This window comes from Ambystoma mexicanum, chromosome 6q (assembly GCF_040938575.1).
Source record: "Ambystoma mexicanum isolate Mex_15411 chromosome 6q, UKY_AmexF1_1, whole genome shotgun sequence".
In the NCBI taxonomy this organism is placed as follows: Eukaryota; Metazoa; Chordata; class Amphibia; order Caudata; family Ambystomatidae; genus Ambystoma; species Ambystoma mexicanum.
Window position 1 is genome coordinate 221,754,278 of NC_090937.1, and position 288,358 is coordinate 222,042,635.

Consider the following 288,358-nt stretch of genomic DNA (forward strand, 5'->3'; position numbering starts at 1 on the left):
TACCTAGGAGGAGAGAGAGTTATTAGCTCATGCCAGAGAGGAGGAGTTGGATAGTACAATAGGAGTATTATTAGGGCTTAACCTCTGTTAACTAAACAGACTCCTAACAATGGAAACAACGGTAGGACAAAATAAGAAAAAGGGAAGGTTAGTATTGGGAACTTCCCGAACGGAATGAGGGCCGCTACTAGAGTCGGGTTGGTGCAATTACACAGCAGAGCGTTCAAGTACTTGCACTATTGATTCTTGAGCAATGTCTCCTTAGTTGAAGTACAGGATACGTAATGCACTTAGAATATGTCCGGTTGCATGGAGGGTGGATAACCTTAGTATGATACTCAAGAGTGTTCCAGATGGGAAGGAACAATGTTCCCGTCTTACCGGTTATCAAATGGGGAAGGACTGCAACCGCTCTCCACTGGTCAATGTCCTGCGAGAGGTTGTTGGTGGCATCCGTGCTGAAGCGTTCGTGTCTTGGGTCCTGTGGGAGAAAAGGATATGATGCAAATGTGATGATAACTCTCCGTGCTGGCAGCGATCGGAACTCGGGTCCCGTGACAGTCAGTATGCTGCGGGTTGGTGTTAGGTTCACGCAGCTTCAAGTCGGAATTCGTGCTGGGCGTATTTGTGCTGGCAGCGTGTGAAACACAGAGCGTGAGGAAGTTACAAGGAGCTTCAGAAGAATGAAGCAAGCGAGGTCTGGGACGGTCCGGGTCGGAGGCCAGCAGATCAAACCAAGTACACGGGAGAGGCAGAAGGATTTTCGGGTATGGATTTCCAAGGTCAGTGTAGGAAAGAATTTCGCTGTAATTAATTAGAATAATAACGCCAATCAGAAGCACCAACTCTGGTGTTGCAGATACTTTTATGGACGCTGGGACGTGCGTCAAGGAGGCATGTCGAGCGTCCAGCTGGTAACGTGGATGTCAGCTGCTCAGACACACGACCCCGTAACAACAACCTTTGTTTCCCTAGAAACCTCCAACGTTGCCAGAAAGGAGCCATTCGCCACAAACTTTGTTCCATGATACGGGGGTAAAGCGGATAGTAATGTGGAACGAACCATGGGTGTGACAACAACTACAAAAGAACAGCTCTGAGGTCGAAACACAGTTGTGCAGACCGTTTTGTCCGTGTCACAACATTTTCACCCAGCAACAGTTTAGTCATTTGACCTGTACCTAATGTACTGCTTTTACCTTATTTGATCTCATGTTATCCCCCACAAGGGAGAATAGAATTCGCAATTGTTGATAAACTTGTCCAAAAGAATTCATTTTGGCACATGTATTTGTACACTTTATTATGTACGTTGTATATATTTTATCGAATGTCCTATATTTCTTTCTTATGTATATATGACATATACGTTGATGCATTAAAATTGAATCACATGCAGTAGTCATTGCCACTATTTGTTCATTAAATGACTGTCAGGTTTAGTGTTTTCCTTTCGCTGTGCGTTCCCATGACCTTGCTCAATTGTATCATATAATTTTTCACCCACCTGGGTAGAGCAGGGAGGTAACCAGGCACCCTTCCTTATAAAATGAGTCCTTTTAAGTGTGGGCATGTTGCCCTTTTAAGAATGAGTGTCATGACTTTGTCATGACACTCGTAAATAAAAGGGCTCTGCTGGCACGAGACGGCAGAGCAGCAGAGCCCCAGGAAGTGGCAACTTGTATCTGTGTATTTTGTTCTGCCGTCTAAACACGGCCTGCGCTACAGCCCAGGCCTGGGTGCTCCTAGAGCTGATGCGGTTGTCAGCTGGGTGTCCCCCGCTCAGCTGTTTGAAGTCCGGTGATCTGGATTCGACAGGGTGTCCCTGCCGTTCAGCATCTGCGTGCCCGCAGATCCTTTGTCTGCAGGGTGACCCCGGCCCTCGGTGCCGCCTGCCCGGAAGCCCAGGGGCAGGGCGCCACATTGTCGACGAAGGAGTGGCGGTGCGGACCCATGCACTCTGGTGTGTGGGCCGCGGGGGGCCAGTGATCCTTTTGTGTTTTTTTTTGTTTTGACTTTTTTTGTCTCTCCCGTGCGGCGGCTTGGGCCCCGTGGGGCGAGGAGCAGAGAGGCGGCATCGGCCATGTTGGAAGGGGGCGTGGCCTGCTGAGACCCGGGCCGGTAGCAGTGAGAAGGAGGAAGGGGCACGGTGCCCTGCGGTAGCCTCAGACAGAAGGGGGCGGGGCACAGTAACACCGGGCCTGCCGTGGTGAAAAAGAGAAAATAAGAGTGAGGAAATAAAAACAAAAAGCAGACAAAGGACAAAGAGAGTGGGTGTGGCTGAATGCATCCCAGCTCGCAGCGGTGAAAGCGGAGCGGAGCAGCACAGCGGAGTCCTCGCATGCCCGCTCCTTAGTGGGGATTAAAGCAAAAACAAAGGCAACGGTCAGTGCCATGTACTGGGACTGCACGCATGTTATGCGTGCAGGCAGCAGGTGAGGCCTGGAAGGTGGCAAGGGGGCTGAAACAAGACATCACAGCTACTCAGCTGTTTTTCCCCCAGAGAGGAGAGGATCCAGGCTGTACGGTGCAAAGAAAAAAGAAAAACAAATCTTTTTCTCTTGCCTCAAGTCACGGACAGGATAACAAGGGTTGTGGCTCCACATGAGTGCTTGTGCGGCCTGGGAGTGAGATGGTTTGCCTCTGTTGCTTTGCCCATGGAGCATAAAGAGCCGCAGTTCTGACAGCACTGCCAGATCCTGGCCTGGGAATCCCATCAGCCCGGATGGCCCATCAAGTTGGAAGCTGCCCTGGGGGCCCATCACCCCTCACAGCAGCTACTCGCTTCTCACCAAAAGTAACCCGGAAGGATAGCAGCTCCAGAAGGAGTGCTTGTGCGCCCTTATTGTCTCCCAAATTGCCAGCTAAGTAAGGGACACATCAATTTTGAGCGTAAACAGCAACCATAATGGGGGATGAGGAAAATGAAGTAGTGTGTCGACAGGTGGTCAGCTGGTGCCCATGTATCCCTTCGATGTGGTGGGTGCATCTGCCGGTCTAGGACCCCAGAGGACATACATGCCAACCCTCCAGATTTAGGCAGGAGATTCCCGATTTTTTCATTAAAAACAGAATTATTTGTTACTGTCTCCCACGTCTCCCACCTAAAATAACAATATCCCCAATGCATTCCTATGGGGAAAATGCATTCTCCCGATTTCGGTGCTGAAATCTCCCTCTCAGGGGCTTCAGAATGTTGGCATGTCTGCCATACATGCCAACCCTTCCCATTTAGGTGGGTGACTCCCGATTTTTAGGTGAAAAATATTGCTATTTTTCACGGTCTCCTGCCTAAAATAACTGTAGCCCCAATGCATTCCTATGGGGAAATATGCATCTCCCGATTTCCCTATGGATATCTCCCTCCTTAGTGCATCTGAATGCATAGCCATAGCTCTCAACTCACACGCTTTTGGCGGGTGTCACCCGCCTTGCATAGCTCTCAACCTTTTTCGATGCAAAGGCGGGTGAAATCACCCGATTTTGTGTTTGGCGGGTGAGAGGCCCATTGAAATGAATGGGCGTGCACGAGGCTTGGCGGGTGACTCACCTGTTTACAAGGCGGGTGACACCCGCCAAAAGCGGGTGAGTTGAGAGCTATGGCCTTGTAAAAGGCTGACTCACCCGCCAAGCATCCTGCACGCCCATTCATTCCAATGGGCGTCTCACCCGCCAAAAACAAAATCGGGTGATTTCACCCTCCTTTGCAACACAAATGGTTGAGAGATATGCATAGCTCTCAACTCACACGCTTTTGGCGGGTGTCACCTGCCTTGTAAAGGGTTGACTCACCCGCCAAACCTCCTGCGTGCCCATTCATTCCAATGTGCGTCTCACCCGCCAAAAACAAAATCGGGTGATTTCACCGGCCTTTGCGTCACAAATGGTTGAGAGCTATGTGAATGTTGGCATGTATGGTCTGCCAGAGAAGCCAAGGAGCCAAAAAGCCAATGATGTGCTTTTATAAGTCCCACACATACAAGAAATTAAAATAAACACTAATTGTTAGAAAAATAACAATTTTAATAAACGCGTTTTATTCTAAGATATTATGTTTGTGTTCTCTCTATGTATTCTTTGGTTAGTTATATATAAACTTTTGAGACCTATCCCCAGCGTTTTAGAGGTGCGCTCATTTTTCAGTTTATTTGATTGGGAGTCAGTCAGATTGTTTTGAAGGGGCATTCAGCTTATTTTTTTCCATCTTACCTGGCAACACTGCTGCCCAGGGCGCCACGCAAAGCCCCATAACAGCATGCATGCTGAAGAGCTGGGTGAGTGTTCAGGACATTAGATGTACTGCTGGATAGTGATTGGTTCTTGGTACCTCCGAATGTTTCTTTTGACTCTACTTCTTTTCCCTCAGTTTAATGGGAAAGTTCTACGAGAAGTTGATTATTCTTTCATAGTGCTCTTAAAATTAAAACGAGAGAAGCATACTACTATGTACACTTCTTTAATAAAAATCAACGTAATACATTGCTAAGCGTTAATGTTGAAATCTACGTTATTCTTTGTATAAATCACAGTTAAAATATGTTCGTTATTAAAAGAGTTGTTTGGAATATTTCATTTAAATCACGTTAACATGGCATCCTTAGTTCTGCGCGGTAATCCCAAAGTATGTTACGTAGTCCGTCTTCCTTTGCAATATCTACGGTCGCCTGACTGGTCTAGGACGTTAGAACAGTTTCAGAACTCTTTGGTCAGGAGAGTACGAGATGCTGCAGTCCTTCTTCGTTTTCCGCTGTTCTCACATACACTGCGACTGCGCGATAAGGGTGGAGCTTCGTACTTGATTTGAACGGTGCGGCGCGCGAACATACTTTATTCAGAATCAGCACAGTGTCAGTGCGTTCTGCAGGAAAATGTCGCGGCAGCAGCTCGTGCAGGAGGGCATCACTCTTAAAGGAAGCGCGCAGATCGTGGCCGAGTTTTTTTGTGAGTGATAGTATAAACCCTGTCCGCGACCCACCTTTGCAAGTATACGAGGGTGTGGGAATCTGTATATTCTTCCATATGTCGGTTAGAACGCTAGTTTCATTTTATGGCACTTCTGTCCGCCTTTAGTGCACCGCAGGTCTGGGCTAATCAGGATTACAGCCTGCGACCTGTTTGTGGGGCACGGGCTCAACGAAACCTACATGCGGGCGGCGCGAGATAACTGGTGGTGGGAGGAGCCACTTCAACCAACTGGGTGGGGTTAACTTGAAGGCTCTACCCCTCCCCCCAGGGTCATCTGGTGTGGAGACCAAGTAACAAATAGAATATTTTGAAGAGCAATCTGCCAGTAAGAATGAACGTGATATTGGATTTAAAGACAATATAAACGTTTAGTTGCTTTGATATTTGTATATGCCATGGACAGCAACTTTTCAAAAATATTCTTGAGATAAAGTAACACTAGAACACTTGTACACATAAGGTCGTGCCACAGTGATAAATGACTAGACTGGCTGCACCAAAATGCCAGGGTAGCCATGTAATAACAGATGCTATGCCTACTTTATCATAGTTGCCCATTAATGTAAATACATATATGATTATGCCACAATTATAAGTGACTAGACTGTACCAAAATGCTATTCTAGCCACATAAAAAATATGCTGAAGAAAGTGTGTGTGCACACAAGCTCCCTACCCTCGGATGTCAAAGTACACCTAAGGTATACTTTGGCTTACATCTGTGGGAGGGAGCTGATGTGCGATGGGAGTCTTGAAAGTAGCAACTTTCACTGCGTTTGTGCTGGTACATTTTTCTAATTCTGCAAAAGTACAGAAAAACTTTATTACTGCCACTTACTTTCAGGCAAGGCTTCCCTTACCTCTCTGCCAACAGCCTCTTCAAGGGGCCGCATCTAGGTTGATTTCGGGGGTGGCGGGGCAAACCCTACACATGTTGGGGTTGGTGCTCACTTAACAGAATGTGGGGGAGGGGTAAACTTACTTGTGTGGAGGTTGTCTTCATTAAACATTCCAATGAGACTATTCCGGTGACGCTTCAGTGTTAAAAGCAGCAAACTCCGCCCCTTAACTAAAGAGTGCACTCCTGTTCCCTCCTTCCAAACACTCCCCTGGCATTTAAGTACTAACCTCGCATCACAATTTCAATTGCCTAAAAATGTATGCATATGAATGCAGGTGCTGACAGGGAAATGCTTTGTTAGTAATTGCAGGGCCTTTGTTAACATGGAAGCCCAGGTGCCATTTAATGTCTGTCCTGTTCTGTCCGGCCATGCCTCTGCTGGTACAGCCAGGTCGAGTCAACATAGCCCAAAATTTGCGGGGGCTAGAGCCCGATTGGTGGATGTTTCTCCACTGTCCGGGGGATATCTGTCCAGAATCTGAGGTAGACCATCACTGTTGTGAAGTATTTGACACTACCACTGACCCCCAAACAATGGCTTAGGGAGCAGGCATAACTAGGAACAGACAGCATTTATTTAAAGGTTATTCTGAAATGGTGAGCACAGCAGTGTTGTGATTAACCCATCAAGTTGTACGCAAGCACTTTTCAAGTATCTGTTGTGTTTGGTGCAGTAGCCCTCCCTCCTGTTGTGTTTAGAGTCACCTTTAAGACTGTCATGATTCCCTCCCAATAAAAGAAGCCTCAGCTGGCACATGGGTTAGAACGGCCGCAGACTCCATGAATGCCTGTCTCCCTATCCCTATTTCATTTACTGGGCCTGCAGGTTAATGCCTTGTGACCACAGCCCTGGCCTGTAGGTTGGCATGGTGTGGATAGTCTCGGGAGTTTAGCTCAGGGGCAATGTGCTTCCCTTGGAAGCAAGACAATGCGGAGCAACACAGATTCGACCCGCAGGTGCGCGCTTAGTAACCTCTGGGTATTAAGTGCGTTATAAATAACCAATTGCAATCGTGCGGTCATGGTACTGCAGTCCCCACTGATCTGTGTGACAAAATATCAGCGTGTGTAAGGTGCACTCCGGCCACAGTCCAGCCATGTGTTATGTATCAGAGCAACTAAAGAATATGCTGGGTGCACCAGCACTGATCTGGACGGCCTGTGTACCCACAGGACTGCCCTATAACAATGGCAATGAGGGGTTAGGAACCCTCTGCAGCTGTGCTCCGTGACCGGAGCTGAAACAAGGTAAAGGGCCTGTGCTACGAGAGCGGTCAAGCCAAAGTGCTCCGGAGCAAAGGTGTCCTTGAGGCGCTCTGAGCGGAGCTGGAGAAGCTCCTCCCTGGGTGGACACAGGCTTCAGGCAGTGTTTTGCTTTGTGATTGGAGCTAGTTTGGGGGGGGGGGGGGGGGGGGGGGGGAGTGTTGCGTTTGCTCTGTGAGTGAAGCTGAAAAAGGTAGATTGATACTGGGCCGAGAGGGCAGTGAATCACGTGCTCCATGATTCGTTTTAAAAGTTTTGCGCTTGCTACGGAAACACTGGGCCGTGCATGCCTGCATTCTGCTGTGCTGGTGCTCCCTGGCCTCTGCAGTGATTAAACGTTGTCGGCGCTTCAAAAAAGGAAGGGAAGGTGAAGTCTGTCCGCTCAGTCACTGGAGCTGGTGAAAGAAAAGTGTGTCGTGCTCTCTGTGAATGGAGCAGTGAAAAAAAAAACAGCAGCTTCTGCCTGCGGGAGACACCCTGCCTGCATCAACACTCTGAGTGGCGGAGGCTGAAGTGTATGCAGATTTTCCCCCAAAATGCTGCTCGTTGTTACCCACAGCCCCCACAAGGATGCAACTCCTGCCTGGGGGAGCCTTGTTGCTGCTTTTTCCGTCTCCTAAGCCAGACCGCTATAATGCTGGCGCTGACCTAGCCGCGGCCCTCAAAGAGAGTACTTGTTCGGCAGGGCCTAGGTGGGGTGAGTGACACTGTTCCACAAACATCCAGAGGCACTCCCACCTAGGGGAGAGAGAACCTGCAGGAGGTGTGCCGCTATCCTTTTCCCCATCTAGGGGCCCTGAACCACAGGCCTGGAGATGGACCTGAAGTACTCCCGCCCAGGGGAGCACATACATTGCGCGGCCCAGACACCCTCCCACCAGTGTCTCTCTGCTGCCTGCCCCACCATCAGAACTGCAGCTGATGTCCCCCATATGTGGTTTTGCCAGTTTATTTAAAGGTTCTTGCAAATATTCTGGACTAACACAAGTATGTGGTCTCCCAACCCCATGACTGTACCTATCCTTGTGGCCATACTACCCTAAGGTACACGTCAGAAGCCGGTCTTGCCCCTGCTCCCAAACAGACGATGGTATGTGAGATTCAACTGGTTTACTGCAGCCTCACAAAAGGTCCGAGGACTCAGTAAATATGTGTGTTTGAGGCTGTGAGCCCTCATGTCATTGATGTGCTTAAAGTGGTCCCAGTAAGTGTGTGTGAAGCTGTGATCCTGCAGATTGTCTGCATGGTTAATATGGTTCCAGTAACTGACAATGGTGTCGTCCGTTGGTTGGGCCTTCTCCCCTGCTGAATACATTTTCCTTATGATGTGTTAAAACTGCTTATATGCCACCAACTTCAACCGTCGCCCGCAAACCACACAAAGATGTCTACTACTAGTTGTGGGTATTCTGGCTGAGTCTTCATGTATGTGGTAATTGTTTTACCCCACGGTTTCCAAGGGGACCAAGTATTGCTGTTTGTGACTTGATTTATTTGATGTCCATTTTATGTTTTCACATTTGTTATAAGAGTATGGTATTGTCCCCTTTTAAGAATGTGTCATGGCTCCGTCATGACTGGCTCCCGATAAAAGGAGCCTCAGCCGGCATGTAGGTTAGGACAGCGGCAGAATCCATGAATGGCGCTTCTGTCTCTGTATCTTATTAAATGAGCATGCAGGTTGACGCTGTGTGACCACAGTACTGCAGCCCCCACTGATCTGAGTGCCCTAGGCCACTGTCCATCCAAATGCTCACGACTCCATCTATAAGACCGGGGTGCCCCAGGCAACTGTCAGTCGTGTAATTACGGCAACTAAAGAATATGCTGGACACCCCCAGCACTGATCGGGTGTGCCCATGGGACCGCCCCTATAACGCCTCCCCCCTCTAATTGCCAGAGTTTTTAGTTTTACAGTACATGCATTCAACTTTAGGAGAAAACTAGGCCTGAATGGACTTGCATATAATTCTGGTGCTTGCGGTTCAAGGTGTTGAGTGTTCTTTCAGGTGGCTGAATAGACGCTTTGTGTCGTGCCACCATTTTTGAGAGGCTTAAGAGTGCTTTCATTCATTAGCTATCTGTGTTGCCCTGTGTTTTGCATCAAACAGTGTTGTGATGAGCTGTCGTGTAGGTCCTAGTGCACACCTCAATTTCTTCCTTTTGTCGGGTGACTAGAAGGGCACTTTCTGGGGTACGGTTTTCAGTTGCCATTCAGGAACTGGAAGCGCAATGGGTGCTTTATATGTATGGCAGCTTACTTGAGGACTGATGCAGTGGGAGGAAGTACTGAATTATGGTGCTTGTTGTACTGCCTGTGCAGGAAGCTGCTTGTTAAATATCCAGATAATGTTATGGCATGCATGCTTTTCTTGCTTTATGCCGTTAAGGCCACCTTGCCGCCAGTAGCGTTTCTAGTAATTGGTATTTGGGGGGTGTTAGGCAGAATCCTATGCAGTGCCCTTAGGGACCACTGCACACAATTAAGACTACAAGCGGTAATGCAAGTTCACCTTTGGTACAAGCCTTTACTACACAGAAAGAGTGGTAGCGATGACTGACCAGCCAGATTTATCTCAAGAGCAAATGAGCAGTAGTAGAGATTACACAAAGGACTACAATTACTGTGACTCAAGCAAACATTGATTCAAGGTTTCTGGTTAAAAAAATATACGTACATTTATTTTTAAACCATCTGTTCACAAAACACTTCACTTCTATTAAAATGAAACCACACTTCAAATACACTACACAACCAATTCCCCTTGTGTAGATAAATTCAAGTTAAGTACTTTGGGATTTGACGGACCGATGGTGTGAAACAAAGATGTTACCGGGAGTACATATCCGATATCTTTTTGACCGTAATGACAGTTCGGTCTTACTAAAGATAAGCGTACTTGCGGGTAGAAATGTAACCGTTTTCAAACACACTTAGCACACGAATTCACACAAGAAAATTGGAGATAAAAATCGTAGGCAATACTTTTGTCAAGGCAGATCGAATCAGAGCGCACCTTCTAACCAGTAGATAAGTCAATAGGCCTGCGCCAGTGTCAAGTGTAACAGGGGTCCTGTTGCTGAGGATCACACGGTTAGTACAGTTCACGATTCGAGATTGCCAGGAGTACTTAAATATTGTCATGAAAGGAGGCAAAAAAAATAAGAGGGAAGGAAGAAAAGGACAAGCCTTTGGTGAGGAAGAAGGGTTCACCCCAATTCCTCAAAGTCGGACACAGTACCTTATTCGTGAAGCAAGCTGGTGCCACAGCTGTTGTTCCTGCAGACTTATGGTTCCTGGAGCTTCAGTCGTGAAGACAAGAAGGACGACCTCTGGAGCGATCTGCACTACCCAGGGATAAGGCCAGCAGCAGCGAAACAGTGAATAAAAGGTGCGCTCCTTTAAAACGGGAGAGGCTCTTCAGATCGCTATCCGGACCACTACAGCAGTGTGCAGCGATTTCGACCACAGATCTTCTGGCTGTGGAAGATGAGCTGTTTGGTCCCACCAGGCTCAAGGGAAGAAGACTCCGGACTGGATCTTCTCTGGTTGTTGAAGGACTGCAGCAGGGTTTACTGGGACTCGGGAGGTGCAGCAGCCGTCTTCTTCTCCGCTTCTCTTCGGTTCTTTGCAGTTCCAGTGGCAACTCTGATTTCCAGCCAAAGAGTTCGGCCTTTCATGCCAAAATCCCCCATTCACACAGTCTGACTGTCAATCACTCAGCAGGGGGGTTGTCCGGCCCATCGACGCAAAGTGCGAGTTGGGTCTCCAAGGAGACCCTGTGCAGGAGGTGACTAAACCCCTGCCTCACAATCCGCCCACCTAGACACCCAGATGCCAAAGCAGGGCTTCTGGACAAACAAAGAAGGCAAACCTGGTTTGGCGCGAAAGTAAAACGCAAGAAGGACTTTAACAAAAAGAAATGGCGATTTAAACCCTTATGTTCGAGGCTACTATAATGAACAATACCACATTTATATAATATAATCCCGGAGGAAAAGTTAGGGTAGGTACCACTGCCACCAGCCAAGTCGTAAGGTTAAGAGCGAAACAAAGCTCCAAGAGGCAGAGAAAAAAAAGGGGTAGGAATTAACCCTTTCCAATACTCCATGTAAGATGGGGTGTACTGGGTCTGCAGTTTAAAATTACTATATAAAGTTAATGGCAACTTTAGATTTTTCTGGGGGACAGCAGTCTGCCCTAGAAAAATTGAGTCAGTGGGAAGTCTCAAACAACCCTGTGTCACTGCACTGAAGGTGCTCACTCACACACTCACACACTCACTCACTCACTCACTCACTCTCTTCTCCCCCCCCCCCCGAATCTTTTAACTCGAGCAGACATCACGCCCAACACAACTTAAAATAATGTTAGAGGTGGTAGTTGGCAAGAGACTTCACTTCCAGATCGTCTTTAAATAATAACCAGTCAAAACAGAAGAGCTTACTCGTACCTCAGTTTCAAATGATGGTCAAGGACAGTCTGGATTAACAGATGAAATCTCGCATGAAGGTGCTGAATACATTGAGAAAGGAGGTAACTGCTCTATTGTTTTTTTAGCGATGGTTGCTGGAATCTCGCTTTGCCATTTTAGAACTATTTACAGTGTTCTGTTTCTGGCTGTACATCCCAGTGGCGGCTGGTCAATATATTTTTATTGGAGGGCTGTAAATATTTCCTCCAAATATGTATTTGAATGGAGCGTAACGTGGGTGCCCGAACCAATTAAGGTGTTTGGGGCTCCCTCACCCCAAAGAACGTTCTTTTTAAAATTGTTCATTTTGCAATGGTAAAATGCCAAACATTTTTTGCATTGGTTTTGTAGGATAACTCATGAACAAGTGCAATAGATGCAAGTCGCCAACAGTGCAGAGGAGCATTTCACCAACATATTTTTGTCTTTGCCCACAATATATAGTATTAAAAAAACAAATATTCATGCTGGCTGCACCAATGTAAGCACATACTGTTTGATTTGCTCATAATGCCAGTAATGATGATATAAGAAAATATGTCCACGCTTGTTCTGCCAAAATATGACTATATCCCCATGTTGGAGCATACTCCACCTGGCTTTACCATTAGAAATGTCAACAGTATGTCCAAAATGTTAGCTTTACCCTAGATGGCCAGTAAATAAATGGCATGTGACTGGAATGCAAATTGCTTGTCCCTTGAACACCACACTGCATAAGAGGCAGCAGCAGTGTGAAATTACCAGGAGAAACCGAAAGAATATGGCAGTGTGGGGAATGATCTATGATCTATGTCGCAAATGGGACCTCTACATTTTAAATGGGTAAGTTACTGGGAATATTCCTGTTCAAGCTACATGGCGTAGCGATGGCTCAAGGTCATATGACTACATGGCACTCTTCTTTTAATCTCCCGATTACTGGACATGATGCACGCGACCATTCGGTCCTTGAAGCATTTATTAATTTTGTTGTAAGGCCAGCTAAACAAAACAAAACAACCTATCTGTACTAACATTACAATTCACACCCAAAGAAATTGTATGTCTTTGAGCCAGCAAGCAATGAGCTTACTAAAGGTGGAGATGTAATCTTTCTGTCAAATTACCACCTTGAGCTATAAGCTAGCACTCCTCCCAGTACTCGTTAAAATGTTATAACTGAAAAACATAATTTTTGTAATGTTCATTTCTTTACACTTTGTTAGTCTTGCACATTAATTATGCATGTTTACTTCTTCCAATCAGGCATTTATAATAGTAGTTTTGTCATGTGGTACTATGTGCACTACTGGTCCAAACATATTCATGGAGCTGTGAGGGTGAAAGCAGGTGTGCAAGATTCGGCACATCTTGGCAGTATTTTTACTCCCTATTTTTATTTTTTGGGAGTTTTAGCCAATTATTTGGGGATAAAAGTGGCTGATACACTTCTTATCTGTAGGGCTGATCGGCAGTGTCCGTTGAGTTACAGACCAATAACCAAGTAAACTCTTTGCCTGCATTCTGGAAGAAGTAGAAAAGTGGATCACGGCAAAGGAAAAGTTGTCCAAATTCCAAACCGGACTCAGAAGAGGTATTGGCACTGATGCCAATGGACTTACAAATACGCTAATTGAACAGCCATAAAGTAAGGGTGCCCATCCTCTTTCTACATTGCCTCAGTTGACCTTAGCCTGGCTTTTGACATGGTCGATCAGGAATGATTATGGGTGAAGTTTTGTAACTGGAATTTTCCACTAAACTTATTAGAGATCTTGATTCACATCTACGTAAACATCGATATTCAAGGCACATTAAATATGCAGGGCTCAGTTACAGAACCAGTTATTACGGCTGAGGTTTAAGGCAGGGGTTTGGCCCTCTGCCTCTTAACCTCTACATATCTGATTTTGGCAGGGGGTGGAGGGTGGGAAGTTAAGCTCCAGCCTCATTTGTACCACCGAGAATGGATATGGAAAAATGGCATTGGCTAAGCTATGTCAACATTTTATTGCTGGATAAGCACACAATGGTCTGGGGACAATCCCTATGAAAACCTGTGTTTAAAAAGGGGTTGGAACAAACTCACTACTTTACCTCGTCATTAGGAGGAAAAGCAGTTGAGAGTTCTGTGAAATTCCTGGGTTAAATGCTCGCTAGAACATCACATCAAACTGTCTGGGTAGACCTATGGAAAGGGGACCCCGCTAAGGGCTCTGATGTATATTTCAATACTTTGTTTTTCTTTGAAGCCGTTTATAAAAAGGTGATCATCTGTGATCCTGGCTTTACTGTATGGATTTGAGCTGATCAACTTACCCCCCACCGCCTGCCCCTCTCCCCCCCCACCTTTTCAGAAGGTTTTGATTTTGCAAAAATTGAGGATTTCATATGGAGAAAGGTACTGAATCTCCAAATTGTATACCAATATGCATTTCTGTGCTATGAGCCTGGTTTAGACTATGCAAGCCAGTGATGTTGGTGCAATGTAAATCGAGTGTACTTGCATCCAGGGTACGGAAAATGCCCCTTTTAAAATTATTCTAGGACAATATTGGAGTATGACTTGACCACTGAGTTTACTAACTGCAGACTTGATGAGAAAGACCCTGGGCTTGGATTGGATTAGAACATGTGAACATAGAAATGTATGTACATTACATAGTGAGATCTAGGTAGAGCGCTAGAAACAAGGCAGTTTGCTGAATTATTTAAATCCTTGTCCTAACGGGAGTTAATTGAGGAGGAGGCTTAATCTGACCCACACTCGTGAGATTTCTTTTTTTAGGGGATTTGGCGAGGATGACATATGCAGATACTGTTATGTGAGTCAGTTGCTGAAACATTTATAGTTTGGCCATCTCTTCAGGGAAAACGTTAGTTTTTCTTCAAAGAATATTTGAAGACCAGCTCAATTAGCACAGGTTTTTAAGAGGCCAAACTACTGTGTTAATTAAAGCGACAAACCTTTTAATTCAATTAAGTATAGTAGGTCATAAGAAACTCGCTAACATTGTGATTTGTTGGCAGTATTATGAAAAATTTAAATTTTAATCAAATGTCCCGTGGTTTATCAGTGTCCTTGAATTGTATGCAATGGGATTTTTTTTTTGTCTACATGTATGACATTTATTTTGAAATGTATTTTATTCCTTTTATGTAAATGTACGTGTAAGGTTTGTAATAAATCAATACATAATAAAAAGCTTTATTTGGTATTACAGTTTGACAAGCATATAACCGCTTTAGAACTATCCTGTGAAAAAACTCAAAGGGACAGGTCGCACAAATCACAGGATATTTGTGGGGCAGTCTGACAAAAAAAAGCACTGTAAAGAAAGTTTAGAAGGATTTTTCAGTTTGGTTATGTTTTGTTTCGTTTTTTTTCTAGACCAGCATTAGCTGCAGATTTGGGAAAAAATAGTGAACCTAGCAAATAGGTAGCCTGTTTTTACAGTGATGGTCCCCACCCCACTGATATTCATGGCACATTATTCCTGCGGTGCCCCTTTCAGGCCAGAAGAAAGAACACATGCTAAGAAAATAGATCCTGCAAACGCAAGAATAACGGCGGTACAAATGAGCACCTTTAAGGCTCCCAGAAAGTGGGTTTTGCTGGGGGGGGGGGTGGGCAGACCACCGATTTGTGGGCGGGAGGGCAATGTAGCCGATAAGGGTGGCAATACCCCCCCTTCCCTCAAGAGATGCCTGTGCTTGTGGATGAGGATCATAGAGGTCATCTTTGGGGCTGCAGCCAACAATGTAAGCACCAGCACACCCTGAAGCACCCATCAGTTCAGAATGTCTAGTTCTTTAGTAGTGGTGAAGCAGAATGCTCTTGCATGTTAAGGTGGCCTTCAGTTTGTAGGTTCCCTGATAATGCACCCCTTGCTGCCAGAACAGTGCTTTGCCTCTGACTGAAAATCTATGGTGATTCATGGTGTGTTAAACTTGGTCCATCCTGTGGTGTTTTATGGGATCCTCTGGGAATAAATTGCATATAGGACACCCCTTGCAATCCACTAAGCCTCGTACAAGGCCTTTTTACGCATGAAAATCTTGTGAATTCGACAGCTTTATTATTTTCCTGTGTATGTTTACACACCAGTTTAGAGCAGAGGACAGTGCAAAGGTCAGGTTACTTGTCTGAAAACAAACTTTTTTTTTTAATTCTACATGGAGGTAATTGAAAGCCATGGAGAAAAGCCTCTGAAACATATTTCACTGAAGGTTTTCAAAAAAAGAAACTGCACTCTGTGATAATAGGAATGTTTTCTTTCCATTCAGCGTGTGTAGATGCTCGTGGAGAAAGCGGAAGCACTGTGCACATTTATTTTCCTAGCATTTTAGGATTGTATAATTAATAACCAGGCATAACATTAGTTGATTAGCAAGGTTTGCTAATTAATTTTTCTTGATTAGTAAACACCCCCATTTGATTAGCAATTTTGTACTAGTGTTCTTAATGCCACCAGAAGATACTTGTACCCAAGATATAAAATGAGCAACTATATAGCCATTTTGTGTACCTGCTGAAGTAAGACATAAGTGAGATGTTAAGCCTTGCAGATTCTTTAAAATTCCCCTAGACCTATTTTACCCACTTGAATGAAGAGACGTGCACTAGACCCATGGCAACGGATGACGACAAATTTAAATTCACTTTCTGTAAAATGGTGCATGTCACCACAAACCCTGGCACAGTGCTGCCACCCAGAGGCCAGCCACACACAGTTAAACATTTTTTGACATTTACTGCAAAGTAAAGTTTAATGTTCCAACATCCCCTGCAAATGGTACTGGCCCTTGTTAAAATTTACTCGACTATGCAAGTGGGCGAAAATACTTTGCGAGCCCTGGATGAGTGTCTGTAAAAAGGTTAGCTGGATGAATGGACACACATAAATAGATATGATAAAAGGCTCTGAAAACGGTTTGGCAGCTCTCGACTGCAGGTGAAAATGTATAACGCAATCCCAATCGTAGAGCAGTGAGCTCTGGAGGCCAACTACAGTGTACAGTTTTGCAGTTGGTCTGTAGAAGTACAGACTGGATGAAACTATTCCAAGTTAGCTTTGTGTATTATGTAAAAAAACTAAGCAGTATGTATGGCATAGCAGGCAGAGAACTGGGCAAACTAGGCAGAATGTTGTAGTTTGCCGCCATCTCACTTTCAGGGTAGCAGGCATAAAGCAATGTGGTAAGATAGAATGTCAAGGAGTATGGTATCAGCTTTTTGCTGTGTGGTCATGTACATTTTCAAAAGTGTCCACTCGTCATATGATGCATCTTCCCCCACCAAAATGAAATCTAGTTGACACTGAGATTTAGATAATTTAACTGTAAAGCATTGAAGACTATGTAGTGTTTTTACAGTAGCAATACTGTAATTATGCATTATGTAACCAATTACAATTTTAGAAAAGGAATTGAAAGCTTTTTTTTAACAAAAAAAAGTAACTCAACACCTACTGGTCTTTGGCAGACAGGATACAGTTAGCTTAATAACAGTATTATCCTGATTATTTCTGGTTTGTAATTATTTGAAAAAGATAATGTGCGTAGCACTCCCACATAAGCCTTTTGGCACATGAGTGCTGCAGGATGATTACTGCTGCACTCTCTCTCCGTTAACCCCTTTAAACTTGCAGTCAACAGACTCAAGGGTGGAGAGAGCTCTGAAGGCAAGAGAGGAATGCTGGGTGAGCTGTGCTTTCATTGAACAGGGTAACTTAAAAAGCTAGCTTTGCTACACAAGTGCCAATTTAATTAGCAAACCTACGGAATTGCATAGCAAATTGCTCCGGGACACTGCTTATTTTATGCCTTGAATAAGATGGTTAATTAAGTTGCAATTGAGAATTAATCTTTTGTAAATTATGCACTTTTTCCCAGTGAAAGCAAACCAGTATTGCACAATTGTATTTTTCAGAGTTCCTGTGCTGTGCGCATAATCATGCGGAGGCAGATCATGGCAGATCATTTTTACACTTAATATACAGTCAATGGGGTACATTACAATAAATGGTCGGTGGCAGCAGAGTCTTTGCTCAAGGGTGAGTGATTGTCATTACACCATCGCAGGTTCTCAAGTCTACTATAAGATCCAAAACCTGACTCGCCAGGAAGTGTAAGCTCTGCTCAAAAACAAATTTACATTTGTAATTCAAATAGAAACTCAGCAAAACCTGTCTCTGTGATAATCCGGATAGATATTTAACTTTATGTAGCACTTACCTGGTTTGTCCAACATCTAGGCACTGATTATTATACCTCAGTCAATATTTACCATCCTCTGAAGTATGTTTGCCAATGAGCTAGCTCAGCCAGTTGAGGGCTTGTTGCTGCTTCTGTGCGTGATCTCTAGGTTGCAGGTTTGAATCCTGGCAAGGCCAACTCAGCTTCCCATCCTTTTGAGGTCGATAAAGCAGTACCAACTTCGGTTTGGTGATAATTGTGATAAATATCTAAGTACAGCGCTTTGCCAAAAGTGCTATATAATTAACCATGAGATTAGGTATGTAATTTAGCATGGAGTCATTGCCTCTCTGCACTGTTGTATCATAACATTGGCATACCATTAGGTAGTAATAGCTCCAGGAAATGAGGACTTTCATTACACATCAAAAGACACTTCTGCAATCGAACCTCAAACACACAATACAATTTGTTTGTTTTGCTGTGCAATTGGCCAGGCTTTTGTGTTTTGAACATTTAAATGTATACAAGAGATCAAATGGCCAGTGCTTGGAGAAATAGCAAAAGGTGTATTCTGTCACAATGCAGAAAGCTGCCACATGGTAATGATTTCCATACAGTTTTTGCACAAGTTGTCTGGATGTCGCATTTTATTCTCTTGCGAAAGGGGAAAAGCTTTTCAAATCACATTTACTCAGTTTAAAAATACTCCCATCTCAAAATCCTATCTGGATCACTGCACATTGCTGAACTATAGTTGGCCAGTTAACATGTAGTACTTGGGTGAGCCCAGATTGTTGGGATTGAGGGGGGCGGGAAGCTCCGTTTATTGGACAATGGAGGATAGCACAGTGGCAACGCGGTGTTCTTGGAAGAAGGACCATGCAGAGCAATAGAGGTTTGATCCTGGATCCGCGCTTAGAATCTGAACTGATATGGTATTAGGCATGTTATAAAAAAATAATTAAACCTGCTTTGTTGCTGCACTCAACTGAACAAAACAATTTTGAGTGGAACCGGAAAGGAAAAGTACAAAGAGGTGAAGGGAGCACACATTCCATGTGCTATACACTTGCTTTGGCATTTGACTCCCATAATTCTGCCATCCCGAATTGTATTAAACTGTCAAAACACAAATCTGTGTCTTGACTGGCTGCATGAGACCCCTTCCACAGATGGAATGGAGATGTTATGTTGCAGGAGATTGAATGACATTGCTATTTCTTTGAAATATGCTGTGGTCTGCAACCTTCAGCCCTCTAGATGTTTTACGACTACAGCTCAAATGATTACTCATTAATGACGATGCTGGCTATGGCATATGGGAGCTGCAGTCCAACACGCCTGGAGAACCAAAGGCTGCAGACCATAACATATTGACCCAGTTTGGATTGATTTTTGCAGTAACCTGTTAATCTCTTTTTGGTAAAACATGCAGTAGTGATCATTCGACTGCAAATACAGCTTCCAAAATGAGTTATGATATCATTCCTGTTATATATATTTTGTTGTGTGAACTTTCTCTGACTGTTAGCCAACATACCTGCTTTTTGGAGTCCGGGAGGCCCTTTTGACTCACTCACCTGTGTCCTTCATGTTTGGGGGACACTTGTCAGTGCCGAAGGGTGGAGGACATATTTTTCCTTTCTTTTTAATCCTTCTATTTTTTTACATTGTAGAACAAGACCCCTTCTTTGGAGTGCTACCGCTACAGGTTTCTTTGAAGTAACGCCCCAGTTACCTTTGTAATGCGTACTGAACAGACTGGTGGCAGAATACCGTTATTTTCTTTTTTTTTTTAACCTTTCTTTCCAGTGCACAGCTGTGCACGCATTTTTCTATGTATTGACAACGTCCTCGTGATAGAAGCCTTGTACTGACTTATTCTTTTGTTTCTTCCTCTACACCTTATTGCCATAAAAGGGCATGCACTTTTACAGTAGTTTAGCTCTGGACTCCGGTCAGTGCTTTGTGTGAAACTCGCTGAACGTGGCTTTGGGACTGCCTGGACTCACTCCAGCTAGGGTAGGTCTTGTTACTAGGTGTAATTTGACATGGCATGGTGTCACAGATTGGGATGGTGTCTTTGTTTGAATGTTGTAGTTTCTTCCACCGGTGAACTGGTGCAAATCGTGGCCTGCATTTTGGATACAAACAGAGGCCCTGGAACGATTTGAAATGATAACCCCAAGATCAAAGCATCGAAAGCCAAAGGATAACCAGAGACGACCTACAAGACTACTTCTGTGACTAGCATTTCCCAGTCCAATTGCCTTCTATTTGACCCATGCCCTCAAATCGACAGGGAAGACCTAAACTGTGCCTTTTTCCTCTGGCCTGGTGAGCTCTGCTGGCACCTCGCCAACCAGCTGCTGCTGACTCTGGGTGTAGTAGGGCATGCTAGACGTCAAGAATTGACTGCGCTGATCCTGACGGACTGTCCACCCTGTATGAGGTCAGTATGCTCCTCTGCTGAGGTTCTACCTGTGTTGATGAAACCAAGATCATGCAGTTGTCGTGCCGTCTAAACTTTGAGGTATCCTAAAGCTGCAGCCTGTGAGCCTTCAGCAACTTTATCCTTACTGAGCCCTGTTGTCCCCACAGATTCCTTGTCCCGTGGTATTGCAAGTGTTGAGTCAGCGTGTCGTCGTGATCTCTTTAGTTACTTCTATGCTCATTGATTTACTTTGGGCATAACGCCTATAACTAAATGGTTATCTTGCCATGCCAATGGCGCAGTGCATTGGTCAAGTCCTTTTTCCGCTAGCTAGGACCCGAGGACTGGCAATCTAATCCTCCGAAGCTGAAGCACTAAATGGAAAGATTTTACAGTGACTACAAAAATCTGCATAAGAGCGCATGCTTGGAACATGTTGAACTCTAAAAAGGGAGCTTATAAAGCATTCTTCCATGTTGAGGCATAATGGCAATTTTAATGCTTGTAGATTTTCTCCCCCGCTTTTGCTCATTTACAGTGCATATGCCTAGGATTAAGTGCTGAATTCCAATCTGAATATAATGTTAAAGAGGGATTGGTTTTGCTTACTAGTAGGGTGCTTTAACGTGATGCACCATTTATTTATCTGAGCACCTCTGTACTTTCTAACCAAGCTCATCCCTTCCTTGGTCTAAGCCTCACTTCTCAGCAGGTTACCATTGAGAGTTTGGTCAAGGACTTGTAACCTAGGTGCACATTAAACTGGTTTCTCAGTTCATCTTGCCAGAGTAGGTTACAAAAAAACATCTTAACAGTTAAAGTGTTAGCATTGCACTGAAAATAGCATGTTACGGGTGCTGTCTCTGGCATGGACATGACGACATATTTGGGTATTGTATGTTGAGGGAGCCCCATGCATTCCTTGAAAATAACAGTATGAAAGCATTAATTTGCATAGATATGGGGCTCGTTTGCCGGTACTCCAATGTATGTAGAAAGAGTTGGATAAAATGGTGATTGTATGTGTGGAAGGTATTCGTTTCCCTTATTACTGTTTGCTGGGATGATAGCTTGGGGATAACGCGTTTGTGTTGCAACCAAGACACACAGAGTAAGACTGGTTCCAATTCCGGTCCCGTGCTTAAAGACTGGTCTCCTGTATTAAGCACGTTATAAAAGATTAATGGAGGGTGGACTAAGTGCACCAGGCTTTGAAAACTGCGACTTGGGCAGTACAGCTGCCATGTCTCAGTGGTTTCATTTGGTGTAGTAAAAAAAAAAAAAATTGGCTAGTTGCTTACAACTAGACAAGCATAGTCACTAGCCCCCTCCGTTCTCCAGTGCCAACGCACATAATTTGGTTTCTCGCCCAGCATCAATTATGACTTACCAATTAGGGGTGTCACGGTATTAGTTTTATGACGGTACGATAACCTTCTTGCCAAATGACGGTATATAATGGTTATCACGGTATAGCAGGTGGAGTTAACTAATCTTAACAAATATTTTCTAAAAGGTCATAAATTGTCAGATTTATCATCACAAACAAAACTAGGCACCCAGGGCCAGAATTGGGCTTTTCAACATACTTTCCACAGAAATGTCAAAACTTGCTTCCACCAAACACAGACGTGTGGAGAGGAGGTGGAAGAGGACGGGGGGAGCTCTGCTGCGACTGGCATAGCAAACTGAATATCTTTTCTTAAGTGGTCAGTTAGGCTTTTAGCTCCCCCACTGGCTACTGGTGAACATGTTGCCATCTTGATAACCTGCATGCCACAGATCAATGGAGGCTGATGGTAGTATAAACATGCACGTGTGGTTTATGGCATGGTATTAAAAACGGCGCCAACTGAAACTACTTGGCAGACGGCACATCCAACAGTGCAAGATCAAGACTGCACAGCACTTGCTTACTGCAGCCTTTCCAAATCAGATTGAAAAGCACACTTAACGGTATACCGGTATAAACAATGTGACGGTTATTATTGTTCAATTAAGTGGTTCACGGTATCTGTAACGGTATACCGTTATACCTCTATTACCAATGGCTAGTGTGGAGTTCAAATTTTGAGACCTGTATTGAGGATTAACATTCTGAACAGTGCTTCGTATTATATATAAGATCGCTTCACTAGACGTGGAACATTTTGTTCGAGGTTACCACTGGGGTAAATCGCAGCTATTTATTCCAACTGGGTTGTAACGTCTGCAAGAGTAAATGTGACAAATCTCCATCTATCCCAGGCAACTGGCCAAAATGGCGATTTACTCGTTTTGGTAACTAATCGGTGACTCGTATTCGCCCATAGGTCTGAGGGTACTGCATGCATTTATTTCAATATGCACTTTCACCTTTGGATTTAATGTGTACCCAACCGAAAATAAACCAGATGTTTTCTTGAGTTTGCTGGCATAACAAAGGTGGCTATAGAAAGTGGGCCTGGGTTTCCAAGTAAACTTTATCTGTACAGGGCAGAGGCATGGCCCACACAGGGAACTTTCTAACTCTTGTCATCTTATTTTCTTCATGCTGCACAAGGTTCTCGGTGATTAACAAAGTACATTTTAATGTACTTCATAGGATGTACAGCACATAGATGAAACCTACTCCTTGGCATGTAATTGGTGTAAGGATCTTGTAGGTGCGTTTTTTGTATTGCTTACTATGGGTATGCCCACTGGTGTCTGGATTTTAGTTGCAAGTGATTTATGTCCTGAGAAAATTGACCACCAGGATCATGCGGTCCTGAATATTTTGGCCAACACCCACAAGCCAGCGGGATAAATTGAGCGACAAGTTTGCACATTTAAGGTTTTTCACAGATAAGATAAACACATTACCTTTTAAATCTGCACCCTCCTTGGCAGTCTGGTTCTCTGATATGATTGCCTTGGCCACCTGCGAACAGGGTTCACATGCAGAGGGGTGGAAGGGAACGCGGCCCTGGAATGGGCTATTCCTCCCCGATACCTACTTGCATTGAGCCCTGAAAGAATAGAGCAATATTCTGCCTGTTTGATATTATTAGTTCAGTTCTTTGCAGGGGTTCTAGTGACGAATTTCCTTGTTGAGTCTTCAAATGCATGTTCTTTCCGTCTCGTTTCACCTTGTGGAATAAAGGCGCCTAGGCCATGAGTTGAAAGTAAAAATAATTGTTAATGCTTTTGTAAGTATGATGGCATAAAATAAAAGCTGCACTTCAAAAGCAAAATTTCAAGTTCCAAGATACTGCCAGGCATGAAGTCACTCTTGCATTATTTCTACAGATGTAGCAAGCACACTATTTTTCTTGCCTGGAGTTAAATTATCGCTGGTGAGAAATGCATATTTTGAAGCATGGCTTCCACTGATGGCATGTCTTTTTACTTGTTTAATACAAAAATAAAGTGATCGCATGGTTGCAACTTGGCCTGAGCTTTTTACATTGGTGTCTAACTTTCTGAGGGATATTTTTTGGGGAAGAAACTGTTCAGTTTGACCCATCACAGATCTTAATATGCTAACAGTTTCCAGGTGTAACTGAACTCGAACCAGTGCTGATTGTAACCTTGTCTGAATACCTTCCTACAGTTGGTCAGAGACCTCTGCATATTATGCAGTTGTGAAGTTGGTTGGGGGAAATGTCAAGTAGAATTTGGCTTAAAATCTCATGGCTTGCTTGTAGTTATTGGGAACCAATCACGTTTGCAGTGTCGAGGGGGAATGGATTCGAGCAGTAATCGTTAGTATTTTTGAAATTCTGTCTGTGCATACTCGGCACCATTTTGGGGCTGCATATGCTACCTCCTTGCTGTGAGATGTCCTTTTATTAAAGGGACAAATGAGAACAATGGGCTGCTTCACCTCACTACCCTCTGAACTTCAACCTTATGGAGCTATGTAGCACACCTGTTTGGTGGTTCATGCTTTTATTTTGTTGAGGATCTATTCATTCGATGTGAAAGATAAGTAGAGAATTTTTAATCGACACACCTTGACTCGCTCAGCAGCCCAAGTGCATCAAAATTCTGCATTTAGGGTGAGACAAACTCCTACCTAGAAATGAGCATACAATCAAATAATAGTCCATAGGAGAACGAACATGGCTAAATTACCTGTTTTTTGTGAAGGTACCCACTCCAGAGTCCACAGCCACATAAGGACTGCATTCCACATGCTAACCCACCCATTCATTGACTCTGGTACAGGCCTTGCAAATTCTTCAAAATCGTAGTAGACCTGCAGGGTGAGTTCTTAAGTCTACATCCTCTACCCAAGTGAAATGTACTATCCCAATTGTGACAGTTGACCAAATATTTACCATGGTATTCTGTAAAATGGTGCACGTCAGCATTAGCACACTGCATGTCCGCATAAGCACTCTTCATATTTCTTGCAATGCTGCAAGACATGCATTGCAGTACGTCAAGTTTCAAACCTCCCCATGCTCGCCAGCAAGTTGGGAGTACCATGCAACTAGCAGGCTTCCCCTCTTGGCCCCATCGCCCAAATCATAAAATCTCCTCACCAGTGCAAGTGAGCTAGTACATTTTTAGGTAGCATTTGCCCAAATTGTGCCACATGGCTGTGCTTACTGTGGTGTACTTGGGGAGGCATCTCCAAGCATAAATGTCAGTCCTGCTAAGTCTTTTAATTGAACCGTGCTCAGGCGGGAGGATTGTTTTAATGATCTAGAAAAACATGTTAGTTGAAGTATAGTAACAACTTTCATTTTTTTTGAGGGACTAATTGAGGAGAGGGGAAAACCTGGTATTGGTCCATAAATGGCTTTAGTGTTAGAATTTGCTGAGCGCTAATTTTGTCTTGCTTTTAGCCTAGTTCAGCTTAGTGAGTTTTACATGCATCACTTAACTATTACGATGGTTTCGTTTTAAAATTGTTTGTACTATTGTAGCTTATGTATGTTTTTATTACTTTATAAAGAAATCTATAATTGCACTGTATCCGTCATAACTCCTAGATCATTGTGCTGTGGACGTGAAGTGGAATTCTCTTTGTGCACGCTTTTTCTTTTCTTAATGGGAGAGTGCTTTAATTAAGACGCAAGTAGGAACAGGGTATTAAAGTGTGATTGTTAACCTACTTTGTTTATGCCGGCACGTGTGCTTGTCCCTTCACATTTTTGACTGTACAGGTGCTATTTTAAGACCAATGGAACATGTGGCATGCAAGTAAGCAACATTCAGCCATCCTTTACAAACCAAGTGTATGATTGCATTCATATTCTGTCTGATGTGACCTACGAAACTTATCTGTTTTAAGATGGTAATGCGTATTTAATAATTCGATCTTGTATTTAGGCTGATTTGGCTCCTCTGTCTTCCAGCTTACGGCATCAACAGTATTTTATATCAGCGAGGAATTTACCCATCGGAGACCTTCACACGTATGCAGAAATATGGGTTAACTTTACTTGTGACAACTGACCCAGATCTCAAAAAGTACCTTAGCAATGTGGTGGAGCAGCTTGAAGGTACGGATTGAATTGTGCTTTGTTTAACTGTGCACCACGAATCGGTTGGGCCTTAGAAAAAATTGCTGTACCTACCAGCAATTCAAAATCTCAACCGAACACCCAAGACCTATTTTAGCCAACTCCACAACTATGCTATAATCACAGAGAGGTGCTAAAGTCCTGATGCGCTGCTTTTGGTACTTCAAACGACTTATTCGCTTCTTTGCAACGTCTTGATGCTGACTCGTTAGTGTACTAGTTTTTCATTTGTGTCTCCTTTGCAAGAACAAGAGCTGGACATTTTCTGTGGAACCGTGTTCCTTGTGACATGTCATGGGCACATGTGCGGTTTTATAGTTCGCCTTATTGAATCTGGAAAGACAGAGTAAACTCATGCAGTAAACCACCTCTTTCTGTGTGTGTCTCTATCCAGAGAGCAAGGAGTGTATTTGGTTCAGGGGGGGGGGGGGGGTTTATTTGTTGTTAGAAAATGCAATAGTACCAGCATACAAGAACATTGAGGAATCTATGCATTTTGGAGGTTGCGTTATAGACTAACTTGGAGCTTCATTTGTTATGGTTCTCCTAGACTTTACATTTCACCAGAAATGTTTTAGACCTTGTTTTACTTCCGGTGAGTGTGCAAAATGAATGTAAAAAGTGGCAGAGCGAAGGTGGCTTATTTTGTTGTGCTCCTGGGTCTGCTCCAGAATTGGGGCATATATAAATGTTTTCTGGGTCCCAAATTGGTGGTTCCAGAACTGCTCTCGCCCCAAACCCCTCCTGCACTTTGAAGGGAAGTAAGTAAAGGCTTTTTAGCTTATCTTGCTGTGCAACTCCTATTTTTCAGCCTCTAAGAGTGTACAAGTAGACTTTTGTTTTTCACGTGGCGTCACTTGGTAACTCACCATCTTAATTGGCATGTTGTAAGGGTATTCTGTATCCCCTTTTACATTTTATCATGGTTTTATTTTTATTTATTTACACGCTGGTGGCAATGAACCAGGTTTACCAACATTTTGTTTTTAAATGATTCCCCCATTACCTCATTAAAGAGGACATTCACTTTCGTGAGGACTGATTTTTAGGAGTTGGGGGCAGGTGTTTTGTAACTGAATGATTGGAACTGAGACCCAATCTACACTTCAGCAGCCAAGTAAGAGTTGCGCGCGCACACACACGCGTCATTTGGTCTTAAAACATATGCAGTAAGGCTGGATGTATACAGTGTTTAACCACTTCTTCTCCCAAGTTATGTTTTGCATTGCTATCTTTTAATTGTTTTTGCGCTTTGAGATTTTTACCTGCATGTGTTGAGACCAAATAAATGTGTTTTTATAATAGTGTAAAACCTACTTTGCTGCCCTGGTACTGTACTAGCACACCAACCCCATATTCCTTAAAATGCTCAGCATAAGCTATCATAAGGGTTTGGTGAAAAGCCTTCGCTCATCACCTAGATTGAACTATCGGAACCCTCTGAATAATCTCTCTTAACGCTGTGCACAAAGCGGCAATACGCATGCAGGATTTTGGTACGCTACCTTGCGATTAGTTTGAACTTTGTGCAGACTGTAGAGAAAGAGGCAGCCATCTGATTGGACCTGGTCCAGGATACTAACCTCAGTAAAATCGACTCACCCAAGGAAGAGGTGCAAGAGTAGCAACACAAAGGGGGCTATTGGGAATCTCCTGTTATGGACAGCTGACCTCACTGTGGAACAGGTTGGTGTAGTATTTGGCACAATGGTATGAAAGGGTGGCGGAATCTGAAGCTTCCAGTACAGACAGCTGCGCAGAAGAGGAGCTATGGCAGATGGTAAGCAACATTGGAGTGCTGCCAGATTAAAGAAGGGATAGCATGTTGTCAAGAGTGGATTCTGTAATTGGAGTAGCATTGGAGAAGACAACATTGCAAAAAGCTGTGATAGTCTTGACTGCTGCTAATGGTGGGTGTCTGATTTGACTAAGGCTAGATATAGTGTTTGGTTATGTGGCTACCCGAAAAACAGTTTGCTGATTTAGGGCACATGTTGTAGGCTGCTGGGCAGAGGCTATAATGTGCAGTGACAACCCTCCCCACCCCCTCCTATTACGGAGGGATCCTGTAATCGGTGCTATAAGTGTGTTTTTGCCCTACGCAACACCCCTTCCCTGTTACTTTTCACTGCCCCATCCCCGTCACATTGAGGGGAATAAGGGTGTTGAGCTTTTTATTTGGTATGTGGCGCTTAAAAAGTGGGACTTAAAAGGAAGGGGTACACGGGAAATAAGCATCCTGTATTACTGTTGGTTACTAATCGATACAAATGTTTGTTGTTAATTCAATAAACAATGATGACATCTTGAGATTTTTCAAATGAGTGGAACTCCTAGAGGGAAATGCGTTGCAAGAAAGAATATGGAGCGCAATGAAACATTTGTCAGCAGTAAATTCCAACTTTTCACATGCATCTACAAACCTATTGTGTGACTAATTGTTTTTGAGTAGCGTATTCACTTTAATTTCTTGCAGATTGGCTGTACAAATGCTGTGTTAAAAAGTTGGTGGTAGTGATAAGTGATGTTGAAAACAAGGAGACCCTTGAAAGATGGCAATTTGACATTGAATGTGACAAGACTGCAAAGGATGAAAGGTATGTATAAGAAGAAATAAATAGTTAAACTAACATTTGACCAAATTGTATGTAGACTAGAGACCATGTCTCCAATTAAAATCTTAGCTCTAGTGCCTACCGTGAGGTGTCAAATGGCCTGCTGTCCCTAAGTTTGAGAAAAGTAGGAGAAGATATTTTGCAGTAAAAACGACTAGATGATGGAATAGACTCCCACTGCCCCTTGAGAGATCTGTTGGTCTTCAGAAACTAGACTTGGCTTTTAAAATAATAATGTCTTGTGTGTTTCGGCTCGCTTTGTGTCGGATATTGTATGGTTTCCTTAGTTTTATATTGCCACGATGCTACCATCTAGTGGACACACGTTGTTGGTGGTTCTGGAAGCCCAACCTGGTAGGACGTGCCGATCTCGTCTTTTCTCGTCCCCTGGAATTTGCTTGCCAGAAATGCGTGTCCATTTGTTGGTCGAGAGAGGAATTGAGCAGGCTGGGAATATGCAGCATTATTGGTGTGAAGCCTACCACAACCTAGCATCTTGCAGTAGCACCGTGTCAGTAACTAGTTTGACATTCAGATGTTTAGGGATAAAATGGGACTAGCTACTAGTTGTCCCATGCTTTAAACAATCATGCAGCTAGTTTGATTGTGGGACACATGGTGTACATTTTTGGCTGCGTTTTGTGAAGCTTAGATGTAGGTGTTGGGTGCATGTGAGCATTTGCATGCTGCCACAATCTTATTTTCTTAGTGGGAATAACCAGTTTGAATGTCCTTTTTTGTGCACCTTTTTCCAGTGCTCCAAGAGAGAAAACACAAAAGGCTATCCAGGAAGAAATTAGATCTGTAATCAGGCAGATCACAGCAACGGTTACGTTCCTGCCACTGCTTGAAACTGCCTGTAAGTGTGAAGCAAAAACTTAACTTGAGCATTCTATATGTCCACAATTGAACTTGTTTTATCTGTGTAAAACAAGCTGTCACATAGGTTAGTAATTGTATCGGACCTCCCAAAAAAATGCAAGAATGTTAAAACTGAAAAATATTCCCCAGAGTTGTGGTCATTTCCACTTGGGTGCTCCCTTCATGCATCTTCACTTTTTAAAATCACCCCATCACTTTATGCTGTTTGCCTAGTTTTGTAAAACGTTTAGCCTATTGAAAGGTTTTCTAGAGGTGCATGGAAATTAGTACTATTGCTCATGGGGCTAAACTGAATTTTCTCCACGTTCTATATGCTAGCCTTGCCAACTGGCCATACCTGGGGACCGAGCAGTCTTTAAGGCTGCTTGCCTTCACTAAAAGATGCAGGACCAACCATTTTTTCTGAAACCCTCATTGCTGTGAGTCAAAACTCTTCTATCTACTAGTGGTTGGGGAAGTTCCTTTTGATCCCTGAGAAGCTGAACAATCGAGGTAAGTTGGATACCAGACTTGTCTCCCCGAAAGGTACTACCAGTACCAGCTGTGCATATTCTCCTGTTTTCGCCAGGTCCATGCCCATCATCTTGAATGGCGGAATCTCCTATAATTCATCCTCTAGTCCCAATTGCAGAAAGGCATCTCTCACTGCTGCCAGCTGAAAAATTGAGACTAGTTTCTCCTGGAAGCAAAGAATCTACCTGCAATGGGCCCCCAATCTCTCGTCCAGTTACTGTTGCCATCCTCCGGATACCTGGTGTTCCAGTCTGCCTTGTATTGGACATAGCTGGAATGTACTCTGCTGATCTTTATCTCTAAAGGCAAGAATGCTATGAATCCTTTGCCGGTTTTGCAATTCCAAGCCTGACACAATCGAGATTTCCAAGATAACCTTCATTACCTGTATATCAAATATATATGGTAAAGCCATCAAGCTCTGCCATACAGCTTTTTCAAATGACTCCACAGAATTCTCTATGAACACACTGACACCGCTATGTTCTATGTACCAAAGATGCTCTCTCCATACTGTACTGCATCGCTCCTTTCATACCCTTATGTACCTGTACGGGATCCAAATAGTCTCCTTTGCTACTCGCCACACCCTTCCGAATCTTCACCCACACACCATTCCAATGCCTTACTTGACCTGCTTCTATTTGCATCTCTCAATGATGTATGTCATTTATAACTTGCCTGTACGCATGTGTTGTGACAAGACAGAGGGTACAGAGGGAGGCCAAGAAAAACTATCTTACTAGGCCTTGTGTCATTCAGATGGTGCAAATGCGCAAAGTGCGAAGGTAGCAGACTGTGGGAAGGGGGACGTGTAGGGTGGATGATTATTGCTCTGAGTAAGTGCAGCTAGGACAGCGCGCCACTTGGGCAAGTGAAAGGAGGCAGGGAACTGTAGAGGTTACAGTTAACAGTCCCTAGTGCGTGACGGGCCCGGAGGAGATGGGTCAAGAGGAGCCAGGTACCCATTGAGATTCCGAGGGTAACCAAGCAATCAGTCAGTGCAGCAAACTGGAAGGTCAGACGCGGAAGGGAGAGAGAAAGTAGAAGAGGATTAATGGATTTTGGAACTTGGTGCTCGGCTCAGGTTTCCTTCATCCTATTTATTTTCTCCTTCATCTCCCACTCCCACCACCCCATCTGACAATCTAGCTCTCGCCAGCCAGGCAGGGCTTGTAATTGTATTGTTTTTTCTACCTCTGTCCAAACAGGCTTACCCTTTTCAAATCCTGCAGTGAACTTCTCAAAGCACATCTCTTCCTCACTGCAACTTTCCTACTACAATCGCATGCACCTGCAAATCACATGTTGTTCATAATACGTTTGTCCGTTCTTCTGCCCCATCTGTGTTCGGGATGAACTAACGCTGGTGTGTCTTGCACTGATTTTCTCATTTTTGATCATCCTAACACAAAATTGACTTGCATTACCAGTTGGAATACTTCAAGGGTGTCCTTCTCGCTCAATATTTCTCCAGAAATTCACCACAGCAGCTCCTGCTTCTCTCGCTGCCTTCACATCCATCCATTTGGAAGACTTATCAATACTATGATAAAACTCCCTTGACTCTCACTAATAACTGGATTCATTGAGTTCATCCCACATGCCTTCCTGTAGATCTTGTTTGATTAAATTCTGGGTGCACATTTTCCAGCCCTCTACACAACTCCCCAACCTCTTCTCCATCATCCTACCAAGCCCTGGCCACCAATAGTCCTCAAAGGCTCCTTCGTCCTCGTGACGCCAATATGACCAGAGACCCATACCCATCCCCATCAACTTGTATGTCTCTATCTTCAGGAACAACTCTACTACACATATATAATATGCATCTGTCCACACCCAACTCTTACCTCCCAAAATGCCCTTGTGTCTCTTAACTTTCTGTTTGAGGCTAACCAACCGCACACTTTGTATTGCACACTTAATATTCTTATCTCTGTTGCCTCTTATCGCTCTGTATGACCAATCCTCTCATGTGTCCCGCAAACCTGATCCATCCATTCCACATAGTTCTCTTCCTCTTTACCACCGAAGCATAAGTGATTGGCTATTGGATTATCTTGACCTAGCATGACCACCATTTTGAATGCATGGCTTTACATTACTTCCCAACACTCTCTGGTCTGTTCTTAATGCATTTCAGTTCCCCCACCTCACAATTCCAAACCTTTTCCATAACCCAATGACACGCTAAAGCTTCTTTCTCCAGTACAAAGTATCTTTTCTCTGGTCTTCTCAACACTCTTGAGGCATGTGTAATTCTCCTCATTTCACCCAGTGTATCCTCCTTTTGATACAGCTCCCACACCTACTTCAATCACATCTACAGTAGTTATAGACCGTTTTCCAGTGTAAAATTGATTAAATACCTAGCCATATCAATTTCTGAATTTTATATTGCAAATGTTTTCTTCACATTTCTCATTCCACTTAAACTTCTCACCTTTTACATATCATAACACTTTGTCAGCAACGTTTTTCACACGTTTGGTGATCATGCCCAAAAAAAAGCAAAGTTCCCCGTTTGTTCATGGTTATTCAATCTTTGTGATCGCCTCTTTTTATTTTTTCTCCGGGCCCAACTCCTTTTGTCTGAAATTCCGTAACTTATGAGTGATTTTTCTAAATATACACTTTTTTGTAGCATTGGATCATGTGCCCCTCCACTTCAACCTCAAATTAATAAGATATTCTGAAAGCAGTGGACACCTTTCATTTCTTTATTTGTACCCCCCATTTGAAATGCTGATACGAACCAGCCCAAATCGCATCCTCAAACTGGAAGACACCCCCATCCCCATGTGAAATGAACACTGTCCATTTTCATTAATGTGGTTCAATTTGGTGTTAAGCTGAAGCAAAGTCCAACTTGGAAAACAGCCTCCCTTTTCAACAGCCTTCCTTTTCCTACTAAAACTACGATTTAAAGCATGTTGGCTAACTGTCTACCACCACACTTGTTCGCTGCCTCAAATCAACACACATGCTAATTTCCCCACTGTTTTCGGTCAACAACCAAGGGATGCACCCATGCCACAGCACCTGCTCTTTCTATTATACCGTTTTTCCACTATCTCTCCAACTCCCCTTCCACTGCTTCTCTCAAGACTAGAGGTACCAGCCATAGCCTTTGCCACCAGTGGTACAATATCTTCCCTTCAAAAATTTGATGCATCATGCTTTTCAGTTTCCCAAAATGTTGTATCAAACACTTTCCTGTGATCATCCATACATTCTGGCCCACATTTCATTATTGCTCACTAATCTTGGTTTCCAAACCAATATATAATTCGAGGGGATTGGGTCCTCCGACGTATTCCATATCTATGACATGTAATCACCACAGCTGTGCTGCTTCGGAAACTTTTTTCGGCGTCTGCGTCGATGACCTCCTCCGACGTCATCCTATGTGATAAGTAGGACGCACAACGCCCGTAGCCTCAGTTCCGTTTTTTCCGCGAACGTGTTGCTTCGTGATTCTCGGTTCACGCCTCAACTCTTTAGAGTTCTGTTCTTCTCGGTTCTTCGAACCTGTTCGTTTTGTGAAAATCCTTCGTGTGAAGATGTCTTCTACTTAGTCTTCGACCCCGCGTCCGGGTTTCAAGAAGTGCGGGGAGTGTGGGTCCAAGATGTCGGTGACGGACTTGCATGACGCCTGCCTCTGGTGCCTCGGGGAGGCCCACGACACGGATGACTGTATCGACTGCCAGTCGCTCACGTCCAAAGCCTTACGCGAACGTAAGAAGAAGTTGTCGGTAGGTCGGGTGTCCAAGCCCAGGAAGTCTAAGTCTGCGGGGCTTTCGACGGATGATTCGAGGGGTGACTCTCCGCGTCATCGTCGGAAGTCTCGTGGGTCTCCTTCTAGGAGTCGGTCTCGCCACTCCTCAGCCTCTTCAAGGCATTCTCGGAAGCGCCGACACCGGTCGTCTTCCAGGTCCTCTTCGGAGGACTCTGCCCGGCACGCCGCTTACCCCACCAGCGGTGCGACGCCGGAGGAATGGGCTTCCTTCGGGAAGAAAATGCTGGCGATTCTTGAGTCGCAGGGTACTATGCCGTCCGCGCCCCCGAGTGGGGTCAGTCGTGAGAGGTCGAGAGACCCCGCTCGCAAGAGTGGTCGGCACGAGTCACGCGAGAGGTCCCGTTCGGACAAGGAGACTCGTTCTCGACGTACCCGTTCCAGGTCCCGGTCCTCGACGCGTTCGAGACCGCATGCACCTGTGAGGTCTTCGAGGAAGACATCGACGTCTGAGGCGTCGAGGGCGTCAACAGGCTTTCTCGAGGCTCCGGCTCCGAGGAAGTCGTCGACGCTCAGGTCATCGAGGGACACGCTCGGGGCTCCGGCTTCGAGGGCTGTGTCGACGCCGCCGTTGCTGGAGGCGCTGCATCTGACGTCGACGCCGATTTCCTCGACGCCGATGCCGGTTCTCTCGGCGCCGATTCGCTCAATGCCTTTCGTGTCGGAGGTACCCCGTGGCACGGGAGAACCCCCTAGGAAGGCTCTGGTTAAGAGCAAGCACACTCGGGTGCCTTCTTTTCGCCACCTGGACTATATTTCAGAGGCGGAGGAGGATTCTGATGGCCTGGTTCCTAGTCAGGTTTTAGCTGAAATTGTCTCGGGCCATAGTCAGTTTGACGATTTGAGACAGTTACTGCATGATGCCAGTGGACTGGACACCTCTCCGGAGGTGGCGTTTTGTAGGCCTGAGCCTGGCTCTCATGCCGATTCCTCGTACCGGCACCTTATGGCTAGGGTTTCTGAGTACTTGGGATGGTCTGCTCCCCCAGGGGAGTGTTTGCAGGATGATCTGACGGACATCCTTGATGTTGGTCCCCCAACTGATCCGGTACTGCCGTTCCATATGGCTTTACAGAGAAGGGTGGCGGCGGCGGCGGTGGGCAGATCCTTGTCGCGAAAATACCGTCCAGCCAGTAGCGACCCCTGCTACTTGACCAGGCACCCTACTCCGGAGAGTTTGGTGGTGCAGGCGGCCACGGCCCCGGCAAAGCAGGCGTCGTACCCTAGCATCCCTCCTGATAGTTTGATGGCTGGGCGAAGAAAGTGTTTTCTTCTGGTGGTATGGCGCTTCAGGCGGCCAACTCCATTTGTGCCTTGTCTCGTTTCACACACACTTTGTGGAACTGTGTTGCGTTAGTGGCTGAACATATTCCCGAAAGGGACGAACGGGATGGTTTCCTTGCTATGGTCCAGGATGGTAAGGGTGCCATGTGTGAGTCCGTTCAGTCGGGTTTGGACTTAGCTGAATGCTTCAGTAGGTCCATGGCGGCGAGCACCGTGATACGCAGGTTTGCGTGGTTGCGGAAGTCGGGGTTTGCTCCTGATGTGCAGTCTCGGCTCCTCAACATGCCCTCCGACGGTGAACACCTTTTTGGCAGCAAGGCTGACGAGAGCCTTGAGAGGTTGCAGACCTCGAAAGCTGCAGCAAAGTCGTTGGGCGCTGCAGTTCGCCAACCTCCGCCTTTTCGTCCTAGGGGACAGCAGTGGAGGGGTGGTTCCTTTCGCTATTACTCGTCCTTCAGTAAAGCGAGAGGAGCTGGAAGTCAAAGAGGCCAACGCAGGGGTACCAGAGGTGGACGACAGGGTACCCGTGGTGTCCAGGCCGCTCGGGCAGTTGCCTCTTTGCCCTCAGGTAACGCCGCGGCCGCTCTCCCTCTCAGTCATGAGGCCATGTCCCATGGTTCACCGGTTGGGGAAGGCTGGCGCAGCATCTTGTAGAGTGGCAAGCCATTACTTCAGATGTGTGGGTTCTGGAGATCATAACCCACGGCGACTGTCTTCCCTTTCGGCACAGGCCTCGCGACAATCCACCGGGGAACCTCTCTTTGCAGAGTCCGGATCCGCTTCTTGCGCAGGAAATTCAAGCCCTGCTGGAGAAAGGCGCCATAGAACTGGTGCCTGTAGCGGAGAGGAACATGGGATGGTATTCCCCTTATTTTTTGATTTCGAAGAAAGACGGGGGATTGAGACCCATCATGGACTTGCGCGGTTTGAACAAACTCCTCAGGAAGGACAAGTTCAAGATGGTTACTCTCTCTCTCAAGTCCTCCAGGCCCTTCAGCTTCAGGACTGGTTGGTGTCACTCGACCTCGAGGATGCTTACTTCCATGTGCCCATCCATCCCAAGCAAAAGAAGTACCTGAGGTTCGCGGTTGGCGACTCGCACTTTCAGTTTCGGGTCCTGCCGTTCGGATTGACCTCCGCCCCGAGGGTTTTCACCAAGCTCATGGTGGTGGTGGTGGCAGCGCATCTCAGGCATGGGGGGATTCACGTCTACCCCTACCTGGACGATTGGTTGATCCGGGGGAGCTCTCCCGAGCAAGTCCTGGATCATCTGTCCGTCACCTGCCACTCCCTTCACAGGCTGGGCTTCTCCCTCAATTTAAAGAAGTCCCATTTGACGCCAACACAGCGGCTCCAGTACATCGGAGCAGTGCTCGACACTTCCCTGGGGCAGTGTTTTCCTCCCCAGGCGAGGGCTCTTCACATTCAGCAGATGGTGCACAAGTTGCAGCATGCCCAGACGCTCCCAGCGTTCGAGTTCTTGAGGCTGCTCGGCCTCATGGCATCCTGCATTCTTCTGGTGCCAGAGGCTCGCCTGCGGATGAGATCTTTGCAGTGGGCGCTCAAGACGCAATGGTCGCAGTCCTCCGGCAGGATGTCGGACCCGGTTCAGGTGCCGCCCTCGGTCGCCCGGGACCTTCTGTGGTGGGCCGTCGAAGGCCACTTGATGAAGGCTGCTCCTTTTTGGCTTCCCTGGCCGGAGGTGACGATCGTGACGGATGCATCCCTCGCGGGTTGGGGAGCTCATGCCAACGGGCTGACAGTCAGCGGTCGTTGGTCTCCGTCGGAGTCCAGACTCCATATCAATCTGTTGGAGCTGAGGGCCGTCAGGCTAGCCCTGAAGGCTTTTCTGCCGACTGTGCGAGGAAAGAGTGTCCTGATCCTGACGGACAACACAGTGGCCATGCACTACCTCAACAAAAAGGGGGGGCAGGGTCACTTCCTCTGTGCAGGGAGGCGATGCAGCTCGAGTTCTGGGCCATCCAGCAGGAAGTTTCGATCTCGGCAGTTCATCTGGCCGGAGACGAAAACGTGACGGCGGACGCTCTGAGCAGGCAGAGCACGATCTCTCACGAGTGGGAGTTGGCTCAGGAGATTCTCCTGGAGATCTTCGCCCTTTGGGGGACCCCTCAAGTGGATCTCTTCGCCTCCAGTGTCAACCGGAAGTGCGAAAGGTTTTGCTCGCGGGAATTTCCTCCAAAAGGAGCCTTGGGAGACGCGTTCGTGTTGGAGTGGTCGTTCCCGCTGCTGTACGCGTTTCCTCCAGTCCCCGTCAGCCCGCAAGTCTGCGGAGGTTACGGAAGTTGGGTTCCCGGATGATCCTCATTGCTCCGGCGTGGGCTCGGAGGACGTGGTACCCGGACCTTCTCGACTTGTCCATCTGCCCTCCGCGTCGTCTTCCCTACCGAGACGATCTGCTCTCACGGGAGGGGGGTCAGGTTCTCCATCCAGAGGTCAGATCCCTCAACCTTCACGCTAGGCTTCTGAAAGGTTGAGGTATATGGATTGGGACCTTGGATTGGGACCTCCATGAAGACGTGATGGAGGTGTTGCTTTCGGCCCGAAGGCCAGCAACAAAGTCTCTGTACCGTTGCCGTAAGTTCTGCGACTGGTGCCGAGTTCAGAATGTGGATCCTTTTGCATGTGACATCCCCATGGTTCTGTCCTTTTTACTTTCTTTGGCCCACAGGGTCTTGCAAGTGGGTACCATTAAAGGTTACCTGGCGGCGCTGTCCATCTTTAAGCGCTCGTCTGAAGAGTGTTCTTACTTTAAAATCCCTTTAATTTCACAGTTTCTGAAAGGGCTCACTAATGTGTTCCCTCCGTCACCTTTCCTGGTGCCCGGTTGGGATTTAAACCTTGTTCTTAAGTTTCTTATGGGTGCGCCGTTTGAGCCTTTACATTCTTGCCCTTTGAGGCTGTTAACTCTGAAAACTGTGTTTTTAGTTGCGGTTACTTCCGCTCGCAGAGTGAGTGAGTTACAGGCACTTTCAGTTAAGCCACCCTTCACTGTATTTCACAAGGACAGGGTTGTCCTTAAAGTTCGTCCTTCTTTTCTTCCGAAGGTAGTGACGGAATTTCATTTGGCCCAGAAGGTTGTTCTTCCGGCATTCTATCCTCCTCCGCATCCTGGTAAGGAAGAGGAGAGGCTCCATAGGCTTGATCCTAGGAGAGCTTTAAGCTTTTATGTTTCACGCATGTCCCGGGTCAGAGTGGACGATCAACTCTTTATTGGTTACGCTGGAAAGCGTTTAGGGCAAGCTGTGACGAAACAGACTTTGTCTCGCTGGATTATTTTGTCCATCTCGGAGTGCTACCGCTTGGCGGGTGAGGACCCACCGGCTGGCTTGCGGGCCCATTCTACCAGGGGTATGGCTGCATCTACTGCCCTGCAGAGGGGTGTTCCTATTCGCAACATCTGTGATGCAGCCACCTGGGCTTCAGTACATACATTTGTACGTCACTATTCCCTTGATTCCATCCGTGCACAGGATCTGGCCTTTGGCAAGGCGGTCCTTTGCTCTGCTATTTGATTGGCTATTCTAAATTTTGATTCTAAATTCTTTCCCTCCTCCTTGCTCTGGTACTGCTTTGGGAGTCTGTCATAGATATGGAATACGTTGGAGGACCCAATCCCCTCGAAGAACAAGTTACTTTCTTACCTGGTAACGTTCTTTCGATGGGATGGTCCGACGACGTATTCCATATCGCTCCCGCCCTGCCTTCCCCGCTGCAGAATTTCTTTTGCGATTGCAGCTTACGTTCCGTATGGCTTTGTGTCTGACTGGCAGTTGACTAATGTCACACGTTCTGGGGGAAAAAACTACAACTGAGGCTACGGGCGTCGTGCGTCCTACTTATCACATCGGATGACGTCGGACGAGGTCCTCGACGACGGCGCATGGACGTCATCGACGCAGGACGCAGACAAGTTTCCGAAGCAGCACAGCTGTGGTGATTACATGTCACAGATATGGAATACGTCGTCGGATCATACCATCGAAAGAACGTTACCAGGTAAGAAAGTAACATGTTCTTCTGTTCATGCCACCAGAGCAACCACACTTTTTTTTTTTTTTTTGGGTCACTTCCCTAGAAAATTTATCCTGTCCATATTGTAGCCAATAGATCGTATATCTGGTTTCATTAATTCATCCACATTCTGAAACGCGTCACGCGACATTAGTGATGCTTTTGCACCTGAATCTGCTGTCATTACAATGACTGTTTCATAAACTCATCTCCGCCTCTGATCTAGTTTCCTCTAGACATGGGTCATGGTTGAGCCACAACTCTCATGTATTGTAGTACAGCAATGCATCCTATGGTCATGCATTTATTCTGAATCTTTCCGAAATTACAAGACTGCTAGATGTCTGAGCGCGGTAATGTATTCCTCCACTGTCTCATTTTGTTCTTGATACATCAATCCAGTGTTCCAATATAGTGCTGGCTTTTGGATTGAAATGTATATCCAGTTTATTATTGCATCTTCCGATTTGTTAATCTCTCATCAAAAATCTGTCCCTCATAGCCCAAACAAATGTCTCTATAGGGAAACCTTCCACTCCAAATCCATTCCCACATGTAGCTTTTACATAATTTCGAAACCCCCTTTTCCATTGGGGCCATTTCACTTTAACAGGCCCAAGCGACTGCATAAAAATGAGGACCAGGCACATTCTGCATTGCCATGATGCCCTCTGGTGACCATAGGTAAGCACTGCCACAATCAATTTTTATATTTCCCGCTTTCTTTTTGCCTTTGAGGGCACACATACAAACAAAAAGGCTTACTCGCACACATGCCTATGTTCCCATCCATGGAGTCTTTATTCAATGTTATGTGATCCACCACCCGTATTTTCCTTACTGGTCATGTTTCGGTTCACCTGATGCCAGGTTGTTGCCTAGCAACTGCTGTTCCTTTGTCCTTTCTTGCTGTCAACTGCCACAGTGAGTGTGCTCCATAACTGACGTTGCTTGGCTCTGTCATTTGTCGCCTTTTCTGTGATCGCGGCCTTGCGCCTCTATTGCAAGCGCATAGTTGACCATAGCGCAGGGCCCAAATCAGTGTATACTTCTACCAACACTCTGACACAGACAACCAATGTATAGTCTGACGCATGATCCCATAACATTCCTCTGCATGTCCTGCAGAACAGTGGGGGGGGGGGGGGCGGGAGAGAGAAGGGAGAGAAGGGAGAGGGAGAAGGAGAGAGACTAAACTAGTCACCCAATCCTGACGGGTAAGATATATCGCCTATACTTCGTGTATACAAAGCCTCTAGCCATCCAGCTCTGCCACACAGCTTTTCCAACTTACTCCAGTAGAATTCTCTATGAACACTGACATTGCTATGTTCTATATTCCATAGCTTCTCTCACCCTACCTTACTGCCTCGCTATAACAATTTCACCAACATTTTGAACCCCGTTCCTCCCTGGTGGTTGTAACATACTGCTGTTACATTGCCTATCCTCTTGAGGATATAAAAATACATTTTGTCCTAATTATTGCTAGCTTCCTGAGTGTGAAATTATCCTTCAGCAAGAGATTGCTGAAAATTTAAGCGTGGCTGTGATTGAGCATATGAAAATTGAGAATCATTTAACTTAACTGGGAGAAATACAAGGTGGCTCCAGCTCAACAGACACCTGCTCTTGCAAATGTGCATAGCCCTGCCTATGTGCGCTGGTCTCAATGTCCGTTTCGAAAAGGTTTACATACATGATCATGCAAACCACTTCTTGATATGCTTCCATGGGCTTCACTTTGGGCCATCCAAACTCCCTGCAGGCGTGGTTCCCTAATCATGTGTGGACGCACCATCTTGAATTGCCTGTGAACTAGAAAATCATTCAATGAACAGAGGCACTTCCCACCCCCACCCCTCCCCCAACCACAAGCAGGCCATTAGATTGGTGACAAACTCCTCAGGTCTTGAAGTCTGAGCCTAGCGTAGAAGACAGCAATAGTGCAAACTCCTTGTCCAAAAGGCACTCTTCCTCTTAAGCAAAATATAATTTCACTGATGCCTTAACTTGGACGGTGTTGCCATAGCATCCGAAGTGAAATCCTCATTGTTTGCCACACCCAGGCATCCCCTGATAGCTTGTCCCAATTTCCTGAGAAAAGGGCTGGGCAGCTTGCATCCCGTTTGATGGTTGAGACAGTCTATTTGGGCCTCTCAAAGATTTGGATCTTTTTGACTCTGCCACGACTGGCAAGACTGCCAATACTGAAAGTCTGCACTCCCTGACTGTATCTGCTTTCTAGCTGATAATGACCTGCAGAGCGGCCCTTTATGCGTGGTCTTGTTGAAAACCTTTTAAGAGGAGCCTGACTCCTGATCGACTACTACATCTTTTCAAAGATCTATAACTGCCCCTACCTACCAACTCTGCCAATTCTTTAGTGAATGGTTTGCCAAACAGTAATCCTTCTGCCACATGGCCCAATTCTGAAGAGGCCAACTATCTGAGCCTGTTGTTGCTCCTGAGCAAAATGCCATTGTTCCCCTCTGACGTTCTGATCTCCAGCATACAAAGGGTTCTCTTGGTAGAAACTCCCAAAATGTATCTTGAGCTCTCGGGGCCAGATACAAAATGTTTGCTATACAAATGTATCCTTAGGTATGGCATAGCCCTTACTTATATCCCAAGAAAGTAATGATCTTGGCAATGAGGTTTGGAGTAGCCTTTAATTTGACATGATTTCAGCTTTAGGCCATCTGCGTGCTATCCTGGCCAAGAGGCTTTACTCATGCAGGCTTTGGTTATAATCTGCCACCTTCAGTGAAGGGGTCAAATTGTGTACTTCGGATGGATTAAATTCTCAATCTCTTGACACTGGTCTCGCTCTCGAACGACCAGGCTGAACATTCTCTTATGGGCCCCGGCTATGGCAGGACCAGAACTGTAATCGGCTCCTTCTCTTGTTGTCGAGTAATTTAAAATATTGTCCTGTTCCTCAGCAAGTAGCCGTTTCTGCACTATCTCTGGCCCAGAGTCTACATTGAGGGGGGGGGGGGAGCCTCCACCTTCTGCTTCAAGAAAGCTTTTTTTCACAGCGCAGAAGGCATCCTGAAGCTCATCTGCAGTGCCATTAGATCCCTGGACATGGGGAGGAGGTGTCCTAGGTTTTTCTTTTTCTTTCCGTGTCTGTAACAAATATTTTACTCCCAATTTTGTTTGAAGTTTGGAGTAAATTTTTTTATTTTGTCTCATAGGGAAGTAAAATACTTCACACATTTCAAAATCATGTTGCATCTGGTCGTGCTCGGCCTTCGTGTCCTGGCTCTCCCTGACAAACTGGCAGGTGTCCCAGTCCACTCAAGCCGCTGCGTTGTCCATGTTGCTTTTTCACGGCCTTATGTGCTCTTAACTGTGCATAGCCTGAGCTGGCCATGCATGCTGTGCAGTTGCCTTGAGCTGGTGGATCTTAACGCTGCCAGTCTGCCATGGTAAGAGGGCTGATGAGACACCAACGACGCACCTTGAGTGACTAAAAGTGAGTCTCTACCGGCACTGAGTCGTTGGAGGGAGACCCAGCGCACCACACCTGGTGATGAGACTGTGTATAAATATAAATGTTTTGCTCTTTAGGTAGTTAAGTATACAATTCGTTGTATACTCAACCAGTGATATCTACTACTTGGGTTCTGTACTGCCAGAACAGGTTGATCATGTGGATATAATAGAAACCATCTTTGCTGTGACCATCTGTGGTACATTTTACTGCCTCGTCACAAAAATCTGCCTTGGTTGTGCACCTGCTGGTGGGTTGCTTCAATTGTCCAGAAGGGAATTGGGACAGCAATACCCTGCCTCTCTAGTTGGGGCCAACACGTATCAATTGTGGTTCACTTTGTGGGACAGTTTCTTGCTGGTTGGCTGCACCTTTGTCCATTGATCCATCCATCGGAACCTGAATGGTTGTGTTTAGTGCCCTTTTCACTTTATTGGTGGGTAGCACTCAAAAGAAGGCAGCCAGTTCTTTTAGGCTGTTTGGGAAGTAATGTGTCAGTGGGTGACAGTCCTGTAAACCGCTCTACATGATTTTGCACTCACCAGGTTAATTCGTCTATTCCTCAGCCGTTTTTGGGAAACACTGCTTGAAGTAGTTCACTATGGGACATGGGTGAGTTATTCAAAATGTTTTTCCCTAGGGGTTCCAGTGGTTCATTGCAGTGTTTCTGCAGGTTCCCAGAACTGTCATTTCCTTTCATTGGCCCAAATTCTGCTGTATATCTCTTCTTGGGGCTGCTGGTTCTCAGATCTGACAATGGCGCTCCTTGAGGGTCTCTTCTGATGTCCACTGGTGCTGGTAGCTGCTGTCTTATTTGCCCTCTGTGATAGACCTTAAACATTGCCTTTTGCCCAGAACCACGCCTGTGCCTACTGACTTGTGCTTATTCCTTTTGGGAACTTCAACCCAGCCTTCCAACTTTCTCTTCTTTCAATAGTTCAATCCACCTGTAGTTGCACAATTTAATACTGGCATTCACACTGAAGCAAATCTGTCTGCTTATTTAACTCACTGCATGTACATGTGCTTCATAAGCGTGTAAACCACTCATCATGTTTTGTGTTAATACTTAGTTCATCTAAGGCTGTGGGTAAGAAGGGTGTCTCTTTGAATTTATTTGGCCTGTTTGTGCAGGGGTCCTGAGGCTCTTAAGTGTAATCGGGTATTTTGTTTGCGTTGGCCTTGTATTGCTCTTAAAAATTGAAAGCCAATATTGTATTCTCGTTTAACGATGGTTGGGGACACAATTACTACACTTTGTCTGACTAACGTGGTACTTGCCCTCCGCTTGCCCTTCCCCACTTTTCATTCTATGAAGTAATACTCCACTCTTAGTGTTTCTGTCACTTAATGGTGAGTAAGCTCTGAAGATCCAAATCTCGCTTTCTGAACTTTAAGTAACTTGCACTATTTTCTATGTAGCACCTTTACATGTTAATCGGGGTTTGCTCCGTTCTGGCTCTTGTGCCAATGGTAGCATTGGATTTTGTCTTCCTACCCAAGTTAATGTTGGTCACGTAGTTTTGCTCTTCATTGCAGTATTACAGAAAGTACTCGTCCCCTGACGACCCCCCTGCTCCGCCTTAGATTTTTAGCCAGATCTTCCCGTTCATTGCAGTAAATTCCTGCTGGAAAAACTCCCACAATAGTTACTCGCATTTACTTATGTTAATTTCTGTAATTTGGTTTTGTACCCTCCACAAGATCCAGTTATGGATTGCAAATCATCCCTATATCACACTAAATTTCCAATATATATATCACCTGAGCTGGTGTCGAGTCATACTTTAGAAAAAAAAGTGTCGACATACACAAGTTCTAATACAAAGTTTCGAATGCATTTTTTCATGGTTTTTTTTTTTTTTTGTTTCGTGTAAAATAGAAAACGAGGGGGACCCCATAAAAAATGCATTAAGCTTTTTTTTTTTTTTTTTTTTTTTTTTGTTGCTTGAACTTGTGTATGTCGAACTTTGACTGGAGAAACTATCACTATGAACCACCTGAGCTACCTTGAACTAGTCCCAATGTGACTTCCACCCCATCGTCTCAAACCTAAGCTGTTCACATGAAATGCTTTTTATGCTTCACCAGCTGTATTGTTCTGCTGTATTGGTTTCATAGTTTAATTCATTTTATTTGTGGGTAGGTGCATTTGACTTGCTGATCTACACAGATAAGGATTTGGATGTTCCAGAGAAATGGGAGGAATCCGGACCACAGCTTGTCTCCAATTCAGAAGAAGTTCGTCTTCGTTCTTTCACTACTACAATACATAATGTAAAAAGTATGGTGGCATATAAAAGAACGGATTCATTTTAAGCAGAAGATGCAGTTTTGTAGCAATGACTGACTTTATAAACTGCAACGTGTGCTTGTTCTGTTGTCGACGTACCAGATGTTTTAAAAATGCTGTTTAATTTAAAAGGAAAACCTTTTCACAGGTAGGGGCTACCTTTGCACAATTGTTTCTTGGCGCCTTAATTTATTCTCCAATAGCTTGCTGGATCAAGGCTCACTAAAACCTATTGCTGTCTGTGGCACAAATATGGTTTTGCTGTGCATGTTTAAATGGGGTTGTGATGTTTTGTAGCCTCATGTAATTCACACCACTGTATGTACCTATATTCCAGTTGTGGGCAAACTGCTGCACTCCAGGTGCTTTGGGTTACAACTACCATTACCCCTCACCATTACTATGCTAGGTAGGACGGATGGTAGTTGTATATCAAAATCTATGTTGGGGGCATAGTTTACCCACATTTGAAGACATCCGTCCTACTTTGATTGGGATTTCACAGGAAGCAAAATGTGTCCATAGTTTTTATGACTGCTATTGCATTCTGACACATGTTGAATACCTGCCAGATTGTTTGGGAATTGCCACATTATTGTGGGCTGTTCCATCCTCAATGTGTAGTGTTGATTCTCTCCAATTACATTTGGAACAGCTTGCATTTTTGTCAGGGAACATCTTGTGTTCGACAAATTTCCTCAAAGCGGACTTACGTTTATTACAGTGTGACTGTACAAACTGTCTTGTTTTCTGTCTTTTTATATGTTTGTATTTTATAGAATAAACGTTTTAAATGTTGGGATCCTGTCTGTCATCTGAAGTGTATGTCAAATCAAAGCTTCAGCTTACTTGGCTGCCTTTTTGTGCATTCACTGTAGAACACAAGGGTGTCCCTCTTGGAATTGGTTATTTTATTAAAAAGCTTTTATACATATACAAAATTACAAACTATACTCTGAGCCCTTAGGCTTGTCTATGGAGAAGGCACATTGTTCCCCAGTCATGGATAGCCAGACCTTGGTCTCCTAAAGGTAAGGCACTTTTTCAAGGGAATTGAAGGTTTGGGATGCAGTAAATGGATTCTGCAAACTCGAGGATAAACCGGTATCATGGATACATGGGAGTCATGTTGAGTGAGCTATAGTTCTGCAAAAGGGAGGTTGCGGCTATGTTCTGTGTCGCTGATTTGTCACAATGTAATGTAGGATGCAATATCATGACCATTGTCTGTCTTGGTTATTGTCAGGCTTTTAATACCCATGCTGCCATGGGAAGACTGGGAATGTTGAAACCATGCCCAGTTAACAGGTGCGGGGGGGGGGGTGTAAGCCCCTCTTACTCAACTCTGCCCTGAATGGCCTGGTTCTAGAGGGCTCAAAGGAGTTATGGGCCTTTTTAATGTGGTTGGAGGCTTGAACCTTGGCTACTCTGGCAGCCCATGCCCTGGATTCCTAGAAGTTCTTATGGTCTGTTAGGAATTTAGAACAGGGCTGTATTCCTGCTAGTCCATATTCAGTGCATTGCTTGGGATTGATCCATAATGGAAAACCTGTCTACATGGATTACGTTGTAAAATGATTGACAACCAAAATAATTGCAAATGGAAATCCATACCACATAGATTCAAATGCCAAATGACTCGCTCTTCGTTCTCTGATCTCTTTATGCCTCTTGCTTTGTGTCATCCTAAAAGGCAATAGTCCAATATATACATATTGATGTGCGCACTTCTCGCATCAGGAACATATGTTGAGGTTGATTTCGCACCATGCCAAATCCCTGAAAGACCTCCAGTTTTAAACCTTACGCTGACGGATAATACCCGCCCCATACATATAAGATTTGATTGAGGGAAGTGTTAGGGAGAATTCTCATTTCAAATGGATTGTCCTGCAACGTAATCCTCATATTTTACATGTAATGTACAGCTTCAGCTGCTTCGGGGAAACTCATCAGAGGGCTCTGCATCGATGGCGCCTATGTCCCTCGAAGGCCTGTCGAGAGCGAGCATATATAGCATGCGTGGCCCCCCCATTGGCCTCAGTTCTGTTTTTCTGCGACAGCATTTGCTTCAACAAAATTCGGGGCACCTCATTTTTGATGGCTTCTTTTGAGATTTGAGAATTTTTTTTCCATATGTCTTCATCTTCCACTCTATCGAAACCGAAGGCCGGCTTTAAAAAAGGCAGACTGCGGGTCCAAGATGTCTCTTACTGACCCGCACTGTCTGCTTGTGGTGCCTCGGGGAGGACTACGACCTGTCCAGTTGTTGTCCAGTTGTTCAAGTGCCAGCCGGGAAAGTCCTTGAGTCAGCGGAAGGGGAAACTCTAGGTAAGGAAAATCCCTAGCCCTGACCTACTAGGCCTTTGACCGACTACTCTAGAGGAGACTCACCACGGAGGAAGAAGGCAAAGCACTCTAGGTCCAGAAGTGGCTTCCACCACTCTTTTTGTACTTTTCGAAGTAAGGCACCAGAGGTCCCCTTTCGTTGGATGTCTCCCCCAAAAGGTTGCCTGTCCCACAAGAAAGCTTCCTGAATGGGAAGCGTGATTCCAACTCCGCTTTTCACGGGCTTAACAGCTTGTGACCCTACAAGTGTTTTTTTTTTTTGTTTTCTACAAACTCTTAAAACGTTGTGCAAGACTTTTTATCCAAGAAGTGCCTCAGCTCCCTAGACTGTGATCCAATTGGCGTTGGCTGTCCTGGTTCCCTTCTAGTCCATTGACTTTGATATTTATGTCCCTCATTGGTGGTAACTTGTTTTAGGCTTGTTATTGCTGGGAAAAGCTTGTCTAGATTTCATTGGAAGATGAAGTTGTCCTCCCACATCCTGAGAACTTGTTTTCCTTACACCTTTCTTTCTGCAACCTCAGAATATGCAAAGTAGAACTAGAGATATATAAATGCCATTGCTGTCCTTCTGAAGGAAGTCACCTCCGGGTGTAGGAAGTGTGTAATGAGCATATCCAAATAGTATCCATTAACTTGTTTGATTCTGAAGTGTATTTACAGTGTTACATATATTGCCCTTTTTAAAGAACGCTTCTTTAAAGACTGATATTAAAGTGATTTGTAATTGAAACCATGAGGAGAAGTTTAACTTGGCTTCTGCGAATTTCCTTGCTACAGCTCACATTTACCCCTCTAAGATAGTGCGACTGAGCAGCCAGGCCTATCAACTTGTGTAGTACAGATCTATACCAAAAGGTGGGTGGGTTGCCTAATACCAATCAGATGAGTGTTCCTACCTAACTGGGAAGGCAGTGACAGGCAAGACTGTGGTTCATGTCAGTCGATGCACCACCAAAGGTGCTTTGGGAGCGAGCTGAACAGCTGTTCAATTGTTTGCACAAGGCAAAGGACATCAGACTGATCGGTTGAAAGAAATGTGGAGCAGCAGTCAGCAGTCACGCAGCCTCCTCCCTCTCCCTGTGTGCAAAGATGGCAAAAATATTTGCACGGTCCTGCCTAACCCACGGTTCCTGCATGTGCCATTCTTCCTCCATGGAAAGTCACAGCTCCAAAGGTACATTCTAATGGATTGCATCCTACCACCGATTCCTCATCTTTAGTACACCAATATCCTGCTTGCAGTCTAGGAATTTCTCAACAGCAGAGGGCTCTTTGTGGTGTCTTTTGTCCTTCAACAGTATCCATTCCTGCACTCTAAATGGCATAAATAGCACACACTGCACCTGTTGCCTCAGTTCTGTTTTTCTGCATGCAGAGCACACTTACAGAATCGTTTTGAGTCGCCACAGTGACTACATATTTCTCTGCATTCTTATGAATATGTTCACTCTTCAACAGGTGTGCAAACTGTCACTCAAAGGTCTCAATCACAAATCTACACAGGATGTGCCTTGGTAAGGAGCATTAAGTGCGTCTCCTGCCAGTTGATGGATTACACGGTCTTACAGGAGAGGTTGAAATTCCCACTAGGTCCGTCTCTTTCGATAGCTCCATCCTCTAACACCTTTTTGAAGAGCATTTTTCTTTAGGCTGAAATTCGGCAGGGGACAAATCAAATGAGGCCTAAGAAATGCTCCAAAGACCCCCAGTGGTGCTGCTAAATTCCCTGGACAAGTCTTGTGTTTGTGCCTGCTGGGACCATTGGATGTTCACCCAGACCACCGGAGGTAGAAGCTGCGAGTGCCTGCTGACATCTGAGAATAGTTCTGCAAGAAGATCCACTACCACATGGGAGCTAAAAGCTTGGGGGACCGGCAAACAAACACGGGCAAACAAACTGTGGCAGAGTTTGATCGGAGAGTGGGTGGTAGGCGTGCCATAACGCTCTAATTGATTTATGGACCACTGACACTTTATGGATACTCATACGGCCCTAGTGTTGGTGGATAACAGAGTGATTTAAGTTTAAAAGCTGCCTCACTCCTTGGATATTTTTGCCATTTTAGCCATGTTATCGTCTCGTGCCCCCATGCCAGTACCTGCACAGAAAAAGCTGATTGTAAAAAGGAAACTTCATCCTGCACTTAATTCAACCTGTAAATCCCCTGGGAAAAGTCCACTCATTGGTCTAATTCATAATTTTCTGGGTGCATTTAGTGCCCCAGTCAGCCTGGATCCTTGGAGATTGGGTGGTGGGGGGGCGGGGCAAACAACATCACACTCAATACTGAGGCCCATGCTAATATCGACATCATATTCAATGATGAGGCCTCTGCCAATACTATCATCCCTGGAAACACATGTACATCCAGCAGAAATAAATGTAGGGCTTGTGTCATCGGGCGCATGACGACGGAGCCAAGATCTGACTTGAACATTCATGGACTCTACCACAGGAGTCCAGCTGAATATGGCCCAATGGGAAGCGATAACACCCCGCCCACCCCCCACCCCCCCAACTAATGGCCACAATGGAGACTACTGCACCCCTTGCTGTTGCACCTCTTGACCAGCCGCCACCAGTGACTTATTTGAACTGTTGCAACTACTGCATCCAGCTGGGGAGGGGAGTTAGTGCTGCAGTTGATGGACCGCCCCGATGTGCCCTTATGCCCACACTGAACACTATTTACCCTACGGGCTTCTGGGGAACTGGGCCAAGTGGCTGCAGGTTATACCCATGGGGGGAGCAGACAGTTGCATGCTGGATATGGGATTGCCCAAAGTGGTTAGATTGACGAGGGCGGCTTGGAGCCGAAAGAGTGCCAATGCAATATACTGCTATCTAAACTGCTTAAACTAGTCTTGTCTTTACAGCTGGGAAAGGAATGAGCATGGGAAGGAGCCAATGTTTAGCCAAAAGGGGGAATAAAACGCTCCTACAAGTTGGCAGAAATCGAGAGTTCCAGTGTGGGTCCCCCTAAATGGATCAAAAGAACTCTTAATTCCGTAGCTCCCCAAAGGCCAACATTATACAACTGGGAAAAGATCTATGCAGGTGTGATATTGGTCGATCGACAAGAAGCCTGGGCCGTGCATATTACTTAAACTAGCAGGCTAAATCCATCTAAGCCAGTATGGTCAATACCGAAATTAGCCCCAATTGTCATGAACCCAGGGATGCATTGATGTGTAACGGGTTTAGGATAGTGGGAGGGGGCTATTTGTGTCCAGGGAGAGAATTGTCAGCTGCATTAGAATAGGCCTGCAGGGGCGAAATGCCTAGAACTCCATTAGAATTGACCTGGGGGCACTCAGTCTTGGCCAAAGGCATCCTGAGATACCCAGTGATGCTGCTCACCGGCAAACGGTGTGAATGCCCACCTTTTGGAAGGAACGCCAAAGGTGGCCAAGAGCCGTAACTTGGTATGCCTATGGTGTAATGTTCCAATGGTTTGACTCTGACCTAAAGTGAGACTCCATTGTTATGAATTAATTTCATTATTTGTAATTGGGTCTTTTGGTGTGTCTTGTTTCCCTTTTTTCAGTTCAATCCAACTCTGAATGAAATGTTTGTTAAATTTGTGTTGTCTTCTATTTGTTGTAAAAACGTTTGTCTCAATGCTGAAATAAAGTTATTCACTGGCTGCCTGGCAATATGACATCCTGCCTGGCAATTATATTTATACTATGCTCTAATGGTGTTGACTGACCGATCATTCGGGGTTATAATGGTTCTATTCACTTACTGAACCAATTCCTTCTGTTCCGCTCTAACCTGGTCTAATCTTTATATTATCTTTAAATCTTGGCCCAACTCCTGTGCCTTGTCACCTAACGTGTTCACTGTTAATGTGTTTGCTGTCGACACATTTGTCCCAATAGGCCAGATTATCGTGACTACAATTGCAGCTATCGGAAATCCTGCCTTCCTACGTTCCCTTTTCTCTTAGCGCTTGATGTATTTATGAATGTCTTTTCCAATTGAGCGAATATGTTTTGCCGCTCTTTGTGCTCCTCTACTTATCTGAATCCACAGTTTAATCTCAGTAAAATGTAAGTTTGTTTAAAATCATGTTTGTGGCCACACTAGTATAAATAGGTTGATGTAATAACTCTGTTAAATGAATCCGGGTGCATCTTCCATCACAATGACTGATGCTGGCCCACAGCTGGAGTAGACATTTTGCTGGTGTGGCCTGTGTCAGTGTTAGGCATATTATAACTAAAACATTTTTAAATAATTAAATACAATTTTTGACTTTATTCTTTTCACATAGTGTGTACTGCGTCTTGGTCTTCTCCTCTGTGTCCACCAGCGGTTTTCCATCTCGGGGGCTCCTCCTTTTTTTGAAATGTATGTATTTTTTATTTTTTTTTTTGGTCCCAGGAAGTCCTCCTTTCCTCGTACCAGCTCTAGCGTGGGTATTGGGCTCCCAAAGACATCTTTTTGGAGTAAAGTGAGTTACTAATTTCTAGAACAGAGAAGAGAGAGACAGGTTAATGACCAAGCACTAATTGTATTCAAGGATTTTCTTTAATAACCTTTCTTTCAGGTACACTAAACCCACCCAATTTCCTGTTATGATGAATCATTTTCCTCTCAAATTCATGTCCTGCCCATTGTGGGCCCCTCTGCTCACCCTTAACACAATGCAGCTCTGTTTCCGGTGTAATCAATACACATTTTACCATTGTTTATTCCACTGTGCTGCTCCATCTGTTTCGGGTTGAAGGGCTTCATTTGATTAAAGTGAACAAACTGCTCCACGGCCAGATCACACTCCTTCATTAATAGCCTATATTCTAGAAGTGACATTTGGTCCACAATTTTGAATGAGCCATGCTAGGAACTTTTGAATTCTTGGTTTTTCCTTTTACAAAATTTCATTTATATACTTGGTCACCCTAGCTCAGCTTTCTGTCCTAGTGTGACTCGACAACCTGAGCTGCTTTTTCTAGATTTCTCTGCGCAAATGCTTCCTTAACTCTTCCACATATTCTTGAATTATGGATGCATTTACCAAGACTTGTTCATTGGTGCTGTACAACAAATGCTGGAGAAGTAAGATTTGTCTGCTTGATCAACTCATGAGAGCTGAGATTTGTAGATTTTGATGGTGTCACTTATGAGTACCGAAGGAAGTTGTAAATCCCAAATAGGTCTATCCACAAACTTTGATATTTTATTCCTGTCCAGTTGTATCTCGCCACTCCACCACTGGAAGGAGGATGATATGAAATGGGTAACTTTCTCTATTTCCCCCCCCACACCCCTGTGCTGGCTGTATCTTGGTCATTACTGCTCTTGTAAAATTGATTGAAAGGTCTAACTCTGTCTGGGGTCTGGGGCTAGCTAAACCTGGAAAGTGTGATTCACCAACAAGGTAGGTGCGGTCTGTGCACTGCATCAGAAGCGGGTATATCCATCCATTTTGACATTAAACATGTAACTGTTAGCATATACTTGTTTTCCTGTGAACTTTGGACCGTACCAATGAAATAGATTTGCAAATCTGAACTGGGTAGGGTCAATCCTCTCAAATTAATGGTGCTCTATGTTTGGGAGCTGGGTTGGAACTGTGCACACACCAATCACCTGTCTGTATACAATTCTATATCTTGAGACCTACACAGCAAATGAACATATTCCATTGAGATTTCAAATGTTTTCTGAGTAACTCCGTTACTGACTGATTAAACATCAGCCGACGAAATGGGAACCACCCACTGAACATGACCTCAAACATGTTTTTTCGGACAAAGAATCTCTTGTAACAAATGTTTCATCTTCACTACCCTCTGTTTCTCTCAACCCTTGTAGTCCCCTGTAATGGGATGCTTCTCTGCGTCTACAATATGATTATAAAACATACTTACGGGGTCTTCCTTTTGATCAGCTGTATTAAGGCTCCATTGGACTACTGGTTGGCCCACTACCCCTTGAGACTTGGAATGCTGTCACCATGGCCACCTGTATCTCACCGAGCAAGTGTTCGATGGAAAATGGCTCTTCCATTACTGCCCCCTGTTTGGCCAATGAGCAACCTCATTATTCCCTTCCTTATCTTCTGATAATCTTTCTTCAGTGGATTTTTTCATCTCATTCTCTGAAACCAGATTGTCAATGGCCTGAATGCTTGATTTTATTGTTTTTATTTTTGCCCCGGTAGATCTTCCCGAAAGCGATTCCTGGCATAGTCTGAGATGATCACTATCTATTGTCCTGTTTTCTACTGTTGTGAATATTGCCTTGTAGATTGCAGCCAACTCTGCTTCCTGGCTACTCCTCCGACCTTTTTGCATACTTGCTGGAATATCATCATTTTTGACTCTCACATTTCTGTTTCCCTCCACTAACTATTTTCAGTGTTACTCACATAATGTGCACAACCATACACTTGCATTTGGGAGGTTTTGAATCTTTTCCTCAAATGCTTGGTGTGGGGGAATGTTCAAATTCAACCATATCTATTTATATTTGTATGCTGTCTGTCGTCCCTACAAATGCACAATTGTCTAATTCTGCAAGCCCCGTGCAACTGCACTCTTAATTCTGCCCATATCTCACTTCTACGGGGAATCTCTGCAGTGCCATGTCCATGAGGCAATTCTTGATTGCTTACGTTTTCTGACCTGATCTTTTTACTTTAGTTTGGTGTGCAGTTTCAACAATTACCCAGTACCCTTGAATAATGAGACAGGAATTGTTGTAATGCCCACGGTGCTGTGCTTTCTTAGTCATTAAACTTGTGGGATTGTGACAAAGCTTTGCTTGCAAATGCAATGGTCTTGTTTTAGTCATTTGTCTTTTACACAGCAGCTGACATGAATTCATACATGTAATTTATAACATACCTGTAAACAAGTGTTTTTTGGTGCGACAAGACTGATGGCGGAATAGACAAATTATTTTTCTAGGCCTTGATTGTGCAAGTGCAACACCGCCAAGTGCAGGGGAAAGGGAGAAGGGGGACGTGTCAGGGAGAGGGAAGGAAGAAACCCAATTAGGGCAGCAAATTTTTAACTGCAGTATGGCTCTGGGTAAGTGAAAAAAGGCAGAGGATTGCAGAGGTTACAGTTAAAGCACCTAAGTGCACAGTAGGCCTGGAGGCAGTGCAGGGGAGATCAAGGATAAGTCTTGCAGTCCTGTTCTGGAATAGTTGCAGAGAGCGGAGTGTAGAGGAAGGAAGATTGAGAAAAAGGTTGTTGAAGTAGTCCAGCCTAGAGAGAACCAGGGCTGGAGCGACTGAGCGTCTGGGCGAGCAAAGGAAGGATGCCTCTGAGGAGGTGGTGCTGGTAGTGGGCCTTCTTGGCAAGGTCTGTGATGTGCGGAGAGGGTGGGGTTAAAGATGACACCAAGGTTTTTTGCCTCAATGGAAGGCGAAGAGAGCCCAAGGAGGGCGGCCAGTGTGAAAGAGTCCGTAACTTCTAACTCTATAAAGAAATGTTAATTTATTTTTTTCTTTGGATAAGCTAAACATGGGTCCCTTTGCCAGCAGTTCTTTAACTTCGCTGCCACCTCATGCTTTTCCTGTACCCGTTTCCAGGGCCCGCCTTGTTTCAGTAGCTTAGTCAATGGTTGTGGATTGCTGCATAACCTTTAATTTCTTTTTGTAACTTGTCATCCGTAATAAACTTTTCAAACCCTTGAAATTGGTGGATCTGTCAACTTTTGAATAGCGTCTTCCTTTTTTCTTCTGTGGGTACAATCCATTGTTTGGGACTTAATGTCCCAAGAATCTGCACCACTGTGCCTTCTGTAATAAGTTTGCTCCAGCCTTTTGTAATTGACTGAGTACATGTCTTATTTCACTTAAATGGCTCCTTTTCCTCATTCTTAATGAGGCTATCATCCACATACACCACAGCTCCTGTCTTCGCTGCATCCAGAAGCGCCCTATTCAGAAAGATCCCAAACTCGCTCCTGCCATCTATCCAACTATTTTCCTTTGAAGGTAAATGCAAAACGTTTTAGGTCCTTTGCTAATGACGCACACCAATTCCCAGCTGCCAAATCCAATATGGTAAAAACATTTGACCCTTGTATCTGTGCTAGGCCTTCGTCAATGAATAGAAGTGGCCACCTTGACACAGGTACTCTCTTGTTCTCTCATCTGCACATAATTGCCACTGACCATTGTGCTTCAACATAAGTAGTGTTTGATGTACTGTTAATGATCCTTCTGCACTCTAGGTTTTTAATGATTTCTGACAACTCTAACCAGCGCAAAGGCAGCTTATATTGTTGCACAAAAAACAGGATCTCTTCCATAACCAACTGGTAATGTAGTGACATACAAATCAATGTGCCCACAACCATATACATCCTTGAATTCTAGAAAATACCTTACCCCCCCTGGTCTCTCTTGTGTCTGTAACTCGTTTGTAAGTGCATCTGCAGCCTGATATTTGTTCCCCATTTGAGAATTCTGGGAAATCCTCCAGAGGAGAATTTCTGTGTTTTCCTTTTGGGTAGATGCCATTCTTGTATCGTGGCATTTCAGCCTCATCTCAATTTGCTGTTTTTCTTCTGGCTCATTGTCATCTAGCTGAAATGGAAATCATCCAGGTGTTGAAAAATCAAATCTTTTGGTTTATAAGGGTATTCTAAAGGACCCCAATGGGTTTGGATTCCAGGAACTCTGGCATTTCATCTTGTAAGGTGACCTAAGGGTCAGGAATATTTGTAATGAATTTGCTCAAATCTGCAGGACATATATATCTATATATTTTTTTATTTTTGTTATTGCCATCACTACACTACTGGGGTACCTTCTTCCAAGTAAATCTCCCGAGCTCCTTTTTCCTGTTAGTATCTGTATGGGACTATCCCCAACTCATACCAGTGGTGTGCATTTATTCTATTCCTTGTAGTCTCCTAATTTCATTCATGCACACATGCGTCAGATTACATAATCTTTTGCCCTTTTCTAGGTTTCAATGTTACTGTAAACCATCTTGTGAATGCAGGAACGGTAACCTCCTTTTTCACCCTTAGCTCAATTGCATATGGCATGTGTGCATAACAAAATGCTTAAACTTTTTTTTTTCTTCTCCAAATTCCTCTGGTGCTATCATTTTGATTCAATAAATTGAGAACCAAATTCATTCTATGCATGAACATTTCCCAGATAGTACACACATTGTGATTTTTCTTTGGATACCATCTCAATTTTTAACATGTAGCTCAATACAATTCTGTGTCTCAGATCACTGTTGTCTAGTCTGAATATTTGTTTATGGTAAAATATAGTATTTCTTTTGCTTCAAGTATTTGAATACTTTCTCATTGTTCCAGTGCCAGAACTGCCTCAACCATCTCTCGATACCCATCCATGTGCACTGGTAAACATGCCTGCCTTCCATTCATGTGGATCCAGGCAATAGGGGGTAGCCCTCATCTACAAAGACACCATCCCACTTTATTCCCTCAATGTCACACCACTTTCTAACTGATGTAATTCAGCCAAAATCAAATACGCGCCCAATGCCTTTCTCGCCTCCACCTAATCTACCGGCACCCTTGCGACCTTTTGAAGACAACCTCCCCCCACTCGCTTTAACCCACCTCGAACTTGCCTCCCAAATCTGGGCGACATCAATCTCAGAAACCCCTGCTGGACACAGAGGCCACCGGCCTAGCTATGGCAGCCCTAGACTTCAGGAGCAATTATCAAAGGGTACCTGGTTGATGCCTTACTTTGCCCAGGTGGGTAATATTGTGAGTAGAACCGGATTGAGTATGGTCATGAGAGCCTGACTGAGAGCCGGATGAACACACTCCTTATCAGAAACCACCTTTCCGTGATGGATACCGACTAATATGAATAGTTTGTGACAGGACAATTCTGTGAACTGCAATTGAATTTTAATTAATTTGCAGTGAGTGTTTCAATACACTTAATTTGGTGCAAAAGATAATCAGCAAATATACATTTTCAAGTTGTAGTACCCAGTTTGTAGGGAACAAATGTTGAATATTTGTAGTATCAATCTATTGCTTATGCGTCCACTAAGGAGTCCTTGGGAAGGAAACTAGCAGACTTAGTGAGGTAATAGCATATTTAGCAGCAGACAATGCGTCAAAACAATGTAGGGTTGAACAGCAACAACACACACAATACAATGAGTCAACACGACAGTGTTTCGGCCAGAAGGTGAGCTAAAGTGAGCTCTGGTTGTGTGCCCCCTGAACTCCCATGATTGAGCGTGGTGATAATTCATTGTCCTTAACCCCATTGCGCTGTAGGGTGGGAGCTATTTAGCTCCTGCATATAGCCTAGAAGAGCATGGTTATCTTTAAACTAATAGCTACCAGGAGCTACTTTTGGCTACCCAGTCCAGCTGATGCTGAACAAACGCTCTCCTGTGTATTTAACTCCATGCCTTTGGGTAAAGCAAGACAAACATTAGGAATTTTTATACACCATTTAAAGCACCAGGGATCATAAGTAATAGACGCAATGATATATTTGCATCTCATGTGGAAGTTCGATTTGCCAAACACTATAAACTAGCTCCTCGCTCCCCAGTGGTAGCGCCTTGTCACTCCTGCTCCTGCTTATCCAATCTCAATTTTGACCCATGCGCCATGACTTGGGCATAGGAGCGTGGACTATATCACGTTAAGCCTTTAATACTGTTCCCTTTGTTTAGCCGCTGTCTCAATGAATCCCACTACTTATCTTGGTTCCATATGATTGCTGATCCCATATGTCGTTGTCTCCGGATTAATCCTACTTTGAGCTCCCAATTCCTGATAGTCCATGAGGTGATTGACCTAGTGTGCTATTTGATTCTGCTACACTGCCTACGTGGGGAGATTTTCTTAAATACCATGGGCTTACATAAGTAGCTGTGTCCCATGGGTTGATAGACTGAAACTGGCACTGGTGATGCTGTGCCCTCTGCCTGGGGCCCACCTTTGCACTGCCAATTCCTTTTGATTTTGGGACATGCCCTCTTTTAGCTTTTCTGCCTCCAATGCCATACTCTTTGCCGACTTAATTTCTCCAGCTTTAGGGCCAACGATCGTCACTTTTCTGTTACCTTCCTGTGCGTGAACAATAACTTTCTATTCATGGACTGATCTAGTAAACGGTGAATATCTTTTTCTGGAGAATTAATGTGCTAACTGCTCCACAATCTGCTAATAAGACCATTAAAAAAATGTCTTGACATTGTTCGAGTTAACATCACAGTTGACATCAATGTGCAAAAATGCCTTTTGTGTTTGTAGAAATTGCGTAGCGGACTCCTCTGGGCCTGCTGAAAATGCATAAGCTGCTCACTTTGCTTCCTGAATTGATTTGTAAGGTGGAAAGTATTTTCTCACATCTTCTTGGTATCTCTACCATGGGACAACCTGCTTTGCCATGCTTTGGGTCAACTGTCCAAAAGGGAAAAAAAAGGATGCGTTGCTCTTTTGGAATATTCATGGTTTGATAAATCTTTGACCCATTCAAACTATTCCACTATAGACCCCCTCCGCGTCCTTTTGTAAACTGAGTGACTTCATCACTTTAACATGGGCTACATGCACTGCATTGCCTTAGCTGTGAGGTCTTTTTGGAACTCTGTTCCCATTTCACAATCCCCTACTTCTGTGCACTTCACATTTAGCTGTGCATCATTTTCCTTTATTCTACATGTCTTCCTCCCAGTGATTTGCAAGCCTTCACTGAGCTGGAAAACTCGTCCATCTCTGCCAGCACATTCTTCCTCCGCTGACTGTGGCAGCCATCCATCCATCCATGTCTTGGCAGCTGTGCTGCTATTGCCTCAATTTCCAGGCCTTGGAATGACGGACTCGCTCCTAGGCAGATTATGCAGTTCACTCTGACAGAATGTAAAATGTGTACCCTTAAATCTGTTTTGCAATTTTAATTCTCTTATTTGTGCTTTTAAAACTTCACTTGCCTTGAATTGTACTCCTTTTACTTTTCTCCCGTGTTAACCTTGTAACTAGTATATTCATGTCTGTGACTTGTTCCTTGTAATCAGAAACTGTTTCACTCTCTGCCATCAAATTAATAATCTCGTCTCTTAAGCACTGAGCTTCATGTGACAGTTGTTTTCTTTATGTAACGACTGCCCTTCTATTATGACCTCATAGTTATCAACTTTAAATTAACCTCTTTTTTTCCCCCTTTAACTGGTCAATCGGTTCAGAATACTCCTGGACCCGTTTTCTTTTCACCTCCAATTCCCGCTGAGCATTCATTTGTAAGTGCAACAACTCTTCATTAACTCCTTAACATCTGATCTGCAAATGTGACCATAGTGCCTGCTGGTTGGACGTTCTAGTTTAATCACTTGTTCATGTAATTCTATCAATTCATTTTCATATATCAATCTTCTTTGTACTTCCTATGCAGAATAAAACGTACTTTTGCACACAACCGAATTATACTGCCTTTCTGCAACTTCTTATCACAGTCAAATAACCCAAGTGAACATGAGCATAACACTGTGTGCGCTTCAACCAACTGATCAGGTGACTCTTTTTTTCATTCTCTGGAATTAAACGTTCATGCCATCAATTCAAATTTTCTGATGAGCACGTTCCCAAACCAAAAAATTTAGTCTCTCTGTAATGTCAATTTGCCATGTTAACTTTGGCCATATTGCACTTTGTTTGCATATCTCTCAGTGCCATTACACCATATCTTGAAATTCAATGTATGTGCAGCACCCTATTATCATGCTCAACTGATGCACCAACTAACCTTTCTCCACCAAATATGGAGGAAGAAGTATTTTTTTCATTTTCCGCTTCCTCTTTGCAAATCTTTTTTTAGTTTGGGCCTTTTTTAGCTACAACTTAGTACTGCTTTCACTCCTGTACACACGGGGTACAGGCTCTAGACTAAATATATTTACACATACTTCAGTTATGCACTTTATGCAGGTAATCAGCTTGTCTTGTTACATCACTTGTGCATAGACACTAATACACGATAACAGCAAATATAAAGCACATGTACAAATCAACATTTACTATGTCGTGGTATTCACAACAAATGATTTGTTAGAACCTTCAACGACTCTCCCCTGCACCTTTCAGTGGTTCGTTATAGTCTGTCCCTCTGCGATAATGGGACAAACTCTCACTCGAAGTTTGAAAAACAGCCCACTTCGTTCACCTTTTGGTACTGTAAAGGTTAAAGAAGTGCTGCTTTGTGTACAGTCTGACACCATGCCAATTATCCTGCAGCAGTGGTTTTATTTTGTTATTTACCTATCCATTATGCTCGCCATCCAAATAATTTGTCGTGCAGCTAGGCCTGCCTCGGCGCCTCTGATTTGGGCCTCGAGCTCCCCCAGCCATTACCTCTACCGAACTCTCAGCAGAGCTGCCAGCCGGCATTGATACCATGCAGTGACCAGTCCCAAGCACGTTCCAGCCAGAATGCCCTGCAGTTGCACGCACAAGTCCTTCCACCAAGATTGGCTCCTGACAGATTACCTTTTTTTTTTCTCTCCCCCCCCCCCCCCCCAACCCCCATTTCAACCCTCTTCATTCATCTGTCCCCCTTTCTAATACGTAATCCAATACAGGGAACCCAGGAGAGGGAGGGACCTAAAAGTGGATCAAACCTAGGAGAGGTGGCATTTAAAGATTGAGATATATAACCAAAGACCAGAATGTGAGCGAGTGTCTCAAGGAAAGCCATCGTAAGCATATCACTAACGTGAGTACAAGGTCCAGGAATGTTTTGGAAGAGCTAAAAGAGCTCATAAAGGAGCTATCGGGAGAGTATCCCAGAAAATTGACTGAAACGTATCTTTGAAAAGGGGACCTTTCTATAAAGAGAATACAATACCAGGAGAAGAGACCTTCTTTTGGCCTACATTCAGTTGTTCGTATTATAGGGTCAGATAGTTGGGTTTGGACTCGGGACATTTATTTTGGACTTCTGATGACCGATGAGTACCTTTTTTGTTATTTAGTTAGGCAGGGTTTAGATCATTATAATTGTTCTTTAATTACGTGCTTAATACTGGAGAACAGTTTCTAAGTATGGTACTGAAATTGGATCCTGTGTTGCTATGCATTGTATTGCTTCCAAGACAAACACGTTGCCCCATAGCTATCATCCCTCCATAGGCAGGATAATGGCGATCAGGAAAGGGAGGCCTATTTCTTTAGTTTTTAAATAAAAAAACCCTCAAAATGTCTTTAATGTGCTCGACTCATTCAGAACTGCCACAATACACAAACCCCCTCCAGAAGATTCTGCTAGAACTATGGTGAGAACAGTTAACACTAACCTCACCACAGTGACATGATACATCAGATGGGAATGGGCACAACCAGATACCCTTAGTCTACATAAATGGAGTCTCTCCAATCCTTTCCAAATTCAGAAGACGCCCATCTGACATGATGCCTGCCCTTCTGATTATGGCCATGTCCATGATGATGTAATCCACTCAAATCATGGGGTTAAGACAGCTGTAACAGACTAAAATGAGAATATGCAGATCCTATGGTGTAATAAAAATTGCCATAAAAACAATACATTATATTGTACATGGCCCATGTGAGTTAGCAAAGCTCTGTAATTACAAAGTACATCTGCATGTGGTTGATCAGGATAGCCAACGGCAGAGACCTTATCAAAGAACATTGTTTCCTGAATGCCCCTATGGAAATTATACATTCTATGTTTGCCTGCTACACAAAGGGAGGAAGGGGGACATAAAAACTGTTTCCTGGGCAGAAAAGAATACCACGAGTAATGTTCGGAGTCGACTGCATTTCTCAGACTGGAGACAAAAGTTGGGTAAAGAACTACTTTTTAGCTGCAAAGTTCAAAATGGGACGATGCTGAAATCTAATGTACAGGAAGTCACTAGAAGTGGGCAGAAGGAGAAATTGTTAGGTTTTTTCGCACTGCTTCAGCTAAACCGTAATGTTACAAAGATCTCAACTCTGATACAGAGTGGGGAGAAAGTGACATGTTCACGAACTTGACTTGTAAATATTCTAGCTTGCTAAACACCATTCTTGTTAGCAAGTTAATAAATTGGCTGCGTCAAGACCCAGACACACACACCAGGGCTGCAGTTTCATTTGGCTGGGGGGGCTAGGGAGGAGAGGAGAAAACTAGCAATGTAACGGAGCTTGTAGAGTGGAATCCATTTTTCTTTCAAACTGGAATACATTTGCTTTTGCTGAGGCTATGTTCCGACTGGCCAAGGAGTACATGGGGGGGGGGGGGATGTGTTTTCCATGCATTTTAAACTAGAATTACTTTTTCGTCGTTCTTGCCCAACATATTCACCGCTTAAGAAAGTATGACTCTAGCTTGTTATATTCAGTATTCTTGCTGCTGGCCTAAGGTTTTACGAAATAATGAGTTATATTAAAATACTTAATACTTAACCTATTGTCCTTTTCAATTGTGCAACGTCTCTGCTGCATCATTTGGTGGTTCGAACTAAAATGACCTCACTCTTTGTGTTTGTAATGCTAGGCACAAATAATATGCACTAAGATGCAAAGTGTTAGCATTGTGCTTTGATTTGTTTTGCTCTATACTTTGGTGTCTTATTTATAGGCAGGAATTAAGCACAATTAGCGTTCCTGATAATGTTTCATTGATTGTTGTTAAATGGTATTGAATTAAAACAAACCTCTATGAAAACATTACATGAGGCATAGATATAATCACAAAGAGCCATACATTTTAGCAGCAAACTGAAGTGCATTGACATTGGAAGAAGTGCTAGTGCATTTAATTTACATGGAAACAATTTGGTTTTGATTTCTGATAATGTGCAGACTGAGCAGAATTAACCGCTTCTAGGTTCAGATGCTATTATGTAAGTGTGGATATGCTTGAATGCAACAACACAAACAGTAATTACTATTTCCCCATGTGGAAATCATTTTAAAAGAAAGGGTTTCAGTGCTTTGCGACTGAATAAGAGTCCTTTGTTTTTAGCTCTAATGGAAGGCTGTTCCAGTACTTTGGACTGCAGATTGAGAACCGTCTCTCGCCCTTTAACACACTTGGGACCACCAGAAGAAATGCATCAGTGGAGCATTAGGTGCACAGAAGCTAGGCTGATACTGCATCCGATTTTGTTTGGCCATGTATGAGTGCCCGATTGTTAAGGCATTTATACATCAAACACGTTGATTCTAGCTTCCACTGGCAACAAATGTAGTGAATGGCCTAGGGCAGAACTATGGGCAGACTTGGGTAATTTGTAAATCAGCCTCACTGTTGCATTTTGCACCATTTGAATACAGGGCAGGTGTTTCAGGGATTCCTGCAAACATACTGTTCCCATCTTTGAATTAACCAGAAAACCCACAACACTGGCATGATCTTCAGATGGAAGGTATGGCAAGGCAAGTTGAAGGAGCCACGGGGAGTAAACAATGGATTGTACTTTTTCTCCTACATGTGACTCGCATCCAAGCTTATCTTGCCATAAGCAGCCTAGATTTTTAGGGCACGTTTCCGATTACAGCCCAGATCAAATGGTGTGGGCAGGTGCTTCTCAATGTTGGACAAAAGATTTTTCAGGCCAAACCGTGTCATCGTGGTTTTACTGGGGTTGAGTTGAAGCCAGTTCGATACCATCCAATTTCCCAAATCCTCCACGCATTGCCTGACTTGGAGGAATGAGTCACTGAAGTCTTTCCCCCCCTCACCCACTTGAGGATGATCTGGTGTCATCTGCATAGGATTGAAAACCAACCCCCATGCCTCCTCAATATACTCATTAATGATTGCAAGTATAGATTAAACAGCAAAGGTTAGAGTGATGAACCCTGAGGTACCCCACACTCTTAGGGAAGAGAGTCTGTCGGGAAGCTTGCCAATTTCACTTGCTGCTGGTGCTTAGTCAAGCCAAACCATTTCATGGTATGGCCTGAGGCCTGGGAGCTTTCCAACACTCACGTTCTAGAATTATATTGTGTTCAACAGTATCAAATGCCAGTGACAAGTTGAGCATTATTCGCTGGGACATCTCTCCCTTCTCAGCAGACCGACAGAGGTCATCCCGGACTGTCAGTACTGTTTCTGTGTCAAATCTTGTCCAGAGCCCAGATTTGATTAGGGTCAAGCAGAGGGAGCCTTTCTATGTGGTTCTGGAGCAGAGCTGTAACAACTTTCTCCAGAACTTTGCCAGGCTAAGGCGATCCAGCCACCTGATGTGAAGTTCTGAAGATCAATTGGATACAGGTTGGATTTTTTCAGCAATGGGTTTATGATGGGCATTTTTAGTTTAGCAGGCACTATACCTTCCGATAGGGAGGCATTAACACACAGTCCTAAGTGGTGATCTCTACAGCCAGATATTGGGCTGCACATGCCGGTAAATGAAGTAGCAAATCATTGGTGGGTTGTTTAAAATGAGATCCCCTGGGGCTATTTTAAAATCAAACTGGTATTCTGTTTTTAATGAAACGTGTCCCCCCCCCCGTCAAGCACAGGTTGACACTCTGCCTCATATGCTACAATTTGATTCTGGACTGTTGCCCTATTTTGTACAATTTTTCTCCTGAATGGCTTTGATTTTATTGGGAAGAAACATATACAAAATGGTGGCTGTAGGTTTGGTGGCTAATGAGGTGCTGTCAGGCTGGATACATTTAGTTGGCTCAGAGTAACGTTTTCTATTAGCTAACCCGATTTTGTCAGTTTGCCTGGATTTATTTAAAATCTAGACTCCTTGTATTGTTTCAGTGCTTTTTTAGCCATCAAGTCATCTCGGGGGTGTTCTGCGTTTTCGCTTTCCTTTCTGAAGCTGTGTATTTTGCTTTCACTACAGCAAGGTAGTGAGAAAATGATTGATTGGATTTTGGTTTTACCAATTGCTGTACACAAGGAGCACATTTTAGTACAAGTGGTATTCATAATGGATGCTCCCTGTGAGAAAGTAGTCGCAGTTTAAGGACAAATCTATAAATTCCAGGGCCTCGCACAAAGCAGGTCCCAGGATAGTCACAAAGTCTTTAAGCCTGTGACACCCTGCTCAACAGGCTAAGGTGGAAGTACATCCCCTTGCCTTGGTAGCATCAAAGGAAAACGGCCTAAATAAGTGTTCTGACCAGGTAACGGGCAGAGTGTCAATCATGCTTATTCCTACACTATGAAACGGGATTGGGTGGAGACGTGCCCTCATAGATGGGGTCACTTTGAGTGTCTTCAAACTGGCTGTTCAAGATTTCTCAGAATTCCTTCGTATCTCGGCTGCTAGTCACCAAGCCATATATTAAAGTCGCTGATCTAAATCCGTTCACAGTATTTAATGCTGCGGTAGACAAATGGAAGTCCAGTCACTTGGCTGGGCCTCTGGGTCTATAACCCAGTAATAACTTGTATATGATATTGAGGCGGAAAGTCAAATTATCATATATCCCACCTGGGATATATCGTCCCAGTTAAGTGTATCCGAATTAGAGACTTTAAGATTAGATTTATTAATGGCAGCTATACTGCCCCCTCTTTTAGGGGGCGGTTATGTTAATTTAAATAACCTTCAGGCACTAATATATGGAACATGGCATGCAACATATTGAAAAACCATGACTCTGATAAAGCAAACATCAAGCCTATATTCTATGACATTGTGGATTTCAGCGGCATGAAGCACTGCTGATCCTGCATGGACTAAAACGGCATTTAATCTGGTAAGTGAATGGTGCACTGCATCTCTAGCAAGGTTCATATGCTGCTTCTCTAATTCAAATACCCTGATACAGAATACATATATTTTAACAATAGACCTACACGACCCCAGCAAATGCTAGATTTTAATTTGCGTATTGTTTTTTTGGACTAGAATTGAGTCTCTATATGCATCACTTGTCTAACCAAGAATGTATTTTTTGTCCATCTGCATATACACAATTCATTCGAATGGATTGTGTCCAACATATTCCACATCTTTGACATGTAATGTTCACAGCTGTGTACTTCGGAAACTTTTTCGGCAGAGGGCATCCTGCATCGATGGCGTTGGGTCGATGTCCCTTGAAGGCCTCCGTCAAGGGTGATGTTATAAATAGGACGCACGGCGCCTGTAGCCTCAGTTCCGTTTTTTCTGCACAACATGTTGCTTCGGAGACCCGGCGCGCCTCGTGTATTCATCGTTTGAAAATGTCTTCATATTCGACCCCCTCCGACTTGGCGGTCTGGCTTCAAGACTTGCCAAGACTGCAGGTTGAAAATGTCAATTACCGACCTGTATCGCATTTGTTTGTGGTGCTTGGGCAAGAGTCACGACACCGACTAGTCCAGATGCCAGTCGCTGACTGCTAAGGCCTTGCGGGAGCTTAAGGGGATGATTCAGGTAAGTTGGTGGTCTAAGCCTAGTAGGCCCCGTAACACTAAGTCCAAAGGGATGTCCACTGACGATTTGAGAGTCGACTCTCCGGGTTGAGAGAAGTCCTGGGGTTCTCGGTCTGGAGTGGTTCCCGCCATTTGTCTTAGTCTCGGCATTCCAGGAAGCACTGTCACTGGTCGCCCTCCCCGTCGTCCTTGGAGGATGGAGCTGTGAGGAAAGTGGCTTGCCCCGCAAAGTCCTTGACTCCAGAGGAGTGGGCTGCCTTTAAGGAGCAGATGTTTGTGATTTTTCAATCACGGGGCACAGTTCCGTCCACGCCTTCTGATGAAGCCGGCAAGGAACGGTCTCGTACTGTGGCTCGCACGCCTTTGGGCTCGGGTCCTTGATGCAACGCTCATCGGCAACCTTCGAGGTCCCGTTCGGACAAGGCTCGGGATAGTTGCAAGAGACGTGCCTCCAGGTCTCGGTCCTCTTCTGCAGCGAGACCACAGAAGCCTGGTAAGGGCTCAAGGGTGTCTGTCAGATACTGATGTCAAAGCTGTGCCTTTGTTCCAGTCCTCGGCACCTTTATCAAAGCCGTCGGCGCACTCAACGCCTTTTGGAGATCCCTGATACTGTGGATGCTCCCAGGAAGGCTACTTCTAAGTCTGTGAGGCCGGTGGTGGACTCCAGACCCTCATCTGTCCCGAGGCAGGGTTTATACCTTCCACTGGATGACATATATGAAGAGGAGGAAAGGTCAGACTTTGATATGGAACCTGTTGAGCCTGATGTGGCACTTGTCTTTTATGGGGACAGTCAATTGGAGGAGTTGAAACAAACCCTTCATGATGCCAGTGGTCTGGACACTTCTCCGAAGTGGAATTTGGCAGGCCTGAGCCTGGGGCTCATGTGGATTCGTCCTACAGGAGGCTCATGGCTAGGGTCACGGAGTATCTGGGCTGGTCCAGTCCTCCTGAAGCTTTTGTACAAGATGATCTAACAGATATTTTAGATCAAGGTCCGTCCTCTGACCCGGTGTTACCTTTTCATATGACATTACACAAAAGGGTGGCGGCTGCTTGGCAGTCACCGGAATCTCTTCCGGCAATTAACAAATTGTTGACTAAAAAATACTGCCCTTCCGGTAGCGACCTCAGCAACCTAACTTCTCACCCCATTCCTGAGAGTTTGGTGGTTCAGGCGGCTACGACCACCGCGAGGCAGGCAGCGTGCCCTACCATCCCTCCGGATAGGGACGACAAACGCTTCGACGGTTGGGCACGCAAGGTGTTTTCTGCGGGGAGTATGGTGCTTAAAACAGCCAACTCCACTTGTGCCTTGGCAAGATTTTCACACACTCTGAAATTGATGGCACGCATTTGTTTGGTAGCAAGGCCGACGAAAGCCATGAGACCTCAAAAGCTGCGGCAAAATCTTTAAGCGCAGCTCTGCGTCAACCTCCGCCTTTTCATCCTAGGGGACAACAGTGGCGGGGAGGTTCTTTTCGTTACTACGCCAAGGGGTCAGAGAAAAAGTACCTGTGGTGGTTGGGGAAATAGAGGCGCAGAAGCCACTCGGGCAGCTGCCTCTTTCCCTTCAGGCACTGCCGCAGCCGCTCCAAAACTGTCATGAGGCCATGTCTTATGGTTCGCCGTTTGGGGCAGGCTGTCTCACCATCTCGAAGAATGGTGAGCCATTACTTCGGATGCGTGGGTTCTGGATACAAGTGCCCACGGCTACTGCCTTCCCTTTCTAAAGCGGCCTCACAACAATCTACCGGGGAATCTCTCTTTGAAGCTTCCAGATCTGCTCCTTGTGCAGGAAATCTTGAGCCTGCTAGAGAAAAGCGCTGTAGAACTAATGCCTGTTGCAGAGAGGAACAAGGGATGGTATTACCCATATTTTTTGATCCCAAAGAAAGACTGGGGATTGAGACCCATTGAACAAGCTTCTCAGGAAGGGCAAGTTCAAGATGGTTACTCTTTCTCAAGTCCTCCAGCAACTTCAGGATTGGTTGGTGTCTCTGGACCTTCAGGATGCTTACTTTTCATGTGCTGATTCATCCCAAGCACAGAAAGTACCTGAGGTTTGCGGCTGCCGACTCACACTTTCAGTTTCGGGTCCTGCTATTCGGATTGACCTCCACCCGAGGGTCTTCACCAAGCTGATGATGGTAGTGGCGGCAGCATACCTCATGTGAGGGGGGGGGGCGGGTGGGTGGGGATTCACGTCTACCCCTACCTGGATGACTGGCTGATCCGTGCGCATTCTCTCAAACAAGCGCAGGATCATCTTGGTCTCACCTGCCTCTCCCTCCACAAGCTGGGCTTCTACCTCAATTTCAAGAAGTCGCATCTGACCCCTTCCCAGCAGCTCTAGTACATCAGAGCTGTATTGGACACCTCCTTGGGGAAGTGCTCGTCTCCCAAGGTAAGGGCTCATCACATTTTGCAGATGGTGGACAAGTTTCAACCTGCCCAGAGTCTCCTGGCTTTTGAATTCTTAAGGTTGCTCCTCATGGCATCCGGTATTTTTCTGGTGCCAGAGGCCAGGCTGAGAATGAGATCACTGCAACGGGTCCTCAGGATGCAGTGGTCACAGTTCAGATTCCACTCTCGGTCTCCAAGGATCTTCTGTGGTGGGCCCACGAAGGGAACCCGATGAAGGGGGAGCTGTTTTGGCAACCATGGCCGGAAGTGACTGTAGTGATGGATGCTTCCCTCACAGGATGGGACCCTCATGCCGACGACTTGACTGCCAGCAGTCGTTGGTCTCTGTCGGAGTCCAAAGTCCACATCAACCTGTTGGAGCTGAGGGTCATTAGGCTAGCCATGAAGGCTTTTCTGCCGTCTGTGTGGGGGAAGAGTGTCCTGATCATGACGGACAACACAGTGGTCATGCATTACCTCAACAAGAAAGGGGGGGGTGTATGGGTCACTTCCGTTGTGCAGAGAGGCAATGCAGCTCTGGTTCTGGGCAATCCAGCAAGGCATTTTTCTCTCGGCGGTTCATCTGGCCGGAGACGAAAATGCGGCGGCGGACGCTCTGAGCAGGCAGAGCACGATATCCCATGAGTGGGAGTTGGCTTTGGAAGTCCTTTTGTAGATCTTTGCCCTTTTGGGGAACTCCACAAGTGGATCTATTCGGCACCAGTGCTAACTGGAAGTGCGGGAGATTATGCTCAAGGGAATTTCCTCTGAGAGGAGCCTTGGGAGACTCATTCGTAGTGGACTGGTCATTCCCACTGCTGTATGTGTTTCCTCCAGTGCCGTCATTCCTCCAGTGTTACGGAGGTTCAGATCCCACATGATCCTCATTGCTCTGGATTGGGCCAGGAGAGCTTGGTACCCGGACCTTCCTGAAATGTCCATCTGCCCCCACGCGGTCTTTCCTACCGAGAGGATCTGCTCTCGTGAGGGGAGGGTGGGGGGGTCAGGTTCTCCATCCAGAGGTCAAGACTATCAACCTTCACGCTTGGTATCTGAAAGGTTGAGGTATAAGAATTGGGACCTCCCGAATGATGTGGTGGAGGTGTTGCTTTCGGCCAGATGGCCAGCAACAAAATCCCTGTATTGTTGCCGTTGGCACAAGTTTTGCGACTGGTGCAGAGGACAAAATGTTAATCTTTTTCAGTGTTCCATTCCTATGGTTTTGTCTTTCTTACTGTCTTTGGCCCACAGGGGCCTTCAAGTGGGTACCATTAACGGTTACGTGGTGGCGCTGTCTATATTTAAGCGCTCATCTGAGGAATTATTTTAAGATAACTTTTGATTTCTTAAAGGACTGACTGTGTTCCCGCCATCCCCTTTCCAGGTGCCGGTTTTGGATTTGAATTTGGTTTTGAAATTTCTCATGGGTGCTCAATTTGAATCTTTGCACTCTTGTCCTTTTGAGATTATTGTCCTTCAAGACAGTGTTCTTGGTTGTGGTTACTTCCGCGTGCAGAGTGAGTGAATTGTAGGCACTTTCATCTAAGCCACCCTTTACTGTGTTCCACAAGGACAGGGTTGTACTGAGGCTACGTCCTTCCTTTCTACCTAAGGTAGTGTCTGAATTTCATTTGAGACAGAAAGTGGTTCTTCCTTCTTTCTGTCCTCCTCCTCCTGGTAAGGAAGAGGAGTGGCTCCATAGATTGGACCCTAGGACTGAGCTTTTATATTTCTAGGATGGTCATTCCCAGGGTCAGAGTGGACATTCAACTCTTTGTGGGATATGCTGGACACTGATTGGGCCAGGCTATTACCAAACAGACCTTGTCCAGGTGGATTATCCTCAACATTACTGAATGTTACCATTTGGCGGGTAAGGCTCCTCCTGAAGGGCTGCAAGCTCATTCAACCAGGGGCATGGCTACTTCAGCAGCCCTAAAACGGGGAGTTCATATTAGGAATATTTGTGATGCAGCCACGTGGGCTTCTATCCACGCCTTTGTTAAACGTTATTCCCTGGATACGATCCATGGTCAAGATATGGCCTTTGGTAAGGTGGTTCTTTATTCCGCCATCTGATTGGGTACTCTAATATCTTTTCCCTCCTCTATTTTCTGGTACTGCTTTGGGAGATTGTCAAAGATGTGGAATACGTTGGAGGACACAATCCATTCGAAGAAGTTTCTTACCAACTGGTAATGTTCTTTCGATTGGATGTCTCTCCAATGTATTCCACATCGCCCTCCCATCCTGCCCCTATCGAGAATTTCCTATGCGATAGCCTTGCGGAAACCTAAATTGCAATGTGCAGTCAAGCAGGCATTGGTTTGGTGCCACACATTAATGGGGGGTGGGGGGGGACATAAACTGAGGCTACAGACGCTGTGTGTCCTATTTATAACATCTGGTGATGTCGCCCTCGACAGAGGCCTTCGAGGGACATCGAACCAGCTCCATCGACGCAGGACGCCCTCAGCCGAAAAAGTTCCCGAAGTGCACAGCTGTGGACATTACATGTCAAAGATGTGCAATACGTTGGTGGAACATCCAATCGAAAGAACGTTGCCAGTTGGTAAGTAACTTGTTCTTCTATTCAGTACAGTACGTTGGTGGAACATCCAATTGAAAGAACGTTACCAGTTGGTAAGTAACTGGTAAAGTACAGGCCCCTAGTGTTAGGTGCACTATAACTTCATCTCTATGTTCATCATTTCATTACAGAGATTATGGTTGACGTATATGCATGTTATGGCATATTCTAAGTTTGAATGCCTTCTTCAGGACATTTTGGACATTGTTGTCAGAGGCACACTATACCAATGAGTCTGTACCAGTTTGGATCAATCCTCCTGATGTCATAAATCCAAGAGTTTCAAAAAACAAAAAATGTAATACTCCACAGCTAGCACTGTCAGCCTATGCATTGCATGTGAGTCTAAGCCAATACAAGCATCAGAAATATGATTACGGTGAGTAATGTATCCCATATTGTTGTCATTAGGCTATAATCACACATGAGACATTCATTAAACATGTGTCTCCATCAGATATTGGTAGATAGTTGATCACCCTTATTAAAATTCTTTGTTGCAGGTCATCTATTGGGATTAAACCCAATAGACTCTCCATAGAATATATAAACAAAATGATGCTTTTTAGACCGACCAAAAGGTTATTTTTTTGGGGGGTTCTTATTGAACATCCATCAATGAAGTGTTATCCTAATATGGGCTGAAGTGACGTGTGATTAAATAAAAAGAAAAATGCAAGGAAATTGTTTTAAGATTAGTCCATTATGCTTCTGATATCTATCGACTATTTTATTTCCTTAGTCTTTGGTGTGGAATCAATATATATGGAGAATGGTTCTTGGTCCTGATCATAATAGTTTTGCCGGAGTTGAGGGATCCTGCTTCAACAGGGAGTCAGCGTTTATCTATATCTGCTTTTGTTTGATGTGGTGATGTTAGCATGTAATGTACGTTATTAGCGTCACCAGCGCTAGACGTAACATATTGAATTCGGCCCAGAGTAATATAGTGCCTATGATTTTCTTTATTGCTCAGAATTAATCACATAATCCTACCTGCACATTGGTAAGATCACTATTAGTTCCTATTTACTTTATAGAAATAATTTGATTTGAACTAAATAACAAATAACTACTCTCCCTTACTGCATTTGAATATCTGCTTTCACATCATGGAAATTGACGTTGAGCTGTAATGCAGGTCAGATTTAGCACTGTTTTATGTGGCTCGAAGTGCTAAGGCACATTTTATTTGTTTATTTTCTTCGTCACTAGAGCTGCATCATTCTGTTAATATATTAAATGTGTTGGATTCCATAGAGAAGTGTATTGTTATCTGAGTTTCATTACTTCAAAAAGGTGTTATGTAATTTTGTAGATACATCATGTGACCATGAATAAATATTAGAGATATTGCAATTATCTATTCCTGCGGAGGTAACCCCAATGGATAAATATAAAATGCAGCGCTGCATTCACTTCACTGACATCTAGGAACTGGATTAGCTTGCCTACGTTGTGACCGTCTCCACCCTATCCCTTGTCCAACACCCTTCCTCAACTATATGGCAGCATTCCCAGACACCCCCATCCTACCCAATAACATCTCTCACACAAAGGACCTGACAAGGCCACACACTCATTCCAACAGTCACCTTCTAACTACTACTGCCCCCGACAGACCGGAACACACCATCTATCAGCGCGGAGAGACCCGAGATGCTCCCATACCTCTACAGACCACTTCCCACTTGCCAGCCGTATTCCCAAAACCGTGTCCTACATCTCTCAACTTATGTCCTAACCTCCCATTTCAGGCCCCATTGTTTGACTCCTCCGAAGACTTAGATTATCGTCTCGCTTCTACCTTCAACTCAGGAGGCCACAAATAGGAGATACACACAACTAAGAAGTCTCTTAGCAATTCAGGCTCTGCACTAGTCCTGCACTCCAACAACAATCCAGTGTTCACCAAAGATCCTCCTACTCCTCTCCAACTCATGGCACCTACACTAGAAAACTCAGAATTCCCAACAGTCTTCCCTAGTCACCAAAATCTCAGCAAATGCCAACGAGATACGACTAAAAGGTGTACTGATCAATGCTAGATCTATCACTGCACATGCATTGGTATCGCAGATGTCATCAAATCCAATGACCTTGATCTCCTAGCAATCACCGAAACATTGCTGCATAGAGCTTCAGGCTCTCATCTCTCCCTAGCCATCCCTTATGGGTTACCATATCCAGAAAGGACAGAACAATATCGAAAGGAGGCAGAGTAGGCTTATTAGCCAAGAAAGACATGAACATAAGAATCTTGGCCAAACTCCCCTTTACTGCAGGCGAAATCATCTAATTAAAAATGTCCCTTACACACACCTGCACGCTCACACTACATATCATCTATAGGCCCCCAGGTGCACTAGTCACATTTGAAGACGACATTACATCTCTCTTGGCACACAACATGGAACTTCATTCGAAAGTCATCATTATGGGAGACTTCAACCTGAGCCTGGACGACCCAGCGGATACCCATGCCAGCCACCTGGCAATTCCATGAAAGCCCAAGGCTTCATACAAAGAATCTGTGCACGATAAAGGATGCATCTTAGCAGATACCAACTGCACTACCAACATCCTCTAACACCCACACGCCATGGTCCAATCACAATACTATAATCTTTACTACTACCATCACCACAAAAATTGCCAGACACCCTATCTTAGCTCCCATGGCACCTTCTAGAAGTATGAAAAATATCACAGATAACCTGCTCCCCCTCCTAGCACCGTTACTAGACCAACACTACCTGACAAGGACCCCTTAACATTGGTCAGTAATTAAGTCATGTTTGCAGCTATTGAAAAAGTAGCGCCTTTGAACAATAAAAAAGCCAAGCATACTGCTCATGGGAATTCTTGGTACACCACAGAACTTCATACTCTGCGTACAACCGAAAGATCTGCTGAAAACAGCTGGCTAAAGTTGCCAAAACTGATGAATAAAGCACTATTCCAGACTCTAGCAAACAATTACAAAAAAATAAATCATTAAAGCTAATAGTGAATACTACAATCAAAGAATCTCGAACGCCCAGTCTAACACTAGAGAATTATTTACAATACTCGGGAACTGGAATCTCCAGCACCGACCACACCATCAAAAATGAACAATGGTGTGCTAATATCCAAAATACCTTGGCGGACAAAGTTTCTCTACTACAACAAAAAATAGCTCAAACAAAAAAATCCAAACTCGTCTCAATCCCTCTGCTTCTATGACACCTCCTTCAATGGAACTCTGTAAGTGTAATACATTTGCTTTTACACCTTTGCCTATCGCAGACACCATCAATATTATCAAAGGCCTAAAACCATCGAGACATTTGTCCCGCAACCCTGGTAAAACAATGTGCAACTGAACTTGCACCATTCATCAGTAACCTTACCAATAGTTCTTTTGCTACCAATACCATCCCTGAAGATTTAAAAACAGCATGGGTTCTATCTTTACTCAAACCTACACTAGACCCCAACATTCCCACCAATTTATGCCCTATAACAACGGTACCGTGCTTACTAAACATTTTGGACCGTGCGGCCTATCTGCAGATCCAACATTCTTTGGAATGTAACAACCTCTTGGGTCTAAGACAATCGGGCTTTAGACCAGGCCATGGAACGGAAACTGCTCTTAGACCTGAAAACGCAAATGGGCCAATATAAAGATAAAGGAGACATATGCATCCTCCTATTAATAGACCTCTTGGCAGCATTTGATTTGGTCAATCATGATATCTTGTGCCAACACCTGGAAACTGCTGCTCACTTTTCTCCTGATGCCATTAAATGGATCAAATCCTTTCTCTCTAAATGGACCAAGAGGGTGTTCTGGTATACCTCGGCTGCCTCCCCTGTCTCTGTGACCAGTGGCGTCCCACAAGGATCTTGTGTGTCTCCAACTCTATATACCGCATTCACTAAGCTATTAACTGACAAGCTTGACAAAATGGGTATTGTGTATACAAATTATGCAGGAGATACAAAACTACTCATTCCAATCACCGGATGCTCCGACACAGACTCAAAAAAACATAATTCATTAAGCGCCATCCAAGTCTGGATTGTGAGGTAGATTTTGTCTGAATGACCAGACCGAGCTGATGCTAATCGGAAACCAAACCAAATTAAATGACGCCCCGCAAGAGTATAAATCTTTCAATATCTATGGCAATACCATCATGGTCTCCAATGAAATAAAAACCCTTGGAGTCTACATTGACTCCTCCCTCAACTTAAATAGACAGGTCAACACCATAGTTTCCTGTGCCGTCTACACAGCTAAAATTATAAAAGCCACCAGACCATTCCTCTTGCCGGACTACTCTATCACCCTGGCCAGAGCCTTGATACTTTCCAGGATTGATTACTGCAACTCTCTATTTGCTGGAACTAGTAGCACAAACATCCCAAAACTACAAATCTTTCAAAATAACGCCATCAGAGCAGCCCTAAATATCCCCATCAAGGATCGCCTCTTTCACCAGGAGTAATATCCATTGGCTCCCGGTCCATGACAGGATCAAATTTAAAATACTGACGCTCCCTCTATCTGAAACAAGGCAGCCACCTGTCTTAGTAATTTGATTAGCAAAACCCAATCCATCAGACCTACTTGCTCCGATTACACTAACTTGCTCATCACCCCCAGATTTAGAAGGCAGAAAGCGGGAGGTGCAAGCTTTCCAGTAATTGCACCCAAACTATGGAATACACTCCCCACGCAACTAAGAAATGACACTTCATTCTGGTCATTCAGGAAAAACTTAAAAACTCTACTGTTTAGGACAAACCCCACTTCAGAGACATTTAGCCCTAAGCCCTCCACGTCTATGTAGATAACCTCAGAGTCACCTTCTAAAAATCCCCAATCCTACTCCACCAATGTAATTGTGTCTATCCTCTGAATGTACGTCTTTGCTTTGTAAACGTAACAGATTCTGTTAATTCCACCACGTCTATGCAAATGATTTTATGTAAGCTTGAAAATATATGTAACCAAATCCTTAAGTGTTAGCGCCTAGATACCTTTGGGTTTTGAATGCTTTTCTAATGCACAAATAAATAAACATTTAGACTTCATATATGAAAATCACAATACCATATCTATTTTGAAGTATTCAAGCTGTGCAGTGTGTGTATTCAGCACAGATACTTTGTTACACCACATCCATGGGATTAGCGTTTTAATAATGTTCTGAACACCTTACATCAAGCTTTTTAATTAAGATGAATGGAAACAAAAGTCAATTCAAGCCTGTGATGTGTCCTTAAGTGGTGTTTCCACTGTGCTTCTTGTGCAATACTATATTCCCTACATTGCTACAATTTAGCACTGTGCTGATTATACACCAAAACAAATCATCCTATGAGTGGTTCTTTTCTATAAAGAGTTGTACCAGAGGAGCCCCAATTGTTGTAAATCTAATTCTTGGAAGATGTTCTGAAATCCTTACTCTGGCTTCCCTTGTTTGTGAACAATATAGTATGGGGACATACAAGTAAATTAATTTACTTTAAACATTTCTAAATTAATTTAAAATTCGATTTCAGGTGCACTGGACAAGCCCCTAGCTACATGGACCAAGATGCATATGACGTAGATTTCTCCTCTAATGAAATACTCATTTATTTCTGATTTCCACAATTCTAATATATGTGAACAAAATGGGTGTGTTGTAAACCTCTACTAATTTCAATATACAAACATGGAGTTCAATTGGATGAACACATTTCTATTGATTAATACACAACAAAATTAGATCTTCTCTTATATTTTGTACTTACTCTTTGACCAAAATGTCTCTCCAGTTATTGTCTGCCCTGTGAGGTACCAAAGAGGGGTCTTGGACTACTCGACTCTATTAGTGTTTAAAACAATAGTCCATAAACCTGTAATGATTTAAGCAAATATCACTTACTTCCTCAACAGAATGTCTCTGTGAAGAAAGTCTTCTGAGCTGTTTCAACAGTTCTACCTGTAACAAGACCACAAATTTGCTTCTAAACCAATTCTCTTCACTCCCAAAAGAAACTGCGCCCATGACCTCCATGTGTGTCAGCTTACCTCTTATGCGATTCATACTGAGCACGGGACTGGAATGGTTTCTGAAAAAAGCCTCCTCACCATACTCGGATTTGTACCATTGTATTGGGTCATGTGGTCTCATCTGCGTGATTGCATGGTGACATCATCCACATTGGTAACATCACTCTTTAGACAATTTGCTATATGTTAATGTGATGCCTAAAGACTTCGTACCAATCACAAATTTCTTATTGTGATTGTAGGAAACTGTAACAATCTGTTTTCTGTGACTATATTCTATTTCTATAATGTGTCATGTGGTATTCTGCCCTGTACAAGCACGGTAATTGCACCTATAGTAACCTAACTCATCAGATGAATTACCATGTATTAGGGTGATAACAGAAAACATGAAAAAGTCATGCTGATTAGAGACTTGTGTAGTTCTCTGTTTGTATGGGAGAACCGTATGACAACATACACTATATAGCAATGTTAATTGTCCAAGCCTTTGTTTACATTGCTTTACGTCCTGAATATTGATGTGATCTAAATGCATATAACTGCACTCAACAGCATAATATGAAGATGGTGTCTGAAACATTAATCAATTGTTGCAATTCACTATGTAATACCTTTTAGAGCACATCATTCTCTGCATTCATGTACTTCCAATAGAACCGATTGAAGACCCCTCATTTTGATAGTCCTTCTGATTGTGTACATAGCATGATTGTCTTACACAGTGTGAACATCAATACATTGGTAAAAGTATGGTAACATTGAATTCAAAACAGTTAGTACATAACAGTTACTGAGTACATACTAATATGATTATTCACAACATGCACATGCTTGTCCAACAAACCCATCCTCTTACATTGTGTCGCACCTCATGATCCATCATGTTGAAAATTTGAGACATCCCCTTTACTACGTGATCACAGATGTACTATGATGGATGTGATCTTAACCATCCCCCAATGTTCACGATAGTTTAATGTAACTAATTTATCTTTCACATTTTTCGCTCTTGTTAAGGGAAAAGGCACAACTTCTTCCTCTGGATTCTTGATTACTTGTGTGTTGTCTGTGGAAAGAAAGCGGAGACGCGTTTTTTTTTTTTAAAACTTGGTTACAAAGAAGCACCTCACTTGTGATACTTTGTGCTCTTTCTTAGAATGTGAAATATGTTTCTTAGGATAATCCCCTATCTAGCAAACGTATCAACTACACAGGATGCGTTTCCACCCCTCCATCACATTTTTACCATGCAGCCAATTATTACGGGTCAAGTGAATTGTCCATGTAGATGAAGAATGCAGGAAAGGACGTCTTCAAATGATACGTTTTCAGAGAGGGGATATTGTAATTATTGGCTACAGGCACCTAGAAGTACAGTGGATTCCAGAGAAAGAACGTCCTTTCTTGCACCCAAAGTCACTGCATCAGAAAATGAAACCCCATTGGTATTGAAAGGAAGTATAGCATGCAGTCAACAAAAATCAAAGAAGTCTATGCTAAAGCATGGCCTATTGCATGTGACAATATACTGCAAAATGTGTTTCATTAGTTTTTTATGTCTGAGGTAGAAGTGTGAAGGATTAATTTAAGCAATAAGTCCCGACCACTAACAAAGGCCCTGTGGCATTACCTGAAGCGTTAATGCACCCCTATCCCGGGGTTATTGCTATTTGTACCCCGTCCCGTAAAACCTTTTTTTTTCTGTTCTGAAAGGCTGGAGTGTTTCGGAACAGAAAAAAATAATCAAAATTGCCCACTTGGAAAGGGAACACTTGTCTGTTTTCCCTTTCCATGGCGGACATTGAAAGAAAAAATAAGCAAACAATGCCTGCCATGGAAAGGGAGAAGGGATTACATGTAGTCCCTTCTCTGTTTCCATCGATGGCATTCAAAAAAGAAAAAGATGTAAACAAAAAAGGCTGCCTTGGAAGTCTCTTCTCCTCCAGCATGGGGTCTGGCATGGAGTCACATGCTCATTCCCCTTTGTTAGGCTCCTTGGTGAAAAAAAAAAAACAGTATCCCTTTTGTTTATAAACTGTCTTTCTCTCCTAATCTGAGCTCTGGGTCATACTGCCCCCAGCCAATGATTGCCCTCTCCCTAAGCCCCTCCTCTGGCAGCCATCTTAACATTTTTACCGCACGTTCAAGTATTGGGAGGCCTCACATTTTGCTCTTTGAGCTTTGTGTTTTTCCCGCAGGAAATATGTTTTTTGCAATCGACCCGGTGTGCTTCTTCGCTTATCCATCTGATCAACGGGACCGGTTTTCGGCTTCATTTGTCACCCCTGAAGGGCTTAATTTGTTGTGTTCTTCCTCCAAATAGTTTCCAGAAGTGCATCAGGCCTACACAGCGCCGGATCATGTCGGAGGAGGATGAGGACTGGACTTCAAGCTCCACACCAGCTTCAGTTTGTGGAATGTTCACTGAGGACGAGCATTGCCAGTGCCTGTTTTGTCTACACCCAACACACAAGGAAGAGGAGTGTGAAATTTGAGGTGGCTTCTCCAAGCGCACAATGAAGGACCTGCATGCCAGTATGGTGACGTGGCTCAAGGCCAAGGCCTCTACCCCGGTGGTCTGCAGGTGCAGGCCTCATCCGGACCAGACCATCCTGAGCGGGCTTCAAAGTCATTTGAGGGCGCTCCATCTGTGGGGGCCCAAGACAATGCCAAGCACTGCGAGTCCGCTTCTGCCGGGGTCGCTGCGCAAGCGGGTCCTACGGCGGTCATGGCATGTTCCTGATCTCCAGCTCTTCGTTGAGGAGAAAGTCAGCTACCCCGGGGAAGCCGTGGGAGAAGTCAGAAAAGGCCGGGCAGGACAAGGGGACTGTCCCACCGGCACAGGCCCAGGTGATCCAGGCCAAGATGTCCTCTGCAATCGAGATGCTTGCGGCTGACCTCTCGGCCAAGGGTTCCCCAGTGGCAGCAAGAGTGGCGCTCCCTCCTGGGCGGGAGGCTTCAGTCAAGCCGGCGGAGAAGAGGATACCAGACCTCAGCCCAAAGCCGACGCCGCAGGAACTGAAAAAAAGGGGGGTGGGAGAAGAGCTACAGGGCACAGACAGTTCACCGTCTGATGGGGCAGACGTTGTTTCCATACACACCATCCTGGAGGAGATGGGTGACGATGAGAACGTTGAGGAGTCGCCCGGCAGAGGTGGGGATGATGACTGGGCAGGGGCGATGACACAGGCGCTGGGTCCAGTGCTCCTGTCCCCAAGCACCCCTAGGGGATCTGTCGCAGGATATTCTCTCGACCCTTCACACTCTGGCGTCAGATTCAGAAGAGGATGCACATGGCACTGCCAGCAGCTCCACAGGCGGGGACCCCGTTGACACTGGGGCCACCTCAGTCGAAGAAAAGGAAGAGGCACCCCACACCTCCATTCCAGCCATCACTGGCCCCCCTAGACCCCCAGGTAGACTGGGACGGCTACGACTGACAATGACGACAGTGGCCTCTCCGCCTCCATGGGCCTCTCCGCTGTTCGAATTGGGATCCTTTCATTCCATGATTGCCTGTGCGTCCGGAACTTTTTCAGGAGAAGAAAAACGAATGCTTCTTGTACCAATGCAGAGAGGCATTGAGGATGACTGTTCTGTCAATACAACTCCTGGACGATGTCTGAGATGAGGGGCTGGCACCCCTGAAGAACCCCTCCTCGGCTCTGGCTGAGACAGGCTAGAGCAGAAGTATTCGGTGTGTCCTGGAGTCCGCACCCAAGTGTCTGCGGTCACAACCATTTCTGGTCTTGGTGGCCTTGGCTGTGGCAAGGAAGAAGTCCTCCAACTGTCGTCAACCTCTGTTCCCCTGGACGGCGAGGGGGAGCAACTGAACGCCGCGAGAAGAAAAGTAAATTAATCTGCGGTAACGACGAGGCCGCCAACGCCTTAGCGATCCTGGCCAGGTACGACCGGGAGCTATGGTATAAAATGGCTCTGATCCTAGATTTCCTCCCTGAGGGCAAGCGGGTAGAGGCAATGGAGATACTTCAGGAGGGCGAGGTGGCATCAGACCCCGCCATCACCGTGGCCCTGGAAATGGGGTTCCCCCAGATGGGTAGCAGGGTTTGCCTCAGTCGTCATGGCTGGCTGAAGGCCCACAACTTCAGAAAAGAGGTCCAGACGAGGGTCCTGGACATGCTGTTCGATGCCGACAATCTTTTCGGCAAGGCAGTGGACAAATCTCTTCAAGCCATCAAAGCCGTCATGGTGACGACCGTGCCCTTGGCATGCTGCAGCAGCACTGTCTGTCCTTTCGTCCCTCAGGAGGAAAGTCAGGGAGGTCTTCGAAGAGTTTCGGCGTTGGATTCTCCTCTTACTACCAACCCTCCTGTCCCACGACCCAGGAATCCTACAGGGTTCGCTCCAAGCCTTCGGAGGTGGTCGTCGTCAAGGCTCCCAGGGCAGCGTGCCATCCTCCAAGCAGGATTGAACTGGCCGAGACGTCGGGGGGGGGGGGGGCCCACCCCGGCACCCCGATGAGAGGATGGCTGGTGAACTTTTGGGAGAACATCTCCACCGATTGATGGGTGCTGGACGCTCTTGCCCAGGGACACACTTTGGAGTTTCAACGAGGTGACATGATGTGGCATTTTTTTTTTTTTTTTTTTTATTTATTTGCCTTTAGTTCATTTACAAGAATAATTTCAAGTAGAACCTTTGCAAAAGAACAAGTTAAAATCCATGTATAAAGAGAAGAAAATTTAGACATTTGATTTTTACATTATCACATAATACTTTAAAATGCTTTCAAATACAGTTTAAAATACAAGTGAGAGAAAAAATATACCAATCAGTTTATCGGCTCAGCAATTCATTCTCCAGTCAAAATAAGTTCTTTTTCAATATGCTTACAAAAGCTTACTAGTTCATAGATTAAACGGTTGTGAGTTCCTTGCATCATACGAGACCATAAAAACTCAAGACAATCTTCAAACCCTATATCAACAAATTTCATAAATCTTGCTGTACGTATTTTGTTAAAATGGGGACAATAGAGAATGAGATGCTTCATTGTTTCATATGGTTCGTTACACTCATCAAATCGACATCCCACAGCAAATGTGGTGGTATTTGTTCGCCAATTCTTTATTCTATCTCTAGTATGAAAAAGATTAAATCTAAATCGAATATAGGTCTTCCTGGTAATTTCACAGGGAAATAAAGTGATATGTGCATAGCGAGGGATGCGCTGTTTAACAAAGGCGCCATATTCTTCATAAGATTTATAAGTCATAATCCGATCAATAGTTACGCACCAGTCTAAATCAAAAAGTTTTTTTTTTGCATAGCATGGGCGAAGATGGATATCATTCACTGTAATATTCACTTCACTTAAAAGTTGTTGCATTTTCAATTGATAATTATAAAAGGAAGGAGGACAGTGGGTACCTAGCATCTTATGCAAATCCGCATATAGCGAGTTATTCGGTGGATAGTTCATTTTTGCAAAATGAGATAACTGTCTCCATTTCCATCTAGTCGATAGTGCCACCAATCCCAATTCATGGCGTATGATGGCATTTGGAATGGACATAGGCAAGAACATTGCTGCTTTTAAAAGTGAGCCTTGTACACAATCCAACATATTAGACATATCACACAGACATATATCTAGGGCATAAAGAATAATACTCTCCGTCTTCAGGGACATAAATTCAATTAACGGAGTTAGTGAAAATTTGCAAAACCGGGTGTAAATCCTTTTCATTTGCGAAAGGAGTGTCCTGGTTTTGGATTTGATTAGGTCTGTCCATACTTTGATAGAATTCTGATCAGAGAGATAATACCCCAAATAAATGGCGTTGTTAATGCAAGATATCTGCGTATCCATAATATGCCATCTAAAACTGCCCTTTTTCTGCATCACTCCAAATTTCATAATGGCAGTCTTTGCCGGGTTGGGAGTCAAATTGTGGTCCTTTGCAAATTCCTCAAAGAGTGTTAATTTAGTTTGTAAGCCTACAGGAGTGGGGTCAAACAAAATAATATCATCTGCAAAGGCAATCCATTGTAAGGATATCCTCCCAAACTTCACAAAGAACAGATTCATCTTTTCCCAGGTTTTATCCAGATCCGCCATATATAGATTAAACAGGGTTGGTGCAAGGTTGCAGCCCTGTTTCAGGCCCAGTGCTGTTCCTATTGGAGCTGTGGTGCCCCCGTCCTGTGATATTTTTATTCTATAAGATGTGTTAGTATGCAATTTCATGATCCAATACATTAAATCTTTTGGAATTCCAAAAGACAACATTTTCATCCACAATAAGTTGCGGACAACATTATCAAAGGCTGCACTCATGTCAATCATTGCGATATAGACCGGATTGGAGTTCTTATTCTTGGCACCAGCAATGACATGCGCAAGGATAGTTGCATTTAAAGTGGTGCTCATATTCTTTCTAAAACCCGTTTGAAATTTAGAATAAAGACCCTTGGACTCAATAATCTTCTCCAGATCGTGAAGAAGTAGAATCGCAAAGATTTTAGCCTCAGTATCGATTAGAGAAATCGGGCGGTAATTTTCAGGACAAGAAGGGTCACCCCTCTTAAATATCGGGACTATGTTTGCAGTTAACCAAGATGGTGGGATTTCCCCAGAATTGAAGATGGTTTCAAATTTGGTATTTATAATTTCTGCCCACATGGCAGGGTCCGCTTTATAAAGACAAGGGGGGAGCCCGTCTGGTCCTGTAGCCTTAGAATACGACAGCCTCGAAATTGCCCAAATTATATCTCTAATGCTCCAGTTAAAACGAGGGATTGTGGTAGAGTCTAACATTATACCAGGAAGAAATTGGAACTTATAAGGTAGTTGAAATTTTGCAGTTATATACTTCTGCCATGTCTGATCAGTAATACAATTTGGCATTGGTAACACGGCATTTTTTGGGTCCGTTTTTAAAGTACGCCATATGACTCGAGTGTCGTGTGACGTGATGGCACGAATTAAAGTACAGTTTTCTTCGTTGTGTCTCGAGATCCGGGCGAATCTTACATTTTGTTTATACTGTGAAATGATTTGATTCCGCCTTTCTCTGAGTCTTTCAGTGCCTAAGACTTTATTTTTTAATTGTCTTAATGCTTTATTTTTTTCCCTTTTCAATAGTTTACATTTCTGATCGTAAATGTGTGTGTGTTTCGCACTACTGGGGTTTTTATAAAATTTGAGCAAGACAGTGTCAACTATTTCGGAGTAATCCCTATCAGATAGTTTTATTCTTAAATTGGTACCATATTGATCAACTCGCATTGTTTCTCGTGATATGTGTTTAACAATCTGATCGCACAAACCATTGTTCCACCTAATTGAGTGTTGAGGGCGATCGACTTCTACTGCTATTAATGAATTATTTGCCCCTAACAATTGACATTTCAATTTCAATGATGTTGTAAGTTGTGCATGATCACCGATCAATATAGGGTCTATTACTAATGGGGCCATGTAGACTATAAGATTGCGAGATACAAAGATAAAATCTATCATTGACTTCTTGACTCCTCTTTCCCATGTGAATTTAGATTTCATGTTGTGTGTCGCCAAGAGATCCATGTCCCAATCGGTTAAGAGTTCTCTAAACTTGGCTCCTCTAGTGCATGCTAAGGTTGCGAGTTTGGATGTACTAGTTTCATTCACATTTCTACAGTCGCAGTTAAAATCGCCACCAAGAATAATCTCACATTTCTGATATGTACTAGCGGAGAGTTCCAAGCATGCTTCAAGATCATCAAGCATCTCTTCAATAGTAAAATTGGCAGGGTTCCAATATAGTGAGATGATAATTAATGATGGGTATCTGATTGTGGGTATATTAAGATGGACCCCTAATAGACTCGGAGAGTTCCACACTACATTAGGTTGGACTTTAAATGAAGTGTTTATTGCAATCGATAAGCCCCCAGATGGGCGGCCTGAGAGATGTCTTTTAGCTAATGAGTTAAAAGTAACATAACCAGGAATAAGTAGTGGTACTGTTTTCATCGATTCTTGAATTATAATTATAGTTGGTGGTTCATCACTATTGAGATTGAGATGCCAGTTCATTAAATTCACAAAGCCGCACGAATTCCAGGACATGATTTTAAATTCTTTGTGATTAGATAGCTATGTGACTGGTTTTGTAGGTAATGAAATAGTATTAGAAGACAAAATGGCCGAGAGCATAGGTTCCAGCCAAGGAAGGCCGTTGGTTTGAGCTACAACTTTCAGAATCTCAGCCAAGTCAAGTCCAGAACCCGTATTTGTTTTAACAGTGGGTATGGTCATATCAATACAATTTCCATCAGTCACTTTTGGTGGATCTAGGAATAGGGAAGCATCGTCCTCGGATCCAAAGGTAAGTAAAACCAAACCTTCTCTTTTTATTTCCTCTCGGTTGGACCAGATGAATTTCATTACTGCTTCAGAACCAAGATAACACAGGGCCCTGAAGTTGTTAATTCTGGCCAGGGAGACTCTGGTAATATCATTAGATTTAACCATTCTCAATTAAGGTATTTTTGAGAAAAGGGAGAAGATAAATGAGCGATTAATACGTTTATCTACCAAGTCCTCGGCATTTCCTTCAAATCCTATGATGTATTCCTTCCTTTCGTCTGAGTGCAAGGACCTGTGTGAAATTAGAGCTGAGGCAACTGAAGTTCCTGCTTCGGTAGCAGGATTGATTAGTAAATTATTAGGTTGTTTTAATGGGATCTTATTATAATTGTTTGTGTTCTGGTTGTCCATAAAAAAAGTTTTACTCAGTGCTACAGAGGCTTCGCCGGTCTTATACAAGAGTGGATTGATATTCATATGTTGTGGCAGTGTTCTACTTTGCGCGGGGCCGTGTATAAATATAGGATATGGAGTCATTGCATTATCGATTGATCCAGTTTGATCGAAGCAGCTGAACTTAGGACTCTCTTTATGAAGTACGGCCGATGCCTCAACCAAAGTAGTTCTTTTTCCCGTGCCATTTACTGCGATTACCGACTTGGACATATTCACCTCCACTTCTTTATTAATTATTTCATCTACCTCTACCTTCCCTATTTTACCAATGCCGTTTATAGCGACTAAGGGTATGTTTTTGGACTGTGCAGGAATATTGTTTGCAGAGAGTTCGTTAGTCGCAACGCTCGAACATACCTCGCTATAGGTTTCCTAGTAAATGGAATCAAATTGTCATTACCATGGGGGCGCGATTGAATAATGTTATTTTTCATGGTGCGACATCTCCCTATAATCGGGAAAAAGTCCCTTAAATTATTTTTTACCACAGAGCCGATAGCAGGTTCAATTAAAGTTGTTACACATCCGTTGTCCTGATTGTCTGACACCTTTAGAGACATTTCACATACTTTAGGTTTAGAAATCATAATTTCCTCAGTTATGCTATTCACTGAATTAACGATGCCAGGTTTAAGATTAGCAATCTGAGGAGGGATAGTACCCATCATTAGTGACTTGGTAATAATACCATTTTGACTTACTTCCTCCGGTGAATTAATAACCGGGGTGAGAGCATCTTGGCTTTCTTTGGACAGTTGTCTTACATCGATATGATCTTCCTCGATTAATTCTATACTAGGAACCAAGGAGGTATCCTTTCCCCGTCCGTCATTCTTATGTAGTAGCGCTTCCTTCCTACGCTTAGCATATCTCTTAATAGCTCTCAAGTGATTTTTTTTGACTCAACGGGACATAAAGGTAAGAGGTTCCTCAGAAACACAGCGTTCTGTCTCTGTTTTGTTTTGTGATTCAATTGCTTCAAGGAGCGCAGATGGGCTATCGGGAAACAGCATTGAAGGTTCTCTTTTGGTAAAGTGAGTTGTAATTGTGAGGTTCATTGCATCGACTGATGCCTTAATATCTTCCAAGTCATTTTCGCACTTACATTTCACAGGTTCAATTAATGCGTCCTGATTGCACTGTTCCAAACTGTTTGCGTGAAAATCGTGTCTCCCTACCTCTACATTACTGTGGCCTTGCCCTCTAATTTCAGATTGAATGGATCTTAGGGTGTCAACTGCAGTGATAAACCCTTCGATTTTATCCATTTTGGAGCAAAGATAGTGCAAGATGGCCTTAATTTCCTTTAATTCAAGATGAGTGAGCTCGTGACCCTTGTCAAGGAGATCTAAAATTTTGGTGATCACCGGAAGAGGAGTTGGGGATTGGTCTTCAGTTCCGCGCACGCTATTCGTACCTACTCCAAGATCCTCAATCAATACTTTGTTTGAGACATTATATTGATCAGGCGAGTATGAAAGCGTGCGCGGAATTACTCCAATTGGTGCCTCATCCGATACATCATCATCTATTTTGGTATGATAATTCCTATTAGTATTTCCGGTGGTACCAGAGTTTGTTATACCATATACTAGTGGAGTCATCATACTAATAGTTTGATTGACTTGTGCATTTAATGCAGCCATCTTCTGCAAAGTAGTGCTAAATTGCACTTTGTTAGGGGTACGTGAGTCTGATCGAATCATACTATCATTCATATTTACATCTACAATCACTTTTTCCTCAACCTTTGTTGGGGCGTACATGTCAACAGTGGAAGTAGCATGCACTTGGGCTACATGAGTGGAGCAGTTACCATTATCTAAGCAAACCACAGGGGCAGTATATATATTGTCATCCACCATGTCAACTAATGGCACTTCATGATATGAAGTTCGACCTTTGCATACCGTAGAGTCAATACTGGAAGATGTTAGGATATTAGTTATATCCTCAATGCGACGCCCACTTCGCAGGCCATTGGCCATAGTAAGAAAGAGGTACACCGAATGTAAGAAAACTTTTTACAAAATCTTTGAAAAAGCAAACACCTTTCCTATTGATGGGTCAGAGAATTTAAACGTAAACTAACAACCTTCACAAAGTAAACAATAAATTAAGCACTGTGCGCTATCACGAGACAATACTACTCAAGAACTTAGCTTGTGCCAGTTGCCCAGGTCACAGCCGAACAGCACAACAGCGACTCCAGCCCTTACTGCCTCCAGGGCTTAACGCCACAAGGGTGGATATGCCGGCAGTAAATGCTGTGCTCAAGTCACGTGATCGCTCACGTGAGCGCGATAGGCCCCGCCTCCTCCAGGAAGCAGGGGAGCAGCAAGAGCTCGGCTTGCAGTGCTGCTGGCCTCGGAATGGGCTGCAATCCCAAAAAGAAATGCTTTGTTCGTGAAGCGCACCTCCAGGTAGTCAGGAACACACGCCACTCGGGCGGATATGCCGGCAGTAAATGCTGTGCTCAAGTCACGTGATCGCTCACGTGAGTGCGATAGGCCCCGCCTCCTCCAGGAGCATTTATAACGCGCTTATACACAAGTGTTTCAAGGCACGATGAGGCAAGGGAGGGGGGAAACAGAGAGAGGACAGACAACGATTATACTAGGCCAAGTGTCATTCAGATTGCGCAAGTGCGTGGTATGTGGGGAAGGGACAGTTCAGTACATGCGAATAGATAATAACAACAAGTAAAAGTAACGGCTGGCAAGTGCAAGGTAAGTGCAGACATCAAGTGCTGGTAGGGGGACTGTAGGGTTACAGAAACAGTCCCCAAGTGCGTGGGTTGCCAAGCAGCATGGCAGGGGTGAGCTGGTGGGGGAGGGACCTGGGCCCAAGATCTGACAGTGTCCAGGTAATCCAGTGCAGATCCGGTTACAGCCAGGAAGTCCGCAGGAGAGAGGAGTGGAGAAAGCAGAAGCAACGAGAAAGGTTTTGAGGTGTTTCCGGAACCGGAGATGGTTCTCAAGTTTAAGGGAGGTAGGGAGGCTGTTCCAGAGGGAGGCCCCAACCGAAGAAAGGGATCTACCACCAACTTGTTGCTTGGAGAAGCGACTGAGCCTGAGGGAGTTGGAGGCGGATGAGCGAAGAGAACGAGAAGGAAGATATTTAGGAAGGGAGAGTTGAAGGTTTTGAGGCCAGTGCCCCAGAAGGCCTAGTGGCCTTGTGTCCACGAATACCACCGGTAGTCCGACAAGGACAACACATCCCTGAGCTGCTTCTGAAAGTTCAGGTTATGTTAAGAAAAGGGGCGATCGAGCTAGTTCCGAAGTGGCTCCGGGGCTCAGGAGCTTACTCAAAATACTTTCTGGTAAAAAAGAAGACCCAGGACTTGAGGCCCATTCTCGATCCATGATGAGTCAACAAGTTCATCAAGTCCCTGAAATTCAGTATGGCCGCGTTGCAGAAAGTACCCGGCCAACTGGTGGAGGACTTTCTGTTGTCAGAGGACCCGTACTTCCAAGTCCCCATTCACGTAAAACATTGCAAGTTCCTGCGCTTTGTCGTACAAGAGAAGCACTACCAGTTCAAGGCTCTCTCCCTTTGGACTGAAGTCCGCACCCAGAGTCTTTACGAAGTGCCTGGCTCCAGTGGCGGCCCACCTGTGACTACAGGGAATTCAAGTGCACCCTTACCTTGACGACTGACTCATCCGGGCCAAGTCAAAGGACATCACTGTCGATCACATGGAGAGGACCGTCCGACTGATGACGGATCTGGTGTACTTGGTGAACTCTGTAAAACCATGCTTGACTCCATCACAGAACGCGCTGTTCCTGGGGTCCAGGTTCAACACAATGGCCTGGCTGGCGGCACTGTCGGAGGAGAGGATAGCGGCCATTTTGGGCCAGGTGCAACGGCTCTTAGCACTAAAGATCGCCACGGTGAGGACCATCAGGTTTCTGCTTGGCATGATATTGTCATGCCTCTACCTGGTCCGTATCTGCAGGTTGCGGATGTCCATTGGATCCAGGTGTCCGGAAGCTTCGAAGACAGGATCGTGCTCAACGAGGAGTTCCATCAAGCAATGGTGGGGCGTGCGCTCCAACATCACATCACAGGGGGCACAGCCTTCCAGAGCCCTCTGTACCAGGAGACGGTCACAACCGACACTTCCCTGGAAGGATGGGGAGCACACACCAGACGTTTTCATGCCAGAGGCATGTGGCTGCTGGAGGAGAAGACGCTACACATCAATGTTCTGGAACTACGGGCTGTGTTTTGGGCCCTCAATGTATTTCTTCCCGCCCTCAAGGGCAAAGTGGTGAGTGTCTTCCTGGACAATACCACCACAATGTTTTACATCCAGAAGCAGGGGGCACCAGGTCCCCGGCACTGTCCAGAGAGGCGCAGGAGTTGTGGTGCTGGGCCGTCGCCCAGGGGATGTTCCTCATTCCTTTTCACTTAGCAGGAGTCAAAAACAATGTTGCAGACTCCCTTAGCAGGGAGCTGCGTTCTTGCCACGAGTGGGAGCTTCAGCAGGATCAAGTGGATAACCTCTTCCTCAAGTGGGGCAATCCCCAGATCGATTTGCTTGTGATGGCGACAAACACCAAGTGCCTGAGGTTTGCCAGCAGGTTCCTCCAGCTGGGGAGTATGGGGGACGCATTCTCCTTCCCTTGGGAAGGCCTGTTTCTGTACGCGTTCCCTCCGCTGCTACTATGAGTCATCAGTCAACTCAGCCGGTGCAGGATGATCTTCGCTGCGCCGGCGTGGCTGAGGCAAAACCTTCTCAGCATTTCAGCATCCCCTCCAGTCAAGCTGCCATTGGTCGCTGATCTTGTCGCCAGGGAAGGAGGCGCAATCCTGCACGGTGAACCAGGATCGCTGAACCGGAAGGCTTGGCTCCTGCAGCGTTAGAGTTCAGTGGTTAATGAGCGTCGTTGACACTGAAGTGTTACAGACACAAATGGAAGCGGTTCGCGACTTGGAGCATGGTGCAGAAGATTAACCCCCTAAGGGCCACACCTCCCCAAGTTCTTCCGTACTTGTTGTCTTTGGCTAAGTCTGGTCTGGCTCGCGCCTCCATCAATGTGCATCTGGCGCCTATCTCCCGCTACACCAGGTCTCTGGGACGGTCTTTTCTGTGGTCACACTGTCTAGTCAAGGAGTTCATCAAGAGACTGTTCCGTTCATTCCCGCCCGAGAAGGCACCTGCCCCGGCGTGGGAACTCGACGTGGTGCTGACTAGGCTCAAGGGGGCCCCATTCGAGCCGATGCATCAAGATCCATTTAAGTTCCTGTCTTGGAAGACAGCTTTCCTTGTGGCCATCACTTCTGCCGGGAGTGTAGGTGAGATCCAGGCAGTGTCCTGTAAGCCGCCTTACTTGACTTCCACGAGACTAGGATGGTGCTCCGGACGTACCCCTCCTTCATGCCCAAGGTTCCGTCAGAATTTCATCTCAACAAGCCTTTGGTGTTAGCTGTGTTTTTTACAGCGCCTTTGTCGCTGGCGCAAGACTTTGCACCTGCTGGATGTGGCTTGAGTGCTGAAGTTTTATGTGGCCTGCACAATGAGTTTCCAGAAGACTTCTCAGCTTTTTGTGAACTTTGGTCCTATGAACCATGGGAAGGCTTTGTCCAAGGCTTCCGCCTCCAGTTGGCTCTCCGGCTGCATCACTCATTGTCACTAGTTGGAAAACAGGCTGCTGCCGTGGCCGTCTGAGAGCCCATTCTACCAGAGCGATCCCTGCTACGACAGTGTTCATGTCTGTTGTGCACCTGCTGGACATCTGCAGGGCTTCTACGTGGAGGTCTACGCACACCTTTACGAAATTCTACTGCGTCGACTGGGATTCCAGGGAGGAGTCCAGAGTAGGCAAAGCGGTGCTACACAACCTATTTGCTTGAAGGTGAGCCTGGTGAGGGGGTAAGAGTATTGCTTCTGTTGAGCCTTGCCACCTCCCGTGGTTGTGCATGTAGGTACTGCTATGTATTCTTTATTCATGATCATGTGAATCCATGCCAGGCCCCATGCTGGAGAAGGAACAAGTAACTTACCTGTAACTGTTGTTCTCCAGCATGAGTCTGGCATGGATTCACATGCGAACCCACCCTCCTGCCTGGCTGCGGCTCTTCTTGATGCTGCCACTTTACGTGCTACCAAATCTGAAGATGGCTGCCAGAGGAGGGGTTTAGGGGGAGGACAGTAATTGGCTGGGATCAATATGACCCAGAGCTCAGTGATTGGTTTAGGAGAGAAGACAGTTTATAAATGAAACTGAAACTGTTTTTCTTTTACAGAGGATTCCCAGCCTGACGACAGGGAATTTTCATGAGCATGTGAATCCATGCCAGACCCATGCTGGAGAAAAACAGTTACAAGTAAGTAGCTTGTTCCTTCCTTTCCATGGCGGAGTGTTGCAGATCGGAAGTAGATTTGCTGGAGACAGAAGTCTGTCCGCTCCCGAAGAGAAGCAACGAAATGGGTAAGTGGAGGGAAGGGGGTGGGGGTTAAATCTTTAGGGGGATGGAGCACTTGCATCATTCCCTGGCGGGGGAAGATGGCAGCCTCTGGCTGTGAGGCAGCTCGGAGCAGGGGATTTCAGTGTCTGCCCTGTTCCGAGTCTCCTCATTGGCTGAGAGGCTGCCACCCCAATAACACCACAATAACAATTTACAACCTCATGGGTGATGGAGTTCATACCGGGTGGCTGTCCCTCCCTACTGGGTTACTCTGTCCCAAAATAGTTGTTCAATTTGGGGGTTGAGAGAAACAGTCCTATTATGTATGGGGATTATAGTATGGGTTGCTGTGGTTGTGCTACTACTGACGGTCCATGTATCAATGTTCCGTTATGTTCGGGATCATGAATCCGAAGTCATTGCTGCAGAAATTCACAATTCATGTTTTTGTGGTCCATGGTTTAATGGAATCCTATGTACTTGCACCCAAGTGATATTTGGCCTGTCCATCTGGTTGGGCTTGTCCACTGGTCGCCTATTCATGGCCTAAGTCCTTGGGGTGTCAATGTGCATGCTGAGTTGGGACCTTGGAGGTTAGATTTGGCTGGGGTTTCGCGTTTGTGACATGTTACGGAGAGACCAACACTAACACCCAAATCCAAGAAATCAATAACGTGAAGAAATCGATAACGTGAAATGACACAATCATAAGACTCGTAACAACTGTATCTGGACAGACCAGCCCAGTATGGAGGGACAGCCACCCAGTATGAACTCCATCACCCATGGGGTTCTAAATTGTTATTTCGCTCAGTTTTTATTGGGTTACCCAGATATTTACATCACCTATGGGGTAATCACCCTGATATGCCCGGACATCACACTTTGAGTTCCATCCACAACGATGATGGGTAAGGCAAAATCAATTTCCAAGGGATTATGACACATAAACATTAACGTAAACGTGCATGTGCCGTAAGGATGTACAACATGAGTGACAGTGTTTAGACCATGTTTGTGTGCCCTGAGTCACATAGTATTGGAATCTTTACGCATAGCAGACAAGGTTCATTTTTTTTGTTAACGATCACACAAACAAGGTGAATCTACTCGAAGAACGGAACAAAGAATAAATGAATGAATGTATGAATGAAATAACCTTTAATCAGTTTGGAAAACTGCCACATTAGGAACCCACTACGGGACACGGGGCCGCCCATGCGCACACAGCATAGTGCCAAGTCACCATGACTTGCAGCACAATACGCGCATGCACGTAGCATCTTCTCCCCTGAAGAGTACGCATCTATACAATCCCCATTCAAGGTACACTACCCACGGACCAGGACACCCGAAAGGAGAGCCTGAAGGAACTGACCAGGTAAAACGGACCGCACACAGATGGCAACTGTGGGCCTGCCTATAGAAAACCACATGCTGAACCCATAGTTAGCAGCGCACACAGCCCTGCAAAGATGCAAACCTAACCAAGTATTCACCACGCCCTCCCGTTTTGCCCAACAAAGGGCCTCACAACAGGTATGGAAAATGAAACTGAGCCCCAGGTATACCACCAGTATCCTGGGTAAAAAATTAACCCTGACAATGAGATCTTTGTAGTTGGCCAAACAGCAAGGCTGATCCTCACTCAACATCTCCCAGACTTGGTCCCTAACCTTTTCCCTGTTTTCCTTCCTCCCCATCACTGACATTCATAATGTATCTCATAAATGCTATTCGCAAAATATTTCATGCATGTACGTACAACTGTTGCACTTAAATACTTAAGTTTCATGCTTCAATTATCATTAACCTCACCACCATCACTTTACATTGTCATTATTATACTGTCTACATGCAAATGTAACCTCTTAGCCTTGATAAAGTCCTGGAGGGGTCGTAACACGTGTTGGCTGACAAAGTTAATAATGCAGATATTAAAACATAACTAACCAATATTCAACTGAATATCTATTCCCATTACTGCCCTATACGTGCAAGGTTACCAGACCAAACCAAAGTCAAAATATAAGGAGGTTACATCTGCATTGAACAAATAAATATGCACATAGGATGTTGGCATATTCATGCTTGTTAAACACCAGCCAGTGTATGGTAAATATTAACAATAGCTTAGAAATTGTACTTATTGCTGCACTTGGTCATGAGCTTTGTAAAGCGATATTGGTCAGTTTATTCTGTACAAACGGAAGATGTAAAGCAATACAACTCACTGATAACTAAATATGTGAGCCACTTCACATATACATGGGATTTGTTCAGTGAAGAACACCAATTTCTTGATTACACTTTCAAGATAGAATATCTAACAGTAAAGAATATGTATGAACTATGTTATGCATATTGACAGATGCAATTGTTTTTAATATGAGACTGTTTGCACATGAATAAGCTCGTAACACTCATTTTCATAGAAGTGTCCATGATAGCGAAGATCAAGTGTATACACACATTTACATCTAATTACGAACATTGTTTGGGTGCATGTTTTAAAGATGTGCCACACTGTTGATATAACTTTTGTGTCCATGTTGTTACATAATCCCAAAATACAAATGGTCTTTGGTAGGACGTTAGCCCTGTTGTGGCCCATCGAGATTGTGATAGAAACTGATACATAGTCATATACAGAACACAGATCACATTACAATTGGTCACACAATTTTATATTTTGCCTAGTGATGTATCATGAAACTAATCATAGATACAGTTTATATTTTAGTATTTGAGTATAACAACAGTAGGTAAAACAAACATACTCTGCAATTTGTGAGCGTGATGACCATAAAGAACGTGGTGATGTCACACATGCGTTCAGCCATGTTTGTAGAGGTGGAACGTTTTTTTATTTCAACATCGACAAGTAACACGGTGTAACAAATAGACAGTACTTTGTATCAAACAGGTAGCTGCATGCCGAACCTTGTCGTTTAGACAAGATAAGACACGTAACCTTTTTTTGGGTGGAACCTTGTTAAACAATTCAAAGTTATGTCAGAGCTGGGGTTCTAATGTAGATTGTGGACTTCTTTTCAGGGTTTCACCCTTACAGTTCTACTGACCTCACCTGCTTGAGGTAACTTTTCAAACCTATGGTGCATATAATTGGAAAATCTGCCAGAGGTAAGATAGTATATTTACATTCATCGATACCAATATGATAAAGGAGATTTTTATACAGATTATTTTTAGGTACTTGTGTACGTTACATCTGTAACCATGTGAGCAGTTTTTCAGTGTACAGATGCATTTTATGGTTTTAATCGGGTCAGAGAGTTGGATTGATTTCTTTTTTTTTCTCTCTCACTTAATTTCATGTGATTTTATAGGCATTTTGGGATATTTGTGCATTAATAACTACCTTCAAGCAACTTAGTTTTACAAGTTTTTTTCTGTTTACAGAGTTGATTAAGCACCTAACATCAGTGCAATATTCAATTGAACAGACCTGTATGGAGAGGTCATGTCTTATATTGTTTACATATATCAACACATTAACATTTCGAATGCATACAGAAGATTCTAATCTAAGGAGTTGTTTTGGAGCCTGGCCTGAAAATGGACATTGCAGTCTGTAATTCATTGTCATGGGTCTCTGCTGCTTTGCGTTAAGAATGTGCAACAGCACCAATCAAGAGCAAGAAGTAAAATTGATGTCCAAAATATAGTATTGACCATATTTAGCATGCAGTATTGTTGACTACACCATGGGCATCCCCAATTCTGGTGATTATTCACCAGCAATTGTATATCTAGAGTAACCATACATTTATGGTTGCATTAAAAAAAAAAAAAGAAACATGTTTAAAGATATTTAGTACTGCTGTACTATCACGCAAGTAAGTTCTTTTTGACTTTTGGGCACACATCCTGCTAATATTGGTTTACCAGGTGGATCATTTATGTTTTCATTGATTTTTTTGTTTTGTTACAGCATAGACGTTTGGTATTCTTGGATTTTCTGCATTAAGTAACTCACTCTTTCTGATTGATCCCATGTCTACGTCGGGGAAATTCAGTGACCTCAAATATCAGCGCCTGAATCACTCTTTCAGGATTTGTACTCATGATTGTATAATTTACATCAACATCCAATAGGTTATATACCATATCCTCATATTTGTATTTTTTTACATCCATGCTGACAGTTGCTCTTCCTTTATCTACTGGTTTTATTGTATTTGTATTGCTAGAGGGATTGTAGCGCTATTGCTACTTCACTTCTCGTTATTTATCTTTTTAGATTTTGTCTCTATGGTTCTACTATCTTTTAGTACTAATTTCTCAACACTTCATTAGGTATCTGAAAGTCCAATGGTATGAAGAAAGACATAGGATGTAAGTCTGATCCCACTAGATCATCAGTGTATTCATTAAAAAAAAACATTTAGTTAATGCAGAAAATTCAAGCATACAAAACTTCTATGCTGTACCAAAAATCTGTAAAAACATGAGTGATCCACCTTGTGGACCAATAGTAGTATGCTGCAGCTCGGTACTTGAACCTATCTGTCTATATATGGATTGTTTTGAAGCCCCAATTCAAAAAATGACAACTTACCTGTGTGATAGTACAGCGAAATATAGCATCTTTGATAATGGGTTTTGATGACATCCGTGAATTTATGGTTTCTCTAGAAATTCAATTGTTATATAGAAGCATGCCCCAAATGGAATTTGCTGAACCTCCAGAAAGTTAATTTATAATTGAGCTGCTAACGATAGCATGGAAGAAATGAGTTCAAGAATAGATGTTATATTCAAATAAGTGCAACAGCAATGGGGACATCTGTCTTGCCACTCTGTATATGGTCAACTTGGAAGAAGAATATATTTTTTGTGCGAGTATTACCTTTAAGTGGGAGATCAAAGAATGGAGACGATATATTGCCAACATAGTTATGATCTGACATGGAGAAGAGTACACCTTAATAGACTTCTGTACTTGGATTAATACATGTACTAGTAATATTCAATATACTAAGCACTATTTGAATGGAACTTTTTTTTTGGGACTTGAAGATCATTTGTTCATCATGTTTGTACCTTGTATAGAAAACCGACCTATTGCAACACACTTGACATATTGGTAGTTATTCACAACATCTACGTGCCAATCTGCTCTATGGCCAGTACTTAAATCTACCGAAAAAGTGTACTTTCATTGAGGATTTCAATCATCAAGCAAATCTACTGTTTGCTAGACTGGGGTTATCCTAAAAAGCTTATTTTGCATTCCAAACAAAAAATAACATGAAGTACCCCAGGGGAGTTGCTGCTTTCCTACCAAGTTAAACATCAAAAGAAAGACTCAATAACTTGTCCCTCCACATCCGACTGACATTTAACTAGTGATCAAGGAATACTGGCCGCTAATCCAGGATACTGCTTTTTGAAAGATCAATTAGTTGATTACAAACATTTGACAACACCCTGGTGCAAGAGACTGGAACATAGTTGCATTAGTGGGACATTTACCATGTGCTTCTTGTTCAATCTGTCAATTCACTGACACACTATTGTCCTTCAACATTCATAGAAAAGATTGGAAATTGAGTACCATCATGAATTGTAGAACTAATAAGATAGTCTACTATGTAAAATGCTTTTGTGATTTGCTCTATGTGGGTCAATCAACAAGGGAAGCCAATGTAAGGATTTCAGAACATCGTTCAAGAATTAGATGTATAACAATCAGAGATCCCATGGTACTACACTTTAGAATTACCGCTAGCAGAATGATTTGTTTTGGTGGATAATCGACACAATACCAAGTTGTAACAATGTAGAGAATATAACACTGCATAAAGAAGACAGTGGATACACATGTTAAGGACACATTACAGGCTTGAATGAACAACCTTTGTTTCCATCAATTGTGAGGTGAACAGAGTTGATGATCGTAATTAAAAAGCTTGTAGTAGGGTGCTAAGAATATTGAGACATTAAAACTGAAACCCGTTATCTACGCTTAGGGCACAAACTGTTGAGCTTGAATATTATATGAAACAGATACAGTATTGTGATTTTCATATATGAAGTGTAAATGTTGGTGAGGTGAATTTAATGCATCTATTTCATATTGATGGTCCCTCTGCAGGAATAGATAATTTCATTAGCCCCCCTTAATCATTTACTCATGTAACTGCAAAATTGTGTAACCCCTTTTTGAAATAATGAAACTCTGACAACAGTACACTTATCTATGGAATAAGCACAAAAATAAAACCAACACATTTTAATTTAATATCCGATTAACAAAATAATCCATCTGTTGTGATGAATGAGATGAGCAAATACAATGCATTAGTACATTGGTCCATATCTAAAATGGCGCTACGTTTGTTGATTATGTCTCAATGTAGATTTTGTGATGTGAAAGCTGATAATCAACTGCGATAAGGGAGAGCAGGTATTTGCTATTAGTGCATATAAATTATTTCGTTCAAGTAAGAGGAACTTTGTCATTTGACAAATGAGAAGGTAGGATTATCAATATGATTAATAAAAAATACCTTTGTAGCAATTAAGGAAATTATAATGCAATAGGGGCTGTACTACTCGGGGGGCCAAATTCAAGATAGTGTTAGGTTTAGAGCTGGAGATGCTAATAGTGGCCTACATTATGTTTGTACAAAAGCAGATAGAGATACCGCTTCAACAGGGAGTCCGCGTTTATCATGCAACTCAGACAACTTTGATTGGGTGAAGAGGGACAAATAACTATTCTCCATATTTCGATTACATGGCCTAAAAACGTGTGGTAAACTATTTTAAGACGAAGATCAGAGTCTAGGTAGATATAAATGGGTAGCAGAAATGGACTACCCTTAAAAAAAAATACAACCCCCTCCAAAAAAAACAACCTTTTCATTTAAGTATATGTTGCCACTTCAGCCCATCCTAGGATACCATTGCATTGATGGATGGTCAAAGAGAACCCCCAGCCCCCAAAAAAGTGACCCTTTGGTCGGTCTAAAAAGCATAATTTCATGTTTAGTTTGTAGGGAGTGTTAAGCAATGAGATTTATCCCCAATAGATAACCTGCAGCAAAGGACTTTAATAAATAACCTTGACCAACTATCTATCAATATCTGATGGAGACATGTGTTTCAATACTGTCTCATAGATGAGTAGTAGTAGTAATGTTTGAGGCATGAACACAATATTATTATAGACAAATGACAAGAATATTTAGTGATCAAATTGTTATATTTTTGATAATGGGTATCAAATAGAGATTTATGACATCAGGAGGTTTGACCCAAACTGGTAAAGACTAATCGATATAGGTTCTGTCTGCCACAACAATGTCCAATGGTCCTGAAGAAGGCGTTCACACTTAGAATACGCTGAAACGTTGATATGTGTCAACCATAATCTCCGTAGTCATATGAGGGACATAGAGGTGATGTTCTATTCCATTCAACGCTAGGGGACTGTACGCCGAATGAATTGTATAGAAACAGATGGGCGCAAAATAAATTCTTGGTTAGATGAGTGATGGATATAGAGACTCCTTTCTAGTCCAGAAAACACTATGGAATTTAAAATTCAGCATTTGCATGTGTTTTCTAGATCTATTGTTCATTTATATATGTATTCTGTATCAGGAGATTTACATAAAAACTATTTAGTTTGTCAAGTGTATAATAATGTGTTTGTCTTAAATGATATGCAGTAGCACTTTCCTTCAATGTCAATGCACGTTTGCTGCTAAAAATGTTTGGTTCTTTGTGATTATAATTATGACTCCGGTAATGTTTTCATATATATTTCTGTTGTGTTGATAAATGGTATTGAATTAAAACAATCAATGAAAATGGGCAGGAATGCTAATTGGGTTTACTTGATTTTAAGCATGAATGACTGATGATCAGTAGTCATTAATCAAAGCCTCAGCTTGTGGTGGAGAGCTATGACTTCTAGTCGCTCCTATATAAAGGAAATCAATACTGGTGGCATCCTCATAAATTGGTACCCTTCAAGATGGCAGTTGTGAATATTTAACCTCATGCTGCAGTCACCACAAATCAACCGGGCAAAACAAAATTCGAATAAACCTTTTATATAAGGAGTTTGGCTAGCGAGTACAGATGATGGCTCATCGGGAATTCCACATTAACATCTATTGCAGAACAACAGTGATTGATAGGCTTCAATTAACACATTGTGATGCTTCAAACGTAAGCTTCACTGTATTAATCACACAATTGGAAGGATTACCAGCAGAAACATTCAATTATTTAAAATTGCCAGCCAATAAGACCACTAATGTGCAGTCCTAATAAGAGGAGACCTACACACTATCCAATACCGCTCATTTCACTTTCCTGATTTGTCTTTAACTCCTATAAATCATGGAAAGTGTTTTTTAGGTTATCTACACTATCCAGAAATGACGGTTCACTACACCAAATCTGACATTAGAATTCTTAGCCCACCCTTTTTGCAAGCAGGGTAAGAACTCCTGACTTCACACTTTGACACTGTATGAAACCTTACATTATATTATGCTGCACAGTATGGCCTAATGACTGCTCAGCAGAGGCAAGTACAGACCCATACAGAAGTGTTGCCGTTACAGACATTAAGAATCCTATTGGGGTCCTGTCCTTACAAATATGAGCACGTACCCAAATGGTATTTAGAGAAAGTAGGACAGCTGCAAGTTACCTATCCACAAATGACACCTCAACAAATACAATAGGCTTTAGCCATGCTGCTTCCCTCGGGCTACACAGCACCCTCTTGCAAGCGGTGGCAGCTGGATTTCAATTTATAGTCGACTGTACTTTCAGCTTCTAAGTTCTCCATCCAGCACATCCTTATTGTCAATATTAGGGGACATTATAGGAACACAGGGTTCTGTTGCTGCCATGAATACCTTATCCAGAGCATGCAATAATTATCAAATGATTATTAAGAGGAAAACCTGCAAGAAAAAAGGGAGCAATTTGGGGACATGGTGACATCCACTTATCAATCACCGGGCAGAGCTCACCTGTGCAGGAGGCCTTCAGAGACACAGAAGACTTAACGCTGAAAGTAAGCCAGACAAAGGGGTGCAAAACACGTGTGACCCTTAAGAGGTAGGGCTTCCGTGTGAGGGACAAGGGGTGATGGAACACAGCGGCATCAGCTTCCTCCAATGGAGGAAGAAAAATACCCAGAGCATGAACCAAAGAATTAGAAAGCTACATGACACAGGGATGCCCCTCTGTGGCAAGGTACTCACAGGTGTAGCAGACCTTCTGTTAATCTTAGAGGGCAGTCCCATTTTAGACCAATAGGCTATGATTTCAGAGGGAAAACCAGTGAGAAGTCCATACAGACTCATCTCGTTGCCGACCAGCAAAGACAACAGACCGTTTTAAGGCTGAGAGGAAATACGTGAAAAAGTTGAAAGGAAACATACTGCAGCCATTCAAGTTAAATACAATTCAGAATCTGTGTACTCATCGTTCCCAAGACAAGCATCACACTGGCTAGAAGTCCTCTTAGATTTTGGATTTGACATTTGAATGCAATCACAAGGCATTGTTGAAGTGCATAACAAGGCACATAAAAATGTTGAGATAACTATGCCCACCGGGCAAACGTTAGCAGATAAAGAAGTGTATTTTGTAACCATACAGCTGGAAGGTGAAAAATCCACAAAAGAATGAAGCATTATTTTGGTCATCGTTGCAAATTCAATATAAAGAGATTTTGGCACTCTAGGATTGGCCACAATTGTATGCGAGACAAGCACCTATAGGTGAAGAAGTAGTGATACCTGCCTTTTCAAAGAATGTGAGTGAGGACATAATACAAAAGTATGCAATAGAATTGGCAGCATTGGGTGCAGTGCAACTGTTTAAAAATCATGTGGGACATAATCTGGAATGTCCAGCGCATGTAATCATTGGCACCACCTCCACCACAGAGAATAAATCCCATTAAGCCACGAGCATTGGCACATTGTGGACCAATTAATGAGTCAAAGGGTAATTATAAAGCAAGCAAGCCCATTTAATTCTCCCATTTTGCCTATTTCATAACCGGATAGTACTTACTGTTTGTTCTTAAATTACTGTATTTTAAATGCACATTCTACAATGAAAGCAGTCTAAAATCTGCATAGTTCATGGCTTTTAGCCAACCTGGATAGAGCCACGTACAAATCAAACTTTGATCCAGGTAATGTATATTTTACAAAACCTGTAAGGGTGTGGCAGATTTGCACTGTGCGGTCCGCTGGTTCCGTTGGTCACATTCCCCTGAGCACATAAGGAAGAACCTCATCAAGCAGCAGTCATCCTTGCTGTGGTGAAAGGGTATGGCTGTTTTGCGAACATCATGAAGAGTGGGGAAGCACAGAGAACAGTGTGCAGTGCCAGCGAAGAACAGCTGATGAGAAGATCTGTGAGGTGAGCCCAACAATAATCGGAGTGACGGAATGCCTTGGTCTAAGCCTTGAAATCAATGTATTTTTTAACAGTAAAAGCCTGAACTTTGTCACAGCCGCTTAACTTTACCTCAGCTAAGGACCTGCTGGTCCAGTGCGATAGAAGAGGGAAGGGAGACGGACTAAGGCATCCCTCTGAGCCGTTGCGCGTTCCTTGCCCCTATCTTGACTTTGAAACGTGTAGGGTTAGAGGGAGAGGGTATGGAGACTTTGCCATTCCTCTATGCTGTCGAGTGTTTCTCGCCCCTACCCCAAATATAATATATTGATGGCACATAAGCCATTCCAGCTGTTATTTTATTGAGGGCAGAGTGCAATAAGGTTGCCTTGGTTTGGTCATTTCTTCATGTGCTGTCCTCAGTGATATACCTATTAACCATCCATTGTATGGTTTTTCACTAGATTTTTAATATTTCATGGATTTTAGGTTTTAACGTTTAAATTGTGTGGCTTGCTCTGCACCTTACATTGCATTCTCACACCTTTGCACTTCATTTGCACATCAAGTATTAATTGTACTTTCTGCAGTGGCACTTCATAGTAGTGCACTTTAGCACATTGCATCAGGAGGTTACTTTTGCTGTGCCCTGCCGTAAGACTATTACTTTTCTAACAGAATTAGACTTCACGCAAAGAGTCGTCCAACCTATCCATGAGAATGGGAGAATAGTAGATTGGGTGGCTGACCTCAATTGTGAAACCTTTATCACAGCCATCGAACCCCAGACCTAGACAGACTACTTTCTAATGACCTTTACGACCCACGCCAATCGACCAGCCAACAAATCCAACATAATTGTCCCACCCCTCCTTACTAGAAATAAATGAAATATCACTACTGACAACTTGATGCCCATCTTGCTCCCTACCTTAAACTCTTGTAAATTGCAAGACCCTTCAGTACTTGTCGACTTATATAATACCACCATGACCCAAGCCTTACATTCCATTGCCCCACTTAAACTACGAAACAGTAAACCAAAAGCGCACCTTAACTCTTGGTTTACCCCACAGCTGAAAGCTCCAAGGCTAGAAAAAAGGAAACTGGAAGCCAAATGGAAAAGCATTACTTCAAAAGAAAATAAAGATAAGGTGAATGAAATTTCCTCGAATAATAAAGCAGAGATTATCCGAACAAACCAAGAAACTTATAATGAAAGGATTCAAAATGCCAGCTCTAGCACAAAGGAACTATTTGTAATCTTGCGGGAATTGCAATCACCTATAGCCCCTGATGATCCTTGCCCAAAAAACAAAGAATGCTGCACAGATATCCAAAATGCTCTCCAACAAAATTGTCACCCTCCAAAATAAAATAACAGCCAAAAGGCATAACCTCTCTAATTCAGAGACCTCCCAAAAACCTAAAAAAAAACCGCCCTCAATAAACTCCAAGAAGTCAAATGTTCCCAAGTTACTACCGTAGAGGTCAAAAAGATCATTGCTTCCATTAAACCATCAAGATGCCAAGGCGACCTGTGCCCAGCCCAAACAATTAAAGAAGCCGCTAGAGACCTTGCCCCATTCATCACCAAGTTAATAAACGCATCATTTAGGACTTGCCAGGTACCTACAAACCTCAAGGATGCATGGGTGTCAAGGCTCGCTGGCACCGCTGTTCCCTGTGGCAACACTGGAGATTGCAAGCACTTTCCGTTTCCCCTTCTTCCAAGATGGCTCCTCATCCTCTGGGTTAAGGTGCAGTGTTTTCACGTTCGCATGGCAGACGTCCTCTGACATCATCTCGTTCTCCTGTGGATTTCGGATATGGCACAGCAGAGCCGAAGCTCAGTGCATCGCTACTCTCTAAAGACGCTACGTGAGTTCGCAACTAGGGTGTTTGTTACTGAATACCTTATTCCTATACTTACCTTTCCTTCCTGCTCTTTCCTACAGCCTTGCCTTTCTGCCCAGTTATCCCGTTCCGCTGCCCACGAGTCTACAGGAAGCTCCGGTAGCCTCCCCTTCCAGACACGTTGGGTACACCACCAACCATTTACATTGATTCCTTTCGTACCTAGTTCCTTCACTCATCTCTTGTTTACTTATCCAGACTTCGCCAGGATTCCGTGACCAGAACCAGTGAGTCCTGTAATCTTGAGGAGCTGCAGCCAGCGGACAACCCGACCGATCCAGCTCCACATCCGTTCCAGCAGGTTTTTTTTCCCCAGGAGGGTTTCCCTGGGATCCCTTGCACAACCCTTTGTTTCCCGCTTAGGGAGGAGGGAGGTGTTAGGGGCCTCAGGGGACTCTCCATTTGCCTCGTTGGTTGCTGCATGAGACAGGTTAGTGTTGAATCATTACAATGGGTTCTGCCCTTAATTAAGAAAGCGACACTTGACCCAACCACCCTAACTAATTATAGGCCTATAACGATTGTCCCTTTTTTTTACTTAAAATAATTGCTAAAGCTGCATACCTTCAGATCCAGGGATACCTAGAGACTAACAATATTTAAGGGCTGAGACACTCAGGCTTTAGGCCAATCCACGGAACTGAAACTTCTCTGATCGATCTGAAAATGCAACTAGATCAACTGAAAGATAATAGACCATGTGCACTACTTCTCCTATTAGACCTCTCAGACGCTTTTGATTTGGTGGACCATAATATACTTAGTGAACACCTCATCAGCGGCATGCTTCTCGCAAGAGGCCGCAGACTGGAATAAATCCTTCCTAAGTAACAGATCAATGAGAGTTTTCTCTCCTTCTGCTGCTGTGGACCCAGCCCCTATTACGTGTGGAGTGCCGCAAGGTTCTTGCGTCGCTCCAACTATGTATAACGTATTTACCAGGCCGCTCTTCGACAAATTGGATCATTTGAGTGTCATCTACATGAACTACGCCGATGTCACCCAGATACTTATACCCCTCTCGGGCAACTACAACACAGACCTTGCCTTATGAAGCAAAATCTCATCATCCAGGCATGGATGGCAGTCCACAGCCTCTGCCTGAATGATGAGAATACTGAAATGCTGATTTTAGGGGCCCCCACAAACCTTAATGTGGGAGCGAACAAACAAATCTTAAATAAACTGCACATACTACAAAATAAGGCTCTCAGAACAGCCTTGAGCATCCCAAAGAGAGATCATATCTCAGAAACTAGAAGGAAGCATAAATGGCTCTCCATTAAGGACAGGATTCATTTCAAAATAGTCTCCATTATGCATAAATGCCTTAACAATGCTGCTCCACAATACCTTAGAGAGAAAGTCAGTAAAAAAAACTCATCTCAACCCACAAGGTCTACTAACCTCTTTTGCATTAGAGTTCCATGGTTCAACTTGAAAAGCGCTGGTGGTAACAGCTTCCCTGTGTAAGCTTGTGTAAGCTGCCCAAGCCTGGAATACCCCCCCCCCCCCTCATCTGCACACCAACCAGTCCTTCCAAAGCTTCAGGATTAACACTAAAAAGTTGCTAGCCATGAATGACATTGTACACACGTGTTTAGAGTATTCCCGGATTTCAAACGCTTTTTTTCCTGATAATGCACTTGTATTATACAATAGTATACCTTTCCCTACATGCCTGACCTTTGTAAATTATTTGTAAATGCCTATTTCTACTCTGCTTGGCTTGTCTATGCTTATAGCCTAAATTTGTTTGCTATGACTATATTGTATGTATCCAATTTGCATCTAAGCTGTCTTGTAATGCGCCCAGATACCCTAGGGTGTGGCACGCTTTATAAATCAATAAAACAAACAAACAAGCTTGCCTCAAGTCTAGTCTGTCCCATAATCTGCTTGCCATAATCATTGGCAATTGTATCCAAGCTGCATCCTTTTGCTTGATATTACTTGATAACTATTGCTAGAGCCCTGGTTAATAACAACACCATAAGTAATATTGAATGTGTACTACATATTATTAAGGTTCTGATGTTTATTGTATCATTTTATACTTGACTCAGTTTTATCGAGTGCTAATTTCTAATATATCCTTCTGAAAGGATAGCAGCCTGACTAGTATTGACTTCCCATTAACCAATTTTTAGCTCCATTGAACGTAGACCCCCCATTGTATTGTCTATAAACATGTCGAAAAGGAAGGCTAATTCGAGCCTCTCCCCCCCAATAATTTGCCAAAGAAATCTTAGCATCTATATCAGATGCTAATGTACGTGCTAATTACAGAGATCAGACATTTGTTACACGACCTAGCTGGCTGCAAGAAACTTTCCACCAGAAAGTTGCCTCTGTCCAACTGAGTGGCTAGTGATCAAGCAGAGTGGGTTAGGATTATTAATCCTGAAGTGAAAGCGACAAAAGGGTAGTTGCAAATGGGGGCATTGCAGCCCATAACAACCAAGTAGTATTCAACAAGACATTATTAAAGAACTTGCATAATGATCAATTAGACATTTATGAAACTGATTAAATTGAAAGGCAAGCGGGTGGGAGGAACTACAGTATTCCAGCAACAGCATCTGGCAACAAGATGGCAACAAGGGATAGGGCATATGCAATGTCATAGTCGCATAATCCCCATGCCGAGCAGCTGAATAGCTCCGCACCCATAGAGGAGGAGGTAATTGTGATGTCCCCTGTTAACCCCATTACTAACAGATTTGAGACATTAAGTAACATGACTGGTGAATTTGAAGAGGATAGACTAAGGAAGGCATGGTATAAAACAGTGAAGACAGACACAAGTGATCACAGTTCAAGGGTGTTGAACTTCAATGGGTTGGTTGAACACCTATCTAACCCTAAATGTAAGGATGGGAGCAAGCTGATGTATGAGGGACCATAACACCCGGTACGGCCCAAGCTGCAGCTCTATAAAGCTATTAGAACACCCTTAGTATTTAATTAAATTAAAAAAAGGATGAATTATACATAAATGATCCAGAAATTAAGTATTTATTAGGGAAAGGGTTAGAAGTTGGAGTAGAAAGTACAAGGTACTTTCCTACAGGTGTTTTCCTGGTTGTGGCTTTTTTAAAATATGATTGTGGGAGGTAATTAGCAGTGGTGGGGGGTGTTGTTTTTAATTGGGTAAAATGCAGGTGAGATTTCTTTTCCCAGGCATTTTCTTTTCAATGTAAAGGTAGGACCAAAGAAGTTACAAATTAGGAAAACAAGAATGATCAATACTGCTTTTCAACAACATTTACCATGTGGGTATTGGTTTGCTTAACAACTGTTTTCTACTTACTTTTTGATGTGTGTTTGCAGCGTTGTAGCGTTGTAGCACAGAAGAATGCATGTATTTTCTTTCTGTGAAAGGGCAAGGGGTCACGTTATTCTGGGTTGCACAGAAGGCAGCTGATGATTTGAGGCGTGCGATCCGTATTTCTATTTGTTTAATATTTATATCGTGCACCAAACCTTGAGGTAGCTGGGCGCTTGAGAAACTTAGTGTTACATACATGAACAGGCAGAAAGATACAATCAGGCGAGAAGACAATAAATGCGTAGGACCCTGGTCACATATGGGTCAGAGGAAGCCAAGGATAACAGAGGAATGGTTATGTACTTTGAGTCAATATCATACATATTCCCTGAGCAACAACGAGATTGCAGTAAACTTAGTGGTGAGTGGAGAGCCAGCTTTTTTATGCTGGCTTTGAAGGAGAGCAAAGAAGATTCCTGTCTGAGAGGGATGAGGATGGAATGCCAACGTTTGGCTGCTTGGACCGGGAAGCTAGCTCCTCCAGCGGTTTTGAGATTGAACCTTGGTACCACCAAACTATAGTAATTATGGTAAAGAGAAGATCTGGTTGTACGTGTAGGTTTGTGCATGCAGATTTTGTCTGCCAAATATGTCTGGGCTGAATTTGTGAGGCATTTGTGCGTGATGGCCAGGGTGCATAGTGTGATTCTATCACGGATGGGCAGCCAGTTGGCACAATTTCTGTGAGTGGATATGTGACAGGATCTGGGGAGACTGAGTTCTGCTCTTAGTGAATTATTTTGGAGTACCTGAAGCCTATTTAGATTTTGTTCAGAAGTACCAAGGAATAGTGTATTACACATATGAATTGTAACTGTAGATCAGTTTGTTAGTATAAGCCGTGGCGGATGCAACACTACTGACCTGTCTTTTGAGAGAAAGGGTTGAGTCGAGAGACCCCCAATGTTTTCTCTTTGGAGACTTTAATCATGTTGCCGTCAATGACGAAAGAAGTGTATCTGGTGTCGAGTTTGTTCAGGCGTGCCTGTGTACCAACGATCATTAACTCGGTCTTGTCGTCATTGAGGCAAAGAGTGTTGGTGGCCACCCATGCTTGATTTTGCTATAGATGTTTTGAGTCGTGGTCATAACAGCCAGAGAGGGGGATGAGAACTTGAGTGTTGTCTGCATAGTTGATGTAGACTACACCCAGCTTGTCCAAGCAGTCAAAGAGTAGCTTTGTAAAAATATTGTATAATGTGGGTGACGCACAGGAACCCTGAGGGAACCCACACAGTATCGGCGTGGGATCAGCTGAGGCAGAAGGGGAGAAGACTCTTGTATTCCGGTTTGAGAGCTAGGATTTAATCTAGTCGGAAGCATTGGTGGAAAATGCTGCCACTGTTTTAAGGTGCTCGAGGTAGAAGGCAGTGGAAAGACCTAGAAGTAGGAGGACTGCTAGCTTGCCATTATCTTTCCCCTCGTCCATTTGGATCTTAAGATCTAGCAGAGCTGTCTCAGTTCCATGTCTGGGTCTTAATCCAGATTGTCCGAGTCCGAGGAGTTCATTTTCCTCTAGGTGTTTCTGGATTTGCAGGTAGGCCACCCGATCCAGGATTTTTAGCAGGAATGGACGGTGGTAATGGGCCTGTAGTTAGTAGGGACATTAGGGTCGAGGCTACGTTTTTTTAGTAATGGCATGACCCAAGCTTCCTTGAGGTTGTTGGGAACCTGGTTGGATGGGAATGAAGTGTTTATCAAGGAGGTGATGCACGGGGCTAGGTTTTTAGCTCTGTCTTTAATGCTGGAGGCTGGGCATATATCTCCTTGGCAGTGGGAGGGTTTTAGACTCTTTATATCTTCAACTTCCTTTGGAGTCACTTGTGAGAAGGAGAAGGGAGTGCACGTTTGATGGCTTATAGGTGGGTCAGTGGCAGTGTGAGGATCGATAGAAAGGCTTGCTTTTTATACTTTCATTTCGGAGTAGGGTGATTTTATCTGCAATGGCTTTCTGGATTTTTGTGCACCAATCTGTGTTTTTGATGCAGTCTTGTGTGGGAGGTGCAGGGGATTCAAGCTCTTTTAGGATGCTAAAGAGTTCGTTGGTGCAGGATTTGTCGTTGAGGATTCTGGAGTTAAAGGTTTCTTTTTTAGCAGAGAGGATAGCTGATTTGTAGGTAGTTAAGGCTGTGGTAAATGCGGTTTTGTTGTAGGTAGTAGGAGATTTACGCCACATTAATTTGATAGATCTTTTGATGTTTCTGAGGCTTTTTAATTCTAGGATGAACCATTTATTAAAGTAGGCCAAGGGTTTGGCCTTCCTGAGTTTCAGAGGGGCAGCAGAGTCTAGTGCCAATTTAAGAGTATTGTTGAAGAGGTCTACCAAGTTAGCAGGGTCATGCTTGCTAAATTTGGCTTCGTTGGGGATATCTCTGATGAGGGGTTGGAGGCTATCAATGGTGATACTGCGACAGTTTCTGGAGAGAGATGGGGTGCTGGTGTAGCTTTGGGAGACGATGGTCCAGGGATGGAGAAGAGTATGAGGTGGGGGTCTCACCAGGCTACAGGTTCGTTTTGGGAAATGGAGACAGAGCAGTTAAGGTTGGACACCCAATCCATCGTTCTGTCTTTGGCATGAGTGGGTGATGTAGTTTTGTGTGTAAATCCAAATTACAAATATCATTGTCCACTGCTGATGCGAGGTGATTGTTAGGGTTGTGGAGTCCAAGATTCAGGTCTCTTTGAAGGATAGTTTGGGATCCTAGTTTGCTGTGGGAGGAGAGAAGATTTAGGATGTCGTCTTCAAAAAAGTGAGGAAGGGGCTGGGTGGTCGATAAATGAGGTGCACAAGTATAGTTTGGGTGGGGGAGAGAGTGAGTTTCACTGATAGGAGCTCTGCGGAGGGGAGGCTGGAGGAGGGAATAGGTCTGAGGGAAGGTGGGTTTTGGCAATGAAGGCCACTCCACCGCTTTTACCTGATGTCCTATCGGCTATGATAATGGTGTAGCCTTCTGGTAAGGCTAGAGAGAGTGCTGGGCTTGCTGCAAGGTGTAGCCAGGTTTCTGTAACAGCCAGGAAGTCCAGGCTGTTTGCAATGATGAGATCTGCGATCTCTGAGGCATGGGCGACAATGGATCTAGCATTGATAAGGGCTCCTTTGATATTAGGGGCTGGTGGGGTGCTCATGTTAGGAGTGGGCGTAGGGGTCAGGGGGATGGGACAGTCTGTTTCTTTGCTAGTATCAGGTTGGAGGTTTTTTTTTTTGGAGGTGTTTTTGTGTATTGGGAAGCGGGAGCCTAGTCTCTGGTTTCTGATGTGGACTGGGAGTGGGATGAGTGGTGTTGGTGGGGTAGCAAAGCGAAGTAACCATTCGAGAGGGGTGAGTGGGTCACTGATTGCTATGATGGGGGTAGTGTACTGGAAGGAGTGTGGTTAAGAGCGGGTAGTATAGGTAGAGAGTAGGAAGGGGTGCCAGTCTGAACTTGTGGAAGGAATAAGGCCAGGGCCGGAGTGGCTCTGTGGAAGGAGGACATAATGGTGCTCGGAATAACAGGCTAAGGATAATGAGAAGAATAAGATGAAGGCGCTGTAGGAAGGTTATCAACACAGAAAGGGCACAAACTTGCACAACTTGAACGCGTTGTGAGGGGCTACAATAGGTATTGAATGCCAACTTGGCATATAAGGAGTATAAAGTTGTGCTGGTTGCACACATTTTATGGGGACATTGTCACGGCATCGAAACAAAAGTCACTTGGAAGATTACTTCCTTGAGGGGGGAGGTCCACGGAAGGCACGCTTCGACAGCAACACAGCACACAGAACTTTAACCATTGCAGTTGCGTGTGCTGTGTTCAATTGAAGTTAATGCAAGGAGTGTTTTTTTAATGGGGAGGTGGCGATGGTAACCAGGATCAATTGATTCTGGGCTATAATGAATCTGCGGGCAATACCAGTTTGTATAGCCCGCAGATTAACCAATGAGGTTAGTGGAAACAGCACTAGGGTGTTCTAATTCAAAATGCAAATGGTGTGGGGAAACGATGTACACAAAATAACAGTGTTCAAGAAACAATATGTCAGGATAGTTGAGCAGTTGGCTTCCCTTCCCCACATTTGCAGCACGGGATAAGGTTGCAAAATCGGCCACAAGGATGCAGTTCAAAACAGGTATCTGAGCCTTCTGCGCCAACGTCTCTATCTCACTAAACGTCTCTTATTGCAGAGTGCCTGGCATACCAAAGTTCCTTTCTCCTCAGGATTTTCACATTCACAAGTTCTCAGGTTTACTGTTCACCATGGGTCTCCCTCAATCAGGCTCAGACCATGCGTCTCCCACAATCGGGCTCCGACCTTATAATCTCACTTTCTTTGCTTTCTTTTTGTTATCAAAATTTGAAGACTTTCGACTGTGCGATGGATTTTTCTTAAACCATTGCACGACCACTTTGATTCACTTCATCCATTAGTTTCACTTTATTACTTTTTGTTTCTGCCACTTCTTGGCTGGGTGCATCACACAGAGCCCTCCGATTGAGCTCACCTGCGTTGCTGGTCCACTCTGTTACTTTGTCTTGTACCTTCTCTTATTCATATTCAAGTTCAAACATCCATCAGCAATTGAGCTTTACTCACATCTTTCATCCCACACGTTAATAATATTCGCTCTTGCTCTTTTCATACAATGTTGCCGCTTGCAACCTTGACTTCAACACAAACCAGTCTTTCATCGGTGTCCCCAACTCACCGGCTCAGTTGATTTCTCTGGTGCTGCTTTGATCCTGGAGCCAAAGACGGTACAAAGCGGCTGCTACTCCTCCCCGACTCGACCAGTCATGCTCTCGTGCTCTGCCTTTTATCCGCGTGGGGAAGCTTAATGGAAATAGGGTATGAGTTGTTAACAGTAATTGCCTGACTTTGTCTGACCATAGTAGTGGGACATGTCAGGTACAATGCTCGTGTATGAGTCCGTTTTCTTCCAGAGCTGCCTGTCTTTGTGAAAGTGTAGGGAGGGGAGGGGTTACAGTTGCCAGGTATCCTACCTGGTAGGATGGAGTAAAGGTGTTATAGGGGGGGGGACTGCATCTCGCAAGTGGTCTCCCCGAAGGCCCCTCACCTAGGTGACCCTCCCACACTGGTCCACCTCCAGGGTCTGGATCCAAAGGCAATAGCCGTGCCCTGGACACCCGAGAAAGAGACCCCCAGGAACTAGTCGGTTAGACACCTTCTGGTTTCCCACAAGACTAACACGCAATAACTGCGCGACCAGGGCCATTGAGATGGGGAATATTCCTTAATCACTGGTAGATGCAATAGAATCAACAACGAAACATCATAACAAGATAGAACTGTCAGTATTTTCAACTGTGTCAACAAATCAGACGTTAGTGCTGGACTAAAGAAATTGACTGCTACATTTCTTCTGCTGGCAAATCTTGTGGAGGGAATAAACGATGCTCTGGCATCAGGCATCATCCCCATTACAGCTAAGGAAAAGGCAAGCACTGCCCAAGAGAAGCTAGGAAGGAACATCTCTATTGGTGTGACAGCAGTAGGACCTGCGAATTTGGGCAATTCAAGTGGCGACAAAAATCGAAAAAAGGGCCATATATGGTGGAAGGCTTTACCAATGTTGTAAGTAACTATGTGAGTACCAACACCAAGCAAGACAACAAATGGGCCCTAGGGCAAGAGCTAATCTACTAAATTCAGATAATAAAGAGATGGCTACTCTCCTCCACATGAAGATGGTGAGGTGAGGAAAAGTGAATGGTAGGCACTTTGTTGTAATGCACAATGTACAGAGCCTATCTAATAGTGCCTTGGAAGATCAGGAGTCATTGGTTAATTGGGGCGGGGGGATATATCCTTTCATTCAGTGATCATTTTAATTCAATTTGAATGGTACACCTCTTATGGAAAATGTGTCCTAAGCTCTGGTGGCAGTAAATGAACCACCCAAAAGTGATGAGGTAGGAAAGTAGAGCAGGAGGGACTAAAGGGTGTGGATTGACTACATCAAAGGGGGAAGATGACTTCACCCCCTAGCCTATTAATGATTGGCAATGTCCTCAGTATAGTTTCATGGAACATCGCATGAGTAGCAAAGCACTTGGGTGAGGAAGTGAGGTGCAATTTTATTTGGGGGCACAGTATTATGTTTGCAAGAGATATGGGCACGAGAGCAGTTAGATCTACAGGGTTTTCAAATATTTTATATACCGGCAAGGAGGACAAGGAGTAGACATAGTAGGGGGCCTCACGATCTGGGTGGATTTGCGATTAAACTGGGAGATTGCCCACCATCAGACAGATTGCCAGATTTCCAATACCTACATCTGCGAATGGATAGAGGCCACCACATTTTTTTAAAAATATATAATGGATAGAATAGCGAATATCTGTAAGATTTCTCAGAATCCGTAGCTATGGAACCAGACTTGGACCCATAGTGTAGCCGTAGAAATCTTTCTACAAATATAACCCTCTGAACACCCAAGGTAAATACAGAGGGATCTATTAGCTGAAAGATAAGGAACACCACACAAACGACCATGCACTGCAGGAAAACAAGAAGAACAAATTGGATCACAGATTTGATAACCAAGATGTAGTAGAATGGGCAGTGTTTGATTAAGAACTGACCAGTCTAAGGAGTATACCGGGAGGTTCTGGTTGAAGAATTGTATAAGGCTGGGTCAAGATGTGGACTAAGAGGAGATACAAGAGAGACAGCGGTGTTGATTAATTAGAAACAAAAAAAGGGCAGTAGAAAAGGGCAGTGGTTGACAGAAAATATGAAGGCTTACCAGGGATCCTGATGTAGATGATGTACCAAAGTAACACCCAGTGCACTATCCTAAACCGACGGCACGAGGACGCCTAAGCGGATTGGAGGCAGTCTCTAGTCCCAGGCCCTATCCTGCCGGCACGAGGATGCCTAACGACTGGCACAGGATGGCAGTCTCAAGTTCCGTGCTATAAGTACACTGAGGTGTAATTGGTAAGTTCTCAGAACCAAGATGAGACGTTCCTTATGCCAGAAATCCAAAGGAGAGAGATGGTAAGTAAGAGTTCCAAGTTCAACACACTCAGATATGTAAGGGTTTCAGGTTCGGTGCACGTGTGGACCAGCAGAATTCAAGCGGCAGGCATAGATTTGTAAGTTAAGCGTTCCGGGTTCGGTACACGTGTAGACCATCAGATTTCCAAGCAGCAGGCAGAGACTTGTAAGTAAGCGTCCGGGTTTGGTGCACGTGTGGACCAGCAGATTCCAAGCGGCAGGCAAGACGGGTGAGAGAGCGTTCCGAGTTCGGTGCACAAGGAAAACCAAGGAGGTAAGGGCAAGGTAAAGCAAAGGCAAGGACAAAGGGCAATGAGAGAAACACAAGACGTAGACGCGGGTGATTATAAAATCAGAAGCGAAGAGCAGGCAACCCGGAAGTCTTTAAATAGGTTGCCAAGGGAATGCGTTCCTAACGTCGTCCGTAGCACAGAGGACGCAAAGGACACCAAAGTCGCCATGGCAACCCGTATCCGCGAATCCTATGGAATCGGGTATGGGGAGAGCGTTGTTGCACGTTTTGCTGTGGTTTATCCTTGTGAGGAAAAGAACGAGAAAACGGGTAACCAGGTCGGAACCTGACAATATCAGTCTCACAGGGTCACAATTATGCAAAGGTTAACTGAAAAATGTACATATAAAGATCCAAAATGTGTGCATACCTTTGTGGTTGGATAACTGGTAACCTCCAGATCTAATTGGTTTATGGAATGAGGATGATATGGCGTGGGATATCCCTAACCTGATGGCAGAGCTCCTCAGCAGAGCACATGAGCTAGCTGTAGAAGTTGCACTTATCCTACATGACTTAGAATTAGGGGCATGTAATGGTGGATGCAAAGGGGATCAACTGACGGAACACACTTTCTTTGGCAACAATAATTATTTGCGTGTAGATGGCATCCCCATCCTAACACGCTACTGGGGATATGTTAAACAAGAAATAATAATATGACTTGGACGTTGACAGACCAGTCTGTCTAACACTTAATGATAATATTAACTGGCAATCGAAAGAAGTTATTGCCTGAAGGCAGAAGTACAGCCATGGTTATTACAGGTCAAGCCTGACGTGCAATAAAGTGGGTCTGCCTTGATATGGATATGTGTATTACAATCATATACAATATTGGGGCATATTGAAAATATATGCAATGGTAGCTTGTCAAATCCGGAAGGCAGGTGAATTTGACTCAATTATATTAGCTATACATCCACATGTTACTAAACCAGGAGGCACAGTTAAAAAGTCGACTGAGATATGAAAAATGGGATGACTATGAATGCAGGGAAGCTGCTTGCCTTTCTAAAAAAGGAGGCGGAGGTAAATAAAGAAACCGTATGCCAATTAAGGACTGATCTAGGTTTCTGTTGAGTTAAAAAAAGGATAGCTTATTTTAAGTGGAAAATGGGACAATGTATTAGAAGAAGAGAAGTCTGGCGATTCTGCTGCTTTCTCGAAGCAGGTCACTGATAACATGGAAACAAGTAATTTTATAGTCCAGGGATGTATGGCAATTACACCTGCCTTAACCGCTTTCGGTTGCTCTATAGTGAGACCAGAAATCTCCCATTAAACAATTGTGATCCGTTATTACAGAAAGGGATATTTCCCCCCTGCAGAGGCCAGAGTCTTTACAATATCGGAGATAGGAGAGGCGCTCTGCCCACAGAAGGGAGGAAAAGCGCCAGGGCCCGATAAAACCCCAATTGATATTTTTAAGGCAGAGCCAATAATTTAGGTGCCTTTTTTTGCATAGTCTATTCAATTTGATTATTTTAACGAATAGAGTACCCACGTCATGGGCAAAGCCCGAAATAGTGTCAATATATAAAAAGGGGGGCAGAGAAGACCCAGTAAACAAACTATTTTCCAATATCCCTACTGGAAGATATTCAGTAAGGCGGTACAGAACCAACTACAGGCATTTGTAACGAACAACCTTATAAGCCATTTACAGGTAGGCTTCCAAGTTGGAATGGGGTACAGTGGACCAAGCGTTCAGGTTATCTCTCATGCAGAAATATGTTAAACTGAGAAGTCTGCCTGCACGCCATTTCATTGATTTAAAGACTGTGTTTTGGGTTCCCACTCTGGCATGTGCCTAAAGGAACAGGGATCCCTGAACATTTGCTGGGGACCTTACAGCAATTATATCAAAATAACTAAGCTGTGGTCTTGAGGGCTAAACAGCTCAGTCTTTTAATGTCGAGAAATGCATCCGACAAGGTTGTGTGCTTGCACGACAATGTTTTGTATGTACATACATTTGTTAATAAAAACACTGCTCGACTGAGGGGACAACGAGTCCAGGTTGAAAGGACACTGGAAGGTAATCTGTAGTGTGAAATCGCTGAGTTGGACTGTTCAATCTGACAACTGCTCAGGAGCCGAAGGACCATGAGTGGCGGGGAGCAGAGAAGAAGGAACAACCAAGCGGAGCGGCTGAATCCAAGAACCCAAGCGGAACCAGCGACATGGTTGCTCCAAGAAGGAGGGAAATGGGGCCACAGTACATCCGTACCTGCTTGGGGAGGATTAGAGAGTGTTTCAGGAGTAATCTCCCTCATCACAGCCACCACCCCTAAAGCTACTGACCCTGAAGAATATATTGGGAGTAATCTCACATGTCACAGTAGCCACCCTAAAGCTACAGACCCTGAAGAGTGCAACAGGAGTGATCTCCCTTATCACAGTAGCTACTGTGACGCTATTGACCATGAAGGGTGTATCGTGCATAATTGCCTTCGTCACAGTATTTACACGGAAGACTGCATCAGGAGTGGTCTCCCTCATTTCAGTGGTTGCCAGAAATACAAGACTGACCAAGAGAGAGACCAAAGGAATGTGTGGAAAGCCTTGTGAGCCATCTCACTGGCTCTAGTACCTCTAAAGTTTGCAATCCAAGTACTGGGAGGAGAGATTGGAAGGAGTTGCAGGAACTCTTTGGATAACGAACACGTTACACAGTTCTTAAGACCTTGATGGAACCCATTATTGTTTGGAATCTTCAATATTGGTAACATTTGTGATATCTGGAGAAGAGAAGTCATTCTCAAGACTAACTAAATTGAGGAAAGGCCATTGTGATCTGAAACTATTGATCTTGCTGAAGGCTGCTGGTACCGGGAGGAAGGAGTCATCCTCCAGGATAACTTTAGTTGGTTATTCTTATCTGGCAGGGCTGGAGTGGAGGAACATTTGGACATTGGAACAGAGGATGGTTATTTTGTTTTGGACAATCATCATGATGACAAGAACCTGAGTTTCCTTAGTTGAATAGGGCACTGTCATTTAGAATAGGGAGAGTTAGGTTTTCTTTCCTTGTTATTTAATAAAGGTTTGTAGCCAAAATGCCACTTCTTTGTCTGACCCCTTCCTCCAGCACGCCACATTAGCCAATGATTTCCTATCTTCAATGAAAAATACAAGGTTATAGGCCTGGAAACAAAAATTGGCAAAACAAAGGCCATGGTGTTCCGCTCCAGGTGGATGAAAAGTCCTAGGATAGATGCCTAGTTTGACGATGAGAGACTTGAACCAAGTCATGGTATATGATTATTTGCATGTTAGGTTCACTGAGGATTGCCAATGGGTAGCCCAACTAGCTAAAGTAAGAATAAGTCTTGAAAGGAATGGCGTGGCCATACTATTGTTTGCATATAGGCATGGAAGTGGAGCTCTGAAACCCACTATAGAGATACTTAGAGCACAGGCAAAAGCAGCAACAACTTATGGGGCAGATATTTGGTGTATGTTAAGATGCAAGGTCTAGCCAAGCTACTCCAACTCCTGTCAAGTAGCCCAAACATATTGGTCCATCTGGAAACGGACATTGGATCAATTGAAGACGAAATTGCTCCAAAACTGTGCTTTATTGGATAAGCCTATTGATTTCTCTGGAGCATTTAAAATTTAAAGATGCGCTCTAGGATATTGTGGCACAGGTGGGTGGCTAGAACACGTTAAAACTTTGTGAATGTCCCTCAACCTAGCTCATTTATGGAATAATCCATCCGATATGAGCACAGAAACAAAGGGGCTGGTAACAAAATGCGTATTTTACCATGTGTATTATAAAAGCCAAGGCATTATGTATGCTTTTTATTCCCTATGACTCTTATTGGTCCTGCAAAAGGGACTTTGGGTATGAAGATTACTTCAATTTTATTCTACCTGTATTTGCTCATTCTTTATACATTAAATTCAGAATGGGAATCCTGGAAGTTGCAAGGTTCAGAAGATCATGGAAACAACCCCAGGCCAATTTATGCCCTGCTTCGTAATTAATTATTGGAAACCCTGGAACATTTTGGGCCTCATTATGAGTCCGCCGGCCTGGAATCTGGTGATTATGTGATGCCGGTGACACCGTTACCTCGACTGCAAGGTTGCGGAATGAACGGCCGAGTACGGCTTGTCGGTTGCGCGCACTACACCAACGTGGAAACGGGGTCACAGCCGGCACGTAAACACCCACAGACATGGACATACCACCCCAAAAAGCAGTGGAAACCTGTGCCGGAAGCGGAAATACCATGACCGCGAAAACCGGAAATAGAGAGGCGGCCATTACTTACCACAATCCACTGCCATCCTCACACACCACAAGCCAGATCACCTCCCTGAGCTCTGAAAATCATCAACCACTATGGCACCCGGATTCCAGCAAGAAGACAGCGCAAGCAGAGGTTCAGTGAGGCAGAGCTCACAGTGCTTGTGGAGCATATAGTGGATGATGCCGAAATGCTTTTCAGCGTAGACCATTGGCGCACCACCCAGCAACGCCATAAGGAGGTCTGGGCTGAAGCAGCATGCAAGTGCACAACAGTAGGGGTGACCAAACGCACCGTAAAGGACTGCCACAAGAGGTGGGATGACCTCTGGCTCAGAATGCGCAACCTCATCGCTGCACACTGCCAGCACAGCACTGGCACCGGTGGAGGCCCAGCATCACTACTGAAACTGCAGTCGTGGGAGGAGCGGTGCAGTGTCCTGCACCTTGAGGGCATACAGGGCATTGGCAATGCAGAGGCACGAGTGAGCCCACCTGTTGATGCCGGTAAGTGCACAAAGTACAAAGCCATGAGTGTGAATGGCCCCATGAGTGAACCAATAGACCCACGGATAACCCCCCCCCCCCCCAGCCAGGGCAGGAGTGACCCAGTGGACCCGCTGATAACCCCCCACCACAGCTAGGGCAGGAGTGACCCAATGGACCCACCAATCACCCAGATGACAAGCAACACAAACCCAATACATGGCCCCTGGCCATGCACACAGTGCGTGACTCAGTACAAGCAGAGACACACACACCTGAGTGCATCAACAGTCGAATTTGTGTACATGCAAGAGGTCACAGATCATTCAGTGTGTTGCATGTGATGGACCCATCAAGTAACACCACACAACTAACAGCATGCCCTCTGTATCCCCACAGGCATGTCAAGTGACAATGACAATGGCCAACAGATGACTCAACGTCCACATGGCCAATGCAGCCCTCCTGCCCGGCAAGGCGAGGCAAGCTGCTCCGCAACACAGGCACCAGCACCAGCTGCATCTGGCATGGATGCACCAGCTGACGTCTCCATCCCCATGCAGGCTGCCGATATACAAGTGGTACATACTACCACCATGGCCACAGATTGCAGGCTGTCTGCAATGCGGAGGAGGCTGCATCCAGTGGTGACAGTGCCCCAGCCATGCAGTCCGAAGTCAGAGGACAGGAGGAGGGGGACAACATGGATGACCTGTCATCCCTCAACAACCTGCAGTTCAGCCCCCCCTCAATGCATAGCCCCATGAGGTCACCAACAGCCTCTATGGCAGAGCTAAGTGCCCGCATGCAGCGGATGGAGGAACAGCAGGCCACCCTATCGCAGCTTGTGGAAAGGCAGCTGGAGGAGGCGATGCAGCAGCGGGAGGAGTTGATGCAGCAGCGGGAGGAGGCGAGGCTGCAGCGAGAGAGCAATGACACATTGGTGCATCGGCTCTCCAGGGCCATTGGATGTTTCGCCACGACCATTGTCACCTTGGTACGCCATGTCCGGGAGGGCAACAGTGTGACATCCACCATCTCCGAATCCATGTTGTTTGCCCAGCAGGTGTTTCTTGGGCGTGTGCCACCAGTCACACCACGAGTGCCGTCCACCAGCACCACCCCATCAAGCTCTGCCACTGCCAGCCCACAGAGGCACTCCAGTTGGCTGACTGAACCTTTCCGGCAAGGACGCTCATGCGCATAAGTGCCCCCAGAAATAGTGCCATGTGGGAATGGCTGTCCCCAAGACATTCTGGGACACAATAGGTGTATGGGGGTGGGTACGTTTGGGTGGTGGGGGAGGTGTATTATGGGGTTGGTGGTTTGGGTCCTGGTTGGGAGTGGGTACGTTTGGATGGTGGGGGAGGTCCAATCTGGGGTTAATGGTTTGTGGGCTGGTTTGGGATTGGTACTTTGGGGTGGTGGGTGGGCACGGGTGTACAGCTTTCCTATCCAATACACCTACTTTCCTGCTTTGTTTACAGTAAATCACCTTTGAAAACTCTTTCACGAGTGGACATTTGTAATTTCATTTGCAATCAATCCATTTATTAATGTACATCATCATATTCATGCAATGCTGTTCATGTGCAGTCTCTCAAAAATAAATGCGAATGAGTGCATCCCGTGCATGCTGACCATCTTGTGCCCCCCTGCAAGGGAGTCCAGCCATCCCATTACCATCCCCATCTTCATCATCAACTCCATCATCATCCACTGTGTCTGCGGGCAGTGGAATGTTCCCGCACATGCACAGATTGTGCAGCATAGCACACACATGCACTATTTTACCCGTCTTCACTTGGTTGTACAGCAGTGATACACCAGATCTGCTCAAGCAGCGGAACCAGGCCTTCAGTAGGCCAAATGTTCTCTTGATCATGCCATGTGTGCAGACATGTACCCTGTTGAAGGCCTCCTCATGCCTGTTCCTTGGCCTCCGTACGGGCGTCATCAGCCATGGCGTGAGTGCATATCTTGCATCACCTACATGGGATGTAAATGGAGGGGACATGTCAGTGTTTGTGGTATACATGCCTTGATCAGATGCAGTGCAATCATGTGTCATTAGTCAATCATCCATATGGGGCAAGCAGTGGTCTGACCAGTGGGTGATTACAATTCCTGGGTCATTGTTGTCCACATTGGCGCTTGGACATTGCCCAACGTCTTGCTGTGCATATGAAGTTGCCCTTGTGGCCAGTAGTGGTTGGTGAGTATGGCATCGTGCAGTGATGTACACACATGGAGGAGTCCGTCAATAGACACTGGCCCTCATTACGACCCTGGCGGAGTGGGTTTACGCCAGCGGTATTCGCGGCGGACCCGTCCGCCCTACTACGAGTTCCCGTAGCGCCATGGAGCCGTTTTCCGCCTGGTTTTTCCAGGCGGAGAAATCCATGGCGCTACGGGACCTTGTTGTTAATTACGCCACCGTATTTTACGGTGGCGTAATTAACGCCTTCCCCACTCCCATTATACCCTATGGGGCAAAAATGGGAATGGGGAAGGGTAAAATGGGGAATGGGGATTTACCGCCCCGCCAAGGTCGGAATGGGGCGGTAAATCCGCCAACCCCCATGGCGGTATCGGCAGCTTTCCGCCGTGCTCCATGGTGCATATTGCACCACGATCTCCGCCAGGGTCGTAATGAGGGCCACTGTGATGATGTGGTCGATGCAGATTGTCTGATGTGCACACATCATGTGCATTGGGGGGGGGGGGGGGAGTGTTGCATAGTGTGGTTGGGTGTATTAAGTGGCTCATGTCATATTAGCTTGTGCTACCAGAGCATGTCTTGGTTGTGCATCTCCTTTGGCAGGGTGTGTACGGGCACACTGTGTCCACCTGTCATATGTAGCTTTGTGATGTGTGGGCTGTGGTGACTGTCCACTACATTGGCCAAGGGGGATACATTGGCAGTTGTAGCAGCGCAGTCACACAGGTCATTGTCCTGGATGCCCCCCCCCTTTCACATGGGGCGTGCATTGGCAGTTGAACTCACCCAATAGCCATGTGCTTTGTCCAGCATAGCTTTCCATGTACTGTGGCAATGTCGAATTCCGCAGCAACATTGAGTCATGTGTTGACCCCGGGAAACGTGCACAGCAATGTGTTATCACTTGTCCAGCATCACATACCATCTGTACATTCTGTGAGTGGTATAGTTTCCTATTGCGGTACACCATCTCCATTGCACGTGGTACTGTCAGCTTTACGTGGGTGCAGTCTACTGACCAATGCAATTTTGCATGGGGGCAATGGCATGGAAGGCCAACTTGGTGGCAATGACTTGGGCAAGGGTACGGGGTAGGGTGATGTGTTACGACACATGGCGCCACAGGGCATCCAGTACCTGGCCCAGTATTTTTGAGAAACAGGGTTGTGAGAGACCGTGCAGCTCACCAACAGTGTGCTGATACATTCCAGTGCCAAGAAAATGCAGTACCGAGACCACCTTCAGAAGGGGGAGGGATTTCCGTCAAAATGCCAATGCGGCTGCTGATGTCCTCAATCATGGTGGTGATGTGCATGATTGTTGAATGGTCCAGCCGGTAATATGTGTGGATCTGTCCTGGGGTCAGGTTCCAGGGCGAGGCCCTGATTGCAGGCTGCCTGTGGGGTTGTGCCGGCTGCACAATTGGGTTTGGCATGGGTGCAGGGTTTGCTAACTGCCGCATGAGCCTCCTCTGCCTCCAGCTCCTCCTCCTCTGCAACATTGCTGCCACCATGTGCACTGCTGCCTGTAGGTTCAATAGCCCCAGACCCAATGCTGCTACAGCAGCTGCCTGCATAGTTGTGTTTGGAGTTGACCTGGGTGTGGGTGTGGCCCTTTTGTAGGCTCCCAGTGGCCTGCTGGGTCCAGCTGGGCTTATTTGGTGCACCGGTGGCCTGATTCAGCTCACCAGGCACTGTTTAACGACATCTACGCGGTGGCGCCACAGTGTCCACGGTGTTTCCGCCATTTGTGTGGTGGAGGTTCTTTGTCCGTGCTAATCGTTATGTGCATGGTGTTACGTATTTCCAGTAACTGAAGGTGTCGTCACGCTGTGTCTGCTGACGCAGTTATTGGGTGCGTTGACTCTGCGGCGGCGGTTTCGGGTGGTGGTATTTCGGGATCAAAGGTCTGAATTCGCCGGTCCGGTAAACTGTGCCGGTATGGTTATACCGGCAACGTTAAGTCTGGACCGGCAGACTCTTAATGAGCCCTTTGTCTTTTTATGTCCAGTTTGTAGAAATCTTAGAACCACCAGTTGTAAAGTATCACAGTGTACAAACCTTGCATCATGATATGGCAACATGCAAATCCATGCATGATGACAATGTATGTTTTGTCGCAAAATACATTCATCGGGCCTGGCTGAGAAGATGCTTATTGGCTAGGAATCCAGTATAAATGTATCTCATAAACCTTGATACAATTACTTGCTTTTAGTTATCTGAACCATAACAAGACATTATTTTACCAGCTTCATGTGCTTTTCTTCTTACAAAGAAGACTTCAAACACAAGGGTGTTTTGCTATTTTAATATCCGAACAAAGTTCAAACCCAATGTATGCCAAAAATAAAATGTAGAGTTATTAATTTAACATGTTGGGGTGTAGATCAAAGTGAGTTTATTTACTGTTAATTTGGTTTTATTTTAAGGTGTATTAAGTGATATAACTAATTGTATAATATTTTTGTTTTAGACTAATATTAACCACGTGCAATTAATGTTTGTAACTTAAATCATCATCATTGTGCTTTATTCGACACATTTGCCTTTAGCATACATAATTCTAATACATAATCATTCAATAATTATGTTTACCATCCAGGATACATATTTCATACACTAAAAAGTAATGAGCTTGAAAATATTCATAAACCATACAATACATACAATATACATCTAAAAATATAAAAATCCTTAAACTCAGTCTTTGATCAATTGCCCAATCAAGTGATTACTACATGACCAGCTCATGAATTTTGTCACAAAGTATATATCATTAATAGTTTCAGTCGATTGGCATAAAGGTAACGCTTCTACAACTGAGTTAACGGTGGTACCAAGTACAGTCTTAAATCATTGTATCTCTCACAAAATAACAAAAAATGCATAATTGTCTCTGAACTTGAGTTACACAATGGGCAGGCTTCAGAGGTGTGTGCTTTCCAGCCACGTGTAAATCTCACAATCTTGAGAGTACCGGTCCTTAAATCCATAAATAATGTGCATGCAAAGGCTGGTATGAGATCTAGGGATTTTTCTGCTCCTTGTTCAAGTTTCAGGGACAAATGCTCCAATCCTATTTTTAAATGTAGATAGGAGCTTATAAGATGTAGATGAACTGTCTGGCAACCACTTTCACCTCTTCTTTGCTACGGCTGGAAGTGATCTGTGGATTCTACCAGATGTCGCTTTAGACCCGTGCACTCAACTGCTGCCTTAGATGTTTTACCCATACAAGTGAATGCCCTCTCGGATAGCTTAGTAGGCTACTAAGAGCCTCCTGATGTTTTCCAAGCTCCGGGGTCACCCAAAGTCTTACCCAATAAAATACTGGTTTCCAAGCTATCTGGGAAGCAATCATCTTCAGACCACAGTCTAGCAAGGTGGCATTGGGGAAACTTCTTGGAAGTGTGAGGGGTCAGAAATGCGAGGCAGACAACTTGGTGATAAAGGTTTATTTTTACAAGAAACCATTTTATCAACTTAAAAGGTTGTGATAAATACCTCGCTTTCCATGACGTAATGTGGGTTTCCCGCCTATGAAACTAAGACTACAGGAAAAGACTCTAATATAAGAAGGTATCAGTCCCTCATACTTATACATACAACAAAAACATTTCAGGTATTGATTTGGGTGTTCAAATGAAAGAAAATAATAATTGGAACCAAATATTCTTGTAACCAGGGTTGGATCTCCTTCCCCAAAATCAAGGTAGAATTTCCATATAAAAGTTCCAATGGATAAAGTTCACTCCAATACTCCGCTTCAACTTCAAAAAGTAACACACAAAATATTCTTCCCAATAGCCCAGTTTTGTTTCCAACGCAAGGTTCCTTCACTTTTGGAGAGTTTCAATCGGTGTTGTGATGTCTTATAATGCAACTAAGTTTATCACTCTTCAACATCAAGTTCCCAGAGGCCTTTTGTTTACCAAACCAAAAGTCTTTGTCTTCACTCTTCCAGTGAATATTTCAATACGACTTCTCTGGAGAAAGACAACTACTACATACTTATTTAGATACAACAAAGTTTTCAGGAAGATGGCTTTTACCACAGTCCATCAAACACATTAGTGGACTTGCCACTTTCTTTCCACCACAAAGCAGCACTTCAATGGCTTCTTCCTGGTTCACTGACCTGACAGGATTACCACTAACAACCCCTTTCCTGGTGCACTTGCTTGTCAGGGCTAATCTCCTAACACTCCTACAAGTACTCTGCAGTGTGGGTCACTTCAAACATCAATAAAGTCTTTGGGCTTCATTAGGAGTTTGGCGGTAGCCGTGCTGGAAAAACCATCAGGCTGCTGCTGGACCCGGAATGAATTACCGTCTCTGGACTTGCCGGATTTACCGGGGCATTACAGTCCCTGGTCCGGTAATTCCAGAGGCAGAATAACGTTACTCCCCATTCCCATGGAGTCCCATAGGACTAAATGGGAATGGCGACCATGGAAACACTGGCACCCTAATTAACGGTGCCAGTGTTTCCATTTCCGTCTGCAGGCGGGTGGCGGGAGTAAGGACACCCGCCTGCAGAACTCGTAGTGTGCAGATCTGGAAACAACGATGGCAGCAGGATTACCGCCACCATTGTTTCCAAAAGGGCAGGGTCATAATGAGGCCCTTTGACTCTTAATTACAGTATAATTCACAACTTCTTCCATAAGGATGCAACACCCATTGATGCTGTTTGTTCCACTAATTGATTGGCCACATGTAAGGCAGGTTATGTTCCTCTCGACCTTGTCACTTTCCTGCCACCTTTGGGTTTACACTATCACACCAGGTAATTGTTGCTAATGTCTTTTATTCAAGTTTCTCTCTCCATAAAAGCTGTTTTGCCTTTTACTTTCAATAACCTTTCTTTGGCTTGGGCATTGCTGGTTATCTGTTTCACATATTGCCTCCTCTTTACTTTGGTCATTTGGTTATAGTTTTGGTTTAATATTTCCACCTCTTTACTTTGCTAATGGTGGTTACACTTTCGGTTCACTACTGCCCCTGCTTTCCCTGGGCAATGGTAGTCGCAGCCTTTCTTACATATTGTTCTTTCTTTACTTGGGTAGTGATAGCTATCAGCTTTCGCTTCTTCTTTTCTCTTTACATGAGTTTTTGTCCAAAAACACTTTTCTTTCATTAGTTCGATATTCATAAAGCCTATACGTGGTCAGCTGTTCACTACGGAGCGCCCCAGGCAGGGACTTCATTTAGGGGTTGCCAGGGGTTGCAAATGCGACCCCTTAGGTCTCCCTTGCTACCACTGTGGTCTCCCTTGCTACACCTACAAAAAAAGTAGGTGTAGCAGCATGTGGCTCTTTGTTTCTTGTCTGGACTGGCTGGTTTTCTGATAGCTATAGCCGTAAAGCTAGCTCAGTGGGTTGAGCGCTCGCTGCTGCAATATGCATGTGATCTGCAGGTTCGGCTCCCAGCAAGGCCAACTCAGCCTTTTATCCTGCTGAGATTGATAAATGAGCACTAATACAGGTTGAGTGATATTGTATGTACATTTGTCCTATATGAGGCGCTTAAGTGCTGTATAATGAGACAGAATTATTGTTCGGTCTTGGACGTCTGCTTCAATTCAAAGTAATTTGGTAAATGGGCCTATACGCTCTGATATTAATGATACATATGGTGATAATTCTTGTATGAAATGTATATCACTTTACAGTGATATCACAACCGTATTTTTCATAGTGTACTTAGAAACAATGCTATGTGATGCTGCTTCCTGTTTTGTCAAGGGGTGAAAGGTTGTGTTCCATCGCTTCCTGTGATGTCACTTTTGGGGGTGGGGTGGGGTGAAATGACATTGTGATGTCATCAGAGGTCAAAGGTTGTGTGATGTCACTTCCGCTACCACTGGCATTTTGGTGAAATGACATCCTGGCCCCGGGGTCACCTTTCAGAGGCTAACTCACCGGTCTTTCTCTGTGCATCCGCGTATCCCCTGCCAATGCCACCTCTTCTCTGCTCACCGGATTCTGAGCTTCTGACAGCTCCAGTTGCAGTCCCGTGTCTCTCACCTTCCCAAACAGGAGTCCACGTTGCTCCTCTCTCTCCCTGTTGCTCACCAGCCACCGGATTCGGGCACACTGCACGGAGAGCGCTTCTCTCCCATGGGGTAACTTGCAACAGCAGCGCTTCCCGCTGCATGACCTCTTCAATTCAGGCTTTGCCTTCTCATAACTCTCTCAGCACCTCAACCTCTACAGGCACGATGGTGCTCCTTGTGTCCTCGGTTCTGCCCCTGCTGCATGCACGGCCGCTGATAACTTCTTCTGCTCCTTTTCTGCACCTGAGGCGGATTTAAATAATCAAAATTCGCACTCCGCTGTAGGTTGTCGGAAACACTAGACTGCATACTGCATCCTGCCCTACTTCTTCATCCCAATACCCATGGAATTATGGTTCTTCAAGTACCCAACGTTTTTATTCCTCTTTTTTTCAGGGAAGTTGTATAGACAGTTATCCCAATTTTCCTGACCGGAGTCCCCTCATGTGATCCACTCGCAGAACACCACCCCCGGGTCAGGATCTGGAAGCATCTGCATTTCCCTGGCTTCATGAGAAGGGTCCCAGGCCAGGGTCTTTGAGGTGATCACCTTGGATTCATCACAGTAGCCTAAACAACATTTTTAAACACCTGTTCTCCACAATCCCAATTTCTGACAGTTGATGTGTCCCCAAAATTCAGTTCCACAAAGGGCAGCCAAGGCGGTCTGTATCTTGTAGATAGCAATAGCAGGAGTTACTGCTCTTTCTTCATGTCTACAAAAACATTCTTAGGTCACCACTATTTCTTTCAAGGATAACCTGTGATTTTTCAGACTAGGGCCCTCATTACAACTCAGGCGGTAAGGGGTTTACGGCGCCGTAAACAGCGCCGACCCTTACCGCCTGAGTACGAGGTCCCTTAGCGCCATGGCGGATTTAACACCTGCTTTTCGCAGGTGTTAAAATCCATGGCGCTAAGGGACCATGTTGTTAATTACGCCACCGTAATTTACGGTGGCGTAATTAACGCCTTCCCCACTCCCATTATGCCCTATGGGGCAAAAATGGGAATGGGGAAGGGTAAATGGGGATTGGGGACTTACCACCCCGCCGACCTCGGAATGGGGCGGTAACTCCGCCTACCACCATGGCGTAAACATAGTTTACGCCATGGTGGTAAAGTCACGGCCCAGGCGGTAACTTACCGCCTGGGTCGTAATGAGGCCCTAGGCCGACCAAGGAGAACCTGTGTTTTTCAGACTGGGCTGACCATCCCCTAGTGTCAGTAAATCTTACTCCTAGATAGTCATAGTAATTTATTTGTTCAAAATGAGTGCCATTTATCATCAGGGGACATGTACACGGCCTTTACCTCTTTGGTCTGAATACCAATATTTTGGTCTTGCTCTTATTTATCGTCAAGCCCAATTGGCAGTATTTAGGTAGAAAGCATTCCAGGCAGCGTCTGATCCCCATGGGTAATGTCACCAGCAGTACGGCATCATCAGAAAAAATTGCCAGAAAAATGGCAGTGCCGAGTTTCAGGGGATCAAGCCTGTCCATGGACCTTCTGCCACCAATTTCAAAGTGACCTCCTTAATGTAAAGGAAACACAGGAGTGGGGCAATGACAAAGCCTTTCCGCATGCCCCTGACCAACCTACAGTGATATGTAGTTTTTCCTGCAAAGCCCGATCTCACCACCGCTGTGTTGTTGGATTAGAGTTATGTTTGTCACTAGTACATAGAAAGGGAAATCAACCATAGATCTATCAGTGATTAATGTTCTTTCCTTAACTACCTTCCTTGTTGGAAGAGCCTCTTGGTGGAATGCTGCAGGACATACCTGTTGGCTTACTTTAATGCCAGTGTACTGGTTGTGACCTAATGGCAAGTGGCACTTCAATGATTTTCTGAGGGTGTTGTGTTTGAGACCACATTACCCTTGGGTCTTTAACTTGCTATGCAAAGACTGCTTGAGGCTATGACCATGATGGGTCTGAAGTGGTTTCCCTACAGACTACCTTCTTAGTGGCAATTACTTCAGCTTGTAGGATTGGGGAAATACAAGCTCTTTGTTCAAGAATCCTATCTGATTATTTCCCAGGGAGAAGGGCATTCGAAGGACTCCACCTTCAACCTGGCCTAAATTTGTCTCAAGCATCCACACCAACCAAGACATGTTGCGATTCTTTTTCCAAAATCCATCTTCAGACATGGACAGAACCCTGCACTCCCTAGATGAGGTACAAGTGTTGCAGTCGTACTGAAAAAGGACTATTGAGGTGTTGAAGGCCTTCATTCTCTGAATATGAAGCATAAGAGCACAACAAACTTCCAAACTATGTAGCATCCTCACTGCATTCGACTGTGGGTTAGGAATGAAGACTGGGGATACACTTCTTGATATGGAAAGATAAGATTATTTTCAGGAGGTACTTAATATAAGCATGAAGGAGCACCTTGGCCTATTCAGAACAATATATTCTTCTTTAACAACAAAGTCTGACACTTGCTGATCCTTTTTACTGACGTCACTGCCACCAAGAAGGCAACCTTCCATGTGACAAAGCTAATGTCAGTTGTAGCCAAGCACTCATAGGGTTTATGGGCAATTTACTTATTTTATTTATTTATTGTGCATTTTAAGAGACTTATACATCAAGTAAATTGTGTTTCAAAGCACCCACAGGGTAACATGGAGGGAACATGGGAAGAAAGCAAATATAAAAATGAAAGATAGAGGTGGACCTACTAGACCTTGTGAGCCTTAAGAACGTGCAAGTGCAGAGAGAAATAAATGGATGAGGAAGTGGGGGTAAGTGCTAAGTGTACCAAGAGGGAAGTACTAGGGAGTAAGCAGCTGTTAAGTGACATGGTGAGGGTGGTCAACTGCCAATAAATAAACAGTGCAGGCCTGTGGTGACATAGACCAGTGGATGCCGAGGCAAGTGCTGGGAGTAGGTGGAGGCTGAATGTGATTTGGTGTGGGAGGCAAGGACCCAGGAGGACACAAGGGCCCCGGTCACCAATCTCAGCAACTTTGGGGTTTAGGAGAGGAGGGAGGAAGGGAAAGAGGCAATGAAAGGGAAGGACTTGAGTAGCATCTGGAATTTGAGGCGATCTGACTCAAGGCGACGAGGAAGGGGGAGGCTGTTCCATAGGAGGGAACTAGCCGAGGAAAGAGATTGGCCACCAGCTCACTATTTTGCGAAGTGCTTGACCCACAGAGAGTTGGTGCCTGAGGAACGTAAAGATCTGGAGGGAGAGTATTTAGTGAGAGCCAGTTGTAGATAGCATGGTCCACTGGCTCCAGACAGCCTTATGTATGATGCTGAGGAACTTGAATTTGATCCTTGCAGCAACAGGGAGCCAGTGGAGAGATTTTAAGGCTGGAGAGATGCAGTCCCTCGGCTTGAGGCCAAGGATAACTTTTGCAGCTCTATTATCTATTAGCTGGAGGGGTCATGGAGAAGAAGCGGGTAGATTAAGGAAAAGGCTATTGCAGTAGTCTAGCATAGAGAAAATCAGAGCCCCAAAGACATGAGCTTCTGTGGGAAGTGAGGAAAGGAAGAATTCCTTTGAAGAGTTGAAAGTGGGCCTTCTTGGAAAGCTCCTGAATGTGAGGGTGGAAGGAAAGAGAGGAGTTGAAGATGACTCCAAGGTTTCTGGCTTCAGATGAAGGAGAAGGGGGAGAGCCCATAGGAGATGGCCAGAGTGAGGGGAAGAAAGAGGGAGCAGGAGTCTGAATAGGCAGGATCTCGATCTTGCTGGCGTTGAGGCAGAGATCATTGGTAGTACACCAGGACTGGACGACAGATAGACAGTCGGGGATGATTGAGGAAGAAAGGAGAGGATCAGAGGGAGGTTTGAAGAAGAGTTGTGTGTCATCTGCCTAACACTTTAAGTTGGGAGAGAAGGTGGAAATGAGTTGTGCAAGCGGCGCAAGATAGGTGTTAAAGAGCCAGGGAAAAAGGTTGGAGCCCTGGGTTATGCTGCAGGTGGCGATAGAGGTGGGGGAGGAGAAAGAGCCCAGAATAACCTGGGACGAACGGTTATTGAGGAAGGAAGTCAGCCAAAAAGAATCACATTGAGGTCCCACATCGGATATGGGGACTTCACAGGAGAATGGAAGCAAAGCAAAGCTTCAGAGTGCCTGTGTGCCACAGGATGGGATGTAGAAAAACACAATTGTAAGAACACGTATCTGCCAATAAAGGCTGTATATGTACAACAAAACTCGATCGAGTTGCCTGACTCTGCCACATTATTGTTGAATGCCAGTGTGTGGTCAAAGCAGCATTTAAGGGGAGGTGAAAGGGTGGCCCACCACAACAAAAAAAAAACACGCTGACCTGTATCTCAAATACAAGGTTGTTTATTTTGGACTTTACAATCAAGTTGGGCCAAAGGTGCTTGGGAAGTTCTCAGACCTGATCGGGAATTGGCACTAGGACCATCTCTCTCATCCTCACTCTCTCACACTCTCGCACTCCCTTCCTTCCCCCAGTCTTGCCCACCTCCCTAACCCATACATCCTTATCGGGTTGTTAGTACTAATCAAAGGTAACATCCATCTGTTGTTTCTGGCATATAGTCGGTCTTCCCTGATTCGATGTCTGTCTCACTCCCTATGGGGTTTCTAGGCTTTCCCTAGCAACCCACTTAGTAGTCTCATGGAGGTAGGTATGGTGCCTTCTTTGACAGGTGTCCCTCTCACTTCTCTCACACCCAATCTCTCCTGACCCTTTACAATACTGGTCTCTTCAGAAGTGTTCTTCCCACAAGTAACTGTCCCTCTGAGCTCTCACTCTACCTTTCTGCCTCGACCCTTTGATTGTACTTCTTTCTTGGTCACGTCCTTACTATCGTGTGTACCTCCAATTATCCCTCTACCTCCATTATCTTCTCACCTTCCTCCCACTCTACTTTCTTGCCTCTCTTTTTTTTCAGATGTAATCACTCTCCCTCTACTCTCATCACTCGCTACTCCTATTCTCCCACTCACTGTCACACGTAATACTCTCCCTCGGCTGCTATTAACACTGCTCACTCATTAATTCTATCCATTTACCTCCTACTACTATCAATAAATTCATCTTTCTGTGTACTATCGCCATCTACTGCCAATTACCTCTTGACTGCTTATTCTCCCACTCCTTACTCCTACTACCCATACTCCCAACTACCACTCCACTACTCCTACTCTACCCCTCAAACTCTCAACTCTCACACACAAACACTCCACAGATCCCGCTCCTAAGAATATTCTCTGCACTCCTTTTTCTCTCACTTCCTCTAGTCTCTCAGCCATCCTCCTACACCACCTGTCCGCACTCAACTATCCCACTTTTGCACATGCACACACCAACACACCTACTTAAATACCCCTACCCCTTCCAATATTGGCCACATACCTTAACCAATAGCTTGCCTGGCTCCAGGGAGTGTGACAGAGGAAGGCGATGGAAGGGCTTAAAAAGGCTAATGAGCCCTGTCCCTTTCCAACATGGACTCTGAGGTCCAGGGGCATTGCATGCAACGCCTCCATGCGGGCCTTTTAAGATACTAATTACATGGTTGGTGGTGTAGTGGGTGATGGGGGCGGTCTTTGGGGCCTTTATTTAATTTCTAAAATTCCTTGGTGGGCTAGTGGCATTCTGTGGGCTAGCTGTGCTATTCTCCCAACGAAGGTGATGTGCCTGCCGCAGTGAACGCTGTGTCCCGCGATGCTCCAGCCAGCATCCTCGAACAGAAAGTGTTGCAGATGTGGTGTTGCTTCTTCTGCCAGGCCTGCTGATGCGGCCTTGCTCCTCTGCTTTTTTACTGAGGTGGGGAGTGCAAGACAATGGTGTTCGTGTCCTGCTTTTCTTCCATCTTCTGAGGTGGCTCCACCAAAGCCGGAGCAGGTACGGAGGGGCTGAGAAGGGGCTTGCACCCACCCATGCACCAGGGAAGGGTGTTGGCAGTCGGGCTCCCTCACCCCAGAATGATGGCCCTTTCACAGGGATTATATCTTTTAAGTAAGGCCTAGTGGCAAAACACAATGCCACTTGAACATGTACTGGGACTAAGTGGAAGGCTTGCAAGATGCCTGGATGATTATTCAAAATATCCTCTGACAAAAGGTCAGGTTTTCCTGAGCCAACTGACTATGTTCCATTATCGTGGGAAGTGGTGAAAGGCACTAGTCCTCCCACGGTTTGGAGAGCATCTCTAGAAAATCAGTCGGAAAGTAAGGTCACGCTGTTGACCACTTAAGCCGGTCTAAAAATAAATTCCTTTCAGGCTAGCGGATAGTTATCAATATCATAGAGGTCTTGACACTGGTGTGCCATTTGGACACCATGTTGGGTATCCGGGGAATGTATATATGGTCCCATTACCCCTTGAAACTAACTTCCGCTTGCCCAGCGAACCGTGCCTTAGCCTCACATAGAGGCAAAACTCCCATATTTCCTTGTTGGATGCTGTGGCAAACATGATCACGTCATCTGGTCATCTGAGTGCCGAAGAGCTACCCCCTCACCATCCTGCATGCACGCCTGGAGGCTGTGCAGCAGGCAACTTCACCACTTCAGAAGTAAGAGCTACGTTGTGTAAACTCTTCAACATCTCCTTTTTTGTTTTTCAAAACAGAAAAAAAGGAAAAAAGAAAGACATCGAAAATTGGTCGCTTTAATTTCAATCTTGTCATCTCCTGTGTGTTTTCGCCGTGATTTTCCTCCCTGCCCATCATCCTTCGGAGCCTGAGGCTATAGATCTCCACTCTCTGTGCAACCTTATCAATGCTGTATTTGCGGCAATTCCAAGACAGCCGCCGGCAATTCCAAGACAGCTACACCAAGCTACAAAACCATTATATTAAAAAAAGAGCCGCACCGTGTGGTGAGTGCTGCCTAAGCACTTCCTCATCCTGCGTCCTTTCACCCATTGGATACCTGCTACCTTAAACTATCCTATCGGGGACTGGCATGCTTTAACCGGCCCCCTCACCAAAGGCCAGCTTCCCAAGGCCCGCTTCCTAAGGCCCCTGTCTGCTGCCGGTCCGGAGTGAGTTCTCCCTGGTCCCTCTCAAGACTGAGGATGGTGCTCTAATATTTTCCTGGAACCCTGAACTACCGTGTCACTATCACCTCTGCAACCATGGGTTAGTCACCCCTACCTCGACACTCTACACCCCTGACATTTCCACCCTCACACCACCTCACCCTTGTTCTCACACCTATTGCCTGTGACTGGACTGCGTTTAGTACCGTTTGCTGCTATTTTTGAACTTAGCTGTTTGCACCATTGGCTGCTATTTTGAATTTAGCTAATAGTACCTTTTGCTGCTATTTTCGATTTAGCTGTTACTACCATTTGCTGATATTTTGAATGTAGCTGTTTACACCATTTTCTACTATTTAGAATGTAGCTGTTAGTGCTGTTTGCTGCTATTTTGAATTTAGCTGTGCCCAGTGATTACCCTATCCTGCTTTTCCCCACATCCTGTCTCCCCTCCAACCTCTACACCACTACTTTCCCTTTCCTTCTCCCTCCTCAATGTCCTCAGTCTCAATGAGACATGGTTCACGGCCAGCTCTGTCCCAAGCTTTGACACTCTCCTCCCTGATGGCTACAAGATCCTCTCTGTGCCCCGACCCAACCATGCCGGAGGTGGTGTAGCCTTTATCTTCCCGGAGTGGATTCCTGCCGTGGATTCCTGCCCTTGTCATTCCTATGCAGGCCTACTCCTCTCGTGAATGCCTTGTCTGCAGGCTTTCTCTCTCTCCTGGTCACTTACTATGGCTACTATCTATCGGCCACCTGGTCAGATCTCCTCCTTACTCTCTGAGTGGGCGGACCTCTCCTTCTCCCTCCTGGTCTTGACCACTCGACTCCTCCTTCTTGGAGAATTCAACATCTATCTGGATGCTTCCTGTCCCTCCTCTGGACTCTTTTGTGACCTTTGTGACTCTCTCTCTCTCTCTTCCATTCCCTCCTCTTGCCCGATTCACTCTGCAGGACACACACTTGATGCTCTGATCTCTTCTGACCTTCCCCTTTATATACCCTCTGTTACGCGTTACGCTCACCTGGTCTCTGCAGAGGCGTTGGGGCATGGTTGCAGCCCTTCTTGAACTTGAATCGCCCCCTTCAGGCCTCTCCCTCAGTAGAAAAGCTGTGAACGGTGGTACGTGGTGATACTGTCTCCTGTGAATTATGGAAGATAAGCTCTCCGTCCTGCTACTCCTGACACGAGCGCGTCGAATGGGATGTAGTTCCTTCACTGATCCCTGATAAGGATTAGTCCAGTCCAGCTGCGACTATGCTTCTCCTTATGATTGGTAAGTCTTTCTTGAGCTCTTGTGATGCTGATCGTTCTGTTTAATGTCTTTATATGTTGCTCCTATTTATGCCCGCAATAATGTCTCTCTTCTGTTTTCTTCCCTTATATGAAAATGCGGCCTCAATACAGCTGTGAGAAGCGAGACGCGGCCGGATGGATGATGGATGCTACGCAATGTTCGACAGCAGGTAAGTGATGGTTTAAGGAAAGCGCGAAGTATGGTGAATTGCAACCTTTAACTGACTGTTTTTTCAATGTCTAACCTTGTCTTCTGTTTTTCGTTGCAGGCGCTGCTGTCGACGATGGAGCGTGTCGTGCTGTGGTGCCAAGATGAAGATTTCGGTGTTCCGGAAAGTGTAAAGATGAATACCTGGTTTGCCAAAGAGATGTACAGGTAAGAACAGTATGCTGGCAGGAAGCAGGATGTCCAGGAAGCAGGATCTTCAAAGGTAAGTCTGACCTCAGGCGACGGTGAGCGTTACGCTGCTTGCAAGTGCAGAATAACGTCTGTCTTGAGGATCGGGGCAACTTATTTAGCTGACATTCTGGGCACGCCCATTAGGGCCGGCTTACCAGCCACACCCTGCCACTCCTAGAGGGTGAGCACGTGCAAAGGCAATCCATTAGCAGCCACACCCAAGAATACACTTGGGGCTGCTTAATGGATGGAATGTTCAAGGTTAAAGCATTTGAAGTGCTATGTCCATAAAAAAAGGTTTTTGGTGTTAAATGGATGTTCATGTTTACTTTTGTTCATGATCCTGGTGCCAAAGGCGCCATGACAGTGTCCACCCCGGTCTCCTGTGCATGCAACCCCTGCATGCCTGTGCCCCTGACTTCATGACCATGACACCCTCTAACCACTCCTCTCTCTCCTGGAGTGATCATTCTCTCCTTTCCTCCCATCTCTTCCTCTCACACCTGCACCTTCCTTTCATGTTACTCTCTGGCTGGTCTCCCTTGGCCTTCTCCTTGCTCCTAATTGCAAGGCTAAGAAGCTTGTGGTCCTCGTGACTCCACTCTTTCCTTTTCTCCTCACATCTCTGACGTCTCCAAAAGTCTAACTACCAACTGCACTTTCTCAGAGGTATTCTTCATGTCCTCTCCTTCTCCCAGAAGCTCACTGTCTTTCAGAGCTCTGGTTCTCTCTAGGCTGGACTATTGCAAAATCATCTTTCTAAATCTACCTGTACCCACTCTCTGTCCTCTGCAGCTCGTCAAGAACAGGACTGCCAGATTTGTACTTGGCGTCAACCCCTGGCATTGTAACTCTCCAGCCCTGAAATATCTTTATTGTCTCCCAGTGGCTGCAAGGATTACATTCAAGACCATTTGCATTGTCCACAAGGCTGCTTTCTGGGGCCTGGGTCCACAATACCTTCAACTCTCCCTCTGTAAATACATTCCTACTCAAGCTCTTTGCTCCTTCACCTCCAACTCCCTCTCAGGGTCAGTTGCTTCTCCAAGCAACGAGTTGGGGTAGATCCCTTCCTTTCCTCGGCTGGGGCCTCCCTCTAGAATAGCTTCCCTGCCTCTCTGAAACTTGAGGAGAACCATCTTTGGTTCCGGAAGCACCTCAAGACCTTCCTCTTTGCTTCTGCCTTTGCTCTTCCTCTCCCCTGCTAATCTGTCTGCTTTGGCACCAGGCATCTGGCAACCCTCTGATTTTGGGCCCAGATCCCTGCCCTCCCAGCCACACACTCACTGCCTCCTGGCAAACCCTGCACTTGGGTCTATCCCCTTCCAGCACTTATCAGACACCTACTATCTACACCTTATTCTCGCACTTACCACCTGCTGGCCGCGCTACCTGTTGTTTTTCATGTTTTCAGCACTTTCCACTCCCTCGCACTTGCACATTCTCAATGACACTTAGCCTAGTAAGATCGTATTGTCCTCCTTTGTTTCCCCTCCCTTGCCGCGGTCTGAAACGCTTATGTATGTGTGCGATAAAAATAAAATATCATATCATGTCTATTATGGGAAGACCCCATGTCTCTAATGCATGCCACTTTTCGGGGAGATATCATTTATGATATCCATGGCCTAGTCTGTTCAAACAAACTTGTAGATGATGTCACAGAGTTGTGATTGGCTATCTGAAAATGAATTACATTTTTTGAATAACCCCACATGCAAGGTCTCCAATTTCTATGCAATGAAGACACAAAATGTAAAGGATCCTCCCGGCAGACCAATAGTCTTAGACTGTGGCTAAATACTTGAACCATTCTGCCAATTTGTTGTCTGCTTCCTTAAACCTCTTAGTCAATGCGCTAAGGGTGTCATTATAAATTGGCTTGTATCCTGCCAGTAAATCCGGTGGGATACCAGCAAACAGACCTACTGTTACCGGTGCCTGATCTCCCGGTATTACTGGGATATTACAGGTGCCGGCAACAACAGTCCTTCCTCATTCCATGCAGTCTCATAGGACTCCATAGAGGAGATTACTGGTATTACTGTCACCGATAATGCAGTGCCAGGAATACCAGTAGTTTTTTGCCAGTGGGGGCCTGATTTACCTCCAGTGCTTGGCTCAAGGTAAATCTGGTCCCCACCAGCAAACCTGTAGTTTGGTGGTGCGGGAAAAGTGGCAGTAATAGAATTACTGCCACTTGTCTCGCACCGCCAAACATGTAATGACCCCCAAGTCTTTTGTCAGGACATAACCTCAGTAATTAATACCTTTTGAAGGCATACATATGGACCCAGACAACGATTTGCTATTCACCATGGACATCCAATCCTCTACACAAGTATTCACCAAGAAAATGGTATAGAATGCATTAGACAACAGCTTACTAAAAACCACAAAGTTGATAGAGTGCTAATTGAATTTATCCTTGAATTGATGTCTATAGCACTTAAGAAAAACGACTTCCAATTTAATAAACAATGTTACCTATAAATACGGGGCCCAGCAATGGGTGCAGCATTTGCCCCAGTTTTGCAGCCCTATACATAGTGGATTTTGAGTATCAACACATCTCACCCACCAACCCATTTTTCAATAACCTCACAATGTGGAAACAAAACATTGATATTATTTTTATTTGGCATGGTGTCATCCATTGGCTACTTGAATTTCATCAATGGATAACCCTAAGATCAAGTTTACAATTGAACTTAGCAAACTGAGTATCAATTTCTTAGACCTCTGCATTATAAATGACAATGTTGACCTCTTTTATACTCTATCACAAACCCAGCAATAGAAATACTTAACTCCACTGCAAGAGCCCTTATCTTGCAATCCCCTTAATTGCACTGCACTCTTTGATTTCCGACATAATAGTGCTGAGATCCTGCATGAACGACTAAGCAAGAGAGGATATCCAAGATAGCTGTTGAATAAATCTAAGAAAAGAGCTTGATATATTCTTAGGGAAACCTTCACACCTCACAACAAATCAACTTCACAACCCAGAATGATTTTTGTCATTACTCACTGCCACCACACCCTGGATCTGAAAAAAAGATCATTGAAAGATATTGGCCAATAATAAAAGACAGCCTTCCTAATGAAGAGTAGCCTATGCTCACCCTCAAATGAGCTAAGCACCTCAAAGACTATCTGGTACATTTCCAGTTTGTCCAAAAAATTCTCTTTGGAATCTGCGCCCAGTACTTGGCCACTTCCGGTATGAACTTTGCTCTGTGTGCAAGTTCACTTAGAAGATCACCTTCCATATTTGAAACCAAGACATGGCAATTGAGAGAAATGACTAACTGTAGAACAGAAGTTATTTACTGCATAGAATGCCCTTGCAAACTGTGATACAATGGACAGATTATGGGTGAAGAGCATATCCACATCTCAGAACACCAGTACAGGATAAGATGCGAGAGCATTAGCACCCCATTGGTCTCCCACTTTCTGCAATTCAAAACATTTGGCTGATGATCTAACCTGGTGGATTGTTGACACTGTGACACTGTTGGAACATCCACTAATGTGGAACACCAACTTTTACAAAGGCGCACGTTGGTTTCAAGGATGTAAACACATCCTTGGGGCCTTAATAAGCAATTTGTTATTCAAAACCTAATACATAAACCAATATATACTTCTATTTCCTATTGCCCTTACAACCACAACGTCTTAATTATAGTATCTCTGTGTGGTTTCTGATCCCTTTCTGCTCTGGTGTTATCTACAACACTTGATGCACTATATTTCCACATGCAGGTGTTATTGTGAGGTTTAACGTTAATGCATTACTGCTCAGTCTTTAGGCTAAATAATTGTTGCTAGGTTCTACTTCCACATACCTGACACATGCAAGGACGTCAGCATCATGACATCACTGCATTCCCACCTGGTGATTTATTTACCTGCACATTTCTCACTGGGTTTCACTGTGACGGATGCCCACCCTGTTTTGGGTCTTTACAGGTCATTCTGAGTAGGTATGTGAAAGTGAGATAGTCACAGGTTTTGGATTGTCTAAATCTCTTTTTTTCTAACTGCAGTTAAGAGCAATTGAATTGGAGAACTTTTAATCTGTGTCCCCCACTACAGGTTCCTTTACAACGCTGGCATTCCAAGAAACTCCTCCTTCATCTATTCCAGCAATGCTGGATATACAAACACCAGGTATGCCATATAACTTGCAAATTCGACAAGCCTTCATTGACCTATATATTGTAAGGAATCAGGAGTAAGAATTGGGCACAAGGGCATTGTAGTGGTTGGTAAAGACGTTTATTAAAATGGAAAGACGGTTGGATGAATTTATATATTTTCCTATCTTTTCCTATCTCTGAGAAGAATTCCTCAACAAAACTAAAGGATGTCTGTGTCAGAATGTCGAAAGTAAAGTTTGATGTACTGTGTCTAAATCCTAACCTGACCCTTACATGTGAAACCCAAGATTAAGTGAAAAGGGATATAGTCTTTCAACTGGTTGTCTATAGCTCTTTTCCAGAGTTCTAACATAAAGTTCCAAAAAATGCAAAAATAAATAATTAAAGTGACACAATCCTCAGGAGATGTTTTCCTTCCCTGACTTTCGCAGGCTCATTGCAATCAACATTTTCAAAGGATCAGGTTCTTCCCTTCTTTTTCTCACTTTCACAATGCCAAGATCGTGTTCCTCTTTTCTTAGCTCCTTGACGCAGTTCACCAGTTTCTAATCATTATCTGATTGCTTCCCTTCCCCTAGTCACAATATTCACAGTTCCAAGACTTTGCCTTTCTTCTCTTGGCCGCACAAGATTTACAATTTCCTAGGGAAATTACTCCATTCCCCAGGCTGAAATGTTCATGTTCCACCTCCAATGGGAATGACTCCTTCCCTCAGGATTTCACACACTCAAGAGGTGGACTCCCTCTTCTTGATTTCCTCAGTTTACATGTAGATTTGTTTGACAAGCATGAGAGTGAGTCCCGGGCCCTCTTCTGTTGGTCTGGCACAATCTCCTCCTTTGCTTTCAAACACTTATGCTCAATACACTTTGTTTCAAGTCCAGGTGGAATGATTCTCTTCTCATGGATTTCACGCACTGAAGAGATTTACTCTCTCCTCTTGATTTCCTTGGTTTATCTGCAGATGATTTTTGACAAGCATGAGAGTGAGTCCCAGTACCTCCTCTGTCTATTTGACACACCCTCCTCCTTTGCTCAAAACACTTAAGGTTATACTATTGGGTGTGGGTTCCAGACTTGCATTCAGTTCACCTGGTGTACTCTCCTGCCAGGACTTTCATTAGCTCACTTATACTTAGGTGTGGGTCCCAAACTCACAATCATTTTGCCTGGCATACTCTCTTGGCGGGACATTCTCAATTGGTCACAGCTCCACACTTCTTCTATTTTCTTCATTCAACCATGTAGTCCTTGACCCTCTTTCAGATGCGTCATTTAAAATTGACTTGGTCTCTCAGCTTCCCCTGCTCAGGTTCATCCAGTTAATGTCTGTCCTCTAACGGTGTGCGATATACACCATGAAGTGCCCCAGGGTCCCAACTCCCCTCTCTCAGCTTCTACATTACAATAGGCCAATACAGGATTGGGAATGCAAGGGGTTGCTGTCATACCCCAAGTGCAAAGGAAGATACCATGTTCCAGATAGTGAGTCCACTTTCCTCCCATGAGGGTTGTCTCCCTCCAGATGGTCCTCCCCCAGACAGCTACCTGCAGGATTAGGATCAGGTAGTGGCTGCCTTTCCCTGGCCATATGGGAAGAGACTTTTCCCAGAGATATAGTGATGACATTGCTAGATATATCATAATGTACTAAGGGCCCATTAATTGAAAAAATCTTTTGCCTTATATGTGCATCTAGTTTCCCAATCTGAGTTTTTGTGAGGCTTAACCTCATGCATGAAGACTTCTACATGAATCGGGTATGTCAACCATTAATTAGATTTGTATTTTACCCAAGCCAAACTCTCAAGTTGGGCTTAACTTTGAACTTTGCGTCTATTTATATGTAGATCCCTGATTTATTGGATGAACATAGTTTAAAAAAAACACAAAACACCTTAGAAACCTGCCACTTCAGAAATCACTTTGGTACCCTTCTAGAAATAAATGGTTAGCTTGATTCCCTTTCCTTCCCTTTACTGGAAATCTAGCTCTATTTTTCCCTACTGTTTACTTTTTATAATTCTATTTTATTTAATAGAGGGTCCAATGAAATTCATGGTCCTGAGGAAGGAGCAAAATCTTTATTATGCCGAAACAGTGTTTTGACGACCCTGCCTAAAATAAGAAAGCAGCCTGGAAACGATACTCACATTTGGATAACACCATTAGTGTTTGTTTACTTTAGAACAATAGATTGAAAAGGTCACTTGGACACACTTTTGGGTCAAAACAAATGTGTACTATGTACTATTCCTGTGGGATTATCTTCTTTTACAAAAAATGGTTTATTTGTTAAGTCTGTTAAAGCTTGATGACACACACTTCAATATGTTTTGTGCTATGTCATTTGATTCTTTCTATGTAATCACTGACCATATACTAATCACAAAATGTTTCTTCAAAAACATCCCTCTTTAGACATATTTGTTTTGATTGATTGCATGTGATGCACTCTAATACGACTATAAACACTTGACCTGAGTGATTCAAGCTATACTAGATAGTTGTTATCATACTTAGGATTTCGATTGCCATTAATTACTAATATAGTTGTGCAAATGAATAGCCCCCAAATTAATGACTTGAACATAATCCAATAGAAGCTCTTTTTGTTTTATGAGGTAATGTTTCCCCGGTTCCTGGTCATGTAGGGGAATCACCCTTCTGTCTTTGATGGTCTGCTCAGTCTTTATGCATGTTTTCTGTTCCCCCAGGAGATGCTCCCCCCCACGATGGACTGCCCACTGCCTACCTGAAGGGCTGCCTGCACTAGGACTGTAGGTGAACCAGCAAAAATCATTCCTATAGCCTCACAAGTGGGCACTCTTATTGGGGGAAAAGCTGGCCACATAAATCTTTGTATAGCACCTGTACAACAAGATTGTTCAAGGTTCTTCTAGGAAACATGTTCTTGTGTGTGGTTCTAGCACTGCATTTCTTGGAAAGGATTTGTCCTTTCCAGGAATAACTTGACAATGGGTGCAAGACACGAGAAGATGAGAGAATTTTCTGCAAGGATTTATGATGGACAGAGCTGATTCATTTTGGCAAAGGGGATACCTTTCCAACTTCTAAGTCTGGTATATAATGTTAGGAAGGATGCATTTGTCTCTGGGGTTAGTGGCACACTTGAGGAACTTAAAGGCTCATGGTTAGTGGGCAGTTATCGCAAGTTTGCTTGATATCAACACTCTCGATTTGTGGGCATTTCGCCTAGCTCAGAGAGAGATGCTTTTCACCAATCATCCTGGGATCTCAAAAATTGAAACATTCGATACCACTGCCTCTGTATTATGTAAATGAACTGTGAGGAACTCCTACTGCGTCAGTTATGCTTATGGCATTGGGAAATACTGCTGAAGGTAGTCATGCCTGAAACTCTTCCAGGCAAAAAGCATGTCCTAGCAGAAATGCTTAGACGATGTCAAGCAGAAAAACGCATGAACAGCACTATTTTAACATGGTGCCAACCAGAGACCCAATTTGTGTCACTGAAAAATTTGTAATGTCACGTTGGGCAACAGATTCAATCATCTGTGGGTGTAAGGAGATGCCTTTCTCAATTCCCTGGACAGTGAGATACCTGTATGCTTTACTGCTTTTTTCCTGGATTCCCAGGTAAACGGGCAAGCGTGCAGCAGGGTTGTGTACAATCCTTTTAGAACTAACTGTCCCAACTGTGCCAACTGACCAATAAACATACTGACTGAAATTGATTAGATTTATTTTCTGGTGTAGACAAATTTTTGCAGCCAATGACAATGCAGTTCACTGATATGCATCCCTATTTATACTCTGGATAGAGCAGGCTTGAATCAGTTACATTGTCCTGCATCCCCATAACAACCTCCCCCCTACCCACTTACCTTTTCGGCAGCACACCGTGCAGTGTGCCGCCGTCTCTCCTCAGACCCTGCGGCATCAGTTCTCGCCCACTAGCGTGCATCTGAACTGGCGTTGCAGGGTCCCTTTTTTGTCTTTATTTTTCCCCTGCTACCATTTAATGAAAGCGGGGGACACCCCTGCAACCCTTGACCCCCACTACACCAACAAAGGAGAGTGGGGGACACCCCTGCAACCCCTGCTCCCATTACTCGGCGTAGTCGGGGTCGGCATGTTATTACAGCGCAAAGGCACAGTAATTAACCTGTCACAATTTCCGGGTGACATTTTCATATTATTCCGTTCATTACTACATTGGAGAAGAGGTGAAAATGTTTCCTTTCGTCCTCCAGTCCATTTCTCAAAGGGGTCATCCGGATATTCCTCTGATCAATCATCCGAATTCTTGGAAACTCAACATTCTTCTTGTATACCTAAGGAAACAGTGCTTTGACCCCCTACCAAACCTTTTATGGAAAAATGCCTTCTTTGTGGCAATCTATTAGGTTTACAGAATAGAGGATTACAGAATCTTATGCCATCACGGGGACTCTGCAATGGAACAAGGTTGACAATTACGCATCTACACAGACACATCTTAGAGGCCAGTGAAATTGATGGAACTTAGTTCTTATACCGTGCATACCTCTCATTCCATCTGATACAAATATGCCTTTAAAATTCAAAATAAGACAGTTTCCTATACACTTAGTCTTTTCAGTAACCATTTATAAGTCACAGGGACCTAGGCCCCCTTCCTGGAAGCAATCAGTGGTAATTACGGTATTTAAGAAGGGGGGCAGAAATCGCCCTATGAGTTACTGACTGATATTGAACTTTAAGATAGGCTAGAAGAGCATATGCTATGACGGGAAAAGCTAGTCAAGAAATAAATGGTCACATGAAGTAACTGACCAAGAAGCCCAATTATATTGGCAAATCATCCAATATCTCATTCTACATTTAAGGATGTAAAGGGCTCATCCTCCTTACTATCTTTAAAGATTGACAAAGTGTGAGTGATGTAAAGAGGGTATGCAACTGGGATCCATATGTGTTACTATCCTTCCATGAAAGCATAGGTGCCTATAGAGCAGTAATGCACAATCTCAAACTGGAAATCAAAGTTAATTCTAATATCCAAAAATGTACAAATTGCAATCTTCCATGCCTTGAATATGTAATTACACAGCCTAACAAATGATAAGTCCTGTTAATATCCATGCTTTAAGTCATGCTCCAGAAACAAAGATAACCCTATCTGCTACTTGATGTGCCTGGATGTAATATTTCTATCATTTAGTACTTTTACACAAATGGATCAGGAATCTTTAGACATTGCCCATACTGGAATGTTATTTTTATTTACAGTAAAATTAAAAGCACCCTCAATGTATTAGTCCCCATTAAAGTGAAAAATTGAATCTTGTGAGATACATCTACCACCCAGCAGAACTCCCCTACATCACCAAACCACATCTCAGCAGTCATCAGCAGAATAGCTGTGATGGCGCTGTTGAGCACCATCGCCTTGCCTTAAAACTGCATTTTGCAGTCACCAAAATAATGGCTGAGCTGTCTTACCAGCCACACATGGGGCGAGATGAAACACCAAATACCCTGAGAATTACTGCCAGTATTTTCTTCAGTGGCACCAGAGAAAAGTTCATTTGCACCAAAAAGAAAAGAATTTAAAGGCAGCACGGCTATGCTTCCAGCCCAAACACTTTTCACTGAGAAAGAAAATATTCTGCATTTTAAAATGACTGCGTCCTGATGCCAGTTTTTATCTCTTTAATAGTCCTCAGTTCTGATCCAGTAAGACCCAGTTATGTTTATCCACATTCAGGTTGTGCTCCAGCAAAAAGGGGCCTTTCTCACTTTATGACAGGCTGTTGTGTCAGATAAGATCTGTGAAATAACAAAGAACTCCATTCCAATCCGTACGCAAAAATGCTTTTCTTTGCAACAAAATATCACAGCTAAACTCTTCACAAGAAGCCCTATTTCTCTGTGCTTATGTTAGTGTCAGTGGACCTTTGCCTTGAACAGATTTCTGTGTATGAGAGATTGACTAGGGCTGCAAATAATGTTTAGGATCTAGATGTAAGAGAAATCCACATTGTGGAGTGACAATCAAGGGAAATTAACGATGTGTAAAAATTGTTGTTTTTTGCAAACAAGAAAATGTCTGTTTAAAAGTAAATTGTTGAATTAAGGCCCTGTCCTTGCATAAAGATGTTAGGAAGGTTTGTTTTAAAACATATATAGGATATGTAATTCCAACAGACTTGCTTTCTGGTTCAGGAAATAAATAAATAAATAAATAAATAAATAAATAAACTGTGAAACCAGCAGGACCGGTTTTCAGGCCCTGGCTTCAAAGGACATGGCTTCCTGGGAACAGGATTTGCCTCCCTTCAAGTGGACCAGCTCCCGGGGCATTTGAATAAGCAAGGGGGATAATGTAACACGCTCATCAGACTCTGTGGCAGTGCTCCTGCCAGATACAATGGATTTCTGGAACACATAGGTGTGAATTGTTAGCAGCACCAACCCTCCACTACAAACTGGGGAGCTTCAAAGGCATCTCCAGAACAACATTGGGAAGCATGCACTTTTGGAAGACAATGCTGGCCATTTGGGGCAAAAGACTGTTCTGAATTAATACACCTTAAGACTTTTATCTCTGCAACCGGAAGATGCTGGAATGCGAATGTTTAACAGTTTAAATATGATTTTGGGGGCATTAAAACAAGACACTGTAGCTGTCCTAGTATGCAGGGGATGCAAATGGCAGAAAAATGTAATTCATGGGAAAAGTATGCATGGTGCAAATTTGGAAATCAATGCAAACATGCTCTATGATAATATGTACACGTATAGAATTGTAGGTGAAATATTTCCCACTGAAAATCGTGAAGGATTATTAGAAAGACAAAAAATTAAACTTTGGAGTTGGGATGTTATGCTCTGTGTGGAATATGTCATTTGCCTATGTGATTTGGAAAAGCGCCACCACTGTAAAAATGTGAAATTTATGTCATAACTGATTTTGACAAAAGTGACTGTGGGATGGCTCTGTTCCTCATAAAAACCCACACCATATAAATGATGTCATGTCTCTAAAGTCTAACCAGCTGACAGGAAGGCTGTAACAGTCATCTCTGACCAATACAGTTGTTAGAGGCATGTCCAGCCAAAGCCTGCCCCCATAGTATAATCCTGTGATGTCATCCTCCTGATGTAAGGTGGAATCTCACAGAGACAAAGGACATTCTCTTCTGAATTTTCCTGCTCCTGCGTATTCTGATATTCCATATTCACTCTGCAAGATTCCAGATTCCACTGCCAGGCCAGAGCATAGCTGACCCTATTCAGTCAGGACCTTTGATTCAGAAAAAAAAACCCACTAAAAATCCCAATAACTCAGGGATAAAGGGGGAAAAGTTGTGGTACCCTTTTTGAGAGTATCCTGTGACCAGACCAGCATTATGCCCCACTACCTGCATGCTATCGAGTGACCAGACCAGGCCCAGCTATCCCCTTCTAGGAGAGCCCTGCCGTGGTGACCATTGACCAGATATTGCCTTGGTATCCAGAAACCTGGTTGGCTGTCCCAAATCCCAAACTCAAGTGGTGATTGTGCATCCCATAGCAACACATAGCATACCCCATTTTGATACCTTGGGCCTCATTATGAGGTGGGCGGTAAGGGGTTAATGGTGCCGGAGCCGTTAACCCCATACTGCCCTATTACAAGGTCTCCTCGCGGGACCTGGTAAGGACGCCTGGTAAAACCAGGCGTCCATAGTGGGTCCTGCAAGGAGACCAGGACGCTAACAGCGGGCCCGTTGTTAGCATCATCCCCATTCCCATTGAGCCCTATAGGGGCTCGAATGGGAATGGGGATGTACCAGGTCCGAGTTCCCTGAATGGGGAAATACCGGGCCCTCCAGAGTCGTAATGGCCCAGTATTTCCCGATTCAGGGACCACAGATCCGGACCTGAGTTTGGAGGCAGCCATGCCCTAATTGAGGGCATGGCTGCCTACAAACTCATAATGACGCCCCTTGTCTTTGTTCCACTCTTCAGTAATCCCATCAATACCCTGATAACTTGTTTAAAACTGTCAGAATCCTCAGTGCATCCGGTCCTTGATTTCCAAGTGTTGGCACCATTCTTTCCTTTCATTTCTATCCTGGTGTAAGTCATTAGTATTATTTTGATTAAATAAATTAATGTTCCCTAAAAGAGGCATGAGTGTGTGAAGGGGTTACAACTGCAGCTAAACCTTTCTATTCACGGGTGGAGTTTCTCTTTTCTAGCCACTAAAATCTAATTTAAATGAAAATTGTCCTTTCCTTTCCAAACCGATTCTCTCTGTCAACTGTTTTTATTTTTAAAACCAAATTTCCTTTCCCATTGCAAATCTCATCCTGTCATTAATTTAGAGTCAATCTTTCACTTGCATATTATCCCTATGATGTGCATCTGTCACCCAGCATAAAAAACCACATTCCGATTCTGTCTATTTCACCCGTTTTTCAAACCGTTTTGACATTTAAACCCGTGTAAATTAGCAAATGCAATTTCTAGGTGTGTGATTGACTGCACTATATTTTGACTTCCGAGTTGATTATTTGAACTGTATGCCCATTGTTAGTACCTTTTCTTGTAGTTTGCTAGTATTCTTACATCCCTGAAACTGCTATAACTCATATTTACCTCATTTATTCAACCACAAATGTAAATTAATTATTTACCAATTCTGAGTGCTCTTTGTTAAACTGCAAAGGGTTTTAAATCCTATTTAGCCTCGTGGGGGATGGTCGGATTTCACTTATGTTTGCTGCCTAGTATACCTGGCTTCTTGCTGCTCCTTGCTACCTACCCAAAATTCAGTTAATAGCGTTTTGAGGGGGTATTGCAGGGGGGAATCTTAACCTGGGTGCTATTTACCCAAAAAGTAACATTTTGCCCATTCATTTGTACCTTGATTATGTCAAACTAAGTGTATTCTATCATTTTACCTTGTAATTATCACGCAATTGGTGATTGCTGCCCAATATTAATTTGTGTGATTTCATTTGAATTTAAAATAAATAAATATTGTATTACCACCAACTGGCCTGGTTCCTGGTCCATTATGACACAGGGTATTTGTAAAAGGGGGTGTGAGACGGGTTGGATGCCATCTCAATTGAATTCTTAGGAAATAAAGAAAAAGTATTTCGATTGTGCGCCACATCTTAGGCTAGTGGCAAGAGTCTTGGTCTGGTGTGTGAGAACCGATTGGAATCCTTAACAATCTGCTTTTATGAGCATAATGTGAACACTTGGTACACCTCTAATCTGCACCTTCTACAACATCAATGTGTCAATAAGAACATTTGAGGAGGGGTGGGGAAGAGTCTGGTCAAAGAAACATGAGGGTCTATTGGAAAGCAGTTTTATTCTAAAAGCAATCCTATGATTCTGACTTGCTTCTGCAGAAAAGTCAGGAAGTGTTCAAAATATATAAAGAGACGATTAAGACAATAATCAGCTCACTCATATTTGCAATCTAGGTACTTGAACACAACGTTATTCATAGAGGTATTGTGGTTACCAATCCAGCCTCTTTTAAAGATGCAGATTTTCACGTGATTGGTGTGCATTTCTTTGGTCAAATTTCTGTATTGTCTGAGCTCTATCTATTTAATACATTTTTGAAGAAAAGAATTAAAGAAAATAGTGCAATCTTGCAACAGAAAGGTTCCTATCCTCTGATACTTAAATGAGCCCTAGTAGTCCCTAGTAGTTCTTTTAACTATTTAACCATAGATCAATATCTACAGTGCCATTTATTCCAAAAATAGAGATAGCAGTTTTGGCCCAACCAGAGTATCTGGAGAAGGCATACGCTTCTGGATATCCAATCTGGTTTACGTCCCCTTATGGGTAGAGACCACCATTATGGATATCGGAGAGGGGCTACCTCATCTGATGGTGTGAAGCTGGCTTGATTGTCCTCATCCTATCTGCAGCCTTTGACACCATGGACCACAGTATTCTTTTGGACTGTGCGGCTGAGGTTGGAGGGAGTATTGGAAAGGCTCTGGATTGGCTCCACCCCTTTCCTGTAGATAAGGAGCAGCAAGAAGTATAGTTGGGACATGTCACTTCCCCCTCTATTGTGGGGTGCCCAAGGGATCTGCACTGTCCCCTTCTATTTAACATCTATTTTGCTCCCCTTTGCCCAATTGATCCAGTGGCTTGGTCAGTGTTTTCACAAGTACACTGACTATGCCCACTTGTTTACTTTACCTTCATGATGAGCCAGATAAAGGTTAATCTATTGCAGATTGCCTGAGACAAGTGAAAAGCTGGATGAATGCTAATTGGCTCTGCTTAAACTGAGGTAAACAGGAGTGATATATTCTGCTTGGAATTGGGGAGTTTTTTTTAATTTATATTTTTCATCTCTAGTCTACAACTAGTCTACAACTTGTTCTTTTAATGTACTTGGACCATTGAAATACTTTTGTTTGTCTACTATTATTTTGTTCTGCTCGCTTAATTTTTCGAAAACAATTGCTGAACAGATTAGTCAATTCTGATTATTTTTGGCTAGGAAAAGCCTTGGATGGTGATCTGTGCTTCTGTTTGTTGAATTAAGTGTTATATCTTGTTTCAAAGATGATCCATGATCTAGCTCAGACTTATCTTATGAATCTCGGAATGCATCCACTATCAATTAAAAATCTTTGCACGGAGTGATCCTTAATAAAAGAACCATATTTCCTCAATGCTTGTCTGGGGAGAAATCCATGCAGACACCTGGCTTAATAGTCTGCAACTCCTTATGTAAAGCCTTGTGAAATGTGACCCAGTCTTGTCATAAATTGCATTGTATGTCTATAATATAAACAGCTCTGAACTCCCAGCAGGCCATACATCCTGTACCACAAATGCAACATTTCTGTTCACTTTGAAAGATATGTTTTTTTGCAAATGTCCTTACATTACTCTGTTTTCTCGTGTCCTGAAGACGGCTACACCTGCATCAACAGACAACTGTTTTGTGCATTGCCTGATTTTTTTGGATGCTTTTAGCAGAAACATATGTCCACTCTCACAAAAACTAAACCTAAGATAATCTAATAGGTTTTCCTTCTGATAGAGCTGGTTTAATCAAACAGTACTCTACTCTTAAATATTCGAGGTTGCACATTTAGTGCCCATACAGTACTACTTTACACGTACTAACCCCACCAAACTTCTAGCTTTGAAAATATTATATCAATTGTTGAAATCACATTTACATTTACTGTGGATATTGTTTTCCACTTTTTTAAGTGGAACTTTTAGATTGGTTTTACTATGAAGATAAATGAAATTCGTTTTGTTATTACTTAGTGGTTTGTCCTTTGAGGTGCTTTTGCTATATGTTGTTTTCAGTTGTGCCTCCATGTCTAGATCAGTTGAGTGTCACTACTACACTCACACATTTCAAATAAGTATTACAGTGGTCCCGCCCTCCAACAATAGGCACATCATTTACCAGAGCGTGGCTGTAAGAGACAGGGGGTGGTATTCCCAGAAATCGTATATTTCCTAATTTTTCAAAATAGACTTTCAGAATGATTTATATTGCCAACCTTCTCTTCTCAATTGGAAATATATAGAACACATTTTCAGATGGCATTATGGATTTGGGGCCCGATTCATGGAATCAGGTGTATAAAAGGTGCAAGGGCCGTGCGCCGAGAAGGAGCATGTGCCGGTGGTGGTGCAGAGAAATCTTTGCCAGAGGCATCAGTAGTCGTGGTGCAACTAACAACAAGCTGTGTGAATAATGCCCCCAACACACCCCGACGCACAGTACAAAGCAAGTGAAATGCCTAAAACAGCGCAAGCCTCTGCGCTATCCCTGGGCCAGCATACAGTCCCCCTTCAGCAAAATCGCGCTGAACCACCCTCCATCACCTTACCTGTGACCCCACCCTGCAGGCAGCCCCCTCCACATGGGAGAACCCAGCCTCCATCACCTGTGACCCCACCCTGCAGGCAGCCCCCTCCACATGGAAGAACCCAGCCCCCATCACCTGTGACCCCATCCTGCAGGCAGCCCCCTCCAGATGGGAGAACCCAGCCCCCATCACCTGTGACCCAACCCTGCAGGCAGCCCCCTGCACATGGGACACCCCCACCACATCACCCATGACCCCACCCTGCAGGCAGCCCCCTCCAAATGGGAGAACCCCCCACCACATCACCTGCGACCCCACCCTGCAGGCAGTCCCCTCCACATGGGAGAACCCCCACCACATCACCCGTGACCCCACCATGCAGGCAGCTCCCTCCACATGGGAGAACCCAGCCCCCATCACCTGTGACCCCACCCTGCAGGCAGCCCCCTCCAAATGGGAGAACCCAGCACCCATCACCTGTGACCCCACCTTGCAGGCAGCCCCTCCACATGGGAGAACCCCCACCACATCACCTGGGAACCCTGCAGGCAGCCTCTTCCACATGGGAGAAACCCCACCACATCACCTGTGACCCCACCCTGCAGGCAGCCACCTCCACATGGGAGAACCCAGCCACCATCACCCGTGACCCCACCCTGCAGGCAGCCCCCTCCACATGGGAGAACCCAGCCCCCATCACCTGTGACCCCACCCTGCAGGCAGCTCCCTCCACATGGAAGAACCCCCCACATGACCTGTGACCCCACCATTCAGGCAGCCCCCTCCACATGGGAGAACCGAGCCCCCATCAACCATGAACCAACCCTGCAGGCAGCACCCTCCACATGGGACATCACCTGCATGTTGAACCCTGACATAGTGACCCATCATCACTCCATCGATTGCGTGTTGTGCACCTTACCTGCCGTGTAGTGACACCAGCCAGCTTATCCACCGGAACATGTATGCTGCAAACAAAAATGAATGCATTCACCTGGGCCACATCCATGAGTGTGGCATCTGGGCAAACAGAATAGCTGTCCACAAACATCTTCCAACATACACATGTAACAAGTGTATGTCAAAGTGCGGGCCTGCTGGCCAAGTGACAATGTCATGGCATCAATCCCCAGGGACAAATTGTTCACCAATGACAGAATCAAAACCACCCTCAATGTGTGCCACATGAACAAACACTGGCCAGGTGTCCCACAGCCTGAGCTTCACTGAATTGCTATCCTTAGAAGCGAATCCCCAATAAACACATCACTGGTTTGCCCATGTGTGAAGGACATGACAATCAGACACTGCACCACGCACCGAGACTGCTGTAATGGGCAGCCAATGTATAAATATCAAGAAATGCCAATAGTGTATCCCAGTGCAAGAGGTTGACCAACACCAGAGATAATGATAACTGTAAAACACATGCTCGTGAAGGGGAAAGCACCACCTGTGTGTTACACAGCATAAAGCAAATCATGTGCAAATGTAATGACCACGTAACACTCCTACAGTCATCCCACCCGCCTCACTCAGACACAGTGCGGGCAAATACGGAGTGATGCTGCACATGTGAAAGGAAATGTCATTTGGTTGTGCACACGCAAAATCCCAATTCAAACACCACCACCAGTCCGCCCCAGGTGTATACTCACCCCGCAATTAAACCCTGAACGTAACACATGCAAGTAAGCAACCACACACATGACTAACAATGGGCAAGATCAGGGCTACTAAATGGACTACCAAACAGGCACACTGGAAATATAACTGTGACCGACAATGACTGTGAGAGTAAAAAATAAATATATTAAACAGTTGTATTGCAACCATACATACTGTAAATAAAATCATAAATCATGAATCACAATCTCAAAAGATGTACACATCGTAACATCGTACACATGTAAACATAAAAAAATAAAAATGTCCATGTGTATAATAAGTATTTACACAAATAAATTACAAAAATCTAAAATAAAACACCTCAAACACACCAAAAAACTATGCACAAGAAAACATGGAGAATAGTCCAGAGTCCACTACCAAACAAATAAAAAATAAAAGGAATCTTACACCTACAGAACTATGTACAAATAAATGGAGTAATGTCGTGATCCAAGCTCCAAATAACAAGGAAACATTAAAGGAAACTTATATCTATAAAGCTATGTATACAGGCAGCGGGCTAGTCCTCCTTGTCACCAATGTCATGCAATGTGTGGGCCAGGGCATCATCGAGCACTGCGTTCACTTCCCCTGGCAGGCCTCTGTACTCTCCTCGAGTGCTTGCAGTGCCTCCAGCATGGACATCTCCATCGCCTCCCACTCCCTGCCCGGCGCAGTGCAATCTCCGCCCAGGCCATGGTGACTCTCGCCACCCGAGCCCGCTGCTACTCTGCCCCGATTTGCTGCCCGTATCGCACAAACACGGAAGACATCCTCGATTGGAGGTCCACATTTGCAACCTGCCTGATGCCGGATACCTGCCCCCTTGGGATGGTAAACCCCGAGTACATAAGCCTCCTACTCCGAGCCTGCTGCTGCCATAGCACCCGGTGCCTGCTTCACATGGACACCCTCTGGCCTGATGACACTGGCCGGGGATGTCTGCCCCATGCTATGCTCCTGGGTGCCTGTTCTCCCTCCATTGCCATAGCTCCTGTCGTAGCCTGGATCGGCATGGTGACCACCTCAGCTGATCCACTGTCGACTCCCAACTCATGCAGGGATGTTAGTTCCACCAGACGGGCTGACATGGGTGAGACTGGTGCACAGGGGGCTCTGGTGGTGTCTGGGCCGGAAGGCGCCTGGGAGGATGTCTGGCACACAGAGGAGCAAGACGTGGAGGGGGTTGCATTAGTGGCCAGCCCATGCAGCACACTGGAGACCAGGAATGCTACTAGCCATTTCAGGAGATACCAGACGTCATTGTGATGAAGTGCAAGCTCACGAGTGCAAGCATGCACATCATCACAAATGACGCTGGTATGCTTCTCGATATCGACTAGTAGGGGTACCACTCTGTCCCGAATGGCAACATCCACAGGTATTAGGGTATCGATCTGGGTGGAAACAACTGACACCTGCAGATGGGTCCAGCCTGGGGCATGCTGGCAGGTGCATACTGCTGCAGGCGCTGAACCAGGGACAGGACTTTGCACAGGTACCTCCACTGTGACCAGCACAACCTCATGCCTCTGGGCCAGGACTGCAGCTGTCACACCCACCTCACCACCCCCGCCCGGCCTCATGGACTGGGCTAATACAGCCCCATCCTCCTCCTCCTCCCCCACCAACATGGATACCTTCCCAGCGTCTTCCGCATTGGATTTCCCCTGTGTCTGCTCACCTGTCCCCCATGCTGCCGAGGAGTCCATCTCCACCTTCACCCTCTTGGACCTCCCCTCAGCAGCTGTGGCGGATGGTTGAGACGCGGCCCCAGCCTCCTCGCTCCCTGATGATGACCTGTCCAGGGGGCATGACTGGGCCTTGCGTCTCTGACTGGTGAAAGCATCCCTGCTGCCTTGATCCACAGAACTTTCTCCACCCTCTTCTTCCAACGCAACTGCGGATAAGGAGACGGAACAGAAACATCAGGGTACTGCACTGATGTGTGTTTGGTACAAGAAATATGCGCATGAACTACACTGAAAAAAGGGTACAACCATCATCACCTTCCACAACACACAGGTGCATGCAATTGACATACATACAGATACATGTATGAGTCAGTATTGTGAAGGTTACCCGGTTACTCCTTTGCTCTGCCCAGGTTGGTACAATAATATCAAAAAACAAATGAGCAAGGTCAGGTCAATCTCTGCTGAAGTCAATCCTGTGGAAGACCCAGTGCATTGTGAAGATGATGTGAGGATTGCATAGATTGAGCCATTCATGGAATGCAGTTAGGTCTTGCATTCAGGCCCTGGGGTGCCATTTAGTAATCCTACTTCCTCATCCCCTTACAGACGTGACCGCGCCTGTTGACAAGATGACGACTGCATCCTAAAGAAGTGGATCCTTCCACCTCTTAATCTGAGCCACTAAGCTCCTCGGATTCGGTAAACACCGGCATCCGCCCTACATAGTATTCATAACTTTTCTCTGCTAGATCTTTGCTGACCACATACATCCTGACACGTTCTTTGTCTGTTTCACTCCTACAGACCACATAGGACCATCCACTCGTAAAGACACTCCTGTCTTGATGAAGGCCTACACCATTAGAGCTCACCTAGCTCCACGCAAAATGGCCGAAACACTGTCGTGTTGTCATGTATTATATGTTGTTGTTCAACTCTTGATTGTGCCCACACTCTATGGGCCCCCCACCTGTTTATGATTCCACTGAATTCGTTAAGCTTCCTTCCAAAGGAACCTATAGAGAATGAACAAACTGTACAAATAGATGTCTCAAATATTGACTACTCGATAATTCGTACTTAGGTACTACACTTTGAATGTCCTCAAATGTGAATGTCCTATGTTTTTTGAAAAATACTAGTATATTACTACAGCACTGCACTTCAAAATAAAACCCTTTTGTGCAGAAGAACAGTTTCATGAGAATTCTGTGACCACCCACACAAGGGGTCACCCACTGAGGGTGTAGCAGTGGTTACTCTTCAGCAGAGATTGACCTGACCTTGCTCATTCGTTTTTTGATATTACAGATACATGTATGTCCTTCACAACAGACAATCAGAACTTGGAGCATGGCACTGTCACAACTGATAAAGCGTGCATGCTATGCACACACATGCATCATGTGCTCATACACATGACATGCACACACATCACCGGACAGTCCTCAGACAGTGCACTGAGCGACCACATCAGACTCCCCTCAACAGAAATCACGCAACAGGACTATGTCACACATTCAAATGCACCTGTTAAATCCATCCAGGAGTCATGGCCAGTCACACAGTCACTTCTTACACGCATTCGCATGAACACCATGCATGCACATGAGGAAGCCAACATCACATCATCTGTCACACTCCGCACATTGGCACATTTTAGACACAAACCACGTGCACATTGTGAAATGCTGCAGTACAACACACAATGCAAAGGTAAGACCATTGAAATCACACATGGTTCACTGAACACATGTAGAGCACTGTCTGAGACATGCACGCAGACATCCAAACAATAGGCATACTTGCTGTAAGGTCAAGGAGCATACTCCCACCATACATCAACATGTACACGCACTGTGGAGAACAGCAACACATGGACACTCACCTGACAACTCCAGACTTTGCTGCATATCGCTGACCTGGGTGTGCAGTACAGGGTAGAATTTATCCAGGACCCCGCATATCAGTGTTGTTGTTCAACCAGCCTGGAGGAAGCGCAAGGCCTTGTTGTGGGTCCTGGATTTCAGGTCCTCCCAGCGCTTGTGGACGTGGTGGTAGTCACGGGATGCCACCCCCTCCGTGTTGATGACATCCACGATCCAGTCCCAGATCAGCTTCTGTCGTTCCTTGCCAACTTGAGTTGGGACATCATAATGCCCCAGGACATGCTCCACTAGGATGTCAACTTACTTTACTTGTGGGTGGGCAAGGGGGTCCTAGGGCTAGGCTGTGGAGTGGTGGTGATGTTCTGGTATGTTGGGAGTCTTCTGAATCAGCTGAGGTGGTCACAGGGCCAAGGACAGGAGCTCTGGCAATGGCTGGATAGCAGGCACTTAAATTGCAGGACTGGTGGGCAGCAGGCACACACAGTGGTTAGGCAGCAGCAGATGGCTCATAGGAGGCAGCTCAGGGCAGTAGGAGGCAGGCAAAATGGCTCTTAGGAAGGAGCGTGGGTCTTCCATGTCTCTCGCATGGGCAGCCGGAAACAGAGTGATGTACTCTGTGCATTCGAAAATTAGCGCATACTTGTCAGAGGAAAGGGCCTAATCGCGTAAGTGACATGACACGCGCTGGGCTTGCCATTCACATTTGGGAATGCGTAGGAGAACATTAAACCACACATGCGAATTTGAGCGGACGGACGTGTGGACTTGGGAGATTTTTGCGGTGCCACGCAATTTGTTCACTACTGTGACAGTGCAAGCTTCTTATTTTGGCAGGGGATTTGCCTCTGTGCACACGCTCATTTACTTTTCTTTTTTTCTGAGGCTAACAGTGAGTTGCGTATGCATTATTCATATGCTGGGTGCCTCTGTGTATCACGAACCCCCATTCTTAACATCACAGTAGCTTTCCTGGACTTCAGGTACGCATTTATTGTGTTTCTGGGTGCCGCAGCATACTGCGTAGCGCTTTTAATTTTCACGGGAGCTACTGAGGGGTCACGTACATGTATTTTTGATATTTGGGTCCCTGTGCATTATGCGTCCCGTTATTTTTTTCACCAGGGGTAAAATTGAACCTTGCTGGGCCATACTAGTACATTTTACATCACGCACCTTGCCCCCTCACTCCAGTTGCCCAGGACAATTGCTTGGTGTGCCTCCCATTGTAGAAAATCCATCTGTACCATGAGTGGGAAGGCCACAAGAGGGAAAGGTGGTTTAGGTAGCCAGGGTCAGGGACGTGCAGTGCGAGCAGTGCCCCACCCCCACAGGGTCAGGGAGCTGCATGTGATGCTGCTGTCCCCAGCACCCAAGGTCAGGGAGCTGCAGGGCCAGCTGCTGTCCCCAACACACAGGCTCATAAAGCTGCAGGGGCAGCTGCTGTCCCCACCACCTAGGGTCAGGGATCTGCAGAAATAGCTGTAGTCATGCCAGCCCAGGTACACGGACACGCAGGGGCAGATCCTGTCTATGCATCCAAGGGGAAGGGACATGCATGCAAAACACCTGTCCCCACCACCCGGGGTAAGGGAGCGGCAGGGTCATCTGATCTCCCCACCTCCCAGGGTCAGGGAGCTTCAGGGGCAGCTGCAGTTGTCCCAGCCCAGGTACACAGACACAGGGGGGCAGATGCTGTTCGTGTGTTCAAGGGGAAGGGATATGCAGCGGTAGCTGTAGTCATTCCATACCAGGTAGACAGACACGCAGAGGCAGATGCTGTCCATGCGTCCAAGGGGAAGGGACGTTCAGTTAAAGGACTTGGCCCCAGCACCCAGGTCTGGGGATCTGCAGGGGCAACTACAGTCCCAGCATCAGTGGGTGATGGCATGTCCCAGGCCACTAGTGGTCCAGCCCTACTGCCCTGAGTGGTCCCAGGTTCCCAGGGTCTGCCCGACCTTCCAAGAAGGCAAAGCGTGCAAAGGCGGAACAGGCTCAATCACAATGCACGCCACAGGGCACCACCACATCGAGGAAGAGGAGTTTAAATGATTAAGAAATCCAGATCCTCGTGGACTACGTGTGCGAAAACCAGTGTGGCATGCTCATGCAGCCAGGGAGCACACATACGCTTGCTCAGCATATGGTTCACTGGCAGCGAGTCACAGATAGCATCAACGCCTTGGGCAATGAGATGCACACCGCTCGTGAAGTGGTGAAGCGGTGGAATGACCTCCACCATCGAACCAAACACAAGCTGGGTGCCAACTTCACCTCTGCTCTGGTGACTGGAGGTGGGTCACCACAGTAGGAGGAGCTCACACCATGTGAAGAGGCCATGAGTGAATTGATTCATGTGGAGCAGTTGCGAGGCATGGGAGGCCTGCCAAATTACGAGGAAACGTCCGGTGAGTGATGAAGCATGGTTCATTCTGAATATGTGTATGTAGATAGAATTAGTTGGTAGGATTGTGTAGCACTTCTGCCTGCATTTGTATGACTGCCATGGGTGAACCATGTCATGGTGTAGTGACCCGTGCTTAGTGTCCTGCAGAGTGCATACAACCGATGTGCTGCACATCGGTTGTGCATGGCTTTGGGACAGTAGTCATCAAGAACAGTCAGATACTAAAAGACATTTCCGGCAGCCAAAACAACGTGGCATCTGGGTATTAACATCAGTGATGTTAGTGAACAAGTATGCCAGTCAAGTGCTTGTGGCTGAATCAGGTGTTAGACATCATGCACTGCATGTAGTGTAAAGTCCATTCACACATGTCCATAGGAGGTTTCATGTTACCCATTCCTTCCATGAACACTGGCAGCGGGCGGAACATTGTGCCATGAGTGACACAGCATTTTACTACACTGTGCTAATCCCATCCACAGCCATGGCACTGACCACATTTTAGAATATTTGTCTGGAGTCATCCATGTTGGCCTTCCACACTCAACACCCCCCCATGGGTGCATGGCCCTGTTCCTCTTGTGTGTCACTGTCCCCTCTTGCTATCTCGGAGCACATGTTATCGCTCTCTCCACATCACATACCTGGGACACCACACTCGGGGCATTTCCACATTGTGTGCCCTCCCTGTGGCAGTGGTACACTGGTGTTGGATGTAATTGTAGTGGACTTGTCTGTGATTATGTGTGAACATGTTCTCATGTACCCTAATGGCATGTTGCACATCTACTATTTGAGTCAGTATTAGCATATTTCACTCTACTGGTTGGTTTGCCATGAGACAGGATTTGCGTACACAGATACATGTGTGTTGGCAATGTGTGCAGTGGTTACATGGTCAGGGACATGGGATGTAGTGGCAAGTCTGGATACGCCATGATATATGCTTTTGCTACATAGGTTGTGTATACATATATAATGCCACGGTAACATGAATGTCAATGTGTTTCAGGGCACCATTGTGATACCTAGGTATGTAGGCGATTCAATTTACATGGCTCGTCATGTCTTTTTATGTCCATGTGCAAGTTATGAGCCACTGGATGCATGGTAGGAGGTTGCGGAGGAACAGGATCCTGAGCTGCCACCGAGCACCAGTGGAGGATGTGTTGTGGCAGCCCATGAAAATCCACTGGTGCTACAGGCCATCCTGGGCATGACTCAGTACGAGTCTGTGTCCAATGATACCAGTAGCTCTGGTGGTAAACCGGATGTCAATTTCTCTATGCTGTCGGAGGTGAGTGCATCAAGTGTTGGAGCTATTGTAGCCCGTGTCTGCAGGGGGTCACGTCCCCTGACAGGGCCAGTCAGTGTTGTCACATCCATCTGTGGTGGTTACGGCTCCAGGGTCGTGCTCCACAGTATTGGTTCCTGGTCCTGGGACAGCTGACCAAGGGAGGGATACAGTCCTGCAGCCACAGACAGTAGCAATACATCAAGGGTCATGCCCCCTTGCATCAGTCAGGTGTGGGGCCGGCACATGTGGTAGAAGTGTGGCGGTTGCGGACACTGTGTGGGACTGTTGTACAACAACAGGGTGCTTCCTATGAGATGTTGGCTCAGGGCATGGATAGGGTGGCCAATTCCATGATCCCCCAGAAACACAGGTAGAGCACCAGATGCAGGCATTGCGGTCCACATGCCACTCACACAGGCTGCACATGGAGACCAGCAACAGGAGCTGATGGGCCGAACTGGGGTCTCCGCAGGCATCCCTGCTTGCAGAGGGTCAGCCCAGAGGGAAGCCCTGAGGTAAGAGTTTCTTTCCCTCAGAGCTTCAATTGAAGTGCTAGAGGCAGCCCGCAGTACACAGTGGCAACAGCAGATGGAATTGTTGAGTCATACCATCTCGAAGGAATTCTGTGCACCCCGCCCGTAAGGTGTTGCATGCGGACCTCCAAGGCTTCATGTTGCAGATGCATTCATCTGAGTCCCGCCTGGCCGCTGCCATGGACGACCAGGCCATGGCTCTATGTGGTCAACCTTCATGACCACTACCACCTTCGGATTCTACACAGGAAGGTGGACACAGCAGCGACAGCCCTCCCAATCCAAGATAGCCGTGCGGTCCATGAACCCATGGAGAGATAATTTTTTTTCCAACATCCACCCACGTGGGTGTTGACATGCACCCTGCCCCTCCCCCCACCTAGGTGGACCCCCCCAGTCTAAGATGGACATTTTTATTCGGTTTTATTTTCCACCCCAGATGTTGGCATGTCATATTTTGTTTTGCCCTTTCCTGGTTGTGGTCTTTGTTAATTTTTGTATTGATTGCCCTTGCGGTGTGCCATTAACTCCTCGTGGACTATACTTGTGCAGTGGTGTACGTGCAGGCATGCCTACTTAAGTTAACTAGAATGTTTGCATTGTGGTGCACAGGGTGGCATGTGCAGTTAATTATAGGTTTTTTGTTCCAAGGCACGTGTGTGCTGTGTCAGTGAAACTGCACAGTGGGTGTTTTAATATGTTCTCCCATGTTGTTCCAGTAATCTATGATGTGGCAGTGACTGCTGTCCCGGGTGAGACATCCTGCACCATTCGAAGTCCACACTCCTCATTCCCTCCACCAGACACTGTGCTTCCTTTGACGAATTAGGAAACACAAATACTGGTGAAGGTCATGTGGGATTTACAACATGCAGACAGAGTTATTTAGTAAGCGTTTGGACTGTCTTGCATGTGGTGCATGCCTCATTGTTGGGCATCTTTTCTGCATGTGTCAGTTGTCTTATACGTTCTTTACATGCTCATATTGCGTTGTGGTAATTCGATTAGAGCTCATGTCACTGTGTAAGCAACCTATGTGGATTACTCAATGGGCGCACTGACTGTGCTGTGCAGCATGTCATTGCACATCGGTGAGCCAGGCCATGGACTCCTTTATCTGTCTTTTCCTTGTTATTCACTCTCTGTGTCACTCTCTCTCTCCCTCTCTCTGGTGTGGTACACTGTACTCCTGTACTAATCAATATCAATGGCCATTTAACCTGTCTTGCTCTTGCAGTCTGTGTTGTGTGCATATTTTCTTGCTGTTATCAATTTTGATCATGTATGTGCATGCACTTTGTGCTGTTACTCTGCATTGCATCCCATTTAGGTAAGGCGTCTCCCAATGGTGTGCATCGTATACAAGGCAGGTGAGGTCCACGTACAGGTGAGTGCATGGTATTTTCTGACACTTTGGTGGTATTTGCATGGGTGCAGGGTACTGTGTGTGTTCACTCTGCATTTACTTGCCTTTGCCTCAATCCCCAGTGTTGGTGGGTGGCATTCATCACCCAGGGGTGCAATCTTACATGTGCTGTGGTACTCTCCAGGCTACAGTACTGCTACTGCCTATTGCACCAACTCCATGCTTCTAACCCACACTCTGTGTTATTCATTCGGGTCAGGCACCACATCTGTCTGCCACTGATTGTCCTCCACTGGCTAGCCATGTCAGACAGCATTGAGTCATAGGAAGTATGCATTGTGCACTGTGATTTGTGAGGCCTGCTTACTCCCTTATCTGCTAATGTTCCTTCTTCATTGCTGTCCCTCCCGAGCCATTTCATCATGTTACTCCAACCTTCTTTAGGTGAGCCAGTTATTGATGCACATTTTTTCAAGAGCATCTTTATCGTCAGCAGGGGCCAACCACTGGGATACACATCCGGCCGTCCTCTGTTTGGGGACTGTAAGGATATAAATGGGGATTTTACTACCAGTATGCAGTATGCAGTATGGAAATGCAGCCAGGCCCAGTTTTTCCAACTGCAGGCATTATTTTTAAAAGCAATTAGTCTGTGGGCAGTATGCAATATCTAAATGCAGCCATTTCTAAATAGATGCACAATAGGTGCACAGCAGTTTCCAGTAACAGCCAGCAGGCAATTTTTTCAGAGCATCCAGGGGGAAGAGTTCAGATCGTGCTGGGACCGAGAGACAAACTGTGCTACATAATAAAGGCTGCTGGACTCCTTTGCATGTGTGGAGAGCTGCCAGCTGTTTAAGTCTGTAGCTAGCGCTTAAACCCACATGGAATCCAGCAGCCTTTATTATGTAGCAACGTCTGTCTCCCTGTCCCAGCACGATCTGAACACTTCCCCCTGGTTATTCCTCAAGAAAACTCCTCCTGCCTATCACCCATAGGTCAGCCCTCTATTGACGTGGCCCATCCACCCTCAATCTCTACCAATCCGAATAAATGAATGTGTCCTCTATCAGCTCTTGTTTTTCAAGACAATGAAGATTTCAGCTCTGCAAAGCAACTGTTTCTGTTCTCCTTCCTTCCTTCCTTCCAGTGGCATATTTCTGCTCTCCACGAAAAAACAAAAAACCGCTCACATCGACTGAGCGTGCATCTGTTCATGGAAAATAAAGTGAATTTTAAACCATGCATGTAAAAACATAGAATGCATTTCATTGTGCACAAAAAATGCATTAATAATGTTAGAAGGGTTGAAATTAATGTATTAGTAATGCAGTTAGTACAAGGTTAATTAGTTATGTATTTCTAATGAAGTTCGCACACATGAAAACATCCAATTTATAAAAATGTGCACCTCTTCATTTTAAAATGACAGCACACTTTGGTAAAATGTTTTTTTTTTTTAACTAAATGCTCTGAAAAAATTACCTGCTGGCTGTTAATGAATACTGCTGTGCACCTATTGTTCATCTATTTTGAAATGGCTGCATTTAGATATTGCATACTACCCACAGACTAATTGCTTTTAAAAATAATGCCTGCAGTTTGAAAAACTGGGCCTGGCTGCATTTCCATACTGCATACTGGCAGTAAAATCCCCATATATATCCTTACAGGACTCATTTCCTTAATTTCCATGTACTACCCATGTGTTTCATCTTCTACATTTCCTTCTCTCTCCCTCTTCCCTGCTAAGCATTCCCTCTGCTCTCTTACTCTCTCCATTCCTTTTGTCCTTGCTGCCTGATGACTGTCTGCTTGATGTACCTCAATGTCTCACACTCCCCCGTCAACCCCAGAAATTTGTGGGGCTCTTGCTTCCATGCCCTGGAGTAGTGTCATCATCAGTGCACTTAGGGAATGACCCGAGAGAGTTGCATCTCTTTGCACTTAGCCAGGCATCCACTGAACTGGTTGCACTTGAACCACCCCTTAACTTGTTACCACCCTCGGAATACCACACCCCTCTATACATCTGTGCACTTGCTCCTTCTGATTGCACCATGCAGGTACAGTGTCTCTGTTCCACCCTGTCCTCGCTCCCTGCATGATGGCACATTGAGGTACTTGGGAAAATATGATGAATCACTGTCCGACAGATTCACTGTTAGGTCCCGTGTTTATAGTATAGTGTGCAATTACTGTTCCTGTGCAATATTATGGATATGTATGAGCGGGTCTTATTTTTCTACTTGTTCCATATATGTCGTTGAGCACTTTGAGACACTAGTGTTATGTATTGGCCATTTAGCTGTCTCCTTTGACATTACATACCATGGCACGGTGTGTTGATAATTTGACATGATGGATGGGACGGTTTATGTGACACACAGGTGATTTGATGTCTAGTTTGGCATGGTGGTAGTGGCATACTCCCTATTCTAGGTGTTTCTTTTGTAAACACCACATTGAATTAGTTTTAATTCTCAGGGATGCACACAATGTAGCACTTCCAAGGACACATTATTAGGGTGGTTTGGTGGGAACAGATGATTGGCCCTTTGTCATCATTGAATGGCACCCGGAATGTACCAGGGCTGTGTGCACTCCACAGGGGTTGGATTTTAGGTGACAAATGTAGCCACAAGCTGGGTACGGTCAGCCTTGCCACATGCCCTTTGCCTTACCATGCACAAGCGACATGCATGTGGTTGGAGGTGTGGGGGCACCACCATGTCCAAGGCTGTGTTGCAACATTGTGCCCGACACATGCTGCCACAATGATCCTGCACACTAATGGTGGTGCATATAGCAACTCACCACCAGAGTGGTCAAGGGAGCGGAAATGTGACTTCAGCATTTCAAATGTGCGCTCGACTATGGCCTGAGTTGCAATATGGGCTGTGTTGTATCTTACCTGGGGTGGTGTGGCAGGGTTCCGTATTGACGTCATCATGTAGGTGCTCAGAGGGTAGGCACTGTCCCCTGTAGAGGTGAAGATGTTTGTCATTGGTGTGTATTTGTCCGTGTGTGACATGGTAGCATGTGCACTGGCATTTATACTCCACAATGAGCCATTTGTTGCCATGCCTCCCAGCTTCCAGGGCCCGGTGTAGGGGTGCCATTCTGAATATAAAACTATCATGGGTGGACCGTGGATAGTTTGCACATACAGAAGTAATGATACACTCGGCATCACATACAACCTGCAAATTGATGGAATGCCAGTGCTTGTGATTGCAATATATGTGCTCTGTCGCCCTAGGTAGACGTAGAGCCACATGGGTGCAATCGATGGCACCAGCACTTTAGTGAAGTGCGCCACCCCATAAAAATCCTGGACCATGGCCTGCCTTTCTGCAGGTGTTCTAGGCATGTAGATGTGCCTGTGGACTGAGGGGCGTGCAGTAATTATTGCCAACACCTGGTGTAGGCAGCCTGATTGTGTGGGCTGTGAAATGCCCCCAACTATGGCAGTTGTCCGCTGAAATGACCCAGTGGCCAAAAGATGCAGTACATGGAACACCTTTTACAAGGGGATCAGTTCTTGGGAGTACAGGGTGGGTGATGTAAGGTCATCTTCCCTCTCCGTGACCAGGTCTAATATGTTATGAGGTGGAAACCTATACCTGGCATAGATCTGGTCATCAGGCATCCCAAAAAGGCTGGTCCTGGGTAGAAAATCTGGGCCCTGGTCCTCTTCCTGCTGTGTCCCACGATCACTGCTGCGAGAAATGGTACATTCAAAGTAGCTGTATACGCGTGTTTGTTCGCGCAGCCTTTTTATTCCTCTGTTTTAGTGCGCGGTGACGCTTACACCAGCTTTTGCGTGTCGTACTTATTTCCGTATTTGCACGTCTTTTTCCACGCGCCGTCGAGCCCTGTTCATTTCCATGAATATGGGTTTTTAGCACGTGTATGGTCATTGCGAGGATTTCACAGTGGGACTTCCCTCGTTACACTGACATTTTCGCTTGTTGTTCCCCATTCCACCTGTTCGCCCCCTTTTTAGGTGACTGCGCAGTACCGAACGCCTCCCTTCGCTACGAGTTTCGCGCAAGTTGTTTGTAGTGTTGCAGTGACGTGTTGGACCCGCGTGGATATCTCGCAAGTCCCTGGTAAGCCCCACGCATTGTGTTCCATGAATTGACAAATAGGTGCTTGCGTGCGATTTCGCACACAATTGTCCTATTTTCCGTGCAAATAATTCCATGAATTGGACCCTTAATGTCTTCACTAGAATCGAAAACTGTTTGCATTTAGAAAATGCTTTTGTTTCTTTCTTTTCTAAAAGCACAAGATGAGATATTGTTGCTAATCCTACCTTGTCCTGGTCGAAATTGTTTTCCAAAACAAATAATCTATCTGCTTTGTTATAATTGGCCCGTAGTAATATGCTTGCATTTTACAGACCCCACCCCGCGGATTTTGCAACATGAAATTGAAAATGTTGCTACATAAAAAAGCACATTTTGTGGTCCAAAAGGTTATTTACTGTACCGATTTGTGTGACGCATTTTATTGACTGCAGTGTCGAAGATTGGCAGGTTGCAAGAAAGAGGCATTCTGTGAGGCTACAAGAGAACCAGGTTATCTATCATTGTTTGCACCTTTTGTATCAATTTATTAGGAAGAGTCCCAGATGGGCCAAGCTTGACAGAACAGTAGTTGTTTTTCTCAACCTTTTTGGTTTAATGTGCATGTTTCTTTTTATATTGAGCGTGAAAATTCAAAAGATATCGTCACATCTCCTGAGACGGGAGCCCTTTCTTCCATGTGAGGCTCAGGAGGTGAGGCTGCTATCCATTAGTCCACCAATAGTCCCGTAGGGGTGGTGGAAAGGGGGACCTCACAGGGAGAGAGTCCCCTCATAGGGATAAGGACTCCTGTTCCATGAGGGAACTCTGTAACCCCTTTTTCTTGGGACAGGGACATCACTAGGGGAAGGGGGGGCTAGAGGGGTTATAGCCCCGGATCCTTTGCTTGTAGCTCCGATGAGGATCACGGGGCTACAAACAAAGGCTGGCCCGAACATTGTTTGCCTTTAAAGGAAATTAAATGATCACGCTGATGATTGACAGCACATGTAAATGCAGGCCCAGGAGGCAGCAACGTTCGTGACTGATTAGATTGAGAATCAAAGACAAGAACATCGCTGCCTCCTAGGGCTGGCCGGCCTGCATCTGCTGCTGTGCTGACTGTCCATGGCTGTGCAGTGCCGTCTGCGGCGGGTGCGCATAGGGAGCAGAGCCACTGCCCTGCCCAGGCCCAAATGCACGTGCCCTGAGTCTCTCCTGAATGCACACTTGTGCAGTAGCAGTGTGAGAGACGCCCCGTGCCTGCACAGTGGTGCTGGTACGTGCTGCTGACTGCGAGGCCTAGTTCTGAGCTCAAGCTGCCACCACATGCCTGACCTGGCCCCTAATCCCCTGTGAAGAATTTAAGAGCTGCCGTCACCCAGCTCGTGCCCATACCATGCAGCACAGTGCTCACCTTGCCTAGGTAGGTACTATGGTGGATGCATCGAAGAGACCTTACTGACAGAACAAGAAACCATCCAAAGTAATGAGACGAGGAGGGTAAGGTTGAGACTGCTGACTAAATGAATCCACAAGGAAAGGGAGCATTTTTTAGGAGAGGGGTTGCATGATTTTAAATTGTCATAATATGATATGTGTCAGAAGGACCCCTAGAAGCCTATGGAGACAGTGGAAGATGCATCATCCACGACATGTTCAGTGGAATCCAAGATGGCGCCTGCTCGACAACGTTACCACCAACTAGCAGTGCAGGTCTAGTCTTCCGTTCAATAGGGAGATCACTCACATTCAACCCATTCATTCGTACTTAATCACCAAGAAACAGACAGGTAACTGCGTTGCTACTCTGTTTTGCGCTTAGCATTGCTCCCTCCTTTTTTGCAGTATTCCACTCGATCCTTCTGGATTCATCCCCTTGCACGTTCGTCGGTCTCCCGACAACGTTCCTGTCGCTTTCATTACTTTTACTTTCCTCTGTTCGCCTTTTCCTCTTAAGCTTTAGTTTTCTGCCGTTTCCACGGTTTACCTCCTTCCTCCTTTCCACCGTTTTGCTACTTTCCTTCACTGTCGACTTTCCGATGGAGAATTACTTCCGCGGCGCTCCTTTCTCTCAGAGACTTGCCCGCCTGCGCCGCTCTCGGCTCCTTTTTTGCTTTCCGGGCCTCTGCCCATCTGTGCCGCTCTCGCTCCCTTTGCCTTCCGGCTCTCTGCCTTACTGCGCCGCTCTCGGCTCTCAGTACTATCCGGCGTCTTGCCTTCCTGCGTCGCTCTAAGCTCTCTGTCCTTCCTGGTGTGTTGCCTGCTTACCTTTTCCTTTTTCTTTTCCGTTCATTCTACTTACCTTTCTGTAGTATCATTCCTCACTCTTCCTTCTCTGCGCATTCCGCGTTTTGAAATTCCCGCTTGGCTTCAGTTCCAGTGGAGTTCCCTTCCTGCTACGTTCCTACTTGCCTTGGAAGATCGATTCTTGCTGGATATTCCATTGACTGAAACTTCGCTTCATTTCGCTTCATTTCTCCACTCTGACATTTGGAACATCTCTTCATTGGACTTCCACTGCTTCAACAGATTCTGGGTTTTCTTCCTCACGAGGGTTTCCCAGGGGGTGGCCCCGTGGGTTGCGCAGCGCCCAGTTTTCTGGCCTCCGGACATCTTGGTGGACGCTCCTTACCTTCTCAGATCTAACTGTACAACCCAAAGACTCGTGAGTACCATCATAAAATTGAAGGCAAAGATTGTAAGAATATGTGGTTTATTAGATAAATTATTCAATCAACTCTGAAATGTTTAATTGTACTATAGGTGTGTAATGTTGTTTAGAATTGAGGTGTCATATACACATACTTCATTAAAAATGATGCAACCCCACAAACACTGGACACGGCCATGCATATGCCTCAAGGGGGTGTGTACAGAAATCAGAGTATGTCACACCACCAGTGAGAGGGGTTAGCACAGCCCAAGGCCTCAATCACGGGGTCTCAAAGAACTAATGACTCTTAAAAGGCCCAGCCGGATGTCGCACACTGCCAAGCTCCAACGCCCAGAAGATAAATCTTTCTGTGAAACTCTCCTACCCCCGATGTACATAGCCCTGAAGTGATAGCGCACGACTCCACTCTCTGCACACTCCCTGCGAGTTGGAAAAGACATGAAACTTCACACAGATCGATGGCAGCCCCCCCACCCTATGCAGAGCCAAATACAGAGTGCATGATCCTAGTGTCTACACGTGTGTGTGTGGAGGGGGGGTTGCAAGACATACTGCCATCATTTAATAATCCACTATAGGGATACTCAAAACTACAGAGCATGTGGCGCTCCTACTATGCAAAAAACAAGGGGGGTCCTGCAAGTCTCTCTGCCAGACATTAGTCCTGCTTGTGAGAGCCTTAACCAGATGCTTTATCTCACTATCTTTCACAGAGGAGAAATATCCCAATCATATCAGTCTTTGTCCTGCCTAGGGGCAGTCCAGCACTGAAATGCTAGGCAATTCTCCTCTGAACAAGAGTACCAACAGCAACCCCAGACACGTGTTTCAGTCTGGTTGGACCTCATCAGTAGGGTGGAGCTGTGCCTCTCTTAGAATAGTGAGCAATGGGGTCCACATCTGGATTCCCCTAGTAACTTAAGGTGAGACCCAAAGTTACTTAAATATGTAAAAAAAAAATTCTGTTCTTAGACAGGCACAACTCCACCTCACTGTCAAGCCCCAACCAGGCTGAACCACGTGTCTGGGGTTGCTGTTGGTACTCTTGTTCAGAAGAGAATTGCCATGCATTTCGGTGCTGGAATGCCCTTGGGCAGGAAAAAGACTGATATGTAGTGGACATTTCTCTTCTATGAAAGGATGGTGAGCTGAAGACTCTGGTTGAGATCCTAACCTGGGATATAGGTCGGTAGTAGAGAAACTCCCAGAACCCCCCAGTTTGCGCATATTAAGTAGTTTTGGGTTTTCACCCTAAATAGCTCCAGGTCACTTATGAGGCCCAACCAGGCCGAACACATGTCTGCGGTTGCTATTGGTACTCTTGTTCAGAAGAGAATAGCCACGCATTTCGGTGCTGAACTGCCCTTGGGCAGGACAAAGACTGATATGTAGTAGAAATTTCTCTTCTGTGAAAGGATGGTGAGCTAAAGACTCTGGTTGAGACTCTAACCCGAGATATAGGCCGGTATTAGAGAAATTCCCAGAACCCCCTTGTTTGTGCACCTACTATGGTGTAAACCCCATGCTGCCCCCGGGGTCCACGCTAGGGAACCCTGCAGCCACAGATGGCCCTCAGCAAACGGAGTCAGCTGGTAACACCCAGGGTCATGAAAGCATGTGTGCCCAAGTGCAAGTGATGTGCCAGGACGTGACCTGCAGAGAGCTCACACTCTACATCCAAAGGGCTAATCCATGCAGGGAAGCTCCCCAGAGATCAAGTCTGCGCCTTGAAAATGACACCCTCGGGAGGATTACCCATGATGCCCACTTAGCCTTCTGACCCCACTCAACCTTATCTTCGTGGCACTTTGCACCTGTGCAGTGCCCTCTGCTGTGAACCCATCCTGTAGGCAGCCCGCTGGTGCACGGATATGCAGCAACAAGCATTAATCCCTCACCCAATTCTGGGAGCTTCACACATCCCGGGCATTAATGCACAGCCCGGTCGTAAACACACTTAGAGCAGGCGCTACCACTGATGTTGTCACGGTCCCCATTCCACACGTCTCCGTTCGCATCAGTACTGCGAATTATTGTTGGCTGATGTGCACAACGCCCCAGTCCAATAGTGTGACTGAAACCTAGATTGATGCTAAGATACTCTTCTCTCATACGTACTCAGGATCTAAGCATGGTGCACGTGTGTACAGTGTACTTATGAAGGACTGTAGAAGCACCAGGTCAGACCGGCTGTGTACATTGTTGGCATGTGCTTTGTGTGTGCAGTACCGTCCAGGGGCTTCATCTGTGTACAGTGTAAGCGGGGGCTCTTCTTGTATGCATAATGTGTTAGGGGAGGACCTTGTGTATGTGCATACTGTCAGCGGAGCAGCACAGCATCCTATGTACAGTGGCAAGGACACAGTGTATACCAGTTGCTGGCCAATAGTGCATGCGCTGCTCAGGTAATGCTGAGTGTTTTCAAGGATCTCGTCCAAGATGCCCTGCTTATCTTCCAGGGTTATCGCTCATTGGATGCCTGTAACCCCCTTTCATACTGGAGGGTCAGAGCGTCCCATTGCAGAGGAAGGGTTTACACCTGTGAACCTTTGTTGGTCTGATCCACACTTAGCAGCCAGTTCCCTGCTCTGCGGCTTTGCTTTTGCTTGTGGTTGTGTGCAGTTCCTCTGTACAACTATTTTTGTATTGCTTTGTGTGTGTGCAGCTTCCCTAGGGACCCCTCTGCACACTTCCATTCTATTCCTGATGCATGCAGCCACGTTGCACAGCTGAGCCAGCTCCTGGCCACGCCTAGTTTTCTTCGGATTTCTGTAGCTTCTTCTGCCTGCTGATGCCTCTCTGGTTCCGTGCACTTCGATTGTACGAAGGTCCCTCCTACGTCCAACATCAATACTTCAGTTATTATATGCCAGTTATTTCCAGTTCCTATTTCTGTCCCTGTACTTCCTCACTTTCAGAGACTGGTCCTGGCTAATTAATCTTTCTGTGTTCTCTGTAGGTCTTCTCTATATCACCAGTGCATTCCTGCTAGCAACAGCACAGCGTGCACAGTGTTGCCAATGCCAAGGGCCCAGCGTGTAGTTTTCACCCCTACCAGAGTAAGACTGGACGGGGGGGGGGAGGGCAGAGTGGTGCAGTGAGGGCAATGCTTCCACCGACGGGGAGAACACGCAGACATACGGACACGGAAGGGCCGCACGGGGATAGGGGGCTGCCCCCACCTCCATGCACAGAGTGAAACTGGAAGGACCCCAGACAACAATGAGTGGGGCTGCGGAGGTGCACACACACTCGCCTGAGTGTATGGCAGGCAACTGAACAAACCCACCACGCAGACAAAATGGAGAAGGGCACACACAGCGCACACAGACAGTATTAAGTGGAACTGCTAGCCAATGGTTTTCATTAAAATAAAAACTCAACTTTTGACCATTCAGCAAATGTGTACCCAGAGGAGAAGTCCTAGAAACAGTCCATGCTACTGAATGGCTTTAGATGTGTTGTGCCAGGACCTTGGAGGGGTGAGTTATCTACTCGACCTTGGTACACTTTCACCTTCTGATCTACCCTTGTTGGAAAATAGACTTTTTGGACTCATGAAGATCTTTGGGGAATGCCTAACAAGGGTAGGTGCACCTGCATCAAACACCTCCTGTAAAGTACCCAATTGGCACACATCCGCCTATTTGATTACACATCCCTCTTGCATGCACCAGCGTGGGGTGACCTGTGTGCTCACTGTAGAGACGGCACTGTGGAAAGCACCTGTTCACTAAATGTGCAGCTGTGTGCCGGGGCCTGTTTCACATGTACTCATTTGTTTGCAGCTGGCTGCATGCATGTGTATCTGTGTGTGCTTACATAGCACTCCAGGTTACTGCAGACCTAGTAATTAGGTACTTGGAACCAACTCAATAGTGACTAGGGCACTTCCAACCTGGCAATTATGTACGCACTCACTGCCTCAGGGTTACTTGTATTCCCACACAGAATGCAAAATGTCACAGCGATTCAGGCTGTGTGGGGCTTCTCTGGGGGCAGGGCCATGTCGAATTTGGGAAGGGCTAGCCCCTTCCAGTTATCACACAGATGGAAAAGGATGGAGTGGAAGCATCCCTGAGCAATTCTCAGTGGTTATGATCAATCGAAAGCTTTCCATCCATCCCAGTTGGTTGCCTCTGTAGCACACCATGTACTTCCAGGTCATAAATTAAGCACACGTGAACTGCCTCAACCTCACACCAGGTACTGCTTTCACAATAACTAAATGCACCCTCGCCACCTCAACATCATGCACTGTACTGCCGACCCAGAATGAAAATGCATACACACTGTCTAAGCAGTACATAAGGACATTGCCCGACTTGCAGTTAATCACACACCTGCCTCAACATCACACAAAGTGCTTGCCAGCCTTGGGATAATGCTCACACTCAACATCACATCAGGGTAAACCTTCAACATACTTCACCATCACACCAGGGTAAAGCCTTGCACCAAATGACTCATTCAGTACTGAAGAAAGTAGGGATGTACCAAATAGCCCTCCCTACCCCCAAATCACACCATCCTGTGATCTCTTTGTGCTAGATGAGGGGCCGAGGAGATAGTGTGCTTTTTAAGCAGTCTTCAGAAGGATAACACATTAGTAGCAGCCGTAAAACAGCTCCTGGTATTAAAGAAAACCTCTTCACCAAGTGTGCCTTCAGACGCTTGATTTATATTATGAGTCCTTGCACCTCATTTCTGTTTAAAACAAGCATTGGCAAAGCCAATACTTTGGCTAAAATGTAGGGACTAGGTGGGTGTTTTTCAAGAATGCCCACGTACTTGCACCATCTTCCAGCGGTTGCTTACTTCTGAGCATGCATTCCATAACCGCCCTGGCAGTGCCTGGTAAGTGCCTACCCTATGCCTACGCAAAAACCCAAACTGTTGGCTTTGCCAATGCTCGTTTTTAACATCACTACAGTGAAGGACACGTAGAGTGCTTATACATGAGTGGCTGAAGGCAAACATGGTAAGACATTTTTAGTACATCAGTAGTTCATTCACAGCTCCATTTAAGTCATTAATTCTCAGACGACTGCTTTAAAAAAAGCACTGGCAGCCATGATGAGTGCAAAGTTTGATGTGAAGGCTTGAATAAAGCGAGCTCAAAGAGTTTTGGGTGGGGAGGGGTTGAGGGGCATAAACTGAGGGGAAATGGCCATAAGGATTAGCATGTCCCTGGGCATTCAATGGGTGGACAAATCACCAAACAGGAACCTGCAAGCTTTGTGTCCCTCCTCATTTGCCATTTCTCCCTAGCTATACTCTAATGCAATAGTTTTGGCTTATAGGTGGCGCTAAAGTCACCTAATGGCCAAAACCAAAACATATGCTTACTGCTATGACGAGCAGTGCTGAATCTCTGCCGGAGGTGAGGTACATGAGAACTGTTTGGTGCAGCGTGAGTTGGCAATCCTTTCAATATCCCAGGGTAGATTACCGATTCTGTGTGAAAAGAGAGTTGTACAGGAGGAAACAATTTCCTAGATAGCTAACATTTCATTCATAATTCTATCCTTGTCTTCTGGTTCGACCCCACAGATGGAAGCCACATTAGAATCCCTGCTATTTCTTTTAGGGAAAATGTCAGGCCTCCCTTTTTGGTGTCAGACGGGACAACTATAACAATGTAGGGTGGTGTTTTGGCATCAATATGCTTTCTGCCATTCCAAGGGAGATATTCGGAAATACAATTGTGGGTCGTCTTTTATGTTTTTAGTGGTTACACATGCAGAGTACTAAAAGTGCCAGTGTGCCACATAATGCTTTTTTTCTGCAACATTCTCGGTTGTTTCGTTTTCTTTTCTTTCTTAAAAGCTCCACTGTGGCAAGCTGGTGATGTGTAGGCCTACAGTGCCGAGACATGATCAATAAGAAAGTGTGTACACCATTTGCAAATAATTCACCCCCAAAAGGTGCTGTTGCCATTTCACAAGAAGGCACTGGATAGTGCCCAGAAAGTGACATCACATGCACCCTTCACACCCAAATCAATTTAAAGTAATCACCCCAAAGTTGTTGCAACTATATAACAAAAAGGCACAGCATCACGCCTAGAAAAAGGACCAGTCAGCCCAGCACAAAGTGTGTGCAATAGAACATGCATCATTCATCCCTCAATCATTTTGGAGTAATCATCCCCAAAAAGGTGCTGCCATTTCACAATTTAAATTTAATCAGCCCTGAAAATACTTTACTATCATATGCCCAGGTACTCTCACCACTTTGCATATGCTACATTTCAGTTAATACCACTATGGTAGTGCCCTAGCCATGCCTACCCAAAAGCAAAACTTGCATTGCCAATCCTCATTTAAGAATATCTTTAATCTGTGTGCCCTTCTTAGCACAGGAATAGGATGAAATGGATTAGGGATGATTGCTGTCTGGGCACCTTTAATACCGGACAAATTTGCTTTTGTCATCTGCTAAATGTGTAATGTCCCCATACAGCCCCGTATATGGATGGGTGATTGTCAGAATGTGTGTTTTGCTCTTAGGTTAGCTGAGCGGCTGCACATGGTTATTCATCATATTTGCAATATTCCACCTTGCAGAGGCAATCCATGTAGGCCAGACAGTCAGCCCTGAGCCCAACAACCAGCAATTCAACGACTGCTGGACTTTCAAAGTCACATCTTCCACAGCTCCACAGCTTGCCATTCAATCAAATTACTACAGTACAGGCCCAGCAGAGAAACTCACTACAGCAGCTGACGTGGTGAGTACATCCTAGTGCTATACCCTTGTTTGCTGCATGTTGAGTTGATGTGTTGTTGCTTATTTGCATCATCTGATATTTGCAGCCTTTTAAACCATACAATACCTAATCCATTCCGGCATCTAGTCTGTACTGCTGCACTCTATCCAGAGATTACATATTAGTGTGACTGTATCATGGACTGTCAAATAAGTGAGAAGGCTTCTAAGATAAAACACATGAGAACAAGGCAGAATCTGAAATTACTTATTTTCTTTAGAAAATTGATATTAGGACGTACTTTGGCAGTAAGGGTTCAGCAGCAGAAGCAACATCATCTTCATCATCCACATCCAATGAGTCTCAGAAGCACCAAGAAGAATCTGAGACTGCAGAAGAGAGTATTCAGGTTGATGATAATTCAAAGCATGCTCAGGAAGACTCAAGTACCGACACATGTCGGACTACAGTTCCAGAAAGATTAAGTGGTGGACCTATGGCTGTCAGTAGATCTAGTGAGTCAACAGCTTTAGGAGATATTGATAAGGGCCCAGGACAAGTCAAATTAGTAGAAAATCCTTATGACATTTTTGGTTTACAAAAACGTCCATTTCAGTATAATTGGTTTTTAAAATACTCTTGGCTGGAATATTCTGTCACAGGAAATGCCTTTATTTGTTTTGCTTGTAGACATTTCTTGTCAAAACATAACCGGTTAAATGTAAATTCATTGTGTACTAGTGGATATAAAAACTGGAAACGTGCCTTAGATTCATATAAAGACCATGAAATGACAGCATCACACAAATCAAGTATGTTGGCATGGGCAATGTACAAGGATGCACTAGTGCATGGCAATGTAGTCCATCATATGCAAACAGACAGTGAACTTCAAATCAAAGAAAGGCGAGACTATTTTCTCTGTATTGTGGCAGTAATGAAGCTCCTTAGTGAACAGTTGTAGCTGTAAGAGATATTTCAGTGATTTACGGAGGCTTCACAATTGGTTTAGATGTACAATGTGGCAATCTAGATTACAGGACCTTGCTGTACTTTCAGTAGAGAGGAGAGTGCTACAATCAGTTTCTGATGAAGCTATTTTTGATCGTTTTGCTGGCACGCAAGAAGGCAAGCACTTACTCTTACTCGTGAAAATGTTAAATTAAGCTATTTGAGATTGTGATGTTATACAGTTTGTTAAATTATATTTCACATGGTTTCTATAATTGGTTTGTATAGGAACCCAATGCAGTATCCATGTACAGTTCAGTTATTGCAAAGGATCATATTTGTTTTGTATTATCTATCTTTGAATTTTAATTAATTAACAACTGTTGGAATTGTAAATGTGTCTTTCATTTTTACTGCAGTATGTTCTGTCCATACTGCATTTCTACTAAATGAAACTACATGCAAATGCAAATGGAATGAAACCACAAATGTTCTTGTTTAAAAGGGATGTTGGAATTGAAAATGCTTTTCATTTTTTAGTTATGTTATACTGAGTATTTGTATCCTACCTGCTTGCTGCAGCCTATTAGTGGTACAGTATTCAGCAGCCATTTAAATCACTAAGAAACATATGTACTATGCTGGTTATTCTTGAAAAATCATGCTGAAATGTGTGAGATTTTGACCGCATTTTGTCAAAAATGTTCTTTTGGGGGACAGGGATACACATCCTGCCCCCGTACCACCCTAGTCAAGTTGAGGCTCGCTCACTGGCTACATTGGATAAATACATTGGTTATGTCCCACCACTTCGTAAGCCCATCAGCGACCCCCTGTCAGTCCAACAACCAGCAGTAAGTGACTGTATCGTTAATGTAGCAAACAGATATCTCTCCAGTTGCTGCTTTAACACAATTTCTCAATCCATGCCAAGTCTTTGGCTGTCCTGTCCAAAGGCTTTTCTTTGTCTTATATAACCTTATAACGTATTAGATAGCATTACTGAATGAATGTTCAGGTTATGGAGTGGCAAATCTTCCAAATGAGTATGAGCCCTTTGAGCAGTATAGTTTGCAATATTAACGCTTGAAATCACAACACAGCGCGTGTGTTCATATCGTACAGTTATGTGATGTCCAAACTTGCAATGGGCTCTAGCCCCAGATCTTTTACAAACCTAGCAACGCCCCTGCTTGGGACAAAATCCCTATCAGAAATCCTGATATCATTGTCTGTTATGGTAATCTCTTCCATCTTTGTTTCACACATGAATAGAACTCACTAATTTCACACATGTCCAAGTATCTCTTGGCAGAAAAACATTCACCACAGTGGGCATAATATACCATACTGATACTACAACCACTTCAGGGCACTATACTGCATGTGTAAAACAAAGAATGAGTTGGTTTGAATATAACAACACTTCCGTTACTCATAAATAAAGGTTACCAGCAAACCTAACAAATGCCTACTTAACGTTCATTAAACTAAAATGTAGTCCTTAAATTACACTTGAAATTCATATTTACAATAATATACCATTAGAATGTGCCAATGTTTATCTAACTACTTACAAACACATACACAAAACAAACAAAGGAACACAATTATGCCTTAAATACATTACACTTAGAACATGCCATCACCTATCAAACTACTTCACCCATCCATACTGCCATTATACTACTTTCTACATGAAAACTGTTTATTTTCCACAAACATCACAGTCTGGAAAAAGTGAGAAAAAATTGAAGTACATGCACATTTTATTAACACTAAATGTACCAAATGGGTCTTTTCAGTCCACCTTAGATTTTTTTCCCATGACCCAAAGATTAGAATATGTTAATACAACAACAGCGTATTGCATACAAATGTAGAAAACATAGTGCATACAATGTACTATTCATGAGAGTCAAGTAAAAAAAAAGTTAATGTATGCATAAAACTTAAAGTGTCTATATTTTCCCTACCCTGGTCCACAACTACTTTATTCCTTTGCAGACAAAGAAATATACCGATGAGACGTTCTGGCTATGTTCACTATTTGCCAACAACAATGGAATGTATCATCCCTAGTCATAGTACTCACTCAATCGAATACATCATCCTTTCTTTCCCTAACAACTGAATAGTATGCCCAACCCAGTATCATAATTCTACTTGAATCACAGACCCAACATGGCAGCTGTTTCAAAGTATTTTGATGCATCTTGCATTTCTTGGTTGACCAACTGGCTCCTTCGGCTGGTGTCTCTGCAAGTTGCGCCGAGCCCTGGTTGGTCCACAAGCGTCCCCCCCTGGTCCAAACTACACCAAACTTTGCAAATCAATCTATAGTCAGGTCTATATTTTGGTTGCAAAGTTGGTTCTGGATATGCTGCACAGTGCCAAAGTTATAAACCACCCAAAAACTGCTCTTCCTGTGGGAAACCCAACTTAACCCTAACCACAGGATCGCTACCGCAGACCCTGTTTTTTACATGGCCTGTGGTAGCAACCATGTAGTTATGGTTAAGTTGCTCAACTCATAGGAAGAACACTTTTTGAGCAGCTTATAACTTCACTCCCCATGGACCAATCTTTGCATAAACGGTATATGGCCCGCTCGGAATCTTTTTGCAAAGTTTGGTGATGTTTCGTCAAGTGGGGGCAAAGTTATAGGGGAGGTCCCAAAATTGATTTTCTTTTCATAGACATAATGGAAAAAAACTTTACTCACACCTACAGCCCAAACCGCTGGACAGATTTTCACCAAATCTGCAGCAGGAGAGGCGGCTTCGTCCCGAAAGCGTGCTTTTGTAAGTTTGGTGTAAATCTGTCCAGCAGTTTTCTTTAAAATGGGCTAAATGTAAGTCACAAAAATTTGTGATATCTGTGTCCGCTATGTGGGCACACTTCCCTGTTCGCTCCACGCTTCACTGATTGGCTGGAGAGAAGCGTGAGGAGCGTCATCATTTTAAGAAAAGCCCGCCGTCTTGTCTCTGCGGATAACTGCAGACAGCGCGCCAGTGAAAGGGCCTCAAAAACATGTTTTGGGGCATCTGGTGTTGGAAAGTAGGGCTGGGAATGGTGGGGGAGTGAAAGGTGGGTCATAAGATGCCTTTGTTTAGGTGCAAGACGCCATTTTTGTGTCCGCAATGTCCACGGACACTGCGGCTGTCAACAGATGGACCCTCAGTTAGACAGTTCCTTTAGTGACTGCCAGCAGGCTTTATTAGGGTATGGGGGTGCATTGCAGATGATATGAGGATGTTTGTTTTGTGCTGTGGTGGTTGTATTGGTTGTATGTATTGTAGTACTATGTGTACAGAAGTGGATAGGGTTTGAGGTATATGCTTTATGTATTTGTGTTGTGGTAAGTGGGCAAATGTTTGTGTGCATGGCTGTATTATGCTGCGGTGGTTGTGGTCGGGGCCTGGAGTCTTGGGTGCATGGCCAGAGGCTCCAGGCCCTGACCACAACTGCTGCAGCATAATGCAGCCATGCAGGCAACATTTTCATGCTGATATAAGATTGGAGATATATATGTAGAGAATGTATATTTGCAGATTGTAAAGAAGTGTGACACCAATTATTGTATACTTACTGTTTGTATTGTTGAGAGTCTCTGTTGTTTTGTTTGCATGGTTTGTGCAAATGTTTCATACATTTTTCTTTAATCCTCTTTGATAAAAGAAAATATAGCATGTTAGGATAGGTACTTTGTAAGGTTATGTTACATTATATTGCAGACATTTGTATAGTTTGTTGACCCTCATAGTTAGCACTGCACAAATACTATGCTTTAAACAAGTGTACTCTGCAATCTGCTCAGTTCCTGTGTTTTTTCGCATAATCATTGGGTTGGTGGGAAAAAAAATCCATGTAGGATGAAAAAAAAACTTCTACGTTTAATTGTTGTTACAATGTGTAGCTTGGTTAAGCGACATGATCACTATTTATAGAAATAGTTAAGGTGATTTTTATTTTGGAAGTGCTATTACTATGGTTTTAGTTAGATACCAGTTGGCGTATTCTAACTGTTTATCTGTTTGTTCTTCTTAGTAGTATTTCTTTATGTTTTTGGTTGTTGTTGATGTTTTCTAAGTAGTGTCGTATTGCAGAGTAATATTGCAGAATTGTGGGTGCAGTTAGATACCTGTTGGCGTATTGTAACTGTTGATAGTTTGGAAGTTGTTGAGGGCTTGTTTTTAGCACTGTGGTTACTGAAGGTTGCTTTTGGCAGATTGATTGCTGGAAGTAATATTGAAGTACTATGGTTGCGGTTCTTTTGGCAGATTGGTTTCTGGAAGTAATATTGAAGTACTATGGTTGTAGTTAGATACCAGTTGGCGTATTCTAACTGTTTCCAGTTTTCCAGTTTTGCAAGGTATGTTTTCAAGCATGTTCATATCTGATCATACATTTACATTTTTCAGTACTGTGAACTCCCTTTTTTTACTGCTATGGGTGCAGTTCATTTACTTGCCCATTTTTTGTATTGGCATGGGTACTTTTGTTCGCTGTTGCCTTAATCTATCTGTTGTTGGTTTCATTAAGGACAGTTTGTAGATGTTCATACTAAGTAGTTTTCATTTTAGGTAATATGTGGGTATTTGGCAGTAGGTTAGTCTACTTTTGTAGATTAGTGAGTACATTTTGGTTTCAAGAATATTAACTAGGCATTTGTAAGATTTGGAGGTAATCTTTGTTTCAGAGAAATGTGGATGGTTGGAATGCAATGATACTTCCATTACTTTTTAATGTATGCAGTATAGTGACCTGCACTGGTTGTGGTGCCTGTGTGGTAGATGATGCCTACTGTTGAGAAGGTTTTCTTGCAAGTGATACTTGCCCTTCTGTGAAGCTATTAAGCTTACAGTTGTTTTTGGTACCATCTGCATTGTATCATAAAAGCATTATTATTACGTATTGGCTATGTGATTGTATTTCTAAGGTGGAACGATTATCGAAATTGCAAGTAGTACATAATATGCCATGGTTTGCATGTTGTACCAGCTGTTGAAATGGAATGGATTCACAGTTAGGTATAGATACATACATGTAACGCTCACCTGGTATCCACGGGGATGTCACTCAGCCGGTCCTGGCCTCTTACGACCTCAAACCCTTCCCTGGAGGCTATTCAACTGGCGACTGGGCCTGAAACACAGGATTGGTAGAGCTTAACTCACTTTTCTCTCTGCGTGCTTCAACCCCTTCCTCCCCGGGATCCAACCCTTCCCTTTGATCCACAGCTCACCTTGTTTTCTTGGATGGTGTGCTCTCCATCCTGCTTTCAGCGCAGGGGCGCATTGATTGATGCGGGCTCGTTGGTGCCTAGTTACTTCACTGGCGAGAGTCCGACTGGTAAGTATAATGAGTCTTTGAACAGTTCTCTAACTTCGTTCCTTTCCTTCTTAGATGATGGCCGGGGTCTGGGGATGGCAGCGTGCTGCTGAGATGAGTGGCGCTGAAGGTCAGTGAGAGCGCGATGAGCGATGCACCCTTTTCGTATTTGTATTGAACTGAGTTCTTTTTTTGTGTCTTTTAGGTGCCGCGACGTTGTCACCGTGGATGCCGGTTATGAAGAACAAATGCGGTGAGTAAGCACGGTATGCGGCGCCTGTAGATGTTTCCACGCTAACCTGGAGTGTCTTTTCCCCCTCACAGATGGATGAGAAGTTCCAGAGACACAGTTCCCCCAGAGTGGCTGGGATTCAGGTAAGCGTTTGAAGCTCGTACTGTATTTAAAAAAAATAAGCAAAGTGCTGTAAAATGCTTACTAATGCCTTTTCTCTGTTCTTTTCCTCTTCATTAGGAAGCGGCTTGCCGGGATGGGAATGACACCGCCGAAGATGCCCGTAGAACAGAAGGAGCGTTGAATGATGGGCAGAAGGGCTGCAAGGTAAGGCTGTTCCTAACGGTGTTCTTGTTCTTGCAGGAGCTGAGCACAGAAGAAAGATCCAGGCCCACTGGAGACCGATCCGAACACGGTGAGTGTCACGCTGCAGGTGCAGAAAACGCAAAGCATGCTTCTCAGCCTGTGTGTGGCTTAAATAGTCTCTGGGTATCCCAGGTGCCTCTGGGCTGAACCACACCCAATAGACTAGACCGCACATGCAGTTCTGGGAACCTAAATATGTGGGGGCATCCATCTTGTCCCCATCAATGCATTACAAGTCCAAACCCCAATGTTATCCTATGGGAATGAGTGGGTCTGGTGCCACAAGTCTGACTCCAAGTGAGTCTTTGGAGGGATGGAGAGGCCCTTGAGGGCCATGTAGGTGATCGTGGCCTGGCTCCAGCCTGACATCTTGGAGGGCTGGGGACAAGAGGGGCAGGAATCATGACAATACACAAAGCTTTCATTAGGGACTTGTTCCTGCACTACATGGTTGCAGAGAGTGCATGTATGTTTCCACTTGTATGAAATCTGGAAGATTTCATTTATAGGTATGTTTTTGCTTTCCAGTACTTGCAGTAAGTACATTAGAAATTCTTGCGAACCCTCTTGGGTGTTTAGAGTGAATCTCACCATTCCTGCACAGTAGTCCAATTCCTTCCTTTTTACAGAAACACTGTAAGTGTTCTCAGGATTGTTTCTTGCATTGCTGTGAAGGAGTAACATTTTCAAACACAACTGGTCTGTGGCGTGTAAGTAAATGGTGGCAATTGGAATAGAGCATTGATTGCAACATTTTCATAGCAATTTACACGAGTTGTATTGGAAAACATGAATGGACCAGACAGTTCTGTGTCTGAGTCATTTGATGGAAGTCCATGAGGTTTGTTTGCAGAGGCAGTTAGTTACCTTTGTTTGAGGAGTTGGGTATGTATTTGAGTTTTCAGTACATCCTTTTGTGGTTTTGGTAGTTGTTGGAGTATGAGCTGATTTCAAGTTCTTTGGTGGTACTATTGGGAGATTTGTGTAAGTTCTGCTTGCATGAGGTTTCTTTTACAAAGTTGTGTTTTTGAGGAACAGGGTACATTTTGAGATGGGGTGTGTAGAGTCCATGTAGTCTGTTCTACTCTACGATACAAGGACTGTCAGCGTTGACCTTAATTGCATCCAAATTGACTAGAAATAGTCCTTCAAGTGTACGTAGGCATGATAGTGCTACGTAACTCATGCCTTCTTTAAAAATTGTGCTGCCAATATCAATTAATGCTTGATCTGGGGTTAGACCTCCTGATTTCTGAATAGTGATTGTGTATGCTAGAGACAGAGCAAACTGTTCTCTGCATACAAACATGTCTTTGAAAAGAAGGAATCGGGCTGTTGAGCATCCTATCCTTTTAACTTCTGAAAGTTAGTCAAAGTCAACATTGACAAACTGAATGCTGTTATCACGTGGGTACGTTTGGAAGCCAACAACTGTACCATATGCGCCATTAACTAAACCTTGCTCCACATCAAGGTTATGTTTCAGCATCACTCTATAGTTTAAACACAATGTTATTAATTTCTCTAAACCAGCTGTGTTATAGATAGAGTTTTCTAAGGTATTTAGTCGTGCTGTGGCTTGTTGACACACAGGTAGTGTCAAACCATGCACGTTCAGTTTGTCTATGGTGCAAATTTGCACCAGTTGTTGCATTTTGTTTTTCAGCATTGTTTCATTGAATTGTGCGGAACTTGCAAGAGTTGGCATTAAAGACATACATTTTATATTTTTGTGTGCTAATTGTTCCATGACATCAGTAGCACATGTGTTATGACCTTATAGGTCATGGATGCTTCTGGTATTCAAGATAGACTGTGCTTCCTTAGATAATACACCAATCCAAATACTTTTAAAAACGTTGTCATAGGTGAGGTCTACAGACTGACACATTTTTTTCTATTAGTTCTTGATTTGAAATGTTGCCAGAGATTTATATTTTCTATGCTGCCTAGAGTTTTACAGCACAGTTTATGTCCTAAGGTTCTAAAAATAGGTTCACCTTTCACTGGTGTTAATGGAAGAGGATCTCCAAAGACGCTAACATGTTTTCCATCAAAGAGTTCTTCTTAGTTTGTTTTAAGGACCTCTTGCAATCTGAGGCGAATCAAAGCCAACATTAGTTTGGAGACTATGTTCCCCTCATCTATTAGGAGCATTTTCATTTGTTTTAAAACTCTACGTAGCTCCATAGCAGCTTCTGCTGAAAGTTTGCAGTAGTATAATTAATTTTGGTGGTCTACTGGAGGGAGAAGCAATCAGTGTAAAGTGACACCACCTATGTTGTAGGCCGCTAAACTTGTGGGGTCAGTTACAACAGCTGAAAGCTTATTGTTAGTAAATTGTTGGAGGAACTTGCTGATGATTTTTATTATGAATGTTTTTCTGGTTCCATGTCTTAAAATCGCAGCAGAAATGGCAGTGTATACAAAATATTGTGGCAAAAATGCTGTGGTTTTGCCATCACAATCATGTAAAGGATGCAGTGAACGTCCCCGCAACCTCCGGACCCATTATACCATTTAGGGGGGGCACCCCTGCAATCCCCATCCCCTTAAATGGTATAATGGGGTACACCTTTACCGGGTCAAACCACAGCATTTTTGTCGTGATTCCTTTTACCCGCGACATTTTTGTCACAATTGTATTACCTGATACCTGTTTTTCCTGAACCAGCTTGACCACTTACATAGAGCAGTATAGGTGTATAGTCTTGGCAGGTACACATTTTACTTTCGTGCTGTACATCATGTTCAATTGCTTCAGTTACTTCTAGGAAAATGCTACACTGCTCATTATTTAACTGTGATTTCAGTACAGCAGAGTCTTCTGTAGATTGCTCATACTGACACATGGGGCCTCATTACGAGTCTGGCAGTAACCGAGGTGGTAAAACCTCCTGGTTACCGCCGGACTCATATTACCATTCCGCCTCCGTGATTCCCGGAATTACCGGGGCATGACAACCCCGGTTTCCCGGGAATCACGGAGGTGGAATGGTGTTAATCCCCATTCCCATTGAGTCCTGTTGGACTCAATGGGAATGGGGATCATGGAAACACCGGCAGCATCTCGTAATGCTGCCAGTGTTTCCTCATCCGCCTGCAGGCGGGCGGTGTTAAACCCGCCAGGTCAGACCTACCGGGCGATTTGTAATGAGGCCCTATAGTGTTTTCTACTTCTGTCATGCTAATTCTGCCTCATTTGCTATGAGTGGTTGTCCAAGTGGTTCTTGGCTTCCAGTTAGAGAAGGTTGACTGATACTCAGGGGTGTCTATATTTAGTTGTTCTTGAAATTCTTCCTCTTGTTGGCGTTTATTGTCCAACATGTTTTTGTACTGTGTAAAATGTATGTCTGTTATAGTGCTTTCACTTGCATTGAAAGCATCTTCATAGGAGGCATGAGTGTCTAATAAATCTTCCTTTCTCCATGGTTTAAAAAGTTGGAGCAGGGACATGTAGTACAATTCTTTATGCTGAGGAGTTTTTAATGATAGCTTCATATGATTAATCAAGCTGACTTTGGTAAGTTTTACTAGGCAGCCCTTACAACCTTTCACTATGTATTTACCTTTTTTTCTCTTCTGTTTTAATATTATTTTTGTATGAGAAGTGTTGGGCTATATGGTATAGGTACATGGTTTCCAAAGCAGTACTTCTGTTCGGGCAGTATGTGTCTAATAAGTTGTTTTTCAAAATGTCATGGCTGTTGGGATCGTTTTTGGCCATTGTTTCTATGTCTTGGTGTGATTTGAAAACTCTTTTTCAGCATGCAGCAGGACCAAAGCTAACCCAAATATGTTTTTGGATTTCCCATACAAATCGGTGCTGGTTAGACGGTCTGTGGCTTAATAGCAGCCACATTCTCTATGGGAGAGCATTTTCCTGCCAAAGCTGTAAAATGTCTCTGACAGTGATTTGTCAGATGATATGTCACCCCAGAGGTCTTTCAGCTCTGTTTTCTCTGCTTTGGTTAAGTAGGCTGTGACACATTGTGCAACTGTAGTGGAATTGTCTGCAATGTATTGCACATCTATATTTGCATTCCATCGGAGGGCAATGATTGTTTTGTAATCATTTATGTACTTTGATGCTTCGGTTCTTTTTATGCAGTATGTGTTCTTAGGTGATTTACCTTTGACATTGGGCCTCATTCCGAGATTGGAGGTAGTCATGGCGCTATTTGCGTCATGACTGCCTCCAATAACGGAACCGGCACCGGTCTCGTTTAATGGGGACTTACCGGTGTAGTCCAACCTTTGCAGGACCGTTAAGTCCCCATTGAAAAAAACATTCCCCATTCCCATTTGAGCCCCCCGAGGGCTCAATGGGAAGGGGGAAGTAGCTAATAATGGTACTGCAATTTGCGGTGCCGTTATTGGCTCTGATTTCCCTTAACGGGTCCCATCCATAACGCCTGGTCAGACCAGGCGTTAAAGGAGGGACCCACTAAAGGAACTCGTAGATGGGCGGTAAGGGATTACCGGCACCGGTCACCTTACCGGTGCCCGGTATCCCTTACCGCCCCACTCGGAATGAGGCCCATTGTGTCTAACTGAAGACATGAAGCAGTTCACTTGTCCCATTTGTCAAACTGGTCTAGGGAAACCAAAGCAGCAATTTTCCTTTGTTTTTATATTTGCGCCGACAATAATTGCCACACTTGTGTCTTTAAAATTGCAAAATTTGGGCATGTAGGTCACTCTGTGTACTTTCTGAAGGGATTTCACATGTGACATATTTGTGAACGAAGTCCAAAACAGTGGCATCACTGTCTTGACCAAACTTTGGTGCATCTTTTATCCATAAAAGCATGTGGCTGTGTGGTGCTCCTCTGGCTTAATATTCTTTCCTCCAAAAAAAGTGTTGCACTTCTCAGAGGGGAGCAATTGTTTTATTACGAATAAAGTGCAGCATGGCTATAAATTGATGATGGAAGAACCTAGATATGTTTACAGGATCCAGAGAACAGAGTTCTCCTGGTGTTTTTATGTCAATACCTGCTTTGTTTTTGTTTGCTATGCATAGGAAGTTGTGCAAGTCTTCCCATGCATACTCTGCACAACTCAAAGTGATAATCCATGTCGGTAGGCCAAGGTTGAGAAGCATATACTGTACATCAGCATGACGTTGAAACCAGTACTCTATTGCTCCACGCATGTTTGCCAAAAAACTTGTAATACTGGACTGTAAAACTTCATATTTCTCTTGCACTTTTTGCAGTAGTTGCGTAGCTGACATGTTTTGAAAATTGGAACCTGTTTTAATGTGTGTGCAACTCTGTAACATAGAGTCGCTAGTTCACTTTCAAACAGGAGGTGGAATAAGTATTGGACATTTTGTCTGAATCTGGGTTTTTCAGAATACATTCGTAAAGAGCGGTATTCTGATGCAGTTATTTGTGTGCACCTTTCGTCATATCTTCCACCTTTATCAGTAGGAAAGAGTAGAGGAAAGGCTCATGCTTCTACACTTTTTTCCCATAAACTTATTGGAGATTCTCTAGCTTGTTGCATTTGATATGTTTCCAAAGCATCATCTATTGTGTCCTTGGAGTGCAGTGGGTGAATTGTATAGTGGTCTAAAATATTAGAGGCTGCAGTAGGATCTAAAAGTTGAAACTGTCCACTTTCTGAGGAATCCTGAATTATTTCAGAGGTTTGTCTCAGGTTTTCTTCAATGTTTATTTCTTTGTAGTATTCATTGTTGTCTTTAAGATATTTCAGGGCTTCTCTAACCTTGTTCAAGTCTACCAGTTGCTGCCAATTTGTTTTGTCTTTTGTAGGTAGATCATTCACTAGGATAATCAACGATGGATCTATGGACCATTGTACCCCTAGATTATCTACATTTTATTTGAGATCTAATGGCAAATAGACTAATTTGCCATGAATGCCTTTCAGTAATTCAGAGGGAGGCAACTTTGCTGTTTTTGGTTGAAGGCGTATTATCGTTTGAAATGGATGTATTGTTTGCATTATAATGCTCTCATAGAAGTTAAGCTGTTGGAGTGGTTTTGGCAGTGGATATATTTCTAAGTTATTAATGATTGCTCATGAAGGCATTTCGTTACTGTTCAGTTTTGCTGTGCAGTATGTGGACAGAATTGATGGGTTGGTAATTTCATATTTGCTTTGGGCTATAAGGTGGAGAGATAATTGGAACCATTGGGATTCCTCATTGTCTTTTATTTTGTGCATCTACAGTTTTGATGCTTTTTCTATAAAAAGTTCTGCGGCAACATACACATACTTGGTTTGGTACTTCTGCAGATATTGGCTTAAAGTTTGTTATTTCTTTTTTCTATGTGTGTAATAGAGGTTGACATCGGCAAGGGTGTTACTGTTCTTTTCTAAAGATTCTGGATTTCGATAGTGCTCTTCAATTCCAAAATATTTGCTTTGGAGGTGGTCTATTTCTTCGATGAGGTGTTCGGCTGTACCATGTAGGAGAATGTTATTGAAATCGTACAGTGCTAAAGCAGGACTTTTTGCATAGTACAGTTTATAAACAAGATTTCTTACACCAGAATGGTGTGTTGCTAACATTTTGATATGATGGAAGGTGTTTTTGCAAGCAGGTCCAGAAATGCAGGCTAATGAATGTCCTTGTAGTCCTGTGTATTTACGCACTGGATAAGAATCCACAGTTTTCAGTATTTTCATTTTGGCTTTTAAATATTGATTGAGGAACTGTTGTAAAGATTTTAAAGTTTTTTTGTGCACTTTACATATTGATGTGCATGGCCATTTGTAGACAGGGCCCATTGGTTCGGTGGTTTGGAGAGTTGATGCTACATTTGTTGGGGTTATTGTTGAAATCAGTGTTTCTTCTTCCATAATTATATTGTCTACCTTCTCATATCCTCGCCCACTGCTATGTATGGCAATTTGGTTTGTTCGCTTTTGTTTGTATGCCTCTTCACTGAAAAATTGCTCTGTGCTGGTGGTGTGACACCACTCACCTGTGCAGATGTTTCCAAAGTTATCTCTGGTGATATTGCGTTTGTTTCAAAGTAGTTGTTGTACTTTACTAATTAATTTTGTTAGTGGTTTCATTCTGTTTAAGTTAATATAAAGATTTTTCTTTTGAGCAACATTGCACCGTCTATGATAGCTTTCCGGATCAGTTTTCTGCTGTAAGTTTTAAAGGTAGCTTGTGATTTGTTGTCTGTTTTTTAAAAGGTTCTGAAGGACTCTGTTGTGGCTATATTATCATTGGTAGGTGCAGTTTTAGCACTAGTTATTGTTGAAAGCTTTTCAGAATGTTTCTTTTTATTTTTACATTTTGAAAGTAGAGTCACAGTTTCTTTCCTGCTAGCTGTTTCAGTTTGGCTTAATGACTGTATTAGGTGTTTTGTTTTAACTTTTTGTACAAATTCTGCTAGAGGGGGATGCCTATTTTGTGAGCTTTTAGTTTGATTTTCTCTATTTCTGAGTTGCTTTTTGGTAGGCATTGTTTGGTGACTGTTGGAGAAAAGAATAAAGTGTAGTTTGGGAGGTTCTGCACTCTATATGTATGCCCTGTGTATGAGTGTCTGAGTGTGATGGTAGGCATACATGTAGAGGTGTTCTATGGGCTGTTACTTCAGGTAGGAAAAGCTGTACTTGTACCTGTGTGTTACTATGCTGGTGTTTGGTTGATAATACAAAGTGTGCACCTGCTGAGGTGCAATTAGTAATGGTGAATCAAATGCTGTTGTGTTGATACAATTGTGTGTCCTACAATACAACAACATTACAACAACATTACACTATCTAAGTAATAGGTGGAACACTAAGACAGTACTGCACTTTGTTGGCTACAAAAAGTATGTTTATTTGGGTTCTATTTTGTACTTCAGATGCCACTGGTTGAGTAGTGTGGTTTTCACTGCAATTGCAAAAGACAGAGGTTAGTACATATGTGTGTTAATGGCACAGTAATTGCAGTTGAATAACAGATTTGTTACATTTGTAGAAGGATTTCCTGCCAGGAAGAGGTAGTGTATTTGTTGATGTTCCAGTATTTAGTGTGGAAATGGATTAGTGGAAGTGTAGTAGGTTGAGAAAATCTTAGAAAGATGCACAGATTGGAAAAGAGAATGTGTATGTTTGTGAAATTACATACATTGTTCTGGACATACATGATTGCTGTATGAGTGCAAGAATTTAATTTAATTTAATTTATTTATCCATAATTTATTTATCCACATTTCAAATGCTATTGTTTTCAATGTAGACATGCATTTGTTTGTTTTTGCATTAATAGTGCATTCTGTTAATTGTGCATAGGATGCACATGCAGTTTAAGTTGTCTGTGTGCATTCTGGGCATTGAACATAGAACCTGTCACTTGAACTTGCTTTAGAAATGATTTCAATAGGGTTGTCTTTTTACCATGTCCAAATATATCAGAGAGAGTGGTGATGAATTGGAAATATGCCATTTGAAACAATTATGCAAGTGGCCATTAAAAGACAAGTTTGTAAGAACACAGCTTTGTAAGTAAGTGCCATTTGATGTTAGGAGATGGCAGAAATGACAGTATGATTGTGGAAAGTAAGGGGAAGGAACACTGTTCAAATGCATATTTCCAATTCATCAACATTCTCTCTGATATATTTGGACATGAAAAAAAGAAAACTGAACTGGAATCATTTTTAAAGCAAGTTCAAGTGACAGGTACTATGTAAAATGCCCAGAATGCACACAGACCAAGGAAACTGCATGTACATCATATGCAAAATTAACAGAACACACTATTACTGCAAAAACAAACAAAAACATGTCTACATTGAGAACAGTGCCATATAAAATGTGTATAAATAGGTGTGTTAGTTGGGGGCATTGGTTGTAAAAATGACAGAATTAATGAAGAGAATAACAGTTTGCGCATTACAATGCATGATATGGGTAAATGAAAACCTGGACAGCCCACAGCTTTGCAAGTGACACTTAGAAGTGATTGGTGGATGGTTGTGTGACTGTTTAACACTAGGCAATGAGGGAATGGTGCAGAGAGTGAATTGGAAAGGGAAGAAGGGCTGCCCCCATGTTACGGGGTCCGAGGACACTGCGGTTGTTTGTGGACAGAGTGTGCCACATCCGGGGATTCTCTGCATGCCTGGCATGAAAATGGGACTGGGAGGATTAGCCAATCAGGTGTTGAGGGTGTCATTCATAGAGAGAGAGGGCAATAATTCTTTTCATTGCTTTGTGTAGTGAAGATGGCTGTGGTTGCAGAGATGGACATAGTCAGTGTGTAGATGGTGGGAGAGGGTTTCATCACTAATTTACAGTGGTATGGAAAGATGTGTGACATTTCTGCAAATCTTGGATTGCAGGGTGCGGAGGCTATGTGGTGTGAGGTACCAGGGAGAAATTTGCAAGATATATTTACACTTTGTAAAAACATGGCTGTTTTGAACAGTTCAGATAGCTTGGTGATTAATTGTGGAGGGTATCTATAAGTTTGCAGGGTGCACTGAAGCAGTTGCTAACGGAACTGATACACCTATTTCCATCTGCAAAGATTATTTTCTCCCAAATACCACCTAGGACTGCATGGATGTCTTGTGGTGTCTTTAATCCTCAACAAGACATAGCAAGATGTCTTGTTAATGAAGGGATATCTTCTTTTATGTATTCTGTAGACATGTCATCATTCCAAAATGAGAACCTTTTGGAATATGGTGCAATTTTCTTTTGTGATGGCATTACTTTCACAGATTGTGGTAACAAAATATTTCTTAATAATATTCAAAACTCCATCAGAAGGTTGTTGTAAAGTCATGCAGCAGAAAAAATGTGAAAAAAGCCTGGTAAAAAAAAAGCTCTTTTCAGAGCCAGCACCATACAGGAAATGTGCTACCCTGGTTGCAATTTCTGTTCCCACCTTCGTAAATTATACGATATGTCCGTGGACACCGTAGTTGTCCGCGGAGCGTGGGTGGTACATGCAGGGGTTTTGAGGCTGGCAGGCATGGAAATGGGACTATGCAGGCTAGGGGATTGGTTAATAAGGTTTTCTGGGTGTGGTGTGCAAGGAGAGACTGTGCTTGAAGATCTGTTTGCTGAGAGGAGAGCAGATGGCTATGACTATGGCTGTGTCTTTTAGGAGGCAGAGTGTATGGATTTTGGGAGACGCATGGATATATTGGTTGGAGGGGCATGCAGAGCACTGTGGGTTGGCTGCTCATCTTGGATTCCATCATGTGGATGTGCACTGGTATGCAGTACGCAGAAATGAATTGGCTGGATTTGGTTCCACTTTGTGCCACTTGGTGACACAGCGTCATCCAGACATTATTATTATTCATTGTGGAGGGAACAGTTTAGGACATGTTACTGGAATCTCGTTGCAGTTTGCAATGAAAGAGGCACTTGGGAAAGTCATGAACATGTTTCCAAACTCCCGAGTAATTTTTTTCTTGTATCGCGCAGGGACAAATGTGGCTGCGCTCTTCTTTATTTGTTCTGCAAATAGAGAAAGCGAGGCGCAATGTCAACAAGGCTGTTTGTGCCTTTTCGACAGATGTTGGCATGTCCTCTTTCCACAATGAAAATATTATGTTTCGTAGCTCAAACATTTTTCGCAGAGATAGAGCCCATCTTACTGATGCTGGCAATCAGCTTTTTCTGCAAAATATTCAAAATGCATTGCAGCCCTTTTTGCAAGTATAGCAAGTATTTTTCCAGTAGGTGTTGGCCACTTAAAGCCTTCCAAAAACAAACAATCACCACAAAAAGGCTCTTTTCAAAGCCACCACTTTCTCCCGGCGAACAGTCCAATGTTATTGATGGCGCCACCACCCAACTTTTTTTTAAGTCCGCTGAATGCCAGCTGCCTTTATAATTTGCACAGGGGCTTGCACCATTTCATTGGCACTTCTATTTTTAAACTGTGAAAGGTGGCTTTGAAAATAGCCTTATTTTGGGGGGTGGTTTTTGTTTTGTATTTTTTTGGGTGTTTTTATACACGACAAGCTAGGAAAGGAAGGGAGGGGATGGTAGGGAAGGGGCACCAACCGCGGGGAAAAGAAGGACAGGTGGAGAGAGGGAGATGTTGGGTCAGCCTTACTTAGGTAGGTGGCAGACTCTCTCATGCACCAGGACCATAGCCTCGAAAGCACTTCAAAGTGTCTCCCTCCTGCAGAGTACTGCATCACAGTAATCGCAGTAGATTCACAACACACTGACCCTTGAAAGGTAAGGGTCTACTGCATTGCGTATGGCCTGTGAGGCTGCTTCAGGGATGCACTGCCCAACAGGAGTTTCTCTTGTGTAGCAGGAGCAGATACAGAGCATGGTGTAGAGGAATTCAACCTACTACTTTGATCGAAGGGGACGACCCTCTGAACTGCCGTCTTGTGAAATGACCTTAGGTGTCACTGCATGGAAGTGGTCCCTTAGCTATACAGACCTGGCTTGCCATGACTGAGCACCAAGTTGCAGTCAATGCAGCACCCCTTGTCTGCACGTACCATCGGCACCCTTGCAACGGTGGCAAAGAGCCTCCACATCCAAGACTCACGGTGGCGGCTGTAGTGGGGACTTCCACTACCTCATCCTCATCTTCCTCTTCATCCCTCTCTGCATCTCCATATCTGTTCCCCTCTCTAGGCCCTTGGGGAAGTGGTGGTGTTGGAGGGGTTGGGGGTGGTGCTGAGGCAGAAGCAGCAACAGCAGCAGCCATGGATGCCATCAGGACAGCTGTCAGGAATGAAGAACAGCAAAAGCTGAATAGTCATGGTCAGCAGAAAGGAGCCCAAATAATTCCTGGTAGTTTCCAAAAGGAATTAAGACAGGAGCAAAAGCAGGTCCAGCAACGATTGCAAAAACTACCAATCTGCAGTATTGCTCTGTCTTGGACAGAAAGACAGAATGAGGAGCAGCTCTGGTGTGTGGCCTTTTATAGGGGTCCTGGGGAGCGCTGTCCGCTGACACTTCGAACACCAAAAAGGGCGCAAAAAGTTCCAAAAAGTATCTAGATCACCAGGGGCATGATCTGGGACATGTGCAAGGGTGAAGTTACACAGTAAAAACACCTTAGATTGCTCAAAAAAGCACTTTTTTGTGTCTGGGCCCAAACTCTGTTCGCGGACAAGGACCCACGCTCAGCGTGGGTGCGGTCACATGATGACACCGCAGGATAGCTATTGCGCGGGATCAGCTCTACGCATGCGCATCAATGACATTTGTGATGTCATCTTTGATGTTATGGGTGTTAGTCTTAGCAGTGAGCGTGGTGGGGCGAGATATGGTTGCTTAGCTTACCATAATTGGCAAATTTCTGGGGGTTTTCGCTTTTACTTGTAACCATAACGTCTCTTTAACAAAGTTTTTTCATTGCATTTCATAGGTTTTTATTAGTGCAACTTAACCATAGCTTACCATAATTGGCACATTTGTTATGGTTTTTAGATTTTTCCCTGCAACCATAACGAATATATTACTGTTATGTCTGCTGTAAGGGGCAGAAGAAGGAAAACGACACACAGGTGGTATTTATGTGGTTTACAAGCTTTTTATTCAAAGTAAAAGGGGGTTGGGAAAAGACCTAACTAGCCCTAACCACTAAGAAGGGTTGCTCTACCGCAACAAAAAGAATACTATGGATTCTGTCAGGATTTGCGTCAAAAATAAAAATGGCAATTATCCTGTATCTAATCCTATTTCCGTTTGTTACACTTTCTTTCTAAATGAAGGAAAAATGGGTGTCTTCTTGTATCCAGAAAGATGCCTCTCCTGTTCTGGATGTTGAACCCCAAATGTACACATTCTGTCAGCAATATATAAAGTTCAAATGCTCACAGTTTACAAGTTCAGCTAATTTAAAAGTAACCCATTTCTGCGCTGTCCTCTGGGAACGTCTTCCTGGGTTTCTGGTTACTCTTTTCCTCACAATATTTCTCAGAAAATTCTCTGGGGAATTCCTCTTGCCCAGTTCGTAGCACAAAATAATCTCCAACTTAAAGGTAACCCCAGTTCCCTGGTCTCCTGGGGAGAACCTCTTCCTGTGTTCTTGGTTTCTTCTATTTGCAGAAACAACTTTCCTCAAAGATCCTCTGATAAATTCTTCTTCTCCCAGTTCATAGCACAAAGATGTTTATTCCCAGTCTCTTGTCAGTTCTGGTTCACTAACCTGCCAGACCTCACCACAGACTTTTCCAATAGAATATCAAGACTGCTTTATTCAGCTGCCAGACTTGACTTCCACTAGCTTCACTTTCCTTGACATTTGTGTTTGGGCTTCAGCCCACCTGTTATAATTCTTCTGCTGTAGATGTGGGTCCTCGACCTTTATGTACTCCACTGTTGGGCTTTGCCCGCTTTCATCCGCGTCCCAGACCCTGTTCTTTTGGCTTGGCCCGATCCCTGTCCCTTTGTTACCTAGTGTCTACCTGGACAGACCTGGTGTACCTTCCTGCAAGGTACTGTACCACCTAGGTGTAATTCCTATGTTCGTATCTGACTGTATACCTGATTTCTATTCTCTTGTGTCCCTTGGGATGTGTTTGTCTGCTTCACACAGTTTGCAATGTATTGCAAGTTTTCTTTCTCACCCCCTTGTGCTCTTTTGGATGTTCTCACCGGGTTTATAACAGTTGCAACTATTTGTAAGTTAACTTTTTCATCCCCTTGTAATCTATGGGGTGCTTTCATAAAGTCTGCCATCGTATTATATTTCATGTAGTCCCTTTTGCCCACTTGTGCTCTTTGGGAGATTCTTATTGCATTTATAATGCTTGTGTCTATTTATTTGCATCATTTTCCATCGCCTTGTAATCTTATGGGTGTTTTTATAAAGCTTGCAAAGATCGTATTATATTGCGCAAGGTCCCTTTTAACCCCTTGTACTCTTCGGGATATTACCATTAGCTCCCTTAATGCCTCCCTGACTGGCTCGGCCCTTTCCCTACTTTTGTGAACTTTCAGGGTGGCCTCTGGTCTTCTCAGAAGTTGGAGCAAAGCTTTTTCACTCCTGGCGCGCTTGATGCTCTTCTCTCAGCGTCTCTCTCTCCCTCTCGGCTTCAGCTGTCCACGTCACTGTACCTGGTCACGCTCGACTGCTCTGGCTTTCCCGGTCTCTGCCACCGATAAGGTTCACCTTGCTAAGACCTCTCGGGCACCTGTAGCTGTCCACGTCCTGCTCTCTAGTTCTTGGGCTCTACATATTTTGAAAAATCACAACAAGGACAATATACACATTTTTTAACACATGTTCTACATCCATCATAATTCTGTTTTTAAAATTATAACACAATATTATGGATTGTACCATACATAGATTAAAACTGTACATCCTGTGTAAACAATTCACTTCAACACCTGGCGGCACTGAAGCATAACATTTGTGCAGTGAGGAAAGCAATTTCAAAACTTCAGTAAGTAAACAGTACCTTTTCATTTCATTTATAAACAGTCAGTATGTAATTGTAATAACTCTGTGACAATGTTATATAATTAAATATAAACCTTGTATTTTGTAATAGAAATGGCAAGCACTCTGAAATGGCAGAGATATATTTCCCTAAAGAAGATACAACTGAAGAGTGTAGAATTGCTAAAAAGGTTTATACTTTTTGTAAAATAACTGTTATTTTATGCATATAGAAACTGTTACACTCAATTTATCACATGTCTTTCATAATTCAGTCTAGAACAACAACAAGAAGAACAAGCCAATCAAAATCATGAGGAAAAAGAGAACGACATTTTGAAACTACATCGCAGAATATTGAAAATCAGATGAACCTATTATGTGTAGATTCAAAACAAATTTCAGAACTGTCTAGAAATGTTAAGTCATGTGATAGAGATATTGATTTTCATTGCTTTACTTGTACCTGTGACCCTTTCCCCCATCAATCACCCCAATCATTCCAGGAGGACATTACAGATCAACATTCTGGCAAGATTTATATCCATAATTCTCCAGTCATGTACATATACCAGTCTCAAATACCCCTATGTTCCCCACAGTGCTTCTACCTCCCTATTATAATGTATTGTAATGTAAATATGTGTAAAAAGATCATTTAAAAACCCAATTTGAAGTCCATGGACTATATACATGGCTGTGTCTGCAACGCCGTGCCACAGTGATGTTATGCAGGTGTACTGACATTCGCAAACAGACAGCCATGTCTGTGATATCAATGACACACTTTCAATTAGTTCACGAATGTCAGAGTGTAGTCACGTTCGTTGCAGAGCACCAGAATGACATCACCCGGCTGTGTAGACATTCACAAACAACCATCATGTCTGCAATGGCATGATGCACTTGTAATTAGTTTGTGAACTTTAGAGCACAGTCGCAGTGATTATAGTGCACCTGAGTGTAGTTACGTGGGTCTGCTAACGCTTATGAATGACATGATATGGTTGTGAATGTCCGCGAACATCATGATGTGATCATGCCTGCATGGCTTGATGCAGTGTAAGGGGTCGATGCCCATTCTTTGCAGATATTTTGAAATCCATTTTGCATCCACTCTGCCAACTCAAGTTGAAACTATTCCCCACAACTGGTACTAACATTCTTTGTTGTTCTCTGAGCATTGTTTACCTTTGAACACACGTTCTTGTCCTCACATGTCAACAGATGGGGGAAAAGAGACCACAGGCAGTTCTGTCTATGGGACCTACCCATTTCGTGTAGTCATTCCTAATCTGGCAGAGCACAGGAGATGAAGACATTTCTGGAGCTAGCTGCAAAACTCTTAAGAATAAGAATGGAATCAGTCATGGCCACCCAACCCCCTGAGAGGCCAGCGCCACCTGAAGGATCTGGAGAAGGGAACAGAGGCACTGCAGCAGATGAGCTGCAGGAGGAAGATGAGAAGGATGATGCAGTAGAATCGGTACCTTCTATTACTGGCGTTCAGAGAGAATCCTGGGTGTGGTGGTTTTTTACCACCGTTGGTGGAGTGCCGAAGGCTCGAACTGCTTGTGTGCACTGAACTGAGTGTCGTGTCACACTCATTTGTGGCCAGGAGGGGCAGTACTCCTTCGGCAACATCTCCATGAGTGGCCACACCCAGACTTTCCACACAACTGCCCTGAGAAAAGCTTTGTCTTTCTAAGGATGTAGACTGACATCTTCTACTGCATCATCCTCTTCCACTCCTGCCCATACTAGGACCACCTCAGTTGGGCAGAGGATTTCACTTGCTACAACACAGCTTATACAAGAGTCAGTTGACCCTTACCTTCAGATGACAACTGTCCTTTTGTATACTGTGATGCACTGATCTGCCAGGAGGATTAATTCAGCAGCACCTTCGAGGCAGATTTGAAGGCGCATGAAAGGAATTGCCCCTTCCGCTAGTTGCATCACCTGTAACCTTTGTTCCTTCTCCACCTGTCCCCCTTTACAGTGGTTGGTGCCCTTCCCCTCCCACTTCCTACCTCCATCACTCTGAGTCACCACCTCAAAAAACAAGAAAAAAAATCCTTAAAACTAAAATAATAGGCTCCATAGGGAACCACCTTTCAATGTCTAAAAACACAGAACAGCAGATCCTTATGGAGTCGGCCAGTTTTATCTTGATGCATAAAGCATGCAGAATTCATAAGAATCTCTGGCATTTCCACCGGCATAAAAATCCAGGCTGGCGCAAATACTGGAGCATTTGGATGGCACAAAGGAAAGAAGGTAGCAGAAATGAAATTGTGTTCCACCGTTCTTCTCTGCCATACCAGGGGAGACTGCGCAAGCCGAGCGCCTGAATTCAGGATAGAGACGCAAACTAACCAACCCTACTAACAATTTCCCTTTCTGCATACACCACTCAAACTCCAAATCAAACACAACCAAAATCTACAGCATAACAAACCGCACAAACTTCACTACATTTCAACAAAAAAACAAATTCACACATAGACTCGCACAACAGTACACAACGACTAACAGCCGCAAACACCCCAGGCCCAGCCAATGGACCCACCGGGCTGAGGCCGCCAACAGCACATCACTGCTCTCTTGCACTTTTCCTGCCTCCTCCCACTAACTCAACCTCCCCTCCTCTTTCAGAGCCGCCAGAGCGCCAGGCGACCACTCCGGTGGTGATAGTGCGCGGTACAAATGTCCTTTAACATTAACATACAAACAATTGAAAATATAGCATGCCGTGAATGGAAAGAGTTAAAGCCTTACTCGAGGCTTTTACACCTTCAATTCACATTACACCACTGAAGAACATGAACTCCCTTTCTGTTTATTTCTACTCTTATGTTGGCACTTAAGAGCCTTTTTGTCCTTGTAAAATTTTTACCTTAACATGTACACATGAAATGTGTAGTCGTGCACTTTTTCATTACATGCTCCTCTTCTTCCAATGTAATTTCTTTCATGAGAAAATGTTAACTGAATTCTGAATATTGTTAATTTCCAAGATTGGTAAACTGTACTCCATCTTTTCTAAAAATGTTTACTCCATCATGTAGTATATTATCATTTTCAGAAGAGGACATTTCAAAATCTTGAATAAATCCACATACAGCTTTGTTCACATTCCACCTCGCTTTTTCTATTTCTGGACAAAACAGCTTAGCTCTTTTCCACACTTGTCTCTGTGCAATTTGTGAAAAAATAAACATGTGGAAAACGTTTCATCAGACTTGTGAAAGTATCTTTCATGGAAAACTGCAAAGATACACCAAAGATACACCAGTTACATTCCCTAAATTATTACCTCCACAATATACTATAATCATTTCTGGCCGTTTTAAAGCACCATATTTTCACACATCGGTAAGAGTAGTTTAATCTTTTTTCCACAAACTCCATACATACCAGCTCCAATATTGCAAAGCCAAGATTATGTTAGATACAAAGCTGTTCTGCATATATATGCAGCCAATGTACCCACAGATCTCTCCACATAGTCTTCTTGATGAGCCCCATGCGTTTAGCAATTCAAACAAGAAATTAAGCACTTGCTGTCCTGTCTTACTCTCCAGTTCAGTCCCTTGCCATAAAGAGAAGGCCTAATTGGTTGGCCTTCTTATGCAGTCCTCTTTCCCTGCACAGCATGGTAATAGGGCCTGGATGGCACTGCAGTCTTTCTTCTAACAGTCTCGTTTCTCTGCAGACATCGGGGCAAAGGGCAGCACTTCTTCTCTTCTTACCCTTATCTGTGCAACACTCTCTAATTGGGTACATTCAAAAAGTCACACACCCAACCAGCAATCACATTCAGAAACCCAACATTTAACCCTCTCCCCTTAGTTGAACAGTTTAGATGCATCTTTCAACTCTGGAAGTGCATTTGTGCTCTGATTCAGAGCCTTTTAAATCACAACCTATTTTAATTTGTTTACAGATTTCGATTTCAAGATTTTACAGGATCTACATTACAAAATCTACATCTAAGAACACATATTAAAGGTGTGTTTCAATTTTCAAAAGTAGTATTCTATACCACCTTTTCTATAATATAACTTCAAGAATAACTCTAGTCCTGCTAAATATGCTTCACTTCGGAACCTATTCCAACAGTTTCTTATTGTTTTTAAAAAGTACTTCTGATTACATAATGACTGCTACATGTCCTACTACTTGTAGCTGTGCACAATTCCATAATTATAAATACCTCAATTACCAAGTTGAGCATACAAAATTACATCTTTTTTTTAACTACCTGCCTTCAGTCAACACTACAGCAGACCTTCATATTACACTGTATTATGCAACCTTGCCTTTAACTTCACCTCAGCTTCTATTGGTTTTCTCTGCTGCAAAGCATGCTTCACTGCAGCACTTTTCCCATTAGTTCATTAATGCTTTTAAAAGTACTTCTGCTTGCATAGGGATTGCTACATATGCTACTACTTATAGCAGTGCACAGTTCCATAATTAAAAATACCACTATTACCAAGCAAGAGTATGAAAAATAAGGACATAGTTTTTAGAAATGACCTGCCTTCTGTCCAAACCATGGCAGACCTTCATATTACAATTTATGATACAACCTTCCCTTTAACTTAACTTCAACTATAAGTGATTTTTTGTGCCACAAAACATGCTTCACTGCACCACTCATCCAAATAGTTCATTAGTGCTTTTAAAAGTACTTCTGCTTGCATAGTGAATGCCATGTCCTACTACGTATAGCAGTGCACAATTTTAAAAGTTGCAAACAATCTTTATTACATTTGTAGCAAAAAAGATTATCAAAGAAACCTATGCAAGAAAGCAAGCTCTTCCACTTTCAAAAAGAAAATATATGAATGTGGGATGTATGTCTCTACAATTGTAATGGCCTCACTAAACAGTGCATTATCCTAATATACTTTCTGTTTATAAAGCTAACCTTTCATACTATAATTCCCACTTTCTCATTCCATTGCTGCAATCCCACTCTTTTCCATTACAGCCACACCACTCGTCCTTATCCTATGACACCACCACTCTTCCCCCACTAATACTACAAACATTTTATCACTCAATCCAAATCGCCTATACATCCTTCTTCCACAAATCAATTTCCAATTACAATTCATAAAATGTACCCAACACCCCTCTTTCTTGTCCCTGTACACCAGGTTTCTTCACCCTCCCACTCTACAAATCTGTCATTCCACACCTTCTATCACCTATACATCTCTCTACCTGATGTAGCTTCCAAAATGGAATATATATACCCAATAGCCATGTTCCTTACCCCAGTACCCGATATTAATCCATATCATTATGCTTACACCCATCTCTCTCATGTCGCTAAACTGACAACAACGCATTAATTGCTGTATTTTCCCCTTCCTCATACCTTAGTGAAATCAAACTATTTTGTATTATACTCACATCTGTCTTCTTCATACCACTACACCAGAGGTCTACAACCTCTTACTCTACAAATATTTTAGCCCACTGCTCCCATTATCTATACATGCCTCTTCCACATCCCACTTTGCAATTATAATCTATATTATTATTATTATTATTATTATTATGGTATTTATACATATACTCCTCTTTCTCGTCCGAGTACACCATTGGTTTACAAAGTTTCACAGTGAAAATGTTTAGACCTATAGCTCCCATTACCAATACATCCCTCTTCCTCATGCTACTTCCCACTCATAACCCACATCATTACTTCAGCACCCCACTTCCGCGTCCCAGGACCCAGTATTAATCCATATAATTATCCATAAACCACTCTTTCTCATCCCAGAACAATAACACCAGCCCAAGTTATTACCTGCACATTCATCTTCATCCTATTACTTAATAGTAATCTATATCACTATCTCAACATCCATATCCCAAATTCCACTATTTAAAATGAACATGTATATTTATCCACACAACCCTTCTAAAACTTTAAAGTGCACATTTGTTGGGGAAGATTTTTCAATTAAGGTTTCTTTTGCCATAATGTTGTCTCTTACTATTTCATAGGCTTTTCCGTTAGTATCTAATGCAATTGGGTTTGTTTGTTGTTGGTTATATGCTGCTTCATTGAAGTGCGGTTCTGTGCTACTGGTGTGAAACCATTCACCTGCATATAAGTCACAAAAGTTACTTTATGCATGTTTACAAGTTTTATTTGTATTTTTTTTAAAATAATTTAAGTTAGTGGTTGCATTCTGTTTAAAACTAATATTAATAGTTTTCTTTTTAGTTTGAATGCACTGTCAATCAGTGCAAGTATCAGTTTTCTTTTGTAATTTTGAATTGAGGAATGTGATTTCTGAGATGTTTAATGAGATTGCTGAGAACTCTGCACAGAACATTTATTTTGTAAAATTGACGTTTTAGAATTTTTTATTGTGACTGCATTGACATTGCTAAATATAGTTTGAGATTCACTTTCAATTGTAATTTTTCTTACTATGAATTTGGTAAGTTTTTTATTTGAAGCAGGAACACTATTTTTGTTAGTGGTGAATGTTGATGTACTGTGCAAAAGCAGTTACTTGTTTTCTTGCATGTACGTTTTTTCTATAGATTGTTGTAATGGAGGGTCAGTATATGACTTTCCCTTCTTTTAATGTGTTTGATCTTTTCTTTGTTTTCTGTGGAGCTGAGTTTTAGTAGGTATTCTGTATTCTTTTGTATCCGTTGAGAGAACAAAAAGTGTGCACTTTTATGTTGTAGAAGGTTCGTGTGGGTGAAAATATGTGTTTATATTATATAGTGGTATAAGGTATATGGATGTTGAGATAGTAACATGGATTACTATTGAGTAATAGGATGCTAAAGATGAATGTGCAGCTAATAACTTGGTTTTATTGTAACATGGATTACTATTGAGTAATAGGATGCTAAAGATGAATGTGCAGCTAATAACTTGGTTTTATTGTAACATGGATTACTATTGAGTAATAGGATGCTAAAGATGAATGTGCAGCTAATAACTTGGTTTGGTTTTATTGTAACATGGATTACTATTGAGTAATAGGATGCTAAAGATGAATGTGCAGCTAATAACTTGGTTTGGTTTTATTGTAACATGGATTACTATTGAGTAATAGGATGCTAAAGATGAATGTGCAGCTAATAACTTGGTTTGGTTTTATTGTACTGGGATGAGGGAGAGTGGTGTTGGAGTACTGATATTAGTTATGATCGGGAAGGGAGAGATATGCATTTGTATTGGGAGGTATAGATCGAAATATTTTCAAAATGAAACGCTATAGATTACTGGTGTGGTAGGACAAGAAAGAGGAGTATGTGTATAGTGATACAAATTATAAAGTTGAAGTAGGAAAAGGAATGTGTAGATAATGGGAGTTGTGAGCTAAAATATTTGTTGTAGACCTTGATAAAGAGAGATGCAGGCATAATGCAAAATAGTGTGATTTCAGTAATGGTATGAGGTAGGTGGGAAATACAGCAATGGATGTATTGTTTTTAGTGTAGTGATGTGAGGGAGAGTGGTGTAAGCATACTGATCTGGGCTAATGTTGGGTACTGTAATGATGAACAAGTATGTTGGGGAAGTCTCCGGAGGATAGCTTAGGGGCAACGCGCTCGCCTTGAAAGCAAGACGACATGGAGCAGCACAGGTTCGATTGCCCGGGTTCGTGCTTAGAAACCTCTCGGTATTAAACGCGTTATAAGTAACCTATCATATCATATCAGTGATATGCATTCAATTTTGGATGTAGCATGAGGCAGAGAGCTGAATAGGTGATAGGAAGTGTGACAGTAAATATTTGTAGAGTTCAGAGGTTGTAGAACTCTGGCGTAGTGAGACAGGAAAGAGTGGTGTTGGGTAAACGATATGGATTGTAATTGGAAATTGGTTTGTGGAAAAGGGATATATAGGTGATGGAAGTAATATGATAAAATGTTTGTAGTGTTATGGGTTGCAGAGTGGTGGTATTATTGGATAAAGAAAAATGGTGTGGCTGCAATGGAAAAGACTGTGATTTCAGCAATGGAATGAGGACATGGAGTATAGCATGAATGGATAGTTTTATAAGCTGAAAATACATTAGGATAATACAGGTTTTTATTTATTTTTGATTTTATTAAATTATTTGTACTGCGTCGTAAGCCTGCTGGCATCGGGGCGCAACATTGACTTACATGGAGACAGGACACATAGCGTGACCATTACAGACAGCTACCTGTCTAGGTTAGTGCAACCATGTCCGAATTCACTTGAAAAGGTGGGTTTGAAGTTTTTTTCCTAAAGATGGAATATTTAGGCTCCAGTCTCAAGTGTATTGGTAAGTTATTCCATTTAGTTGCTATTGGAAAGGCTTTACCTAAGCTATTTGTTCTCTTATATGGTGCAACCATGATATGACCAAGGGCTTCTGATCTCAAGGCCCGCCCTGGTAAGTAGTGGGTGATCTTTGTCTTGAGATAGTATAGTATTGTTAAAATTGTAATGACGTACATGGCACAATAATATACTTACTTTTTAGAAATGGAAGAGCTTGCTTTCTTGAGTCAGTTTCTTTGGTAATGCTCTTTTTGCTCAATGTAAAAGAAAGTTTGTGCTCTTCCATAAGTAGTAGTACATGGGATTCACTATGCCAGCAGACCTACTTTTAAAAGCACTAATGAATTATTTGCAGGGGTGCTGCAGTGAAGCATGTTTTGCAGCTCAGAAAACCAGTTATAGTTGAAGTGAAGTTACAGTCAAGGTTGTATAATACAGTGTAATATGAAGGTCTACTTTAGTTTGACAGAAGGCATGTCATTGAAAAACATATGTCATTATTGTTTTTACTTTAGCATGGTAATAGTGGTATTTTTAAGTATGGAGTTGTGCATTGCGATAAGTAGTAGCACACGAAGCAGTCACTGTGCAAGCAGAGTATTGGGATAAGTGCTGCACTGTTCTGAATACTCACAAGGCATAGTAAGTTTGCCCCTCTTCCTCTTCCCCTCAGCTCTTAAAATTGTGTTGTAATGTACCCTCATTTCCTCCCGGCCCTGTGGGCTCTTTGAAACAGTATATTCTTATTGTATAAGTGCCTAACAAGCAAACAATAAATAAATAAATACATAAATACATAAATACATAAATAAATAAATAAATAAATAAATAAAGCATGTTTTGCAAGAGAGAAAACAGTTATTCCTTAAGCTATATTTTAAAAAGGATGGCATAGAATAGTACTTTTGAGAATCTAAACATAGCATGTCTGTAGATTTAGCAATGTTGAACTTGTAGATTCTAGAAATAAAAATCTAAGACATTAAAAAGTAGGTTGTTAAAGAGCAGGCTCTGATAACAGCACAAATGCACTCTCAGATTTGAAAGCTAAATCTAAATTGTTGAACTAAAGGTTCAAAAGGTGAGAGTCGCAACCACACATACCCCTCTAGGCGAGAGAATAGCGTTGCAAATGCATTTTTTGTGCAAATTACATGGGACGCATGAATACTGCAGGCAATCCAAGGTTTCAGACTAGAGTTCTTCACAGAACCATTTCAAGTGCATCCTCCATCCCTGATAACCTTTTTTTAAAAAGAAGACTCCAGTTTCATCATCTAGCAATGAAGAACACGGTAGCAAATGTATGTGATGATCTTATTGGGTTTTTAAGCAACATATTCCACGTGAGAATGAAAGACAAGGTCAGGCCACTCATAAATCTCAGAAAACTGAACGCATTTCAATTCTACAGGACCTTCAAGATGGAAGGCAGCTGCAAACCGAAGACTGGTTAGTCAGACTAGATCTCAAGAAAGCTTACCTTTCGGTTCCCCTTTTGTTCCCAACACAGAACATTTCTATGGTTCATATGGGAAGGACAGGTATGACAATTTTAAAATCTTCCCTTTTTAGCTATCGGCAGCCCCCTGGTGGTTCACAGAGCTTCTGAGGCTTGTAGTAGGCAACTCGAGGGAGCAAGGTATATGGGACTGATAATATATCTCGATCACTTGACAGTCATGTCACAAGACAAATTAGTACAGAAAGCAGTATCTCTGTCGCAGAATCATGGAATCCAGATAAAATGAGAAGAATCAGAACTCAATTCACACATTAGAGTTTCTGGGTTTCAAAGTGAATACAGTTGAAGTAACGCTGAGCTTACCATCACAGAAGATGCAGATTATTCACCAATAGATTTTGTCGATGTTAGTGAAAAAGAAGACATCACTCAGAGACTTAGTTAGGACAAAAGGCCTACTATTGTCCTCCATTCAAGCTATAGTTTCCACACCGCTACATTATCAAGCACTGCAGAGGATGAAAATACATGACCTGGACGTCCCGAAGTCCAGCGATGCCGGAACTGAGATGCAATGGTGGCTGAACCACATGGCAGCACGAAACTGGAGAGCGATCCCGGCTGTGGTGATTTTATTTTTAAAGTATTTTATTGGCATTTTTCTTTTGTTAACATTTACACAGCAATCAATTAAAACTTTGTTTCTATAAAGGGGGAAGGAAAATGGGAAATAAACGAAATGTACTACAAACAAACTAACTTAACAACTGGTCTTCTTGCCACATAAGTATGCTGGGGGTTTTGCCCCAGTTTGATTGTTCTTTTGGGCATCGGAGTTCTCCCGGTGATGTGCTTGGGATGGTAGTGCCAAATTTAATAGTTCTGTGGGTATTTCCGCGGAGTATTTGGCTTTAAGTCTGATTCACTGGTGTCTCAGTGGTCAGGGGGTAGGTCAGGGGGGTTTGCCATCTGACGGTAAAACATATCTCGTATTAGTGCGTTCCAATCCTCATATGTTGGGCTTGCTTCTCCTCCCGCTCTGTCTACTCCCCCTCCCCATACCTTTGTTTCGGCCCCAGTCCAGTGCTCCAGTTCTCTGTACCATCTCTCGAAGTGTGGGCCCCTGGGGGACTTCTATGACATTGCTATGGCTCTCTTGGCCAGCACACATGCCATGTCCATGAATTTCACTATGTGTCGCATCTTGCTTATTCTTGGGTATGTGCTGAGTAGGCATTCCGTCGGGGACCAGTTATATCTTGTCACTCCCGCTCTTCTGCAGGCCTGCTCCACTTTGGACCAGAAATTTTGGGTCTCCAGGCATACCCAGAACATGTGCATCATTCCCGCTCCCTCTGAGTTGCATCGGGGACATAGTGTGGTGCTGGACTTACTGATTCTAGTTCTTTTCTGGTGTCATGTACGTTCTGTATAGGACCTGCAGTTGGATTACCCTGAACCGGGCGTTTCTCAATACCTCTCTGGGGTATGTTAGGATTCTTTCCCATTCCCTTTCAGTGATTTTTTCTCCCAGGTCCGCCTCCCACCTCGATTTCAGAGCCTCACATTTAGCGTTGGGTCTGTCCGACAGTTGGGCGTAAATCCTGGACACTGGTTTCCAGCCGTCCCCTAGGTTGTAAAGCAGTGTGATCAGCGGGTCTAGCTCTGGTTCGTCTGGCCACTCCTTCCATTGTGATATGGCTCCCTCTCTGACTCTTCTGTACCATAGGAATAGTCTGGTGAGTAGGCTCTCATTGGTCACCATAGTCTTGAATTCCCTAAAAGTACCATCTTCATATGTGTCTCCCCAGGTATAGATGCCATGTCTTTGCCATTGTCTCATTCGGGCTAGATCTGCCTTCCCCTTGAATACCCCCGCTGCAATCGGAATGTCTGTGGAGTAGGGGTGTGCCCCTCTTGTATGTCTCTGGGTTCTAGCCCAAACTTTCCTGCCCAGCTCTACTAGCATCGGGATATCCCCCAGGCATCCCGCCGGGACCCATAGTATATCCTTCAAGCTCACCGGGGCAACAGGTTGTCTAAGTTGTCTGGTTTCAGAGGTATGTTCATCAGCCAGCCATTTGGTCAGGTGGCTTAGTTGTGCAGCCTGGAAGTATTTTCCTAGGTCTGTGAGATGGATTCCGACCACTGTGTATGGTAGCGTCAGTATGTCCAGAGATATCTTGTGTCTGGTGTTGTTCCACAGTAGCTCCCTTAATAGCTTTTCTAATACCCGGAAAAAGGAGACCGGGATGAGGTAGTGTATGTTATGAAAAAAGTGTAGGAATCTTGGGAGTACTATCATTTTAACCACTGCGGCTCTGCCCATCATTGATAATGGTAGTTTTGACCAGAATCTCATTGATTTTCTAAGCCCATGTACCGCAACCTGAGTGTTACCCCTGTGTGTTTGTTCGGGGGTGTGCCAGATGTTAACTCCCAGGTATGTGAAAGTGTGGAGTTTCCATTGGATTCCCACTGTTGGGAGGTCAGCTTCAGTTCGTGTAGCTAGGCCGGCCAGGGGGAATATGCTGGATTTCTCTTTGTTGAAGGAGATCCCTGACACCCGGGCAAAGTTCTCAAAGACCTCTAGGATTGTTGGTAGGTTAAGGTGAGGGTCCCTCAGATATAATAGGACATTGTCTGTATATAGTGAAATGATGTGGTAATCGCCCCCTATTCTGATGCCAGCATCGATGAATTGCTTCCTCATATATATAGCTAGCGTTCCAGTCCCAGGATGTATAACATGGGTGATAATGGGCAACCCTGCCTGGTACCCCTCTGGATGTCCCATAGTCCTGACACTGTCTTTCCAGTCTTGACTCTAGCCACCGGTGATTGGTATAGTATTTTTATCCATTTAATGAAGGATGCCCCAACCCGAACTGTTTTAGGACCTCCAGAAACCACTCCCAGTATATGGAGTCAAAGGCTTTCGTGGCGTCTAAGAAGACCACTGCGTATGGTTCGCGTAGGTCTATGGTTTGTGCCACTATGTGTTGCAGTCGACGCAGGTTCACTGCTGTGTTGCGGCCTGGTATGAACCTGTTTTGATCTTCATGTATTAGTGTGCCTATCACCTTTGAGAGTTTTTGGGCTAGGATAGTGATTAGTATTTTTATGTCGTAATTAAGCGTGGCTAGTGGCCTATATGATCTGCATTCTTCTCTGGGCTTCCCGAGTTTGGGGATCGGTACTATCAGGGTCTCCCTCATGCTTTTGGGTAGTGTCCCTTTATCATAGGATTCTTTAAAGACTTTCAAGAGGATGGGGGCCAGGGTTGTTCCGTACGTTTTGTAGAACTCAGGGGGCAGTCTGTCACTGCCCGGGGTCTTACTCGTGGACAGCGATTTGACTGCCTCGGTTATGTCCTCTAACGATAGTTCCTCATTCAGAGTAGCTACTTGCGCTTCGTTAAGTGTTGGGAGGCCTATTTCTTCGAGGGTGTCTAAAATGTCCCTTTGCGGTATCATTGTTGTGTGGCTATACAGCTGGGAGTAGAATTGGCTAAATGCCTCATTGATTTCTGGCTGAGATTTGTAAATCTCACCGGTGGAGGTTTTAATTTCAGTGATCGGGTGTTTTGGGTGTTCTTTTTTGCAAAGCAATGACAGGGGTCTGCTTGGTTTATCGCCTTCCATGTGTGTTAGGCAGAATCCTGTGCAGTACCCTTAGGGACCACTACACACAATTAAGACTACAGGTGGCAATAAAAGTTTTACCTTTGGTACAAGCCTGTACTACTATGTTAAAGTGGTAGCAGCAGCGTAGCAGCCAGGCTTATCTCAAGAGAATCTGAGCAGTAGCAGAGATTACACAAAGGGACCACAATTACTGTGACTCAAACACTGACTCAAGGTTTCAGGTAAAAAATATAAGTACATTTATTTTTAAACCATTTGTTATTAACACAACACTTCTATTAATTCAAAAACCACACGTAAAATACACTACAACTAACCAATTCACTTTGTACGGTATACTTCAAGGTAAGTACCCTGTGTTTTAGCGGAATCATGAATGGGATGGAGGACTTGGGAGAGGAGATTTCTCAGTATCTAGCTGAACCATACAGTAGACAGAACCAGAGAACATTCTTAGACAGAAATTCAAAAGTCAATAGGCCGGAGCCAGTGTCAAGTGGAACCGGGTTTCTGTTGTCGAGGATCACACAGTCAGATAGTTGACGGTTCAACATAGCCAGGAGTACTTATATATTGTCAACAAAGGAAGCAAAAGTTATAGGAAAGAGGGAAGACAAGGGCAAGCCTTGGAGGCGAAGAAAAGGGATTCACCCAAATTCCTCGAGCAGAACACAGTACCTTATTCAATGAAGAAGCTGGTGCCATGGCAGTTGTTCCTGGTAGTTTCCTGCAGACCCACGGTTCCTGGAGCTTTGATCCAAAGGAAGACTTCTGGGGGAGTCTGCACCACACAGGCATGAAGCCGGCAGCAGCGACGGTGAATAAAAGGTGCACTCCTTAAAAACAGGAGAGGTTCTTCAGGTGGCTATCCGGACCACTACAGCAGTGTGCAGCAATTTCGACCACGAAGAGGATCCTCTGGCTGTAGAAGATGAGCTGGTTATCAGCACTAAGCTCAAGAGAAGAAGACTCCGGACTGGATCTGCTCTGGTCGTCGAAGGGTAGATAGCTCAGGACTGCAGCAGGGCTTCACCAGGACGGGATAGTTGCAGCAGTCAACTTCTTCTCCGCTTCTCTTCGGTTCCTTGTAGTTCCAGTGGCGACTCTGACTTCTAGCCCAAGAGACCTGCCTTTTATGTGAAAATCCCCCATTCACACAGCCTGGCTGTCAATCACACAGCAGGGGGGTTGTCCGGCCCGGACAACCACCTCAGCCAATCATGGCAAAGTGCGACTTGGGTTTCCTAGGATACCCTGTGCAGGGGGTGACTACACCCCTCCCTCACATTCAGCCCATCTAGACACTCAGGCACCTAGAGGAGGGCTTCTTGGCAGAAGCCCGCCAAAAGACAGTGAACAAAGGAGGAAAACCTGGTTTGCCATGCAAAGTAAAACACAGGAAGGACTTTAACAAAAAGAAATGGCGAATAAACCCGACTGGAACCAAAAGAAAAAGTATTTGGTCAAGCGGGTTTAAGTTCTAGGCTAATATAAAAGCCTAAAACAATACCACGTTTATATAGTATAATCACGGTAGAAACTGCCACCAGCCAAGTCTCAATGTTAAAAGAGCAAAACAATGCTCTAGGAGGTACAGATAAAAAGGGATACGAAGTAACCCTTTCCAGTACTCCATGTAAGATGGGGTGTACTGGATCTGTGGTTAAATGACTAAGTAAAGTTAATGGCAACTTTACCCTTTTCTGGGGGACAGTAGTCAGCCTCAGAAATGGAGTCGGTGGGAAGTCTAAAAGACAACCCTGTGTCACTGCACTGAAGGTGCTGCGTAACACACAATAGAAAGGGGCTACTGAATTGGTGTACTCCAGAGTCCACAATCACAAAAACAGATGAAATACACATGGCAAAACCCAAGTAAGATTGGGGGAAAAGCTCACACTCTTACCAAGTGAAAAAAATAAACTCCAGAAAACCAGCAAAGCTGCTGAGGGACTCACTAGGTATGGGAAATTATCCATTGAATGAGACTTCTCCCTAACATGTGTGCTCTAGTGGTCCTAGTTATGTAATCGAATTTGGCTAGTCTTGCCCACACATTTTGGCAGTCGTTTCTTCCCTTGTTTTAGGCGCAGCGGTTTCGAGCTGGGTGATTCTCACTTCACCGGCTTCTAATTCTTTCCGTAGGGTTTTCCTTATACCCCCAGTGCTAGCGGAGACCTCTCCCCTGATCACCACTTTCAACGCTTCCCATATTGTGTTCCTAGCCTATGTTGATGTCTAGGTATTCTTGTATTTTGTCCTGGAGGTCCTCTTTGAAGGCCCCATCAGTGAGGGCTTCTGCTGGCATTCGCCACATTGGGGTGGGTGATCTGGGACATCATGTTTTCCATTCCATAAGGAGTGGGGAGTGGTCTGATATTGATCTTCCCAGGTCGGTCGCTGACTCCGCCTGGGGAAGGTGCTGTTTGTCTAAAAGCAGGTAGTCAATCCTAGTGTACAACATATGGGGAGATGAGAATATTCCCTATCGTTCGGGTGAAGTTCACTCCACACCTCAGATAGGTCCAGGTTCTCTAGTACTTTGTCCAGCGGTGATTGGGCAGGGGTAGGCAATGGTGTTAGGGGTTTAGCTCTATCTAGTATACAGTCCCATGTGCTGTTAAAGTCGCCCCCCTCACATGAAAAGACCATCTCGATAGGGCATTAATTTGGCACTTATCTTAGACAGGTACACCAGAATTTGGTTGTTGGGGAGGTAAGTGTTGACGATGCATATTTCCTGCTGTTCAATGCTGCCTTTCAATATCAAGTACCTTCCTTCAGTGTCTACTTCTTTTGACTGTAGCTTGAAGGGCGCTGTGTTTTTGATCCAGGTGTAGACTCCACGTGCATATTTATAATAGTGAGCTCCAAAGCCCTGACCTCCCCACCATTCGAACACTTTGGCAGTGTCTTCAGCTGTTAGGTGTGTTTCTTGCAATAGTGCGATGGAGACGTCTTTTCTTTTCAAGTATGATTTGATTCTGTTCCTGCGCATGTAGGAGCCCATCCCTCTGACATTCCATGTCATCACCTTGATGTTAACTGACATCATCATATTGCGTTGACCAGATCGGCGTCTCCAATGTCCATTGTTTCCACGTGTATGTCATGGCGAAGAATAAAAAAGGTTTTAAACAGTAACTTGGTGAACTCAACCAACTGCATCCAGCAGTTGTGCCCCGCGGGTGGTGCTCGGGTGCCCCCGCCACCTCTTGGCCTCTCCAAGGCATCCTCGGCGGGTTGTGATGCAACGGGAACAGGCCTGCATCAGTCCTTTTTTGGGGTTGTGTCGTTTTGCGCGGGTCAGTCAATGTGGCGTACCTCCCGTCACCGTTGGCAAAGGCTTTGGCGAAGGTGATCACTTGCCGTGGGTACGACCCTCCAGTAGGGCCCTGTTAAATCAGTGTTGTGGTTGTGCCGCCGTCTCTCCATCGTCAGCCATGTTGTTGTGTTCAAGCCACATGTTTGCCGCTGCTGGAGACTCTAGGAAGATGGCTCGTCCTTTGTGTATGATCTTGAGCCTGGAGGGGTAGAGTAGCATGCATTTAAGGTTCAGCTGCTGCAGCCTGCCTTTAACAGGAACGTGGGAATTTCTCACCCTCTGGACAGCTGGGGTGTAGTCTGAGTATATTGTGACCTTTGCATTGTCCCTGCATATCGCACACTTTTCACGTGAGTGTCGTAGTATAACCTCCCTGTCTTGGAAGTTTAGGATCCTGGCTATAATCGGACAAGGGTGCAAGCCAGGTGGTGGCTTTTTCTGGAGTGCTCTGTGTGCCCTTTCAACGGCAAACCCTTGGGAGAGTCTGCCGGCGCCTACTTCCTGTTGCAGCAGGGTCTCTACAAAGTTCGTGGTGTTGCGTCCCTCAAGTCCCTCGAACACCAAGTAGGCGAACGTTGTTGCGCCTGGATCTTCCTTCGGCGTCCTCCGCCCTTTCTTCCTGTATTGTATTGCGTTTCTCCAGTTCCTCCACTTTGATCTGGACCTCCTTCAGAGTTGTGGACCTCTCTTGCTGTTGCGATTCTGTGTTTGTCACACGTTCTGCAAGATTGCACATGTCTTAGCGCATTAGTTGCACGTCCAATTTCACTTCCTCTATCTTGGTGTTGATGAATGTGCATAGTCCTGATATTGCCTCTTGTATCTGCTCCTCTTTGGTGTGCTCCTCGGGGCTCACCGGGCTGGTTCAGGCATTTTGGATTCCAGTCCTTGTTCCTTTGGGCGGGCTGCCGCAAAGGATTCCATGATGTTAGTTTTGCCTTTTCCTTGGGGAGGGGACATTGCCTTGCCTTGCAGTTCGGGACTGCCAGGGGTCACCAGGCTGTGCCAGTCCACTTGGGTTTCAGGCTTGCATTTGCGTGTGCTTCTGTGATTGCCGCTCAATATATGTCTGGTTTGAGCTCTTCTTGTTCTCTTGGGTTATTGTGAGTTGTTCAGTTGGGCAGTGTCCAACAGGCAATGTATTGGCAAAAGCGGACAGTTGCTGTTGTCCGATGCGGTGGTCAGTGCCTATTCCGGGGATCTTCGGTGCTTTAACTTCGTGTGGTTATGCGCCTAGGTAGCCGTTCCCCATTTGTGTTGCTGTGGCCCCTGATTTGACTGACCTCCCAGTTAGCCTCGCCAAGTGTTGGGTTGCTCTGGTGGCTCTGCGTTATCCCCAGTTGCTGGTGGTGGGCAGAGCACGCGTGTCCTTGGTCGAGTAGTGCCGGCGTGTTCCAGTTCGAAGCTAGCAGGTCGCCAGTTCCCACTAGCACTTGAGGCTACAGTGTGGAGTCTGCCACCCGCGCTTCGCTGTAGGGGTTGTGTTTGGGCTTATTGGCACCCCCGTTCACAGTATTGCTGCAGGGCTCGTATGCATCTAGTGTTCACTGTTTGTTGTGCAGGGCAACATCCTGCGCTTGCCCAAAGTTTTCTCCACTTCCCTTGCGATGTGTCGCCATTGCTAAATGGCCCCCTCCCTTTAAGTGTTGCCTGGGCGTGGGGCGGCGGGTCTAGTGCATTGATAGTTTGCCACTTGTAGCTTCACCCGGGAGTGCTTCAATTTGTCCCTGGAGCTGCGCATTGGAGGTCTGTCACGGTCTGCCCTCTGCGCTCCCTGGCTCACCTTGTGTCGGCTGCAGTTCTCCTTTTGGGGCTGGGCGGCCCACCCCAAATCCCGGTGTGGTATGCTTTTGCTCCGTCTGGTCTAAAGATCTGGGTTGTCAGCTGGACGATTGCTTTCGGGCACCTCCGCAGCAACAGCCCGGCCGGGCCCGGCCTCACGTTGCCTCTTTCTTGCCTTCTCCCCACCTCTTCCCACTTTGCCCTGTCTTCAGCGACCTGTGTCTCCAAAGCCACACTTCGTCTTCAATGGTGTGCGCTTCCACACAGCTGAAGGCTTGCCGCAGTGGCACTTGCCGCCGTCACTCATCCCAGCCTTCGGTTGGTGCGTATTGTTTTCACGTCACTGATGGTTTGAGTCCTCAGTGCCATCCGCCATTTTTGGCGATCCTGGAGTCACAACTTCTGGTGCTCATTAAGGGGGTTTGGAAGCAGCGGTTCCACTCGTACTTGGCACCGAGTGTGAAGAGTCGGTGCCCCCACTGGAACGTTCAGTCGCTACCTTTGTACTTTATTTTCGCCTTGTTTAAAAAGGATCTGTTGAGGATCAAGACGGGAGCACGGTCCCAACACATCCTCATATCGCGCGCGCAGGCCACGCCCCCCATGATCTGACTCCACGAACAGTGAAGTATTGCTTTCTCCTGAGGATGGCCAACATCTTGGCTGTGAGATATATTAACTATCCAGGAGTCAAGGGATCCCAGCTGTTAGCAGAGCTAGCCAAGGACTTTTTGTATTCCTGCTTGGAGAAGAACATTTTGCTGCAAGCGGAATACTTGCTGGGTATGGCGAACAAAGTGGACTACTGAAATTCAAGGCAGCTGAAGGGAGCTGCAAAGTAATCTTTTCCAGAAGCTGATGGTTGTGTGGGATCTGTGCATAATCGACCTGTTCACCTTGAGACCCAGCCAGTGACTGGAGAGGTTTTTCAGCTAGGGACTGGACCCAGCGACAGAGCAACAGGCGCTTTCCTCCATAAATTGGTGCCCGTCATAGAGTGTATCTTTCCTCCATTCGTCATAATCACACGTCGGTTAACGGTTATCAGGAGACCGGCTAGTGATTGTAAATCTATTCCAGTCATCTCTGGTATGGTATCATTCATAACACAGCGGGAAAAGCACACTTGATACTGCTAGATGGGATATTATGTCTGGTGGCATGAAAGATTTCCGGAGTTCCATAATTCTCAGTCATCAGGAACAGACAGTCATATAGAATAGCTTGGAACTTCTAGCTTAGGTGGTTCATGGTCAGGGATGGGGATCCCATTAAGGTAGATGTGGCATGTTTTGTCTTTGAATGAAGGGTAAAGCTTACTGGACAGTAAACCTGTACAGGTCAGCCGTGTCAGCAGGGCATGTGCTAGTAAATGGCAAGCCAATTGGGGAAAAAAACTCTTGATAAAAAGGCTCAAGAATGGAATTCATCTGACAAAGCCTGCAGCTTCTAAGTAGGCTAAGCTTTGGGATTTATACACAATCTTATGCCTATTCCTAAAGTGGGTTGGCAATGGGCTTCCATCCAGAAAGGTGTTAACAACCAAAGTGACGACTCTCCTCTGTTTGATATCCTGCAAGCGAATTTCAGATGTGAAAGCCTTGTAGGTTTCCAGAAGGAGTTTTTCTTCAGATAGGACTTTGCACGTTTCCAAACGCACTTAGATAAATAACAACAGCAAAATATCCGAGTTTTCCTGAACAGCTAAAACTTTGTACATTCAGGTATTTCAAAGTGTACAAGACGGAGACAGCGAAGCAGATTCTCAAAACATTTCTTGATGATCACTTGTGCCAAAGAAGGAGCAGTCCAATTCTCAAAGGGCATCTGAATCCACATTCAGATGCCCATTCAGTAAGAGGAGCTATAGCATGTGCAAGGCTAGAGGAGATCATGAAATCAGCAGACTGGTCAGGTGATTCCGTTTTTAAGAACTTCTACTTTAAACCAACTGGCTAGGAAGCGACGTTGGTGATAAGTAAGCTTTAAACAAGCACAACACGGGCCTCCGGTCTTGATTTAGAATGCTGATTTTCCTTACTAATGTTTCAAAAAGTCAAAATTCTATAGAAGGCACACAGGCAATGTATTATCCATCCTTCGCAATCAGTGCTGCAACCATGATAAGGGACAAAATGACTTGCAGGTTCTTAGCTAATTAAGTGCTGCTAAGTTAAGCCAGTAACAGCGGACTACTATGAGAAATGTCTAGATAATGTATTATGTATTGTGCATGTGCAGAAGTAATTCGAAAATGCTACATGCGTTATTTTGGATTGCAATGTTAAAGTTACTGATCTGTTTCCTAAAATAAGTATGGACTATTTTTTTTCTTCCAGAGGTTGACTCAAAAGCAAGCTAAACAACCACCACAGTCCAAGCACAGCAAAGGTTGAGGAGAAAGTAGAGAGAGAGTCATTTGCAGAGGATTTGCAACAAAGAAGAGGATGGGCGCAATCAATGTGGATATGCTATGAAGGGCTATGGACTATGACTGCATAGACAGCCCACCTGACTTTTAAGCAACTCCTTCACCTGAGAACCTTGCTAAGGGTAGTTCTTTTGGTTGTTCGTTGATTTATTGCTGTTTTTTTAAAAGTTGATGCTGTTCATTGAGAATTAAAGCTTTAGAAGCATAATACGTCACCTGCTTGTCTTTCATAGAATCTTGACTTTTCAAAACATTAATATGGGAAATCTGTATTCTTAACTCTGATCTAAGAAGTCTGCAAATATTACGCACACACAATGACGTCCTCCTAAGCGGCTCTGTTATAGTAGCCGCAACATACCATTAGTGTTTGTCAGCAGCCAAACGCCACCTGAAATGAACGTGGTGCCTGGAGAATGAACCTACAAGCCCATTCGAGAAAGATATTGGGCCTCATTACGACCCTGGCGGAAATCGAAAAACGATGGCGGAAATGCAATACCGCCATCGAATAGCGCTCGGTGCGATCATGACCCGTCACCGCAAAGTACGATGCCATTAGCGACACCGTAGTGAACGCTAACTGCACCAAGTACGCGCGCGCGCGCCATGCCAAACCGTAATTACCACCATGGCGCAACGGTACGCGAATTCTGACCCTAGCGGACATGCACCTAACGCCATCAAGCACGGTGGAAAGTACCATTCCGCCATGGTGAGAAGTACGGCATCGCGAACCAACCGTAAACGGCCCTACTGAGTGCCTGTACACCGCTCCCTGGCCACATTGTACAACCCCCCGTAGGTGCAATGAAGTCACACAATGCAACCAGTGAAATGTACTAGTCATCCATGCCTGCCAACGAACAAATGAATCTCAAGAGGGCCCAATGGGAGCTGCAGGGCACAGATGGCACGAATACAGAAGCTATACAAATGGACATGACCTCAGTCTCCCACCAAGAAACGCACGCAAACACAGGCACCTGTGACCAGCAATATTCCGATAATCACATAATTCCACCAATCCAACTGGCTGACCGGCATCTGTTACACAAAAGCCAATCCCCCGCCCCTGAGCATGACATCATCAAAACAGTCATAATGGCAGCCCTTATCCCTGACCTCACTGGGCTTCGTAGGCAAACGCGCCCAGCACAGTACCACGCAACTATACCCCGAAGCTGGAACCCAATGCAGATCTCCTCACAATACATCGCTCCCCAAATAGTAATATGCCACATCACTTGCAAAGAAGAACGCTACACGGTTCATATCAGAATAGAAATTTAATGCACAACAAATTCTCCAAGCCCATACAGCCATTAGGCCATGAACTCCAAAATACATTTCACCATTGTGGGCTGCATCCGCAATAAATGACCAGCTACTTCTTGTGTGACGCCCTGTTCCTTCATGGTACACAGGGGCTACATTCTCGTACGAAAAGGCAACATGGAAGTGCCTAGAACCGCAGGGCCGTCCCAATAGGGAGGCACTAGTCCAGCTGAAAGGCCGAAATGTTGCTCCTAGCCACTAGTACTGCGTAAGGGCATGTGGCCCATTGGCGATCGTCCCATAAGATCGTAATGCTGCTCCACTGATTAACACGAAGCAGCAGGTGTCGGGAGTAAAATCCATCTGCAGGAGTGGCATACAGATGGCAGTGGCAAAAGGGGAGGAGATACCTGTCAACCAAATGAAATGAAAAAGAATAGTATGGCCATCAGAACTACATTTGAATTACTCACTTCAATGATCACACCAAATCCACAGCCATATGCATGCTAGCCCACTCCAAAGGATCATCACCACCCAAAAACCACTTGCGAATCATAACTATCTATATCGAGGTGAAAACACTATCACAAACGAGTGTACCTGTGCATGCGTCTGTTAAAACAGAATCCATCAGATGGGATTGGTAACGTGCATAGACACAAGTGTCTGAAGGCGCGTCGAGACAGGGAGGGCTCAACAAGGCCAGATAGACGATGGTCCCACTATGGCAGCCCTGCATCACATAGCGCAGGGGAGGCGGATAGATTCCAAGAAGCCCTGTACATGGCAAACTCTGTATCAAATCATCTGTCCATGCATCCATACATCATTCCCTCATCCCGTAATGAAAACGCCTGTTTCCATACTCACATAACATGTGAAATTTCCATTGAGTCTGTGCGTTATGCAGCCTGCAAAATCCACTGTGCCCCAGCCTGTAATTCCAGTGTTGTGAAGTAACATGTATTTGGGAACGTCCGGCCTTATCGCCCACTTCGCTATTGCGCATCCCAAACTATTCATATCAATCATTGCATCCTCGCCATGGCCCCTGTCCCAAGGACATTGAACAATAGTACGTTATATTTGCAGTCAGACCTGTGGGCATCTCCTCGCCGCTAGCTGAAAACCGAAAGCGCCGCCCTTCGAATTCCTCATTTGCAACATCACGTCGAAAAGGCATCTGTGGCCGCTTGAATTCACAAATTAATCCATCTAGTGCGGCTGTGTGTGAAAATGGCAACTGCCTTCACTCACAAATGGGACGCCCCGCCCGTCGGTGAACCTCGGTACAGTGTTGCATGAGGGTCCACCGTTACTCGAGTACTACGTTCCACTGACCCTTCACAAGTCTGTTCGCGACTGCAAAGATAGTATGTGAAACAATGGGACCATAGCCGAATGAACATATCAACCAATGTTACACTGCCATCGGGTACAAATACATGATTGTAATAGCAAGATGCCATTCGTCGAATTGCAGCGTTGTGTGCGGGACGTGCTCGCCCAAAGGGGAGAGCAGCTTGCACAGGTGGAATGAATCACCACTGGTGGAGGCCATACAGCCTGAAAACACATAAATTGCACACCCAGTCTCCTCCCACAACCACACCCACTCCGAAATGCTACCGGCAGGACTAGCTATGTTGGCCCTGGGGGACCTGATAGCACTGCAAGTACTCCAACTTCAAGAAGAAGACGAACACCAACTACAACCGGCCGCACGGCGGAGACGCAGGAGGAGGAGGAGGGCAAGGCAGGGCCAGCAAGGGCCGCCAGCACAGCCACTACCACCACGCAGGCAGCCCGCAATCCCACGCCTCCGAGCACATCCGTTCAACCTCACTGATGAGCAGATCCACACCCTCTACCGTTTGGACCGGGACACCATAACCGCCATTGTGGACATGACACAGGCTGACCTTGTCAGCATGATAGATAGCCCAACCGCCATCCCACCCCTACTGAAGGTGGTGTCTGTACTCCACTTCCTGGCCACAGGCACCTACCAGCACACAGTCGGACAGTTGCATGGCATATCACAGCCACTGTTCTCACGGACACTATTGCAAGTGCTCGATGCCCTCCTGAAGCACGCAGACGACTACATCTCTCTACCACGCTCGGAGCAGGAAATTACCAACACAAAAGTGGGATTCCATGCACTTGCCGGCATACCGGGTTGCATTGGTGCCATCGACTGCACCCATGTGGAATTGGTCGTCCCACATGCCATGGAGGCCCAGTACCGCAACCGTAAACAATTTCATTCTCTGAATGTACAAATGGTGTGTGACTCCAACAGGATCATTACACATTGTTGTGCCCGATTCCCTGGATCAACCCATGATTCTATGGTCTTGAGGAACTCTACAATACCACGCTACATGGAGCGACACGCAGGGAACAGATCCTGGCTACTCGGTGAGTCTCATTTCATGCATGATGATGTGGGGTATGTGATGCGGCAATGACCTGGCAGGAAGGGGGGGGGTGCGTACGTAGCAATGGCATTCCTCAAAATTCCTTTATTGTCCACATACAGGTGATGCCGGGTATCCACTGAAGAGATGGCTCCTCACACCAGTCCGGAACCCACGGGACCAGCATGAGGAGGACTACAACCATGCCCACTCACGTACCCGTGTAGTCATAGAACAGGCATTCGGCCTACTGAAGACTCGTTTCCGCTGCCTCAGCAGGTCTGGCGGGGCACTCCTGTACCGCCATGTGAAGGTTGCAAAGATGGTCATGGCATGTGTCATGCTCCACAACATGTGCGTAAGTAGAAATGTGCCCATGCCCCCTGACGCAGAACTGCAAGCACCTGATGATGGTCATGATGAGGGTGGGGATGTGGCAGCACCTCAAGGAGTCTGCGAGGCACAGGAGGGCCGTGACATTCGTCAGCATCTCATAGATGCATGCTTCTAGCACTCACGCCTGGTGGCTGATACATGGACACGGGACTCGTGGCACTGTGTGTGTCTGGAACATGCACAATATGGACTGTACGCCTATAATGGCCTCGTACACAAAGATCAATGTCCACACATCTCATTGGATGATCGTGCATTGTTTATGGCATATGTGATATCATGTTAAACACCCTATCGACCCGCCACCCAAGTGAGCCCAACACACCCCCTCCACCCTCCTACCTCCCCCCCGAACACCAGTGTCCAAAGATGCTCATTGTCAGTGGGCAGTCGCTATTGCAAGCCCCCTCTCCGGGTATCAGGGGCACCCCTGCCTGTGGAGCGCAGGTTCCTCCCAGATCTACGTTGGGGGCTGCCCTGGACGGAACTTGCAACGGATGATGTCTCTGCCTGCTCACGTCCATGCATGTCCCTAAGGGTTTGTGAGAGCTCAGTGAGCACACGGCGCACTGCGGCAAGTTCGGCACATACGTCTTTGGACGTCGCATGCAGTTCCCCCCTCAGGCTCTCGGTGCTTCTCTCCATTTGTACTCTCAGGCTCTCGGTGCTACTCTCCATTTGTGCCCTTAGTGTCTCTGTACTTCTCTCCATTTCTGCCCTAAGTGTCTCAGTTGATGTTTCTATGTCTGCCTTAGTGCCCCCACATTCATCGGCATAGTCCTTGAGGAGCGTGGCCAGTTGCTGCTGTTGCACGATTACCTGGTCGAGGGACTGTTGCCTCTGCTGGGCCATGGCCATTTGCGGTGGTGTCACAGAGTTGCTGATCACCTCATGTTGCCTTGCCACAGGGCTTGTGGGGGATGGCCAGTCATCGTCTTGTGGGTGCCCCTGCGTGGTATCCTCATGGTGTACGGGATGGAACAGACAGGGGGATTGAGACAGGTCATGGATGGATCTAACTTCGACATCCCCGTTTTCTGTGTCGGAGCATGCTGCCATTAATGCAGTGTCACCTATGGTGCTGCTGCCACCAGAAGCAGTGCCTACTGTGGCATCCATTGGGGGGACCTGTGGTGGTGGTGTTGTGGGCATGCTGGCTGCTGGGGTGCCTGTTGGAGTTCCCTGCTCTGTGCTGCCACTTGATTTGTGCTGCTGCCGTGTCTTGATGCGTGCAGCTGAGGTGGAGGGTCTTTGGCCGTTGGTCTTGGCCCTCTTTGCAGGTGTGCTGGTAGGGGTGTCCTGGAGCTCGTCGTTTGGATCGGACCCTGTGGTGGAGTAAAGGAGGGCGAGCGTTATTAATGGGTCTGTGGGAATTGGAATGGCAATGTATCACATGCATTGGGGTGGTACCTGAGGGTGATTTGGGTCGGGGCCTTGGAGGTGGTTTCATTTGTGTGTGGAGTGAGGGTGCAGTTGTTTGGCAGCCTGCAGTTAGGGTGTGCCTGCTGCACGTGTAGAGGGTGTTTTTAGGATTTTTAATTATTTATGTATTTGATGTGAGTTTTAAAGTGTGCTATCAGGCCTATGTATGTGGACGTTCTCCTGGACATGTGTTCCTGTTGCACTATGTGGGCACGTGGTACTTCACATGATTGGACATTGTGGTTTTGGCATTGTTTTATTTGGGACACCTACCTGAATCTTCGGATGTCTGCACTCCTTTCTCCATCCCTCCGACTCCCTCTATGCTCTCCATTCCAATGGTGGAGGCACAGATTTCTTCCCAGGGGGTCAACTTGATGGGTGATTCCGATCCTCCCCCGGTAGCTGTGGCAATGTTGCGGTTGGCAGAAAGTATGCTACGGACGCGTATCCGCAGGTCGTCCCATCGCTTTCTGCATTGCTGTGGGTTGCGGGGTGCGGTCCCCACCGCACTTACCCGCTGTGCCACCAGGGCCCATATGGCCTTCTTGTTCGCAAGTGCCGTCCTGGTCATTTGCGTGGAGAAGACGGCGGCAGCATTCTCCTGGAGGGTCTCTGTGAGCACGGTGAGTTCCTCACGGGAGAAGTGGACCTGCCGCTTGCGGTCGCACGCTTTCTTCGCTACTTTTCCCATTTTTCTTGGTTTCACTAGGGTGGATGACGGGTTGGGATGTGTCTCAGGGTAGTATTTTTAATGGTTGTGTGGAATTTGTGGTTTTATAGGTGTACGGCGGGATGTTTCCCGTTCCGGGACCATGCTTTTACTTCCGTTTCCGTATATTTACGGTCACCGTACTTTCCGGTTGGCGCTCACTGCGGTGTCCGCTGAGATGGGTGGCGGTATTGCACCTAGGGCGCCGTACGGCGGCGGTGTGGGCCGTTTTAGGGTCATTTCCGCCATCGCGGACTTTGCACTTCCGCCATGGCGTGGTGCTCGTGCCCGATGGGTCGGAATGAGCCGCACTTTGCTCCATCGTGCAATGGCGGAAACGCTATTTACGCTATGGCGGTCCGGTCGGTTGATTTCCGCAAGGGTCGTAATGAGGGCCATTGACAGGCCGATTCATGGAATTAATGTGCACGGAAAATCGCAACGCAAGCGTGAAAATCGCAGCGCAAGCATGAAAATCACAGCTCGAGCGTGCCAAAGCCGCGCACATCGATTCATGGAAGTCCGTGCGTGTGTAAATCCTGAGATGTGCGCTAAAATCATGGGTGGCGCACGCGGGAGCACACGCCATCAAACGGCGTGCGCTACGTGCACATCAAAAACGCACATAGTGCGGCGCACACAACAAAAGTGGGCGTAACACGGGGCGTAACATGCGGAATCGGGAACAACGTGTGAAAAAGAAGGCGTAACTGTGGAAGTACTGCAGGGAAATACACGGAACGCCCACGCGCACGCGAACAGCTCGTATTCATGGATTTGAATACGGGAAACCCGCGCATGGCAAAAGATGCGCATAGGCGTCAATGCGTCCGCCACAAAAAGGCAGGCAGAAGCGTCCCCGCGCACAGTATAAAAGCGCGCACAAACAACAAATACGTACATACCGCTACAATGAATGCCCCATTTGACGCAGCACTAATCGTGGGACACCGCAGGAGGAGGAAAATAGCCAAGTCCCACATTTTTTACCCCCGGACAAGCCTTTTTGGGATGACTGAAGACCAGGTCTACGGCAGGTATAGGTTTCCACCTCGTATCATCCTAGACCTGGTCAGGGAGTGGGAAAATGACCTTACATCCCCCACCGTCTGCTCCCAAGCATTGAGCCCCTTGGAGAAGGTGCTCAATGTCCTGCATTTTTTGGCCACTGGGTCATTTCAGCGGACTACTGCCATAGTGGGGGGGAGGTCTCACAGGCCACGCAGTCACGCTGACTACACCAGGTGCTGGCAATCATGACTGCGCGCCCCTCGTCCGCAGGCACATATACATGCCCAGAACACCCGCAGAAAGGCAGGCCTTGATCCAGGACTTTTACAGGGTGGCACACTTCCCCAAAGTGCTTGGTGCCATAGATTGCACCCATGTGGCCCTACGTCAACCTAGGGCCACTGAGCACATCTACCGAAACCGCAAGCACTGGCATTCCATCAATGTACAGGTGGTATGCAATGCCAAGGGAATCATCCCCTCTGTCTATGCAAACTACACTGGCTCCACCCATGACAGTTTCATATTCAGAATGTCCGCCCTGACATGGCTCCTAGGTGAGTACAAATGCCTGTGCACATGCATGCATGTCACACACAGACAAATACAGAAACCCCAATAATCACAACCATTATCACCTCTCCAGGGGACGGTGCCTACCCTGCTCAGCACCCAGCATAGTGACCAGCCATTGTGTGTGACGCACACCCTGAGCATCACATCAAAACGACAAACTACATCAAAAAGAAAATTACGCATGTACAGGATCCATGGTCATAGATCATGTGCTGCAGGGACACAGTGCGCCCCACAAGGAAAACTGAGTGTACCTGTGGACATGGAAGGGTGGTTGTACATGTTGTGGATCATAGTGCGAGTGTGTGTGTCAGTAAGGACATGCACTCAATACATGCATGTGCAATCAAGTGACCATCAGTGTCCTCTACACATCACATGTGAACATTGACCATGTGTACATCCCAGCATGTCAAACCACAACTATCCCCTCACACCTGAAAGGTAAACACAACACATGAACAGGCATTGATCAGCAGAATACATCATGTACATAGGATACCACAATTACAATGTCAGGGTGCCCATCACACTGTAGGGCAAGGCAAATGACAACAACACAATACCCCCCTCCCTCACAAATCATGACCCACTGAACAACTGCACCTGGGTTATGTAGCCTTCATCCTTGAAGTTCACCTGGCCACAGGATCACCCTTCCCCTTTGTCACCATCTTCCACCTTGTGTGTAAAAAGTGTCCAGCACCCTCAGAGGCCACCTTGACTTCCAAAAACACAAAATCAAAGAGAACTCAAAGCAGGCCAACACAGAAGCCAAGCAAAAAGCCTGCAGGCAGCAAAACAAAATATAAGAGCCTCCAGTAGATGACTTGAAGTAGCAGTACATCACAAAGCCCAAGTACTACCACAATGATGTAACAACCAAGGTAGCACAGTAAAATAATGTCACAACAGGATGTGTACCATATGTGGTACATAACATAGAATGATGCACCACAAACTGATGTGTACTGTCACAGCTCCCGTGTACAGGCGCAGGAGTGGCACGAACCAACCATCCCACCGTGGTCTGGGTGCCTGCAAGGTCAAACTCACACAGGCCTCTGAGACCCTGGTGGGGAAGGAGGGTCAGGGATATGCAGTCGGGACAGGCATTGGTATACTGGATAACCGGAATGAGGGGCAGGAGAGGGGAGTAGGATTGACAAGGGAATGCACAAAAATGTACTACTCACATTAACACATACACAATCAGACCAAACTTGTTCATCATGCACATACTACCAAATTACTTAAATGGAACTCAAAGAGAAACTTATCTCTGGGGTGAGTGCTGGCCTCCTGCCTGCGCACTCTCAGGTCCGGTAACAGGAGCAGTTCAATGCTGCAAAGAGAGCCGCAGTTACTAATCTGTGCGTGCCCATAACACACAAACACACCACCATACATGCCCCAAAGTAACAAACTACTCTACAAAGAAACAATCTGGTGTGGTGCTTCGTACCCATACGTAACATTCACCCTGTGATGGTTCATACACAGTCAATGCAGTAAGACAGGCGCCGGTGGGTGCGTGGCAAATGGAAGACCAATGTGTCACGTTTCACACAACATGCAATGTTCCCTGGGTAAGCAGCCAGACTCATATAGCAAGGTACAACTTCAAAACAAGTCGTGTTCCACCATAACCAAAATAAAGTAGGTAGTGCATGTGTCAAATTCTACATGGAAATAAAATGCACTGCACACGAGTCTGTCCCTCGCTGTCTGTCCCTATGAGCTGCTTCTTTTCATGTCTTGGAATGCTACATGGCTAATACAACTGCCTCAATGGACCATGGTCGACCGGAGTGTATGTGCCACTGCAGGTGCCCCAGACAACTTTCCCATCAACTAGCCATTAGTCCACCAACGCATCTCAGCTGTATTGTGTGCTTCAACACCAATATTTGTCCAAGCTCACCGTCAGTGCAGCTACTAAGCATGCATGTGCAACTCGCCTGGTGGAAGGTTGGCTGCGGTGTGGCCCCCCTGTGCTGCTCACCTTGCCTGGAGTCCCTTGAAACACGTCAGCTTTTTTTGGATGTATGAGCGCAATCCCTGTGGCTCTGCTTGTGCACACATGCGCATGTCGGCACCACCAAACGTGTCCAGCTTCCAGACGTCCAATGGGCCATGTCTGCTGGCAAAGGTGATCTGGAGGCTCATCCCCCTGCAGAAAGGGCAGGACACACATGATTAATGCTTTAGAAACACCTGTGTGTGTCTCTTCAGGCATTTCATGACTGGACCATGTCAGAGACGTACATCAGAAATCACACCATCAGTGCGACGTTCACAGGCAAAGTGTGGTAGACACTATCTACAGCATGAATTGCAACAAGCACATGTTCAGTAAATATAAGAAACATACTACACAATGTATAGCAATTAATGTACACATGAATCATGAAACTCCCCATCTAGCAAAAGAAGAACAGTGGTCAATAACACCCATATTATCCCCACTAGGGGTGTTAACACAAGTAGGACAGCAGCAGACATGCCACAGATATGACAGTCCAAAGCCCTTGTGTAATAGGCTGTTACACTGAACCATCCTTACAAGCCCATGGGTAAGGGAAGCAGGAGTGGCATATGTGAGTCATGACCCCAAGCTGCAAACACATACACAAGACAAGCCTGAAGGGCCCAGCTGGAACAGACAGTGAATGCTTTCAAAAGCCACAAAGCACCACACTGTCACATGAAAGCACAATAGACAAGCAATTTTAAACTATATTAACTAATTACACTAACTATGAAAAACCTACATTAGCTAATTAAACTAACTATCAAATAGAAACTTAACTAACTAAACTAAAAGAAAAATAAAAAGTGGCCACATACGACCCGGGGGGGAGGAGGCACCTTGGAGGGGGGGAAGTACAGGGTGCTGCTCAACGCCCACATGCGATGATGTTGAGGGAAAAAAAAACTCCATGGGCTCAACGCCTGCAGAGCCCGACCTATGTGGGAGATACCTCGTCGTCCGAGTCTGGCTCTTCCTGGAAAGGAGGACATGGCACAGGAGCCTGACCACACCTAGCCGTAGCTTTCCCCTCGTCGGCAGCAAGTCTGCCGGAAGGGTGAGTCTGGTTCTGTGCGACGATGACACGTAGGTCTGAATGCAGGACCTCACGTGATACGCGTGATTCCTCTTGCAAGGTAACACGTGTAACACGGAGTTCCTCCTGCAAGGCCTGGCTGGACAACTGATGCACCTCCCGGCAAGCATGTAGCTCAGCCGAGATGGTACGCTCAAGCTGCGCAAACCTCTCCTCTGACCGCTCCCTCTGGGACATCAGAAGGACACCCAGAGTGGATCTGAGGGTAGCATACTCCTCCCTCAGGGCCTCCATGTGTGCCTCTGTGTGAGCAGCAATTGCTCGATGCAAAGACACCATTTCAGCCTGGCGTGCCCTGTCTGAGGCCGCCATGCCCAGCCTGAGCAAGCGGGCCGTGGACCGTGCTGCCTGCTGATGGAGAAGCACCTGCCTAGCAGGGGGGGAGCATGGATTGGGCCACACGCTCCATGCTCACAGCGATGTTCTCCATTGCTGCCCCCTGGCATTCAGAATTGGCAGCCATGTCTTGCTCCCACTCATTATACAGCGGTTGCGCGCGGCGACCGCGTTGCTGGGCTTGACACCTGCGGGACCTAAGGACTGGGTGTCCTCGTGTTGGCACTGCCCGCGGCTGCACGACTACATGCCCCTGTCGACGTGATGGAGGGTGACCCTGTGTCCCGATGCACCACAGGCGGAGGTTCCAAGACTGTCTGACCCCTCAGTGCAGGTGTCGCGGACAGAGGAGTGCCCACATCAGAATCACTCACCCCTGACATATGGACCTGATGCTCATCCAACTCGACATGGACGTCAGAGTGGTCATCAGGGCTGGACTCATTGCCAGCCAGAGACAAGATGGACTGTAGCACATGTGGGTTTTCGTGGCCTACCACCCCGCGACCCCCCACTTGTGCCGGGTTGATGTTGTGATAACAACCCTCGCCTGGCATGACAACACCATCCCCTGGCTCCATTGCGTCATCATCTGAAAAGTAGAGAGAAAAAAGGTCACTACTCATGTTAGAAGCACACAACACACACACATAGACATCACACAGACAGCAGACAAATGAAGCAGACATGTCACACACAAAAGACCACCTGCCATGCATGCTGGGTCAACTTGACATTGCTTCTGTGATTAGGCATGTAGAAGGGTGTTATATCGCTCTGAAGTGGGTTGATGCAGTGCAGCACTTTTGTACGTTACTCACTATCCACATGTACAAGTACTTCATGATGTGTATCAGAAAATGTGAAGGCAGTGAAAGGTCAACATCAGCCATCACATGCAATGTGCATGCAATGGGTAGCATGGCTACAAGCAAACCACCCTTGTCCCCAAGTGCAAATGCAGGGATGCCTTGCATGATATCAAAAGGATGACCATAGACCTGTGTATTGACAGTGTTGACTAGCATCACTTGCATCATGTGATTCAAGTGACAACACAGCAGATGATGATGGGACAGTAAGCAGGACACATGATGAAACCTCCGGAGTACACCCACGTGTGAAGAAGACACTACACCAGTTGGACAGAGTCATTGGCCATGAAACAGGCTGAGGCCTGTGAGCCACATAGACTGTCACACTCTAAACATGTGTGCAATGCAGGTCAGAGCCACAGTGGCAATGGGAAGGCTGATGAAATGCCATGCAATGTAGGTCACCCTGGACACGTACTACAATGATCATCCAGGCAAGGACACATAGGGGGATGCATGGAATCCACATGGAGCATGCATGGGCACTCCTGTCCCTGCGGGGCATCTGACCTCTGCACAGTCCAAGAGAGACACCCTGCATCAAGTACAAAGGATGTACCCCACAGCATATGTCTGCCAGATTGGCTGGTGGAAGTTAGCATGTATACAGGACACATGAACAGGCAAGTACTCAACGGCAAAATTGAAGCAGATCAGTGCAAAGGTGGAATTGGGCTGCAGAGGGGGGTTGAAGGGGCAAGGGAGCATGCCTACGTGGAGTACCCGCATGCAGGCAGAGGACACATGCACATCAGTCATGCTATGACATAGTCCCATGGCTGAGAGCAAGGTCACCCCACGCTACATGCAGAAGGTCCAGTGAGTTGGAACATGGACCGGAGGGGCATCCTGGTGACCAGCATGTGAGAAGGGTGCAATAGTGGTGATGCGGTACCCTTCCGCTCCACATGTCCACCTCCCAGCAGAGCAGACATGCATCAGTGAAGCATTGCATTACTTGCACATCAGAACCATGTACACGTGACATGTAGTGGCAGTCATGCACAACACATCACACAAGTAAAAGATACATGTCCTCAGCAAACATGCAGCAACACTCACTGGACTGGGCATCAAAGTCCGGCATGGCTCCCACTCCTTCGACCGGTTCAGGTGGTATGAACTCCGCAACGAGTGACTTGTGCCGAGTGAGGTCTTCCTCCTCAGGTGCAGGCCCACTGCCAGTTGTAATTTGAGGCACGCTTAGCCTTAGCGCTGAGTTTGAGGTCATTCCAACGCTTTTTGCACTCTTGCGTCATGCGCACCTCATGGCAGAATGCACTCGCATGTTCTGCAACTTGCTTCCAGTGGGTATCACGGTGGGCAGCCATATTCTGACAATTAGGCCCCACTAGCATGTCACGGCTGTGGTCCTGCACGTAGTTCACAAGGAAGTCCAGTTCCTGGTTGCAGAAAGGCTTCTTCCTCGACATGCAGGAGGTCATGGCTGTGTGTGGAGTCCCAGCCTATGCTGCAGGTGCAACCTTCCTCCTCTTGGATTGTGGGGCAGACCCTGGCTGTCAAAGGCCAACCTGATCAGTATGGCCAGTGGCACCGGTGGATTGAGCGAAGGGAATGGCAGGTGGAGGGACGAGCAAAGGCCTAACTTGCGTCAGTAGCAGCTGGGTGCCCTCTAATGGACCCTGCGCAGAAACATCTGCTGTGCCAGGGTAATTGACCGTGACTGTCCTGGTTGGCAGACACACAACCGGGGTGTTGTTGGCTGCATCTGCTTCTGCACTTGCCAACACCTGGCTGGTCGGGGCAGCAGATGACATTACTGCCCCAGGGACAGGTGTCTCGGTCAGGGCAGCCCTGCATGCACCTACGGTTTCCCTCCTGCCCTGTTGGAAATCTTCCAAGGACTATTCAAGTGCCAACGCAGCCAGCGCTGGCAGACCCTGAACCTGGGTGGTGGTGTCCACAGCTGCACTTGCAGCTACCACTACCCTTGGGCCCATGGCAGTCGATGAAACGGACTGCTAGGTCACACGGGCACCAGTGCCAGATGCAGAAGCTGCATCTCCCGGAACCACAGGAGCTGGTGGCATGACATTGTGCACAAGTGGCGCACCCCTGCCTCTTCCCTCTCTGCGGCCACCCTGGACACCCTGGAGTACCCCTACTCCCTGGTCACCCCGGCCACGTCCCTGAGCATGCCCGCCACGGGGAGGACGCCCAGCTGAGGCGCCCCTGACCTTTGGTGGCCTCCCAACCATGGCACAGATGGAGTAGTGCCGGCACAGATGGAGGAGTGCCAATGGGAGGTGTACACCACAATTGTCCTGGGCAATTGGGATGAAGGGGTTGGGATGCAAGATGTTAACAGCAACCCTGCACCTGCAAGGCTGTATGTGACCCCGGTGATGTAGTGACGGGTCACGCAACGCTCAGGCACCCCAAAACTGCAGTAAAACCGTGCACGCAACCCCTGCAGCCTACGTGCATGGAATTAACCTCCCACAGTACGCGGTGGCACCCAGTAACGCATAAAATGCATACACGTGGGACACGCAGGCTACTATGACCTCAAAAATGGGTGCGGTACACAGGGGCTCTCGAAGTGGGAAAAATAGCGTGCGCGACTCACCGTCAGACTAGCGTGATGATGAAAAATGCATGTAGCCAATACCCCGCCAAAAGAAAAGATACTTCCTTGATCCGCTGTGAAGTTGTGATGGCGCGCGAAACAACACGACATAGCAACACACGTCGGTCTCCACGAAAGGCATTTACAGCGAACTGCTGGCCCCGCTCACCTTTAACCCGTTCTGGGGGAAACGCCTGCGTGTGTCGCTTACGCGCGTAGGCCCTTTCCTCAGATTACACCCATTCACACGCGGACATGCAGTTTTTTCATGCGCTGAACCACTATGCACACGTCACGAGGGAAACGCCCATGCGCGTAACGTCACTTATGCGCTAAGGGCCTTTCCTTGAATTTCACGCTGACGTGCAATTTTTTCATGTGCCAAATTACTCTGTATCAAGCTGGCCACGCGAAAACACACGAAAGACCACGCTCTTGCCCAAAAGGACATTTTCCTGCCCCCAAGAGCCCCGAGCACGCTCTCACCAGCCATCTGCTGCTGCCTGCCTTCTGCCCACATGCCCTGCTATTTGGTGCCTGCATGTCAGCCATCTGCAGGGGTCCAGTTTCTGTGTCCACCCCTGCTGGAACAGTAGACTCCCGACTGGGATACCATTGCTCCACAGCCCAGCCCTAGGACCCAGTTGCCCACCCACACCTGCGTTGGGGGTCGCCATGACGGGGCAAACACCATCTGAGACCACTGGAGACCCCCAGCCAGAGAGGCAGAGGGCCACCAGCTTCAGTGAGAAGGAAGTTGGTGTCCTGGTGGAGCATGTCCTGGGGCATTATGATGCCCTCTTCGTAACATCACGCGCCAACAAGGAAGGACGGGAGAGGATCTGGGAGGACTTAGTGGTTGGCATCAATGCGGAGGGGGTGGCAACCCGTGACATCAAGCACGTCTGGAAGCGCTGGGAGGACTTCAGGTCCAGGACCCTCTACAAGGCCCGGCGCCTCGTGAAGGCAGAGGATGCAGAGGGGTGCCGGGTCAGCATGAGCAACATCCAGATGAGGGTCCTGGATGCGTAGGCCCAGTGATCCACGGCCAGATCCTTCGGAGGCAGACCCGTCTGGAGTTGAGCGGTAAGTGGCCAAGCATTGCTGTGTGAGACAGGGCATGTTGCAGTGTGCTGGTAGTCTGATACTTGCCTCTATGTGTAACATAGGCCATGTATGGATGTGTATGTGCAGGGACATCATGCTCATGCATGTGAGACCAGTAATGTGTGAACCACATGGATGGTGCATGTGTTCCAATGCAACATGGGGAGCTGTATGCGGAATGCACACATGAATGCATGCCAGTGTCTGTTCTTGGGCATGGAGGGGGTGAGGGATTGGTGCTGCTCCCATGTACATGTATGGTGCACATGTGTGTGTGTCTGAGAAGTGTGTGTGTGACTTTGAAACACCATGGATGCATGACACATGTCTGTGATGATGTGTAGATTCACTCATGCAGTGCAATCATCGTTGTATCCACTGTGTCTGTGGTATACAAGCCATGAATGCATGACCCTCCGTTGATGTGTGCGCATGGGATCAGTATGAGCCATGATGCATGTGAGTTTGAAGGCAACATTTTGGTTAAAAGAGGCCCTTGTACATGGATGCTGATGTTGATTGCAGGCGCCGTGCCTGTTTCTGCATGTGTGTTGCGTGCATTCACCCATGTGTTGTGGAGGGACAGGATGGAAGTGACATTTGACAGTGCCACTCATGTGTTATTGCTTCCTGTCTAGGGGAATATTGTACTGTACCCTGATGCTTATGTTCTATGTCTCCTTCTACGCAGCGTTGAGTGAAGAAGAGGGCAGAGATGATGCTGTGCAGCCAAGCGGCGGGGATGCCTCGACCGGGCGGCGACGCAAGGACCAGCCACCCTGCCAGGAATTGCCATCATCCGGGAGCGAGGGGACTCGTGCCGCGTCTGCCACTACGGCTGTAGCGGAAGGGCCGGTTGAGCCCCCACAGGGGCTTGCAATGGCGGAAGGCGGTGCAGAGACATCCAGGTTGGTGGTCTTCACAGAGGAGGAGGAGCCTGCTACTGAGCCGCACATGGGGCCTGGTGGGGGTAGTACCACTGGTACAAGTGGTGCAGTCCAGGGCCGGGGGGCAGCACAGGTCACCGCAGAGGACCCTGTGACTGCACCACCATGCACCAGCAGGGATGCCCCGTCCCAGGCCCGTCCGCAGGTAGGGGGGAGGCCCACCTCATCTGCCTCTCCACTACCTGCAGACGAGGGGTCCCATGACCGTATCGGCTCCGTCCTGATTGGTGTCGCGTTGCGCACGTGTGACATTCGTGATGACGTGCATGCTTCCTGGGGGGAGCACGCAGGCCATCACGAAGAGCAGTGTCGCGACTTGGCACTGTTGGGAGGGGCCCTCGTCGGTGGGTTCCTACATGGAGGATGTGCAGGCATCATCGGACAGGGCACATGGACAGCAGCAGCAGGCTCTAAGTGGGAGCAAGGATGGCTCGGGGCCATCTACATCAGAGGGGCAGGCATCGCCCAGAGGGCAGGAGGACCCTGGAATGGTTGTGTCTTCCGTGTGGCTGCGGTTGGTCCGGCATATAGATGCGGAGCGGCTGCGGGCAGAAGAGGCATGGATCACAATGGTCAGGGCGGAGAACTCGATGCGGAGGGCACTGAGTCGGGCTGAGTGCCTCGAGGCTATTCTCAGGGAGTTGGAGTCCAACATGGCATCGTCCTTGCAAACCCTCAGGGCCATGGAAGAGGACCGCCTCCAGGACATTGACCAGGAGTTCGATGATGCCCTGGCCCGGGACATCAGAAAGTGAGTCGTCGGACTAGCCTGCCGCCATTGTAAATAGTTTTTAGTGTTAGGTTTCCTTTTCGTTTTCATTTCTTTTGGGGTGATTGGACTATGCCCCACACTTTTGTATGTAGTTCTTTTCTTAGGTAGTTTTTTAGATAGGTTTCATTTCTTTCATTGGGCTCATGGACCCTTTCAAAATTGATTATACATAGTTGGACTTTGGATTTATGTGTGCATTTTCTTTGAATTTCACCATGGGGCAATGGATTTTCATTTTTACGTTTCCTTTGGATTTGTTTTGGTGGACAATGATTTTGGACCATTTTTCTTCTGGATTTATTTGGATTGCATCTACATTTCATTTTTCATATTTTTGGACATGCATTTCATTTCATTTTTGTATTTTCTTTTTTGACTTTCATTTCATTACATTGATTTTGTTAATAATACATTTTGATATTTTAATTCCATGTGTGGGATTTGCTCATTGGGTTCATGCATGTCAAATTGTGGTTTTGCACAATCTATGGCAAACAGTGTGTGTGTGAAGCCTACATGTGTTGATGTACATGGTTGACTTTTGATTTGTGTCGTGACATAGGCATGTCGGTGTGTGGTGGATTGGTGAAATCATTGCATGTCAAGAGTGGGGTGGCGTGCTGTGGAATTGTGGTGCACATGAGGGCCATGATTGTGCAGCTTCCTTTCGTGTTGCAGGGGGACATGAGTCGGGGCCTGCTGGCAGCTGACCCTCAATGCTGGGTGGATGGGGGTGCTGGGGGACATGAGTCGGGGCCTGCTGGCAGGTGCCCCTCAATGCTGGGTGGATGGGGTGCTTGGGGACATGAGTTGGGGCCTGCTGGCAGGTGCCCCTCAATGCTGGGTGGATGGGGTGCTGGGGGACATGAGTCGGGGGCTGCTGGCAGGTGCCCCTCAATGCTGGGTGGATGGGGGTGCTGGGGGACATGAGTCAGGGCCTGCTGGCAGGTGCCCCTCAATGCTGGGTGGATGGGGTGCTGGGGGACATGAGTCGGGGGCTGCTGGCAGGTGCCCCTCAATGCTGGGTGGATCGGGGTGCTGGGGGACATGAGTCAGGGCCTGCTGGCAGGTGCCCCTCAATGCTGGGTGGATGTGGTGCTGGGGGACATGAGTCAGGGCCTGCTGGCAGGTGCCCCTCAATGCTGGGTGGATGGGGGGCTCTGGGGGACATGATTTGGGGCCTGCTGGCAGGTGCCCCTCAATGCTGGGTGGATGGGGGTGCTGGGGGACATGAGTCGGGGCCTGCTGGCAGGTGCCCCTCAATGCTGGGTGGATGGGGTGCTGGGCGACATGAGTCGGGGCATGCTGGCAGGTGCCCCTCAATGCTGGGTGGATGGGGGTGCTGGGGGACATGAGTCGGGGCCTGCTGGCAGGTGCCCCTCAATGCTGGGTGGATGGGGTGCTGGGGGACATGAGTCGGGGCCTGCTGGCAGGTGCCCCTCAATGCTGGGTGGATGGGGGTGCTGGGGGACATGAGTCGGGGCCTGCTGGCAGGTGCCCCTCAATGCTGGGTGGATGGGGTGCTGGGGGACATGAGTCGGGGCCTGCTTGCAGGTGCCCCTCAATGCTGGGTGGATGGGGGTGCTGGCTCACATGAGTCGGGGCCTGTTGGCAGGTGCCCCTCAATGCTGGGTGGATGGGGTGCTGGGGGACACGAGTCGGGGCCTGCTGGCAGGTGCCCCTCAATGCTGGGTGGATGGGGATGCTGGGGGACACGAGTCAGGGCCTGCTGGCAGGTGCCCCACAATTCTGGGTGGATGAGGTGCTGGGGGACACGAGTTGGGGCCTCTGGCAGGTGCCCCTCAATGCTGGGTGGATGGGGGCGCTGGAGGACACAAGTCGGGGCCTGCTGGCAGGTGCCCCTCAATGCTGGGTGGATGGGGGTGCTGGGGGACACGAGTCGGGGCCTGCTGGCAGGTGCCCCTCAATGCTGGGTGGATGTGGGTGCTGGGGGACACAAGTCGGGGCCTGCTGGCAGGTGCTCCTCAATGCTGGGTGGATGGGGGTGCTGGGGAACATGAGTCGGGGGCCTGCTGGCAGGCGCCCCTCAATGCTGGGTGGATGGGGGGTGCTGGGGGACATAAGTCAGTGCTCACTTGTGCATGGTGACGTGGGCTGGCTGGGGGGCTTCAGCAGGGTGGATGGGCTGCCTGTGGGGCATGGCCAAGGGTGCAGTGTGTACACCTGTGTTGGGGTCTGACTGCAGGCCCTGGGGAGGGGGTAGAGGGCACGGAGGACACACACTGCCAATTCGTTGGGGCACCCCCAAAATACACATACCCAGCTCGCACAGGGCCAATCGCATGTGAAACTTCCCACGCACCCCAGAAATACATGTAGCCCGCTCGCAGAGGGCCAATCGCGTGTGAAACTTCCCGCACACCCCCGAAATACATGTAGCCCGCTCGCAGAGGGCCAATCGCGTGTGAAACTTCCCGCGCACCACCGAAATACACATACCCCGCCGCTCGCACAGGGCCAATCGCGTGTGAAACTTCCAGCGCACCCCCGAAATACACGTACCCCGCTCGCACAGGGCCAATCGCGTGTGAAACTTCTTCCGCACCCCAGAAATACACGTAGCCCGCTCGCAGAGGGCCAATCGCGTGTGAAACTTCCCTCGCACCCCCGAAATACACGTACCCTGCCGCTGGCACAGGGCCAATCGCATGTAAAACTTCCCGCACAACCCCAAAATACACGTACCCCGCTCGCACAGGGCCAATCTCGTGTGAAACTTCCCGCGCACCCCCGAAATACACATGCCCTGCTTGCACAAGGCCAAACGCATGTGAAACTTCCCGTGCACCCCAGAAATACACGTACCCTGCTCACAGAGGGCCAATCGCGTGTGAAACTTCCCGCGCACCCCCGAAATACACGTACCCTGCTCGCAGAGGGCCAATCGTGTGTGAAACTTCCCGCGCACCCCCGAAATACACATACCCCGCTCGCAGAGGGACAATCGCTTGTGAAACTTCCCGCGCACCCCCGAAATACATGTACCTGGCTCGTACAGGGCCAATCGCATGTGAAACTTCCCCCGCACCCCTGAAATATACGTACCCCACTCGCACAGGGCCAATCGCGTGTGAAACTTCCCGCGCACCCCAGAAATACATGTAGCCCGCTCGCAGAGGGCCAATCGCGTGTGAAACTTCCTGCACACCCCCGAAATACACATACCCTGCCGCTCGCACAGGGCCAATCGCGTGTGAAACTTCCAGCGCACCCCCGAAATACATGTACCCCGCTCGCACAGGGCCAATCGCGTGTGAAACTTCTTCCGCACCCCAGAAATACACATAGCCCGCTCGCAGAGGGCCAATCGCGTGTGAAACTTCCCTCGCACCCTCGAAATACACGTACCCTGCCGCTGGCACAGGGCCAATCGCATGTGAAACTTCCCGCGCAACCCCGAAATACACGTACCCCGCTCGCACAGGGCCAATCTCGTGTGAAACTTCCTGCGCACCCCAGAAATTCATGTACCCCGCTCGCACAGGGCCAATCGCATGTGAAACTTCCCGTGCACCCCAGAAATACACGTACCCTGCTCGCAGAGGGCCAATCGCGTGTGAAACTTCCCGCGCACCCCCGAAATACACGTACCCTGCTCGCAGAGGGCCAATCGCATGTGAAACTTCCCATGCACCCCCGAAATACACGTACCCCGCTCGCACAGGGCCAATCGTGTGTGAAACTTCCCGCGCACCCCCGAAATACATGTACCTGGCTCGTACAGGGCCAATCGCATGTGAAACTTCCCATGCACCCCAGAAATATACGTACCCCACTCGCAGAGGGCCAATCGCGTGTGAAACTTCCCACACACCTCAGAAATACACATACCCCACTCGCACAGGGCCAATCGCGTGTGAAACTTCCCACGCACCTCCAAAATACACGTACCCGGCTTGCACAGGGCCAATCGCGTGTGAAACTTCCCACGCACCCCAGAAATACATGTACCCCGCTCACAGAAGGCAAATCGCATGTGAAACTTCCCGCGCACCCCCGAAATACATGTACCCCGCTCACAAAGGGCCATTCGCGTGTGAAACTTCCTGCGCACCCCAGAAATACATGTACCCCGCTTGCACAGGACCAATCGCGTGTAAAACTTCCCACGCAGAACGGTACGTGTATTCTTAGGGGTGTGCTGGGATTTTTACTAACTTTTTCATGGTTGGGGGGCTGTTTGCTGGCCCACTGGCCTGTGCGCCATCTACTGGATTTGTGCGCTGTTCATGACGCACGGGGAGGGGTTGGGGGCGTAACTGGCGCTGCTGCAGGGTCGCTGCGCCACTCTGCACCACGGCTGGTTTTGGATGTTAAAATCCATGAATACGCTGTGCGCGGAAATGGATTTTGGCGCACGCGGCTCGCGCTGACTGCCACACGCGCACACTGTGCACCAGCCGCGTGCACCACTTGTGCGCGGATTTCTATGAATTACCCCTTTAATGTTTATTGATATGCAATAAAGTTATTAATTTTTCAATCATGCCAAAGCTCTGTAGGTTTATTTTCTCAGTGCATCAATGTGGACAACACTTAGAAGACTGAAGTGAGTAAGTTACTGGTATTGAGATACGCGAGGATTACACATGACACAGAGACACTGTGCAAGAGAAGCTTCTTTATTAAATGCAGGGCAAAAACTGCTGTTTTCGCAGCTTTCTCTACTCTGCATGTGTCTCCAGGCTGTCCGCCGAGCATCAGACTTCCTATGTCTGTAGCTGCCTCTACTTAACTCATTGCCGAGCTACACGGACATGAAAATTAGTATGAAAAATCTGTATTCTGAAACTCTGCTCTAAGAAGGCTGCAACACACTGCGTAAATAATAAACAAATGCAATGACGCCCTACTAAGTGACTGTTATAGTAGCCGCGAAACACCATTAGTGTTTGTCAGCAACCAAGCGCCACCTGAAATGAACGTTGTGCCTGGAGAAAGACCCTGCAGTAAGACATCAAGGGCCTCATCACGAGTTGGGCTGTAGCCCTTAAATGCAGCGGTAATGGTATTACCACCGCATTTAAGGGCTGGCCATACCACGAGATGGGTGCTAAATGGGCTGTTTTACCTCCTGATTTTGGCAGTATTACCCCCGGCTGTATTAGCCTGCAGTATTAGTGCCAAAAATGCCCCATTGGATCCATTGGGAATGAGGATTTACCATTAACACCCAACCTGTGATCCGATGGTAATACCGCCGGACCGGTGGGTGCTAGGGCTATAACAGTTGGCGGTATTACAGCCGGGGATACCGCCCAACTCGTGATGAGGCCCTAAAATGTATTGATATATGCGAAATGTATCAATTCGTTTTAAATGATGCCAAGGCTCTGTATGTTTATTTTCTCAGCATATCAATGTGGACGACATTAAGAAGACAGACATGAGTACATTACTGTTATGGAGATGGACTTCAATTACATGATCATCTACCATTTTCATTATTTTAACAATTTAGCCAGTTGCTGTTTTCTATTTGTTGCAATCTAGGTTCATTTATTGAACCAGATCAAATTAAACCCAATTATTGCCAACAATATCGAAAATAGTTAAATATTCCGCATAGAATAACATCCATGATTAAAAAGGTACGCTCCAAATACCAATTCATAGATGAACTTACTTATTGACTCATGTATTTTCCATTACCTTTATTCCTTCAGTTGTTACAAAAATGTCATATTTGTCAACAAACCTACTATTCGTGAGATGTTGTACTTACATGCTTAAATAACTGTGAAAAGATGTACGTATTTTTTTTATAAAGTACAGTTTTCCTCTAGTCAAGGTACATATGTTCATTCATAAATACAACTCATATTTTAATAAAGCAATAAAGCATAATCTCAATAAGTCATCATCCCTATGTGCAATCGCTGTCAATTGATTGTGATGTATCCATATCTACAAAATGATATAATCCACAGACATTTTAGAGAGGGGTTTTCAGCTGCGCCAGCAAAGGCTGCACCAACATAGATCATCATTTTAGTTCTATGAATTGATGGCTTGTGGGCAAAGCTCTATACGCATATATTTCTAATGTTCGTTTTTATAATTTTGGTGAATTCATTAATTTGAATTCATAACTCAATGTGTCAATGTTTTCACCTACTATCCCTCCTTTTTTCAGAACTTCTTTTGTTTAGTAATGCTTTGAATGTCACCATCAAACTTATTGGGACTATATTTACCGTTGCTCTATTAATACTGCACCACTGATTTTGTCAATGCTTCATTTTTTCCTTTTATTTATTTGAAATATTATTTTGTACTTTTCCAAAATAATTCTCTTTGATGTACAACAGTTAGTATCGGACACCAAAGAAGCTCATGTTAGGGAGTGAAACACAATTAGGCCAATCATATAATATCATTGTATAAACAGAGGTTTCTGATGCAATGCTCTATGAATGCACACTTTGCAAATCAACCATATGTTGCACAGTGTTGGTAATCATGGAATCAAACAAATATGTTCAAATCTAATAGGTGCACATTCTACAACGAACCACTAAGTACTTGCCAGTACAGGTTTCTAACTACTAGTAGACCTCTGTGGGGTTCAAATGCGGCCCCAAGACAAAAAGAAGCTGAAAGTGGCTGACCAGTGCCTAAAAGTGCAGAAATAATTTCCTGGAATTTGAATACACACAGAGATGACTGCCAAAATGAAAGGGTATCATTTCATTCTCAACTGCCCGAGAAATACAAATAAATGGGCCTTGTGTGTGACTGACAATGAACTAACATCAGAGGCCTACCATTTGCTACAGTATGAAAACAATGAAAGGCACTTTTAACAAAATGAAAGCTGCAATGGAAAAAATAGAAACAAACACATTCTGCAGCTGAGAAGGAAAGGTGTGCATTTTGCAGCTTTGAACAATGAATGCATGGAAAATGAAGCTTCATTGCCAGAGTAATGTGAATAAATATCAGGATGTAAAGATGAACATTAATGGCATCGTGCAGGAGAAATCTATATGTGATTTGAGGCCAAATATCAAAGTAACATTTACAAACACCATTTTCTGTCAATAAAGAAATCCTGGGTTTAACCCATAAGACATTTTTCTCAGGAGATTCACATCCCAGGCATTGCTTACCTCCCCCGCATTAGATGCAAGTGAAGAAAACATTTCCTTGAAAGGAATGCATGGGTGTTAAGATGCTAAACAACTGTATAAACAGAGAGACAGCCCTTAATTGAAAGCCAAATTCATGGTCCCTCTCCCTGAGCCAATGACATTCAACGTACACCAGAAGGTGCTTGCTTTATGAGTCAGGGTGGAGTTGTCTTCATCTGCATCAGGAGATAAGCAGACCTATAGCTGGCTTTGGACTTGGCACAAATGCCAATGGATTTATACCAGCCTAGGTTAACAAAGAAGATAATGCCAAGGCCACATGTGAGTTTTCTTAAAGAAAATAAATATGATGTTAGCAGAAGTTCACATCATGTATAATTAAGAGTGCCATAAGCTTTTACATATAGGATCAGATTGTGTTGATTTACTTTGGAATTATACATTGCACAAGAATGGGATACATATCACTGTAAAACTTAGGCAAAGGCCTATCTGTTGATTCAACTATCATCCTTGGGAAAAGAGAGTTACAACCAGAAAGGTGATTATGACATCCCAGAAAATGTCACAAAAATGTGCGATACTAACTTAAATCATTTTTGAATGAATTACAAAAATCTGCCATTCGAACCTGCAACATTGTGCCAAAACAAGGTGCATTTCATGAAGTCTGGAATGATAAGACTGACCCAAATATATACAAAATGGAAGTGTGGAGTTAAATGTGCAGTCTGTAGCCCTGACTACTCTATTCTTGTCCTTTCTTCTGTGGATGCGGCTGGAGATCCCTCCCACCACAGAGGCAAATGTAATATCAGCAGGAGACCCAGAGAAGTGGACTGTGAAGTGTGGAGTTAAGTCTGCAGTCGGCAGTGCACAGATTGCAGGTGGAAAGTCGATTCTTCCACCCCTTGTCTTTTCCCAATCACAGATGACCTGCCGCAGTCACTGGCATTCTATCCCTCTGGGTGAGTACTTTGTAACTTGCTAAGCAGCCCCGCAATGACTCTGTTGGAGACCATAATGGGGCCTAGAGACTGTGGGGGCATGCCCCTTTGATCTAGGATTCAATCTTATTGCAACATTCTCATCATTGTTATGCTTAACCTTAGAGTGAAGCTCCCCGGGAGGGAGGATGGCATCTCAGAATCATTGTGCTGAGCCTCTGACCTCTGGTTCACTACAGGTGTCAGGCAGGAAGTTGTTCCACATGCCACTCTGAAAAGGACTAATCACTACCTTTTTTCTTTCAAAAGAGAATATGACGTACCTGGCCCACCGTAAAATTACATCACAGTATCAGGAGTAAGCGGGCTGTGTAACTCCAGTCCAACCGGTCACCTTTTCCATGACTCCTCCCTTATTGGATGGTAATGAGGACTCAAGTTATCTGGATTTACCTCTGAATATGAGACAACAAGACTTCGACTCTTCTCTTTCATCTATTGGCTCCAGGTCTATGATATGACATGACATGATAGTTGTGGGATGTTTTTATCCACGCATCCAAGCCCTACCTCAAAACTGTGCAGTACTGACATGGAAAACATCATGATGGCCAGAGCTTCCCAGAAAATGCACAGGGAAATGCATGAAGAATAGGCTGCCACTCATTTTTGCCGATGTTATGGGCACAGAAGGACGCTGCCTAAAACCACCATTGGACTACCCACACAGGAGTCTGAAACCATTGGGAGTGGCAATGCTGATTGCCAAAAGCAAACCCATAACTGTTGGGAATTCATTTTCTTAAATCCCAAAAAGGGGTGCAGTACCAGTACTCACCACTATCCAAAAGCCGGCGTTTTAAAACCACCAGATTTTGTAGAAAACTGAATAAATGAACCCAAAACATGCCAAAGAAAGACATTTTAAGAGGTGGATCCAATGTAGAGTTATATTCTGAAGTGACTTGAAGGTTTATAACAAGACTGGCTGAGCTGTGGATTTCAGCAGTTTAAGTAAATTTGGACTGAAAGACACTACAAATCTAAATGTTTAAATTGACTGAGTGACCTATTTCTGAGTGTCACATAGGTTTCAATTGTTTAAATGTCATAGTTTTAAACTTAGAATCAGCATTCTAGCTGCATATGTAAAAATGTTTAGTTTTATTTGAATGCAGAAAACTGGGGAACAAAAAGTGACATTTTATCTAAAAACTGGCTTAAAGAGATTCCAATTTTGCCTGGCAACTACCCCCCATCAGGAGTGAAACTTGAGTCACAGCTGTGTTCCCAGGCCTCTCTGCCTTTTGCTGGCCACACTAAGGATATGCCATCTCTCTGATAATTGAATTAAGGGGAGCCCCCACAGAATACAGGAGCTCTGAACAAAGCCCTGTCCTGACCCAGGCAGATGTTTTATTGGCGGGAGTCGTAAATGGAGCTTCCTCTTGGCAGAAGCTGGGAGGGGCAGGGTCTCTGAGCTTGGCAGAAACTGGAAAGACTGGTTTCTGTACCATGTGACATGAAAAGACACACCTCTATAGCCAGAATATGGTTTTAGAAAAAGATGAATAACTCATAGTACGGACTTGTGAAAATTATTTAAATGACACCATAATTCTTGTGATTTTTCTGCCCACATTTTAAGAGGTTTTTAGAACCGGTGGCATGTTCAGGGGAGTTTTAGCGGAAAAGAGGATATTACTCAAAATGTGTGCATGTGAAAAATCTGACACTTCATCAACTAATGTCCATACTCCTTGCGCACATGTGTGTAAATTTGGGGTAATGTCCGGAATTGCAAAATCAGTTAAAAAGTGCAAATATTGCCATTTCTGAATGCAAGCTCCCAGGAAGAGCAGAGTTTGAACAGGGTATACCTCCTGTGATATGTGATGGGTGCATGTAATTTCAAACCACTGTGTAGCTCTGAAATATGTATTTGGTTCAAATCTAGATTTGTGTGCAAGTTGACAGGAGGAGTGGACTTTCTGCAGGCTGTAAAATGACATCACTCTGACACAACTTAGCTCCCCCAATCAGGGGAGAAATGAAAGCTTGGCCAATGATAAGTGGAGAGGGGCTGGCTAGTGATGCTGCTCACACACACCCATTTTAAAAACACATAAAAGCAGAGAGACAGGACAGATAGGGACCTTCAAATCCATTTGCAGCTGGAAGCTCTGCCGGGAAAATCCATACTTTACCTCTATCAACCTTCAGAGACCCAGACCAGACCAGCAGAGTAGAGCTGACCTGTTAGCAGAACCAGAGAGAGCTGACCCAGATCACTGTGAAGTGCAGAGTCCAGTCTAAAACCTGACCAGATCCATGGCGAGGCCCATTTCACTCAAGAATATAGTGTGAGTACCTAGAAAACTGTGCAGAACCAATCCCTTAGTTAAAATAATATAATTCAATCCTATTTTAATCTAAGTAGAACTGTCTCCTAACTGTCACCTGTCATTTGTAAAGCTGTCACTTGTCATTTTCTAGTTGCAAGCTGCACTTGTCTTTTTGAACTTTAAAATTTCAAATCTGAAAAACGACCTTTATTTAATCGCTCATATCTCCGCGACCGTTTGTGCTAGAGACTTGCAGTAACTTTCATCTGGAAGCTGAGATCCTAGGCTTTCCTAGGACCCCAAAACGATATTGCTAGCCCTTGTAGTTCCTCTGTAATCGCACCAGACGCATTCGCGAATTTTACCGCGATTTGCCAATTTCTCCACGTGTAAAAATCTGCTGCTGCTTGCCTTCCATTTGCCAGAAATTCGTTTAACCTGCTAATTATCCCTGAATCATTGCTAGTGTGAGCCTGGACTAATATTAACTTGATACCACTCACCCTGAACCTCTAGGGGGAATTAAAAGCATTTTAACATATTTTCACTCCATTGCCAGCACATATCAAAGCATTTTGCCTGTGTTTTCAACTTCTGTAGTCTAAGTTGCTGGGTGAACTGAATTACATTTGAATTGCATTTCTGAGAATTGTGTGCCTTCCTTCCATTTCCTTGCATTGCATAAAAGGGGGGGGTGAATTGTACAAGAAAGTGAATACATTGTCTTTTGCTAAAATCCTATCAAGTTATTTTCTTTACTGCATTTCATTCCACATTGCATCCATTTGAACTCTATGAAGCATTCTCTATCACATTATTCTTCTGTCCCTATTTACCAGTGTGCTATCTTATCCATTTCATGTCAACTCCTTAGTGATTATCAAGAAGTGTGCTAGTGCCAGATTCTCCGTTGTTAATCTTTATCATATCAGATTAAGTGTGCTATTCACTTATTAATTTATTATAAAGCTTGATATATATATATATATTGTTTAATTTATCAAATAAACCTTTAACTTGCAAAACAGAACTACTTCTTGGCTCAGTGGGGTCAGGAGGATTCCAAGAGAGGGGTGTTATATAGGGGTAGTCATCCAGAACGCATGAACTGGACATAAAGATATATCAATAAGGGTTTTCATTCAGTATTATAGACTAGGCGTTGACTTAGCTGTAGTGTTGAATTGAATCCTCTTACAAATTGGGGGCTCGTGCCGGACGTTTGGATTAGATCTATCACTTGTGCAGATTAATACAGCGTGCCAGCTGACCAGATACACATATCCGGTCGGAGCACACGCTGTGTTACGCTGTAAAGCACTTCTCAAAGGAACGCTCTAAGAAAAAGGTCTGTTTTGCAAAAATAAAATACAAACTTCTGTAAGTCAGGACAGAGACCAATCTCTAGAATGACGACCTTAGTAGACATGAAAATAGCCAGAGAGCACTTCTTACATAAGTTATTTGTGAGAGGTGAGTGGACTCACCAGGACCAAACAGGCTGGTTGCAGGCCATCACACCCCAAATCACGGAAACAGGGTCAGATATATGGAGAGACCAGGGTCCCTTACATGTGGCCCTGAGTGAACTATATATGTCCTCTAAGGCCAAGGATGAGCACAACAAGATTGCCAGGGTAGCGGCATATTTATATTTACATATGGGAGCCATGCAGGACAAATGTGCTGAAGGCCAAGATTTGGTGAGTAGGCAACTGCTGGCATTACAGAAGGCCCAATCTGATCTGGACTCTTCTGAGCAGAGGCTGCAGAGGAGCCAGGAGTCAGAAAATGATAGTAGGCAGTATATCATTAAAATAAAAGAGGACATGGATATACTGCAACAGGAAAAGGCTGACCAGGATACTAGATTTCTGGCCCTGCAGAAGGAGCACCAAGACAGTTTGGACTCCTTACTGCAGAGCCAGAAAAAGCTGGAGCAACAATTAGACTTTAACAGGGCATGCACGGAGCAGGTAGCCACCCTGCAAAGTCATCTAGATAGAGTGAAGGCAGAGAGCAACAAGCTGATTTTGAAAGACCTGGATACCCAGGCAGAGTTTGATGAAGAACGCCAGAAAGCTGGTGCCTTTCAAAGGCAGAGGGACGACCTGGCGGCACAAATGCAGGCTCTTAGTCAGGAAAGAGACGCCTTAGGCCAGGAAGTCTGCCATTTAAAAAGGAAAATGGAAGAAAATCACCTGGCCCACCAGGGACTGGGTGACCTCCAAAAAGAACACCAGAACTTGTTAGAGCACACCAGGAGGGTGGAGGATGCTCTAGCAAGAAAGGAGCAGGCCAATAGGGACACAGCCCAGGAGGTAACCCTCCTGCAGCAAAGACTGGCCCAGTTCTCCAGGACCAACCAGGAAGCACAGAGGGAAAATGAGGCCCTCTGTCAACACAATGATAGGCTCCAACAACAGGTAGCGATGCAGGAGAGACTGATAGAGTCTAGTAAGGCCTTAACTGAGGAACTGAAGGCACAAATGCAGGCTCTTGCATTGCAACAGGGAGCAGGGGCTGATAGAGATGAGGTTCGCTGGGAAAGGGAAGCTCCGGAGCATAACCTCAGGAGCCCTAGTACCAGAGGCCCTCAAACCTCTCAGTCACTGGACTCTGCCACCCCCATATTCCCTGGCGCACATGAGCACCGGGCCACAGGGATGGCAGACTACTATCCAGACAAAAGTATGGGGCTCATAGGCCAGTACCACCCAGGTATGGAGGGGCAGGCATCCGGGTATGGGCACCCCAGCACAGTGCAATTTAATGGGGAACCCCAGGAGAGTAGGCCCATTAAGGGCATCCTGAAAACCTCTGCCCAGTTAGGTCAGTGGGCGGGTACCCATCAAATCCTGGCAGCAAGGAGGAATCTGAAGACTCCTCTGAACTGCGCAGGACACAGGAGACCAGGTCCCCACATTCGGCCAGCCATTCCCAGGCTCGCAGAATCCGGGAAAACCTGGAAGAGCAGACAGGAACCTCTGGGAGCAGTGCCTCTGAGTCAGAGGATGAATGGACAAGGGTTACCCGAACCAAAAAGGCCAATAAGGCAAAAAGGGCCTTGCTTAAGGACCCCTTAAAGCAGATTAAGGCGATCAGGAGCGTCATCACGCCTTACCATAAGAACGCTAAGTATTCTGTTTGGGAGCACTTAGAGTTGTTTGAGCAAATGATGGAGACTTTCCATTTGAAGGACAGCCAAAGCTGTATTCAATATGTAAAGTGGACCTTCTCCCCGGAATACTCCAGTTTCTTTGCGGGGCTGGAGGACCAAAATTATTTAAGATGGTCCACCTATAAGGCGGCCATCTTGAAACATTTTTCTGTTCACAGAAATCCTCAAGAGGCTCGCAAGGCAGCCTACAATTTGCAATGTGGGGAGGATCAGGCCCCACAAGAATTTGTGCAAGAACTGAAACGTGCTTTTGCGCAGACCACCAGAAGGGTGCGCACAGACAGTAGAGAATTCATTAATACATTTTTTCATGCCTTGCCCAAATACATAACGACCCAGCTCGTGAGGGATTTTCATGAGAAAAGATCTTTAGACTGTGTCATTGAACAGGCTACCCGGATCTATGAGGTGCAGAAACCGGTAGATAGTAAAAGTAATGCCCAGAAAAACCCCAAAGCCAACAGCACCCCTGCTGCTGCCAAGGTGGCAGAGGTAAAGGTCACCCCCGTTTTGGATTTGGAGATGGGGGGGCCTAAAAACCTACCTGCACCTAATAATGCTAGGCCCAGAAGGTCCTCGGGCCAGTCACAGACAGGGAGCCAGGGAGGCAGCCCCACAAATGGGGTCCCTCGCTCTCCTGATTATGTAAGTCCCCGTTACAAGGGAAATCGACCCATCCTGGGTTATGTGTGGACTCCTCCAGCCCAAGGGGGGGGATCCAGCCAAGCACCTAACCCAGGGAACTTCCCTCCCAACTTCCCACAGGAGGGCAGAAATTCTCCAAATCCTGGGCAGAACTTTTTCCCCAGGTATCCACCCAATTTCCAACCCCAAAATCATCCATCCTTCTTTCCCCAATTCCCTGAGCCCAGACAACCTAATCCGGGAGAGGGGAGGCCAAGGGTGGAGGGGTACCCAAATCTTCCCAACCCGGGGTATTACCAGAGGAGGGACAGCTACCCTTCCCGGGATCAGCCCAGGGGAGAAAACAGGGCCCCGTATCAGCCTGAGCGGGTTTCCCAGTTAGAGCGCCAGGTTCAAAACATGGCGCGGGATCTGGGTCACATACTGAGGGATCAGCAGAACCCTCAGATGGGTGTGCCGGCGCAGAACGCACCCAACTCTGGACCTGGTGCTCCAGAACAATGACGGGGGCAGCACCCCGATAACTCACCGGTTCCCAGGGAGGAGGCACAAGGGGAAGGGGGGTGTAAAGCCTTGGAGGAAGCTTCCTTCCTCACTTGTAAACAGCCCCTGGAAACCCAGGAACCGGAAACAAAATCTCTTGCCCCTGAAAGTCTGCCTCCTAAGGAGCAGAGGGGGGGTAGGAGAAACAAAAGACCCAAACAGACTCAGTTTGAGGAGGAGGTACAGGTCTTCCAATTTGAGGGAGAGGGATCCTCAGAGGATCCTGGGAAAAGGATCTTCTCCTTCAGAGAGGGGGGAACTCCTCCCAAAGAAAAATGGGTCCCTAGGGATGCAAATCCAGACTGGGGAGATGTGGAGACTGAGCTACCGCCGCCCACCATCTCATCCCAGAACCAACAGCAAGAAAATCCCCTGGTTCAGACCCATCCTGGTGACTGCCTCCAAAAAGGGGGGGGCGGCCCGGAACCGGAGCCAGGGGAACCCACAATGGCTCTGATCTCCAGTTGCCAACTTTTTCTTTCAGATTCCCAAGGCTCTCCACAGAATTCTGCCCAAATCTCTTCGCTAGCGATGTCCAAAACCCGAAAGTTAGCCCACCAGTTGTCCAAAAATGTGCATTATCTGTGCCCCCTTGAGGAGAAGGAGGGAAGATACTATGCCCCGGTACAAGTACAGGGGCAGGGTACAATTTTGGCACTGGTGGACACTGGATCTCAAGCTACCCTTCTGTCCAGAAGGGCCTTTGACGAACTGAATGCAGGAAGGGGAGAGAATTACCAAATTCCTCTCACCTCTCTTCCTGGACAACTCCAGAACTTTGACGGGAAGGAAATTCCCGTCGAGGGGACAGCAGACTTGGACATTAAGATCGGGCGACACAAGGTGAAACACCCGGTCATAGTCGTGACTCCAGAGGGCACCCCTTGTTTACTAGGGAATGACCTCCTGAGAAGGTTGTCACCCCTAATAGATTGTGTAAACAAGGTCCTCTGGACCCAGACTAGCCGACCAATAAAATTAAAACAGAGTGTCAACCATGTTAGTTTAAACGGCACCTGCCACATGGTTGAACAAAAATCTGACCAAGTAGAATTTCACTTCCAGAATAGCCAAATTCCAGACGTGACAGTAATAGCAGTAGGACAACAGACTGGTGATGGAGGGTCCTCTCTATTTCTGAAAATCAACCTTCCTTCCAGCCTAAAGTGGTACTCCACGCTGGAAGGAAACACTCTGAAATTCTATACTAATCCACAATCAGAAACTCCCACTCCTATAGTCCAGAAAGATGTGAAATCAGCTCAGAGCCTGGCTGATATTCAGCAAATTGGAGAGCAGTTGTTCATCCCTGTTCAGTTAAATGATGGGAAGGACTCTGTTCTCGCTCGAGTGTGTGTGAACAACGGTAAGAGCTTCATCAGCGAAGCCATGTTCCGCCAACTCCCAAAAGATCCAGCCATTCCCACATTCAAACTGATAGACAAATGGGAAATGGACCTGGAAGCACCCAATTCCAAACATCTCCTGCCAAGCAGGTGTATGCTCAAAATCTCCATTGGCAACAAGAGCATAGTCCACAATTGTTGGGTCGTGCGAGACGTCCCTGCCGCCTTTTACTTAGGCAGTGACCTTCTCAATCGCTTTGCCATTAGTTTGGACCTAATAAACTTCAAAGCTTGGTCCCGATTAGCGGATAATCCCATGGGCTTTGATGATCCAGAAAAAGCATTTAGGTCAGCTCAATTGCTACCTTATGCAGTTGAAATTCAGATCAAAGAGGAAGTCACCATCCCAGAAAGGACTCGACAATTCTCCCTGGAAGTGAAAGTTAAAAGGGGACAAGATTTGCAAAACCCTGATGCTTACATACATCTAAACGCTTCTCTCCAACAGCAAGGGTTGGGGGTAAACCCAACTCCATTAGTCAACATAGAACATGACACCATTCCAATAGAGGGGGATAACAGCGACTTGAAGAGTATTACTCTAGCCGCAGGCACCATTATTGGAATGGCGGTTGATGACCGACATTTTTCCATCGACTTAGTAAATGAACTGTTAGGACCAATCCCCGAGGACTGTTTTGACAGTGACAGTGAGGACAACACAACACCAGACAGGATTTTTACCCGGCATGGGGGGAACTTCCTGGTGTACACTTCTTGCCCTTATGGTAAGGAAGATGTGACTTGTGACTTCAGGAGGGATGAGGTGATTTTCCAGGTCCATGAGGGCTGCCTTTCCCACCTGAAGCCTCCGGTCCAAATCAGCACTCTGACCAGGGACTTCTCCACCCAGCTGGAGGAGGCCGCTGAGATAGCCAAACCAGAAGTCTTTCCAGGCTTCAGGCAGATGGTGGAAGAGAGAGTCAACCTAGCTGATGCCTGTGTGACTCTGGAACAAAAGCAAAAGTTGAAACAAGTTTTCTTGGATTTCCAAGATCTCTTTGCGGTAGACTCATATGACTGTGGTCGCACCGACATCCACACAACCACAATCCCCACGGACCCTGGCATGACTCCTGTGTTTGTGAAGCAATATCGCTTGCCTCTCGCATCAATGGAGTCCCTTACTGAAATAATTAAGAACCTTGAGTCCCGGGGAATAATCCGTCCAGTCCACAGCACCTTCAATAATCCGGTGCTGGGAATATTGAAGCCAAACGGCCAGTGGAGACTCTGCGCCGACCTCAGGGAGCTCAACAAATGGGTCCATACTTCCCGATGGCCTCTGCCCTACATTGACCAAGGGCTGGCCCAGATCCAGGGGTCACAGGTATTCACTGAAATAGACCTGACCAATGGATACTGGACCGTGCCGGTCAGTAGGGAGGACCAATACAAGCTGGCTTTTACCTTTGGGGGCCAGCAATACACATGGACCCGGACTCCCTTCGGACACCTCAACTCCGGTAATGAGTTCAATATTTTCCTACATAAGGCCATGCCCGACCTGGGTGCGAGGGGTAACCTGGCTTATGTAGATGATGTCCTCATCAAAAGTTCATCTGTGGAGGAACACATAGCGGAGATCCGTTATGTTCTGACACAGTTGAGGGCCGCCGGAGCAAAACTTTCCTTTCAGAAAGCACAGTGGTGTAGAACCCGTGTTAATTTCTTGGGGCATGAGATTACTCCTCAGGGTCTCTGTCCCCAGGAAAAGAAAGTGGAAGCACTTCAGAAACTGAAAGACCCCACAACTCTGCGAGAACTAAGGAGCCTCCTTGGACTGACTAATTACAGCAGAAAGTTCATTGAGGGCTACGCAGAGATCACCAGACCCCTGATTCATCTCCTGAAGGGGGGGTCAAGTGGGAATGGGGTCCAGAACAAGCCGAGGCAGTAAGACAACTCAAGAGAAGCCTCTCACAAGCGCCTTGTCTAGCTTACCCTGTCAGAAACAAGGAGTTCTTCCTGGAGACAGGGTTCTCTAATACGTGCTTGACGGCAGTATTATACCAAAAGCATGACAAGGTCAATAAAGTAATCTCCTATGCGAGCAAAACTTTATCCTCTGTGGAGGAAAAATTCAACGATTGTGAGAAGGCACTCCTGGCAACGGTGTGGGCATTGAAGAATTACCGCCCGTTTATCCAGGGGGAACACATCATAGTGGAGACTCCACACCAGCCTCTGCAATATCTCCAAAGTGACAGAATCCGGGCCGGAAATGTGAGTAATTCCCGAATTACTTCTTGGATTCTGTCAATGCAAGGCTTTCCTGTGGAGGTCAGATATGGCCAAAACAAGAAGAGTCCCCTCGCGCAAGGTCTGGCTGACTTGCATAATTGTGCCAGAGAAAACTGTCTCGAGGACGAAAGTCTAAAAATCAAGGACAACATGGAGGCATACCTTAATTCCCCACACAAAGTCTTTGAAGAGGACAAGTGTGAGGGAATGCCCACTGTCTATGTGGATGGATGCTCTTACCATGTTGACAACAACAAGGAGAAAGAACTGGTGGCTGGCGTAGGGAATGCATGGGTGAATGAGTCCCCAGAACCCTCCGCTGGATACAAAATTGGTCCCCGAAGTAGTCAGGTGGCAGAATTGATGGCTGTGCATCAGGCCATCCTCACTGCTGTCCAGCATCAACTCCACGAACTGGTCATAATCACAGATTCGGATTATGTGCGGAACGGGTTCGTGGAGCACCTGGTTAATTGGAAAACCAGAGGCATGTTATGTGCTAACAACAAACCCTTGAAACATGGGAAGTTGATCCAAAACATTGATGATCTGGTCACCTCGAATGAGATGACCATCTATTGGAAAAAGATCAAGGGTCATTCCAAAGTAGAGGGACCAGACAAAACTGGAAATGACTTAGCTGATCAGCTGGCCAAAACCGGGGCCATCCAAGGGGATCTAATTGAGATTGAGTCCCTGTTGGGGGAAATCCAGGTCACTGCTACCACTAGGTCCCAGACAAATGCTCACAACGACCATTCAATTGCACAATGGAGTAAGGAGACCCCTGATGCTGATTTGATTACAGCTCAGAAGGGGGATCCAATAATTGGTAAGTTTTACCAACACCTTGAGGACCCTGAGAACTTTCCCCTGACGGATACCGATTACATTGGGAAAGAGGACCTAAGAGTGTTGATGAAATGTCCAAAAATGTTCCGAATCCAAGACGGTTTGTTGGTAAGGAAATCCAAAGCTGGCCACGATCAGTGGGTGGTTCCTACCTCATTCCGAAGCCTGATGTTAAGTCACGCCCAGGATGCGGCCACCGCCGGTCATAGGGGGTTTCACACAACATTGGAAATCTTAAGAGAGGTTGCATACTGGCCACACATGGGGCAGGACCTCGACCAATACTTGAAGGGGTGTCTTGTGTGTGCACAATTTCAGCCATCATCCCTCACGCACCGTGCGCCTCTCCAAAAGAGGGGGATGACACTGCCATGGTCAGATTTACAAATCGACTTTGTAGGCCCTGTGATTCGCTCTGCTAGGGGGAATAAGTACATGTTGACTGTGACATGCTTGTTTACCAAGTGGGTGGAATGTCTCCCAGCCCCAAACTGCAAGGCAGAAACTGCAGCTGCCCTGATGATTAACCACATCTTTTCCCGTTTTGGTCTACCTCAAAGGATTGAGTCAGACAGGGGTAGCCACTTCACCAGTGAAGTAATGACAAAGATGTGGGAAATACTGGGGGTCAAAAGGAAGTTGCATATTGCTTACAGGCCAGCTTCTTCTGGGGCAGTAGAGAGATATAACCGGACAATTGTGAGCATCTTAAAAAAGTTTGTGGCAGATTCTGGGCCAAGTTGGGATATCCGATTACCTCTGGTCCTAATGGCCATCAGATCTACCCCTTCATCTGCAACCAAAATGTCACCATTTGAGTTGATGACTGGGCGCAAGATGGTGCTTCCGCAGCATTTGCTCTACAGGACCCAAGAGCAGACACTGATAAATGCCTCCACTACTCATGAGTATGTGGAGAATTTAAGGAAACACCTTCAACATGCTTTTGCTTATGCTCAGCGGAATCTAGAAAGATCTGCTGATAGCATGAAGACCCATTATGACCTGAAAACTTCCAGGAAGGAATATCAGGTGGGGGACCGGGTCTATCTATACAACTTCCAAAGAAACCAGGCAAAACAGCGGAAATTCTTGCCTACATGGAAGGGACCCTTTGAGATCATCGACAAGATCTCCCCTGTGGCCTACAAAATCCACATCCCCAAAGGTCCTTTGGCAGCGGGGGAAGACAAGTGGGTCCACATAAACCAGTTGAAATGTTGCCATCCCAGGCACACTCTGCAACAACTGGAGGAATCCACTGGAATCCTAGCGGGTACTGTCTCAGACTAATTCAGTTCCAACCATAAAATATACCACATCTAGTCTCTAAAATATTGTGATTTGCATGAAACTGTCTCTTAGTTATACTGTTTTTTTTTCAAAATAAGAATGTAATGTTTCGTTATGATGAAATGCATATGCTGCCCCACTATCTCAACAGTGGTGGAAAATGTCTATGAATAGGTATTGCCGCTCTTCCTTTGTCGTCCTAGGAGAAAGAAAACCTGGAGACGGGATAAGGAGGACGATCCGGAGACCGGGAGCAGAGACGCAACGGGCCCGGGGTACCGCCCAATCTTCCCATCAGGACCGGCGAGGAGAACTGATCGATCAGTACCGGATGGAGGAAAAGATGCTGAACTGTGCCATCTATTGGAAGAAGATGAGGAAACATCCCAGGTCTTGCGAGTCCCATTAGTGAAATAGAATGGCCATCGCAAGAGGGGGGGCTTGTGGGATGTTTTTATCCACGCATCCAAGCCCTACCTCAAAACTGTGCAGTACTGACATGGAAAACATCATGATGGCCAGAGCTTCCCAGAAAATGCACAGGGAAATGCATGAAGAATAGGCTGCCACTCATTTTTGCCGATGTTATGGGCACAGAAGGACGCTGCCTAAAACCACCATTGGACTACCCACACAGGAGTCTGAAACCATTGGGAGTGGCAATGCTGATTGCCAAAAGCAAACCCATAACTGTTGGGAATTCATTTTCTTAAATCCCAAAAAGGGGTGCAGTACCAGTACTCACCACTATCCAAAAGCCGGCGTTTTAAAACCACCAGATTTTGTAGAAAACTGAATAAATGAACCCAAAACATGCCAAAGAAAGACATTTTAAGAGGTGGATCCAATGTAGAGTTATATTCTGAAGTGACTTGAAGGTTTATAACAAGACTGGCTGAGCTGTGGATTTCAGCAGTTTAAGTAAATTTGGACTGAAAGACACTACAAATCTAAATGTTTAAATTGACTGAGTGACCTATTTCTGAGTGTCACATAGGTTTCAATTGTTTAAATGTCATAGTTTTAAACTTAGAATCAGCATTCTAGCTGCATATGTAAAAATGTTTAGTTTTATTTGAATGCAGAAAACTGGGGAACAAAAAGTGACATTTTATCTAAAAACTGGCTTAAAGAGATTCCAATTTTGCCTGGCAACTACCCCCCATCAGGAGTGAAACTTGAGTCACAGCTGTGTTCCCAGGCCTATCTGCCTTTTGCTGGCCACACTAAGGATATGCCATCTCTCTGATAATTGAATTAAGGGGAGCCCCCACAGAATACAGGAGCTCTGAACAAAGCCCTGTCCTGACCCAGGCAGATGTTTTATTGGCGGGAGTCGTAAATGGAGCTTCCTCTTGGCAGAAGCTGGGAGGGGCAGGGTCTCTGAGCTTGGCAGAAACTGGAAAGACTGGTTTCTGTACCATGTGACATGAAAAGACACACCTCTATAGCCAGAATATGGTTTTAGAAAAAGATGAATAACTCATAGTACGGACTTGTGAAAATTATTTAAATGACACCATAATTCTTGTGATTTTTCTGCCCACATTTTAAGAGGTTTTTAGAACCGGTGGCATGTTCAGGGGAGTTTTAGCGGAAAAGAGGATATTACTCAAAATGTGTGCATGTGAAAAATCTGACACTTCATCAACTAATGTCCATACTCCTTGCGCACATGTGTGTAAATTTGGGGTAATGTCCGGAATTGCAAAATCAGTTAAAAAGTGCAAAATATTGCCATTTCTGAATGCAAGCTCCCAGGAAGAGCAGAGTTTGAACAGGGTATACCTCCTGTGATATGTGATGGGTGCATGTAATTTCAAACCACTGTGTAGCTCTGAAATATGTATTTGGTTCAAATCTAGATTTGTGTGCAAGTTGACAGGAGGAGTGGACTTTCTGCAGGCTGTAAAATGACATCACTCTGACACAACTTAGCTCCCCCAATCAGGGGAGAAATGAAAGCTTGGCCAATGATAAGTGGAGAGGGGCTGGCTAGTGATGCTGCTCACACACACCCATTTTAAAAACACATAAAAGCAGAGAGACAGGACAGATAGGGACCTTCAAATCCATTTCCACTGGAAGCTCTGCCGGGAAAATCCATACTTTACCTCCATCAACCTTCAGAGACCCAGACCAGACCAGCAGAGTAGAGCTGACCTGTTAGCAGAACCAGAGAGGGCTGACCCAGATCACTGTGAAGTGCAGAGTCCAGTCTAAAACCTGACCAGATCCATGGCGAGGCCCATTTCACTCAAGAATATAGTGTGAGTACCTAGAAAACTGTGCAGAACCAATCTCTTAGTTAAAATAATATAATTCAATCCTATTTTAATCTAAGTAGAACTGTCTCCTAACTGTCACCTGTCATTTGTAAAGCTGTCACTTGTCATTTTCTAGTTGCAAGCTGCACTTGTCTTTTTGAACTTTAAAATTTCAAATCTGAAAAACGACCTTTATTTAATCGCTCATATCTCCGCGACCGTTTGTGCTAGAGACTTGCAGTAACTTTCATCTGGAAGCTGAGATCCTAGGCTTTCCTAGGACCCCAAAATGATATTGCTAGCCCTTGTAGTTCCTCTGTAATCGCACCAGACGCATTCGCGAATTTTACCGCGATTTGCCAATTTCTCCACGTGTAAAAATCTGCTGCTGCTTGCCTTCCATTTGCCAGAAATTCGTTTAACCTGCTAATTATCCCTGAATCATTGCTAGTGTGAGCCTGGACTAATATTAACTTGATACCACTCACCCTGAACCTCTAGGGGGAATTAACAGCTTTTTAACATATTTTCACTCCATTGCCAGCACATATCAAAGCATTTTGCCTGTGTTTTCAACTTCTGTAGTCTAAGTTGCTGGGTGAACTGAATTACATTTGAATTGCATTTCTGAGAATTGTGTGCCTTCCTTCCATTTCCTTGCATTGCATAAAAGGGGGGGGTGAATTGTACAAGAAAGTGATTACATTGGCCCTCATTACGACCCTGGCGGAAAGTGACTGACCGGACCGCCACAGCGTAAATAGCGTTTCCGCCATTGTACGAAGGAGCAAAGTGTGGTCCATTCCGACCCATCGGGCACGAGCACCACGGCATGGCGGAAGTGCAAAGTCCGCGATGGCGGAAAAGACCCCAAAACGGCCCACACCGCCGCCGTACGGCGCCCTAGGTGCAATACCGCCACCCATCACAGCGGACACCGCAGTGTGCGCCTACCGGAAAGTACGGTGACCGGAAATATACGGAAACGGAAGTTAAAACATGGGCCCGGAACGGGAAACATCCCGCGTACACCTATAAAACCACTAAAACCACACAACCACTAAAAACACTACCCTGAGACACACCCCAACCCGTCATCCACCCTAGCGAAACCAAGAGAAATGGGAAAAGTAGCGAAGAAAGCGTGCGACCGCAAGCGGCAGGTCCACTTCTCCCGTGAGGAACTCACCGTGCTAACAGAGACCCTCCAGGAGAATGCTGCCATCGTCTTCTGCACACAAATGACCAGGACGGCACTTGCAAACAAGAAGGCCATATGGGCTCTGGTGGCACAGCGGGTAAGTGCGGTGGGGACCGCACCCCGCACCCCACAGCAATGCCGAAAGCGATGGGACGACCTGCGGATACGCGTCCGCAGCATACTCTCTGCCAACCGCAACATTGCCACAGCCACCGGGGGAGGTCCTGAATCACCCATCAAGTTGACCCCCTGGGAAGAAATCTGTGTCTCCACCATCGGAATGGAGAGCATAGAGGGAGTCGGAGGGATGGAGAAAGGAGTGCAGACATCCGAAGATTCAGGTAGGTGGGCCAGATAAAACAATGCCAAATCCACAAAGTCCAACCATGTGAAGTACCATGTGTCCACATAGTGCAACAGAAACACATGTCCAGGAGAACGTCCACACACATCGGCCTGATAGCGCACGTTAAAACCCACAATAAATACATAAATAATTAAAAACCCCTAAAACACGCACTACACGTGCAGCAGGCACACCCTAACTGCAGGCTGCCAAACAACTGCACCCTCACTCCACACACAAATGAAAGCACCTCCAAGGCCCCGACCCAAATCACCCTCAGGTACCACCCCAATGCATGTGATACAATGCCATTCCAATTCCCACAGACCCATCAATAACCCTCGCCCTCCTTTACTCCACCACAGGGTCCGATCCAAATGACGAGCTTCAGGACACCCCTACCAGCACACCTGCAAAGAGGGCCAAGACCAACGGCCAAAGACCCTCCACCTCAGCTGCACGCATCAAGACACGGCAGCAGCACAAATCAGGTGGCAGCACAGAGGAGGGAACATCAACAGGCACCCCAGCAGCCAGCATGCCCACACCACCACCACCACAGGTCCCCCCAACGGATGCCACAGAAGGCACTGCCTCTGGTGGCAGCAGCACCATAGGTGACACCCCATTGATGGCAGCATGCTCCGACACAGAAGACGGGGATGTCGAAGACAGATCCATCCATGACCTGTCCCAATCCCCCTGTCTGTCCCATCCCGTACAACATGAGGATACCACGCAGGGGCACCCACAAGACGACGACTGGCCATCCCCCACAAGCCCTGTGGCAAGGCAACATGAGGTCAACAGCCCCTCTGTGACACCCCCGCAAATGGCCATGGCCCAGCAGAGGCAACAGTCCCTCGACCAGTTAATCGTGCAACAGCAGCAACTGGCCACGCTCCTCAAGGACCATGCCGATGAATGTGGGGGCACTAAGGCAGACATAGAAACATCAACTGAGACACTTAGGGCAGAAATGGAGAGAGGTACAGAGACACTAAGGGCACAAATGGAGAGTAGCACCGAGAGCCTGGGAGTCCAAATGGAGAGAAGCACCGAGAGCCTGAGGGGGGAACTGCATGCGACGTCCAAGGATGTATGTGCCGAACTTGCCGCAGTGCGCCGTGTGCTCACTGAGCTCTCGCAAACCCTTAGGGACATGCATGGACGTGAGCAGGCAGAGACATCATCCGTTGCAAGTTCCGTCCAGGGCAGCCCCCAACGTAGATCTGGGAGGAACCTGCGCTCCACAGGCAGGGGTGCCCCTGATACCCGCAGAGGGGGCTTGCAATAGCGACTGCCCACTGACAATGAGCATCTTTGGACACTGGTGTTCGGGGGGGAGGTAGGAGGGTGTAGGGGGTGTGTTGGGCTCACTTGGGTGGCGGGTCGATAGGGTGTTCAACATGATATCACATATGCCATAAACAGTGCACGATCAACCAATGAGATGTGTGGACATTGATCTTTGTGTACTAGGCCATCATAGGCGTACAGTCCATATTGTGCATGTCCCAGACACACACAGTGCCACGAGTCCCGTGTCCATGTATCAGCCACCAGGCGTGAGTGCTAGAAGCATACATCAATGAGATGCTGACGAATGTCACGGCCCTCCGGTGCCTCGCAGACTCCTTGAGGTGCTGCCACATCCCCGCCCTCATCATGACCATCATCAGGTGCTTGCAGTTCTGCGTCAGGGGGCATGGGCACATTTCTACGTACGCACATGTTGTGGAGCATGACACATGCCATCACCATCTTTGCAACCTTCTCATGGCGGTACAGGAGTGCCCCGCCAGACCTGCTGAGGCAGCGGAAACGACCCTTCAGTAGGCCGAATGCCTGTTCTATGACTACACGGGTACGTGAGTGGGCATGGTTGTAGTCCTCCTCATGCTGGTCCCGTGGGTTCCGGACTGGTGTGAGGAGCCATCTCTTCAGTGGATATCCAGCATCACCTGTATGTGGACGAGAAACGTATGATGTGGAATGCCATTGCTACGTACGCACACCCCTCCCCCCTTCCTGCCAGGTCATTGCCGAATCACATACCCCACATTATCATGCATGTAATGAGACTCACCGAGTAGCCAGGATCTGTTCCCTGCGTGTCGCTCCATGTAGCGTGGTATTGTAGAGTTCCTCAAGACCATAGAATCATGGGTTGATCCAGGGAATCGGGCACAACAATGTGTAATGATCCTGTTGGAGTCACACACCATTTGTACATTCAGAGAATGAAATTGTTTTCGGTTGCGGTACTGGGCCTCCATGGCATGTGGGACGACCAATTCCACATGGGTGCAGTCGATGGCACCAATGCAACCCGGTATGCCGGCAAGTGCATGGAATCCCACTTTTGTGTTGGTAATTTCCTGCTCCGAGCGTGGTAGGGAGATGTAGTCGTCTGCGTGCTGCAGGAGGGCATCGAGCACTTGCAATAGTGTCCGTGAGAACAGTGGCTGAGAAATGCCATGCAACTGTCCGACTGTGTGCTGGTAGGTGCCTGTGGCCAGGAAGTGGAGTACAGACACCACCTTCAGTAGGGGTGGGATGGCGGTTGGGCTGTCTATCATGCTGACAAGGTCAGCCTGTGTCATGTCCACAATGGCGGCTATGGTGTCCCGGTCCAGACGGTAGAGGGTGTGGATCTGCTCATCAGTGAGGTTGAACGGATGTGCTCGGAGGCGTGGGATTGCGGGCTGCCTGCGTGGTGGTAGTGGCTGTGCTGGCGGCCCTTGCTGGCCCTGCCTTGCCCTCCTCCTCCTCCTGCGTCTCCTCCGTGCGGCCAGTTGTAGTTGGTGTTCGTCTTCTTCCTGGAGTTGGAGTACTTGCAGTGCTATCAGGTCCCCCAGGGCCAACATCGCGAGTCCTGCCGGTAGCATTTCGGTGTGGTTGTGGGAGGAGACTGGCTGTGCAATTTATGTGTTTTCAGGCTGTATGGCCTCCACCTGTGGTGATTCATTCCACCTGTGCAAACTGCTCTCCCCTTTGGCCGAGCACGTCCCGCACACAACGCTGCAATTCGGGGAATGGCATCTTGCTATTGCAATCATGTATTTGTACCCGATGGCCGTGTAACATTGGTTGATATGTTCATTCTGCTATGGTCCCATTGTTTCACATACTATCTGTGCAGTCGCGAACAGACTTGTGAAGGGTCAGTGGTACGTAGTACTCGAGTAACGGTGGGCCCTCATGCATCACTGTACCGAGTTGCAACGACGGGCGGGGCGTCCCATTTGTGGGTGAAGGCAGTTGCCATTTTCACACACAGCCGCACTAGATGGATTAATTAGTGATTTCAAACGGCCACAGATGCTTCTTCGACGTGATGTTGCAAATGAGGAATTCGAAGGGCGGCGCTTTCGGTTTTCAGCTAGCGGCGGGGAAATGCCCACAGGTCTGACTGCAAATATAACGTACTATTGTTCAATGTCCTTGGGACAGGGGCCATGGCGAGGATGCAATGATTGATATGAATGGTTTGGGATGCGCAATAGCGACGTGGGCGATGAGGCCGGACGTTCCCAAATACATGTTACTTCACAACACTGGCATTACGGGCTGGGGCACTGTGGATTTTGCAGGCTGCATAACGCACAGACTCAATGGATATTTCTAATGTTATGTGAGTAAATATTCAGGCGTTTTAATCCCGGGATGAGGGAATGATGAATGGATGCATGGGCAGGTGATTTGATACAGAGTTTGCCATGTACAGGGCTTCTTGGAATCTATACGCCTCCCCTACGCTATGTGATGCAGGGCTGCCATAGTGGGACCATCGTCTATCTGGCCTTGTTGAGCCCTCCCTGTCTCGACGCGCCCTCAGACACTTGTGTCCATGCACGTTACCAATCCCATCTGATGGATTCTGTTTTGACAGACGCATGCACAGGTACACTCGTTTGTGATGGTGTTTACACCTCGATATAGATAGTTATGAGTCGCAAGTGGTTTTTGGGTGGTGATGAACCTTTGGAGTGGGCTAGCATGCATATGGCTGTGGATTTAGTGTGATCATTGAAGTGAGTTGTTCGAATGTAGTTCTGATGGCCATTCTGTTCTTTTTCTTTTCTTTTGGTTGACAGGTATCTCCTCCCCTTTTGCCACTGCCATCTGTATGCCACTCCTGCAGATGGGTTTTACTCCCGACACCTGCTGCTTCGTGTTAATCAGTGGAGCAGCATTACGATCTTATGGGACGATCGCCAATGGGCCACATGCCCTTACGCAGTACTGGTGGCTCGGAGCAACATTTCGGCCTTTCAGCTGGACTAGTGCCTCCCCATTGGGACGGCCCTGCGGTTCTGTGCGCTTCCATGTTGCCTTTTCGTACGTGAATGTGGCTCTGTGTACCATGATGGAACAGGGCGTCACACAAGTAGTGGCTGGTCATTTATTGCGGATGCAACCCACAATGGTGAAATGTGTTTTGGAGTTCATGGCCTGATGGCTGTATGGGCTTGGTGATTTTGTTGTGCATTAAATTTCTATTCTGATTTGGCCCGTGTAGCGTTCTTCTTTGCAAGTGATGTGGCATATTCCTATTTGGGGAGCGATGTATTGTGATTAGATCTGCATTGGGTTCCAGCTTCGGAGTTTAGTTGCGTGGTACTGTACTGGACGCGTTTGCCTACGAAGCCCGTGAGGTCAGGGATGGGGGCTGCCAATATGACTGTTTGAATGTTGTCATGCTCAGGGGCGGGGGATTGGGTTTTGTGTAACAGATGCCGGTCAGCCAGGTGGACTGGTGGAATGATGTGATTTTCGGAATATTGCTGGTCACAGGTGCCTGTGTTTGCGTGCGTTTCTTGGTGGGGGACTGTGGTCATGTCCATTGGGATGGCTTCTGTATTCGTGCCATCTGTGCCCTGCAGCTCCCATTGGCCCCTCTTGTGTTTCATTTGTTCGTTGGCATGCATGGGTGTCTTGTACATTTCAATGGTTGCATTGTGACTTCATTGCACCTACGGGGAGTTGTACTTTGTGGGCAGGGAGCGGTGTACAGGCACTCAGTGGGGCCGTTTACGGTTGATTCGCGATGCCGTACTTCTCACCATGGCGGAATGGTTCATTCCGCCATGCTTGATGGCGTTAGGTACATGTCCGCTAGGGTCGGAATTAGCGTACCCTTGCGCCATGGTGGTGTTTACGGTTTGGCATGGCGCGCGCGCGCGCGTGCTTGGTGCAGTTAGCGTTGGCGTTCACTACGGTGTCGCTAATGGCTTCGTACTTTGCGGTGACGGGTCATAGTCGCACCGAGCGCTATTCGATGGCGGTATTGCATTTCCGCCATCGTTTTCCGAATTCCGCCAGGGTCGTAATGAGGGCCATTGTCTTTTGCTAAAATCCTATCAAGTTATTTTCTTTACTGCATTTCATTCCACATTGCATCCATTTGAACTCTATGAAGCATTCTCTATCACATTATTCTTCTGTCCCTATTTACCAGTGTGCTATCTTATCCATTTCATGTCAACTCCTTAGTGATTATCAAGAAGTGTGCTAGTGCCAGATTCTCCGTTGTTAATCTTTATCATATCAGATTAAGTGTGCTTTTCACTTATTAATTTATTATAAAGCGTGATATATATATATATTGTTTAATTTATCAAATAAACCTTTAACTTGCAAAACAGAACTACTTCTTGGCTCAGTGGGGTCAGGAGGATTCCAAGAGAGGGGTGTTATATAGGGGTAGTCATCCAGAAGGCATGAACTGGACATAAAGATATATCAATAAGGGTTTTCATTCAGTATTATAGACTAGGCGTTGACTTAGCTGTAGTGTTGAATTGAATCCTCTTACATAGTTTATTTATATAGCGCCTATACACAATGTGTTTCAAAGTGCTTAATGACTATCCTAAAAGAGAATCCGGACCAAGGCAGACCAACAATTGGTGTCTCTATTCAAGAGCCTTCAAAAGGAAACTAAATCCAACTCTGTGGCATTGGAATCTTTACTGTTTAAGTGTGATAATCTCAAACTACACGCAACAGCTAAAGAATTCCTGTTATCACAAGGCCTGAATCATCCTAGCAAGTGCTCCAAATCAAAATTGGCTTCAGCAAGTAACGCTGAAACAACTGAAGCATTTGAGTTACAACCTCAAGTCCCAGTAAGTGATGACCTACAATGAAATGCACCTGCCAAAAGTATCATCATATTGGAGGGTGGCACCCCGCCCCAGATAAAACGGGGCAAACAGTCCAACTGGGGACAAGAGCTCATTGTCCTCAATCTACCACCGAACATTTGAACTTGGCTCTGAAGGAACTATCTGTCTGCCCCGAACTGGATCCATGTAACAATAAGCGAGAGGGAGTCAATTCGAAAATGTGGTTTCGATATTGCGGAACACTTGAGCTTCCAGTCTGGGGAGGGTACGCTAACTAGCCTGGCCCCTGATGACCAGCATAAATGTGACATACAAATCTTGGAGGCCCCTTCTCTCTCCTCTCCTGGAACACACAGGCCACACACGACTGTTTGACCATCAAGTGTTGGGGCAGGAGCTTAAATCTTACTGGGTTGTTTGTTTACAGGAAACCTGGCTGTGTACCAATCCAGTGATAGATGGATTTATACTAACTGGGCAGGTTGCACAGTGGGGGAAATGGGGGTGCACCTTCGGTGGTCTACTAACAATGGTTAAATCTACAGATAAACTGAGAGTTATACAGACTGATGGTGTGCATACCGGCATTCTCCTAACTCACGTGGAAGTGTTTGGGGTACATTGTCTTCAATTACTGATTGTTAACATCTACTGCCATGAGAAGGTATGAGAGCTCACCTTATTCTTCGATAATTTGGTGATTTGTATTAGTGACTGGTGTTGTGCAAATGAGGGCAGGCAAGTTTTGCTTGCAGGAGACTTAAATTCTGAATGCGTGATCCAAGCTCGACAAGTGGACCTTTATGGGTCTGATGAACATGGGCCAAAGAAATCTAGGCGCTTTGAATGGCTGCATAGTGTGGAAGTACTGCGTCTACACCCCCTTTAATGGGGGTCCAGGGGGATATCCCTCAAAATGACACTTGGACCAATGGACACTCACACTCACCCATTGACTACATCTTTGCCACTGACTGGTTCCTCCAGAGGTGCCACTCTTTGACCATTAAGCTAAACTTACTTGGCGATCATGCTAGGCTCTCAGCCCTATTTACTCTGGATGGATGGGTAACGCAGGTAGGGGTCGAGGCTCTGGTCAATCTGGCTATCAGGCACTCGTGTTGTCTGGAATCAGAGATTGTCTGAGTGGGTGAATAACGCACTGGATGGGGTTCTCGAAAATGCAACAATAAATTGGAAGCTCCTTGTGTTTAACCCGAATAATTTTGAGGACTTTACAGGGGTCTAATTCAAGAACAACAAAGACAAGGGGGCCGAGGCAAGCCTTTGCGATCAAAGCAATATTTATATGTCTACAACAGAGAAGTAGTAGACATGAAAAAAACATTGAGTGAGGCAAAGAGGTGATCTTTCGCCCAACTCGCTGTACAGCTTAGGGAACAAAGCTTGTCAGCGTTACTGAAACTGGTAAAGAAATAACCGTAGTAAGCGAAGCCAGGTGGACGCTGAGTGTATGCTATCCTCCCAATGTAATAAGAACTCCGGGATTTTTGTGTGATTGATGAACTCTATTGACCTTCCAGAGTCCATCAAACAGGTAAATGCTGCCTCGGCGAAAGACTGGCACGCACAATTTTTAGCCCTTTACGTGCACCCCAAGCAGTCTGACATATTTTTCCTTCCAGAAACAACTGTCAAAATTAACCTATCAGCATTTAATCAGGAAAGGATCCTAGAGGTCCTAAAGCCTATAAGTAATTTGTATGCTCCTAGTCCTAATGGGCTTTCCAACTTTCTATTTAAGGCCAACAGCAAGGTGTTTTCTTCTATCCTGCTGTTACATCTGGAGGATTGGGCAGTGGTCGCTGGGAGACTAACCAAATGGCAAACAGGTTTTCAGCGGTATCTTGGTACCATCCTCGAGCAATCGTTATACTTGTCCAGCATCTGGCTTGGGATGGCAAACCTAAAGCAGTATACATCGCCTCGATAGATCCAAGCACTGCTTTTGTCACAGTGAATCGCCAGCTTCTGTGGACTAACCTGCATCAGTCGGGAATGCCCGCTGGTCTTCTAAGACTCTTGATTGGCATGAACTCCCAGTCAGAAATTTAGATGCGACTGAACTGTGAGGGGGCTTTGCTCTCTTTTTGACGATGTAAAAAACATTCTGGAAAGCAGGAATAGCTCTTGGCTTAATGAGATAATTGGTCACTGCGTATTGGTCCTCACTAAAATTCATAGGTCATTGGAGGAACTTTCTTACAAGCCTGAGCGGGTGAAGAAAACTCTATTTGAGCTGGAAAGGATCTGAGCCGTGGAAAAGGTACATAGTTACACTTCCCTTTCACATTTTGTTGGCACCATTTCTGTCAGTATACCCAGCTAGATGGGCTCGCCGTGCATTTCTGGGCTTTCATTGGAATCTCTTCTTAACCAAAGAAATCATGTGCAGTTGAGGTCGGATTGTCAGGGATGGGGCAGGGTGCAGATATTTATTTATTTATTTTAATTCTTGATAGAGCGCCAAAGTGCCTCGAGGCCTCACCACGTACTGTAAGAATGTGGAAGCTCAGGAAACTTTGAAACATCTATTTATCGTATGCCCTGCACTGAATATTTTGAGATCAAAGCTCCTACAAAATTTAGTGCAGTTCGCAACCTGAGGTGATTCTGAACGGATTTGGTCCTTGTGCTTGTCTGGTCATCTGACACCACTGTAATTGCTGTTGTTAACTTCCTAAGAGCGCTGGGGTTGGAGGCGGGTTTAGTGTAGGGGGAAAAGTCATCGCACCCTATTCATATTGGTTGGAACTCCATAAGTCTGTAGCAAAGGTGGTTATGACATATGTATTTATTAATTTATTGGGAAGCTAGGGGATTATTGATTTAGCATTACCTGATGTGGTATCTGTGTTTTCTTTCTTTTCTCTTTTTTCCTTCTTGTTGTTGCCGTTTTTTATATTGATCAGTGATTAACTGCTTGTTTATTTTAACGTATATCACATAAGGCGGTAGCCACCTAAAAATAGTTGAAACATACTGTTTGTTTTAACTTGTCAAGGTTGCTAATTATTGACTTGTTTAACCATAAAACAATAAAAATGTATATATTGTTAGGTTTATTTAGAAATTGTTTTTTGCCACGGCGTAGGCTTTAGGTGCAAAACTGAAATATGTGAAAAAGGGTATCCAAGATGAGTGGGTTCACAACATTCACAGGGATGATGCGTTGTAACTTCAGGGCCCAATCATTGCAATCAGAGTCACAATAGAGGTCCAATCCAAATCAAGAGCCAATAAGCTGGCACCTTCTAATTTTGATAATTTGGGGTGAGAGCATCGCTTCATAAGGTGACGAACAATGATAACTGGGGGAGAGGTGTTTGATGTCATCTGAGTGGAACTGCTGACCAAATTTCTGGCGGAAACTAGGGAAATACTAAAGGCTGTCTGGGACCCATACCAGGAGAGACAGATGAAAGGGGATTGATGCTGGAGGTACAGTTTGACCGGATGCTTGTCCTTTTGCAGGGTAATAAGGCCAGCGATATTTTATAGGAGTAACCTGTGCTACTTAACCATGTCTTGAGGGGATCTGTTTCATTTATATCGTCCCTTATTGATTGAGTGGGTAGACAAAGTAGAGCCTTAGTATTTTTACTAAATAATAATTTAATTAACTCCCCCTATCGCCAACTAACACAGGGTGATCTTGTTGAAATTCAAAATCAACAATATTGCTTCCAGTCTGAATAAAGATATAGGGCCTCATTATGAGGTCGGCGGTAACCCGACCCCGAAACACCAAATCCGCCGCCTGCCACCAGGACATTACAAGTCCCTGCAGAGTGGGAAGTCAGGCGGCAAATTCAGTAACTCCCCATTCCTGTGTAGTCCTGTAGGTCTCCATGGGTGTGGGGAAACGGAAGCACCGGCACCTTTCCTAATGGTGCCGGTGCTTCAGTGATGACTCTGCCTGCCGGGGCTGATGCACTACGGCCCCTGCAGGCACAGTCGTCATATGGCGGTCCGGAAACAAGGGTGCCGGTAAGCTTACTGGCACACTTGTTTCAGGACCACCACACTCGAATGAGGCCTCTAGTCTTTCATTGTAATTGGGTACTCCTATTTCTCATTGCCAACCCCAAAATTCCCTAAAGGGAAAGGGGCACTTGTAAAAACGAAATTCATAACTGTTCACTATTCCTCAGACCCTGCCTTAAAGCAGAGGGGTGCCGAATGCAAACTGAATATCAGGGTTTCTGTGCTGGGGCAGACAAGTGTATTTTCAAATTAAATAGAGTGAAGTCCTTGATTTGAATAGCACACTCTCTATAGAGAGTGAGAAAGTAACTCCTGATAGCATAGAGTTTCTGCATTGCATTGGGGTGAAGGAAGAAGGGTTCTATATATAAAAGTATTTTGTTTTAAACATGGCTAGAATTGCCTAGTGCTCAGGGAGATTAAAAATATAGAGCGCTGCATGTGTGAAAATTTATTTACAAATATAAAGTGTTGCATATTATTTAAATTAAACTTCATATACAGTAGAGTGCCAGGCTTATGATCTTGTAATGTTCGAAGTTGCTGCCTCATTTTAGCATTATGGGATTTTGTGTGTGGTAGAAGGTTTGAACTGGTTATTTGACCTGTGTTTTATTCACATGAGACCTCACAAGTTAACACACATGTGATGTAATTTCAGATCTTTTCTTACTGTCTATTCCCAAAAAGTGAGTTCTTGGTTTTGAAGCTTTATTTTGTGCTACAGAGAAAGTGGCGTGTCTGGTGATTTGTACGCATATGGATGTTCCTATTAATTAATTAATGTATCTTCTTTCTACATACCGGCCTGGCATAGGGGGAGGGATCTACATGGTTCTATATGAGTCAGAGACAGGGCTAGATTGAACATAAAAGGAATATTGGTGTGACACTTTTGATTGGGGAGGGAAAGAATTCCCAGTATTGATTGTTGCAGAAGAAGCAAGGACCAATGAGGAACCGCTGGATCCTGATCTAATTAGTGGATGTAAACAGAGGGCAATGTGCTTCACATCTCATATGCAACCTTAATTCAGCCAAGGAGAAAAGGTCTGTTGCTGAAGATGAACCCCAAATTGCTGAGTTTGGTGGAGTCTCAAGTAGTGAATAATTTGAGTGCGCTCTTGAAGGAAGAAGGGAAATGTGTTTCTACATTCACAGACTCAGACAAGACTCAGGCTTCATTGACACAGGTTTTCCAAACTCAAGTCTCGTCCCGGCTGTCGCTACGTGGGCCAAGTGTCTGGTCGGGCCCAGTAAAAGCGTTACCAGGGTAAAAGAGTTCCTTTTGGACAAAAAACACAAAATCTTACTGTGGAGTCATATTCATCTTTTCTTAAAACACTGGCTATATGTTCTAAAGGCCCAATGGACTATGTATACTGTGGAGGGATTTCAAATAGGGCCTCATTTTTTAGTTCCCCGTAAAAAGGCGGCGAGACTTGTTATGTTTACACTTTAACCTCTACAGGTCTTCAATGCCTTATTTTCCTCATTTGCACGGCAGAGTGCAAAAGGGAGGGTAAAAAGGAGGCATTCATGCTTGTACGCCACCCTTTTGCATGCCTACGTGCAAATGAATTAAACACTGCTTACAATGTGCTCATAGCAGGCAGCATTTAAAATGGATTCCTATAGAGTCTGCTTGCTTTTTGCTGGTGTAAAAAGGAGCCAGACGCCTTAGGATTCCACAGTATTTGCACAGACATAAAATCCATGTCGGCACAAATGCTGTAGTATGTATATGGTGTAGAGAAAGGAGGTGGCACAATCGTAAGTTAGGATCTGTCCCACCTCTCCACCAAACAAATGAATGAAAATAATCCTGATGGGAATATAGTGCATAAAGGCCTTACACAAGACTTTTTTAAAATAATGTATTGATCATAGGCATAAAAAAATGCATTATCATAACATTTTCAGTGAACTAATCGTTTTAATCTATATTTGGCTTACTTTCATATCCTCCAGTTCAGTGATTGTCCCTTTTGCCTCTGAGTTTTCACATTTATCCCTTGCCCCGCCCCACTCCCACCACCCACCCTCCTCCCCGTTCCCTCTTGTTTATATCATCTTTTGGGGTCCAGAGTTCAAACAGCATGAGATCGCTCACAGAAGATTGATCCAGGGTTTCGTCCTCGTAGTGGGGATCAGATGACATGTATGTTTTTGAGTAGACGTGGTCTGTAGTATTGGGCTTCTCTGTCCTTCACCAGTTCATGGAAGGGGTTCCAAACTGTCAGAATGTTAGGTATTTCCGTGTGTTGAGGGCACATATCTTCTCCATGGCCATCAATCCCCAAACTTTGACCCACCACCAGGCAGATTGCGGTCCGGCTTCACTTTTCCAGTCCTGTGTGAGGGTCATTTTCGCCGTTGACAGAAGATGAGTGATTAAGGGGGCTCTCGCCCCTGACATAGCGTAGACTCCCTCTAGGGGTGCGCCTAGCAGGATCGTTTTCGGAGACATCAGTAGTTCCGTTCCCGCAATGTCTTTGATGTGACCTAGTATTTCCTTCCAAAAAGTAATTGCTTTGGGACATGACCACCACATATGGAATAGGTCCTCCCTCTCACCACAGTTCCTTCAGCAATGGGGTGGGTAGGTCTTGTTGATTTTGTGTATACGTTATGGGGACATATACCATCTCGGGCATAATTTGTATGCTGACTCTTTAATAGTGGTGCATCTGGAAGTACTGTGTGCCCTTGCCCATATATGATTCCAATCCTCCTCTGTTATTGTCTCTTCCATGTCTCTCTCCCAATTTGCTTTATATGGGAGATTATCCGTTGGTTGCGCCTTGGAGAATAATCTGTAAGGCCTGGCCACTCCCTTTGTGGTCTGACCCTCCTGCAGGGTCAGCTTGGGACCTGATGGCGTTCTCGTGCCCAATTTCTTCACTGCTGGATGGGATGTCCAGTGTCAGACTTGAGTGTATCTATAACGCTCTTTTTCCCCTATTCCAAATTTCAGCTGGCAGTCTGTGTAGAGAAGTGGGGAGCCATTACTATACATGTCTTTCAGGGTCACATTTTCAGCACCAGACCACCCCTCCCAGAACTTCCTCTGGAGGTCCGGTGTGAAATCCGGATCGTGCATTAGCATTGTACAGGGGCCGGGCCTCGCAATATGCACTTCCACCTGCAGGCTTTATCCCAGCTGAGCAGAGACAGTGGGCCTCATTCCGAGTTTGGTGGTAGTCATTGCACTATTTGCGCCATGACTGCCATCAATAACGGTACTGTGTCCGGTTTGGTGCAATGGGGACTTACCGGCTAGTCAGACCTTGGCGGGACCGGTAAGTCCCCATTCACCAAAACATGTTCGAGACCCCACGTCTATCAGGTCTATCGCTCTTCTCACGTTGTCCTGAGTGTGGCGTCCTGTAGTGAACCCCGCCTGATCGTCATGTATTATGCTCGGTAGGACCCCCATTAATCTAGTTGCGAGGATTTTCGCGTACATTTTTGCATCAGTGTTCAGTAATGCGATGGGATGATAGCTGGAACATTTGCAGGGGTCTTTCCCCGGCTTCAGGGGCAATATGGTCTTAGACCTCCCCATATCGGGTGTTACCTGCCCCTCTTCTCTGATTGCATTGAAGATCCTTGTCAGCGGGGCCAGCAGCTGCGTACAAAAGGTTTAGTAATAGCAGTTTCCAAGGCCATCCGGGCCTGGAGCCTTATTAGCCGGCAAAGCTGAGATGTGTCGCTGATCTCCTGTGCTGAGATTGGGCCCCCAAGGTTTAACCTGTCTAGTTCTGTGATCTGGATTAGGGGGATAGATCGAATAGGCGAGTTGCTGCGCTGGATCTAGGTTCTCGCTACGCAGGAGTTCCTCATGGAAATTCATCATTATGTCCATCTTTTCCTGCTCTGCTGTACGATGATTACCATATTTGTTGGTTAGCTGCGCTATATAGTTTCTGGCTTTTCGTTTTCTCAATTTTGCAGCAAGAAATCTGTTTGCCCTGCCCCCATGTATGTAGTAGGTCTGTTTTGTGTTTAGCAGTGACTGGGCCACTCGTTCCGCCATGTGGTTCTCGAGCTGGGCTCTGATCTTCCTGAGCTCCCGTAGGGAGTTTTTTGTTTGTCAGAACTTGTGCTGGGTTTCGGCTTTGCTCACCTCCTTCTCCAGTTGACAAGAAAGGGCTCTTTCCCTATAATATGCTGCTGCCTGTGATATAAATTCTCCTCTGACCACCGCTTTCCCAGCGTCACAAATCACCCCCCACGCTGTTTCCCTATTATCATTCTCCTTGAAGAAGTTATTGATGGTGCACTCCATATGGGCTCTCAGAGCTACGTCTTTCAGGAGTAGCTCATTTAGTTTCCAGGGTGTTTTTTGCTGGTGCCCTCCCCCACCCCCCCCCCACTCCACCCCCACCAACACCGGTCCGTGGTCCGAAAAACAAAACATTCCACTCCAATCTCAAACTTTGTTATTTCGGGGACTAGAGTATCGGAGACCAGGATCATGTCTATTCTGGAATAGCCTAAATGGACAGCCGAATAATGGGTGTATTCCAGATTCTCCCCTTGAAAAATCTGCCAGGTCTCTATCACTCCCAGTTCCCTGAAGAAGTGACCCAGTGCCTGCCGATTTCTCTGATCAGCTACTGTGGGAGGAAGAGTTTTGTCCAACAGTGAGACAATAACACCATTAAAGTCCCCTCCTATAATCAGTTGGCCCTCACACCAGCTGGCTAATTTATCCAGTAATCCCATTATGAACGCGTCTTACCGTTCATTGGGAGAATATATGGCGAGGATTGTGCGGCCCTTTATCGTCCCTTTGAGCCCAAGGTATCTCCCCTCTCTGTCCCTTCGGAGTTGCAATTTTTTAAACTCTAATGCCTTCCCTATCAGAATGGCTACACCTCTCTTTTTCCCCCCACTGGATGCTTAATATTGTTGTGGGAAGGCCCAGTGGGCCATCCTATTCTCGTCTTTAGGGAGGAGGTGTGTCTCCTGCAAGATCCCTATTGCTGCCTGCATAGCCAGCAATCTACCCAGAATCGCCCGGTGTTTCATTGGTGAGTTCAGTCCCGCTGTGTTCAGGGAGATTACGTTCAACTCAGCCATTCCTATGTAGGGGGTGGCCACTGTTGATCGGGTTGTGCTGTGGGATTCCTTATTTCCTCCATCGCCTATCTCATACTGACTAACTCGCTCTCTGGTACGACCCCCTATGCTTCGGACCCCTAACCCCATCCCTAAACGTTAGGCTAAAGGGGTACGGCCAGCTATAGGATACGTGTTTTTCCTGGAGTGCCTTTGTTACCGGACACATGAGTCTCCGCTTGTGGAGGGTTGAAAGCGCCAGATCTTCGAACAGTTGGATTGGATAACCATTGACCGTCAAGTTGGAAGTGGTTCTGGCCGCCTTTAAAATACTTTCCTTCATTGTGTAGGATGTGAGGGCCACCAGTACATCTCTGGGCACTGCGCCCGGGTCTGACCTTCACGGCCCCACGCCGTGTATCCTATCACACCGATTGTTTCTGGTATGATGTTGTGTAGCATGTTGCTAAAGGTTTGTAGCAGCGTTTCCCAAAGGTCCCCTTCCGGTATCGACTCAGGCAGATCCTTCGCTGTAATGTTGGACCGTCGCAATTTATTTTCAAGGTCCTCCGCCTGCAATTCAAGGTTGGTCATGGCTACCGCTATTTGATCCAGTAGAAGACTAGACTGTTTGGTTTCTTCCGCTAAATTTGAGAGACCACTTTCAACCGTATCCACCCAGTCTCCCAGCTTGTTTACCTCTTTGCGGACCTCTAACAGGGAGGTCTTGAGATCTTCCCTCAGCTGACCGATTTGGGCCTGAAATGCGTTTGTCATCCTAGTCTCCATGCCCTTCAGGCAGGTCAGCAGTTCATCCTTGTCGGAGTCCATTGTACTTTGGGGTGTAGCTGGGGATATCTCCGTTGGGATCTGTGGTGTGGGTGGAAGACTCAGCTACTGTGGTTGCCTTTGACCCCAGCACTTTGCCAGCTGGTCCTCCTGTTTTTTGGGTGATCCTTTCACTCTTGGGGGTGCGCTTTTCATCCTGGCGCCTGGCATCTAGGCTGTCCGGTCGGTTCCCCTGCTCTGTATTGTCTCTGCCCAGGGCGTCCGCAGTAGGTCTGCTTTCTCAGGAGCCTATGGTTGCCGGATTGGAAACTGCCTGATCGGCTGCGGGCATCCTAATTATTGTTGTCACCTGCGGGTTGTCACCTGGGCTTGCTTTGGTGGGGAAATCTGAACTCAGAGCCTCAAGTGGGGATCACCCAAAGGCTTTGTACGCTGGAGCTATGCTTGCAGAGATACACCAGTGAGTCTCAAGCTTGAGGTGGGTGTCATGGGAGCGAGGAGCACCTCTCTCCATCCTCTGGCTGTACAGTGTGGGGCAGAGCATTCTCGGCTGGCTCCCCTGTGGTTTGCAGTATCACTAGTGCAGTGGGGCCCCCGGGTGCCAGCAGCCCACTCCCTGTTCAATCCGGATGACCCTTGCACGTTTTAATGCCATGTTCGTGGGCGGGAACTCTCCATTCTCTGGCCGCCACACGGGAGCCTCGGGACCATTGTGCACCTCTCTCCTACGGCAGGCCCCAGCCTAAGAATGCTTCCCTGGGGGCAACCAAGCAGCCTGCCCTGGCCTGTCATGTTTGCTGGGGGGAAGCCTACCTTCCTGCGCATCCATCTGGCACTCCGTCTGGGGTCCCTCGTCCTGCTGGTCTCCTTCTGGACTCTTTGCCTGCAGCTTTATCCTCGAGATGGATGCGGCCGTGCCCGGTCTGACGGTCCCGCTTCAGCCTTCTGCTATCACTATCTGTCGCGCCGTGATACACGCTGGGGATGTGCACTGGTGGGGGCGGGCAGGGCAAGGCTCGCCTCCGTCAGCTGTGTATGGGGATTGTTAGCAGCTCTTAACTCTGGGCATGCGCCACGGCGCACTTGTTGCCGGAATGTCTTCCCATGCCCGTCTTCGGGCTCGCTTCTCCGGCCGACACAGTCTTGTGCAGGGGGCGCCTTCTGGGCCCGCTCTCTGTCCAATCTGGACTCTGCTGGCGCCACTAACCCTCCGATGGGGCTCTCAGGCTGTTGTTGGCCACGTTCCGTGTCTCTTCTCTGCCCTTTCGGGTGTGGGGGCTGATCGACTTTTTTGCTTCCTTTCCGCCAGCGGATCCCGCCCGTGGTTGGGTCCTGTGTTAGGCCATTCAGCTTTAACTGTCTCTGTAGGGAACTATGGGCTGCCGCCAGCTCCAGCGTGTTTCGGGCTGCCGGGCCCGCTCCATCAATCAACAAAGCTTATATCGCTGTGTATGAGCAGCTCTGGCGGCCCGCAATCCGGATCCGCTGCCCATCGGCTCCCTCATTTGCCACCTGTTCACTGGGGGCTGCCGAGGCGTCTGGGCTCACATGGGAGAGATGTCTTTTCACTTCGAGCCGTAGTTCGCCTGAGATCCTGCCAGACCAGCGTAGATTTGCCTTCTGCTGCTGATTGATTCTCCTTTTTAAACTTGCGGGTGCTGAGCACAGGGGACGTTTGTCCACTTCAGTTGGTGGCCATCTTGGAACTTCCTTACACAATACTTTTACACATTGTTTTCCTGTTATGTGCTCATTCAAAATGGGTTTATGACCTTACCAAGGTAAAGATTAAGATGTGTACCTTGTCATATGAAGTTGGAACCCTATCATTTGATACATCAACAATTAAATCAATTAAGGTGAAAGTAAACAGCAGAGGTGGGCACAGGATTGGGCCAGGGTTTTTTCAGCAGTATGTTCTTGATCAGGTAAAAGACATAGGGAATCATTGCAACTTTGCCGGTATCGGTAAAAGTGCCAGCAATACCATTTACTGGCACTCCTCCCGGACCAGCAAAGTATGCGTTCCCTGGAACACACCTGCTGAAATTACCAGTGCCTGTGATTCCGGCAAACTACATACCGTCAATGCCAGTAAACGGCACCGGTAATACCAGCATATTATGAGAATGATTTTTCCAGAATTACCAGCAGATTTCTGCTTCTATATGTGGGTGGTAGGAGTGCACATTGACTGTTGGCCTGCCAAGGTGGCTTGTTTTGTGTGTGGTGAGCCTATGTTTCGTGTCCTGTTCCTGTCCTGTTCTTCCTTGGCACACATGGGTGCTCATCATGTGTCCATGTGTGGGGTACTGTATTTTGGCTACGGTGCTTGTGCATAGCTACATCTGTCCGCAATCCCGCACATGTGTATGTGATTGGCCCATCTGCTATGACTGACATGTGTTGGACCTGTTCCCTTGCCCATTTGGTGGTTCTCTAACTGGGGATGCATGTATTTGGACTCATATTGTGCATTTACATGGGGTTTGTTGTACTTACCACCATCGCCTTGGGTCCCAGATCTGGCCTCTGCTGCCCCCCGACTTCCTTGATGCCCCCCATGTACAAGATGTAGCTGCATGTCTCCTCCCAAGGCATGAGGGTTAGGGGTGCTATCATCCCTCCTCCTGTGACAGCAGATTCCCTCCTATGCATGGGCAGAATGTCCGGTCCTTCAGCCGAAAGACGTCCCAGCACTTGCAGCAGTCATGTGGCATGTGTGGGACAGTCCTCACAGCTGTCACCTTGCCGGCCACCTCCTGACAGATGGCCATCTTCCTCCACTGGCTTCTTCAGTGATTTACTGCCCCAAATAGTGCCTCTGCATGCATTACTACATTGTCCGCAAGGGCAAACAGCTCTGGTTCTGCAAACTTCGGTTTACGAAGCTGAACCTCCGGGACTCTAGATTTCCCACTTCCTGGCATGTCTTCAATCTCAGATGGGGTGGATGGTAGCAGGAAATGGGGGCTTTAAAGTGGATTGAGATTTTAAAATGGTTGCTGATGAGCTTCCCGTTCCTGTGATGATGCTATTTCTGGTGCAGTAATTCCACTGCCAGAAATACTGGCACTGGTGATTGCAGCAATGTGTGTATGTATTAGTATTTCTGGCACTTTTCTGCTGGAAATACTGGCATTTCTGTGTTGACGCCAGTAATTCTGGTGCACCAGTATTACGGTTTCAGGGATGGGATCTATATGCGCCCGCTGACCTATAATGTGCCGGTAATGTCGACAACGGTACTACCATCACACTGGAATTACCAGCATTTTTCTGGGAAACTTTTTGCCCAGTTTCAATATAAGGAGCCTTAACCAACACGTAAAATATAAACAATTCAAAATGGGGACAATTGCACATTTCTCCAATGCATGTCAGGATGTCAGGACCCTCAGCCGCAAGTCGTCCCAGAACGTATGGCGTGTGTAGGACAGTCCCCACAGCTGTCACCTTGTGGGCCACCTTCTGCCAGATGGGTGTCTTCCTGCTCTGGCTGGTGCTGTGATTTCCAGCCCACATAGTGCCTCTGAATGCACTACTACGTTGTCCGCAAGGGCAGCCAGCTTCGGCTCCGCAAACTTCGTCTTATGAAGCTGAACCTCTGGGATTTAAAATGTCCCACTTCCTGGCATGTCTGCAGTCTCAGATGGGGTGGATGGCAGCAGGTGGGGTATTTAAAGTGGAATGAGATTTAAAAATGGCCACCTTACAAACTTCCCGTTCCTGCAATGATTCTATTTCTGGCACGGTAATTCCAGCTACGGATATTCCTATGCCAGAAATACTGCACTGGCGATTCTGGCAGTTTGTGTGATGGTATCGGCATTTCTGGCACATTTCTACTGGAAATACCTGCATTTTTGTGTCAACACCAGTAATTCCAGTGCACCTGCATTACTGTTGTCGGAAGGGGGCTGTCCGTGCGCCTCCAGACCTATAATGTGCTGGTATTTCCAGCAGCCCACATGCTGGAAACTGTAATATCGTCATGCCAGAATTATCAGCATTTTTCTGGAAACTTGTAATGAGCCCAGTTTCAACATAAGATGCCTCATTACGAGTTTGGAGGTAACCGCCGGTGGAACCGGTGGGTTGCCATCAAACTCGTATCACTGTTCCACTAGCTGATATCCCGGTGCCACTGGCAAGTGCCCGTTGCCGAGGATGTCAGGCAGTGGAAAGTGTAAGTCCTTATTTCCTTGGAGTGCTACAGGACTCCATGGCAATGTGAACATGGGAGCAATGGCACTGTTGCTTCTGTGAACACCATGGCTGCAGGGGCCGGTGCCCCGGCAGATCAGACCTGCCTGGAGCAACGGCCCCTGTAGGGATACTTGTAGTATGGCGGTCCAGAAAGCGGTGCCAGTAGGTTGCTACCGGCACCCTTATTTCCAGAACGCCAGGCTCGTAATGAGGCCCCACCAACATGTAAAATATGAACAATTTGAAATGGAGACAATTGCTTTGTCGAGTGATGTTTTGAGGCTAGGTGATAACTTAATTAGCCGAGATCTCAAGAAGGCCTAGCTCACTATTCTGATGGTCGCAGGGCATAGTCACTTATATGGAAACACAAGAATTGTGGTCTTCTACTCCTGGGTACTCCTGAGTCTCTGGTTAAGACTTATTCATGGAATAGAGGCTCTAGTCATTCTTGATGGACCATATTTTGGTATCTACCTCTTATATGCCGCAATGTTTGACTTTTTTAATTAAGGAGATGAGTGTGAGCGATCATCTGCCACTAATGTTTAAGCTTACAATCAATGTTATGTTATGTTGTGGTATTTAGAGTTGTAGAGCACACAAACACCCGAAGGCACCCTGGCGCTAAGAGATGTGAACGGAAAACCTAGCAATCAGAGTTTAGAACACAAGTGTCTTTAGCAGCCAACGAAAGGCGAGGTGGTCACTGGTCTTGCACAACGGCAGGGGAAGGGCATTCCAATCCTTAGCGGCGGCAACTGAGAAGGCATGTCTGCCAGTGCACATCAATCTGAAATGGGGAACCACAACAGGAAATGCGGATAGAGAGCGGAGGCACTGAGTTGCAGTATAGTGAGGAAATCTGTCCTGGATGCATTCAGGTCCCACACCATTAAAGGCACAGTGCACCATACACAGGGACTTGAACAGAATCCGCCTTTCAACAGAGAGCCAGTGCAACTGCCTCAATAATGGAGTCATGTGGGTGCGAAAAGGGGGCCGTAAGATAGCTCTAGCAGCAGCATTCTGCAGCAGCTGTAGGTGGTTAATCAAACAATGTGGCTGAGCTAGACACAATGAATTGCAGTAGTCTAAGCCACGCATGACAAGCTGGGCTACCACCGGGGCCTGCCATTTTTCAGGCACAAATGGAAGAATTTTCCTGAGTATGCAGAGTTTAAAATGGCTGCTCTTACATACTGACGCGGCCTGACCATCCATAGTAAGAGACAAAGAGATAATAACCCCCAGATTCTTCACAGATGGAACAGGTACGGGAAGAGGGCCAAGGGCGGTGGGCCAGCAGTCATTAGTCCAGTAAAGGACAGGTGAGGTAGTACCAACCACCAGCACCTCTGTCTTGCTGCCATTAAGTTTTAACCAGTTGGATGTCATCCACTCCCCTACCTCCTGAAGACAACACCTAAACCGTATGGTGGTATCAGCTTGGTTTAAGTCAAGACGGCAATGAGAGACAAAAGGTGCCTAATGTAGAGATTGAACAAAATAGGGGAGAGAGCATATCCCTGCAGGACACCACAGGAAAGTGGAACCAAAATAGAACAAAAAGGCGGAAGAGAAACTGATTGAGAGCGGTCGGCAAGGAAAGAAATCAACCAGTCACATATTTTACCAGATAGCCCGGCAGAAGACAGCCTGGAGATCAGGGTGGGGTGGTCAACTGTGTTGAACGTGGCTGACAGATCTCATAGAGCAACCACGCCAACACCACCCTGATCCACCAGGCGATCCAGGTTGTCCAGCACTGAATTAAGGACATATTCAATTCCCCTACTAGGCCGAAAACCGATTGAAAAGAATCAAAATAAGAGGAGGATTTGAGAAAGTGGACAGCAAAGGAGAGACCAGGGTTTTCAACAATTTCATGTGGAAGGGGAGTAGAGATTTGGGGCGATAATTAGCCAGAACCTCAGGATCAAGCAAAGGTTTTTTTAGTAACAGGATCACAAGTGCGTGTTTAATTGTAGAGGGAATCACTCCATCCCTGAAAGAGGTATTTACCGCAGCAGTAATATTCAAGATGATGGCCTTCGAATTTTCCTTCAGCAGAGCCAGGGGAATGGCTCAGTCAGGGAGGCAGATTTCAGACGTTGAATAGCTGCCAGGATGTCAGGTTCTGAAAAAATAGGAAACGCCGACCAAGACTCCCAAATCAGAGGGGGTTCAGTAGAGCTATAAGCAGCCGACTGAGGTGTTGCTCCCTTATTAATATTAGCACGAATAGAAGCGATCTTAAATACAAAAAAAGCAGAGCAGGAATCGCAGAGAGCTTGAGATGGGGAAGGCTGGGAACTGGTCATTGCGGAAGTGGAGAGCTACAATCTTGAGATGTGTGCATGGCAATAATTTGTGGAACTTCATTGTAGAGGTATATTAGTGTGATGGGACCATTCTTTGTTAAACAGATTTACACAAGAGGTTAATAACGTTTTCTTGACTTCACGAGAACATGATTTGTTTGCTTTTGAGATGATAAATGACACCGTCGACAAATGTTTAAATGGGTTTACGAATAAAGGTATCTGCAATACATTGAGGTCAGTGCATATGGCCCTTACACTTACACAGGTAGTATGGAATCGATTCCTTACACCATGTAGTGCACCACAAGCACCTGGTACACCAGTGGAAGCATTAGCCATTCCATTTTTGCTTCCTACCATTCAGGGAGTTTGTTGGTCCCGCGTAATGTCACTTTGGTACCTTACAAACTTTATGTATCCGTGAGCCCCTGTTACGGCAGTGGCAGCATTAGCCATTCATTAGCCATTCAGGGAGATTGTTGGTCCTGCGGTATGTCATTTTAGGAACTGCACTAACTTTATGTATCCGCCTTTTGGGCCCCCATTGATGCTTTTCCACCGTTATTTACTTTCGTTCAGAGCTTGTTTCCGAGGTTTCCCCGACTCTGACAGTTTATACCAGGACCCACTTGTATAGGTCGGTGAGTATATACCTTCACCCTTAGATTTACTAACTATACTTATTATATTCTATTCCTCTAGTGGTGGCCCCCGTTTGAGGCTACCCATACTTACCGTTTAGCGCCATGGGGGCAACCCTCAGTTTCTGTTGAGCTGCGGTTGTGCCCTCACGTGCGCTCATTATTTCGCCTTACTTACCTTTTGCACCGTTGGGGCACCGCGCGGCCCCGTTTGGGCTGCGTTTATACCCACATGTGCGCTTTTCTATCCCCTAAGCTGACAGTTGTTATGATTCTGGAGTCTCGATACCTTTTGAAGTTTGTGCCGCGTTGTTTTGGCAACTGAGCACTCCCTAATGCCCATACTAAGATGAACGTCGCCCGTGCGGGGTTGCCAGGGCGATGCATAAACGCTTGTGTTCAGTCGAACCGCTCACTGTGCGGCGGCCGGACTGACCAGATACTCCTGGAGCCGGAGGTAAGTGTTCAGCAACGCTCGTGCCGCGTTTTCCTGTGCACCTGCCCGCTTCACGTGTTTGTTACTGCTAATACGATTCTGAAGAGAATGCCTTTGTATCTAGATCTAGATTCCCCTGATCTTATAGGTCTACTCCTTTTGTTCGTTTTCATACAAATCCATTAGAGGAGCACACATAGCCTACATAGCAATGCCGTCTTTGGCAGACATGTGATTCTGATTTTTCCACTGACCATGATGCAGCTTTACCGTGTTCATGGCAGTAATTCACATGCCTCACTTCTCTCTTCATATTTCCGTACCCACAACTAGTTTGATCTCCTCTGATCGGAGACTGTAATTTACATATGGGTCTTTTTTGATCTATTTGTAGATACTCTATCGGCCGTACTCTACCCTTGCCCTGTCCTTTGGGTTTACCAGAAGACTGGGTCATTGTTCGGACCCCTCTCTCACGTATCAACAAGATTAGTGTTTCCTACCCTCTCTACACTCCTAATGGTTTTTTATAAACAACCCAGATCTTGCACTGAATAGTTTTCTTTTTTTATTACCCTACAGGGTCCATGTAATGAATATTATTGTGAAATAGGAACAGTGAAAGTCTATACCCTAAAGATGGTTCTATGAACCGAAACCCGTCGGTCATCTTTTTTGACACCCAAAAAGGGACTTCACTTGGAAGTTTGTTGATTTGTTCTTTTGATTATAGTTTTGTGAAGTGACAAATTGCCAGAAACCTGTGGCTGATTTACACAATGCCTGTTGTTGTAAGTCATTCTCCATGTTCCAGAGGTTCTATGTGTTATATGTAACATGGACAAATGTGTGCTCTATGTGTGAATAGATGACACTATGTAAATCTGATTTTATTGCTTCTAATAACTTATTTGACTTGAAAGATTAAAATCCATGAGTTACCTCTGTAATCTAGGTTCTGATTGATCTATACATTCTATACATTCTATATTGATGGTTCAAATGTTATATTTTTTGTTAATGTGAAATCGTTATTAACCATTTGAATTAAGTATCGAAGATAATAAGGTACTCCTGTACTTAAACCCTCGCCGGAATCGGCGCGAATACAGCTGAGATATATTTACTTGTCTATAGGGATTTCCCTCTTGGAGTGCATTTGAACTTGCTGTGTATCAATACACAACTCTGGTTCTGTTCGGTTTATTCAGTCCCAAGTGGCCTTGTGACTTATGCCCGCCTGAACCTGAAATACTTTATCTATTGTTCTCTAATCCTTGTTGACACACATCTCCCCGTAATTCAACTGTTTTCTAAAATTGCAATTGATTATTTAAACCGACTTGTGTACCCCTATACCTCTCCTCTAATCTCTGAACCAAACCAAGGACAAGGCAGCTGCCTGCAGCACTCTCCTCAGCTCTGGCCCGTCCACCTTAAAGGACGACACAGGCCCAGTGAAGAAACTAGGAGAAGTGCATCGACAAGCATCTACCGATGTCCACCTTAAAGGACATTTTCGAGCCAGTCGATCCAATCGAGCGGCACCGATGACTGTTGTTATGCCGCAGTTGTTAACGCCGTCCGAGATGCCTCTACCAGTGCTTCAGAACCACTGACCAGCACTGAGACGATTCCTGACCCAGAGCCGCCATGTAGGCCAGCCTGCAGCTGTCCATCCAGCTTCACTCGCCAAACTGCCTGCCGCCTGATACCCGCAGCTGTCCCCTGTCTTGAACTCTGTTGCAGAAGCTGCAAAGTGCCCTGAAATGACTCGACCCTGTCCAGCACCAAAAACTCCTACAGCACAAGGTACATTGTAGTTCTGTCCACCTGGTCCCTCACCAAAGGCCCGTAGTGGCATTTTACAACCCATTGCTCCCTTTGTGTTGAAACCAAGTATCCTTGAACTATATAATTATTCTCTATACTGACTAAACCACCTGTCAGTATCCAGAGTGCATCCCTTTTACTTCTTTGAAATTGTCTGTTCTCTGCATTCCTTCACAGGGTGGGTTGCATTTTGTAGTGTGCTAGAGCTGTCTGTTGTGATAATAATTAAGTAGATATTAAAATAGAGCCTTGTCTGGACAGTCCCTTTTATCATTGGGTAATAATTGTGTTTTCACTGTTTTGCATCTAACCAACAATTCACAACCGTTCAGAGATAAGCCTGCCATTCCGTTCACGTTACCAAAATTGGACAAGGGGGTTTAGAATTTGCTTGTGTTTCCATTCTGTTCAGATCCCTGCAGGTGTACTAGAGGTGTGAGGCTGATTTATGGTTTAGAAATCGCTATTCATCCCTGGACAACTGGTGCCCCGGAAGTTGATTTGTTATAGTCTGCATCTTTAGTTAAGAGGATTTCCCTTTTACATCAAGATACAAATTTATAAGACAGGTTAACCAGGGCTAGCACTTTAACTAGAGCGATCAAGACTTTTGTGGGTATGTGATGCTCTTTGTGATGACTCGGATAGGGTTGCAGCGTAAGCTTGCTGCTTTTTACTCCAATGTTGAGGATAACCTTCGGATCAATGGAAGCAAATCAAGGGTAATATTTTTTTTGCAGAAACTGAAACCTAAAACAATGCCACTGCCTGCCTGGAACTTTCCAACTCTAGAAAGTTCCTTCGTTTTTAATATTTCTTACAGATAGCCCCAATGTACAATCTGCAACTGTCTGAGAGCTAAGTCTTATGTCATGATCGCTTAAATAAAAAGGATCCGTAGGACCCTCTGTCGATTTTCTCTCATTCCACTATGCAAAGGTTATCTTGCTACGGTGATTCCAGTTTTAACTTATGATGAAGACCTCCTTGCTTGAGCTGGGTCCTCTTTTAAACTCCCATGAAGGAATTACATTGAAGCAAAGTTTGAAGCTTTCGGCTGCGATTCCTATCTGCGTCATTCATCACGAGTTTGGGCTTACCTCACTGGCGACGAGAGTCCTGCAGGTGAAATTGCGCCTATTTGTTAAGATCTTGGATCCTCCTTCTAAATCTCGTTTGGGGTCTTTCA

The 288,358-nt window shown here is 45.5% G+C and overlaps 1 protein-coding gene and 1 long non-coding RNA gene across 3 annotated transcripts; both read left to right on the forward strand.

Annotated features, from left to right (window-relative positions):
* The first annotated feature begins 4,182 nt into the window (after positions 1-4,182).
* MAD2L1 (mitotic arrest deficient 2 like 1) lies at positions 4,183-45,438 on the forward strand. Of its 2 annotated transcripts, none has more exons than XM_069630673.1 (5): positions 4,183-4,274; positions 25,552-25,698; positions 28,196-28,316; positions 29,090-29,193; positions 44,490-45,438. In XM_069630673.1, the coding sequence occupies exons 1-5, from the start codon at positions 4,256-4,258 to the stop codon at positions 44,660-44,662; spliced, it is 564 nt and encodes a 187-aa protein (XP_069486774.1). In that variant the 5' UTR covers positions 4,183-4,255; the 3' UTR covers positions 44,663-45,438. The 2 variants fall into 2 exon arrangements, with proteins under 2 accessions (XP_069486774.1, XP_069486773.1); XM_069630672.1 differs by lacking the exon at positions 4,183-4,274 and adding an exon at positions 4,681-4,941.
* A 57,378-nt stretch (positions 45,439-102,816) lies between these two features.
* On the forward strand, positions 102,817-219,936 carry LOC138515495 (uncharacterized). Its single transcript, XR_011282027.1, has 3 exons — positions 102,817-102,988; positions 177,419-177,582; positions 219,673-219,936. It is a non-coding gene; the product is annotated as an uncharacterized lncRNA (long non-coding RNA).
* Positions 219,937-288,358: the final 68,422 nt, after the last annotated feature.

Bases quoted from the DNA above. Each gene is read 5' to 3' on its own strand.
- MAD2L1 (XM_069630672.1), top strand. From the start codon at position 4,869: ATGTCGCGGCAGCAGCTCGTGCAGGAGGGCATCACTCTTAAAGGAAGC. The intron at 25,699-28,195 runs GTACGGATTGAA...AATTTCTTGCAG, and splicing joins TGTGGTGGAGCAGCTTGAAG to ATTGGCTGTACAAATGCTGT. The intron at 28,317-29,089 runs GTATGTATAAGA...ACCTTTTTCCAG, and splicing joins AAGACTGCAAAGGATGAAAG to TGCTCCAAGAGAGAAAACAC.